Genomic DNA, 287,597 nt, shown 5'->3' with positions numbered 1-287,597 from the left:
CGTACGCATGATGCATTGCTCGAGCTAATGCATTACCTATTATGCGGGGGTGGGTGAAGGAGGAGGAAGAGGGATGACTTTCCATGACAAAGTGCCGCTGCTACTGTTGCATTTTTATTTTCTTGTTGCCGAAAGTTTTCGTTTTTCCTCCGCTCAAATTTGTCTCTCGCCCGTCGGGCTTGCACAATCTTCATCCGTTATATTATGTCTTGTTAATGGACGATCCAAGGGGGGAGAAAAGAGAAACTTTGGGCGTGAGATGATATTTAGCATTTGATTTAAATTGAGTGGAAATTTTAATTGTTGAAGAGAGAAACAAACAACTACTTTCATCACAGAGACATGCTTGAGCCCAGTTTTCTTTTGTTTTAAAACGATTTTTTCTCATTTCTGTTTACTCTTTGGTAAAGATTACCAATATTAGAACAGTAAAAAACTAATTTATCGAAGAATCAGCTCTTCGAAGTGTACGTTAAGGATCAACCAGAAGAGCAATCAAATGTTCATCACCATTTGATGACGATCCGTTCGAATTCCATACTTGTAGTTACCACAGAAATAAAATTAAAAAGACACCGAAAAACAATAATCATACGCCATTATACGGACAAGTAAATTGTTATCTGCGTAGTTTTCACGCTATTAAAGAGAAAATAAGTTTTAATGTGGTTAAATTACAAATTTCAATGTACAAAATCCACAGAGACACTCCGTAAGAACGGCTTCTGAAGTAAATTAAAACTATTTACACCAAAGCTCAAGTACAGCACGAAATCTATAATTTTAAAAAAGAAAAATTTCTGCTTCCTTCCAATACGCAACTTTTTTCGTTCTGAAACGTATTTTGTTAGACACAAGTTCATCCCTTGATAATTTTTATCATCTTTTGCATCGAATCAAAGAAACCTTAAACGCTGCATACATAATCTATAGAACATGAGCTTTGGTTAAAGCCCCATGCGGCATCCGTTGGTGGAGTCGAGAAAAAAAGAGTCACGGAAGTTGTAATCCGACGACGCGAAATCGAAGGCACGAAACGAGAGTTTGTACGAACGCACTCGCGCGGCTAATGCCCAAAGTAAAAGGTATACGTGCCCACAATAACGCGATAGGCGTTTCTCTCGACTCTCAAATGAGAAGCGCACACATTATAAATACATACGTATACACACGTGTACGGGTAGTTTTAGCCACACCAGAGCTCGGGAATAAAGGACTTCCTCCTCGAGTATATGCATATACCTGCCTGTCTATCTGGCCGGTGTGAAAGTGCCTTTTCATTTGAGGCTGTTTGACTCGGTTATTCGCGTCCAACTAGATTCTCAAGCTGAAAAGTGTGGGTGACACGGCGAAGAGGAAGAGAGTTGAGTTTCACTCTTGTCGAGTCCCTCTCGTTTTGAGCCAGTCCGTGCCCTTCCTGCATCATACACACGTGGGCGATGCAGCCTTCACAACAACGACGGAGTCACGAGTTCACAAAAAATATGGATATAATAATTCTGAGAAAAGATCGGGGTTTCCAAACAGACAGCCCCCAATCAAGAGTAGAGCGAGCTCACCGAGGCCGTGCATACACGTGGACACGGACACCCAATCTGTACTCCGATCTCGCTCACGAAACTTTGGTCCTCTTTCCCGCGACACTAGAAAAAAAAAATCGGTCATTTTCACCTCTCTTCCCGATCGATTGCTCTTTCCGTCTCCTTTTCTGATCAACTGTCCCGGCTCGACCGGATGGAGGCCGTTTTTCCCCGATGACCCGATTGCGATTCCGGCCCTGCACCGAAGAACGGACGCATCGATCGGATGCTAACACGCGAGCCCGCCAAAGTAGACGACGCGACGCCTGTGACCCTTCCTCCCCCCCCCCTTCTTCTACTCCATCGAAGTAGGTCCTTCCGTGCACGTCGAGGTGCCCGGGTGAGCCTCTGTCTTGCTCGTAGCCACCCCCGTGCGCATAAATGCCGATGACCCATATCTGCCCGTCGACCGGTTGGCCCCGACAATATTGCACACCGTGAGTGATTGAAGGATCGTGAGGTGCCGGTGTCGGCGCTCATGCGCTACACCGTGTGGCTCGAAGTTATACATACTGGCGTCACCTCCGAGGTAATGGAACGCGAGGTCTGTAGAATCGTGTAACAAGTTAACTACGATGCTTTTTTTTTTTTTTTTTACTTCCCTCTACATTGGAAATTAAAATTATTTCCAGCAGAGGAGAAAAGCTCGCGGGAACTTTTGATATTTGTGCGTGGAGCAAAGTTGCGACGGGGCGTAAATGGGTTATCCGATGGAGAAATTCGAGGGTCGCTCTCATCCACGACCTTTAGGAAGTTCCAGCGACTAGTTCCTCCCCATCACGTATCCAATTTTCTGAGGATCAGGGACGGGTGTTCACGCGATCTGCTATTTGGAAATCTGTTGGAATGGGATGCGTCAGCCCTCGGGCAGCTCCTCCTCAGCTTCTACTATCCTGCTGGTGCTGCTGATGCTTGTATTTCTCCATGGTCATGTAAAATTGAAATATTTATGTGACACCACCTCTGTCGTGTATACGAGAAGGGGCTTGAATTTTGCGTTTTCAATTTAATACGGAAAGCGGACGCTCGTCGTTCCAATACATATCTCGCGTGATTGAAAAATATTTACATGGGAGTCTTTTCCTTTTTATTTATTTTTTTTCTTTTAATCAGTGTAAAGCTAATTCGTACATCATAGTGTCCTGATTTTTTCACTTCCATTGGTAAGAATTAACAATTGCAAATTGAGCGTTCAAGAGAGCCCATACATTGCCACACGAACGTACCAAAGCGCGTACATGCACATGCGATAAAACGCCCGCGCATGAAAATCCGACACATCTCCCGTCTAGCGCGTCTCCTCCCCCCCTTCCACTGCTCCTCGCTCGTTCATTCATCCTCGCGCGCATTCGCATTCCCGCGACCTCGAATGCCTTCGCCACTGCTGCAACTAAACCTCACCCCCACCGCCCTCACTCTCACGTCGGGAGGGAAAAAAAGGCTCTCGCGCCAACACATCCGAGTGATTCTGCCACGCTGTCGTGGGAGAGCCAACTTTAATGAGAGCGCGCCTATCGTTTTGCAGGTACTTCTGTCTGTCTGTCTACATCGAGTTCTGAGCTATACGTGTATACGCTATGAAGACGGAGAGCACTTGTTTCCACGTCAAATTAGTCATCGATCGACGAACCAAGTATTATTGTTGCTCATTCTTCGAGCACATACAAAACCTTGAAATAAGTCGCAATTTTTGAAAAATCTCCGCCACCACTGTGGCTTCTTTGGGCCTCAACGTTGGGTAATCACTCAACCACGGCTCTCGGGTAATAATTTTTTTTCTTTTTTTTTTTTTTTCCAAAATTTCTCAGCTCAAAGTATACAAGTAATAAACGAGAGTTGACAGTAATTGTACAATCCAACGAGCCCACATTGAAATTCGCGTGTACACCCACCTGAAAATTAATATTTACGTTTCCATTTTTGTGCACCTCCACGCATGGGTATATGGTATTTACCTAACCAGAGTCGCGCGCGCATCGCTCAATATTTGACTGCCGCTATTCACGTTGAATGACGAGTAAATATGTGCACATACACGCGATGATGTTTGAACGTAACTCCAAAGTCGGGACCGGATAAATTAGCAATATCCGTCCGTAAACGAGTGAAAATAAGTTGATCACCAGAGCCCACAGAAAAAAAAAAAAACAAGCTGACTGTGGACCGATAAACACACAAAGGGAGCGAGAAAAAAGAAATATAAATATCAGGGGGAGGAGGTAAGTATCTGTATCACCGACTTTGTCAGCAATACCCTCTGTGTACATTATAGTTTAGTGTATATCGTACGTGGAGCCGATCTCTCTCATCTTCCTCCTCCTACGATGCACCTTTGGTTGGCGGCTTCATTTATTGTACCGCTGAGCGCTGGCAGTGCGACCCTGAAGCCTTTCTCCCCCCCTCTCCTCTACTCGAGAGTAGGTATCGGCTCTCTTTGTTTCTCGCATTGCGAGATTGGCTGAATTTCGAGTACTTTTCCGTATAGACTCGGTGGGCTGTATATACTTACCTGCTTGCTAGGTGTCGAGGAGCTGCTTGTCGTGCAGGGCAACTTGCAAGGACCACTCGGAGTCTACCCGAATTTTAAACGCCCGCGAATAAGCATATACGTATGCGTGCTCAGGTCGAGAGGGGGAGTAGATGAACGAAGTGTGGAAGGAAATTTTAAGTCGGGATTATGTTTATCCCTCTCCGATGTGATGCTCGAGCAAACGTTATTCGGATTTCCTTCGAAATACCCGAACGTGCAGTTCGACTCGTGACGAGAAATTTGGGTTTTCTCGAATTTTTGTACACGCGTCTCGTGCAGTAGAAACAGCCAGATGTGGTAAGACGCTGTATTTTTTTTCTTTTTGTCACCTGGAAAGAATCCGATCGCATCCGACAAACGCGTCTTTAGCAGCTCGCTGATATGTGCTTGTTTAACAACAACAACAACAAGAACGCGCAGCGCTATTTTGTCGGTAAGACAGTAGCAGCAAGTGGAACGTGTGTGTGTACAGAGTAGTGGGGGGGAGAGAGAGACTCGCAGACAAAGGAAACCCCCCGAATAAATAGCAAAAGGAGCCGGTGGAGGACGAAGAGAAAAAATGTACAGCAGAGAAAGAAGAGTGGGAGGGTAAGGGAAGGGAAGGGGCGGGATGGGGGGGGAGGAAACAAAGAGAGATTAGCTGGCGATGAAAGGAACAAAGCCATTATACGGCACATACTTTCGCCTTGGATTAGGATTTACAAACCTATACGTGTGTATATATATATACATACACACACGAGTATCACGGCACGTAATGGTATATAACACGTGTGGATGTACAGTGGTGGTGGTGGTGGTGGTCGAGGCGATTGTCTCTCCTCTCGTATCGTTTTTGTGCGCGTCGGTGCTGTACCCCGGGGCCTTTTTCCCTTATGGGTCAGTCGGTACACTCCCTATCGGCCAATTAGCAGAAATGAGATCAGAAGCACAGATTAACGAGCCAGCTCTCTTCTTCTTCTACACCAGAACGTCTTCTTGCTCCTTTGCTTCGTTTTCTTGTGACGTCGTCGCCATCCTCCTCGCTTTTCACCGCTCGAGCCCCAGCATATACGGCCCTGCACTCTTGCTTTTGCTCCTTCCTCTCCTTCCCCCCCCCCTTCCTTGGGTGCAAAAGAGAAAAAAATATCGGTGCAAGTGCGGGCTGGACGTTAAAGGATGTAACTCTGGACACGTACCTACTATACGGAGCCTCGGCCGAAGACGACGAGTACTTGGAGTGACTGGAGAGGCAAGATCTTTGAAATCGATGAAAACAAATGGCTTTCGGCGTGCCAAAGAAAGTTTTGCCTTATTTCATCGGCTGCCCATCGAGTCGCGAGAGGTTATTTATACTTTTTTTCTCAGTAAAAATATACCAATCGTAAACGATTCCGATCATCAAATTTGTTTTCCATTTTATTTGGCACAATACTTGTAGCACTATTCATATTCCACTCGAAAAATTCTTTTAACTATACTGTAGATGGTACCGATAACGTTGTTTTCAGTCGTAATGTACATACTACCCACCGAGAGATAAATTCTGGCATTGGCCTCGTGATTTTCTCATCGATAGCACTCAATCCATAACTCATTATGCAACTCTCTGAATTTTTCTACTCTGCTCTGTCCGTTAGTATCTCGTTTCGAAATTTATTTAGGCAAGCACGCGTAACGAGAATCAAAACCTTTTTTTAACCCTCGACTGGTATCTGATAACTCACTTAAAAAACGGAGTCACCAAAATATAAGTAACTTTTCGGTCTGCGCATAATTTTTTTGGAGAATAAAGTTTGAAGGAAGTTACTGCAGGATTTCGGATCCAATCGTAATATCGCAGCAGTTTCAAGACGTCATTCGCATTAAAAAGCAATCGGTTCGATCAGACCCCGGGTATAGGATGGTTGTGGCACGCGATTGTGTGTATTTACACACACGTGGGATAAATAATAGCAAGGGAGAAGGCAAGAAAATGGTACGCGCACTACTTCTGTTACATGCGTACATATACAGACCGCCAACTGCAGGGTAAAAGAACAAAATCAGATTAAGAATGCCGAAGTGAGGGATGGAGGGAGGCGGCGGCAAAAAGGAATAGCGAGATAGATGAGACTCGTTGAGTGCACGTCCAGTATGTACAAGCTACCGAACGAGAAGGGGTTTCCATGGGTAGTCCGGGAAAGGCTGCAAGTAAAAATTTGCCAGTGATTAAGACGAATCGTTGGAATTGTTTCGCCGATGGGGAGTAATTTCAAAGGACTCCCGTACATACAAGGAGGACTACACGATGTTGTACACCTGATACAAATTTACGCGAGTCTACCTTTTAATTTGATGATTTTTATCATTTTTTTTTTAATTCTCTTTCAGCGACAATCACATCGCGATATACTGGAAACGTTTGTTACGCAAAGAGTCACTCGTCATCATCGTACTTACACGTGTACACCTGAGAATTACTGCCCGTCACGTCCGCTGGGAAATCCAAAGATCCACGACAATACTCGAGAACGACGTCTCACTCGTTACGACTTGCAATTAACGAATGAATACCTTCGTTTTTTAACCAGCCTCATCATTGCGTAATATTTGCCTTCTTCGTCGCAACACCTTGGATTAAATAACTATCTGTCATCGGCTTACGGTTATAAATCGACAAATCCGTCCACGCTGTACGTATGGGTAATCAAACATCCATCAACGGGAGTTTAGCTAAACTTGACGCAAAGTAACTCTATAATTGAAACGATTACAGAAGGGGAAGATAACTCGGTAGACGAGCGTAATCTCGTTGTATAAGTAAGGAGTTTATGGTTTCCCAGTCTATATCGAGAAACCATCAAACTTCAAATGTTTTCCATCAATAATGTTCCACCCGATGTATAGGGAGTCGCGGGAAATAAATATAAAAAATAACGTTGTGCACACACGTGTACCATTACGAGAGGTGCAGAGAAACAGTGTAACCGAGTGCCAATGAAGAAAGAAAAAGAAGGGAAAGCATAATTTTCTCGGAGCGCGCACTGATTGCCCGGCCTGTGCGCAGCGATCGCGCGAGATATACTAAATAAACTTTTAGCAAAACTAATTGAGATACGCTGGAGCTGCCTCGACGTACGTGTTTCTTTGTTTTTACGTGCGATCTCTTGCACGCGGAGGAGGGTGCGTTATAAATCTATAAAACCACACGATAATCGAACGCCACCTCGTTTATGTACGTACATGTTTTATTTCTGTTTGCTTTAAAAGAAGGGGGGGGGGAGGGTTGCGAAAAGGTACTTAGAACCGTTAATGGACTTTAATACAACGTTAATGGTGTTTTACGACGCTGCTCCGTCTGTGGAGGGGCAGGATGTATTTTTTTGCTCCCCTTTATTTTTCTTTTACCCGCCATCGTGGGGTTTCGCTACTCGTGTATCAACTCATATTTCTACCCCCCATGTACGTACCGTGCACGTTGCTCCGCGTCCCTCGGCTACCACTACACTTTTACGCAGAGTGTATTTACCACTTGTAAATTCATTAGAGACGCTCTGGCTGGATTATCTTTCGCCAATCACGGACGAAATTCGAAACTCACCGAGTCAAGCTCCGTGTATTCGTATGTTTACGTGGACGTACATAGGAAGTATTCCACAGAAAATCTTCGACTCTGTGACAGTGAACTGCATTTCAAGTACGTTAAACAAACTAAATTTTTAATATTTCCCTTAAAATGTGTTGCATAATTTATTGAAATCGGAGGATTTGGATGTTATCGCTCATCCGCGATTGATTTCTATTGCATTTTTCAAAGTAGAAGTACTACACCTAAAAGTCGGACAAGAAGACGAAGAGCAAATTACGAGAAGAGGCCAACAGTGGTAAATAAGTAAATTTATCCAGGCAAATTTCTCTTCCCCCGGTACAACCAGTTTGGTCGTCTCAGCGTCGGTGACAACTGTAGCGAATTCTCGATCCGCACCTCAACTCCGGGGCAGCACAACAGAGAGCGAGAGCGTCTGGAACGCGTGGGTGCGGAGACACACACTGTGGAGACCCGCCGTCGTAGAGCAGTGTTGCCTCGACTCTGAATACTTGTACATTGAATACTCACGGCAGGTAAAACGTGTGCATACGCTCGAAAAGCCGGCAAGACAGCCGTTTTTCTCTCCCTTTCGCTTCGTGCCACGCGCAGGAGTACACGCCGTACGTATACACACGTAAGCGTCGTCTGGCAGGTCCGTGGCCCACATTGTGTGTGCCACCCGCGACTTGTCAGCTCTCGGCCGCTCTCCCGTACAAAACCGAGGGACGGCCAGCGTGTGAGGCTCAGACGAGACATAATGAACCTTTTGACTCTCGAGAGTTGCGAGTGTATGATTGTACACGCCATAATGTATATATACACAGTTTCTTCCTCGGGCTCTCCTCCAAGGATGTCTATTGTTTGGGATTAATGGCCAAAATGATCTCGCTGTTGTTGCTGCTGCCCCTGCTTTGTAAAGAAGTATGTGTTTCAGCTTCTTTGGTGGGCCTTTCGAAAAAAAAGAAATTGTTATTGTACTATGAGGTCGACTACGGTGTACGTGTATACGCAGTTGTTGTTTTTGCGTCTGTACGCTACGGTCCGTTTCTCGCCTACCTTTTTTTTGCCGATCTAGTACCGTTTCGCGTTGGTCTCTGTCTTTATAATCATTTCGCGCCAAATCATCTCCGAACGAGCATACCTAACAAGCTTTCCATACAATGGGGAGACCGAAAAAATGTCCCAAGTTAGGTGAGAACCTTTTTTTTCTTTCATTTTCCATCATCTCGACAAATAGCACATGTCTTTTTACACGCACGACCCACCTTGGAAACAAACACGAGATCCGCTCGATGAAACCATACCGTGCCTGTGTCGTAATTAAGAAAAATTATTGCAAGGAAAAAAAAAGTGTAACCCCATGAACTTTGCGGTGTATGTTCCGCTCTTTGTATAGCATTCGTACGGGTAGAACGTGTTGTAAAACGCACATTGGTAATAAGCAAAAAGCACTTGTGCTTTTGGGGGGTAAAGGAGATTCCCGAATAGCGTGGGGTTGATGCAAACGGTGCTCGTAAGACGAGTACTTTTGGGAGATCACGAGACACGTTAGCTTCAATTAGTCGTGGAGTGACGCGACTCGTGAGAAACAGGGCAAGGGGTAAGAAGCTCGTAAAAAGTATAACGTCATGTACGCGTGCACCGGACAACGAAGAGTCGAGATATGTGTATAGGTGTACGGAGAGACGGGGCGAAAGTAGCAGACGTAAGACGAGAATGAGCGAAGGGGGAAGTGGACGCTATTAATTGCCTTCCGCCCGGCGTGACCGAAAATTAAAACCCGGACGGGGCGTCTTGGGTTTCGCGGGGCCCATCTCTCCCTTGTATTCGCAGCTCTGGTTGTTGGTTTGCCTGCAGCTGCACCACGAGTTGTTCTCGGCTGGGCGTGTGCGCGAATCGAACGTATCCAGGTCACGAAATTACAGCTAATTCGGGAAGCGAACGAGGAAAAGTATATACGCTAGATCAGACCTGAGGAGGAAAGGAGGGACGGATTTAGAAATGGCAAGGAAATAAGACGCGCGCGTTACGAGTTGAAGCGAAAATCAGTGTCCCGAGACGTCAACGAGAACTCGTTACATGCTATACGTATGAGTAATCATGCGCGTACAAGACATAACAATGACTATATTGCATGGCCCGAGGTGTTTTGTGATTTTTGTCAATTTAAAAAAAAAAAAAAGGTACCTAATCCATCTCCTCCGGCATAACAATTGTAAACAGTGGGCTTTAAAGGGGGCCTGTGTGTATACCCACATGCACACGTGGCAGTTGTACTATACAGTAGGCTGAGTAAATCATTGGAAACAGCTTCCGACAGCTCCGGGCCAACAATTACGAAATTGAAAACGGCCCCCCTCTGACGCGCGTACAAACGAGAGAAAAGCCTCGACGCTTGGGCTCCGAAGCGCGCGGCGACCACCTAAAATAAAAGCCAAAGCTCGCCGGCAAAAGACAAATGAGTCCCACAAGTACACGCACAACATACGTATATACAAAGTCGAGCTTGGAAAGTGATGGGCGCCCCTACAACCGTGAGCACTTGCGTATATATGTATATGTACGCTCTTCATCTCTCGCGGTTGATTCGCGCTTTTGCGTACACGCATGGGAGTATATGCGCGCGCGGTGCAACAGTTGATTTTGACCGATGCTGCTGTATATATACGTGCGGCATGCCAGGCGCATTCCGATTTCAGCGCTTGCCTAGCGACGAAGATTTATACGCCGCGGGGCGACGCTCCGTAGCTTATTTTCTGCTCGCCGCGAGACTCTCTGCGGTCTCTTCTATACTACAGCTCGAGCGTGCGTGGCAAATGCAAATGTTATTTCTTTTTTTTTTTTTTTTTTTTTTTTTCGCGGAATCATCATCCGAGAGGTCTAATCTACGTGGAGTGCGCCGCATATGTATACGCGGGATTCGTTGATTGTTTTTACAGCAGCGGCCGCGGCTCATGTGAATTCGCGAGTTGCGCTGGGTTATTTTTACTTACGCGCGGGAGAGCTCGATAGTGACACCGGAGCGCGTACCTCTCTTTTGTTCGTTTGACTCACCTGAAACAGAAAGAAAAAAAAAAGTTGCTTAATTTTTTTTTATTTTTTATTTTCAGGGGGAGTTAGTATAAACATGATTGACACTTTTTACACCGCAATTATATTTAGAGATCAAAATGTTGCACCCAATCACCTATTTACGATCGCGATCTTAGCCATCGCCGCACTCGGAAAATCTACCACTACCGGCAATTTATCGCAACCGTACAACACCGCGTCAAAACAAACCTCGGCTTTTATTAACACCTCGAATCTAGATTACGGTTTGAAAAACACGGAAAAAAATCGTCCTTGAACTTTCACTCCTCTCCTCGCACCACCTTATTACATACATCCACCCGTGCCAATTTAAACACACACATATATATGTATTATTATCCTGGATGTTGTACCGGTACGTAGACCGGACGAGCTTCCTGCATCTCGTTGATGTATCAGCCGCGTTGTAACAGCTCTCGCTCACCCGAGTAATCTCAGCCCGGCGAACAAGAAAATCCCCTCCCCCGTTTCATTTCTCCGATCTCTCCGCGGCCTCGTGTTAATGCATTGTCATCGCGGGCTTATTATCGCAGTTGTCGTCGTGCCGGAGGGAACGCGAGGGGGTTATTCGCGCGTTTTATCATCATTGAACGCCACCTCGCCTCCTCTCTCCGATGGCACATATATAGGTACACGCGGTCTTTGTTCCCTCGGTTGCGCATACATATATAACGTCGCAAATTCAACGCGCACCAGCGCACGGGCGAGTTACAGGAGAGCCTCACGTGTTGCATGTATGTACCAACGTCGCGGCTGCTACCGTTGTTGGCTTGGCCTCACGTATTCTGGGTCACAGGAAAGTGTCGGATTACCAATGTAAATGCGCCTAATGTCGAATTTAACCGGCTGCAAAAGGCCGCCGCCGCAACGCAAGGATTATTCCCCCCGTACGGTTTGCGCATAGCTCGAGCTGCGGGGGAGAGTGACAAGCGCATAATTGCACGTTAAAAGGATACACCTCGTCCGTGTATACATCGTGCGCGGACTCTATCGCGGGTATGCGTTTATCCGATGATAATTTTCATGGATGAGAACGAGGTTGTGGCAATGTTTTCACGTGGTGGTGGCTCGCGATGATCAAAGTCGGGGGCTGATTTTCAAAGCAGATTTCAAAGGATAATATATTGCTGAATTCAATTGTTCTCGGTACAATGGATTTACGGGGTTTTGCCGGGCCTGTGTGCATCGTGCACCTTAATGTTGCGTTTTTCCATTTCTACCTCTGCCCTATGAAATATTATATTTTGTGCTTTTCCGACTGCATCGTGCAAAAACGTGTTCACCGAAAGTAAGACAGTAGCAAAAGTACGTGTTATATACATGTATACATTACGTAAGGGTCGGACGAGATCTTGTGCTCGTGGATTGTTGTTACCATAAATAATTTTTTGATAATTCTCAACTCTTGTTCCCTCATTTTACCTTACTCAGTTCATTTCATTCTACTCGTTGGCCGTTTTTCCAACGAATTATCAATTACTTCGAGTCACCTCAAAACATTTTTATCTCACTTGGTCACCCACGAGATACAAGGTATAGTAGGTCATACATCGCCACGTTACCGTTAGATGACTCAACACTGATGTAGTCTTCACGAAGACTCGCACAAAATAGGTACAAGGCCATAATATTTGTTAAAAAAAACAGCGTAAAAACGATACCTATTCAGAAATCAATGGTTTGTAGAAAAAGTTTGGTTTTCCATCCCATGCGTGTATACATAATGCACGAGTCAGCTTGACCGAGCGACCTTCGCGCCCCGGGAGAACAAACAATGCTCGATGAAGCAAAAAGCGGTGAACAAAGGGAACACCACAGTAGCAACAACAGACGCGGTGGCACTTGAGAGAAAAGTGGCGAAATAAATTAATTTTCACGCGTGTACAAGTGTCAATGGTATATTTTCATATGGCGACGCGAGCACGTATATGTACGTGAAAAGGAATACATCGCAAAAAATGAGGGAATCCAGGTCATGAGGATTGAAAAAGCTTTTACAACGCTGTTTTATCATTCGAGGAGGTTTGCGGTTTGAAAAGCATGATAAAATTAACCACGTTGGTGGTGACGGCATCATCGATGTTTGCGCAATGACAATAGCCGCCGAAAATAGATGGCCCCAAGTCCAGATGAGAAAGTGAAAGATTCAAAAACAGAAGTTGAATCGGATGAGGAAAGTTTTTACAACTCCACATATGCAAATCGGGAATGTATATATACGTATGCATATTTATCACCGAACAAAACAATATTCAGCTGCTGAATAAACACCGTTTTATCGAAAGTCGATATTGCTCTTCTAATTTACTCTACATCGATGTATAAATTAATATTGATTTCGCACGCGTAACAAGAATTACCATATCGCACACTTTGAAATCCTCGTTCGCTCATTCACTCACTCGAACTATTTCGTTCCCACCGTATCTGAGATCCTCATAATTGGAAAAAAAAAAAAAAAAAAAAAAAAAAAAAAAAAAAAAATGGAAAATGAAAGCAGTGACCCGAGGGAATGTAAATACACTTTCCACTCTTTATTTATTGTTTCTCATGAGTTTCAAATTAGCGGCGTACCCATACGTACACAGGGTAAACATCAAACCACCCACAGTGGAACCAGAAGTCAGACGATCGCCGTATTAACAACGCGCTTACGTAACCCCTCGATTTAACAAACGATAGCCGCTGACATTGTTGAAACGCTTCCCGGACTGCACGCAAGGGGAAGCGATACGAGAGCTAAAATAATAATTGATTTCCAAATTGCTCCCTCCGACCCGGGGGCTATCCTTTTATTTCCTCGTACATTAAACGCCGATGCGAAGCCCTTTCCACCCGTAATGCCCGAGCATTTATTTCAATGCTTTTCTTTCCCAGCCCAAGCACAGGCCAACAGCGTATGTGTGTGTATATGTATATATACACACCTTACAAACGCATCCGACGAGAAAGTAAGAATTTCCCCGCGCTCGGGATACTTGTAACAATAATAAGTTGGGGCAGAAAGAGAAACGAGACCATTCGGCGCATGCATGTCGTCGAGTAAAAAGAGTCGCGCACGGGGACGTCACGTTTTTCTCGTCCACCGTGGCTGAACACGTCAACGGCGCTGTGCTTTTGTTTCACGATTATAAACTCGCCCGTATGATGCCTTTATATACATTATATATCCTCTCGATATCGCGCGCATACGTGCATAGCTATGTGTAACTCGTGCAAACGGGAGAAACATCGCCGGTGCCAAACGCCGCGGGGTATGTCGAGCGTTTTCACTTTTATGGGGCTTATATATATGCGCGATTGCTTCGGCTTCCGTGTGTACTGGATCGGCATTATTTTTTCAACCTTCGCCGAAGGGAGGTTTGATTTGAAAAAAAAAGTCTTTTCGGGGAAAATCACATTTGACAAAGATGTGGCTGGCGTTTTTCTTTGACAGGGGACATTTTTGTTGGTCGTCACCAACAACTTGTACAACGGAGTTTGAGTCTTTTCGTAAAATTTATTGACAGATAAAGTGCATTCTTGGTATAAACGCAAAGAAAGGGGTACCTGGTGGTACTTAAAAAAATGCGTCATGCATTATCTCGTTCCTCAACAAGTATGGGTATTGCCGTTACATCGGGCCGACAATCTGAACCGGTAAAAAATCGACGGCTGTTGGAATCACCTAAACTTTGTCACCCAAACGTAAATTTTTCTACGGAGAAATGTTTAAGCAATCGAGGGGTACAATAGACATTGCTCACCCAATTAGTTTTGTTTACTCGTTTGAAAAAATCAACAATCATCTATTGGTCACTCGCATGACCACGTGTAAAGTCGCTCAAACGATTATCTCACTGATGTTTCGTCAAACGAGTCGTCAAACACAAGTTGACGTCAATAGCAACATGATTAAAACAATAACTATTTGAAAATTGATTACAATTATAATTTAAACAGAATCTCCGTTGCTTGACAAGAGCATCGAGAAAAATAAGAATCCCATGGCATCTGATACTCTTTTACCATGTTCTTCCCTTTTCGCTCTCGTGTATGAGAGCATTGAAATGATCAATCTACTCCTCAGGGAGAAGGGACGCTTCCTTTTTGCACTACATAGATTTTACATTAAAAAATCTTTGCATTAATCTCACAAAGAGCAGTTTGCTCGTGCCCGTAAAAGCGCTAAATCATCTCTGGCCTTGAACGACGTCGAGGTATGTGGGATCGGCCGATAAATATAAGAACTCGGGAGGAGTTTCGATTGGAGCAAAAAATCGCGACTCGCATGAGAATTGGCTACGCGCATGATTATTTTAAGGCTCGATCGCCCCCGTCCGAATGCATAATGCAGATTTGACGACAGGAATGCACGGCAGTTTTTATTTTTACAAATTTTGTCGTATACCATGTATGGCACATACTTAATGGCGTTGCTTGTAACCTGGACGAAAAAAAAAACTTGAACGTACACCTTTGACTCTACTCTATAGCGATGAAATCACGTCGTTCGTTCTCTCTTGGCCTCCACATATTATATATGTATTTAAGTCTCCATACGTATCATGTAGGCAACGCGATTTTCGCGCTTTCTCAGTCTGGGCAGTTCTTTCCGCAATACTCGTGCGATTTCTGAAAATCTCGAGTGGGACGCCACCACCTGATTTGCTTAATTTCGCTCAAGAGTAAATAACTCACTGTACCACGCACGGATATTGTTTCGGATGGCCACTTCTCTAACCATATAGCGTTACCTTTTTTATCTTTTTTTTTCGAGCTATCTCTTGTCTCTTGTGGAAGTGGTGGATCGCGACCGGAGACATTTTCCCGTTTGCGCACACAAGGCACGCATCGCGCACTGGCTACTTGACGTTTTTTTATTCTATAAATTTATATGGGCGCAATGAATCTTATTCCTCGGTGAGCACATACATTTTCGTTCCACAATGCGGCCGAGAGGCATTTTACATGATGAAAATGTACAATACACCCACCGTATGTATACGCAATTACTTAATGCTCTTTGCATCAGTTTAATGGATCACCGAAGAGAGAAAGAGGATATATCGCTGATTTCGTATGGATAGAACGATGATGATGTTGCTGCAACAACCCTCGAGTTTCAAAGGCGAAATTGCCTTTTGGACCAATTCAAAAAGCCCCTCTGCCCTCATACCCTTACTATTCGATTTTGCAATTCGATCACAGGTCAAAGGCCAAACTGAACAAACTCTCGGTACAACCAATGAACTTTCTGTAAATACATCCATATGGGAACAGCCACGCGATTTCTATGGCCTTAGACGCGGACATTCATCGCAACGACGACGGAACGCAACCGAGGCACGTGTGGGTATCGTCGCAGTGGTACACAGGATAAGCCTCGGAAAAATTTGAAATTCGCGACAATTACCCCCGCGTTTAGCTCAGCTCCGTAGCGGGTACACGGCTGCTGCTCCTCCGGATCATGAATATTAAAGGCACACCTACCGAAAACACCGAGGTGGTGGTACGACGCCTTCACCGCGTGTCCCTCGCCGACCCAATTGTGTACCCTGCAGAGCTCGTTTCCTCTATCCGGTGCACGTAGACCGATATCCTATGCCGAGCTAGGACGCGCTGAAATTTTAATTTCACCATTTTTGGATGTTGCGGTGCAAGAGCTCGCAAACATTGCTCCGCGATAGTTACGACATGGCGAAAAATGCAACATATATGGTACCGCTGACATACACCACTTTTCGGAAAACTCGTGCGACACTGCAAGTGGTATATGTACGATGTAGCTTTCACTCAAGTACAGGCAGGCTATAAATAAACATTTCGGTCGGCGATGTCCATTATTTATATACGATATGAGAATGTAGGCGTGTCGCGTTCCCTTTTTTTTTTCCCTTCCTCCGTGCATACAGTCTCGTGACAACTTTGTATTCGAGACACATAATAAAAGGTCATTAACATGAGCCTTTATCTCCTCCGTTGGAGAGAAAAAAAAGGTGTAGAAAGGAGAGAAAAGAAACACGAAGGAGAAGAAGAAGAAGAAGGACTAGCTTGATGAAGAATCTCACATGACAGAGGGGACCAAAAAGGCCTTTTTCTTCTCCTTCTTTTTGTTCTCCCCGTTCTTTCCTTTTTTCACGGCAACCAAGTGCAGGTGTATCCATATACGCGCGCCGCACCCGACTCCTCCCCGGCATCTCAGGGCCATTTTTTTTTTTTTTCACCCAACCACCAGCAGCTTCTCTTTGTTGACCGACTCCTCGTTGGCGTTTTTTCCCTCCCCCTCCCCTTGGGCGCACGTGCAAGAGGAGAAAGATACCCGTTCCGCGGTTTTTCTCCACGCGTCCGCCGGGTTTTCTTTCTTTTCGTCTCTTCTTTTCTCTTTCATCAATACGGGCCCGGGGCTCTTTTACGGACAGGAAGCGGCATTGTGCGCTTTAATAATTTATGAGTGGCCCGAGGTAAGGTCGCCCCGAGGACGTCCTTAGAACCCGTTACCTGAAAGGTGATCTCCTCTTTTTTTTTTCTCCTCCTTCTTCTTTTGACTTCCTCCCCTCGTACGAGGCGGTATAGAGTACAGCGAAAGGATGATGCACCTGCAAGTGCGTGGGTATTTTTTTCCTCAGCCACTCTTGTGCGATCGATTACACCCGATAGCCCGATCGTGACGAGAACTGTGCGTGCGTGAGTTTCGTTTGTACGAAGGTGTTGGGAGAAATTTGCGTGGTGATGGATTCTTCCAAGGGTTTGGGTTTTTTTTAGTCCTTTATGGACGCTCGCGACAACAATCCTCAATGTGTATGGTTTTAATAAAGTTTGGTTTCCCGCTTTGGTAAGAGCATCAGTCGTGCACGTATGTAGTTGAAAAAAAAAGAGATACTCTGAGAGTGACTAGAAAAAAAAATATATTTCAGAGCATAAATCAGTAGACATCCACGACGAGGTATTAAAAAGAAAAAAGGTTTTTACGCTGTAGTGGTAAATCATAAAAACTTTATTACACGTGGAGAGAGAGACATGTACTCTCTGATTATATGTACCGTGTCAAAACCCATAAATAATCGCTGTGTTTTACATCATAACACGTCGAGATGCGTTTGAACGACCTAATGGTAATTTTTTAATTAAACAAATTTATTGATCTCGTCACTTTTTTTTTTTTATTTTCCATTTCTACATCACACCTTCAAGAAGCGTATTTTGACGCTTTTTTCCTTTTTAAGATTTATACGTACACCCTTTTTTTTCTTCTCAATTGAAAAAGTTGTTCAACCGAGAGAAGAAAATTAAATTTAAATTTGGAGCTGGAATGCAATTACAATCTCATTAAAACTCGCGAGTTAATTAAAAAGGTAAATTAAGGCGTGGTGCCAATTGAAACTTGAGAAATAATGGTTGTGTTAATTTAATAAGTTGATGGATTGGACAATGAGTTTCTAGCGAGTCTTCACTGACTAAGATGAAAATATGAAAATGAAAAAAAGGGGGGGGGGGAATTCAAAAACAGCAGCACAACTTCAGAGTGATCCTTAACAGAAAAGGGCCAAGGATTTTTCCTCGCGCGCACCTATCGATTCGGAGAGAAAATCACGTGCGCAAATATACGGTACCCGCACGTGTGTAACGTGTCGGTGTGTATGTGCGCTTGGAGCTGGTACAACAGAATAGCGACGACTGTTAGGGGACCGTGACTTTCGAGGTGACGCGGTCTCCGCTGCAGCTCGTGAATGAAACCAGACACTTTCGAGGAGAACAGCTCGAGGGAGAGAGACACGGTCGCTGGCTTTGGTATATCTGTGGGCACACACGTAAGGAAGGTAGAAATGGCCACTTCGACACGACGGAATGCAACAAAGAGAAGTCATGTGCGCACACAATATTACCCACACGTACGGATCCTGTGTGTAGGTACACGCGAGAGGAGGAGAGCCTATATACGTGTATAAATCTTTCGTACTCTCACTTTCGAAACTGTGGTGAGCGCTACTGGCCATTGCTTCGTGTGTGTGTAGGTATACGGGATTGCGAGCCCGAGAGTAACATCTGGACTATTAAATGGAGCAAAGCATAGTAGAACAAGACGGTGAAGTGCCGAACGGCAGAGAAAGAATAGGGATGACTTTGCTCGGCTGAATATGTACATATCATATATAGGGATTGAGGTACCTATACAAAGTCTCGCTAGTAGAACACGTGCTTGGCCAGTCAGACTTGACGCCGTAGACATGATTATATCATCGACGGCTCAAGGAAAAAATAAACGCTTTTTCAAGAATATTGTCGTTTTTCTTAAACTTCTCCCCCACAAATTTTTATTGCGCTACGTTATCGAGGAAAAATTAATAGGTGAACTTTTCTGTTTCAAGTATGAGATGATTAATTATCACTCCCAAATCCTTTCAGAATTGGCGTGTATTGTTTGAAAAAAAACCAAAAACAAAGGGTGAAAAAAACGTTTAGTCTAATTTAGTCTACACGATCAAGCATCTATATTTCCTTGTCCACTCACTTGTTCTTCATTATCCATCTAATTTAGAAAGAATCACAATTAGAATGTATTTAATAATTTGAAAGACAGAAAGATATTAAATCCTTACATACACTGTGATTTACCGGCGCTTACAGAACTCTTTTAAAAAAACAGAGAGAAATGGATAATACTTTTTTCTTTCACTCAAGGAATCAAGGAAAAAAATTGTTTTCGGAAGTAGGCTACGCAACGTATTGCTTTAGTTAAGACTTTAGGTACAACCGTTGCAACTCTCAACTCGCGGTCCCCCTTTTACAGTATAGAAGACATAAATTTTGGTTATTAAAGAATGGCCTTAGAGCTTTTTTTGTCCCATACTTTGTAAAGTTAAAATATTTTCACAAATGTATGCACGTATTCAGAGTGTTCAAGGAATGACCTCAAATTCGTCTTTTCAACTTCGTGCCTATATATATATATATATGTGTATATACCTGCAGGTATTGCAGCACGCCACATGCATGAGACATACATGGCGTGGAACCGTGTAACGATTTAATTTATAGCATCAGCGAAATGAATTCGCCCGGATATCTATCTATACGTGTATGTATATGTATACACATACATATACCTGCGCTTGAGTATTTTCTTTCTTTATGCCACCATGCACAACTATATAGTATACATTGGGGGGGAGAGTGAGCTGTTAACCCCCACGGCTCCCAGCGTTGCCGGCACTTGGCTCTTATACCACCATATACTTAGGTATACCGAAAGAGTAACAAGCTCGTGATGTGTATGTAATACATGTATATGTGTAATACATATTATGCATACGACGGCGAAGATGACGCAAGTGAGAATCAAGCCACTTGCGTTTTACACAAATTTCAACCCCTTTGGAGGATAATAAGTATATAATATGCAACATGTTCTACTCCGATCGCGTGATGCATCATCTTGGTGACGTTTTTTTTCCTTCTCCTCTTTCAAGATGGGAAGACCGAGTGTTAGGGATAACCGATTTTTCACAGCGTTTCTGGTGATGGTTCACAGTGCTGGTATCAGTATATATGTACGTTTACGGGAGAAGCCGATTAGTGCCATTTTGTGTATTCGCGCAAGGAACGGTACACTTCCAGAGCGCACACTGCCACTGATTAATCCATGATAGTATAGTTACATACACATGTTTCATGAGTCATTACAATGTACTTCTATAACTGTACTGTGTCCAAATATACGACTTGGATTGTTCACCTACAGCTCCTTCATCGCCGCAGTGCGCCGCAACAACCATATAACTACATACATATACTTGCACATAAATTATCAGCAAGCCCATACTCTCTCTCTCTCTCTCTCTCTCTCTTTCTGAGGTCCATTCACATGGATGTATATGTATATAGGATAGAAATATGTAGGATAACAAAGTGGTGTTTCTGTATAGAGTGCCATTATTTTATGACACGTCCCGGGTGTAAAAAAAATACGAGTGCATCCAATACTGTCTGGATGTTAATTTTAAAAAACGTCAGAGTAAAAAGTTGAGGTACCACGTCGTCCAATTGAAAAAAATTCTTCTGTACTTATCCCTTGTATAGTCATATTTCCAATGGATTGAATCAATACTGTCCTACGAATAAGTATTGGCTAAATGGAAACTGCTGTTACAAGTTTAGCTTGATGGGGTTGTTACCACGTTAATGGCTCTAATGATTATTGAAATGCGGATAAATAATTTTAAGGGATGTGCAAGAAAATATTATACCACGTCTAAAGAAAAGCCGATCGCTGTGGCTGAAAGGAAGAAAAAAGTTGTAACTTTTTTTTTTTTTACAACGCTTGGCGCACTCTATACAAGTATACTTTAAATGCAATTTGCTTGACAATTAAACGAGTCTGTAAACTATTGAAAACTCGACTATATCTCTTTCTCCTCTGGAAAATCCAAAGTCCTCAGCACCAGATGGACTCCATAGTCTGTCATCTACTTTTCCCGCTGCACAACAATAACACATCCCTAAACTTCTCCCTGCTTGTCCATGAATACATCAGCTTCCGCTTCCGGCTGTAGAGCACCAACTTGCGCTGTATTTATGCATACGTGTACACTCCTTTCTTTTCGCTACTGCAGTTGTAGCCTCTTATACCGCAGCAGCACCAGTTGAGCTCAACATGTATTTATACCTGAGTACAGAGAAAAGCGTACAATACAATATGTGCAAGCGCGACCAGGAAAATTGAGTCGAGAGTAAAAAGAATAGCTATATATACACGTCCACATAGTGATCTCGTTCTCGCGGCTCTTCTCCCTCTATGTGTGTCCATGACAGCAGTAAGTAGGTATACGCGTGCCACACGCGCGCGCGAGATCTCGCGTTCGAGTTTCACGTTGCACCAGCTAAGTACAGCAGCTGTATATACTTCGCCAAGCGCGTAGGCGGCTCGAGGCGGATGTTTCGCCCTTCTTTCCGTTCTCCTTTTATTTTCTCTCTCTCTCTCTCTCGCGCCTACCGGTTGCCGATGCCACCATCGTGCCGGGTTATCCTTGCCTCCTCTTCTCGGATTGTTCTCGTTTTTTTTTTTTTTTTTTTTTTTTTTTCACTCGCGGATACTTGTTTTCGTGCGTATGCTTCTCTTTTACTTGCAAAGGAGCCAGTAGGAGCGAGAGATTTGCATCGATCGACCGGAGCACTGAGAAATACCTGGGTACTGTGTATATGACTTGGGTTATCGTACAGAGGTGTGATGGTTTTTTTTTGCATATCGATAATTAATGTTAAAAAAATGAGGTTGATTTAAATTCAACCATTGTTTAGAAAAATAGCTCTGAATTGCTTCGTTTTTCGCTCAACAAACTGACCCTCGGTTCTCGTTACAATGAACAATCGAGGAATGAAAAACAGTCTGGTATTGTAGGTGCAGCTCAAAATAATTTTTTTTTTTTTTTCACGCACATACACGTACAGAAGATAGTTTACGTAAATGCTGTCAAAATAATAGAAACATTTAAATTTAATTTACAAAAATGTCTGTTCGTTCAACGTTCATTTGTACGAGTATCGGTTTACGCTCTTGGGAAAAAAAGAGGTTTTAAAGCCGCAGTTAAACTTAAATTTATGGCAACGACAACGGCATTTACAACTAAAACGTTTCGAAAACTGATCTCGCAAGTACCTACCCACACGTTATATTGAAAAAATGTGTTAAAGTTGCTGAGCAAAACCCAGACAGGTGAATTTCTCAATTTTTCGCGAACGGTCAGTATTAAATGCAGCGAGTTACTACCGGTGCTAGTATTTTTTTTTTTTTTTCTCAACAAACACCACAGAACGAAAAAAAAAGGAAACCCAACGCGAAAAATTGTAGAGGAAAAAGCTGACACTCACGCTTGTGCTCATTCCCAATTTTTTTTTCTCCCCATGTCTCAAGAGGTAGCTGCAAGGCGCGAGAGAAAAATTTTTCTCCCCGAAAGCTCTCGAAATAACGCAGAGCAGAGCCCGAGCAGCAGCGGCGATTTACCCGAAAATACGGCGAAAACGAGAGCGCTCGCTTCGCTCCGGAATTAGAATCAGCTGTTTCCGCGTAAATAACCGGCGAAGAAAATCCACGGGTATACAGCCGAGAGTGAAATCTCGTGCGGTATAGTATACTCCAGTCTATAATCGATGCCGGGTAGTACGTTGCGTTGTATACCTCACGAGGAGAGAGTCGTCTTTGCGTTTCATGGGTGCCGTATTACAAAACAGCAGTTAGATAACGCCGGGGGGGGGGGCAAATTGGAGCATCGCGAATCGCGAGGTGGATGAGACACCGCTGCCTGTTATTATTGCGCGGCTCCCTCTCCACGGGGCTATTTATTAACTGTGACTGTTCCCTTTGTTTTCTTCGCTCGATATGTATATATTATATACATATTTATATATATACCTTCTGGTGCGCTGTAAAACGCACCCCCCACCCCTCAAAGATGCAGCTCTTTTGTTTATCGTATGTAAATGGTAAGGAAACGGTAAAAAGCGGAAAGGTATACTTGTACCGACTTGAAACTCATTTATTGGTAACTAAGTACTCAGTTTAAGGTATAGCAATGGAATATTACAGCAGCCAGCCGTCGAGGTGAAGGAACTGAAACTATGAGGGGGGCAGGGGTGACATCGACGTTGACGCAAATTAATCCTAACGCGCACCCGCGACGTTGGCTTGAAAATACCCCCATACGGGCTTCTTTTTTCTTTTTCTTTTTTTTTCTTTTAATTCCCCGATGCACGCGCGAGCCCGCAAATTTCAAAACAGCGTTTCGCGTTGCACAAGACGCATTTATCATTGATATACGTCGGGCCCTGCTGCTCGTGTGTGTGTGTGTGTGTGTGTGAGCTTATAACAGATGGCCTCTCTCTGCTGCACATTCGTTTAATATGCTCCGGATGTATAGGCAGCTCGATACAATCGCTCTTGGATTGACTTTTGTGACACCTGACCTTTTTTTTGTCCCCGTGTGTTTAGCAGCGTTCGTGCGCAAAGGACTTTTTTTCCCGTCTCGTTTTATCCCTCTCCTTCTCTCCGTACCGATCGATCGGTGTGATGGAAATATTGTGATTGAGTGAAAGTAGAGGCACGCGTCGCTCGTAACTTACAGAGTGGCTAGAAAGGTGGGGAAACAAAAAAAAATCGACGGTCACCCATTGGTATACATGTACCTACGTGAAAGAGCAAGGGACGCGTGAGTCGATATTAAAACGTTAATTCGAAACGATCGTATACCTACGTGCGTTATTTTCCGCAAGATTACGCACCTATACACCGACATCCTGCCCGAGCGTTGTAAACGCTTGTATTTTTGTAAACAAACAAAATCAACAGGTGTCAAATTGAAATAAAACAGCCAATAGTACTGGCATGTTTCCAACGACGCGGTTTCGAAACAGTAGCGAAAACAATTGTTATTGAATATATAAATTTGTTGTAAAAATCCTTTTTTAAATTAAATTCACTGGTAGGTTAGCGCTACAATCAGAATTTGAATTTGAATCACCAATGTATCGATTTCACAAGTCAATAATCGTGGGCACGACTCATCACTTCCTCGAAGCTGAAGTTATCATGCGTACGCATACCATATACTCCGTTTATATATACGTGGTATAGATGAGATAATGTTATATGTGTGTACGAACGAGCGTGAAATTTATGTCTTTCTCTGGATCCTTCGTTGTACATCGTTATTCGGTGGCACTCGGGGTGGCTGCACCGTTCGGTCCATTGCCGGCCGATAAGCCTATGCCGGCAGGTACGACCAAAATTTTCAAAGTCGCTAAGCGCTATCAGACTGATCGTAAATCGAGAGGATGCCGAGGCCATTGGCCTTCGTATGTGTGGTGTCGCATTGCCTGTTTGTCACCCGGAGAAATTTTGAAAATGCCGTCCGGTCTGCGTAATCTTTACAATTAACCGGTTGGAGGTGCAAAAACTTTAGCTTGCCTCGGCGAGTAACTTTTTCGTAGCTGTTTACTGCAGGTGTGAGTTTGATTTATTTTTCCGTCGATTTTCAAGCAGGAATTTTTTTTTTTTTTTATTATTATTAAAAAAAAAAGACGATTGCCATAATTTGTTTTTCTCGATTTGCACGAACGTTTAAATTAACGCGAGGACCGCATGCGCTGATGTTTGCATGTATAAAAGTTTTTTATTTGAAATAGCTACGGTTCTGGCCAATATTGTTCGTGAACGGTAATTTTTTTTCTTTTTTCGCGTCTCGTAAATTTCTAGTATCACTCGTGGAGCCTTGAACCATTAGGAATTAGAAAGTTAATTGGCCGCCGTGCCACTGCGTTGTTGTAGAGATCGATAAAATTAAATCTCGATCGAGCTAATGAAAAACCTCAACGATTTACCATACATTGTTTAACTGAATGATGCATTTTATTTAACAAATAATAAAAAATTGCAGTGTATTTTATAAAGCAAACTAGTGTTTTTTCAATTTGTCCCGATTGTAGGAAAAATAGTCGTTCATAGACTGAATGCACTGGTTAACATTTTTTTCCAGGCTGTAAGAAAACGCCATTTTTGTCCACCAACAAGCTTTTTTATTATAACCTTTTTTTTTTTTATATCCTAAAGTACCAGAAACCCATTGGAGCTCGTGAAAAAAAAAAAAAAAAAAAAATCATCGCGAATTTTGATATCTTTAACATAGTCATCACGATTCCGTTTCCTACTATCCACACTTATATACTCATGCACGAGAAAGCCAGTCATCAACCTCGTGCAAGAATTTAGCCTTGTAAACTTGATCTACACCGCGCAATTTTCCAACGCCAAAACCCAAGCCAACCTCAAACGCGCCAGTGAGAGGGAAAAAAAAGCGGATATATTACCACGCGTTATCGAGCACACACGTAACGAGCATCGTCATCCCGTGGGTATTACGCGAGTATGTTATATTTGCACAAAATAATCGACGCCTCATTTAAAAACCACCCACACCCACACGCACATGGCCATCGAAATCACATCGCGGGCGCGATAACCACACACACACACACGGCTTGGGTATACGCATGTGGCGTCGTCGTAAAGCAATCCTCGTATCTGGGTTAAGACCGAGTTTGCTCTCGGGCTTTATTTTTGAGAGAGCCCGCTTAGCCAGGGTCTGCGGCCGTAAAAATATGTGTAACAAAGAAACGAGTTATACCGTTCCCCCCTTTCCTCTACTGCATTCGCTGGGGGGTAATGTACTCCTCTCTCGAATAAGGTCGGAGGATGCCGAGAAACGCGCTTCGAGCATTTATCCACGATACACTTATCCACCACCCCCACCTTCCGTTGATACAATATATATATTTGCAAGTGCACACACGCACTTATGTGTATAGAATCACGTGGACGTTGGTTGGAGGAAAAAAAACAACAACCGCTGAATTATAGGGTATCACTGGGTACCGCGTCCGTGTACATATATACACATGCGTCAGAGAATGAAGAAATCTGGGTAAATACGCGGCGAGTGTGTGTATACTGGCTCGCGAGGACCGTGTGCGTTAGGGTTTTTCGTTGGGGCCTCATCGACGAAATCGCGTTGCTCTTTGGGTATTCCCGGCGTTTTCTCTCTCCCCAAGCTCGTTACCTCGGGTCCTTGGCTTGGAAAAAAAAGTCCCGCCGAACAATGACTTCCGCGATGTTTCGCATTTTTACGCTTGGCTCGGAAAAATCGCTACCTGCACGTTTTTTTTTTTTTTTTTTCTTTTCGTCCGCTATGACAACGCCGTCGACGCGTGTACGTATTTCAGGTATTTTTTCTGGTTATTTATCCTTTGAGGGAAAAAAAAAAAATAAAGCAACAATGTATTGTTTTACGAAGAAACGTGCGGTTAGTTACTTTTGCGCGCAAACGAAATCGTTTGGGAAATTAACGAGATTTTTCGGGCCTACAATTTATACATTTGGTACGTATACAGTTGCGTGGAGTACGGAAGAAAAAAAATATATTGGACCAAAAAAACTAAAATTACGATCAACTTCATTGTATAATAACCACTCAACAGCAGTTACAAACTCTACTACTTCTACCACCACCAACATTCTACAATCCGTTGAAATTGCAAAAGCAACTGCATCGAGCTCATTAGTAATTGTATATACATAGGGGGGTATAATTATAATTCCACACTCCGCACGAGGTAATGAAAAAAATTCTCGTTCCTTTAATGGTTCGTTTTTTGTTTTTTTTTTTTTTCCTCCTCGCGAAATCACGTCCAGCTTACGCGATAAATGCCTATTAATGTACGTCTATTGCGAGAGAAACGAAATTCTTTGATGATTGCAACGAAAAGGCACCGCGTTATCCACGATAATCACGTTTCCCCCAATTTGTTGCATCCGCGGATATAGGTATCGCACGAGCCTCTATACACAACTTGGAGCGAAAGACAGCGAACGCGTATAGTTGGCCTTTTTCTCCTATGCGTGTATATATATATATGAGTATGTGTGCATGTGTGTATGAATGCATAAAACAAAAGTGAGTCCCGAGAAGAGTTGACGCGATCGCAACAGTTCCCTCTGATTTCTTCCCCCTTGACAAGTATACGACGACGTGTGTCCCTTTCCTTCCTGCCTCCTTTTTCACGTCTAGCTTCGCGGTCTTCCACACAGAACGGCTCCCTTGTAATACACTTTGTGCCCATATGTATATGTATATATATATATGTATATGTGTATATGTATATATGTATATGCACGTACGACTGCCGCGAGAGTCGTGACTGTACTCGGCTGCATGAACCCTAAGGAAAAGGAAACGCTGATGCAATCGAGGCCCCTTCCTCTCTTGCTGCCGAGGAAAATAATTTCATTAGTCTCTGTCTCGTCCCTCTTTCTCTTTCTCCCGAGTTGAGAGTGCCTCTGTATATATATATACGTATACCCATAGCTTCCATCCTCTCGCGAGAAAGGAGAGGAGAGCTACGAGGAACGTGCTTTTGCATGCTCCACTGTTTTTTTTTTTTTTTTTTTTTTTTCGCTATGTGTATTATTGTTATTATATGTATGTATATACACCCCATTGTCTTTGTCGCGTCTACCGATGTACGTACCTTCCCTTGGCGCGTATTTGAGCTATTGCTCTTGTCCTACGAATATACGAGAAAATAAAAAAAATAAAAAAGAGAGAGCTTTTCGGTGAGGGTAGAGAGCTGCATCCACCTTGAAATTCAAAATTAAATTACCGGCGTACCTGTGTATGGGTTGTACCAACTTGAAATTGAAGCAGCTGCACTTTGGACGAGGATGTAGGTATATACGAAGCGATGCGCAAAAAACAGAGAGTCTCGGAGAGGACAGGAGCGCGCCCGATTTAATAAGTACTTTGGACCGCTATGGCAAATCGAGGCCCCTGCGCGCAAGGAACTTCCCGAGAAACGAGAGTGCGTTGCGAGGGCTGAAATTCTCGAGGAGACCTTTTTTTGTCCACCTCTCCCCCCCCCCCTCCAAAAAAGATACATCGGAAAGTGTGTATAAAAGTCGCAAGTATATAATATCAGTGGCAGCAACAGCAGCGCAGAAAAACAATAAACGAGGTGTCAAAAAACGAGTGGAAGGGAGGCTGGGTGGTAACCTGATTGTGTCTCTGTATACTATGCACGTGTGAGCTGTGAGCGCTTTGGGAGAAAGGGATCGAAATCGTAACCGTATGTGAGCATCGAACGGTAAAAAGAGAAGAGAGGAGCAGGAGGGAGACCCAAAACGCTGCAGCTGACGTCTCTAAACATCCGGGAAGACGCCGCGGAGTTAATAATAACACGTAAGTATACCTCGAGAGTGAAGTATTGGCTCGAGCTGGGTAAAAGTGAACTTTGGCGTTTGGGATTCACTTAAAAGAAGGGAGGAGCTGTAAAGTCCCTTTTGAGGAGACAATGTATACGTTGTGGGACCAGCCGACCTTCGAACTCTTTGGATCGCGGACAGAGTGAATTCTGATCCCTAGGAGTAGGATATCGGGTTGACATTTGGTAAAAAACGACTCGAAACAAAGGCATTCCTTCGACGTGTGTAATTAAGGCCTGATTCAATGCTACCATGTTACCAGGAGGTATTATCTGTGATTTCGCATGATTGATAACTGATGTATATTTTATATTCCTGTCAATTATAGCGAAAACTCGTGTGTGGTGGATCGAGTGGCCTGGAATCAACAAGGTTTCAATAATTAACCAGATTCCAATGGAATTTTCATGAAAACAATGCCAGTGATTGTATGGGAAAAAAATCACATTAAAAAAAAAAAATAAATAGCAGCCAAGAGTCCAAGTACAGCGACAACACCACAGCAGCAACAACACAATACTCGTGTGTTGAATAAAAAAACATTATGTGATTCTATGCATGTATACATTTATTATTGCCATACACAATTTAACGTACGATCCAATTATTCGCCCATCTCATTTGCGGTAGTGATAGAAAAAAAAAAGAAAGAAAAAAAACAAATAATAGAAAGAAAACTCGGTCGGAAAATCCAGCATCAGCCTACATTTCTTACAATGAAAAACGTGATTATATTTTTACAACTCTGGAAAATCCGTACCCATTTACTTTTGTAAAAACACACCCACGCGCCCGATACAAACCACGATTATCCCCCGCGATAACTTATACGTGCGCTCTAATGACGCTGTACGTACTCACTCGCCTATACACAAGTGTAACGCGATTAATTGGCTAGACCGTATTTTTTTTCCCCCTATACTTGAAATGGGGAAACGCGCCAAGGAAGGAAACAAGAACCCACTGCACTTGTGTATGTGTGTTTGTGATAAACTAAACGTCGACGTGATAATTATCAATAACAATCGCACGCACCCACCCACACAACGGTGTCAGTTGGCGAGGTAAAGGGGTTAAACTGATACGTGTGTACGTACAACGTGTGGACCCCCTCTTTATTCCCTCTGATATGCACAAGAGAGGCGATTGCTCGTTAATCAAGCGCGTTTGCTCGCTCGCGGGAACCGACCAACGGCATTTTGCAGTTTATTCTCGCACTCCCGCGTACATACTGCACGTATACGTATGTAACTCGAATGAGGCAAAGGAGGACGCGAACGGGCGTCCAATCCTGGTGTTGGAGAGTTGGAGATGATCCACACGCGCGCGCACATTGTGTATTGTCCCTCTCCCGCTCGAGTCTCACTGTATATATTTATACGTTTTATATGTATACATGCTTATTGGCCTGAAATGAGGAAAGAAGCAGAGAGCGCGTGAACTTTCTCATTGGTGACTCTTTGCTCCGCTATGGCCCCCACGCAGAGGGACAAACGATAATCAGATCGATGCTTGGGACCCAAAATCTTCCACAACTGATTTTTCTCCAAGCTTTTTTTTTTCTCCTCCCCTCGTCCTAAGATGCACCAAATTCCGTGTTTGAAGGTGCTTGGGAGGTGAGGGATGAGCGACTGCTGTAAGTTCACAGGCTGGTGCAACGATTCGTATGTGTATTTACCGAGTCGAGTGCTTTGATGGATAAATCGTACGTTGGGTTGTAGATTTTTTTTTTTTTTTTTCGGGAGGATTAATAAAAAAATTGTTTTCGAGATGTTGGCACGCGTGGTTCGAAAATAAACAGACTGTAGGAAGCAGATTACCCGTGATGTCTGTGATTCCAATAATTAAAATGGGTTTTAAGTTTAAAATTTTTAACATTTACTACGGCAGTCAGGAGCAAAAGATTTTGAAACTGATTATTCTGTCAACACCAATGTACTTTCAACTTCGAGACTCTATTTGGGTTGTAAGTCGCAATATTAACAATAATCGATAAAATTAATGCATGTGCGAACTGGGATATCGTCGTTTCGTATAAATCTCGTAAAAGTCCCGGAATCTCTGTTGGTGCTGTATGATTGGAGAAGGAAGTAAAAAAAAAAAAAAAATAATAATAATGTTATGATTATTAAAAGGAAAAAAATCGGTACCCATGTACATGAGCTTGTAATGAGTCGCAAAGGCCCGAGCGTACACGTAAAATACGAGTATACAGGGATATATTCGGGAGAGATAGCCGAGGCAGCTGAAATAAAAAATAAATCACCAATCTCCCTCTCTCGATCTCTGACCACAGTAGCTGCATAAATATAAGTATGTGGATGCTTTTCGAAAGGAGCAATTAAAAAAAAGCAGCGCATCAGCGACAAGACACTCGCAAAACCTCGAAACCCACATATTATATGTATATAATAAATTAAGCCTCTTTCCGATGTTCCACCTGATATACAAAGTGTGTATACACTGCAAGCATGTACGCTCAGTATATATATATATATATATGTAATATGTGGGGTGTACACGATCTCGCTGTGGGGCAGTTCCAGTAGCCGCTATACTCATGTACGGCCGTCCAAGGAGCTCGGCGAAAACTATACGCCCGATTATATCCGCGCTGTCGACTCGGCTGCTCTTTCTCTTTCTTTTGGGGTATTGGGTGTATAACGCGCGGGCAGAAGGAGCATCGAGAGCGAAACCAGTAGCCATCCTCCACTGCATGTACCTGTATATATACAGAAGGTGGGTATAAAGAGGCGCAGCACAGTAGCCGGCTGGGCCTTCGAGGACACGGACAAAGGAGGGCGGGGAGGGGGACCCGGAGCCCATATATGCACGATGTATACGTAAGTGTGGGTGTGAGTGTATATGTATGTGGGGTGTATACCCAGAGTACCGGTCGTGCGTGGTACAACTTTTTCTTTTTCCGTCCTGATCCTTGGCTCCGTTTGCTGCTGATGCTGATGTTGTTTGCGAGCAAAGGACAAGAAGAAAAAGAAAAAGAAAGAAAAAAAAAATTTTAAAAAAAGAGGAGCAGCGAGTCCGGCTCCGTTTGTGTGTCACCTGTATAAACACGAGGAGGATGATGCCAACGACGGCGAGGATCCAGAGCTGCGACTCTCTTTCCTGTTCTGTATGTATATACTATGATACAATATACTTTGTCTTCCTCTGGAGGTAATTTAACGCGACTTGTTGACCTTGTATCGTAACGTTACATTTTCTATAATAGATCGATAAACCATCGAATTATACTTCGAGCGGAACAGAGCTACAAAAGTATATGCATCTAGAGGGGGGGTGGGGGTGGAGGGAATATTACGAGAGAGAGAACAATTAAAATTTTCCGTAAAGAAGAAGAAAAGAAGAAAAAAAAAAAACTAAGCAAGTACCGCTTGGCTCGTTGCGGGGGAAAATAGCGTAAAAATCAATGACACAGCGTTAGAATGCAAGGCACGCTTTGCGCTTGCCCATATAGTATATTGTATACCTCCTCTCTTACTCCCACATATATTGCAACAACAAAAACAAAGGAGTAAAGGTAGGGGAAGGGGGGAGGGGTAGGTCTGATGCTATGTTAAATTTTTTTGCCAAAAAAGAGGAAGAAGGAGATTTAGCAACAACAAGCGCGAAAAATCCACCTAATGAACCGAGTCCTCGTATATACAGGTATAGGACCCCGCAAGAACCCAGGTCCTGTGTGTGCTCTCGGGGACGACGACGAACACAAGGGGGGCTGTATATACATACCCATACCGCGTAAAAAAAAAAAAAAAAAAAAAAAAAAAAAAAAACACACTGACCATAGTGTGTCCACTCGCTAGACTCAAAGATGGGCTGCAGGAGGAAGGGATGGGGGGAGAAAAAGCCGCTGTTTTTCCACAGAAGAGATCCTGCCGTGCGCAACTAGTGATATAGCACACAAAATATACGTACACGTGTATGTATAGGAAAGAATATAGAGATTGGGTTATTTGCGGGCGTGCGAGAGGATACTGCCATTACACACACGATCAACAAACAACGGCAACGAGAGAGAGAGGGCTATTCAGTTGGAGTGTATTATATGCACCGGAGGAGGAGGAGGCAAAAGGGCGGCAAGGAGGTGTTGCGCGCGACTGTGCCATCCTTTTCGTCTCTTTGCATCCGGGAAGAAGGAGGAGGAGGAGGAGAAAAGCATCGGCGAGAGGTGCAGCGGAGCCGGGATGAGCGTGTGCACGGCGATATCTTCGTATACGTGGATATGTATATATATTATACACTCTGTATATACACTATTGGTACACGTTAATGCAAAGGTGTGTGGGAGGGAAGAAGGAAAGAAAGAAAGGAGGGCCCAGGGTCAGCTTGGCTCGCTGATATACACAGGCTCTGCGGCTTAGGTCGCGAGAGGAGAGAAAGAGCCAATAGAGACTCTTAAATGCATGTGTATGTATATATATATATATACACGTGGACCCTTTCTCTCTCTCTCTCTCTTTCCCTCTTTCGTGGCTCACTCGCTTCGCGCGCGCTTTACTTACTTGTCTGCGGCACTTATCTAAACTCGCGCGCGGCTCACCGAGAGGAGAGCCATATACATTTATATATATATATATATATTATATAGGGAGAGAGAGAGAGTGAGCCCTGCAGGCTCGCGATAATAAGCGCCGATAGCGATGCTACAGCGTTCCTTTTTTTTTTTCTCTCGCGAGAGAGAAAGAGAGTACACTCGCGATGCAAGCGGAAGGGGGAAAAATCCTCGAGCAGCTGTCGATCGATATGAGCCCTGACCGTTTTTCCGGGCGTATACACCTAATGGAGCGCATAAATATATGTGGTGCAGCCCAAAGGGTACACTTTACAACGATATATATCTATATACAGGGTGACTTTTGTGTTGCCCCTTATTGTCCGTATGTACGTATGTATGTGGGTGACGCGAAGCTCTCGATAACTATGTCGGTGAGAGTGTGTGCGTGCAAAATAATGTACGAATAAGTATATAAATGTGTATACGAGTATTTGTGGGTGTGTGTATATACATGCACCGTACACAACTTTGAAGGATTTTATGCTAACGACGTGAATTAGCATACGTTAACTGGCTATACGTGCCAATGCGTGTGTGTGTGTGTGTAAGTCGGTTGTTGCCCGATCGACGCTCCGCAACGGGTTCTGGGCTAATTTTTTTCGTCTCGGCCGCTCGACTGTGCTATATACAGTACGCGATGCGGGTGAATTTCTGCCGTCGTGCGGTGCTTTTTGCGACACACGCGCCTCTTACACGCCGATGTGTGCCATATATATACATACAAGTTATACCAACAGCCCATATATATAAATATATATATATGTGATACGTATACGGATACCGGGCGATTAGGTGCATTGTTTCGGTGCAGCTCCGGCTCTTGTGGGAAAATGTATTGTGCCCGGCGGTGTGTGACAGAGAGCCCCGATCGGCCGATTTTTTTTTTTTTTTTTTGCTTTCGAATGATTTTCGCGAATAACGTTTTTTTCATGATTATTTGCTGTTGCAATATCACACACGAGTGGGATCCGTGCAATGTTTATGATGCGATATTTTACATTGCCATGTGAATTTTCTCACACGAGGAGGGGGTGGGGTGAAAAAAAATATTAAAGGTACTCCCATGTATGGATAGGCCGTACGACTCGTCGGACATATTTCACCGATGGGAAATAAAAATAAAAATATATAGAAAAGAAGAGAATAAAGGAGGAGGTACGGGTTGGGGCGTGTCCGTGTATTTATAACGTGAGCTCGCAAACTTTTAGAAGCATTGAAAATCAAGTGGAGCCCATTCACGTGGGTATATAATACGCACGGGGAAAAACAAAGAAAAGCAGGAGAAGGAAAGAAGGATGGGAGGTGGAGGAGGAGGAAATGTGGAAGAAGGGGCGAAAAAACTTGATTATAGCGTCGCGATCCTTTATCTATACATGATGTATAAGAGAGAGAAAGGAGACGAGTGGAGACGCTCTCGCGTGTGTCTGGTATACATATATGTATATATATGTAAGTATGTACACCCTAGGCAGTGCGAGGCGCCTCCTTTACAATTTACCTGCGCCAAGAGTACATTCTTCAAGTCGCGTAACATCATATAACACACATACGTACACGCGTGCTCGAAGGAGGTAAGTAAGTAAGTAGTGGAAGTCGTCGGGGAAGGCAAAAAGAGGCACAGAACTGCACGCAGACTCGCCCTGCCTGTCCATATGAATGCCTCAGACCTTGGATTTATGTATACGTGCACCTGATAATAAAAGACCGTCTGGGGGAGGATTTATATTTTTTATCGACCAAGCACAAGACGTTTCATTCAAAACTTTTTTTTTTTTTTATTTATTTTTTTTTTTTTAAATCTTCTAAGATCACACAGACCTACAATACATCAGGAGCAGTTGCCTGCGTAGGGCTGCGAATAAGGACTGACATTTTTTTCCATCCGATAGGTACATCATCAGATTAGTTGTACATTTATAAAAAAATTATACAAATCGATTTTTTAAAATAAAAATTTACCAACTATAATCCCGAGTAATCGATGAGTTGATAAATTTCAATAACAATTTATGTCAGAACTCAAATAGTTTGGTATAAAATTCCCCGGTATTTTTAATACTATAGAAGTAACGTTGAGGAATTTATTGACAAACTGACGTCAAATTATGTATCAAGCAGAGCGCGAGTGTTCTGCATTTTCTTTGAGCTCTTGTTGGACAAATAAAGTATGAAATTTTCCAAGTAAAATCCCAATAGACGAAGCCCTATAAGGACCTTATATACATCAAACGCTGCAATCTGCATGACCTACAATTACATCATTCGTGTCGAAGAGTTAAAGTAGACATGGCGTCATGTCGACTGTTTTAACCAGGCACCTGTGCATAAAAAAATCACGGGAAACCCTCTTGGTTCCATAAGGGCAGCAGAACAGAGTACAAAGATCCCAGCCACGGCAGGACAACATGTTTTACAAAGACGTTATCCCACCGGGCTCATATAAAGCCACGGGCGTCTCAGCGCTGATGACGTCGAGGAGAGGAGGCATGTGCACTGAAAGGAGCACGTGCGGGCCCGCGAAGCACCGAGTAACAACGATAATGATAATCGGTTGGAATGATGATAAAAAAAAAAAGAAAAAGAGAGTTGACTTACCCTGTGTGGCGCTCCCAAGAGCCGATGAACCGCGGCGAGCTGGTTGATGAGAGGCAAGGTCGCGTTGAAGGTGTGCAGGGGGGGCCTAGGCGGTTCCGGATACGAGCTCGCGTAAGCAAACGGGTCGACGTCGTTCAGGTACTGAACCCTGCACGTGAGTGACATGTTGGTCCGCTCTTGGCCGCTCCCGATGCACGTGGCCGCACAACGAGCAACAACAGGCCGGAGGGACGACCGAACGTCCTTGCTCAGGGCCGCCGTCGTCGTTGCCGTCGTCGTTGTTGTAACTCTCTTCGGCCAGGATTATTTTCGCGCTCAACCGCGGCCGAGACGTCGCCGATCGATCGGCATCGAGGCCCCGGTGCTGCTCCCCCGTCCCGGCCTCATGCCGCACGCGGCCTCCACTCCAGCTGCACCAGCAGCATCGGCTTATCTCTCCCCCCTAACCCCCCCTCGCCGAGAGGAGGATGGGGCGAGGAAGGACGCGACACACGTGTGTACGTGTACGTACGTAAGTACGCTCGCGCCCGAACCGGTTCGCGGCTCCCCCGCCTCTTCCCTCCTTTGGTTTGTGCGAGGCTCTCTCCCTCTTCTCCTGGAGCTTTTTATTTTTCCGTTCGCCCAAAGGGACGCCGGCCGACTTCTTTCTCTCTTCTTGCTCCAGCTATATTATACGGGGGACTCTTGCTGCCAATGTTGTTGGCGAGGCCGCGCGAGTCACTTTTTTTTTGTCCCCTTTTTTCCGCTTTTTTTTCTTCTTCTTCTTCACCGTCGCGCCACGAGGAGCCAGAAGAAGACCTAGAATAAAGGGAAGGCCCAGAGAGTGTGTTTTAGAGCGCGAGCTTGTTTACGCGTTGCATATATAATAAGTATATATTGTACGAGACTCGAGTCGGTTCTGTGGCTCTGCACGAGTGTCTATGTACTCACAAGTATAACTATACATAATATATATTATGTACGCGGTGGTGTGTCTTAAAACGGGAAAAAATATATTATGTGTACACCGAAGGTTCTCACAACGAGTGATTAAAGAGTCGTTATTACGTACGGTACAGTCATCGGGACGGTGGCATCATTTGTTGTTTTTTTTTGACCGAGTTTGGTTTCTACCTCGGTCTTATCTTGAGTTTTGAGTAGCGTAACGTGTTATTATTTTTCTGGGTGACTTCATCGAGTCGTCAAGTATGCGTTGCTGGTTATTATTATCTTTACCGTGACATCCTTAAATAATTTTGGGAATGCCGTTTTCAATCGGAGGTTGCTCGGATGATAAAGGTGGGTCTGTAAAAAATCAGCCTTTCGACCGCATTTCGCACCTGAGCATTTAAAACACAAAGAATAATGTGTACCGGTTTGGGATGAAGAAAAGGAAAAAATTGTTTTGACGCACAAAAAATTTAACCTCGAAGCTTTTAGGACGTCAATGAATTTAAATGTATTTTCAATTTGTTTTCCAAGATTAGCATAGAAACTCCTCACCAACAGTATGATTTTCGTAACAACACGGAGCGACGACACATACATAAAGATAATATGAAAAACAAACATTGGAATACATAAATATTTTATATAATGCTCTGTTGCAATACATATATGCATGGAATTTCACTTTTTGAAAACTGATGACTCTTCAACTAATGACTTGTTACGCAGAAAATTATTGACAGATTGTAACACACTTTTCTTTAGTCTGTTATACTATTTCCTCTAATTCATGCATATACATATACTGATGTTATGATATAAACTGTGCCTCGAAGACGCTACGATACTTAAATTGTCACATTTTTTATTTTTTTTATTTTTTCTTCTTCAAGTCCAGTAGTAATGTATTTTGGGCGTGTATACCTGCACATTGATTTTTAATTTTTTATAAATATCTATTACAATCTGGCCGACTCCTTCGCCCGAATTTAATGTCAGAAGGACTACTGTCGCGTGTGTACACGTAGGTATACTTTATTGCCTGCTATCGGTTTTTTAATTAACTCGAGACGTTTCGTATTTCCGTTGGCACTTTTTTTTGTAGTTGAATTTCGCAACAAAAAAAAAAAAAAAGTGGGCAGGAAAGCGTGTGTTCGCCGAGGATGCGTGTAACAATATTTCAGAGCGGGTTTTTCGCTGAATTATTTAGTAACTAATCGATGCAAATGAAACCGAATGAAACATACTTGTCGACGTCGACGGCCGGTGCAACTAGAGGCTGTACTGTTAGCTTACATCGAAACTCACGGGAAGCCGAGAGCCAATTAATTACCCCAGAACTAGTTCCGATAAATAATCAACGGTCTGCAAATGTGTAATATAATGTATTAAATTCGCCGAGAAAATAAAAAAAAAGGTGCGCACGACTTTTATCAACAACTTCATTGAAGTATCCCTCGTTACCGTTTCCTCGTCAGTCCCTTTTTGAAGAGGAAACACATTAAAGGAAACGTTATCGACGACTGCCCGAACTGTACATCTCCCGACGGCTCCTACTCCCTCATTACTCCGTATACGCATACACGTAACCGCACACTCCGGAATTATCATCGAGAGGCACCGGCCAAAACCGTCGAATACACATCCTTAACCGGTCTCTTCCCCGAGTCCCTTTTTTTTTTTTTTTTTTTTTTTTTCCTCGTGTACCCCGTTCTCCTTTTACACCGTCCTTCTCCTCCGTTTTTTTTTTTTATTTCCTCGTCTTTTCGACCAAACGCGTCCTCCTCGCGAGAGCCAGCGGCAAACGAAGCTCTTCCCACCAGCAACGGTAGATTTTATCGGGATCGCTACTCCCTTGCTCCGGGCGCATTTATTTCCTCTCTTTTGGCCATTAACTCCCCCCACGGAGAGCCAACGCTCGGCGTAATCGGCCCTCGTACACGTACATATACATACTTACTTCAGGGAAATATTCGCCGAGCCCCGAAAAATAAATTGGATCTACTTTCGTTTGGATGCACCGGCGAATTCATCAGTAGGAGAGAGCCAGCTTTGAATTTCAACGAGAGTCGCGTTACGAATTTTCTCTCTTTATAGGTACGTATATGCATCGGATGATATTTTCACACGCGGTATAATGCGTCGATAAAACACGAGTAGGCTGCACACCCAGTGCAATATAAACAACACGTTACTCGGGCAATTAAGGGGGAGAGGGGAGCGAGAGAGATATAGATAAATCGGAGGGAGGGGAGGGGGTGACGGTTCTCACTCAATTCGCGGGGCGTAAAATTTATTTTCCAAAAGAGTGTACGCGGGAGCTATAAAATCCAACGCTAAACGCTCGTGCCAAGGCGCGCAAATTAATTACCCTCCTCGAAAGCTGTTGCCCACGGGTGTAAGGAAAATGAGAGACCCGCTACGTGGGAGAGTTGCTTGTGACCACTATACAACCTGGACAGCTGGAAACGCATAGTAAATATCGGTCGGGTGAAAACTCGTTTAATTGAGAAATGTGCTCGTGAGAGGTTTGCCATTGTTTTGGTCGATTTGAATTTTGTTTTTTTCGTTCATTTCTTCTCGTCTTTCCTTCGTTTGAGTTTCATCGGTATTACGGGTGGACCGATGTTACCTACACACCTATACCCTCTTGAAACGAGCCGGTAAAAAGAGCTACTACCCTCTATTCGTTTGTTCGTAGGTATTACTGCTCGATAACGTCATCATACTGAACACCAAAATTTTTGTGTTTGCTAATCGTTTGCTAATCACGGCTGATGGTCACTCGAAAGTCCCGCAGTACCCGTAGCGATAATTCGCCGCAATTTATCGAGTAATAAGTCTAATGTAAGGAAAGAAGGAGAAGAGGATCAGCGGATCACGTAACGCCGCTAGACCGGAGGATATGGATGCAAAAGAACGAGAATGCTGCGGGTAGTATAGAGTGCACCGAGTCGCAAGAGAGAGAGGGGACGGTGTGTGGTGTTGGATAAGGAGACGTATTGCGGAGGGCCCGTTTTCCGTGCTGCTGGTGCTTATACGGGGGAGCCTCATAATTGACGTATCAATGGTGAAAGGTCTCCCTCCCTCCCTGTCATTAGGGATGATGCAGGAACGCGAGTTCGTGCTCACCTCGAGGATACGGTTCTCGTTAACACTGGGATTCTATATGCATCCCTCAAAAAAGTCGAAAACACCGCTTTGACCGTTTTTCGTCTCCCGTACGTGCAGAGTAGAATATCGTTGTGACGTTTTCGAGGTGCTTTCGTGATCATCATTCGTTTTAGATTTAATTTCTTCAGGGCTTTTTCTTTAACATCACCACACAAATGGTAAATCGTGCCATTTTTTTGGCCCCCGTGAAAAAATCAACACCATCCGATATCGCTCAAATTCCTACTCACTCTTTTCAAGAGACAAATCAAGAAGAAGAAGAAGAAGAAGAAGAAGAAGAAGAGCACATTCCTGTATACTCTTCTCGTTCCTCGCCCATACGCGAGCGCGTTACGAAATAAGCAATGCCCGTGGCATCGCCTCCCTGCGGCACTCCATTACGATTCCGGTCGAAAGTAAAAGCTATACGGAGCATATAGGCGCGGGCAGTCGAGTAGGTATATGTCACATACATTATTAGACACAAAAAGAAAAAGTTCCCGCACGGCAACGCATATGGGTGTATCCATGTGGTCCGTTAGTACATAGGTGTATACATTGTGCTGCCCATCCCTTTAGCACACAATCATCAGGATGCACTGGGTGTGTGTCGGCGCGTATAATGAGGTTGTCTTTCCCATGCCTCGTTCCTTTCGAGATGCTTTTTGGTACCCTCTTGGCTAAAAACACGATGTTACGAAACCAAAGAGGCTTCCCAAGGGGTTTTCCGTGTCTGCGAGTGATTTGGAAAAATTGCCGTCCGAGCAGCGATACGAATTCAGTGTACGGTACATTAATTTCTATAACAACAATACGCGAGTGGATGAGCTGCGGACAGGAACACGATGTACTTGAGTACTCTTACTTTCTCGCTCACCGAGAAGCACCTCTGTACCAAATGGGCGCGGATAGCTGCAGGATTTTACGACCGCGTGTGTGCCGTACTTTGACAGCTGGACAGTGCGCGCGCGTAAAAGGATCTCTTTTTTTTCTCTCAGCGCAATAGCATCGGCGATTACTCGTGAGTCGTTGGTTCAGTCCTAAAACGCTTAAAAATTAGACGAGGAGAAAAATTCCGTGTGATTATCGAGGGCCACCCTCCCTTGGCCTATATATACCTCTGCAGTGAGAGGGAGGTCCTTTTGCCTGCACGCCAGCACGTAATGTATAAGCATATATACATGCAGGTACACTACAATGCACCATCCGCACTGTTTCTCCTTTTCGCGGCTATCTATACATATATATTATGCATATATATGTATATATACACGGTCACAGCAAAGTAGTATACAATATATGTGGTACGTATACAGAGCGAGCTGTGCACGAATGTTCGAAATAGTTCCTGCCTCAATTTACTAGCTAAAACCATAATCGCCCGGCCTCCCGCTGTACGTGCGCCAGCACCCACGTCTATTTTGTGTATATGTATATGTACATATGTATGTGTATATATTATAAACACGGCTGTAAGGAGGAACGCCTCTTGCATGACACTCGGTGGGCTGCATGCAGGACAAGGGGAGGGAGGGAGGGAGAGGGAGAAAAAGGACGGCACGGCCAAGGAATTCCTGACGAGGGAACACCAACAACAACAATACCGGTTACCTCTCCCCCTCCCCCCTCTCGCTCTGTAATACCCATATACACGCCACACTCGCTCACTTTCCATTTTTGTCGTCCCTTTGGCTCTCTATCTCTTTCGCGTGTTCTTGGGCCCTTTCCGCTGTATCTCCGGCCCCCTTTGCCCCCACGACTCTGGAACGGAACGAAATTGAATTATACCGTCTCCCCCGTCATTTTTTATTATTATTATTATTCAAGCGCGTAAAAAAAATGCCTCGCCCATTCATTCACACCCGGTGGAGCGATTTAATTTATGGTGCGTGTCGAAATATTTGTTTTCGATTCAAACGATGCCAAACACAAAAAAACACAAAGTGCAACAATGAGAGACAATGATACCTTCTCGGCTCGTAAATTGAATGAAAAAATGAAAAAGAAAAAAAAAAAAAAAAATTCCCAAGTAGAGAAACACAGTCGTCTGACAGAACAGTCTTATCTCGCACGCGTCGATTTCGGGGATAATTTATTGTCACATCCGGCCACTATTTTTCTGTCTCTGTTTGTATTCGTCTTCTCCGAACAAACTAAGGAAAAAAAAAAAAAAAAAAAAAAAAAAAAACTACGGCACGCTAATAAGAATGTTCGGGCTAATTAAGCGAAACGCGTCGTCATGGACACCCGGAGGTGCTATTTGTTGGCGTCACAACGTTTGATGATGCCTACGTGTGTATGGACAGTGCCAAGTTTCGAAATCCCCCGGAATTCGTGCGGCATCAACGGATTCTGAATGGGGTGGAAAATAATAAATTAAAAAAAAAAAAAAAAAAAAAAAAACAGTAACAAGTAACTGTAAGACGTGAGAAAAAAAAAGTACAAACCTCTTCTCCCCTCCCCCCATAGTCATCCTCTCGGCAAACTCGACGAGGTGTGCATTCAACGTAAAAAGCGAAGGAGGGACGCGCAACACCGTAGGGTACACACGGTTTCTCGTATATATATATACATATATGCAGCTGGGCACACCTGTCGCCTGTTCCAGCGGCCGAGCACACGTGGGATACAAAGGGGAAGAGAGCCAGCGAGAACCCCCGAGATTATACATTTTCTAACCCACGCGCCGCCACTCGAATGTGCATACGTCATATGGGCAGTGCGTCCGCGCGAATATCAACGCTCCTCGCGCGGCGGCTCGGATTTCTCACGGACTCGACGAGAGAAAGACGCGCGTCGCACCAGACAGCAGGTGGTTCTTTGTCTTTTTTTTTTCTTTCTCCCTTACACCTATGTATTTTCCGGGGAGCACCAGCGAGAGATGGGGTTCCACGGGGGAGGTCGTGATTTGACGTCCACGTGCGATATGGGTGCACTTTCAGGTGAGGCGGCCTTGACCTCCAGACTCGTTGTTTCCATTTATTCGTCCGAGGGGGAAATAAATTTTCACCGCCGCTCTTGACTTGGCATCGAGATAGGATCTCACGTGTGTACGTAGGGTAGGGGGCACAACGAAAAATCGTATTAGTTTATCCGAGTGATTGATAATCGTCACGATAAATCTTTGCGCTGTTCTCTTAATTATTTCACACGTGCGTTGGATTTTTTTCCTCCAATGTGACAGATTTATGCGCGCCCGAGGGGCTTATTATGCCGTAAATCTTTCTCCTCGCGGGGCGATAATGGCTTTTGCCGGGGTATCGCGGCTAGATCTCCCAACGTTGGATTGTCCCTCTCGAGAGTGACAAACTTTATGCACCGCCGCGTACGATCCGATCGAACCGACGGAGGGATGTTCGATCGGTTTGGTTTTGGAATCTGTTGTAAAAAGATGTCGGAGCATTTGGAAAATCGATTTTTACACGATCGCGTGCTCTTGCCGATGAACTTGAAAAACACCCCTAGGGGCTTACCGTTAATGCTGGACTGACACGAAAACGCAGCCAGGAAAATCGATCGCGTTCTAGAGCTATTTATAAATAAGCTCTTTGCGTATGTATACGCGTGTCGATGTACATGTTGTACCGTGGGAGGTTTTCGGTATTTCTTTTTTCTTGTTTTCGTACAACAAATCGTTCGCTGTGTAATAATAAAATCGTACATTTCGACTGGACTATTAAAGTTTTGTTTGTAGATGTGCAAAAATACCTCTACTGTAGAAATAACATCACCTTGATTTTCACGCTCACGAGATAAATAAAAAAGGTGTTCACAAAACGCATCGCGGCAAAGAAAAAGAGCTCCACAAGGATGTACCGCATAGAGTCGATTTTTCACTCCCAGCACAAAAGGTCCAACAAAGTAGGTACGTACCGTTAGAAGGCACCATGTTATTGGGTGTGAAAAATAGTCGAGCTGCATCATTACTGAAAAAAAAAAAAAAAAAAAAAAAAAAAAACTCACTAGACGGGCATCGGGAAGAGGGTCACACCGCGCTGACCCACATTCAAATTGATACAACCCATCATTCTGTTTTCCCCCTATACGACGCCCACTTCTCTGTCTAATCGAAGCGGCTGCACAGCTATTCTTCAAAAGCCGGACCGTAGCACCTCTGTCATTATACAACAATGACGCTATCCGCACCTAACCTTCTCACGGTGTGTAAACAAACCAACCCGAACTATCCAGCTGAGCTAACCATAATATGTGTCAAGCGTATATCCATACATACAATATTATCAGTGTCATCGACGCTTCTTATCAAATTCATGGTATTATTTGGTTTATTGGAAAATCACGGGTTTGCTATGAGATTTGTTGTGGCTCAAGGGGCCCTGAAGAACATTACAAAACGAGAGTTTTTCAATACAAAACGTCATATTATGGTAATTGGAAAATTACTTTATTTGCTTTTCTCCAAGGTGTATGATGGGCGTGAAATTTGTCGGGACAACTTTGTCGTCGAGGCACAGAGAGTGTCGTAAGTTATAAAAAAAAAAAAAAAAAAAAGTTATACGCATGCACGAGCACAGAACCGACATATAAACACGGGGTGCCAGGGGGTTCGTAGGCATGCGCTGTCGCATACCACCCCCCTCAGCAGTCGCACTGTGTACCTATACACGACACAGGGTAGCATGTATAGGTAGCAGTCAACAGCTGATGGCTAAATGTATATACGGCAAAATTTACCCTTGTGTGCTGGTGGTGCAGGATCCACGCGCACGCCCGGAGTCTGCGCCTCTGGTCGAGCGCCGGACTCCTTCTCTGCTCGTCCTGGTTTAGTCCTTCCGGTGGTGCCGGTCAGGCAAGACAAACACACTCACCAGGCAAGCGAAGGATACGCGCACCACTGGCCTTCGCTTTATGTGTTTTTTTTTTGTTTTCTTCTCCCGATATACAGGGACACTGCACTCCGGCTCAAAACCTCATGTGCACTGTACGAGTGTTAAAAAAATCCGGGTGTACCTACAACTGTTGCCCTGATGCATATACCTTTGTACGATGGTCAGCTGGATCAGGACAACCGGCCGAACGTGAGTAAGTGTAAACGCGACGACAAACGCTAAGGGTTGTTTTGTTACGGGGGGGTTGGGAAGGGGAGAAAAAGGAGTAAAAATATCGTGATGGTGTAGAATGATAAACGAGGGTTGAGAAAATACAATAAACAAAACACGGTCTCGCGGAAGAGGCCAACGACGCGCGGCTCTATTCTGGCGAGTGGTCGCCGCGACACTGAATATATCGGCGAGAGCGCGCGCCGCGGACACCTGTCGGTCGCCCGAGACTCTCTTTCTCCCCCTTGCCGGGGCTCTCTCCTTCTTATCCCCTTTCTATCCTCCTTCGCTTCGCGCGCCGGTTTTCTCTCCCCCTCCCGCCCCCGCGCTCTTTGTGTATAAGTATACCTGCGTACATATACCGTCAGGGCTCTTGAGCGCCAACTCGCGGCTACGGCGAGCCTTTCTCCGAGCTGTGTCTTTTGTTACGAGCCGCGGGTCTTTTGGCACTTGGTTAATTTTTACTTTTATTTTATTTTATTTTTTTTTTTTTTCATCCTTTTCGGAGCTAGCGCTTGGTTGTGCGTGCTCTGATTCTCGATCGTTTATTTGCTCTTTATTGCCGAGATCTACGACGCTGTTTGTATCTGTTTTCAATCGTATTTTCATGAAGACGCAATTTTTAAACCACCAGATGTGATTTTTTTTTGTTTTCAGTTAAATTAAATTCAATGTAAATAAGTTGACTCGGATACTTTTTTTGTTTCCGATCGATGTACAAAAATAGATGGTAAAATTGTTTTGCCGATTACTAATATACAATTGTTCTCGATCGTTGCGAAATCCTCTAAAAACGAATAAATTTTAGCGATGAATGAGTCATTAAGGAAACATCTTTTTGCTCCTAAAATACGTTACTATTTTTTACTCGAAATTTAGAGTCCACATTATTTTTTTATCAGAGCGTCCACCATCGGACAATCAATTATGTTTGAAAAATCCGTCAAAAACAAAATAGAAATAGCTATATCGGTAGTGTATAGATATAGGGGCTCGCAAACAAAATATCATTTGGATTGTATTCAAAATACGCGGATGCCCTTCTAAAAATACGCTTTTTACAAACGTAATAAAATTTGACGTATCTCAAAGCACACAAACGATTTACGAAACTTCTATTTGCGTCCCGTTCCCCCGGGTTTGATCCCCGAGGGGGCGTCCAAATCTCAATAACAATCCCTCCAGAATCAAAGTATCGCTGCTGCGGACAAAAGCAGTTCCAACTTGGAAATAAAAAATAAAAAAAACGGCGCTCGCTCGCGCCGAGAGTTGACATAATTCACCGGAGAAAGAAACACACGTACACACACATCTAATGCCGGCCAATGTTCTTCCCCCAACGGCAGCGCGTTAGTTTGATATTTTTCCGGAGCGAGTTTGTCTCGCGTTTCGCGTGCGCGGGCGCCTCGGCGCTTTGCCAAGGAGTGAATAGAAAAAGTGTCGGTGGAGGTGGAGTTGAACTTATTTCACACACGAGCCTGGAGCTTTCTTCCTCCACGGGCTATATTTGCGGATGGACGTGTGAACGGCGCACTGTGTGCGAGCTCGAGGTTGCATATCGTGTGCACACATAGGTAAAAAGTGCTGTTTCTGCGCGAAACGATTTTGCTGGCGGACGAGCGGAAAGATGTGTGTCGGAGGTGGCGTCGTACATGTGTTTTGATGATGCATTGTCTAATTTTGTTATCGAGACCCACAACGTGCGAGTACGGTAGAAATTTATGACATTTTTTCTTTTCCGAATAAATGGCCAAAAGCGTCTAAGAATTGCAGTTACTTTACGCACGCTAATGAGTGCCAAAAACAACTTTGGAAGTAACACTTTGAAAAGTGGGTATATATATATTATCTTTGCACTCAATGAACGCGTTTATTTGCAAAAGAAAAATAGTTGAAAACTCCCATACGTCAATAAATGAATTCAAGATCGGAATAACCGTTTTTTACCCAAAACTCCGTACTACTTGTGTCGTAAAGTGTCGTCGTTGAGAAAAATATCCAAGAGAATCGGAGACAAATTACTCTAAGTATCAACCAAATTGGAGAAAAAAAATCTTTAAAAAGTGACACGTACACGTACAAACCTTTCTTAATATGACAGTGGTAAGAAAGCAAGGTACACTCGATAAAGAAATCCGCGAAAAATCGCACAGCTTATGGCGAACGTATCGAATCAACACTTGGTGATGGGAAAAACAAATAATGTAAGCTAGCCCGTGACTGTAAACTCGATCCGAGAACGTCCAACTGCACACTGCAAGGGTGCGACGAGGCTCTTCCATCGTCTACCTCGGCCTACCCCAACTTTTTCGAAAAAAAAAAAAAAAAAAAAAAAAAAGAGACTCGTAGAGATGCGTCAAGTATGTACAGGAGGGCGCGTGCTTTTGTACACCCGAGAACGAGAAGCAGAGAGTCTAGGGAGCGCAGACGACAATGGCCAAGGTGCGTTGACACGGGAAAAATTGTCGAGTGCGCTTATACACGTACGTGTACTTTGCGACGCGAGCTCGGACGTGACTTTGAGTAAAATTTTACATTTTTTTAAAAAAAAGCTTTTATTCTACTCCCTCGACACTTTATTCCTCATACCTCTGCGTATGGGTACAATTTTCTGACATTTGCACGGCTAAAAGAGATCAAAGAACTCGTTCCAAAAGTACTTGTTGCCAAAGTTAACGCTCCCGGACATGCCGTAGTCCTCGGGTCCACGAATGTGCATGTACTCGATCTCCGGGTTGGACGTGTTAACCGGCCTCCATTCCACCCCGAGTTTCGGTACCCTGAAACAGGAAAAACGCACCCCTGAGCCACCCCTTTGGAATAAAACACCCCGATTCCTCGTTCGTACGCAGGAGGACAAACCCATCTTTGGCCACAGTCTCCCACACGTCCAGCAGCAGATCGATCATGGCCAGTTCCTCCTTGGTTTTGTTACCGGGCTGCGAGTTGCTGACTACCATCAGCACGTCGTCGCAGTGACAGACACCTGAGGCAGAAGAGAGAAATGTAGTCGATAGAAGCGCTTCCCCGGATGGGCATGTATATATAGGTGTACCGTAGTTGTTCTTCGTGTGGCTGAGGTGTTCGCTGCGGCTCGAGGAGCCCCGATACGAGTAGTAGTAAAAGTACACGGGACTCGTCGACTCCTCGGCCTGGACGCGCAGGCTCTTCTCAATGCCGATCGAGTACTGCTCGTCCGTCAGCAACCGAATCAATTGGCGCGTGCTATTATTGTCGATATCCCCGTCGCCAAAGTACTTCCGCCTCGCGGCTAACGCGACCCTCTCGTGCACCTCCTCGGGCAGGGTGTAGTTGTACTCCAGCAGGTGGGGCGCTATCTCCGTCCAGTTGTCGTTCAGCTGTTTCAGCAGATTGTCGTGCGGGGCGTAGGCTGAAAGGATAAAGTCAAGGGAGAGTTTCACGGGGTCTTGGTGATTGGCTCCTTTAAGGAAGGAAGATAAACCTGATCCCGGGTCGCAGCCCTCCTCGCTGACGATGCTAAAGACAATCGGCACGTCGTACAGCTCGCCCGCTTCAGCCACGTCCTCGGGCGACTTGTCGATAAAGGGACGAGGGCCGGACGTTTCCACCACCGGGGCGAATGGGGCCTCGGGCATGTACTGCCAGTACTAGATAACAGCCGAAGCGGTTCGCGTGAGCAAAATGTTCGAGGGCGTGGGTGTACGTGCATCAAAGGCATTACTTGGAAATGTTTGGTGGCAGCGGCCAAATCTTGGGCCGGTACTTTCTTCAGGCAGTCCACCATGGGGCGCGAGTCGTGGGTGGGGCAGTTGAAAATGGCACCGAGCTTGCGGGCCTTCTCGGCAGCGTGGGTGGTGAAGCCCCAGGGGTTGAAGACGGCCCCGCTGATGGCGACACCGCTGTGGAAGAGACCCCGGCTTCGGGGCGACAGGTAGTGGTACTGGACGCTGGAGCCGCCCGCGCTAAAGCCCATGAGGGTGATTTTCCGGGGGTCGCCGCCAAAGTGGCCGATGTTATCCGCGGTCCACTGCAGGGCCAGGCTTTGGTCCTTCAGGCCGAGGTTTCCCGGTAGGACTTCATCCTCCGTGCTCAGGAAGCCTTTTTCGAGGGCACGTGCAAAGAGGCCATCTTATGGTTTTTTCTTTTTTTTCGTACAAAAGTACACACGATACCATAATATATGGGCACAAAAACTTGCGCTCCATCATTTTTATCGCGTCATAATGTCGTACGTGTATTGTTATCGTTGTTTCCCTTTTCATTTGTGGTAATTTCCATTCGATTCAAGTAAGTGTATACCTTGCACTCCGAGCCGATAGTTTATGGAGACGAAAACGACGTCCCTGTCCATCATGTAGATGTTGTTTTCGGCAAAGGACGATCCACTGCCGTATTGAAACGAGCCCCCGTGAATGAAAAACACGACGGGCATTCCTCGCGGTCTGTATCTAGCGACGACCGGCACGTTGATGTTCAAGTACAAACAATCGTCTTCCCCGTTGACACGGCCCTCCGTGACTGTCTGTCCGTTTTCATCGGCTGGCACGTCGACGTATTGGGCGCAGGGTGATTTGGCTTTCCTCGCGTCCAATTGGCCCCACGGGGTGGAAAACGGCACCGCCTCCTGAGATTTTTTGGCCCACGTGTACATGTTTTACTGGTATGCACGCGGTACGTTTATCGATTAATGTAAAAGTACCTCGAAACGTGACTGGTTCACCGGTGGCTCGGCGTAGGGAATTCCCTCGTAGACCTCGTACCTTCGGCCCTTGTACGAGATCTTGTAGTAGCCAACGACGGAACCTAACGGCGTTACGACAATTGGCGCTTCCTCGTATGCACAAACTAGCGCAATAAAGAGCAACAACACCAACGCTCGAGTCACCATGTCTTGGACCACATATGGAGCATTTAATGATTTTCGTAAGGAAGGTTCGTTAAAAAAAAAAAAAAAACATTTTTTTTTTCATTTCATTTCATTAGATGATGGCAAATAATTGTAATTAGTGCGCTACTTACTTGAATTTGGTGCGAAGCCGCTGTACGTAATCACCGGTTCGACGTTACTTTAGATCAGAGGTGCGAGCCGCACTGAAACTCCCACGAAGTCAAAAGCGGCAGTGTGCACTTTTGCTCACCTTATTACATTGACTTATATAATGGCGCGTTATTATTGCCATCACATGCGAAAGAACGATAATAATTATAAGGAAACAAAAAAAAAACAAAAAAAAAAAAAAAAACGAACGATCGTTGTAAAGTAAAAAAAAAAAAAATGTAGCCCATCTCAACTGCCGACACTTGGAAGAAAAGGAAAAAAAAAAAAAAAAAAAACTATCGAGATAAATGATGGGCTTTCGATCGATTGTTCGCTCGAGCTTTGTTTAACTTTGAAATATATGTGCACAGGCACGCGCGTACAGGTGACCTCGCACGTGTTTTTCCAAATTCGATAGTACTTGAAACGCTACTTTTTTTTTATCTCTAATGCCATACGCATTGGATAAATTTTTATCGTGCACCAGCCGAGGAATTACAATATTTACCTTGCACATAATGTACTTAGTGAAGACACAAAAACTCGATGCACGTAACCAGTTGAGAAAAAAATAAGCTCAACAAAGAGCCAACGAAAAAGAAGAACATAACATAATAGATACAGTGCATAGAGATACCCAGCAGTAAAAAAAAAAAAAAAAAAAAAATTGACAAGCGTCGTCGTCGTCAGCGGCGGCTGCGGTAATTGTGCGGTGAAAAAATAATCAACTGCCGCGTCACGTATACACCCAACACGAGCGAGGCACTTTGCTCCTCGAGCTCGTCCAAACGAAGGTGCACGTCACCGCACGCCCTCCCGCAGACAAAGGGCCCAACGCACACCCTCCAGCAGGCGAATAACACCCAAGTGGCCTCGCCACGTGACCAAGTGCGTTCGACGCGAGCACCGCACACGTGTGCTAGTATGTCGCGGTTGTTATTTTTGTTTCTCTCTTGCCTCGTAATAGACAAGACGGTCTCGAGAGATTTTTGTACGGTTTTGCTCAGCCCGAGCTTTTTATTGGCAGTTGCATAATCGGGTGGGTGTAATCAGGTAATAAATACTGCCGGTGCCGTTATCTCCTTGGACGTTGTAACGAGGAAGATGTTACGTGCACGAGTTAAGCTTTCGATTGTAAATATGTTTTATTATAAAAGTACACATTTGAAGCCCAAACAGAGATAAAGTCACGTTGGCGAACGGCGTAAGCTCCGAAGAGTAAAACGACTAATCGGGCACCAACAGCTCTCGGGACGACGTCCAGAGGGGGCAGGTTTCTTTTGGTTTTGTACCAACTGCAGTATAGCAACGAAAAAGCAAAAACGAAACGCGGAGATCATGTACGTGCAACACAAAAGCTGATGCTGCAGATGCTCTCTGTTAACACGCTAAACGCGCTTTGGAGAGGGAGAGAGAGGGAGGAGGGTAAAATGCTAGACAGTGCACACAACGAAGGAGCACACGTCTGGGTCTACCCGCACTGAAAAGGGCGTTATCTCACGGGCGTATCGCCCTCGCGAAATCGGAAACAAAGGCTGATGGGCTTGTGCACCTCACGCACTCCCTCTCTCTCTCTCTCTTTGGTCATGGTAAGTAAGGCACGAACTGTCTGCCAAAGACATTTTTTTGCTATAACAGAGGGTAGGGCGACTGTTGGTGCAGTGTATCGTCTACCTACCCGTCCACACAACGTAACTTTAGATTTCAAACTAGAAAATTTCCGAAAACTTTTAGTCCTCGTAAAAATCACAGTTTTTCTCACCCCTGATTGGTCCTTGCACTAGACTACGCAGGTATTACACATCATTTCTATCGCTCGTAGCCCTCATCTTGCATTACTTTAATGACAATAAATATACTTGAAAACTCGTAAGTATATGTGTGGTATTCCGTCATGATGCGCGTTTCTCTGCCGATAAAAAACTCGAAAGTGCCATTATTTGCCCCCTTCGCTTGTAATGTATAACAACTCGTACGTACCAGTTGCTTCTCTACTTCCATGAAAAAGGCCAAAAAAAAAAAAAAAAAAACTCCCCGGTAAATCACAAAAACCCCATACATCACGGGAATGACACACGGCATCGGTATCGGGGGAAGAAAAGTATCCCTCATCGGAGACAGCTGGTTATTGGCTCCTCAAACGCACGGATTGGCTCTTTTAATTGGCGAAACAGCCTGAAAACACAATGTTTTACTCGCACGCGCGGGGCCCGATAAATCAGAACCTGGCCGGATTGCGAATTACCACAGCGTCGAGCTATATGGGATACGCACTCACAGCAGCAGAGCCCCTGCGAGAGTCATAAATACGTCGCTGCGAGTAATGAGCTACGAGCGCGTGTCGTCGTCCTATCTGTATATATATATAATGCACCAGTTGGGGGTATGCCGCGGATGCGGCTGTGAAATAGACTTGTATGGATGTACAAGTGTGCACATATGGGAAATACTTTCTTTTGGTGACATGCGATGTTTAAACATTTGCTTGGCTACATTTTACAGCTCCGCGGGTGAGTATTGGGTGAAAAGCAAGTCGGTAACTTTTGTGGGATTTTTTTCCTGCGCAGGTAAATATTATGTCTCTCGGTTGACTACCAATAACGTGCCAAACGCCTCAACACTTTATGTGTGCAAATTTTCAAATTCACCCTATCGGTATGCAACTTTGCTGTAGGGTGCTACTTAAAATTTAATCATAAAACGTTGAAACAAGAACTTAAAATGACGCCAGCATGTGTTTTTTACAAAAAATTTTCTTCTCCTTCAAATAAAGTATATGAGGAAGCCAGGGACGAGCGAGGAGCAGTAAAAGTGGGGTGGTTGGGCGCGCGTCCATAAAACCCGTGAATCCTCTTCAAACGGCAACAAGCCTTATCGTATATACATGCTCATGCATAGTCAGCGATCGCAGTGTACAGCCGTCATATAGTTGTATTATATATACGAGACAGTACTATATATAATACTTTAAAGCGTCAATCGCTCACATCCTTCCGCTGATGCTTCCTCGCTAGTTTATATTATTTTTATTCATACGCTCGCGTATCTGATGCTTTTGTATTACAACTGCAGTAGTGGATACGTAAGTATATGATACATCCACGCGCGAGGATATTGTAAATTGTACGCGGTATAGGTATCCACACACACACACACACACATGGAGTAAAAATACAACAAGTGTAAGAGCTTGTCGAGGAAGCAAAGGCTCTCTTACCGGAATGTAGCCGTCGGGTTGTGGCCAGTCGGCGTCCCTGTAACAAAAAAAAAATAAAGGGTTTAGGTATGGCATCGATAGCAGGAGGAATATGCGAGACTGGAGAGCTTGATTTTATTTTAAAAGTACACGGGACTTGGTCCAAAAATGGTCCTTAAATGCAGGCCATCGTGTATGACGTATGAGTTACTGTGCTTATCTTGAACTTGTTTGTCCGTTTATCCCAGTTAGTTGATTTTCATCGAATTAAACTTTGATTTCATTTTATTTTTTGGTTCACAAAGTCAGTCGCTCTTTTGAAACGAAACAAACGATTCCCCGATAATGCTGCTACCTCGAAATTTCTTACAGAAAATCTCGCGATCGAGGAAAGGAACATTGAAGGCAGCTGATAACTGCAGCTGTCACTGGATGAGTATTCTAGCACAAGAAAAAAAAAATATATGCCATTCTTGAATAACGCATAAACTCACTTCAATTTTAGAGTCTCTATAGTTCGACAAGGAGCTGACATAACTTTACAACATTCTTTTACTCGCCATGACCGAGGCACGAACACCCGAGGTGTCGTTAGATCGTGACTCTGCCACTAGACCCATTCTTACTGACATATTTTAAACTCTACCGATGAATACAACGAAATTTCTCATCTTACTTTAATTTACAAAGTTTTACAATGTACATATAAAATAAAGTGCTAACTGGGTTTGAAAAAAAAAAAAAAAAAGGAGCAGAGTAAAATTTACAGAGTCCGTGTGTCGTATTTTGCGATCATGGGAAAGGTATAGGTACTAGCCTGTGTCTTCGCTTGATGACCGGCGTCTGGGGCGTGCTGTCGTGAATAATCACTTGCGTTGCGTCTATCTCCTCGCACACCTCCTCGTCCTTTTTCACCCTGTCCGGCACATCTGCAACAAAAAGTCACGTGAGCTAGCCTCGGCGTTGTCCAGATTATAATGTGCCGCTCTCGACGCAAAGGGAAATCGGTAATCGGTTTGGGCTTGTTTTAGTTCTCCATCGTCAAGCCTCGCGTTTTCAATCACAAAATCGAGAGCAGCGCAAAGGGGTCAGTTAGGCTCTACAGCCAAGCGTTTCAATTTTAATTTGACGCGCCTCTTCGAAGGGGGAAAACCGAAACAACGGAGAAGAGGCTCGATACTTTCATCGACTCCCCGAGTGCATCGGCCTTGGACCGAGAGAGAGAGAGAGAGCTGTGATTTAAAAATCGGGCGAGCCTCTTCAACGGGCCTCTCAAGCTGACAGGTATGTACGCATCGACTCAATAGAATCATTACCACGGAATAATAATACCTGTATATACGTATATAATGGTGAAGGGCGCGCTTCGCGAGTACACACGCGTACATACGAGACGCGATTATTGTCCCCCCGCTGACGTCAGTGGGTTCCAACTCGTCCGGCTGATGTGCATTATACACCCGAGCGAGTCACTTTCCTTTCGGGAAGTAAGTAGCGCGCGCCTCTCTTCCACCGTGTACCACATAAAGATCAATCGGAGGTCGTGTCCGGGGGGGTACCCTATAAGAGAAATTTGACTGTATCGATACCTCGCTGCTGTCTCTTGGTGCTACCGGCGCTCGACGTGTCGGTGGTACGGCTGAGATCGTCCTCGTCGCCCAACAGATCGTCGATGTTCGTGTGGGCGCCGATGAACAGCGGCAGGTTGGCCGGCCTCTTGCGCGGTGCCGATCTCCTCGGCGGCGTCTGACGCGGCGACGGCACCGCCTCGCTCGACACGTTGTCGTACGGTGAGCTACGGTCCGGCGGCTCTGGAGGACTCTCGATCTGAAACCGAGGATTCTGTACTGCTCTTTTGTGTAGAAATTCATACACGGCAATGGATAATAGCTAGACGAGCGAGCGTCGACGGCCTCCACGTGGAAGCAAAAGAGTGGCGTGTCCCACTTTGTACCGATACCGAGACAAAATGTGGATATTGTACACTCCCAGTGGAGCCGTCGGCGTTTTTAAGCAAAGCGAGGGGGAAAGCACCTGGAAGAGCCGTACCCCTTCGGGACTGGCGCGGTGGCCGAGCGGCTGGTCCTCAACGGGGAACCTAGCGAGGAGGTCGGTGGTAGGTAGTCCGATCTCGAGGCGCTCGAACGACTCGGACGAGTCGGAGGTGCTGGCCGGCTCGGGAGGTAGTAGCCGCACGCCATCGGGAGCCGAGGAGGCGTCGTCCATCATCCACCAGGGCTCCTCGCCGGACTCGATGTGCCGGATCCGCTTGCCGATCGGCACCTCGCCGGCGGGCTCCTCCCGAGCGGACGAGGAGACGGGGATGACTTCCACGCCCTCGGGCACGTTGTCCGGGTCGTCGGTCATCCACCAGGCCCGCTCGCCCGACTGCTGGTGCCTCAGCCGGTTGGCGCGCTCGGCTCTTTGGCTCTTGGAGGAGCACCGCGACGAGCCCTTGTGGCCGCTGCTGTTGTTTGGGCAGCCGATCGACGGCTCGTCCTCGGGAATGTTGTTGTTATCGTCGTTGTCGTCCAGCCACCAGGCGCGCTCCCCCGACTCCTGTCGCCAGACTTTGAACTTGAAATTCCCTGTAAGTTAATTTTTTACCTCTTTATTGTGTTTTTTTTTTTTTTTTTTTTCTTTTCTCTCACCGTGTTCGTTTATTTAAGTACACCAACGTATTTGCACCGGTGATTGAAAAACAGTATTACTTTGGCCCGTTTGCCAGACACGGAATACCAGCTGAATCGTTGCATTATTGTTTTCAGCGCCGATGGACGCGGCCGCTCAACGGGTTACCGCTCTTATTGAGTACACTGTAATTATTTTTGGGGCTCCGCGCGTATTAAAACAAACATAACAGGGCGAGAGAGAGAGAGAGAGCGTGTCACGATGACGACGTGCTCCACCTCTTCCCCATAACGACCGCGTGATGTGACTCACGGGCGATTGTGTATCACCGTGTGCGTGCATGTGTGTCCTAGCGCATTTGCCAAAAAGTGGGCTAACGCGAGCTTGATTACTCGCGCGTATTTTCATTGACTATTTATCCCGAGTTCTCAGAGCCGATGAGGCTCGTGGAAACTGGAACTATAGTAGGACCCCTCCATTGCGAGGCTACAGTACTTTGATCGTTGATTTACACTCCGCGCGTTTTGCGCTTTTACCAAAGTAAATTGGTGTACACGCAAGGACAAAAAAAGCGCGCCTACATGACAAAATCTGGAATTTGGTGGTAAAACCGGAAGTCAAGAACGAAATAATCGTTATAATCGAAAAAAATTGATGCCCCGCGCATCGGTCGTCTTGGCGGGCTGCCAAAAGTTTTCAACACGTGTCCCATCGGGTGCACGATCCGACAGCAGCATCGTAAACACCGAATACTTTCACAAAAAAATGACATCCTCGAACGGTCATTGTGTTCTTACCATCGTCGGGGAGGGTCGTGCTGACGGTCGTGTCCTGGCTGACGTCGTCGTTGGTATGTTTGTCAACGCCCTCGGGCACGTTGTCCGAGTTCGGATCCAGCCACCACGGCTTCTCCTCGGACGACTGGTACCTCGCGCTCCGCTTCCTCTCGGCACTGCCCGGACCCCTGGAGTCGTTGTTCCTGCCCGAGTCGGAGTGCTCCTCGCTGCCCACGTCCGCCCAGCCACCGTTTCCGATCTCCGGGCCGCTCTCCTGGCTCTTGAACAGACCGGCCACGGGGCCCAAGGCCCTCGCGAGGAACGACTTGGTCTCCTCTTGGCTGCCACCGCTACTCTTGTTTCCCGACGCGCGCGGACTCGGGGGTGGCTTTGGCGGCCTACTGTCCGCCGACAACTCGTCCGCCGAGGACGCCAGGACGCTCGTCCTCGACGAACACCTGCTCACCTGAGCCCGGCTTCTCGCCCTCTTCACTCCTGGTTTGGACTCTCCGATCTCCTCCCCCTCCTCTTCGCTGTTGTCGTTGGACGACTCGGAAGAGCTGCACTCGGACGTAGAGACAGGCGACCTGGTCAGTTTGTTCTTGCCCGGCGAGGGGGACTGCGAGCAGGTGCTTCTCCTCCGCACGTCGATCCCCGAACTCTTCTGGTCGCCCTTGGACGATTTGTTGGACGGTGAGGACGAGGGCGTTCGGGGGGTAGACTTGGTCGGGGAGGGCGACGATCTGTTGGACGACCGGATCGACGCCTCGGACTGGGAGTCCTGCGAGCTCGCCGACACGCTCCTCTGGCACTTTTTGTGCTGCTTGCGCTCGGCCACCTGGGACCTCGAGGGATCCCCGTTTTCCATGTTCAGGGCGGACTTGCGGAAGTCCTTGTTGACGTACTTGCCCGAGCTGTTGTTGGCCGTGGCCGCTGTCACCGCGTTCTTCCCGACCATCTCGGGGATCTTGGGCACCGGGGGCTTGCGGGCGTCCGACGGCGCGGCTTGGCGCGAGCCCACTGACGCTGGTCCAGCCGGGATGAGGCTGGCGCCGCACTTGCCACCCGAAATCGACGACGGCAGGCCACTGCTCGTGCCGCAGCTGCTAACGTTGCTACTGCTGCTGGTGGTGGTGGTGGTACCGGCCGATTTTATTTTGGTCACCGGCGCCGCGCCACCACTGCCGCTGTTGTTGGCCAAAGACGACGATGATGACGACGACGACGCAAGCTTGCCACCAGCCGATCTGAGAGAGCCACCAGTTGGCACGCCGACGGCGGACTTGAGGGATCCACTCCTCGACACGCTGCCGGGTTTGCTGCTCGCGGAAGCGCAGCTGCCACTAGTGTCCGAGGCTCGACTCAAGGACTCCCTCCGGTCTTGGCCCTCGGGGACCCTCGGTGACCTCTCGCGGCTCGACGACGACCTGCCCTCACTTTGGCTGGCCACCTTGGGCGACGGGGCACGGCTGGCACTGGCTCTCGATGGGCCCGAGCTCGAGCTGCTCCGGCTGCGCTGCTGCTGGTCCCCGTGTTGCTCGTGGGTCGACGAGGGAGTCGACCTCGAGGAGCTGCTGTCCTTGGACGAGTAGCCGTAGCCACGGTTCCCGAGACTGGCACGCGGCGGGGAGGCGGCGTAGGGGCCGCTCGAGGGACTGCCCGTAAATTTTTCCAGGTACGACGAGACCCAGGGCACTCTGCTGTTGGCGCCGCTGTACCTCGAGTACCTCGACTCCCGGCAGGTCGACGAGTCATCCGAACGCTCGGTCTGCTGTTCCTGCTCCTGGACGATCTTCTTGCTGTACTCGGACCTGCGCACCTCCCGCCTCACGGGCTTTGGTATGGGCTCGAGTCTCCGGGTCCTCGTGAAGGCGGTCAGCGCGGGCGGTGGGGTCGGCGACGTGCCCCGCGTCACCACACATATCACCATCACGTCATCATCCTCGTTGCCGTTGTGTTGTCCATTGCTGTTATTATCATCCTTTTTCCCCTCGCTCGGGCTCTCATCTCGCTGCTGCTGGGCTTTGCTGGGAATGTCGTCATGGGGGGGAGGAGCCGGAGAGGCGGGCGCCTTGTTGACGGGGCTGTGAAAATTTTCCGGTCCTGCATAGCCGATGCTGGTGGTCAGCCGCTCGGGGTTGCTTCGCACGGGCAGGGAGTAGCGCGCGCTTGTCGACGAGCCAGTGTACCTCGGTAGGGTCGCCGAAGAGCCAGACGAGATGGACTCGACCGCACCTGAAACGAATGAAACGAATTTCGGTTGGGGTCATGTGCGAGGTTCAACGATTGTTTCTTTAAAATGAGGGTCGTGGCTCACTTGGGGAATTGGCGCTTCTGCCGAAAGTGGGAGTGCGGCTGTAGGTGACTCGGTAGGCCCCGGTCTTTGTGCCGCAGGGCTCGACGCTGGCGGCTCGCAGGCCTCGGTAGGCGAGGGGCTCCTTGCCGTACTCCGAGTACGAGTTGGAGCTGCCCAGGTAGGACGAGGTACTGGCTCGGCTGGAGCACCGACTCGTTGGCCGCGAGTCGCCGGTCGACACCTTGTTGCCACTGGTACTGATTGGGGTCGACCTTTCTTTTTCCGTGCCTCTGTTTGCTGAAACGTGAGTTTGGGACTTGTTCGTTCAATTGTCCAGTGGACCGATTTCAAATGATTCACATCATGAAAAAATAAAATAATGACAATAGTGTAACAGCACTTTGATCTCGTACCGTAAGAAACACCAATACTTCGTTCCTTGGTCGGTGTCGTCTTCATGGAAACTGATCCGATGCCGGTGTAATTATTCCTGTAAGTGCCGAAGCTGCCTCCCGTGGGCGTACTCCTTCCAAAAGCGTTGCCGCCACCGGCGATGCCCGATCTCGTTCTGTAAGACCCAGCATCGCTCTGCAACGAGAAACCTCGAATTATCCTTCATAATCTCAATGTCACGTGATTACATATACATATGATACCTCGCGTATTTCTATGGTGAGAATAATTTCTTTGGGTTGGACAAATGATAACGGAGTGGCGTTAATTAGCGCCAACGAGCGGTTTAACGATCATCATAAAAAGTGTTTATCGAGCTCTTTCGAAACTCGTTGCAGCTATTGAGGGAGAGTGGGTACGAATCTTCCCTGGGTTTTATAACGAGCCTTGGAGTAGCATAGCGCATCATAGACAGTGTGGTGTACACCCATGGAAGTAGGTCACAGGGAGTTTGTGATCTTCACCCAGAGCCTCCTCTTGCGAGCTAATTTTCAAAATATCTTCCTCTACCACTGCTCGCTCATGCATATACATTTATGTGTACTACATATCTGCTGTTATAGACTCCTCAGCGAATAGAGGAAATTCCAAAAAAAAAAAAAAAAAAAATTGACCTGCTTTTGTTCTTTGCTAAATAAGAGGTCCAAGGGATGAGAGTTTGGAGGATGGATTCGATAACATCCGCTCGGAGTTGCGACGGATCTTGCAAGATCCAGGCATCTCCGATTTCATTGGCCAAGGAGCACGTGGATACAGTCGACTCGTTGCGTAATTCCTGTGAAACGGAGAGGGATACGCCCTGCCTCCGACGAAGACGCTGTGGCTGATCGTGATTCTCCGTGGAAAAATATATGTTGCCTACCTACATCCAGCGACACGCGAATTTACACATGTAGAGAAAGCAGATGGTTGGTATTGTACGCGTGCGATAACATCGGCCTAATCTGCGGATACTCGTGCTGCATTCGTACACGCGGTATGGAAATAGAGCGAAAGAGCCACAGGTTTCTTCGACGGGTCCGTTTCTTCACTGCCCGTCCCTACAGTACTTCCTGACCTGTTGCCGGCAATTACGTATTACATTTATACACTAGTTTTCTCAATTTAATAAAGCGGAGATCGGCTTGATGGTTTTACCGATTTTTCCGTTTCATGTCCAGACTAATGAGCTCCGATGGACGAACAAATGAGCCTTCGTGGCCCGTGTTTTACACAGTATACGATGAACGCGGCCCATACGAAAAATCCTTTGACACTCGGACGCGCGAAATCGGCGACGCGGAGCAAAACGAGACTTGACGAAAATAAATCCCGAGAGGCCCGCAATTACATTAGTTTCACGGAGACAACGAAGTTGCGTCCTATAGTCGGTGCGTATATTATATTTGGTGCAACATGAAACTCGAGCCAGCACAACAACAGAAAGAACTACGCTCCGCGGGAAATAATAATTTGTTCGATTAACGTATGAAGTTTGGCAAGTTGCCCTCCAACTGAAAATAAACGAATATCGCACAGTTGTGCCGACAGCCGCAGCGCAAAGGCAGTCGAGAGTAATAACCTTTTTGCTCTACGATTGTTTGTACATGTGCACGTCTGTAAAAAGAAGTTGCAGACTCCCCAACTTTGCTGCCTTTGTGGATTCTTTCCCACTAAACCTATTAAGCTTGGCTGAGACGGCGGGAGAAAAAATACTTTTGTTTTTTTGCATCACCAGCTGTAAATAATGAATTGTTTTAATGGAGACAAACGGATAATTCGCGAATTACTGGCAAAACGCAGCGGGTGCGTTGATCAATGCACATATATAATACAGGTGAATCACCAAACTTTAAATTATTTGCCAATATAGGTGTAGAAACCAATGATTCGACTGCCAATTGTCCTATTCAAAAGCAACGAAACGATCAACCTTTAAATTTATAGCAAATTGTGATGATTGAGTGCAACCGGGAAAGCATCCAACCACGCGTTCGGTATAAACTTGAATTAATAATACGATCGAAATAAATAATCCAGTGCATGTGATAATACACACTTGTGCGTTCACTTCATTTAACTTCAAGGTAATAAGCCACTGTAGTTGTGGATAACAAAAATAAATCACCTTAAAAACATATGATGCCAGTTTAATCACCCGGTTATTATCACGTTGTACCTCAGGACCAGCAGGTGCATTGCACATATATATATACTGTAGAGCGACTTTCTCTCTCTCTCCAACTCTCGGGGGGTGCTCGTTTGCGCTTATTCACGAGTTATCGTGGTAAACCTTTACACCAGCTGGGGCATCTGTAACGTATGCGGTGGATGACTTATATGTATATTGTCTATACGTTTTCGACCCAGCATGTATTTGTGTCCTTGGCTACAACACTTTAGCCCCGATCTGACGGGTCTAGGGTGTACACTTTCAACCCGATTCGAGAAAAAAAGCCAACCTCGGGCGTTACGTTTCAATTCAGCCGTAAAGGGGTCCGTTGTTTAAAATCATCATTGCCGAGGAAACGAGATGGTGCTCTTCGAGTGAAAGCGAGCCGGTTATCCTTCCCTTCCGTTGTACCCTCGAGGGGAGACGTAGTTATGCTAATGCGTGCCCCCGTAAAAGTGCGAGCCGATAATGGAATAAAGTCTATCGAGAGAGACTCATCCCCCTGAGCTTGAGAGTGGTTTTTCGCTCGATTTGTCCGGATTTTTCATTGGTTGGATTGGGGGGAAAAAAACCCATATGAAATTCACTCTTGGGGCGCAGGGATCCACAATACATCACACTTCCCTTACGAGGTACACATTTTCGCTGAATTGAAATCGACGTTCAATATCTCGCGTATCGGGAACAAGAGCGGGGAGGTGTAAGTATCACAAATCAGAGAGGCAGAGTGAGAAGTTTTTTTCCTCCTCCGCTTTTGGACCGAGGCTCGGCTTCGGATGGAATTGATACGAATGGTCCGAGTAGCGATTCGGCATTTATCAATCCCATGGGCACGTACTACCGCTTGTCCGTGCTTCGTCGGTGATGGAAAAAAAAAAAAATCATCAGACGTGTTATTCTCGATTGTTTTTACACCCCTTCGAGTGGTTACACGCGGTGATATCGCATCCTTTTCATAGTACGTGCGCCCATCCTATCTTTAAAACAACTGCAAGTACGAAATATTCGAGGGTAAAGCCATACTTGGGTACATTGCCCGCAGGTTTATGACAAATCCACCCGATACTGCTCTATCGTCCATAAAACTGGCTGTATACAGTAGATGAGGATAAGCACGTGGAGGACTTTTCTTGCTGCGAGCGGAGGGAAGGACGTGGTGTACTTATATGCGGAGTTGCGCGTCACGGCAAAAGATACGGCAACTTTCTCGAACAGGGTCAGGAGGCAGACGGGCGCTGGTGTCTTATACATTGGGATGCTCGGGATGGCGTTACGACAAAATTCTATTGTTCTCACTTCGGTAAAACGAGATGTTTTTTTTTTTCATATCTCTTTAGCACTATACATCTCATCGGCAGAAGAGGAGGGAAGGTGTCTCGTTGTCTCGAGACTTGAATATTTAATTCACCTCACGCAGCGGCCCTTTCAACTGCAACGACAATGGTAACAAAAAGCAATCGCAAGCGATCGCCTCGATGGGCCCCCTTCCTCGCTTCTATTTATAATTCCTCGACCAACCGCCAGATAAGCTGTCCCGAGCATTACAGGGGGCCATTTTCATCTCCAGTCCAAGTGGCGCCTGCGTCCAGTGCCAAAGATGATGATTATTAGCGCGAAGCGCATCACCAGACGCGGCTGATTGAAGAGCAGCTCGATTTATTATTGTAATTTACGAAGCGAGTCTAACGGCGCGCGTAATATCACGCTGACGTTGTGCGTTCGTACATATATGCCTACTTGTCGAGCGGACAGTCGCTCGTATTGTATTCGAGCTTTTGATTTGTGTATACACGTGAAATTCGACTCCGTCGTGAAAGAGTGCGAGGGTGCGCGGGAGATCGAGGCTGTGGCGGGAAATTGATGTTTGCCTTCGGGAGCTTTCCGAGAACAAGCACGGCGTTATTAATTTTCGTTGAGCCAGTAGATCGGGTCCGGTGTGGTAAGGCGGTGTCTATGCGCGTGTTTATTTGTACATTTGTATTTTTGTAATATTCAAATATATACACTAAGAGAAAAATATCATAAAAATTACTGTGCTGGAATGGTAATTTGGTGTCACTCCGCCGTCTAGGGACTTTTTACTTCGGGGCCAATCTAATTTTTACCAATATTCCGGACAGTAATTTCTCTTGGACAAACAGTAAAAACTGTACTTACAACAAAAGTCACTGTCCTAAACACTAAAAATGATTGTTCTCATAGCAAAAAGTCTCTATAAATGGTCAAACAGTACCAGATTGCCATTCTAGCACAGTAATTTTTACCATATTTTTCTCTCAGTGCAGCGTTGTAAAAGCATTCAGGTTACCTTGGAAACAGATGTTCTTCGGGAGCGATGAATGTTTTTAAGAGGATATAACGAAAACCTATGGACCATACAATACATCGACTTCGTCCGTGCACAATGGCCAGAAATACGGAGATTTGCGCGTATAACTTGATGGTTCTTGGCACACCTCCGCAACAATACATATATGTACATGCGTCATACCCCAGCCGAGCGAGCAACTCCCGGCGACCGAGTCTGTTTAGTCTGTCCTGCTTCAGCACCACCTGTTCAATTAATTTTTGATTTATCGCGGTGATCTTTCAACGGACCGTTTGATAATTTTCACTTTCTCATAAGGTATACGTATACGCGCGTTGGTGAGAAATACACGTGGCCGAGAAATAAATCACTCGCTACTCCGTGTATTCGCGCACTCGAGGCAAAATACTTTTGTCACTTACAAATTCACCTCTAATAACATGATAAGAGCACGTGCAGCAACGTAGCTTGGTCTGACCATTTACATGGCTCCATTTAAGCTAAGCAACACTTAGCACCTTGAGCTTTTCCTACACAAGAGCGCAAGGCGATGAAAATCAGATGAAACGTCCTTCGTTATACGCGTGCGTGTGTGTAAGGTACAGAAAAAAGCTCCACGTGCGGATGATCATTTTCACCGATACGCTGACAATACGTCAGTGGTGTAATGTACCTCGCGTGAGCCATGTTACCGGGACCTGTAGGAGGAAAGCAGCGGTGTAATTGGCTCTTGGCCAGAACGACGAAAGGCAAAGTAACTCCGTGGCCGAGGCGATACCCGTTTCGCTGCGTTAGCTAATGAGCCCAAGTAACTTGCGAGAGCATAACTGGCATAAACACGTAGACAACGAGAATAAAAATATATGTGGGTACGACTCGTAAAATTTCTTTTTTTTTTTTTTTTTTTTTTTTTTGCTGTTGTTTTTTTGAACAAAAGGTGTGATCTTGAGGCAGGTTTTTCTTTCAAAGGTTTCAAGGTTAAGCTGTGCGTTTTTTCACGCCCCAGCTCTTCTTCCCGGCAACCCTTCCCCGTGCATGGGTGACATAAATTCGCTTTATGGTCGGGCTGTATTTTCGTGCCCGTGGGTGGTACCTCCTCCCTGGAGATCGAAATAGCCGAAGAGAAGAGAAAACAATTGAGATCACCACGTGTGCGAGTGTCAAGAGGCTACGGGGTGCCATTTACTCGGTGGATCGCCCCGACAATTGTGGGCCAATTTAGCGGGCCATGAGTTTTACAAAAAATGGCACTCAAATGGTCTGAATGAAGTATTTACGTGTTCGTTCTCAAATCATCGTTTTGCTGGAATTGGTACGTATGTGAAGAAAATCGTTTACATCTGCTGATAAAATCTCGTTGTACATATATGTGTATACCCAATCCGCCTGTCAAAATAATCGTAGGCCTGAAAAAGTGGGGAAAAAAGCCTTAACCGTGGCGCGTCACAAAATACCAAATTCCCTGTAAATGGCGCCCTAAATATCCAGTCTGGTACACACTCGTTATCCCAACCTCGTCGACTTTTTGCCCACGCGGTCTATTATTCTCGTAGCCGGGGCCAATAGGGGGTATTTCTTCCCACCGGCAGCCACCTCCGATATACGAGACTCGTGAAATATTCAAAAGCCCATCAAATCCGCGTCCCCGGCAGTTTTTCCATCCACCCCCACCCCGCGGCATTGCTGCTCTATTATCCTTTTCTTCCACGCACCGCTAATAAATACTCGGATGCTCCGATTGAGCCGGAACAGAGCCACGATACACACCCGCTCACGAAAATCTTCTCACGCGCGTCGTTTTCGTGCATGCATCTTCAATTAACTCGCGCTGGGTGCACAACTCGTTCGCGAGAGCAAATGTAGCGTTGCATTGCGTCAATTAATATGAAATATGGGTAAGCAGGAGCTTTTTTTAATTTTCGCCGGTTTGTTTATTTTTGCCAGTCGGATTAGTTTACCGTGGCTGTACGGGGGGGGGAGTAGCAGCCACGCGTGTAAACAAAATTGGAAGAGTAAAGGGGAAAAAAGCAAGAGAGAGAGCGTTGTGTTTTCCGCTCGGCAAATCGTTAATTCTGCGATGCTTTGGGAGAGAGGAAAGGAAAAAAAAAAGGTAGTTGCTCGAGCAAACAAACGGCCCGTATGGAGGCGGGAGAGGGCCTCGGGGTGAAAACCCATGTTGCCCGTGCGTCGGGAACCCGATACCGCGGCACTCTATGGGCCGCTCTCTGTTGCCGTGGTGTGTACGGCGTGTTGTAGTTCTACCGCCTCGTGGATTTTGCACAATGGCAGGGGAAAAAAAGCTCTCGGGCCGAAGTTATGTTCTCGCGGGGGAACGGCGCCCTAAGTGGATTTCGATGGGGGTGGGGGGGACTCGCTGCCCCATCTGGAAAGGTTTGCGGGAAAATCCATTTTTTTTATCGCTCGTGTCGGGCTGTAGGCAAAAAACTTTGGTCTATATTATCCAGCTCCGTTCTGCTGGAAAGCAAGAGAGAACGGATCGGTGGATGGGAAACGAGACGGAGAGGAGCACATTGTGAAAAAAGATGGGGACGGTGTCAGGGCTAATTTTGATGTACAAGCCAGCCTCTCTTTTCCCGTCGATTCGTTGCTCTTTCTCTCCACCTCGTGCATACATACGTACGAATAAATAGCCCAAGCGCTGACGTGACGGATTCTTTCTCTCCCGTGTGCGAGCTGTTGATTTTTGTCGCTCGGTTTGTATATATGCGTGGTGACTCGTACTTTTGTGGATTTTTACTCCCAACCCTGGGATCACCGTACTTGTCAATATTTTGCTCCTCACTTTATGTAGTTTTTTTGAGGCACGTGAATTTTCCACGAGCCTCTCAACTCATAGGATGTATCTACTGTTGCGTCGCCTTACCATACTCGGCTTGTTCTACTTTTTTTTTTCTTTTTTTTTTTTTCTTAGTTATTACTCAACTCGTCTTTGAATTGTAAAATGGTAAAATAATTAACAGTCTGGATGAAGAAAAAATCACGCAATTGTCCGTAAACACGTTGTCAGCTGCAGTGCGATTAACCAAGATGATATATTTCAGACCAGCCCAGGGCAGGGCTCGCTGATCTAAAATTTTTCTCTCCCTGACGTCCGATTCGTAAATATGAGTATGACCAGACGTCTTAAATACTCTCTTTAAGAAAAGCCCACTATATGATCGGAAGACTCCGAGTATGCACGGCACAATCGTGTATACAATTATTATACGAAAGGCTCGAAACTAAACTGTTGGCTTGAGGATATTTCAATGGAAGCCAATCAATGAGCCGAGAAGATTGAAACGAACATCTCGTACGCAGAGGACAGCGAGATTATCATCGATCAGCGTCACGATCGCATCAAAGTCCACTGACACGCGCCACGAGCAGCCTCAACGCGTGGGTGTGCACGTATAATATATACCTGCTGTGCGAGGGGGACCGAGAAAAAGGTGACTCTCCGAATTACCGCTGTTTTGTAAACAAAGCGCGCGCGGCCGGTCACGTGCGTCTGTATGAAGAAAAAGCACACACACACACACTCGCGCGTCCCCTTTCACCCGCGAATAATGCGATGACAATGCTAAAGATCGAGGATTACGTAATAACGCCCGCCGATGGAAGCCTCATCGTTACTTACTCCGCGCACAGCTGATATTGTTACTGCAGGCATCGATGAAAGACATAATATAAGGGGGGGGGGGGGTGCGTGTCTTTTACGTATGTAGTTGCGTACAGGAGAGACAAAAGCCATGAGCTTTTCGGTGAAAAGCCGAGCGATTCGGGTTGGGCTGTGGGGTTCCACGCCTCTCTTTGCTTTCCTCCGCTTGCCTCCCCCCCCTTCTCCGCCGACTATACCTACGTCTGGGCTATTGGCAGAAAATAGATACCGGAGCGATTCGCCCAAACGGCCAGGAGAGCTTGCGGCTCGCCTCTCGTTGATCTAAAATCATACGGACTCTCTCCAGAGAAATTTTTTCCTTTTCTTCCTTCATATGGAACGTAAGTACATTACAATCAGCTCTACGTTTCTTTTGTTACCGTCGTGATGAAGTATATCGGTAAGATGAAAATGCACGAAATATTCATCACCCGTACGTGAAGTTGGCTTAATTTAACGAGAGCCTTTCAAGAGTATTCCGATCGAAACAATGTGTGCAGTCTGTACAATAGAATATCCTGCAAGTAGCAACAGGGGTAACGGCACACGGTGAAGGGCTAAACGCGCGCACTTCATTCGGAGTGTGCTGGACGCAATAAGTTAAAAAAAAAAAAAAACAACAACTTACGTAATTCCTGAAGGACGACATGACTCGAGCCTCGAGTTCTTATCCCAGCACCCCGACCGGAGACTCTGCAGCACTTCACCGCAAAAAAGAATTTTTGTTTTCACGTCACGCGAACGAACCAACAACATAGAAACTAATGAACGATAACAGCATAAGCAGTCACTGCGATAATAGAAACAGCAGCAACAACAACAGCATCAACAAGAAAACTTGGAAAAACAATCGTCGAGGATGACGAAAAAAGAAAGGTCCTCCTTTCTGTCCCCACGTGTGTGTGTATCGCGGGCCACGCGTGTCGGGTCCAAGAAAGAGAGGCGCGAGAGAAAAGTCACACACACACATGTACCGGAGGAACCAGCGCGGCCGACGCGATATCCTCTCTCTCGCGCTCCCGGCGGCACACACGCAGCAGAGGGTACCGCTCGCGGCTCGAGATACGTCGACGCCGAGGGACCCGGCGACCCGACCGGCCGAACGCCGTTTCCAATCTTTCTTTCTCCCTCGCTCCGCCGCACCGGCCGTTCATTCGCGCTGTAGGCCCTATTTTAAGAATAGCCTTAATCTTCCCTCCCTCCTCCTTCATCGCTCCCTTTAAAACATGCTCGCTCGGCCCGAGCCTACATGCGTGTATATAGCCACGGATGCTTGGGCTGGGACGTATCTCTCTCTGAATGCTGCTATGGCGAGCCAGTCATTGGGTGCTAGGGGAGGCGCGGAACGGCCACTCTGTTGGAATAAAAAGCTCGTCTGTCGATGTGTGCGTGCGTGACAAGGGATACGTATGGGTGTATAGGATGATGATGCTCGCAAGAAATTGATTTCTACGAAATCGATGACTCGGTTGGTGTTTTTTTTTTTTTTTTTTTTTTTTGTTTTTTTTGTTTTCGTCTTTGGAGAGGCTCAAGCGAGCATTGAACCGAGCCGTGGTGTTTGTTTTCTTTTTTCGCTTTTTCTTCTCCTTCGCGCGCTCCCGTTCGCCCTAGCTTTTCGCGGGGATATTTAGAGCTGGTGGAGGGGACGAGGGAAAAAACAGAAGTTGCGGAAGACGCCGTGCGGGGTTACAAAATCGTTGTGCTAGCGTGTAGGGAATTTGGCCGAAGAATTTCAAGGGGAGTTTCCCGAAAGGTTGACAGGACTGGGCCGAAATTGATTGATCTTCCGAGTCTCTGGTTTTTTCGGGGCTACAGGTTCGCAAGGGTTTTTTTACGATTCATCTGAATTGCTTTAGGAGTGTGTGTTGCACAATGTATCCAAGTGTACATAAATCGTATGTATTTCAATGATTTTAAAGCTCTTTTGTTGGGCTACGGAAGAATAATCTATTTGAAAACGAATATTCCCAAAAAATTAAAGGAACAACCAAGAGACGAGAAGTTGTCAGGGAACTTCTCTTTCGTTTTTTTTTCCTCCCCAAAAAACTTTATGAGTAGCAAGATTGTTCTATTAATTCGATGAAACTTGTAAATCTCATTGGCTCGATACGACCCTCAGTTGCTACTGACGACGCACGTGAAGCAAAGTCAGATGGACGAAAAAAAAAGGGTTCACGCGAGTTTCGGAAACGCAACGGGGACAAACTTCCGTTTGCGGTCGCGTAGCCGAACCAGAATGGCCCCAGCGACGAGCTGCGGTTTCTTTGTGCACGCCACCGTCGTCAACCCTTTCGATTTGACCTCTCAACTTACGCGTACAGTCGCAAATGAAATTCGAGGATCCCAACTTTTTTTTACCAACTTTTTCGTCCCTTTGGTATCTGAAATTGGACGGTGAAAGAAACAAGCAGTGGTATCGAGTTTCATAATAAACTGTTGCGATTACAATTGAACACCCAGTAAATTTTTAGTCGTCATTGGTTTGAGCATTTATTTAAATTTTGTTAATTAAATTGTATTCCAATTCAACAATGTACTTAATTGTCATTTAAAAGGGATCCAACTACATTCCTACTTTAAACTAAAAAAAAAAGTTATTAAATGTACACTTACGTATTTCAAATGCCAAAGTTTTAATGAAAATGTTGTAAAAATAAAAAACTCCAGACGTTCTTGCATTGCATGAATGAAAAAAAAAAAAAAAAAAGAAATAAAATAAAAAATTACTCAAGTAAAAAATACAGATTCATCTTTGACCAGTGAGCATCTACTTTACTTTTTCTAATCGCATCTGATTGTTATTTTGCAACATTTAGATTAAACGTGCCTGGATCCCGAGATAGAAAACGTTCAAGTGCTGCCAGCACTGAGCGCTCCTCGCAACTCGTCTCCCATCGATCCTACGCTCGCACCATCGGCCAGTACGCCCACGAGTCGAGCCTCCCGGATAACCCCAGCAGCCGCGACCCACCTTCGCAAGCTCTTCGCCAGATGTCGCTCGCGACAGCAAATTCCGCAAGCCAACAAAAATAACGCGAGTATTTCGTAACGATCTAATAATATCGTTAACCAACATACCCGCTTATAAATAGGAGCGGTACGCCCGTTCGGCCCAACTCGCGCAATATCATCTCTCCCCGCGTATGAATCACCGGGCGTTGCGCGACGACGACCCTTTGGACCAAAGGTACCCCAATGTAGGACCCCATACGTTGCCGATGACGGGACCGAGACGCTGCTTCCAAAAACCTCGAGAAAATTTCGCTTTGACCAGAAATAAGACACCCGCAACTCGCCCAGCTGTATCCATCCCCACGAGCCAGCAATAAAAGTATCAGCGCCGAATTCCGTGTACCCTGTACCTCCCACCCTTATACGAGAGCTCAGATTCCTCGCCTCGAGTGATTATTGTACCCTCGGCGAAATCTCTCTCTGTATTGTCTGGGAGCGATTCTCTCCCCGAATTCCTTCCGCCTTTTGTTTGTTTGGCCATACGCGCGTCGATGGTAAGCGGATCGAAGAGAATAAAATCCTGTACATCCGCGGTCCGGCGAAAAACGCGAAAACCTGCATTTTGTACGTGTATAGGGTTGCGCGCAAAGGCCGCCACCGCCGCGTGCCCCTAAAAATAACGCAGCCAAGCGAGCGGAAATATTTTCTCCGGCGAGCGAAAAGGCCCGGCGTGGAAATAGAACCGGTTGCTCATCTTGTTTCTTCTGGGCGTCCTTTGACGCAAAAAAACTCTCTGCCGATCGGCAACACCGGGGTGGAGTTCTCTGGAGAAAAAAAAAAAAAAAAAAAAAAAAGTAGAGAGACAGCGAGGTGCATTGCGATGGGTGATACGGTGCAAAAGGTGTACGAGGCGAGGGGGAAAAGGAGCTCTGATATAATGACCATATATTAAAATACACGGGCGACTCGGCTTAATAATCGGCCGAGGAACGCGGGCGCGGCTGCCAAGATCGCGAGAAAATAACTCGCCTCTGTGGCTTTCGCTCGAGCTTTCGGTGCTTGTTTGCTCCACGCGCGCATATCTCGCGGATAAGTGTGTGATGCTCTCTCGTGGGTATATACATTTGCACGTAATATGCGCCCGTGGAGTGCCGGAAAAGTCTCTCGTGCGATCGCGCGTTTCGTTTGTTAAAATAAACGTTTCCCGTGGAATTCGCGTCTTGGTCTTTTTTTACGCACCGAGACGAGAATAGAGCCCCGTTTTTCACGTATACGGCATCAATATATGCATATGCTTTTGACTAGTCGACTTTTCCCAGGAAAAAGGCAAAATAAATAGCCATCATCGAAAAGATCGGTCGTTCGCGAGAACTTCCAAGGTTGATGGTTACCTACTACGAGCAATTTGCAAAAACTCTTGATGTAATACGTTCAAATTTTAGAATGTATTTTTAATACAAGATTTATCAACAAACGATCAGTTTTACGCTTTCTCCGGAGCTCTGGACCATAAATTTCTTTCGAAATTCGTACCGCCTAAGATTAGAACACGCCAACTACATCCCGATATTTGTCGCTGTTGACGGTCTCGTATATCACGAGATGATACTGTTATACGCACCATCGAATGGAAACTAATTGCTCACTCCAATCTCATTGCGAGCCTCGTGAAAAAATAACGAGAAACCGTGAATTGAAAATGTATCAGTGGGTGAGAAGCACTGGGCAACGTTGAGAATTTTTTTTTTACTTGGAATTCCCTGGGTCGAAAAAGCTCTCGATATTTTCAGTTTCACCACGCATAAGAAACCTCACAAACGTACACTCTCTCGTGTGAGTGCCTTCTAAAATTGTTTTTCTGAAAAAATAATTTCATCCCTCCGTTTGGCCTGCGAAAAATGTACTGAAAACCAAAAGTTTGTCGCACAAATATCCTGGAGGTGCATGTACACGATTTCTCGGGTTCCAAATTGAAATTTTCCCTCAGCTCGGAAAAGCCTCAAAATAACGTTTTTTCGTGAATTCCAAATAATTGCCCAACAGGGTATAACGTGGCATGCACTACTTTTAAAATGACGAAACTTGGACCGTGACTCATGCTCTTGATCAAAAAATAATACCCCCGAAACCACTGACAAAAGAATGAGTGGAGAACAAAAAAAATCGGGCATTGTTTTGACTTTGTTTGGATCTACACCGCGTGCGAAGGGGGTGTTGGCGCAAAAATACACCCGATCGAAATACAGTACCCCCCCCCCCCAAAGCTGCAAAAACCATGAAACCCAACGACCGCGTCCCGGCGCTCCGGTTTCTCGCCTTTTCATCTCGCACCAAACCGCTCCACGGAACAAGTCACATTATGCTCCTCCGCGCGACATTAATTCTATTTCCAAACCCTTGGGCGCGCTATATTCGCGATTAATCGGCCCGTACCACCTAAAACTTCGCGCGCAATTACAACATCTTTATTTCGGGGTCCACGTGAGCGCACTCGCGACGTTAATTTTCACGCGAAATGAAGAAATTCGCCATCGCTCGAGTTCGAGGGTGGTGCAAAAAAGCTCCCCATGATTTCTGACACGGGTGCTCCGGAGAAGCCGCGCGTGCCAAGTTTACTCACCTCGGCGCTAATCGCGACCGTAATTGCGCTTGACCCCCCCCCTCTTACAGCCAAATGAAGTAAAACAAGGTGGGTATGCAATTAATACTGCCCTCGCGAGCGAGTCGGTAGAGGGTAAACAACGAGATTACCTACAAGCTGAAGTGTTCATGCGTATGCGGTAAATCTCTCCCTTTCGCGCGTGAGGTGCGAAACATGGAGAGAAGTTTCGTCGCAGCGGCGAATAAATGTACGCGGAGGCTCGCGAATGGGGTGTCAAATAACGATTTCTGGTATCGATCGATCGGCAGAGCACGTGTTTATAAACACACGCGCTCGGGCCGAAATTCAAGATTCGTATACGTGTAGGCGAGCGCCCACACGCACGAGAGAGATCCAGCCGAGCGGTAGAGGGGGTGTGTGTGGGGGGGGGTTGGTGGAGCGTATATTTAGAAAATTGGGCCAGCGTGCCTGCCTGCCTGCCCACCGAGGTAGAGATGAATTTTCGCTCCGCACACACGCGCGAGCGTATAAACCACGTACGGCGAGTTCTTACTGTTATCGAGGAGCGCCTCGACTGCCGAGCAATTTCGTACGAAGATATGAGCTCCACTCGATTGGACCATCGCGCGAAGCACTTCAACTTTGTAATTTTTTTTAATGGGTCTCGAATCGCTTCGCGTCTGGCCGTACTCGTCTGTTTCTACTTGGTCTCAAACAATACGGCAATGCAAGTGGGACTCTTGTGCCTTTCTTTTTTTTTCTTTCTCTCTCTCTCTCTCTCTCTATATATGAACCTGAAAAACAACGGGAGTACAAACGGAAGGAGGTATTCACGCGTAACTGGCAGAGGGAAGATGAGAGAGAGAGAGAGAGAGAGAAAGTGGCGCGGAATCAAGTCAGGTGCAGGGTAAGCGCGACGCGGGCACAGCGATAAATCAGCAAATAGGCGGGGGCAAGCGAGCGCGGAGGCAAAAAAGAACAAATTTCCGTAATGAATGGAAGGGATGAATGAAGTATGTGCACGCGCTCCTCCCCAGCCAGGTTTCGAAAATTGTGCCGCGGGACGCGATGAAATATTCCGAGAATCGGCTTCTTTTGGGGCGAATTCTCGTTTACACTTTGATTACTCATACATACAGGTACATGACAATTGATAATAACAGCTCCTACTTTTTACCGCCAAACCTGATGTTGTAATAGGTACAGTCCAAAGAAAAAAAAAAAAAAAAAAAAAAAAGTTGGAAAAAACGAAGGAGCAATTTTCTTAGCAGCGGCAGCTACGTCCACAGCGCACGCAGCCGCGGGACAAGAGTAGGAGGAAAAGGAAGAGGAGGAGAAGAAGGACCGATCCGGAGAGCAGGAGAGTCGAGGAGTCGTGCGCGTACCGAGCTGGCCTTTCTCTTTCCCTCTCGTGGGAGCGAATCTCAAATTACCCGTGCGCCTCTCTCTTGGGGATTTTCTTCTTGTTCTTGGTGCTCGAGCACCGCGTCTCTCGCTCGCGCTAGCCATCGGCGACCTTTTATAGGCGGCCTGAGGCAGTGGAGGGAGGTCAAAGAGGGGCAAGCCGAAACCAATGCCTCGGAAAACAATCCAACGGATTCTGGTATTTTAATGTACCCTTTCGACCTTCCTTCTAGTTCGGGCTTTGTTTTTTCATCTGATTTCGGTAGGTATCGCGAGAGATATGACGTCTTTGGCGTTTCCTCAATTCTGAATCTGAAATACCCTTCGATAGTTGTACATACCATAGCTTCGTTACTTATTTTTTTATTTTATTTTTTTTCCATACGTTTTAGCGTTTAAGGATAGTTTTTTTTCTTATAGATTATTTTAGACAGTTATAAGAAAGTACTTATCTCATGTATTTTTTTATCATGTCATTTATTCCCGATTAAAAGCGTCACAATTAGTCACAATAGCTTCAACTACAGGAGTCATACCTGCACCTGAGCAAAAAGTGTCATCTCAATTCAAGATTCATCCACTGAAAATAGTAGCGTCAGTCATGAACTTTGTCAGTGGCCAGTTGAGTCATCGACTTGAGGCACTCGTCGACTGTCCAACGGTACCAAATCTGTTTACCAAAAATATTGGCAGAAGCTCGCAACGCCAGGTGACTGTACCGAGAAAACTGCTTGCACATATTTGTCGGCTCTGTCACCTCTCCCTGAAAATTTACCATCCGACATCAACTCTATTGGCCGCTCTCATTTATATATTATTTATTCATGATTCACGGGCTAAACGTAATCATTAAAAAAGACCCTACGTAACATTAAAACATTCATCTCGGGTGAGGATTTCCGAAAACAGTATATAGGTACAACAGTAGGAGCTTGAGGTGACGGTAGCTATTAAAACGCCATTTGAACGTCCAAGTGACACCCACTGGATGCATGGCCCATTGACCACAGAGTAATGGCCCCGGCGATTGAGAGGCAAGTACCCAACGAAGGCAGTAACTATCGCCTCACTCGAAAACTCATCGTCGTCGTCGTCGGTGTATCAATAAACACACACCCCCGCCCATCGGAGTCTCAATGACGCGCGCGTCAGACGCTCTCTGGCCCGCCATCGCTTTGGAGCGGCACTTATCCCGCTGTACAGCCGGTGTAGGCAGTAATTTTAGGCACCCCGTCCCAGAGATAACTCGCTGATCGGGCGTTGAAGCAAGAAACAGAATCCGCCCACGTATAGAGCACGAGATCGAGAACCAAAAAAAAAAAAAAAAACACCAGAAAACGAAAAAAAAAAAGAGCAAGAAAACGCTCGCCCTTGCGACGACCACCGTAGCAAAGTGGGGATCCTCGGCACGGGGATCTAGGGCGCATGCGTCCTGAGATCGGCAAGCCCGAGGGGGCCATGGAGGAGAGAGCGGCCGGCGTCCATCCCCACGCTCGAGCCAATGAAGTACAAGCCGAGGTAAGCATTGCACTTGGGACGAGGCGTGCGCGCACGGAGAAAAAGAGAGAGCGGCAGATAGCAGCGGCGTAAGGGCAAGAGAGCGCCGAGCGCATTAGCCTCCCCCGCGCGAGCACTCCGAGCCGGACGGACGAGCCGAGAGTCAGTCAGTCGGTCGGTCGGTGTCTGTGCAAGCTTGCGAGGCTTGTTGTTCTCTCTCTCTCTCTCTTTCTCTTTTTCACACATTTCTGTCTCTTCTTCGGAATTTTTCGAGGAGCAGCATATCGGCGGTAGTAGCAGCCGTAGCAGCAGTCGAGGCCGGTTCGACGATCAACGACGACAGACGACAAAGGCGCGCCTGTGAGACAGACGTGAACGCGCGTTATTTAATTACGACGGGGATCATCCGCGGGAAGGGACGAATCTCCGAATACCGAGGACCATAAGAGCATCGGGGGAGAGAGAAATAACAAGCTTGGAAAAGCTCCTTTGCTCGCTTCCGAGCGAAAAGTTGGGGCTGAACATAAGGATACGGGCGACCCTTTTGTTCACGTTACATAATTCGATACGTAGAATTTTTGTTTTTTTTTTTGTTTTTTTTTTTCGTTTCGGGACGATTTGACAAAGTTTAGTATACAATAGACAAGGTGGCAGAATGTCGTCGTCTGCGGTAGCCAAAGCATCGAAGTACACGTACCGCTCGTCTGGCGGTGGACAGGCCGACGTCAGCATCGAGTACAGCGCCGACCTGAGCGCTCTCACCAGACTCGAGGTAAGTTACCCTAATGACAAAAAACACTACCGAATCTCCGGGGCCATGCATTGCACACGCGATACAAATCCATCTCATCTCAGCTTTAACGTTGGATTCGGGAAAATTAATCTTTGAAATGAAAAAAAAAATAATAATAATAATAAAATCGGTATCTCGATGATTGGTAAAATCAAGCATTACTTCAAAACGATCACCATCGCGATAAAAGCCAACACACACGACACATCGAAACACCCAACATCAGAAGTAGATGCTTCCCAAAAGTGCGGCTGCAAAATGTGCCGAAACAAAACGGGGACAGCCAAGGAGCTCTTCACGGATGACGTAATAAAAGTGTGTTGTTTTTATCTTCTTGAAACGAAGTACTGTGCGCGATCACGATCCTGTAGAGGGACAAGAGGACCCGAGTGAGCGATCGGATATCAGTGTACCGTCGGGGAACAGGTACATTCGGCGATTCATCGTATACAATGACAGCAGTGGAAAAACGAAAGAAAAAAAAGAAAGAAAAAAAAAAAGAGGAACTATCGTGTGCATCGTCTGCAGCAACGAAGGCGAAAAGTTCAGTGACCATAGATGAGTCTAGTGCCAGAGATTGGCGCGCTCGCTCGTATAACACACGCGTGTTGTTATACACCTTGAGGCTCGTGTACCGGGCCAAAGTGCGGCTCCAACGGACGAAAATAGTCGGATCTGTGTGCCTACGCATACGCACGATTAGCTCTCGGCTTTCGGCCACTGCCTTCAAGGTAGGCGCCTGTTTCGACATCCCCCACCGAGAGCCCAAGCGTATGTTTTTTTTTTTCGTGGCCCACCACCAGTGCTGTTTTTAAAAATACAGCGACGCCGGTGTAGCCAAAACAACGCAGCAGTGATCCACACGCGAATACACCCGATCTTTGGTGAAATGACGTTGTTAATAACGACAATCGGTTGGGTAGGGGGGAAGGGGAGAAACGCGCGTGCGAGCATCAATCATCGCAGGCAAGGAAAGCAAAGTGAATTCCTGCGCTCGGTCGGGTCAGTTGCTCACGAAGGCGAGGCGCAGTGGAGGAGAAAAGCGCACCGAGCGACGTGCCAGAGTCAAAAAAGGGGGGGTGGGAGGGAAAGGAACACGGCCTGGGGGATATTTCTGTACCCCGGCGATTACGTAAACCCGTAGGAGTATCCGGCGACGCGGGCTCTCGCGACCTCGCGAAAGATTACGGATCTCTCTGGTTTTTCTGTCTCTGCATGGCTCGAGATCGAGAAATGACACCAAAACCAACAAAAAATCGCATGCATGGGGATTTGTTTTTCTTTGATTTCAGGACAAAATCCGCCTCCTGCAGGATGACCTCGAGTCCGAGAGGGAGCTGCGTCAGAGGGTAAGTGCTCGAGCTCTTCCTCGAAAGTTTCGTTTGCTTGGGGTACATGAGGCAAGGTTTTGCGACTTGCGGGGATATACGTGTTAAAATACAAGCGCTTCCCCGAACATATCTTGAGACTGCTCGGGTCAGAAGTATACGATCAAAGAGCTTTTCGAGAAATTCCAGAACGAGTCAAAATAAGTGCCAAGTCACACAGCTCATTTACGCCTGCGTTGCGAATGCGTAAGAATACGAATAAATCGCGAGATTTCTTTTACTTTGGGCAATAATTGATGAAAAAAAATTTTATTTTCCTTTCCGATCCAATGTGAGCGAACGAATGGCTAGCTGCTGCTCCAAATAACTGTTGTTCGGGAATCCAAGCCCGTCCAGATCTGTGGAAACAGTTCTGATGTAAATACGTTTATAAAAAGAAAATCGGGTCTCGCCGTCGTGACCTACAAAATACAAGCCGACCAATAACCGCATAGTACACCCGAGAATCGGGAACGAAAACAAGTTGAAACGTATAGTGACTCGCGCGTGCCTTGGAAAAAAAAAAAAAAAACGAAAAAAACGAAAAAAAGAAACGTACGGGAATCCGAAAAAGCTCGCTCCAGAGGCGCGCGAGATTATTTTCGGCGTTTCCTCGACGGGCGCTTTTGTCGAAATCTACCGAGCGGCGCTGTCAGATTGTCTCTCTCGCTCGGGCTACGGGCGACGAACATGGCGACCGGGTTGTAGAGCCTCTCGGCGCGCGTGTGTCCAGCTTTTTCTCTCTCTCTCTCCTGGCTATTTTGAGAACAAGAGCGAGAGAAATTACCACCACCACCGTTTCTGCGAGGCTGCTTTCGCGTTACTTCGATCCGCCGATTTGCGTTTCTCGCGCCGCCACTGTTGATTCTGGTGCTTGCGAGAACTTTGATGGGGGGAAGGCGCGAAAAAAATCGTGACGAAATCACTTTTTCTGGACAGGGTTCAGAGGAAATGCCGTTTCGGTGGGTTCCTCGTGGCTCCTCTGAAACTGAATTAAAATAAGGTTTTCCTGATTCGCAGTAAATATTTTTTACCCACCCAAAAATTGGGTTACCGCAGAGCTCTGAAAGTAGAATAATGGTAAAAAAATATTTAAATCTCAATATGGAAACATGAAAAGTTCACTAAAAATCAGCAAATCACATTGGCTATACTGATATTGTAATGGAAATTGGAAGTATGCATTATCTATGACAAAATAATTAAAAAATATTTCAATTATGTTGGACTGCTCGTAGATAAAGTTGCAGGATAGTGGGTCTACAGCCCAATAAAACGTATGATCGAGTCCTTGTATGTCTACAGCGCCACTTAGTATTCAATACGAGATTTAAAAACCAAAACTGAGCAAAAAATGGTCTGGTGTCAGTAGGAGCCTAATTTTCTTATTCTTAAAAAAAGTACTGAAAAATGTCACGGAAACTGCAAAATTTTTGGCTTGTCGGTCGCATTCTCTTCACGAGGGCCTTTGAAACGCATGATCTCTGAAGTTGTTGCGGAAAATAATTTTGCAGCTGGCCCGTAGCCTTCTTCCGCCTCGAATAGTCTTAACAGGGTCTTGCTTGAAATAAACTTGTTTTCCCGAACCCTCGCGGACTAGACGAAAACCTGACTTTGAAAAGGCGTTTCTGATAATTTTATTATTTACTCACGTCACCATTGGCGATAAAGAGAATAACTTACTGCCAGAATTATGTTTGCCTTCAAACTAAAAATACCGATATACTTTTCGTTTCAATTAAAAATTGTCATTGGCATTTTTTCGTGCTTAGAAAAAATTTTTCACAAAAATAGCATCCAATACATGTATAGATTTATTTGTAAAAAGTGGGATGGTCTATTTTCGTGGCGCACTCGTTATTTATAACCTATTGAATTGTCAAAAAATTAGTTTAGAAAAGATAAAGTTGTGACTTTTATTTTCGTCCGTAATTTAAAACAGTTCAACAATAAACAATCGCATTCTTCAAATCTTATTATAGTTTATAGAAAATTGATATTTTACGTAAAAATCAACTGGTCCGATCTCCAAAACCTTAGGCTCAGCTCTTAATTATTACTTCGTTTTTAAATATACACATATACCACCGGAGTCTAACAAACTCGTGTTAAACGCCGTCAGCGAAGCAATTTATTACTTAGTTTACTCGACAGCTGAGACTCCGTGCCAGAGAGAGAAAGAGTGAAGTTATGCAATTCTTGAAATAATCATGCCTTGAAAATACACCAAATACTCGGCATACCTTCGTTAATATAATGTAACATTTTATCCAAACAAAATTTACCATACATCAGGACCTACCATTTTTTAAACTAATCACTGAAACCACTCGAGCTTGCGAATTTTTTTACTACACTCTCGGTCGAAACAATCTAAGCTCAACCATCCGATTAATTTTACCCATGACAAAATGTTTACCGCTACAGTTCCCAAATAGCTTTGTGAATCATCGTCAGTTTTTCAAAGAAACCATTTCTCTGTATATGCAAGATCTCGGCTCGCTTCGTTGCTCGCCAAATGTCTCGTCGCTACATTGATTTGCAGCCAGCGATTATGCACATATCAAAGCTAATACCCGTGCCCTCCGGCAATCAGCATCCAATACTCAAAGGGTCAGTTCGCGGGGGGTCTCTCGCATCCGATTGTGCGGCGGATCTTTACCTCGCTCGAGGAAACAGAGGCCACTGCGGATGCGGCTCGTTTGTAATGTGAATAAAGCGCTGGATTTAGAAGCGCCCGGAATTAGATCGCGCGGACTCTGACGTCACGTGGACTATCGTCGTGTAGCCTGGGAGGGTATAATCAATCCGTGGTGTCTCTTTTCCTCGAGTGCGCGTTGAAATAACGACCACCTGTGTTGACAGGAAATTTGCAGCCCGTCGGCAGTTGGGAGGTGATGCGCGCTTCGATGACCGCCATTTCGCATACATTCTTTCCTATACTTGGTACAACTGGAGCGGGACAAAACAACGGCCGAGCGTAGTGTCGGTTTCTTTTTCTTTCGGTCAACGTTGCGTATTTTCTGGTTTTAAGTAGTAAAGGTCGGGTTAGGTCAGACATGGGTTCGATGTAGTCGTGCGAGAGATTTCCGACAGTTACGTCATTAAAACTGTCGTTGGGAGTGAAAGGGTGCGTAAAACCTTGCTTCAAAAGCTGAAAATAAAGCACATATATGTTGATGATGAATCATAAACTATACGGTGTTACGTTGCAGATTGAACGCGAGCGCGCCGACCTGAGCGTGCAAGTCATCCAGCTATCCGAGCGCCTCGAGGAGGCCGAGGGTGGCGCCGAATCTCAGGTACCTATGAATTTGTTTTTGTAAAACTCGTATAGATGGATTTTTTTTTTTTTTTTAATAATAATAACGTTCAACAATACACTCACGATGCAATCCCCGATTTCAGTTCGAGATCAACAAGAAGAGGGACACAGAACTACTGAAGCTGAGAAAGCTCCTCGAAGATGTGCACCTGGAGAGCGAAGAAACTGCCCATCTTCTGCGCAAGAAGCACCAGGAGGTCGTCGTCGACTTCCAGGATCAGATCGATGTGCTCTCGAAGGCACGCGCTAGGTTAGTAGTACTCGAGCTAGGGATTTTTACCCATCTATGGCTCTTAAGATATTGCCAAGCTACACGGATTCAAGTCATAAAAAATCTTTGACAGCTCAATTATATTATATTATCTTTTAAAAAATGTACAATGGCTCTGTTTGTACAAGTCCTTTCGCTGGGACGTAAGGTCCACGTGATGGGGGATTTCGATAAAATCCAGTGCACTTGGATCCAATGGCGTATTTGTCGACGCGACGCGTGGGTGGTAGGTAACGGGTAAAGTACACTTGCGAAATTTGATGTTATGTCACCTGAACACTGGCCGGAATCCAACTCTCGTGCACCTGAGAAATTACCACGCTGTTGCACGACATGTGGTTACCTCAACACGCGTTAAACAGTATCGAAGTTCCTATTAAAATAACTTACCCATTGCATCAAGAGACAGACGGGAAACAGGCATCGCTATTTCCCAAAACTTAAAATGGATTAGGTGACTCTTACTTTTTTTTTCGTTAAACGTAGCCATTTGTAAACGGCAGCGTATCATTGTTTGTCATTGTTCTCGGCTACTCTTCTTTTTCAAAAAGTTTTCCGATGGCGTGGCTCACTGAAAACTTTGATCTCGCGGAGCCAACGGATCACGAAAAAAAAGAGGCTGGTATTTAAATTAAGAAACTTGAAAATAACTGACAACACAAACCGACAAAGTAGAGCAACTAGCGTACATTGGATAATCAGGGCTCTCGGCCACTTCCGCGATTTCCCTCTAATCAGACTCGAGGATCCGCACACGGAAAGAGCCCCTCGTTAATTGGGAACCAATTAGGCGACGCCACGTTCTCGAATTTGAATTTAAATCGCGCGAAAAGTCGAGATTTCAACGCGCAAATACGACGACGATGACTGCAAGGAGGGGGGGGGTAGGGGAGTGGGAAAAAGAGCTCGCGTGCTATTTTCGGACGACGGCACGACCGTTTCACCCACATTCGCGCGCTGAGCTTATGACAAAAACTCGACAACTGCTATAATCGCTGTAACGTAATATTACGGAAAAAAAAAAATAAAATAAAACTCCTCGACTTATCCGAGCCAAGGGACCATGGTGCATTGAGTATTCGCAACTCAGAATATCACTCGATGGAAAATCTCGGTCGTAAAAAATATAGAGGGATCGCTCGAGTCTCAGCTACCGTGGATTTATGCACACCACAAGAGACGGGGGCTACTTTCTTTCGTGTCATATTTTCAACTTCATCGAGTTAGATCAACATCCGAGCATCGATAGGCACTGCGAAAAATCTGAATTTTTTCACGCCCAACCGTGTAGCAGTAAGCAAACGCGAAGCGAGAGGAGAACTTCCTCGGGCCTCTACGAGCTAACGACTATTTTTAACGCGGCAGCGGCTTCGTTTCGCTCTCGCTCTCTCGCTTCCTCTCGCGCTCCCATATTAGTACACGCTTCGTGGGCCACGAGCTCTCCCCACTACCCTCACCGTATCCTCGGAATCGGAGACACATTACACCCTCGGCAGAGTTGGCAAATATATACATATACATGTTTGCACTGCGTGGGTGCCGTAGCTTATTTTGTTGTGTTAATTCTTTCTCACATTTCCGAATCTCGGGGCTTGGGAAAAATGACTCGGATCGATCACATTATCTTTTTTCCATTTTTGGGCGCACAAAACGGAGAGGGAAGCTGTAAAATGACGGTGTTTAAGGGTTATTTTGTGATCTTCTTTCTAAACGTAAAAATTGTTGGTCTAAAAATTTATTTGCCAAAAAAATCGAATCCATCTTGTTTTGGATCCAAAGGCAATAATGTTAATAAAAATATCATTTCTGCGTATTGCGTATATTTGGAGTAAAATTCACATTGCTTTAGTACAACAAAACAAGCACAAATAATATGGAAAAAAAAAACCATGAATTTGCAGAGCCGACAAGGAAAAATCGAAATTCCAGCAGGAAGTGTACGAGCTCCTCGCGCAGCTGGACAATGTCACGAAAGAAAAGATGATGTCGATCAAGACCGTGGAGAAACTGGAGGTGCACGTGTCGGAGCTGAACGTCAAAATCGAGGAAATCAACCGCACCATCGTCGACATAACCAGCCACAAGACTCGCCTGTCCCAGGAGAACATCGAGCTCACCAAAGAAGTTCAAGACTTGAAGGTGACATTTTATTGAACAAAATAGCCCCCACATCAGAGACGTGACGTAGCCCATCCGATGGTATTTTAGGTGAACATCGAGAACATCACTTACCTGAGATCACAAATCGCCAGCCAACTCGAGGATGCCCGTCGCCGACTGGAGGACGAGGAGCGCCGCCGATCCCTCGTCGAGGCCTCCCTCCACCAGGTACGTAATTCACAATTGACCTTTCGAATGGTCATAGGCTAATGTTTTAACTTTCACGCAAACAAATAAACAACGATCTCACAGGTCGAAACGGAGCTCGAGTCCGTCCGCGTGCAATTGGAAGAAGAGTCAGAGGCTCGTCTGGAACTGGAACGCCAATTGGTCAAGGCCAACGGCGAAGTCAACATTTGGAGGTCCAAGTACGAGACCGAGGCCAACGCTCGCGCCGAAGAGGTGAGAACTACGACACAAATGAAAAAAAAAAACAAAAAAAAATCCCCACCAATGATGCACCCTGACTTGTAGGTCGAGGAGCTGCGCAGGAAGTACTCGGCGCGCATTCAAGAGCAAGAGGAGCAGATCGAAACTCTGCTCGTGAAGATCAACAACCTCGAGAAGCAAAAGTCGCGCCTGCAGTCCGAAGTCGAGGTCCTCATCATTGACTTGGAGAAGGTGATAACTCCTCTATCCTTGCACTCGAGCCATGATTCAATGACGCTCACTCGCTGGATTTGTTTTTTTTTTTTTTTGTCGCACAGGCCAATGGAACCGCTCGGGAGCTGCAGAAGCGCGTCGAGCACCTCGAGAAGACCAACATCGACCTCAAGTCCCGGCTCGAGGAGACCATCAACCTGTTCGAGGCCAGCCAACGCGACTTGCGCAACAAGCAGCAGGAGCTCCAACGCACCGTCGCCGAGCTGGACAAGACTCGCGAGCAGAAAGACCAACTGGCCCGCGAGAACAAGAAGCTGGGCGGTGGGTGTTTTTTTGATTTTTTTATTTTACTTATCTTTCTTTTCTCAACTGATACAACAATAATCACAAAAAAAAAAAAAATTTGTTTCCCACAGACGATCTTAGCGATGCTAAGAACCAGCTGGCTGACATGAACCGCAGGCTCCACGAGCTCGAGCTGGAACTCCGTCGCCTGGAGAACGAGCGCGAAGAACTAGCTGCCGCCTACAAGGAAGCCGAGGCTGTAGGTTTCAAATCACTAGTACATCTTTGAGTATCGTTCGTGCATAAAGGACTCAATTTGTATTTTTTTTTTTTTTTTTTTTCACGTTAATGTACAGGGACGCAAGATCGAGGAGCAGCGTGCGCAGCGCCTGTCCGCCGAGCTGAGCCAACTGCGTCACGAGACCGAGCGCCGTATCGCGGAGAAGGACGAGGAGATCGAGGCCATCCGGTGAGTACCTTAGCATCGACAAAAACTATCGTGTTTTTTATATGATTGTGGTTCCCTTTTCCTTGTCCCCTTGACGTCCCGTTGCTCTCTTCGGTTTTCTCACGATGTTCTCCGGTTGCGCGGCACAAGTGCAAGTCGATACATCCGATGTATCAATGAAAATATTGCCGCAACATGTATATTCGACGGCAGCTGCGGGGCTTGTTTCGAAAACGAGATATTTATAGCGCATGCGGCGATTGATTATTGTCATCGCTTGTATAGTGTGGAGGAGGATGTTGCGATTCAACAGTCGATGGATCGATATCATTGCGAAAACGAACTTCCTCCCACACGTGGCTGCTTGATTTTCGATTAACTTGACGCACTTTTTGTGCATTTTTTCACTTACTGGTATGGCATTGATAGGTAGCCAGCGGGTCATCAAGAAACAGATGGGCTCACAACCCTTTGCCTTTTAATACATCTATTTGACTCAAGATTGTATCGGCTGACACGTAGTTCAGCCGTCAGTGGAACCTAATTCCATGGGCTCTATCACGGCTTCCGATATTTCGCAAAAGTCTGTATTTTTTTCGATAGTTAAAATAAAATTATAGTTGAGTGCATGCGCAGTCTAAGAATTATCGAAAAAAATACTGACTTTTGCGAGCTAGATATCGAAAGCCGTGATAGAGCCCCAATGTCTCAGGAAAAAGTTTGGTTCGAGACGGGGGAGCGTTCCGTATGAAGAAGCAGAGCAAATGTCAGCTGAAAGGATGAACTTACCCATAAACGAGATGATGAACTTCTGCTTTCAGTAGACTGTAATTTTTTGCACTTTCTTTCACCGAATATTGATTGTACTTTTTGAAGTAATGAAAAAATGTGACAATTGAAAGTACAAGCGACTCTGTGAGCCAGAGTCCACTCGACCGAGAGCGGAAAACGTCAGAGAGCCTCACCCTTGTCCCAATTACAAGAGAGAGAGAGAGAGGAACCAAACACCCCAGGCATTGAACCAAGCGCGAGCGATCAAACACTCATCGGAATTATTAATAGTTGGCGCTCAATCGCACGTGCGTCAGTGGATCGTTAAGGGGAAAGAGAGAGAGAGATGGAGGCCCTATTAATAATCCCAAGAGTCAATATCTGCGCGCGCAATTGCGATCCGTCAATTACATGTCGCAAGCGAGCAAAAAAAATCTACAAATGACGGCCCGTCCGTCTCTGTATCGACAGACCCGCATCGACGACGCGACCCTTCGATCTCACTTCTCGTCGAGTTTGGTCCGCGAATGGACTTTAGCACCACCGTCAGATCTCGACGATTTTTCTACGGGAAATCGACGACGAAGAAAAAGTCCGCTACTCGCCCTTCGGTTGATGGTTGAGAGGAAAGATCAGGGAAGAGAATTTAGCAAAAAAAAAAGGGAACGAAAGGTGATTTGTGTGTATTTATCTGTATTTCAACGACTCGAGAATCGGCAAGGGGTATACCGAGCGAGAGTGAAACCGTACATTCCAAGGGGAAAAAATGTCCGACGTGCCTTTGGCGCAGATGCCGGTGGCGCCGACCAAATGGCGTCACCTGCCAACGACGATTTACGAAAAAAACTACGGCTTCGGGATAAACTATTACCAGCCGATGATCGACTACCTCGACAGAAAGGAGAGCGCCGAGGCTTCCAAGAGCACGGCCCTCAAGGCCCCGCTACCCTTTACGGAGTCACGCGCCTCTTGGGAGCACAACTACATCGTGCCCTACAGCAGAGACGAGCTCGCACGGCACACTATAGCCACCGAAATGAAGGCCAAGGAGCACTTGGAGAACTTTAAGGTAGACTATAGACTATCCGACGTACCCGTGAAAGCTCAAGGCCGATTTAATTCATGTACGAACGTAATTGCACATATATGTGCGTGACTCACTCTCGTTGAATTTCATTCATCGGTGGGGACATGCCAAAAAAAACATGCGATTGTACACCGTTGCAAGTGGATACTCGATTGATGACTCTTTATTTCCATATTGTTTAGTAAAGGTCATTTTTAATTGCAAACGAGATCTAAATTTCGCGATTAACTGCTCTAATTGACACGGTGGTAATGGACCGTACGGTGGGATTGAATCAATTTTCGAATCAACGGTCCTCCGTTAGCTCAACCAGCCGCGCGTCTTTGCTCTTTTGATATGCCCTACGGTCCATAAATTTTGTTTCATTACACGAGAGTATCTTTTTGGTGCGTAGGGGTGTAAGTATGTATATATATATATACGTGTGATACCAATCGCGCCTGACTATTAATAACACCGAGGTGCACTCTCGCGCTTTGTTTTCTTATTATCGAGGGGACGGATGGGCATTGGCGCTCGCGTGTACGGGCACCGACTTGGCGTCTGCCGACCTTTGAGCGCGAGCCGCTCTTCTAAATCGGTACCGCGGAAGAGGGAGAGAGCCGCAGAAGCTCGCCGCGGACGAGCGAGGCAGGACTCCTCGTTCGACCGAGGAGAGACCAGGTGCTCCGTTTGTGCCCCTCGAGTTTTGTGCCATTACGTTGTAAGTTGTTCCGTGGTGAGGTAGTTCATTCGAATTTACACGCAATCACCGGATAAGTATCAAAAGCGAGAAACCAACCACTTTGACTTTTTACACGCGTTTATTTACTTTTTTTTTTCTGGTCGGTGCCAATGTATCGATTTCTCACTCCATAGTCAAAATTTTGTTTGGTTTTTTTTCCCCTTTGCACGCAACACATCCACAGACAAAGTAACAAACCGGTGTACCATTACGTAACGATCGGCACGGAGAAAGTCGCGCTTGATGAACGAAATTCCGTTGCCGCCCGAATTAAACGCGACACCCAAACCGCGGTGAAACATCGGGAAAAGCGGCGCGTCTCGGATTTCTGGCGCGAGGAAATTTTCGCATCTGCCAAGACGTGATTGAGAGCGCGCGAGGCCCGGGCGGCAGCAATCGAGCCGAGAAAAAGGAAAAAGGCCTGCAGGGAGCATATACATACCTGTGTATATGCCAAGTGGTTTTTTGAGTCCGGCTTTCGTCGGCCTGTCCGTCTTTTTTAATCTCCGGCGCGAGTGCCTGTATGTTTAGCTGCACAGGCAGTTTGGAAGAGCCGTATAGGCGTGGCACCCATGGCTGAAAAGGGAATTTTTTAAGTAGTATAAGCGCGTAAATAGTCGGACGTACGCGTAAAAATCAGTTTTTTTGCCGGTTTGGTGATTCAATAAATCGTAACAGTACTTTGTCACTCCTCGATCACGCATTGTCACTCTCACGCACTGATCTCATACATGAAAAAAACAAAAAAACAAAAACAAAAGAAAAAAGAAACCAAGTCATCCCAAAACTCAGCGTCGAGTCCATCTTAATTGACATCTAAGCGCCGACAATCGATCCGCTTCTCATCCCCGAAATAAACGCTCAGGCAGCCCAGCGCTCGGACTTCAGTCGGCAAAAGTGCGTACAAGCGGCCCGAGTCTCGAAGGAGGTGTACTCGAGCAAGTTCGAGGCGGAGGCAACGAGGTTGCTGTACAGGCGAGCCGCGAGCGAGCCCGACTCCGAGTTCGCGGCGGAGGAGATGGCAGGGTTGCGCAGCCAAGCCCTCCGGGAGCTCCAGTCGTGCAGCGACGAGGTGGCCAGCGGCACCACCACCACCGAGTCGTACCACCAGCACGGCCGGCAACTGCGGGGCAAGTCGGCCAAAGCCATCGAGTTCCAGCTCAAGGCCAACGCGCTGATGAACTTGTCGAGGAGCGAGGAGCTTGCCGACATAAGGAAGTACCAGCGCGAGGTCGTCCACGTGCACCACGACGAGGCCGAGCACCAGAGGCTCATGGAGGAGCGCTTCAGGAATCTCACCGACCTCGAGAAGCTCACCACGCCCCTGGCCAGCCTCAGCAAGGAGATGAAGAGCTTCGAGCAGAGGAACAGTAGCTATTTACTCGACAAGAGGTTGGTTAGGAGCCGCCGAAATTCATGTTGGTTTTTACGACCCGATGCGTTTAAATAATTTCGTGAAGCCGTATAGGACTGCCATTGCAGCTCGGTGCGTGGAGTTTTTATGATTTTTAAACACTGTTCTTCCGTGAGGGAAACGCAAGTGCTTTTCTTGTGCCCCACCATGTCTCCTCGAACCCGTACCTTATACCACTTGTTTCGTTTTTATTTCCATATCCAAGTTGAAAAAAAAAAAAAAAAAAAAGTGTTTCATCTATAACCCGTGCATACCGATTGCAGCAAGCAGACCAGCATCGAAATCGAGCAGCTGAACGCCCGCGTCGTCGAGGCCGAGATCAAGCTCAAGACGGAAGTGCAGCGCGTCAAGAAGAAGCTGCAGATCCAGATCACGGAGCTCGAGCTGTCGCTCGACGTCGCCAACAAGACCAACATCGACCTCCAGAAGACCATCAAGAAGCAATCGCTCACCTTGACCGTAAGTGACGGAGCATTGTGAAAAAAAGGAAAAAAGAATTTCGTTTTTTTTTTTTTTTCAACTCCTTTGCCACAAAACGAGTGTAAACATCGAAATCCGGCACAATTTGGCCGGGCACTTTGGCCAACCAAACGTGTACGGGGTTGAATTATGACTCGCGCGATTAATCTCTAATAACACGCGTGCCGTTTGTGTTCTCAGGAGTTGCAAGCCCACTACGATGAGGTTCAGCGCCAGCTGCAGGTAACGCTCGATCAGTTGGGCATCAGCCAGCGCCGCCTGCAATCCTTGACTTCCGAGCTCGAGGAGGTCCGCGGCAACTACGAATCCGTGAGTACTATACAACTCATAAATCACCGCCATGCACCCGATAAATTAATAGAGCGAAAGTAGCACTCGCGAGCCTTTTTTCTTTGACCACCGAAAGTGGGTTGGATGTAATTTACGGGAAATATATATATATATATATATAAATATATGTGTATAAATTGGTGCACACGTGTACAGGCCCTTCGTGCCAAGAGGACGGTCGAGCAGGCGTACGAGGAGGCGACGAGCCGCATAAACGAGCTGACGACCATAAACGTGAACATCGCGTCCTCGAAGGCGAAGCTCGAGCAGGAGCTGTCGACCCTCGCCGGTGACTACGAGGAGGTGACGAAGGAGCTGCGCGTGAGCGACGAGCGCTACCAACGCGTCCAGAACGAGCTCAAGCACACTGTCGAGATTCTGCACGAGGAGCAGGAGCGCATCGTGAAAATCGAGGCGATCAAGAAGAGCCTCGAGATCGAAGTCAAGAACATCTCGGTGCGCCTCGAGGAGGTCGAGGCCAACGCGATCGTCGGTGGAAAGCGCATCATCAGCAAACTCGAGGCCAGGGTAGGTTCAATTACCAACTATTTTTATTCATCTCGATTGAATGGTGAGAAGAAAGAAAGAAAAAAAAAAAAAAAAAAAAAAAAAAAAAAAAAAAAAAGAGAGAGGGAGAAGGATATGTATATGTATGTGTGTGTATATCGATCGGTCATGTTTTTCCTTCCCTGGGCTTAGATCCGCGATCTCGAGTTGGAGCTGGACGAGGAGAAGCGCCGACACGCCGAGACGGTGAAGATCCTGCGCAAGAAGGAGCGCAACATCAAGGAGGTGATGATCCAGGTCGAGGAGGACTCGAAGAACATAGCCCTGCTGCAGGAGTCGCTCGACAAGGCCAGCCAAAAGGTCAACATTTACAAGCGCCAGCTGACGGAGCAGGAGGGCATGTCCCAGCAGAGCGTGACGAGGGTGCGTCGCTTCCAGCGCGAGCTCGAGGCGGCCGAGGATCGGGCCGACACCGCCGAGTCCAACCTCACCCTCATACGCGCCAAGCACCGCAGCTTCGTCACCACGTCGTCCGTCCCCGGCTCCCAGGTCTACCTCGTCCAGGAGTCGAGGCAGGAGCTGTAGGGCTCCCCCGACCCCGAGCCATCCCCCTCTCCCAAAAAAAAAAAAAAATCCCTCAGCGCATCTCGCCCGTACCGCAGCATTACAAACGACAAGAGTACGTTCGACCACCCGATTTACGTTTTACTCGTAGATGCCGAATCATACGCTCTTTCAAGTATCGGTTTTCCAATTTGTCATCAGGCAAAACTTTTTTCGGGCGAGGAAGAGTGAGCAGAAACGACGGCGGAGCAAGCGAGAAGTACCACATTGCCTCGAGCAGCCCTTGCGTAAGGACGCATCCATCGAGCGCCTAAAAACACGGACGAGCTCATCTGTATTTTCAATTGATTATGTTATTACGATGATGATGATGATTTTTAAAAGCCGGACATTTTATGAATAAAATTTTCAATGAAAAATGATGAAAGTAGAAAACCAAAAACCGAGTCCACACCACACCGCAACAGGTTGCACCGAGGCCATTTCACAACGATGATCGATATTAACTAATCCAAAGTACACACATATTTATAAAATAACCATGCCATAACGTCAAGTTTCTCTCATCTCGGCTTTTTTCCTCTCTCTCGCTCGCACATATCTCAACACCATTATTTGTTATCACGTGTACGCACATACATATTTATATACATACACGCAAATCAACATGTATATGTTATTTATATCGAAACATTATTTCACACCCCACGAAATTTTCGTGCCTTCATCCATCGCTCACTTTCGGATCCCGAAAAAAAAAATAAATATTGCATCCTCGCCTTGTTTCTTCCTCTTTCGGGATGGCTCGTGATGCAAAGTTCATCGTTAATAATAATGTGCATTTTTGCATGCACACACATCTCCACGTGTCTCTCACGCTCTTTCTATTTTTCTATCTCTCCGTCTCTGTCTTTCTCTGTACTCTTTCGTTTTTATTTTCTATGGTTCGTACTAAAGTGTATACGCGTTTCCATGAGCCCGAAGCAAAGGAGTAAGAAACAAAGGCAACCTGAGAAGAGAGCGAATTTGAAACGAGACGCGCTTTTCGACGGAATAAATGATACTTGTATCGATTAATAATAAAAAATAAATAAATAAAAAAATTAAAAAAAAACATACATTTATATAAGAGAGAAACGAAAGAGAAAACACAAAGCTCGAAGCTTGGTGTGGTCTGCATTAAATGAATATACCTCTATCATTCAGATTATATTATTATTATTATGATTATTATTTTATTCTTATTATTATGATTACTATAATTATAATTATTGTCATTGTTCTCTTTTTTGATTCATTACTTTTAAGAAGTAAATCAACAACGATGAAGAAAGTAAAAGAAAAAAAAGAAAAAAAAAAGAAAAAAAAAAACACTTGTATTTAAATAATTATAAAGATGAATATGAAAAAGAAAATGGAAAAATCCAAAATATTCTATTATTTATAGATAGGTAATATTATTTTACCCAATCACTTGCAAACTTGCTGTACGAGATACACAATAACCCGTGTAACGATTACAATTTAATAAATAAACTGAAACGCGTACGTACGAGAACCCTTCACTGCCTCGTCATTACATCCCGATGTACTCATTTCATCAGATAACTTTTACGATTTTCTCTTGCGCAGTCATCACTTATAAGATCTTCTTTCCATTGTTGTTGTTTATATTATTACTATTACTTATTACTACTATTACTACTACTACTACTACTACTACTACTACTACTACTACTACTACTACTACTACTACTACTACTACTACTACTGCTGCTACTACTTCTACTACTACTGCTACTACTACTACTACTACTGCTACTACTACTTCTACTACTATTACTACTACTACTATCTTGAGCTTGCGACGGTATCACCTGTATACGAAAACGCCACTGTGGAGATATTTTTGTAAAAAAAATTTTTGAGAAAAATAAAAAAATTAGGATACTAAAAAATTAAGAAAAATTGATGCTTCAACACGTATTTACTTGTTTTTCATTTCTTTCTAAACTGTTGAATTTTTTAAAAATAAAATTTCGATACTCAACTAAATATTTACTGATACAAAAGTGTGGAACGTGGTTTCAATAAATAATCACTCGTTTATATTTTTAATAAAGTTGTTTTTTATTCGAGCTTATAATATATCGCAAACCACTATGGCGATTATTAGTCGGGTTGATATAATATGAGTCACTCAAGAGATTTGAAAATTTTCGAGCAAGTTAAGATTTATCAAAAAATTATTTTATTTTCAACTAATAGTACGTAAAAAATCATTTCGTCATTGATTACCAACCAAGATCAAATTTTACAATATGTGGTAGGTCAAAAATATCCAAATCTCGTCGATGTTTAAATTGCGTCAATTTACAAGTATAAGATGTGATAACTTTGTTTATATTCATATAAATCTATCATAACATCGTTTAAGGCTTATCCTTAATATACTTTGTACGATGTGTTACGTGCTACAAAAAATTTTCATTCTTCCAAAGACAGGTTTGTATTACTTACAAGTGCGAAGAACATAATTTAAAAAAAAGGCCAAATTTACAGTATAAAGTAGCATTACTCTTTACATCAGGTATACATTAATAAAACCTCACCAATTCACCTATTAACTTTTTTTAAAGGGCACAAAATCAATACTCTCTCTTTGTCTCGTGCATTGAACATTCACACCTTTATTTACACGAATGGAAGCTACAATCGGTCAACGTTACATTTCTTTATAAAAACTTGCGACAACTTGGTTGAAATCACGACAATTCATACCGATAATTGTATACTGTTTCACTTTTATATAAAATACATTGTACATGAGGTTTATGAGCATCATGATTAGAACAAGACGTCTTCGTTATCTCTTTTATTGTACAACTTAATTTCCAAAAGGTATCGGAGCTTTTTTTTATGTATACAGATCAACAATCTTATGCCTAGCATTAAAAAACGATAGATTAAAAAAATAAAGTTTCAAGATAAAATATAAATAATCGGAAGAAAAGTTATTGAAAAATCATTTTTTAACTAAAGTATGGATGATCGAGTTCATTAAAACAGTTTAAAAATCAAATATTGGGTTTAAGCAGTAACAACACGAAAAGTGGGGGGAGGGGAGAAACAAAAGACTTGGTGATCACTGGTTTACAATAAATCTTAAATCTAAGGCTGTATTAGTTACAATTAAAATTTAGCATTTGTATAACTTATTTATAACATACGTTGTCTACATGATTCATATGTATAATATTTACAATCGCTTGTGTAAGACGATCGCAGGTTGATTATGATTTCGAGTTGAAAAAAACGATTTTACGTTAAAATTCATCATTCGAGACAGGGTTGGAATAAATAAAAATCGAAATATCCTGCGAAACTATCTTCGTTAAAGCTCTTAAAATTACGCAACGTTTTTATACGTGTATTTACTTTGTACAAGTCGGGTTCGTTAAAAAAGAAAAAATAAGCGCAGCAAAGCGAAAGAGGTAGCGTTTTTAATTTTAATTCACTGGCAGTTTATCAATCATTCGATACAATGTCCACTATGTTTTTCCGATCAATTTTTCGGGCCCAGCTGGATTTTCACGTATTCACGTTTTGCAAACGAATCGCGTTAAAATCAGGAGATCGGAGGAGATATGTGGGATAAATTTCCGTTCATCGTCGAGTGGTCTCCTGTTATAGTTAACTTTCGAGTGGGTTATTGGCACAGAGTTGTACTAGCAGAATGTGGAGGGATTCGCGCGAGCCGAGGCACGAATTTCGGAAAGTCTTGAGTATAATGTAGGTATGGAAACTATTGCTTGCGTGGACTCCTTGAACTGACAAAGGGAAACATCGCGGATCTGTTTTTTTTTTTTTTTTTTTTTTTTTGTACAGGTATATTCTTAAATGTAATGTCAACTTTACTGCGGTATGATGGATTATTTTACGTATAAAAATTAACCTACGTATTTTGTACAGGAATGTATGAAATCTAAAGAACAAAAGTCTCAATAGCCGTCTTTGCATTGTTCAATTTTTTCTTCCAAAAATGTAATTCATTTATAAAATTTGTATATGTTTCGAGTTTTTAAAAGTCTTAGAAATACAAAGAAAAATAAGAATATTGCATTGCTTCGATGTTTTGTAAAGATACTTTGAAAAGTACTGTCTCAACGTTTGTTCGCATCAAAACTAATTACGATCGATAAATTTACGTACCTCAACGTATACGTACAAGTGTTGCACACGTGTGTCAGTCTTCGTGTTGAGTTGTATGATCCGCGAGAAGTAGTAGGCAAAACACAGCTGGACCCGGAGGTAGAGTTTTTTTTTTTTCTTTCATATCCAGAGCTACAGTTTTATGTTTAAACGGAAGAATTGGTTTACAAAATGATACAAAAATACATCATTTATGCGGGAAAGTCCTGTACACACACGTTTTATCATTTTTCTCGTTTTCTTTTCGTCTTTACTATTTAACTTTAGTACTATAATTCCACAGCATTTTACATTGACAGTATAGATAATTATTTTTCTAAACTTTCCTCGTCACTTAGCACCTGTCAATAATATCAGCCTTTCTACACTCCTGACGTATGAAAATCACCTTACAAGATCCAAAGGAGAGCTTTTAACGTGGTTTTAGAAAAAAAAAGTCCTCACAAAGATTTTACATATCTGATATCTATTGCATAGCAAAGCCTACCTCCTCAGCTGAATTGTATAATTCATATAAATTTACAGTAAAACGTAGCTCGACAAGCGTGAGGTCATGACATCACCGCAACACAACTCAAACTAGGACTGTTACCGATGTCGGATCATCGTGTGCATTTTACTTAGTCAGACTCAATATTTCCTTGTTTTGTCGGTTAAAAACGTTCGTATAAAAAAGTCAACAAGTAAAATTCGTTCTTTTAGTGCTGCTCCTAAAACAGGAAGTCGCGAGATACCGTAACAAACTACCGGCATCGTTTTGACATCGGTAAGAACACTGAAAATCGATGCTTTAACCATTTTCACGTAGAGTATTACACAAGTTTCACGAAAAAGAAGAAAAAAAAAGAAGGTTTTTTACACAACGCAAAATATTTACAATGAAGAATCTGTTTCCTCGATCACAGTGCCAAGAGAATCGGGTACAACGACATTCCCTGACAGTTAAAAAAAAAAAAAGAAAATCTCGAAACGAAGATTCACAGTAGGGTCGGTCCGTTTGTCGAATTTTCCTCCTCCCAATCGGTCAATTACACCAAAGAGGAACGTCATTGCTTGGGTTTTACTTAACGTGTACTCAGTCTTCGGTGCGTGTATTATGTAGACACTCGAGCCCTTCGCGCGGCCAAATTCAACGGGAGAAAGAGACGCGCGTACTTTTCACTTCATGTCCTCGATGGCGTTGTAATTGGCCAGAGACTTTTTGATCCTCAGGGCCGTCAATCGGGCCGCCGCGTTGTGGTACCAGCACTCCTTCATGACTTTGGACATAACGTGCAGAGCCTGCGAGGCAAAGTAAAAAAAGGGAAAAAATTAATGAATAAAATAGAAAATCTGGAGTCAAGATTGTCCACGTGTACTCACGTCGATGGACATCCACCTGTTGGGGATGGAGGGCCTCTGCCTGTCGGTACAGACGACCTTGCGCATCTCCTCGATCGTCGGGTCGGAGGGCACGACGTCGTAAAACGGCAACTGGTAATCGTCGTGGATGCCACCGACGTTGCACCGCCTAGCTATTTCCCAGAAGATCAGCCCAAGGGCGTAGACGTCCGCCCGCTTGAACGAGTCAAAGTGGTTCTGGTTGATGGTCTCCTCGAGCACCTGGTTGGGAACAAAATTGTCACACGAAAGGTCCACAAAATGTTATTGCCACAACACCTCGTACCTCCGGTGCCATGTATCGCTTGGTGCCAACCCGGTTGTTGATCGATATGTCGACCTTGTCGTTGATGACGTCATGGCGCACGGCCAGCCCGAGGTCACCGATGGCGCAGGTGCCGTTTGTCTTGACGAGGATGTTCTTGGACTTGAGGTCCCGGTGGGCGATGGCCGGCTTCCCCTGCGTGCCCACTATCTCCATATGCAGGTGGGCCAGACCCGTCGCGATGGACAGAGCCATGCGGATCATGCCGTTCGTATCTACGGTCGAGCGGTTCAGGTAATCGAAGAGCGAGCCCTTCTCGTGGTAGTCCGTTATCAGCCAGAGCTGCGTCCACGTGCCATTGTCTGCCCATGCGAAAGATAAATATATCTCATAGGGTTCGAGTTTTTCACCGTCTATTTTCGGGCTGCTTCTACTTGTTTGCTCGCGAAACAACGTCAGACGAAACTAATGCCATCGTCAGTTGGTTTTTTTTTTTACTTTACTTTATTTTCTCAGTACCTGTTGGGTAAAAAATGAATAAGCATCGGCAAACCTTTGTTATCCGCCGCGATGAAGCCGAGTATGTTGTCGTGGCGCAGCATGACCGTCTGGTAGATCTCGGCCTCCCGGAACCAGGAGCGCTCCTCCCGCGAGCTGAATATCTTGACGGCGACGTTCTCGCCTCGCCAGCGGCCCCGCCACACCTCGCCGAACCGGCCCTTGCCGATCGTCTCGACCAACTGGATTTGCCGCGCTATGCTCCGTTGCACCAGGAGCGGTAGACCGACTCCAGTTGGGAGGACAAAAGTTGTTTAATTAGTACGCTTGGGCGATGATTGTTAGCTCGCGGGTGTGATCATACGAGGTTAGTAGTTAGTTTCAACCTCTCCCCGGGGCACAACATAAATGATTTAACCAGTTGGCGCTTTTTTGCCTCACGAAGCTCGCACTTTTATCTTTTCAAAAGCAATTGTACGTAGCAATTAAGGTACAAACAGCACTGGACTATTTCCGTATCCCACTTGGTTTCGACACCAGATGAGTACATTTATGGACTAGTCATTGAAATCTCAAGACAAAAAAAAAAGTGCAGCTCAATCGCGTACGAGATATCGATTTTTCCTGTGTGTTTTTATGCGGCTTGGCTCGAATATCATCAGCGCCAGGAAAACGATCGGCACGCAACCGAGCAGGGAGAAGAAGAAGAAAAAAAAAAAAAAAAGAAAAAGGCACTGCGTTATATTCCTCACCTGATCCACTGCCGCTGGTCGTGAGCTCGAGCATGTCCTTGATCGTGACGCCGTCGAGGATCGGGCGATCCGGGGCTTCGAGTGAGTCGTCGGGAAAGTGACGTCCCGCTGGCCTCCTCCTCGAAGCCCGCACGTTGTAGACTATCATCACGACGATGCAGACCACACAGACCGGCATGGCTATCGTCAGGGCCATGCGCCAAGTTTCCCACGTCGCGCCGTGACCACCTGCAGCTACGACCTCATGATGATTTCATTTGTTCAACGATAAGGACACGACCAATGTTAGTATGGACGGACAATTGGACGCGGAAGAGTTTATATAGCTGATGGGCGCTCTGACGATCGACTGCAGATTATACGTAAACTGCGGCGGCTCAACTTGTCTCTCTTGACGCGAAGCTCTCGCCAGAGGGTTCCAGGGACTCGGGCTGGAAACAGTGGTGAAGCAAAAAGGAGAGCCCAGGAGAAGAGCTCCGCGTAGTTGGATTTCATGGACAGAGAGACTCTTACTTACCAGTGAGCATCGCCCAGCCGCGCTGTAATCAGCACTCGATCGTCAAACGGACCGCGCGAGGGATGGAAAAGCAGTGGTGGAGGTAAAATCGGGTGTATGTAGAATGTACGGTCGTGCAAATAAAAAAAATCGATTAAGCCAAGCAAGAGAAGGGAAAGGGACACCAGTAGCCATCTGATGCATGTATGATGTTATAATATGTTGGTGTAAGTGGAGCAATAGGCGCGTGTATACAGCAGAGAGAAAACAGGCTGCAGGCGAAGCAGGTGCAATCCAAAAACCATAGGACATAGAGCAACGAGCAGCAGATCTTTTATTTCCCACACGTATACGCATAACACACACACACAGATGAAGATGTAGGTCTCGGAAAGTCCTCCATAGCTTTAGGCAGGAGTACCCGTGCATTCGAGGGATTAGCGAGTGTATACATTACACTGTAGCTAATCCTCGCCAATTTGTGTTTTATCGGTGATGGGTTGCAGCTTCCGGCTTAGAGGAAGCGAAGTAAGTATATTTCTCGTTCCTTGCGTGAGGCATCTTAGCTTTCTTTATTTTTTGTTTGAACTCGTTAAGTAATCTTTTTTTTTCTTTTTTTTTCTATCAATCGGTATGACACACAAAATGTGGCAATAAAAATTAAAAAAAAAAAAAAAAACATCTTTCAACTTCCTTGGTGGGTCTTACCTTTGTAATGTGTACAGACAGAGGTATCATTGTAGGATGTAAAGCCCAAAAGCAAATTCAACCAAAGTCCATTGACACGAAAACATAATACATCTGTTAATCGGTTATTTTTAGCGTTAAAAAACAACACACAGAAACGTAAAAACACACACGCGTTGTCTTTATCGATTAAAAAGTAACATAAACAACACACAACCAGCGCACCAGTCTCAATTTCCGTAACGTGGCGTCGGTCAATGCGTATGTACATTTATTTTAAATCTTTATACAACACCACGGATTATCATAAATGTGTCGATAATAATAACTCCAATCGAGATGATACATCGTACCTACATGCGAACCAGTGGTCATGAATAGCACGTGTATGCCCAACCCTATATACATATATGTGAAAAATACACACGTACAACCAAAAAAAAAAAAAGGGGGTAACAATCGAATTAGTGTCACTGCGGTTACCAAGAGCGTATTATCCAGATGATGAAACCATAGATGAAAAAAAAAACAAGGGGTACACGTGCATTCACGGCAAAATGAGTCGTAGCAAAAGTTACAGGTATATATTTATGTACAGCACCCCGAGAGTATATACCGAACAAAAGCAGTGCCTTGCAGTTGCGGTTTTGCGATTATACCGGCCAACCGATCTGAGCGCACGACTACCTGTGCTCCCGAGCTTTACGCCACTGGGAGGAGAAACCTCACGAGTGCTCTACGCGATAAAGACGACAAGCCTGTATTCTTTTTTTCCCTTCTTCCAACCCGCGTTACAATATTAGTTGATTTGACGTGTTATGCGCTGGTGGATCCTCATCGCGGTTTGCATCTTTTTTTTTTTTCATGCAAGACTGTTTCAAGGATGGTTAGACCCTGGACCCGCATTTTTCGAAATACAGACCTTCCGAAAGTATTTCATCGAGCAAGAACTTTCGATCCAGCGGTAGATGTTGGTACGAGCAGCTATTGACTGTGTGAATATATAAAAACACAAGCGATTTCCCAAGGTTATTTTTCCGTGGGAGAAACTCCAAGTGTACGTTGACTATCTTTTTCTACGTCTCTCGGTTCTACCCTCCCGACTATACCCCTTTTGGGAGACGAACGAAAGGACGAGCGTATTGATCGTCGCAGGCAGCACAGGATCTCCAAGCGCAATCAATCATTTGTCTTTTTTTTTTTTCTTTTTTTTTTTTTTTTTCGTTACCCCCAAAGTAAAACAAACAAAAAAAGAGGGATGAAACAAAGCGCTGGCGTGCGTATACTTATCTCCCAGTCGGGCACATAGCTCACCTGACGTGTCGGAGAGAACAACACACGCGTACGTGAGCTGTGCACTCTGCGATCGCTCATCTTTTTTTCTTTCAGCCATCGTCACCGTGTGTGTTTTTATCGATTTACGCTTATAATTGACCACGCGCACACGCACACGAGATTATCCACGTGTTCTCAGCTTCAAGATTGTATTAACTGCAGTTGCGTCGTTAGATTTTTTGTTTTACGTGCCACTGTCGAAATTTTTATAAGCACGCTAAAGTTCGTCGTAAGACCAAAGTGCTCTCATTGTTTCTACTCCGCAGACGTTTGGTAAAGCTCATTTATTCAAATGTTACGCGCTTAGATTTCCGTTGGTTGACAGGTCCAACCAGTTACTGAGACGTTTTTCAAAGTTTTGGCGAAAAGACGCAAGCTTTATCGAGCTTGCAGCTCCTCTCCTCCTGTGAAAAACCTCCACAACTCCTGGTCAAAATATTATAATTCAAAGAAAAAACGTACATCAGATAAACGAGAACAAAGAAGAAGAAGATAAGCTGACGATACGCGCCGAGATGAGTGACCGGTTTCAGGGGCGCCTTGACCCGAGCGGCGCCACGGCACTCGTTTTCTCGAACGCGACTTTACCTCGACTGTAACTCTTGCGTTGTCACTGTAACTCGCGATAAGATAACGAGGCGCAGTTGGTCCTACTTTGCTTGCGCGTGCACTACACTCCGAGCAGTTATGTGAAATTTCCGAGACAACGTAGCCATACTCTATACGTAGCTTTGTCTCTCTTGACGTTGTTTTTGTTTTGGAGCTTATACGTTGACGCGTCTCAAGTATTACGTTCCACGTCGACGCGAAAGTTTGAGTGGATAGCAAAATGAAGAAGCGCTCAACTGTTTTCGATTGCTCATAAATAAAAACCGAGGCACGAAGCTCTCGGATTTGGATCTGCTCGAGCGGCTTGGCCTTGAACTTGATCACTTTGCAAATGGTAACACGCGACGATCGCAGAGACGCGCGTGGATGGAGCGTAGAATATTTGAATGTGAAAAAAGCTTGTCACGTGATTCGGAAAGTTGGAGTAGCCACGTGCCGAAAGAGTAGGGGGTCAGCGTGTGTAGATCATCGAACGTCGGACGAGATAAAAGTACAGGAGCGATGGTTTCCTCGTTCGTTGATGAGCGGCAATTAGCTGACGCAGCTTTTTTCGTGCGACTTTTTTTGTTGAGCTCTGACGCTCGATAACTCATTAACTTTTCGCACTTTCGGTACAAAAAAAAAAAAAATCACAAAGTTGTTGTTATCGGTGCTTACTTTTTTCCGTCCAACGCGTTTGTTTGCGCGGTAATTTTTTTTTTTTTTTTTTTTTTTTCAGAACACTCGTGTTTGCTTCGATGGAGAAGTAATCGCTAAAAGCGCTGTATCACGAGCAGCTGGGATCGTTAAGGAAAAAAAGCCCCCACCGCACACCGAATCTACTAATGCGAATATTTTCATCCCTGTCACACGTATAGGCCAACGCCTTGAAAAATGAAAGTGTGCAAGTGAGCTTTTGACCGTTATATTTTCATCCCCAACTGATGAGCTCGACGAGAGAAATATTTTTAAGTATGATTATACGTTAAGTAACCAGCTAATACGAACTAATAGGCGATTAAACGCGTGTCGATGCACGTGAGTCGAAAAAGCACGACTATGTATGTAGATGTACTTTTAACACGTAAATAATCACGGGAAAAGGTGTCACCCTCACCGAAACCCATGTTCAAACTTTTTTTCTCATATACGACACGGTATTACGAGTAAAATGAGCTCTATCTGGAAGGTGTGCCCCAAATCAATTGTTTTTATTAACATGGAGGTCAAAAACGGAATATTTTTGGTGGATTCTCTCATATTAACTATTATCCTAGTGACACATACAGCATCAATGTATCCTATTTTGCATTTCGGTATACTATCCGTGAGTACACCAGCTCGTTCCTTTCGATGCTATACCAAACACATAACATCAACCCAACTCTTGCTCGATGAAATCTTGGATGTACATATGATACCTGATACACCCATGTACCAATAACCCAAAGATGCAGGCACTCCTCTCTCATGCTTGGAGAGCGTAAGATCTTTCCCTTTGTGCGCAGTTCTCTTTCACGTCATCGGCGTTCTCCCTTTTTTTTAATTTTTTTCTTTTTCATGCCCCATCCCTCGTCGCGAGCGACAGTACGAACAAAAAAATCCCAAGGAGGACAAAAGAGGGCACAATGTGTATACGACTACGCAGGGAAATGGCATCACGTGGTGTGACGAGAGAGCTCCCAGGACCATGCAGCTCCTCGCGAATATCTGGCCCACCGTTATTTTCCGCGTCCTCATTGACATGCCGCTGAACAGTCGTTTTTTGGTGGTTTCTTGTTGAAGTACATGTATTGATGAAACGTTGGAGAAAAAAACAAAAAAGTATGCGCATGAATGATTGTATCGACCTTTGTGGCATCGGCAGCAGCTAAAACCACGCCGACATGTCGCATCGGAATAACCATAAGTAGCATCCCCAAAACACAAAATGCAACGAAAACAGATGAGGCACAACAAAAAAAAAACACGTGGGTATCACATTATTATGCACGATGGGGCCCAAAACCGCGAGAGGCCGATACCCGCCTGGATGATTGATGACACATCCCCCAAGTATATAGCGATGTAAATATATGACAGTGAACCAAAAGTGACAAAGTGAGAGAGATATAACGAGTTGATCCCCAGCGCGTGTTATACCTCCTTGGAGGCGTTCCGTCGAGGGTGTTATAAGTACAGGCGGCACGGTCATCCTGATATCGCGATTGCAGTAATCCGCGTTGTCGCAGCATGACACGACGAAACGATTGCCCGTCAGCCCGTGTAGGACGTCGCTGTCGCTGCTTCTGCACCAGACCGAGTACTTTGGGTCCGGGAAGAAGTTCCTCTTGTTGTAACACCTGAGAAACACCACAGTTTTCACCCCTTGAAACCTTTTTTCTTTCTTTTTTTTCTTTTACTATTAATTTGCCTGGCTATCTATTTTCTATCTACTACGCCCACGTGGGAGGGAAGATACATTTTTTGAGTGAATGGTGATTTTTTTTTGGTACATCGAAGCTTACGTTTATACAGCAAGGGAGTAAAGATTGTTCATTGGGTATTTAGAAAATTCAAAGTACCATCCTTGAAGACTCGGACGCCCATACTGTTTCAATGAGTTTGAAGTATAATTTTTTTGCTAAATGTGTAATGCATTATTCGTGCTAAAAACATTTTGTTTGGTTACTATGGTATATTTACAACACAGAGCTTCACAATAATTTTTCCAGGTCAAAGAATGCCATTACAATTTGAAAGAAAAGAAAACAATCAAGAAGAAAAAAGAGAATCAAAGTATTAAAATATTTTATCTTGGATACATTGTTGAGTAACCAATTGTTCTAGCAAAAATAATCCGGAATAAAAAAAAAAATTTTTTTTCAAAGTATTTAAAAAAAAAGATAAAATAATTTTGCCCAAGTCTGCAACGTTGAAATTTTCCACTCTTAAAATTACACATGATTATTTGTTCGGCAAAATGATAACATCGTGATAAAATGAGATATTTACACTTTTCAAAGCCATTAATTAGTACTACCTGAATTTCAATTAGACTACAATTATATATACAATCTTGAATACCACACTGTTATATTATTAGTGTTATTGAGATCAGGAGATCCACGAGTCCAGAAAGAAATTAGTCGTTACTTTGTACAGTATTACCATTGTGATTACCAAGTCTCTGATAGAGGCGAAGAACGTTCTGCTGAAAATAAGTCGGCAAAACCAAAGTTATTAGTTCGGAGAAGTTACTGTACTCCAACCACTCTGCTCGAGTGGCGGGACACATGCTTATATGCAGTAGGTATCGTCCACTTTTTTTTTTTTTTTTTTTCATTAAAAAAAATTCTTTTTTTATTTTTTTATTTTTTGTTCCAAGGAAAAAAAAGATGAACGATTTCATCGACAAAAGCAGAGCCGAGCCCTCCGCATCAACGATAGCAGGTTAAAAAAACAAAAATAATAATAACTCGACTATTGCGATATACTTTTCAGATATTGACTCATACACTCACACAGACGCGTGCACAAACAAGAGCTCACGTGCCCGTGTATTATGCTACGCGGCTAAGATATTACTTTTGGCACGTGTACACACGAGAGCGGAGAAAAAGCTAATAGAGGCTCTGCTCCCTCTGAACTTAACATTTTTACTACCCCCCACCCCCACGCGGGCCTTTACTACTCTTGGGCGAGTAGTGTTGTACTTTTTTTACGTGCCGCAGTATACATACACCATACACAGCATGGGCGCAACCAAAGATCAGCAGTTTCTGCGCTACAGGACTCTGAGTGGAAATTTTTTTTGCTTCCTCGCAAAAAAAAAAAAAAGAAGAAGCTTATCTCGAATTAATACTTGTGTTGCTTCGAAAAACTACATCGTGTATACGTAAGTAAAATACGACGACGAGTCATTAAAAGCGCAGTGTATAAACAAGCACCCGTAAATATATATATATTATGTACTCTTGGGAGCAAAGAAGGAAGGAACGAGGGAGGGGGATCAAACGACTCCCGGTAGATTCGCAAACGAGTTTTGCGCAGCGAGCGCTTACGTACGAGGATGAATCAATTTTTTATTTTCTTTTTTCGTGCATTTTTAATGATCCGTCGACTCTTGGAAACTACCTGCAGGCAGCTTTTTGGTGCGGCCGAGCCAAGGAAACGAGAGAAACGCACCCACACCAACACGTATATATATTTATCAGCTCAGTTTGAAAAAACACGAAGAGATAGAACGTATACACAGACAGACGAATAATCGTGGACTCTCTTGTGACTATGTACATTGGATTACAGATATAATAATACGTATATAAATACAAGTAGGCACGGGAGATGCAAATCTATAGGCACCATGAAGATAGAGAGCCAAATAGGTGACAAAAGGCGAGAAATCATACATTATATACATACATTTATTTATTCACATGAGGAAGTGACCTACTGCTGCAACGCGCGCGGATATCGTATATGTAGCGCGCTTGCTGCAATCGGTGGTTTCCATTGTGCTGCCACTTTCAATCATTCGTACTTATACTTATGTTACAGTTTGTACACCACATCGTGTCAATCGTACACGCAGTAAGGATAATATACACATTTTTACCGAATAAGAGAGGAAAAATGAAAGGTGCAAGTGGTTTGTTGAACATGTCGTCTAGAAAGCAAGCTGATCTTTGAGTTTACGGGAGAAAGTGGTAAAACTCTTTCAAAGGGATGGTTGAAATACCACCTCACTTGCATTCTCACATCCATATGGTAATGCATGTACCAGCATCTCCGGGGGCTCTCGTAATCAATTTGACACCTCATCACTGGGGCGAGTCGATCGAAAGTACGATCATCGGAGAGTCATCAAGAACGAAATCTCCATCGATCGTCCGGTCAATCGACACCCATCAGCCGAATTATTTACAACCACGAGTGCGCGTCCCTCCAACGAGCACCTCGACGTTTACGACTGCGTTTTACGACCGCCGCGCAAAACAATGCCGCAAAGGTTTTCCTTGTATAGGCGAGTGAGCGTGTGTTACCGAGAGTAGCTCGTTAGGCAAACTCGCCCGTTTATCTAATTATTGTGAGAAAAACCCGCGGCTGTTAGAGATAATCGGTATATTGCAATTGACGGGTGTATGTCCAGGTACATCATGTAAATATAAATAACAAACGACTGAGTAGGCGTATATATAATAAGCAAGGCGTGCGTTTTGTTTGAAACAAGAGGGGATGGAGGAAGAGAGCTAGGAATGTTTTTGGCGCGGTACACGTATGCAGTGTACCCCTCGTGGGCTACACTCAATGGAAAATGTTACGAAAGCTCGGCCCCTTTTTTTTCTCGGCTAGCGCGTTCGTTCGACAATGGGACGTTTTGGTCGCTGATATCTTGTAATTTTATAAACTGTATGCTTATATAAGTTTTCGGTGCGTTTGAAATTGATTACGAGGCTCCGTGGGTGTATAGTTTGTTTATATATTACAGTGGGGGAGGGGAGCTTATATTTTTCTCAATTGCAACCAACATCTGGGATTTTTTTTATTTTTTGCATTTTCAACGGGAGAGAGTGAGCATGCGAAGAAGAAAATAACACGTTACGTAACTTGTGTATGTACATGTCAGTTTTTTTTTTTTTTTTTTTTGTGCACCTGAGAAAAAAAAATATGCGAAGAGGACACTTGAATACAAGAGGGAAACGGAGGATTGTATCGCGTTACTGCGGGTAAAGGTAAAAAAAGTGCGGTGCGAGGTCTTGGCTCGGTAGAAACGATACAAGTATACGTAAAGGTAGAAAAAAAGAGAGAGAGAAACGGTAATGGTAGTGGACAGGAAAGTTGACTTACTTCTTGCATCACCATATATGTATACAAGAGACAAAACATATGTACTATATAAAAAAGGATGGCAAACGGAGACACACCGATTAATATGTACATGTGTCATTATATTTTGCAGACGAGTTGATGCGAAAGTTCTACTCACTACGTTGGCAACAGGAGAAGATATAAATAAATGAGAAGAAGTTGTTTGGTTAGAAAAAAAAAAAAAAAAAAAAATACAACATTAGATAAGGATGTAATGTATATATTACAGAGTTATAGAAAAAAAAGGGGTCGTGGATGGGGGGATGAAAGAGTCAATATCCAGGAAGAATCTACTGGTCAGACTGTACCTTCTTTGTTGCGCGGGTGAAGCTGCGGTTTCAGGCCGCGATTGCAATAATCCTCTTTGCAGCACTCGATGACGAAGGTCGTGTTTATCGAGTCGCTCGTCATGCAGAAGATCATCGGCTCGGGCTTTTTTCCCACGCACCTACGTGAGAGCCGGCAACCGGGGTTTTTTCAAATACAAATAGAGCAAACAGACCAAAACAAAAACAAAAGCAGCACAATATTTCTGATCAGAACACATGTCACTTTCTTTACCTCTTGTTTTCGATTTTTCTCTTTTTTTTTTTTTTTTCCTTAGATCTACGTCTGTTGTTGCCATTGTGGGCCTGTCTTACTTTTTTTTAGTCGAAAAGCCCTTACGGATCGATTGTTGAAATTGCGGTGTGCACCGTAAATTATTCCAAAGCTCGTTTTTTTTTTTTTTTTTTTTTTTTTTTTTTTTTTTTTTTTTTTTTTTTTTTTTTTTTTTTTTTTTTTTTTTTTTTTTTTTTTTTTTTTTTTTTTTTTTTTTTTTTTTTTTTTTTTTTTTTTTTTTTTTTTTTTTTTTTTTAATGTCCATAAGAGCTTTTCATGCAAAACAGGGTTGTTAATTTAAAATGTCAAACGTTTGCAATATTACATGTATGTATGTTTGTACCTGATAGCTATAGTGATACAGGACTATGTACGTAATGTTATTTGAACTCAAAAACAAAGTAAACTCAAAACAAAAAAAAAAAAGGAAAACAAACGAAAACGTAAAAATCATGTAGTGAACGCCGTGCAACGCAACAAATGATTAATTCGACACACGCAAAATTAAAAATCCGCAACAGTGTAGTCATGTCCTATTCGTGGGATTCTAGACATCGATCGAGAAAGTATGAAGCGAATTGAAAAAAAAAAAAAAAAAATAGGTATACGATAATATTATTTCATCCATATTCGGGCGACTGAAAAAAGCTGCTGCCACCCGAAAAATATCTTGAATTTATAATTATGAACGGCTCATCTGTAATTCGTACGTGGCTAATCACGAGCAATAAAATTTCCACGAAACACAACGATGTTGCATGATTTATCAAAAAAAATGTATGATTCCCACCAAACTCATGATAAAATTTATAAATTTCAATGCGATAGTTTGTCCATTAGGCTACACCGATTTTTCACCTTCATCCCTGTCTCGATGGACCAAAATTCCAAGAAAAAAAGGAAGGACTTGAGCGAAATACGCAAACCTCTATATTTTCCGGATGCGAAATAAAAAAGAAGATGCACCAAAGGCTGTCCACCTTTAGAGCTCGCGTATAATTGTCCAAGGAGATTCGCACCAGAAATCACGTGACTGTTCATATTCCCCATATTGACTGCGCAACTACGCCATGCCAATAAAAATCCTTTCGCGCACGCGTGTAACGTTAGAGCTCGACACTTTTTTTTTTTTTTTTTTTTTTTTTTCACTCTCAGCTGCCACGGCTTTTCTTCCGTGAAAGGACGTAAGCGATGAGTCACCCGTCTCTCGCGAACGCGTGAAATTAAATTTCGAAAACATTGAAAAAATGCGTATTCAAAGATACATCAACTACCGCGGAGCAACAATGTACCTCTTTGTGTGCACAGTAATCGTATGGAAGAAAGGGGGGGGGAAGAAGGAAGAGGAGGATCATTGAAAATGTAAAGATATGCGTTCCTAGGCGTGCGCTTGTTGCTCCTCCTCCACTTCCTTCCCGCCCCCCTCCGACCCTCGAAATGTATTTATAGCCGGCACGGCAGGCGGAATCTAATACTCTGTTACGATAGAGCCATATACTCTTGTGTACATGGTATCGACGCAGCAAAGAAGATTCGGTGAATTATCTGCTGCCCAAAGTCGCGATCGGAATCACGTGAATTGGTTGAATGTTGGGTAAATTACTTCCTGATGGATACTCGAGCGCGTGCAAGGGTATTAATTTTAACTGTGCACGTGAGCGAAAGGATCGTCGGTGCGTACTTATACGTGTTGGCGTGTCGTCCGATTAACGAGGCGCGATAAAACAATGGAGCGCGAGCTTTTGCGCGCCCGAGTGCGCGTGTAAGCTAGTGTATGGGTGGGAGGGTTTTGCCACGGTCGAAAGCAGATAATGAGAAAGAGAGGTTGCGCGCGTAGAATGACACAGAGAACACGCGCTGCTCGGCGCAATGAACCGAGACCCACGGGCTGATCAAGTTCATTCGCCCTTGGCTCTTTCCCTCCCTTTTTTCTTCTCCTTTTCCTACATTTTTCACTGTAGCCCGTGGTTATGCTGTATTCGCTCGAGTGAAGGAGGTCCGCAGTAAGGACCGTCGACGCGCAAAATGATGGCTCTTTTTTTTTTGCGTCTAGTATGATTTCGAGCGTTTCTTTTGTTAGAATCTTATACGCATTGATTGCGTTCATTTAAGATTGTGATTAACCGTGTGTACCCGTCTAAAGCAGAGTTAGAAAAAAAAAAGTTTAATTAAGAATTATTGCATGAAATTCAGAACAGTGTACTTTCTGGTACACAACACGACAGTGCAGCAGATTGGGTTATTCAACAGAACAAAAAATGTAAACTCTTTCCCTCTGGGCCCAACTACTGCCGCTATGGCTATATTAAACGTATTACGTAACACGAGAGTTTGTTGTTGTTAGATATAAGTATGAACGCTCAAAAGAAGAAGAAAAAAAAAATCTGTCGATTAATCAACAAGGAAACAAAATCCAAACACGTTTGTGAGCCAACAGCAGGGTTATCAAAACGAACAGAAAAAAAAAAAAAGAAAAAAAAGAATTAGACACACATCGGGAAATGTTTTTTTTTTGCGTTTTTTTTTTTATTTTTGCACATCGTGTGTTCACCTGGCTGAGGCTCGGGCTGTTTCAGTAAAGCTAACGCTGGACGCAAGCCTCTGTTGCAGTGATCGCTATCGTGGCAGCACGTGTAATTGATTCGGCTTTTTGGTCTTCGTTTGGCGTAACACTGGTGCGGCTCCTCCGGGGGTAGCCAATTTTCCCGATCGAGGCACCTTTAGTTTTTTTTTTTGTTTTTTTTTTGTTTTTTTTTTTCAATCACACAGTACATGTATCGTTAGATTATTAAAATTGTATGCCGTTCTCTTTAACGACTTTTGAAATGACGACCGAAGGAAGCGGTCAATCTTTGTGATGATGATTTCTTCCGCCCCTGCGTCCAAATGGCACTTTGTGACAAAAGAGAGAGAGAGGCTGCATAATATCCGTATATGCATAACGTTACATAATTTATAAAACTCTTGCAACACCTATGGTTCAGGATACGGATGGGTGACAAAATCAACGGAATTTTTTTCCATAGTCGAATGAGTCATGCAATCAGCGAGCAGCTCGAGCGTCAAAAGAGGCCATTATCTAAAAGCTTTTCGTTCTGAGAACTGCCGCGGGACAAACAAGCCGAGTATGAAATTTTATCCTCCGTTTAATTAGGACACGAAGCGATTGATTAAACATGCACTTACGAGAAATATTTCGTTCATTTAAAACAAACACTCTCCCGTATAATAAAATCTACCGTCCGGAGCATTATACGTATTTGACCTCGTACGCGTGCCCATGCGTTCGTAAACCGCGCATACAAAGCCAATTGCACGTGGTAATAGAAAAAAGATCCGCAGTGTTCCGCACATTACGCCGTCGCTAGCGACATCTCCCCCCCCAACGGCTTTGTCACGCTGTATGGCTTTCTCTATCCACCTCATCTCCGAGGACGAGCTTTTGTGTCGTCGTGGCTGTAACAGCCTCATACCAGCGCGCGCGTGCCAATTGTCGCCAATTAATATGGAATTTTTCCTACTTGCAGCTACAATCTGACGACGACGGTGGGGCTCTTTGTTGGCGATATAACGCGCGATACGATTACTTTTTGTGCAAAACATTGCGCGAGACTTTTAACATTCTACACTCGTCATCAACTACACAGCTGTGTATCGGGTGAGGGAGTGATTTCAATGATAACCTTGTAATTGCAGATAGGACGGACGAAATGTTGTAACAGCCCATTTCGAAAGATTGCCATGTCATTGTGCGAAGGTCAACGATCAAAACATATGGCAAAGCTTCCGAAGTTGTCGAAAAAAGCTTTATAGAGCAAACAAACGTATCAACTATTGAAATCTTAGATATTAGAGCGGAGCCAAAAACAAGGCAGATCAATCAAATGTATCTTTGGACTCGCAACTCGTACAATACCCTTATCTGGACGATTGTATTATTTCGGCAAAATTGAACAAACAAAAAACCTGCCCAAGCATTGACACACGAGAGTGCCAGAGATAACTCAACTCCCAGCGAAACCGTACACACACTCTTATCCATCAGCACCGATTCCGAGACGGAGAATGAAAAAAAACATACAAGCACATCTCGCAAACAAACGGTAGCTCGCTACATTGCCGTAAAAGCCGTGGAAAGAAGAGAAATTAACAAAGGGCAGTACACGAGACATTTGTTATACTCGCGATCGGCAGGGGCGATCGTAAAAACGGTGCGAGAGCGAGACGCGTTTCGAGAAGAGGTCCCATTCACGTGAGTCCACTCTTTTCTTTTCCTCCACCATTTTTCGAGATTGGACTTTTTTTTTTTTTTTTTCATCTTTACTCGCGTTAACGAGAAAGTTCTCCGCACCACTTTTCCCCTCACAGGAATCGCGTCGCTCGTAATCTCGTAACGCCACACACCAGCATGTATATTTCCGTGCTGTACATGCACTAGCCAATTTATTACAAGTACAGAGCAAGTGTTTCTCGGTAGATGAGAGATACGCCGAGAGTAAATCGGAGAATTAGACGCTAGTCTTATCTAAATGACGCAACAGAGCGGACGTCACGAGCCGTGGATATTGTTTGCGCCCCAAGTATCGCGGCGCGTTGTCGTCACGTTGACGCGAGGAGCAATAAACAATTTCTCGCGGTAGAATAAAGGCCGGGGCGGGAGGGAGCTCAATGGAGCTAATTCACGACCGCGCGCGAAAGAGCAGTGGGTAAGTACTATACGTGTGTGCGCGCGCAACGAAATCGAGAGGGAGATAATGGGGAGCTCTGGAAGATATTAATTCGTGCTCCAAAACAACAAGCAAGTCGTCGAACCCAAACAGGCGTGGACGACTATTATTGGATCGTGTTTTTGCAATGCTCCGGCGCTTGTGAGTGCGAATCGGCTTTGTTATCGCGCAGCGATACGGGTCTGTTGTGCGTGAAAATAAACAGCTGGACGAGCTTCGTTGATGAGAGAAAAATACAAGTTTTGCTCATGAAATTCGTCACTCGAATAACGAGTGTGGAATCGATCGGGGTAGCAAACACGCATCAACTAAATTCGCGAGCAGTGTCATCGTCGCTCAGCGTACATACACATTACATGTATACAAACAAGGCTCGTCGTATCGAGCGACGGAAACTGTACTAAAAATACCGACAGCCCCTTATATTTCGCATCATATATTTCATCGATCAATTTTCGCCTTGGTGATGTTGCTCGAAAGTATCAGACAGCGTTTTCCATCGCACGTAAGGGTTTGATCCAACCCCCTCTAATACATTTATCTACAGTTGTTAATAAAACACGAATCATCGTTACGGAATCGAAAGGCACGTACGAATACGTGATTAAAAAAAAGTATTAGCTGTTCGTGGGTATCAAATGTCTTTTCTTAGCGACTGAAATATCATCGCGTGTAAGTATAAAGGAAAGATAAAAAATGGAAAAATCTCGGGAAAAAACAAAATCTTGCCAGGGGGGAAAAATCACCAGCAACGAGTAGAATACCATCGGCCTCGAGGAAAAGCCGTGTACCTTTTCGCGCGTGGATAGGCGTGCCCGTGCTGTACGCAGTACTTAAGTAATATACGCAAGCTCGCACGCGCCGGGTCGTTTCCATCGCTACGGGGTGGTCGCTAAATAACACGTGGGGTGTATAGGTACGAAAGAGCTCTTCCACGCTGCCTCCCTCTCTTTTTTTTTTTTTTTTCTCATTTCTTGCCTTTGTACATACATATATACTTGTGCCCTTCGCGGGGCGGAAGAAATCGATCGTTCACGAAATTTTCGTACCAACTCGGTGTACGCGTACATGTTTATGCGTACAGGGGTGTCGAGGCCACCCCACAAGTTTGTTTGCCAGTGTCGGTATCGTTACCCTACTTTTATTTATTTTTTTTTTTCCTCTTCGTTTTATGTTTTTAGGCCGAATGTAAAGAATCTCGTGCTTCTTTTTCTTTCGATAACGAGGATTATCGTTGACCGAACTATTTATCTTTCATTTTATTCCGATTGGGAATTTTTCCTACTATTTCGTACGTCGGAATGAAAAAGGGATTGTAGAAATATGAATTTTTTTTTTCCAGTGTCACGATTAACTTAATTTTACGTGTGACCACGCGAATAAAACAAAATAAATAAACAAAATTTTGTATGAACAAAAACTTTAAGTAAAAAAACATATGTGTTTGATCCAGAGACGTACTGTACGTACAACAACAATTATCGATTACCGAAGTTAATATGGCTATGTACACGTATACTGTAGCATCAAAGAAATATACCTGTATGCGTAAGTAATGACATCCTTGTCCAAACTCGTGCTGGCAAAACAGTAGCCATCTGTTTCGCAAGTGTTGTTGGTTTCCGAGCAAATGTCGCAGTGACACTTCAACCCTGGAAATAGACAAACATCATCAATTACTTATATAATTGTTTTTTTACAATACTACTTGAATATGTAAATTGTCAACAAATATTTTCACAAAACAAACAAAAACAATTTTTGGTCATGAAATATGCAATGTTTGTTTAGCCATGACAAAAAAAAAAAAACATTTGAATTGCAAATCATTGAATGGGTCAAAGCAAGCCAGCGCTGCACAAAATCGCTTATTGTTTTTGCAATCAAGGTTTAAGTACTCGCCCACTACAATTTTAATTTTAATGTTAACTTCAAGTTTTCATTTTTTATATTCTGTAAAGAGAGAGTAAACAAAACAATTTGAAAAAAACACAGCACAGATGGACTAAGAATATCCCCAATGAAGCAAAGTATATCCTGCAAAGACAGAAAAAAAAAAAAAAAACTAGATCTCATAGTTTCACGTAAATCGGAGCAAACAGAAGGAAGCGTCGTCGCAGATCGTCGAGACGACGAGACACGCGAGCCTCCCCTCCCCCGACCCGAGACGCTTTCCGCTCGAAATGTGTATTCTATTAATAATCAGCCAAGGGAAAGGAGGCTGCCTGGGACCCCGAGAAATGCCAAGAGAGCTTGCCAAGACGCGAGACAACACCGGGGTGACTTGCCTCCTCTATTAGGTATGTATCTACCTGATGTACCTATACGTATATATTTATAACTAAACAATTTTTTTCTTTTTGTATACGCGAACAGTGACAACTTCGACATGTAGACAGTGAACCAAACAGCACTTCTTGAAAATTATGTATTTTTCCTCTCTCGCAATTTATTCGTGCCCGTGTGTCGATACTATACACGGGAGGAACGATAAATACACCTTTCGTATTCTCATGACCACACGCGTGCACTATTCAAGCAGTCGTAAAATCAGCATGGAGGTATACGATGTGGGGATGAGCTCGAATTTCGCATAGGACGGATTTGCATGTACACACGCGCGCGCGTCCCAACTCGGAAGCGTTTCTCTTCGTGTCCTCTGACGCGGGGACGATCCTAAGGCCCGATAGCCTCCCTCCCGGCCTCTTGTTCGTGCGCACCGTTGCCTCTTGCATCGATAATCGAGTGCGCCTTGGCGCTAAAAGTATATACCTTCCGAGCCTTATACGTGGAATACGGAATTTCTCCCGGTGCATGGCGTGGAAAGCGAAACGGGAACTTGTTGTGCGAGCCTCGATCGTGATTTTCGATTATCCCTGCATCTTGTAGTACTCTCTATTTTCCCTGTTTTGCTATTTTTGCCTATAGGCGATGAAAACGAGGTGGTGGAGGATAAACGTGGCGAGGGGGACGTTGTTTTTGCAGCTGTCTGTGAACATTTTTACGTGCAAGAGGAACCCGATGGAAGGGGCGTGAGCGAAAATATTCGAGGGAACTGTGACAGAGAGAGAGAGAGCACCTCTTTCTCCTTCACCTTGGAAATAAAGCGTGTAGGTCGCGGCGATTCAACAAAATTACTATTCCGGAGCACCGGACGACAGAGAACTTGACAAAAAAAAAAACGCTCCTAAGTTGGAGGCTTAAAAAACCTTATTGCGCGAACGCCCACGCGAGGGTGCATTGTACAGAGTCCCGTACTCACTTTGCCGCTCCCCTAAAAAGAGATCTCGAAACAACACCTCCCCTTCTGCGTTCCGTCCTCTCTGGGTTCCACTTGGCGCGCGCGGGGGGCGTGCACGCCTAGCGCGAAACTACATAATAGAGCGAAAAAATCGCTCCCTTCTAGTCACGTTCCCGGGAACTATGCTCCCTACGCTCGTAATATCTGCTTGCGAGAGTTGAAGGAAAAAAAAAAGAATAGAGAGGGGCACATGTGTGTGAGTCGCTCGTACAGGGCTGCTTGCCCGTCGAGAATGGGAAGAGGGTCCTTCTCTCTCTCTCTCTCCTTCCTGCTTCTTCGCCTTCTTTATTCTTCTTCTTTTTTTTTTTTTCCGGATGCTCTCCGCGAAGCTTTTATGCGGTGAGAAAAATGCACGCGTTGCTGATTACCGTGCAACCGCAGAGCACCATGTGTGTATATTGCGCACTGATGAAATCTCTCTTCGGCTTGCGGCCTTTTTTCCTTTTAACTATACAAACATAATGACCCCCCCCCACCCTTTGTTGCTTTTTTTTCTTCTTCCTTCATTTAATCGATTCTCGGGTATTTTGCGATTTTTAGTTTGAAAATTAAAATTTTACGAACAGTTGCTCAGTGATTCAGATGACAGACGTTTGTTTCGTATTCGTGAAAAAACATAATACTCACAAGTGCACTTGTCGATGGAAACTCGATCCGAAACAAATGTAGATGCACATACGTATTTATTGATAAAATTAAACAAAGAAAAGTCTTTGTTTTCTCTCTCTCTTACTAAAAATAATACCTCCGATTCCCGCGATACAGTTGAGAGAAAAAAAAAAAAGAAAAAGAGCAACGAATCCGCGCAATAAATTTCAATAACAACGTTTAGTTTCACTTGGAACTCTCGCGGCTGTATAATGTCCTTAATGACTTCGTCCGTACTTATGTGCACACCACACGAATTGTGGTAGGTATATTCCAGGGAGGAAGAAAATTAATCAATTGCCACGAGAGAGAGAGAGAGAGAGAGAGGTCGCTCGCGCGCAACGCAGCATATCAACGACGGCATGCAGCAGCAGCCCAAGTCGTAAAAATAAATAATAAAAAGAGGAGGAGGGAAAGACGAGTGGAGGAATCCACGAGAGGGTAATGGAAGAAGAGAAAAAAAAAAAAAAAAAAAAACAGATATACAGAAGAAGATGGAATACACACACAGGAACGTGCGAGGAGATAAAAGCCACCCATGGGCTGGACCGAGTGTCTATACAGACATCGGGAAAGAGAGAGTGCAGTGTGCACGCGGACACTTTGTTAACGTGAAAGACAATCCACTGGCGTGGCTGCATGCGTATATGTATATGTATATGTATGCTGTCGTTGTCGCTGTTACTCACTGCACTCATCGGTGTAAAAGTCATGCATACGCGCGTATATATACATTCACGTAAGCGTGTACATGTGTGTGCTGAGAGAGGAAAAAAAAAAAAGAAAAGAAGGTGCACTGCAAGTATTGTGTGACAGCCTCCTCCTCCTCGACTCCGCGAAGCTCCTCTCCCAAGTGTATGTATGTATATGCATCTACGTATATACATATGTACAGACGGTGAGTTGTACGTGCATCCTGCTCTATGTGGTTTTTGTTCGCCAATAGACGAGCAAACTTGCAACGACTGTAATCTATATATATATATGTATATGCACATATACGCACAAGGTACACCTATACTTGATACCTATGGCTGTGGGAATAATATAGATGGTAGTGCGAGGCGCGGAGTAGGTATAACTACTTGTGGAGTCTAGACTCAAGATTTCCTGCGGTTGTTGCATTATTTGTCGTCAGGATAACTTTGACTCGCTCGTTCATTACAGATGTACCACCTATTCTCGAGCGAAAAGCCAACATTCATCGGTAAAAGGACATGGGTATAACTTGAAATAGGTCACGTTGAACTATAACTGTTTTTTACACATACGTACATCATCTATCGATGTTAAGTTTGAGTAACTATATTCTTTCTTCTAACCCCTCATCTTTCCTCTGCTCCGCGATTACTTCTCGGATATCATAAATTGGAAATGCGTGTACATCGAGACTTTATAGACCAACAAACGCGTATAGATCGACAGAGTGGAAGGAACGAGTTAGAATTTCGTCGAGAAATGCCTCGTTTCCTCCTCAATCCTCAAAATTAATGACTGTATCTTCTCCGGCGAGGTCTCACGCGGAACACAAGACAGCCGTCGTCTCGCAGCCCCGCGGCGACCTTAGTCTATCTTTCTTTCATCCCTATACAGTCATGCCACAGCATCGAGAATAAAAGAGGGGAGGGGGGGAATAGGTATACCGACAGGATCGCAGGTGTTGTTGCCGGGGACGACTCGGCTCGTCACGTATATTTATATCCCCTGTGGTCGTCAATTACGCCTCCTCCCGATGGCCGCGAGTCCGCGGAATTTTCTCATTCTCCCCCCGTGCGACTGAGAAATTCTTGGCACTTCCTCTCCCTCTCTCGAGGTATGAAGGATTCTCTCGCTGCTATACGATGATGGGAGATCGGTACCGACTTGGGAAACAATACAGGAACACGCGAAAAAAGGGGGATGTTATATGAATACAAAAACAACAACGAACGAGGTGAGTATTTGCCGCGAAGGATCGACAACGATGACAGAGACACGCCATACACGCATATCATCACGTGTACGCACTGGTTATTGCTTGGTTACTTGTACTTGCTCGAGGAAACGAGTTTAATTCGAGTCATTAGCGCACGCCTACGTGGGCAGGCGTCTCCGACCCCATGTACACAACCTTCATCGGATCTCCTTCTCTCATCGCGTGTACGTATACGTGCATTCGTGATCATATAATGAGCACCCGTGTGTGTGTATAATATGTATACAAAGTTGCGGGGGAGACCCAGAGGTCGCCCTCGCCATATCGTATACAAAAATATACGTATGTTTGTACACGGAAGAGAAAAAAAAAACACCCACGGCTTTTGGTGAATGGTTCGTTGAAACATTCGCTGGTGTACACCCATATTTAGTGAGTTCGTGTAATGCTGATAAGTACTTTTTTTAAAAATATATATCAGAGAGACAAAGTAAAACTTTGCATCGCTCCACGCGTGACCCGTGCACCTATAAATATATGCTTAAACGCGTGTGCTCGCCAGGACTATGTATGGGCTCCTCGATGATTTCAACTGCTCGACCATCGATCCATCATGTAAAATATACGTGTGCCATTGACCCATGAGCTTTTAATCGCCACGGCACATCTTACCGGTAATAAGGGACGATATGCTACGGACCACATCACGTATATACACGAAAGCAAAGGAGGAAGGAGCGCGGATACGGCAAAAATTTCCACCGCGTCTTCACCCCCTCCTTTTCCACCACCCACATCCATCCTTCCCAGGGATCCTTTGTCCCCCCTTTCTCTCTCCTCCATCGGCTTCCTTTTAATCCTCGGCTCGTGTATACTTATATACACCTGTAGCCTCTGCGCAGGGGAGCCATGCATTCTCAAGCGGGAGCTAGGCGCCTGCACAAGAAAGCGGGGGAGGAAGAGCCTCCGCTGTCCGATCGCTCGGATGATGAGGGTCTTCCGTTCCCGGAGCTCCCCCGCCCCTACCACCGCCATCCTCGTGTATTTTTGTACCTGACCCCCTAACCGAATAATAATATAATCGCGTGGGCCGCGGCGGTGCGCGGACTTTGTAAGAATTTCATTCAAAGGGCAAAGCCACGAAACTCGTCCTGCTCTACTCCTGACCGGTTGGGTGGGTATACATTTTTGTGTGTCTGTGTGGGTTACGCGTAGAAACGCATGGGCTTTTAGACTCGGATGGTGTATAGTTAGAGAGAGGACCGTGCGAATTCCAAACTAGTTTTTCGGCGAAGCGATTTCTCGCGAGGCTTGTCTCTCCTTTGCCGTGGTGCCGACGCATATCGCGATCGGATTGGCCTCTATATAAAGGACCAAAGTTGGACGAAAGCGCCGATCTCTGCAATGTATGTATAATATATGCAGGACTCGGAGCGGGAAATTCGTTTGATTGAGTCTTCAAGTCCTTACTTTGTGCAGAGAGCAGAGGCTCTTTTTACGCCTCTTCCGTGGGCTCCAATGCTAACCAATTGGATTTTTAGGGTGATGCGTGTATTTTTTTTTCCCCCTTTACTTCTGCGTGGCGTAGATGTACATTATTATCATTGAGAAAGAATTTTTAAATGCTTGGATGTGGGTACAGCTGTTGTTGTTTGTTTGAATGAAATTTTTTTTTTTTTTTTTTATATATATGTTTATCAATACAACTATTTGGCCACTGAGAATTCATTTCTACAACATTCTACGAAAACAATGAACGAGAAAATCTGCTTTGTGTTGATCAAAAAACAAAATGTGTACAGTTGCAGACAAGCCGTGGAATAAAAAGAAATCAGCGTACGCATTGTACACACAGGCCACGTCTTCAAAAATCACGTGGCCCAGGACATCTCGTCTTTTAGGACAACAAAAAAAAACACGTCCACATACGATACATCCCGTGATCTTTTTTACTCCTTTTTTTCCTACATGGTTGACGCACGTACACACACGTACGCCTCTCACCTTGACAGAGCCCACAAACACGGCGATTGTTTGAGAAGCTCACGGATGGCGCGTAATGTTGCGTAAATTGAAGCAGCACGATAAATTATCACTCGCAAGCTAGCGAGCAGTACACCAATGTCTCGTACATTTGGAACGAGCATAAATAATAATAACTGTGTGCACCTATAATACGCGCATCGGGAGGAATAGAGGGGTATTCGTGTCATAATTAAAAGCACCGCTCGTATCGCGTGTCTTGATGACGTACTCGCGTATAATTATATTATGCATACCCGCCGATGGATCGAAGCATACTCGAGGCTTCTACGTGTGTGCTCGCAGGTATGTATGTACACATATGTATTTATCAAAAAAACCGATGAAAAAATGATGACTATCGAAATCGAGTTGCGAGAACAAGACTCTGTATCTCTCTCTCTCTTTGTATCAATAAAGTATGCGTACGTGAGTATCTTGTGGATACACGTCAGATTCGCTGCGCTTATATTTTTGCCAGCCGAGCGGGTGAGGTAGGGGGGGCCATTTGAAAGTGTAATACCGACCGATAAACTTATACGGCGCTCGAGCACAGCGGGCTTTGATGTTTTCAGCTATACGCAAGACCCAAAGTGCTAATTTAACGCTTCGCGTTAGTGTTTTTTTTTTTTTTTTGTTTTTGCAAATTTAAGAGGAATAAAAATAAAATGACTGTCGTCACTGTTGTTTTTCGGTTTCTTGCTTTCAAGTATTTATATTTTTCGTGACAGCTGATGCTACGATTTTTTTGCTTTCCGTCTTTAAGGCCATTGTCAAGTGAACCTTGGTCTCTCAGGCACGGCAGATGATTGAATATCAAACTCCGAATGATGAAACAACAATTGTCGTTCAATACATAAATAGAAACTACTTTCGTATGTCGATCTCATCAAAGCTGGAAACCATACCGATTGATTTTCCACAATCTGGGCAAAAAAATCACAGTCAAACGTACATGTAACTCTCATTTATTCGTGAGGTTTGACTCTCATCCACCAGATACGCATATTATCAAATAAAAAAAGCTTATCCCTCGCGGTGCTCGTTACTCCGAGATAAAAACCCCTTCGAGGAGAGAGATACGCATCATCATCTGGGGGTATTGTACACATACGTATGCAAACGTTTTAAAAACGAGGCGACACCGCGCATCAGCTCCCGCTTATCTGTATTCACTGCGTTGTGTGCTCGAGCGAAGACATTTTTGTACATCTTTTGTCAAATGTTAAAATTTAGTTTTCCTATTCAACCATTACTAAGCATGAGAGAGAAAAAAAACTATTTGATAGTTTCCGTTAGTTTTTTTTTTTCAACGTATCGAGAGCACATTACAATACATTTCGAGCACCGACTAAAAAAAAGCCTCCGCAATTTTTATCGGCCACGTGTACATATTATCGTACTCACACCACACGTGTGTTATCTCGATTATCACTCGATTTGCGGGCGAACCAAAACAGCTCGAATCTTTTTTTTCCTCTTCGATGGACGAAAAAAAAAAAAAAAATTATAAGAATCCATACATCTACACCTACGTGGAGCACAATCGACTGTGCAATTTCGTTAAAATATATACTTTTCTCAAAGAAAAAAAAAAAAAAGTAAGGAAAAAGTAACAGTGACGAGCAAAAAAAAAAGCACACAAGCGATCCCCCGCGTATAAACAACTGATAAAATAGCAATGCAAACACTCGCACGCGATGCTCAGTGTTGGCCTCGCATTACCAGTTCGACAGTGCTGGGCGTCCACACTAACGAAAGCGAAGGAGGCTCGTACTGCAGTATCATCTCTCGCTGAGATAAGGATTTCGGCATTCGTGTATAGAGGGTACGAAAACCCTCGCGCGACGTTGCAGGTGGCGGCGGGGAGGGGAAGGAGCCATTAATAAACAATCCGATCTCCCGCAAAGTCGAGCGTGCCCCGTGTGTACATATACTATATCACCCGAGAGCCGAGACACGCAGTACGGTTTGCGCGTACGCACACATTCATCATGCGTTTTTGATAAGGATTGGCCGAGCATAATATATAGAGATCTCGCGCGCCGAGGCTTTTCTCTGCGAAACTTGCGTGCCCATTTATTGTAACGGAGCGAGTCTTTTTTTTCCCCACTGCGCTCGGACCTGTACTGGCAGCGCTCCGAGTTTTCGCTCGATCGACACACACCCGCTTCCCTTTTACGTTTCATTTGTTATTACAACGTTAGCACTGCCTATCGATGCTTTCAAAAGTATCTTGTATACCGCGCTTTACGTATGCGTACACGCAGAGCGGCGAGCGCATCGAATTACACGCGCAGCTAATCGCGCTAATGATAAGGGTCCGTTCCACCGTGAAGCTCCGACGGTAGAGAGGAGAACGCGGTGTGTACAAGGGGTACATATATTATGATGTACGCACACGCTCGTGTATGTCTTGTACACGTAGGGGCTGGTGGTGTGGCTTGCAACGTTACAGGCTGAGTATAAAGGCGTTCCAGCATACCGTGTACAGGTGGTGGATGTAAGGGCTGTAAATTCCGTGCTTACACGAGCCCCGAGCTTTTCAAAGGCTGCACGTGTACTTGTGTATAGGTACAGAGGCTTCGGTGCAGCACCAATAGTCGTTTTTCTTAGTACTTTTTTACACTCGAGGCGTGAAGCTCATTTACTTGCCCGTTGGGCTTCAACACCTCGAATTGTGTATACAAGCGGAGCGTGGAAATTCGAGCGACAAGTGGTATCGTGCGTTCCACGAGGTTGGTGCGATTTTTTTACGGGTAATTTTTCGATCTTTCGACTCCTCGAGGGTAATTGACGCGTTTTCTCCCTTAAAGCGTATACATATATATCTGCCGAGTCGTGCTTTGCCAAACAGCACAGAGGCTTCGGTTCCCGCCTTCCTAATGCGATTTCCGTCCAATCTCGATCTCCCTCCTTTCGTTCTCCGACTCACGACCGGCGCCGTTTCTCCCTTTATTTTTTTGCCCCTCTCCGCAGGAGCCCCGTGTGTTTTGCTGTGGTGTATATAGCTACGCCGTGGAGCCCATCGTCGGTTCCATCTTGAGAAAGAGAGAAAAAATGGCGATTCGTGGCCACGGAAGTAGGTACGCGTATGTATATATATATACACGTAAACGACTGAGTTATGTGCATTTGAGCTCTAGCTGCCCCCTCCTCGCGTGAGGTCATTTTCTCACGACGAGCACCAGCTGTACCATTTCCACGAGTGGAGCTTTAATTTCCTTTCTTTCTTTCTTTTCCTACGAATCGGGAGAGACTTAACGAAGCCACCTTCTCCGAGAGCAAGATCGGGGATCCGAGATTGTGCCTTTAACACATCTACGTGCGATGCGATCTCGGTGAGTCGAGAAAAAATGCGACCGACAGTTCCGAGACCAAAGATATGGCCAAGGGGGCAGATGCAAATGCAGCAGTACGAGGAGATACCGATTATTTCAGAAATCGTTTGACGGCGCATTTCGTAAAAACCATTGCGAATGAGATTCAAGTGGTTAATCCACAATCTCGTTCATTCTTGATTGGGTGGTAAAAAAAAAAAAAAAAAAACTCCCTAGTACATCCACCCGAAACTAACTCTTTCTTTCCAAGAACCGGCGCTGTCTTTCACGGCCGAGTGGCGATAGCGATGGCGCGCTGAAAACAGTGTCGTCAACCCCGCTTAACTCAAAGATAAGCCATAGTGCCTTTGTCCATAAATTACACGTATATGTATGTACTTTTTTTTCTCAATCATTCGAGACACTCCAAACTTTGTCGGCTATTACGTAACCAAAGTAACCGAGAACAGCCGAAGCACTCCTCCTCGTATACGTTCAGATGGCTCGAAAGGGGGAAAAAGAAGAAGAAAAAAAATTAGCTTCGGAAGGATCACGTGGGTATTATTATTTCGCAAGAGTCCTGAAATTCCCTCGCAGTGGCGGGAACTTGAAAATCAACATTCGGCCTGCGGAGGCAAGGAGCCGATTTCCTGCGAATCGGTGTACTTACCCACGATTTAGCGGATGGATACCCGAAGCGAAGAGGGCGAGAAGGAGAGGGAAAAACGCGAGGCCGCAGCGGGAGGGAAAGAGAGAGGGCTCGGGCCGGATGTAATGCCTTAATTAAATATTCTCACGCGAAACGTACCGCACACGTGGTGCCTAAGCTGTACGTTACTGGTTACCATTGCTATATGCCATGGTGCGCTGGGGATGGGACGAGGAAAAAGTAATATAGAGAACGTTTAGTTTCCTGCTTTTGCGAGTCCGAGTGGGCGAATTCTTTTTTAAGTGCAAATAATATATGATTGTGTAACGATTGAAGGTGATCTGTTGCTGTCGCTTATTACGTTAAATTTTTTTTTTTCATTTTAAAAGATTTCTTTCACATCTGATTGATTTAATTGCCCTAAATGTATGTCAGGTGGACTCGGGCAATCTTATAAATTATAGTTGAAAACAGATCGATGAAAGGTAGAAAAATTCAGTGATTGGCTACTATTGATATAAATGAAATTGAAGCTTCGAGTTTTATCATTTTGAAGCCCCAGCTTTCTTTTGCATCCGTTTTTTTTTTTAAGACAATCGGTAAGAACCCCTTTACGGCACTATATTTAATCTAATCTCGAGCAATGAATAAATCGTTGAAAAATCGTTGACCCAATAAATGAAATCCTTACGCTATTTTACAGAGCACCTAAACAACGCACAATGTACTCCGTAATTTTACCGATACCCACACATTCGTAGACATACAACTTACAACCGATCGAGTATTCCTCCGTATCTTTTTTTTTTTTTTTTTTTTTTGTTTGGCTCCGACGATAAACTCTCGAGGAGAGGAGTCAAGCTACGGAGTTTTTTGTTGTGATTCGTCTGCGTCATCGATCAGAATTTTCCATGCAACGGCGTATACGAACTGCCCCGTTCGGTGATGATGAATGAACACGAGTGCACTCCTATACTACATCTGTTGATCGGTCGAGCATTTTCTTGTCTAGTCTTCAGCAAAAGGTGGGATTTTCAATTGCACTGAAAATCCGATCGGATGTAATTGGTATGGATTTGTTTCACCTCGACCGACAAGCTTTGTTTCATGAAAACGTGCTCAAAAGCTTCGAAACAAAAAAAACTCAACGAAGCAACTCGAAATCCTCGTGGACACATGTACCAAAAGTAGAAAAAAAAAAAAAAAAAGAAGCTCATCGATCGCTCTACGCGAAGAAAGTGCCCCTCAGCGGGGAACTCACGCACACTCAGCTCTGGGCTATGCCGATCATCAATAGCCGAGATTAATCCGTGGGAAGGGAGGAAAAAGGAGAGGGCGGAGGGACGAAAGGAATCGCTGTATCCTCCGAGGAGCGATATATATGTATACAGACGGAGATGAAGCGAAGGCGAAAATGTCACGAGTAGGAGAGACGGGGCACCGTTAGGCTGCGGGCAAAACGCCATTTTCCCGTTCGATCGCCGCTGTGGTTCGGCACGCGGATGTTATACGTATATATATATACATCGACGCTCATCAATGAAAATAGACGCCGGCGCCACTATGTGTGTGTGTGTGTGTGTGTATGTACACGCGAAGAGAGAAATATGGGCGAGGGGGTGGCATGCAGCGAGAAACGGGAAACGAAGGAGGAGGAAATAAAAAAGAGAGTTGCACGCGTTTACCGCTACGGCTAGTAGAGCGAGGGATTACAACGGTGCCCTCCGTGCGCTTTGTTTCACCATCACCGGGGGAATTTCCAACGGCATCCCTCGAGTTTGTTGGTTTTGAAAAAAAAAAAAAAAAAAAAAAAAAAAACGAGCTCCCAGCCCTTTTTTTTGCAATTGGTACGGTGAAAAGGCACTTTTTTTTTCCTCCGCGAGGAGGGGTGCTGGCTTCGCTTTGGCGTGGCAACAAGAAGCAGAGCGCTCGGGAGGATTGTTATGCAAATACATGTATACATACCTACAACAACAAGAGGAATACCACGGCGCCGTTTATCAGTGCCTCTCTTTGGAGCCGGAATGTATATGTATGTATAAATAGTCGCGATCTTGCCTCATCATCGTGGCGAATTGCATGGCATCGAGCGCACAACGAGAAGAGGGATGAGAGCGTACGGAAAAGCGTCAACTTTTCTTTTTTTTTTTCATTTCTCCCGCGATATCGATCCCCCCTCTGCACCGTCCTAGTCTCGCGCCCTTTTCTTCTCTGCGACGGAGCTTGCACAGACTGTCGCGCTAAAATTTTCACGAGGCTTCTCTCGTTCGCTCCAGACGCTGCTACTCTATAGAGATTCGAGTGCATGCTCTAGTCGGACTCGTGTTGGAGACAAGTATACCTCATATGTATGTATACGCGGGGCTTGCGAGAGCTTGCGTTCTTTACTCCTGACGTGTGAATGAACGGTTTTTTTTTTTTTTTTTTTACAACACCTCGGGCTCGGCTCGCCTCAAGCTTAACGAGATTGAGTTTCATTGACGAGTGGAGAGGGTCAGTGACTGCGTTTTTCATCGTAGTCGTGTGTATTTATTTTGTATTTTTTTTTTCTTCCTTGTTATACAGGTGTATAGGTTTTTTCCAGATAACAGTGAGTTACTGTTTGGCCAATTTTTGGAGTTTAGTAATAAAACTGATACTGAGTCACATATCATTTGACTCACACGATTCTCGTAACTACATTTTCAATATCCAACTGTGAATAACAGATTATATCCATCCGCGTGAAGAATCGTTGTTTCGGAAGATTCCAAACAAAAAGAAAAGATAATCGATCAAAGTTGCGTTAATTATCCCATAATTGGAAGGAAAAAACGAGTGCACGTATATTTTATAACAAAACAATCGGTTAGCTACGAAAACGTCACTTCCTCCACACGTTATTCCAAATAGCATCCGGAGGACGTTATCGGCAAGTACAAAAAAAATAGATCACCCTCGTGAGCTCGTTTTGTTCATCTCGTGGCCTGTTTATTTACCGCTTACACAATCGCGTTATTCAACCTCGCTCCAGCTCGATGCTATCAACGGCCGTGGGTTACGCGCACCGTATCCATGTACACGTTCAATTTGTAAAATAACCAAGTTTGAAAATAAACAGCGCCGGTACCGGACAAAAACCTCGACGAGTATACGTAAGGAATTTTCGGAGCATCAGCAGGAAGAGCAACGACGCCCGTGCGGCTATCGATTCACCGACACCCCAATCAAAACAAAAGAAGCCCCTCGAGCCTCGGAAATACCGTACGACGTACCCTCGTGCCGTTCGAAAGGACCTTGCAACTGGATTCCTCCCTCAAACTCGTGCATCGCAGCTACTATGTACAAACTATACTGGCAAAGACAATATTTGGCCAAATATAACTAGTACTCACCCTGTACGAGCGTCGCCGAGGCAAAGAGTAAACAGAGGAGCGCCAGGCAGCCGTAGCCGCCGAGCATCACCCCAAAGCCCTTCCTCATCTTCCTTCCGGCTTTCCTGCCCCACGCAACTTGTTATTCCTTTTTTCCTTCCCCCCCTATACCCTTCAACACTGACAACAACAATAGCCCACTGATGGCAAAGCCATGCCCGACGACAACGACTTCATAATCGTCGCTACAACCAGGCCCCGCAAAAAAGCTCGGGGCTCGAAAAGTTCAAACCGTACACGCACTCCTCGGCAGGACGAAGAAGCGATGATAGCACGTGTGTGCCGCGGCAGGAGCTCCGAAAACACACCCGAGACTCCCGCACGCCTCCTATATATATATGTATACGTATGCGCGACACTAACTCGGCCAAAGCCACACACGGTCGAGGGCACAATGGAGTGTGTTACACACACCGCGGAGGTCAGCCGAGGAGCCGAAGGGCCGGGCCAGCCACACCGTGGCCTCGGCTGCGGATCACCGGGAGCACAAGATTACCCGTACTTTGGCAGCGGTGGCGCGCGGCCATTTTTCGAGGCCTCCCCGCGTTCGCCGTTTCTTTCCTCCTTTACTTTTCTACCGTCCGTGCCCGCATAGCGCCTCGTTGGTGTATGGGCCCTCCAACACCAAGGCAGCCGCGCTCACACCTATATACTCGCTCTCTCTTCCTTCCTTCCTTCTCTTTTATACTTGTGGGCCTTAAACCATACACACTCGTATTTCTATGTTGCGCCTCGACAGCTGTACACGACCCATCAGCTCGAAATTATAAGCATTTGGCACCGATGAGCTTTTTTCCCATCGATCGCCGAGCTTTCGCTGTTGTACACCTGTACGCCGGGGGGGAGCGTTAACAGCAGGAAGTCACTCCTCGCGCACAGTTACACCAGCACTCTTGTATGTAACGACTGGCCACTGCTGTCACTGCCTTGGAACAGTGATATCCGTGCAAGTTCAGCAGGGGGAGCTTTCGCGCGACAAAGGGTCGTCCCTTTATACTTTTGGTCTTGGGAAGGATTTTTTTTTTGACTTCCCTCGGGAGAGCTGGTGCGAACCGGTGGTTTAGGTAAGGTATGGATGGGGCTGTGCTCGAGGTGCCGTGGTCCGTACCGATAGACTCGGAACTGGGTACTGAGCCACGACACGCCACACTGTGCTCTCTCTCTCTCTCTCTCTCTGCATCAGCTTTTGCGGTTTCGCGATACTCGACGGGGCGCTGCTGGTTGCACGCGAAAGATCACCGGGGCAAAGAGACCTCGGATATAGTATATCTAGGGCTCGTTTGAATTGTCCGTGCCTCTTTAGCCCGCGCTTGCGTGGCTTTGCGGAGCGCGAAATTCGAGTGGAGGATCAGGTGGTACAAATCTTTACTTTTGGGGATACGAAAAAAGAAAGCTTTTTCAATGTAGTACAGTTATTTTTATGCATAATCGTGATAACAATAATAATAATAATATCTGTTCCTTCTTACAAAAAATACAAATATAGTTTTATTGCTATGTCCTTACATGTATTACGAAATCTATCTGTTTTACAGTAGTACGTTCGCTCGATCCTTTCGTAGACGAAAATTAATTATACGTCATTTTTACTTAAATTTACGTAAATGTATCATAACATGTGTTTATGCGCTATGGATGTAAAAATTACAAAAGTGTTCGTACAATTACGTATGCAATGCTAGTAACGATAAATATATATATGTGTGTGTGTTATTACAATGTAATGCGGGGATATTGGGGACTTCACAAAGTATTATTGTGTCAGTTTTTCGACTTAGTTAACTAGCACCGTTTTTTCATGCACGCCTCAGACACTGGGTGCGTGCATTTTTTTCTCATTATTATTTTTTTTTTTTTTACTTATTTTATTTTAATTTGTTCCTTATTACTATTATATCCGTTATACAATTTGTGGCGTTATTACATTAGCACTTAATAATATTTATCATGTAAGTATACAAGTAAGCGTTACACGCTGTCGTGTGTATTCTATAAAAAAAATTATGATTATTTAAAAAAAATGAATTTCCATTGGCATGATGGCATATTATATAGTTGTATATTTGCATATTAGTTACATCAAAGCTTGCGTGTCATTTTCGTTAACAACTATATAATATTACCGTCGTTTGAGTGCAACGCAAGAAAAATGATAATCGGAGTCATAAAAAAAAGTACTACAAAAGAACTAACATCGATAAAAACTCAACGACACTAGTCGTTTTTTAAAAAATATGTATAAAATATTTTACGTACGCTTAGTGAGAGAAAAAATATCGATAAATTATTCGTACAAGATATGTCCCTACGATAATTTTCGTAAAAAGTACGTATGATAATCTAAACGATGGCAGTTACGTACCATAAAAAACGCGCTGAATGTACAGTTATTACATGTATATTTATTTTTTCGAACAACAATCTCTTGTAGTTAACAATACTATAATTTCAATAAATTTTTTTTTTCTTATCTTTCTCATTTTTTTTTTTTTTTTTTTACATCTGCGTCTGACTCCCCCAAGCCCGCGATACCGCAGTTCTCGTCAATCTCTTACCGATCGTTTGCACGATGAAACCGATTTTCATCAACTTGTCGTGATCGAGGATTTTCCTGCCGTCGAATATGTACGCAGGTTTCATCATTTCCGCATAGATCCTTCTGTAATCCAACTCCTGGAAAAAAAAAAAAAAAACACAAAATCGGTTGTATTTTTCTGTTCTCAAGTCTTACGTGAGAAATTTTCCCTTCTACGCCACTCACCCCGAACTCGTCCCACTCGGTACAGAGGACGATCGCATGAGTGTTTTTTGTGGCGCTGTACGCGTCCTTGTAAATACTGACTCTGCTAACGACGTATTCTGGATCCGACGTCACTCGCGGATGAGTCAGGTCCAAGAAAATCTGGGCGTCCTCCACCTGAAACCCAACAACGGTTTTACCACTTGCGGTACATATCGACATTTCAATCACAATCGATCTCAAAGCACCGATAACATTATTGATACAGAAAACGATACCATCGACCGATTACGAAATCGATAGGCATCGCTCGGTATCAAACGCGTGTGCACGCACCTTTGGATCGTAAATGTGTAACTTGGCTCCCTCGTCCAACAGGGCCTTGGCCACATCGATGGCTGGCGACTCGCGCGTGTCTCCCGTGTTCTTCTTAAAGGCAAAGCCGAGCATCGAGATTTTCTTGTCCGAGACGGTGTTGAAGAGGGACTCGATCACCTGCGCAACGACACATTACCGTAAACTTACCGATCAACAAAAAAAAACAGTTTTTTTTTTTACAACAGCCCCTACCTTGTTCGTAAACCTGGTCTTTTGGTACTCGTTCATGTCAATGACGGTCTGCCAGTAAAGAGCGACCTGCTTCAAGTTGAGGCACTCGGCGATGTAAACGAGATTGAGTATGTCCTTCTGGAAGCAAGAGCCCCCGAAGCCGATGGACGCCTCCAAGAATTTCGGGCCGATGCGCGTGTCTCCGCCTATGGCTCGGGCGACCTCGGAAATATCGGCCCCCGTCGACTCGCAGATCGCCGACAGCGCGTTTATGCTCGATATCCTCTGGGCCAGGAAAGCGTTGGCTGCCTGTGGGATCGAAAAAAAAAAAAAAAAGTCACCGTTGCTTCCACAATGTGCATATACATGTACACCACATCATTCGAGCATCGAGATATTAATTACCAGTTTTGAGAGCTCCGAGCTCCAAGTGTTGGTCGTGAGTATGTTCCTCCTGGGTATCCAGTTCTCGTACACCTGGCTGAGCTTCTCTATCGCAGCTTGACCCTCGGGTGTCTCCTCACCGCCGATCAGGACCCGGTCGGCGTTGATCAGGTCTTTGATGGCCGTACCCTCGGCCAGGAACTCCGGATTCGATAGGATCTAAAAACAACTCTGAACAACTGAGAGGAAGAAAGATACGAGACCTCGTCGTTTAGCTGCTCCAAAGGGTAAGACGAGCGCAAAAAGGCTACAAGGAATCCGGTCCCACCAGCTCGGTACACGTTACACGCGCTTTTGGAATATTTTTCCTCTTACCGATCGGTAGAGAACATTTAAATCGTTAAGGATTATTCCAAGATTAGAGCAACTCGGGATACCGATGTTGGTGTCAATTGTACAGATTTACGTGATAATTAAAGAGTACCGAGTTATTCGTGCATTTAAGGTGTTTTTTCCTTATACTAAAATTAAGAAACACCAAAAGTGAAAAATGTCAAAGAGCCCGAGTAGTAAGTAACGTACACCTCGTACCTTATTGTATCACGTAAAAAAGGTCCCAGTTGTCCTCGCATACGCACCTGATAGGAGACACCAGGTTTGTGGTTGGCCCTCAGTATTTTCATGATACTCTCCGCCGCGCGCACCGGTACGGTACTCTTCTCGACGACAATCTTGTCACCAGCGGCTATCTCGGCTATCATCCGCGCCGCGCTCTCGACGTGCTTCAAATCGGCAGCCCGGCCCTTGCCGTTGCCGAAGGTCTTTGTCGGCGTATTCACCGAAATGAAGATCAGCTCCGCCTCCTCGATCGCCTACGATCAATACATTTGGTACCATATACATATATGTATATATATATACGGTCGATATCGGCGATTTTTTTAACAGTACTTTGCGACGAATCACGGATGATTCCCGTTTAAATAAGTATCGGTTATCGGTATGCAATCGTGCATCCGGACACACACCTGCGCGATGTCGGTGGAGAAGAAGAGATTCCTGCCGCGGCAGCGTTGGACGACGTCGTCGAGGCCGGGCTCGTAGATGGGCAGCTTCGTTGAGTTCCATTGGGATATGCGCTCGCTGCACTTGTCGACCACTGTCACCCGGATGTGGGGGCACTTGAGGGCTATCACGCTGCAGGTCGGCCCGCCTACGTAGCCGGCCCCGATGCAACAGATCTTCGTTATCGGCATCTCTTGGCCGTGTGGTTACGAGCCGCGTTTCCGGGAGTGACTCGCGTTGCCGACGACCGGAGAACCTCCCTCGACTTACGCTGCTCTCTGAATTGCGCCGCTGCTGTGCTCCTGCAACGAGGTAGATAAGGGGAGGGGGGGCATATGTTACGTCAAATATGCACGATTACATTGTTCACTCACTGCTCCGACACCGCTTTCGGATAAAGAAATGTAATGCCTTACGGCGTACGTTGCAGATAGTGCTTTTTACTTATCTGTATGGCATAGAAATTCTTGCTCTCGAGGCACGTGCGCGAGCTTACTTTCATGTCGTTTCAATCCATTTTTTTTTATATTTATAATGCTCGTATTTTTTTGAACAAAAATAAAAAGATTCATCATTTTCACCGTAACTTTTCAAATACCAGATTCATCACGTACCTAATTGCTCTCGACTCATCCAACGGTATAATGAACGGATTTCGATAGTTTTGTATGACATTACTATTATTTGTGTTTTTTGGGACTAATCTCTCCTTGATTGCAAATCATACTCATATGTTGCGTTTTGCGGTACATATATACATACATGTTTTAATGATAAACTAAATTTCGAACTCGTTTAAAGCACAGAATATTAATCCTAAGGTTGAAGGTAAGGGTGTCCGATCGTTCTCCACCTAATCTCCGGATTATCGAGCGCAAGCTTAGTAAAGTAAACTACAAAATTGCGTCTCTAATGTACTCAACACATGGTGTTTGACGCAACCGAGAAAGCGTCGACGCGTGCGCTTTTGTTATTCAAATCACGAATAAATTGATATTTACAAAAAAAAAAGGGGGGGAAGAGACCAGGTGTTGGTTTTTTTTTTTTTTTTATCTCGATTACGACGCGATCAGCCAGGCCTGAACGATTTACCTTTGCGCACAGCGCACGCACGAATGTCACGCATAAGGCAATCTGTCCCAATATTTGGATACCGCGAACGAAGGGTGAAATTGATAAATTCGGGCGTTCGAGTTGAAAGATATCGTCTCGAGCCGTGCGAGTCGGCGAGTGATGAAACGCATTGTCGAGTCCCCCTGATGCGCGCCTCTGACCAAAATAGTTCGCGATTGCCCGTTCCAAGATCAAGCGCACCTCATTGATGTGCCCTAACGTTGACTGCGACGATTCGGGCCTTTTTTTCTTATCTTGGACGACCTCATACTTCTAGACTCCGTATGGACGCGTTTGTTGGATTTACTTTTTTTTTTTTTCATCGGGTCATTGGCGAGATGTAAGATTTTAATTATGTTTTGTACGTTTACTGGTCCGTATATGAGTCTTTCGAGTATATCTGTGATTCATTAACACCCCACTTTTCACTGATACCCTCGGTACAGTTGATTACTACTTTTATCGTTGAACAATACAAGTGTGTGAGTGTGAAATTGCATCTGCTTGCAAGGAAAGTTTTTTTTTTTTTTTTTTTTCCTTAGAAAATTATAAGATTATTTTGTTTTCATTTTTTCAATGTTTATTGCTTTGTCCAAGTATAGAGTAAACAACGTTGGGAGGGAAGCGTTTCAGTTAAATGAAAACGGGGCAACAAGATTAAATGTTGAGGTTTAAAAATATTTTGATCCGCCCGATGAAATTAGTTTCGCCAATTAAACGACACAGTTCAACGCTCCAGTTAAACCTGCAAATGTGTTGGTCGAATGTTAAACACGAAACAGTTTTAATAAAAGCGATTCGCCGCTGCCTTTTTTTTTTTTCTTTTTTTTTTTGCATGAATAAATCATTACTTGTTTCGCGCTCAACGGAGATCGCTCGTATAGCTTAGGAGTTAAAATAACGCGAGTGAGATTTGGCTCAAGGCTGGTACCTGGTATACAATTGACTTCGTATTGTCTTTGTTGTAGGTTTAAATAATTCAACTTTGCCTCCTGAAATAGAAGATACTCCGCAGCTTAAGTAAATAATTTACTCGACATATCCACATTTCCACAACAAAATATATTTAACAGGCCTTAAGCATTGGAAAAAAAAAATCATTCCTCTGATTCAAAAAAAAAAAAAAACGTTTTCAATCAATGTTGCCTGGCATTCCATTCATATCTGTAATTTGATTGGATCATAAAAGTATTTTATTGTTTGTAAGTTTTACGATTTTGCTCTTACGTAAAGTAAATGTTGTTGTTGTTGTAGTTGCGTATTCTCCGAAATCGTTACGAAAATTTGCTCGAGTAATTTTCAAGGCACGCGGTAATTCACGAAAAGTCGCGTTGTTATTTACAGCCAGACAGAACGAGAACGGGGGAAAGTTTCTTTGTGGTTTTCAAAACGGCGATACGCGTAATTTTTATCTCGGCGTTGCGAGAAATGATTACTCCGGCATCCGGAATTATTTTCGTCTTTTTTCGTGTGAAATACTGAAAAATGATATAACTTGACGCTGGGACGTTCTCATGCAACTCGTACATCCAGACCGGAAGTCCCATGTAAATTGATAACCGTAGGTACAGAAATCCAAACTCGACGAGCATTGATGAGCCACACGAGTTGATGTCACAAGTTCTTCCGAGATAAATTCATCCAAAAAGATCCGTCGAAAGAGAAAAAAAAAAAAAAACTACATTAGTTTGGGTGAATAAAAAAAAAAAAAAAAAAAAAAAAAAAGTTATATCGGAAAATAGTGTGCATCGGAGAAAGCGAACCTCACGCACACCGCGTAAACCAAAGCTCGACGCACATCATCTATTTTTAGTGCATTTCCGAGTCCAAGGTATACAACAACCTATACAATGATTTTCATGGCACATCGAGAAAAAAATCGTTGCAAGTAAAATTTCATACCAGACCAATGAGCACCAGAACGATCGCGATCAGATGACACACCGGTGCTATTAAATCATCGTTATCGAGAGATAAAAAGAAAAGAAAATTCACAGTTGTAAAAATCTGAAAAAGCAAACATAGAGTTATCATCGCGTACAAGTAAAATGCACACCGGCTTATTTACTGTTTAGTTACGGTGGCAATCGGCAGCACTACGTAAGACCAAGCACAGCTACTTTCCGTACCCGTGAAAATCGGTTTCTCACCGACCAGAGATCTATAGACACGATAAACAAAGCGTACACGCATTACGTGTACATAATCACGCGTAACGGTGAACCCGCTCCTCGGCGCTCACCTCGAAAAATCCCGAGCACTGAACCCAACATGGAAAACACAAAATCGGATGCGAAATCGGCGCTTCATTCGCGGAGCGAAGGAAAAAAAATAAAAGAGCTCGGTGCATCGACCTCGGGAAACAAACACCCCGACGATTTTTCACGGCCCGCGACAGGATCAACAAGCAGGAAAATAAAAAAACTGCGGGACAAGCGAGTTACGCGAGAGTGCGCTCATCATATATACATTATGAGCGAGAGGAAGCGCACATCCGTAGTACCTATACGTGTGTGTATATGTATATTCTTCCGAGGGTATGGAGCACGCACGGCACTGGAATTCGCGACGCCACCGATGGATTTGTGTAGGTACATGCACTTATACCACCCCAACAGCCGCGTATATATTCTGCGTGGAGCAATCGATACGCCCCATGGACGCGCGCACGACCGTCGCTAATAAATAAATAAAAATGAAAAAAAAAAAAAATGTATAAAAAAAAAGGACCTAGGTGGTGTTAAAATTATGCTATCACAACATGGGCACCCGATAACACTGTCTCACCTGGCTGTCAGCTCGGCGGGATATTTTGCTGGTGGAGGCACGACGGTGCAGGCCCGTAGCTGATGCTGCTCGGCTGGCGTGCATGAAACAACGACCTATTGTGCGTTGGCGAGGGTGCGTCGGAGGTTCGAACTGTTGGAAATGCCAAGGGACCCGCACGGGATCGTGTCTCTGCTCTCCTTGGCAAGGACGAGAGAAGAGTGTGTACGGTATAGGCGCGGAGTGTGGATGGTTTCGTTGGACAAGCACAGCAAAGAGCGAAGAGTACATGTATAGGTACAAAGTAGCCAAGCGAGTACAGTACGAGGGGACGAGCGCGTACCGACTGTCGGAGGGTATGTGTAGCGCGGAGCCGGAGCTTTACCCAGAGCCGGTGACCGGAGCTCGTGACCGACGCGCTGACGCCACGGATGGGGGGAGGGACGGCGAATCCAAAGCGACTTTCGGCGCTAAAGTTCGAATCGGTTGGCCGTCATCATCAGCGAAAAGTCTGGCGCGATTATTCGGTTGATCGATCGGAAATGTGTCACTATACCGATGTAGCTCGATCCGTTTTTGTATTTTCACGTTGAAATCTATTTTGTTGCCGCACTTTCGTACTTTTATCCTTGCATACCCTCTCGAGCGGCTATACCGATTTTTCTTCTTTTCCATCTCTGTTCAGTAGATACACTCGATCTCGATCGATCGGTATTTCAGACAAGGATATTCCTATTCTGGTAATCGCCAGAGAAATCGTCCCTCCATATAAATAAAGGCCACTGCATCGAGCATTGCCCTCATGGGAATTTGAAAGATCCCGAGACGTTTCGCCCGTCACGTGCGTTATGAGTTGCTCACACTAAACTCACGGAGAAAGGACATTTTTATGGTTCACGCGTAAAGCACCGCTACCAGTGAAAATACATCGACTTGATGAGTCACACGATACTTTACCTCAAAAGTTGCTCCTCCGCGACTAGAGTCGTAACAGTCGTAAGAATAAAACGTATAAGTGCATATTGTCCAGTAGACCTTATGTTGAATTCGATAAAACTTTTTTTTTTTTTTTTTTTTTTTCATCACTCGTGTACCTACTGGATTTCAAATTAATCGGTAGTAAAAAAAAAAACAACCGATAATTATCATCCAATATCCGAGATAGCGTTAAAAACGCTTTACATGCAAGAGGAATATCGTGGATATAAATCGGAGCAAATTGCTCATATATTGGAGCGCTGCGCAATGAGGAAATTACGACCGTTACGAGTCATTGTCACAGTAGGTATGTACGCACAGATTCAGCTCTGATTGCCCAGAATATACTTACATCCCTGCTGTGTGTTTTAACTTATTGTGCATCGATGATTTTTTTTTCTCTCTCTATGTACAAGTACCTATATGATGTATACATCACGATGCACGAGACGATAAGAAAGGGCGTACGAAAAAAGGGAAGGAACCAAGAAACCGCAAAAACGCGAAACCGATGAAATTACGGGTGAAAAAGGCGAACTGGACATTATCCAAGACGCGAAACTCGTTTTGATTGCCGATGCGTCCGAAAATAGCATGCACCAATAAACCAGACTCGCGCCTTTGTCCCCCTTCTCTGCGAAGCTCGCAATATATATACCGATATGGCGGCTTCCCTCTACGTATGTATACGTATGCATGTATATATATGCTGTCGATCTCTCTTAATTCTTTTTTGCAGTCAGTATAACATATATATATATACGCGAATACCTATACATAGGCGTAAAATAGTATAATGATGCACCTGTCGCTCGCCGATGCCCGACTGGGCTATTAAAGATTCCCCTCGTCGTCTCGATGACTTACACAGCTCGTGTGTCGAGCAATTATAGGGCCTCGATATGGACTCTGCTGGCGTGCCGAGACTGTTTTGCAATTTCTCGAGTATATATAGGTAGCGGTCCGCGAGGCTTTTTGCGTCTATAGCGGTTCGTGTCGTTACCGACAAATCTTAATCGAGTTGCTCGGATAATGATTTTTTTTTCTTTTTTTGTCCCGAAGGTTCATATCTTCTTAATTTTATAATCGGTACATCAGTGAAAAGTTAAATAGTAGATCTATGACTGCTCCAATCGGTCTTTGACAGCTCCAATTGTTGTTTTGTCCGTAAGTATATTTCAAGATTCATGTACTTAACGACGTCAGGTAGATGATTGAGAATAATATAAAGGTGTTTACATTTAGGCGCCATCGACACAGCCTGAAGAGGTTCGCCATCAGACCGTCAGAGGGGGTGTCGTCTTCGTCGTTGTCGTCTGCTGCGGGGTCGGAGCAGCCGACAGAGTCTAACCTCTTTATTTACCTTTTCCCCGAAAGTTTACAAACACGAGTTGTTGTACGTTTCGTCACATTATATGAGTGGGCGTGAAAAAAAAAGCACATACAAGTAGTTTGAGCAAAAAACAATGTTCCTCGCGTAAAATTTTTCCGTCCGGTGTGACACAATGGAAGCTGAAAAATCAACCGTCACTGCCAGCCAAAAGGTAACCAAAGAGGAGGAATATGACTCCGAGTACTCGAAGTCGGACGCAAAGTTGCAGCAGGAGGCGCACGAGGATTCGGAGAAGAGTGACAGGGAGGCCGAGGGTGCGAAAAAGGGGGCCAAGAGGAAAAAGCGGTCCAAAAGGGCCAACAAAAGCACGCGGGAGGGCTCACAGAAGTGCGAGTCGGAAACCGATTGTGAGAAGACTGTTGTTGGTGCCGAGGCCGGCGACATGCAAAAAGAACCGGTTGCCAAGACGAGGAGCAACGGAGAAGTGCCTGAATCTCTGCTGAACAATGTACTGAAGCCCAGCGTTCCCCTTCCCTCTACCATGCCTACTGTCAAAGGCTACGATTTCAACAACGGGATCAACTACTCGGAGCTGTTCAGGAGTTACAAGCACTCTGGCTTTCAGGCTACTAATTTCGGCCTGGCTGTCGAGGAAATACTCAGGATGCTGGTAGCTCGGAGGATACCGCTGGAGGAGGAGCAGGAGGACACTTTTGAGGAGGACGAGTTTATCAGAAGGAGACACGGTTGTACGATATTCCTTGGTTACACCTCTAACATGGCCTCCTGTGGTGTTAGGGATACCATTAGGTATCTGGCAGAGCACAGAATGGCAAGTGTTGGATCGATGTGGGAAACAACTTTGGCAGTGTTATGAATGATTGTTTCAATGATTGTTTCAGGTTGATTGTATTGTGGCGTCTGCTGGAGGAATCGAGGAAGATTTCATCAAGTGCTTGGCTCCTACGTACTTGGGTGATTTTCATTTGGACGGAAAAACTTTGAGGGACAAGGGAATCAATAGGATCGGCAATTTGTTGGTGCCAAATGATAACTACTGTTTGTTTGAAGATTGGGTCATGCCAATTTTGGACAAAATGTTGGAAGAACAGAAAAAGGTAAGACTTGATGAGAGTAAAAATACGCCTGTAAATGCACGCTTACCTGAAAATTTTATTATCAGGGTACTCTGTGGACTCCATCAAAAGTTATTGCAAGGCTAGGGGAGGAAATAAACAACAGAGAGTCCATCTATTACTGGGCAGCTAAAAATAAAATTCCGGTTTTCAGTCCTGCATTGACTGATGGAAGTTTGGGTGATATGATGTACTTTCATTCGTTTAGAAATCCTGGACTTGTGGTCGATATTGTTTCGGACCTAAGGAGACTAAATACGATAGCCATGAAAGCCATCAGAAGTGGAGTAATTATAATTGGCGGTGGAATTGTTAAGCATCACATATGTAATGCAAATTTAATGGTATGTGTAACCAAAATGTCACTTCGTGAGTTGTGTTATTTTGTGAAATTTTTAATAAACAAAACTTAATTTCAGAGAAATGGTGCTGATTTCGGAGTATTTTTAAACACAGCGCAAGAATTTGACGGCAGCGATAGCGGGGCGCGGCCAGATGAGGCTGTGTCATGGGGGAAAATAAGAAAGGATTCAAAAGCCGTTAAGGTAATATTTAATACATTGATCCATCTAACGCAACTAATTTTAAATTAACACTAAGTCGAAATTTTTCGCTTCCAGGTCTATGCTGAGGCATCTCTAGTCTTCCCTCTGTTGGTGGCAGAAACTTTTGTACGTCATTTTGTATCATACAAAATGCGAGTTGTTTCTACTGTTTAAGTATAATGAATTTAAATAGAAATTCATAGTCACTTTTTTCTAGTCAAATTTTTATGAAAACTTTTTAAATTAATATTCAACTCACTATTTCATCGTTAATACCAAATTAATACTAATTTTTAAGGAGTTCGTTTGAGTTTCGGAATATTTTATCGTACAGTAAATCCAGTTTTCAAAAAATGCGCACAATAATGATACACTTAGTACACATACAGTATAGATCGTATTGCAAATTCATGCATATCTGAAATACTTCTCAGATGAGTTGTTACGATATATTAGCGTGTTAAAACATGCAAAACATTTTTATAAGTCTTCCTAAAACGTTTATACAATTGTCTTGCTGTATATAAATATTTATATACAAAATTATTTAATAGTATATTCTGTTGGTCTTTGATCGTTGAGTTTCAAATGCTTGTGTGAGTCATATTTTAGAAAACGAATCTAAATTCAGCAAAATAACTACAATAAACATTTTATAACGCATCACCATTGAGTTTCTTTATTACTAGTGTCAACAATTTCAATGCAATTTTTCTAATTCCTATTTGTATAAAAAAATTACATACGAAATATACGAAAAATTAATTTGATTTTATGTCTCAGGTGACTTGGAAGCAACAAAACGATTCGAACAAAAATAGTGATTCGGAGGGCGAGAAAAACGCGAAAAAGCAGAAGGTTCAAGAACATCTCATCTAATACCGAAGAATCAATAAATATTAATTAATTTTGATAACGTTAGAATGTTTCACTTAAAAAGTTCCTTAACCACTAACACCCCAATACTTGTATTTTAGGTGTAAGTACAAAAGTTTCCACACAGAAGCTTAATCGAAAAGTAAAACCACCCATAAAGTCACTAATCAATAGTGAGAAAAAAATTATTAATCGGAGTGAGGGCCAAGTGTATTGAAAATTACGTGCGTAAACAAGTGTCCCAACGTAATTCGAGTGAATTTCATTCGACTGAGATTCAATCGGATGAATAACTTTATCTTTACAGTCAATTGTCATCGTGCAAGTCGTAAGTTGTAATCCTGGAAATGTTTTTTATAAGCGCCAACTGCAGCTGTTTCAACTTTTTTAACTTCACGAGATCTCGCATGAATATGTCCTGAAAAATGAAGGCCGTAAGTTACAAAAAAAAAAAAAAAGTAGTCAAGCTCTTCAACGTCAAGCAAAATGCACCAAACTGCATCTAAAAAAAGAAAGAAAAAAAAAAACGAAAAAATATAAAACAACGATCGATCGGCTCGCACTGCAATCTGCACGCGCACTACAGCGCCGACAGTCGAAATAACAGACTGTGACGTACTTATTCTGAAACAGAGCCATGGCAGCAAGTTTTGAGCCACAACCTTTTTTTTTTGCAATGGTAATGCACCTTCGACTTCTGAAATTTCAAACACAAAAACAATATTTTTTTTCTTTTTTCACTAAAAAAAAAAAAAAAATTGCAAAATTTTAGGTGTCAAAGATGGGCCCAGGTACTCGTGTTATCCAGCCCTGCTTTTGTGCTTTTTCCTCCACATTTCCACGAACCCCCGGGCCGGCTCGAAACTGCGTCGCGCCAAGCTCCGTCAGCCTTGAACGTGTCCACGTACCCATCAGGAAGGACATGCGCGGGGGTGGCTCGCCGCACACCCACCAACCCCCTCCCCTGTTCCACCACAGGTATATAATATATACACACGCGTTACACAATGGACAAGCCGCAAGCTCCCTCGGCGGCTGCGCGCCTTCCAGCAACTTTCGCACCCATACACACATGACCCCACAACCCCCCGCCCCCCCGAGTCCAGTCGTCTCCGGTGAGCCCGCGTTCGCGGTCGGCTCCGCGCTGCAGCTCATCGCCAAAGTACAGCCGACCCCCACCGAGTACATATTATTATATATTTACACACGAGACGCGCCAGAGCCAACTTGCGATTAGTATTTGAAAAGGGGGGACGTGTAGCAAGGGTTGAGCGCAGCGGGTGCGAGGATTTTCCCGATCCGCGACGCCGTTGTTTCCTCCCGTGCTCGTGTGCGCGTGTGTTGATATTGTTGCGCAGCTCCTACGCGTACAAGTACCACCTGCTCGTTCGGGTATACACCTGATATCTGCAAATATATATATATATATATAATACATAGAGTATCAGTGACATATGGACACGTTGTTTAGTACCTGATACACATACAGGGATATCCGGGTTCGAGGTGCAGTTCGGCATGAGAGATGATGGAGGTGGAGGAAACCAACACCACGGCCTCGACGGCGAGCTCCTCGCCCGCTCCCTCCAGCCCAGCCGCCGACTCGACCTTCATCAGGTATATACCCTCTCGCGGGCACCTCGGTGTTTGTGTATTACACCCCTCCCTCCTTCTCCACGTTAAAACCAACTGCATTCGACATTACACACGCTCATATCCCGTCAAAAGGGGGTGGAGAGGAGTCGAGCACTTAACCCTTTTTTCGAATCAGCTGTTTTAACTAACGACGCTGCGCGTGTGTGAGCAGTGGGGTGCCTTTTTTTTCTTCGCACTCCCGATGAGCAGAGCTTTCGGATGTTAGGTGGCACCGAGCTTTTTTTTTTTTTTTTCTTTCCTTCTGCAGTGGGGCGGTGTATATAAAGTGCCACGACAACCGTGACGATTGAAACGTTCGTTGTGTCCAAACGAAAGTAAAGTTATGATATGTTTTTCCTTCTTTGATTACTCAAATGACGTGCTCCGTACAGCGACTCGATTGTGCGTGACAACGCTGACTCGTGGAAAAAGTATGATGTATATAAATAGGTATATACACATACATAATATGGATCATTGTAACGTGTAATGTAACGTTTTACGCGTGTCTCTCGATATTGCGTGACGTTTGATGGGCTTTTAACTGTATGAATAAACGAGGTGTATTATGTATATATAATTTACCGTTAATGATTCATACCTATATATACGTACACGTGCGCCTTTTGTCGTATATATACATAAACACTCGAGGTCTGCTGTTTCCGTATAAATATGCTATCGGGTGGGTGTTGAGGGGGGAAAAGATAATGCAAAACGAAGCTGCCGTGTTTTCACTCGTACGTTTTCTTTCCGGATCGTATCAAGGAGCGAGTAGCTCGAAAGTTTGACGCTGCAAAAACAACAACAACAACAACGGGGTACACCGTTCGTGCAGCCCCGGGAGGATGAAATGAAAAAAAGGGGCAGCTTACGCCCCACGGCCCAAAGGAAAGCTCATCCCTGAACTGTGGAGGAAAACAAAGTAAAACGAAAAGCCGATACTCCTGTCAAGTGGGGCGGAAAAGCTCGGCGCAAGACCTTAAAAATACAAAAAGAGGAAGAAGTGGGCGCGCAGACGAAGTAAGGACAGGGGGATGGGACACAAAGAAAAAGAAAAAAAAAGAATAGCGTAGCGCTCGGACGGTCTCGGGCTTTAAATAATTTAAATGCCGAGTGTAAGGGCGTCGCGCGCCGCCTGGGAGCTTTTCTCGAGGAAAGCTCGTTCCTCATTCAGGCGTCGATTAAAAATGCAAGGGCCCCCCTCCCTCCCGTCTTCCTCTCGAGCCGAAGAGACGGATGTATACAGGTGGAACTTCTGATTTCTCTGGAGGGGGACAAAAAAGTAACGCCTAGCTGGTGATGCCTCGAAACGTATAACATTGTGTTTTGTATGATTTCCGACTCACCCACTGTAATCTTTTTTTTTTTTTTTCATCACTGACTTGATTTGTGTCGATTGCTGGTTAATTTATTATTCGACGGCCCTTAAACTACACGCATATTTTTGTACACCGTAACTCAAACAATTTTTAATTCCTCCACGAAATAGGGAACTTTAAGATATCCCTTTTCTTTCAAAGATTTCGAGACAACACCCTAAAGGAAAAAAAATTAGTTTCAGCATGACAATCCTTCATAAATTAGTGAGCAGCGGGGCTTTGAGATGCAAGACAGATGCGGTTTACGCGTCATATTCCCTCCTCCTCTCGTCGATGTCTCCACGGAACGTCTTCCACATCGGGGGATATTATAAGCCGGTGATACAGCGCACACACATCCCCCAAAAAAAAAAATATATATACATATGTATTTGTATACATCTCCCGGGAGTTGGGTGCACATTATCTACTCGTTCACGGTAAATGAGGGCAGAGCTGTACAGAGCGCGCACCCTCTTATCGGATATCTTATGTGTGTCGCTTCCCGCGCGTCGTGCCCCGTTGCATCATGTGTATACATAAGACGAAGGGCGGAGGGCAAAAGACAGTGATTTACTAGACTATATAGGTGCTGCAGCCTCGATGGAACGTTAACTCTCTCTCCCTCGTGGCCCTCTCTTTTACGCTGGAAAATGCTTTTCGATAAGATACAGAGAGAGAAGGGCTTCCCCGATCGCTGCACAAGGTTATAAGTATACGGTATACTTGCTCGAGAGTTTTTTCACTTTATCGCTTCGCGGTGCTGCTCCTCCCGTCACTTTTTCCCTTCTTTTCTTTTTTTATCCTGATAATCTTTTTTCATATGTTACAACGTGTATACACTTGCTGTCGCGTCGTTTTTTCGCACTGACGAATATACATCAAAGATAAAAAAAAAAAAAAATGTGCTCTGTATATAGTTTTCCCAACTCGCGATTCACACATAATAAGAAAAAATTGTTTCAACTCGCACAGTATCCGGACAAAAGAGGAGTTTTTTGAATTTACATTCGGCTCTTTGGTATGTCGATTTCCCCCCTCTCCCCATCCTGACTAGGTAACGAAGTTTTATTTAGCCGAACGGGTGCAGAATCGTAAAACATGCGCGTAAAACCCTTGTACACACGAGTTTTTTTATATTAACCGTGTCCCCTCGGACGGTCGTTGCACTGAAAACTCAACCATACACCCGCTGCACGGACCGCACAAGCGTATTTTATCGATCGCTCGTTTACATATTAAACGATGAAAATACGTGTATTTCCCACCCTCTCGTTCTTCTTCGCGCGTCAATAATTGCTTACTCCCGCGATGCACTCGAAACTGGTGTTCCACTTTTGTTTCATCATAATTACGTGCATCCCTTCCCTAATGAAGGTTTGTACCAATTTACACTTCCAATTTTACTGCAGTACATGCGTACTTGCACATGAAATTCGCCTGTGTCATTTTGTGCGGGTATTCGCACACGACAAACTATAGTACGTTTTGCTACCTTGGACTAATGTACAAAAGTAATGTGATTGTTAATTACAAGGAAAATATCTCAAACACCAATGATGTGTACGCGACTCGGATTTTGAATGGACCGCGTTAATAACGAAGGACGTTTTTAGTTGCGAGTCGTTTGATACGCGAGAGCTTTTTCACTACATAATAGCCAATTCCAATGGGCTATTACCTAATCAAATACGACTACTTTTCAAATGAACACAATACTTACACGTAGGCGTATTTGCGCGTTAAAGAGTATATATGTCGTTAAAATTTAACGCGGGTCCTTTGTCCCGAACCGGCCTTAGCGCGAGCCAGCGCCCGAACCCGCACGAATCGGAGACAGAAGTGGGTCAACCCCCTATTGCCTCGCATCCGCAAGCGGAGCTCCGCGGGAACGCGCGCTCGGAAATCCCTTTGCGTGTAATTTACTTTGCGAAAAAGAAGAAGAAAAAAAATTGAATTTGTATGCGCGAGCCAAAGGGCCACTCGACGAAGCGGACAAACGTTTTTTCCTTTCCTCCTCGGTGCAGCTTTTTAATTAAGGAATCTAGCTAATCGCGCACTGTGTACACGTATATCATGTAATTGCCGGACGCCCCTGTTGTTGCGCTATATACTGCTTTCTCTCGCTGCAGGTCTTTGTATGACCCGGTGTGGTCGCCCGGAGTGTGCGTATTATTTCGTTCTCGTTTTTTCCGGCTCGAGCTTCTTTATTTTCGGTTCTACGTGTACACGCAAACGCTGAGAAATAGGCAACCTCCGAGGGGTTTTTGCAAGCGCGCACAGCGTTTTTTTTTCCCCCGTGTTTCTGTAAAGAAGGAGGAAAAACAACTTTATGAAGCAAAACGTCAACGAGACGGAAATGTTGCGATATCTCGTAGTTTCGAGAGCGTTTTTGCGACGCACCTGCAACCACATCAAAACATTGACGACGTTATTAAAACGTGGAATTTCACGACGACGTTAGCATACCTAATCTGTGATTCAATCCTCGGAGTGCAATTTGCGTTCGTTCATAAAAAAAAAAAGAAAAAAAAACAAAGTAACGAGTCTTGTTCATGGGTTTAAAATGTATTTCGCGTTGAATGGTACACCCAAAGTCAAGTGTATACAACATCTCAAACACACCCACACTCCAAAAACCACGATAAGAGTTAACGAATTCTTTTGACTTCGCAGCGTGAAGAGGGAGCCGAGCACCGAGGACCCGAGCAGTCCCCTGGAGGCCGCCAGTCCCGGCTCGATTTTGCGCAACAACGGTGAGTGAGACAATGCCTCCATATGGCGTTTATTTAAGTTATTTAAGCACCGTCTATCTGCTGCGGGAGCGAGAGTTTCTCCCCCGCGTGTACTGCCCAATGCGTTTTGCGCCTCTGACGTTGAATATTACAACGAGGCCAACGTATACACGAAAATCATTACAAAAGTTACATGTATACCTCCTGCGTCATTGCGCTTGATGATTATACGTATCCGTGGGCCAATAACCAATAGTGCGACGTAGTTGGATACGCCAAAGGATCAAGTGTGTAACACTTACCGATCAAACGGTGCGAGGGAGACAAAGTGTCATTTCACCCTCACGGCTCGATCGACGCGAGAACCAACTCGATTGGAATAACACCCTCTCCGCGTAGGGGAGGAGATGATGCGAGAAGTGGGGGGATAGTGAATTTGATCTTCCATGGCTCGGTGTACAAATTAAAATCCCATTCGCCCTACGAAAACCTCGGCAGTGTCATTCTCTACTGTTTTTACAAAGTCGAGGGCACGGCTGCCTAACGGAATGGGTGTACATCGAGCCGTAGTGGAAGAAAAACAGGGTGATAATCCTAGGGGGTGATGAAAGTAGCTGCGTTAAAAGATAAAATGGGGAGGAAGGGAGGAACAGCATCCGCTTAACGAGTTTCAGTGGCATGATGATGATGCAGGTTCGCTGTTATACTCGCGGGGCAGGACGGATCGATCCGAAAGCGGCGTACCGCCCTAAAGTGGGTATTTTTGCTGTTTTTTTTTTTTTTTTGTTCAAAATCAAATAGGTTCCAAATGGAAGTAGCCAGGCCGATAATTCTTTTTGGAGCTTGTAGGTGAGTGTATACTAGCGATGTATACGTCATGGCATCATATTGAAAGCTTCAAAAGCTCCACGGCATGTATTTTGCTCGTTCGCAACTGGTTTTTCTTTATATTTGAAAAAAAATCGCATGTAATCGAATTTTGGAGATTAGAAAATTACTTGACACTCTTTTAAATAGTTCTCCCATATTCCACGGTTGCTCGCCTACAAGCTCCAAAAAGAATTATCGGCCTGGCTACTTCCATTCCGGAGATACTTGATATTGAGCAAAAAAAAAAAAAAGCAAAAATGCCCACTGTGCACCCCAGTATGTATTTTCCAGCTCCTCCTTGGTTTTTCTCGCTGGTGACTCAACTCGAAAAATCTTTGCGGACCGAAAGCCGTGGTCGTGCCAACCGGAAGTTATATATATCTCTCTCTTCCATACCTCGGTAACTTTATTCTTTTTTCCCTCCAATTCGCACATCGGCACGGCTCAACTTCTCCTTTGTTATATACTGTGTACTTGACTTTCATTTGGCTGCTTCTTTCTTTCCCTGTGTGTGTGTGTTTGAGGAAAGGTGGGCTTATCTGCCTCTATTTCCTCGGAGGAAAGTGTCGTAGCGGGGATCACTTCGAACTTGAGAAAAGTTTTTTCCCTCGCCCCCCTTGTCACGGGACCGGCCCACTTTCTCTTCACTCAGCTCTTGAGGACTTTTCAGGAGTCGAGTATCATATTATCATTGAAGAGGGCCTGCATTGATACATATAAACACATAAAAATATATAAAAAGTTTTATACCAAGGGGGAGGTAATCTTTGCCAACTTTTCGAAAGAAAATTCTTCCACTTCGTATTTCGAAGTTATAAGCTGTGAGGTGATTTGATTTAGGAACGGTTTCGCTTGCGCGTATTATACGTATATATTTGTCTCAATTCTCGATATCCCAACCGCGTTATCGACAACTTTTTTGTGAGGTTACGCGCATTATCTTCAAACGCGCTTGCGTAACTTGCATGGTGACGGAAAATTAATGGTCCGAGTGAGGGACAACTGTATACTTATATATATATATAAAAAAATTCTCGGTCAAACGCTTGGATTTGAGGTCCATTATCGGGGAAACAGAGATATTATTAGCTGGTTCTCTCCCCCCATCGACTTCTTCTTGGTAACTCCCTCCCTACCCTAAGCGATAAAAAGCACCATACATATTTACTTTCTATTCGGCGGAATCGCTTCTAAATCACGTGTGGCTGGAAAGAAAAAAAAAAAAAAAAAAAAAAAAAGACCAGCAAAGACTCGTATCCACACATGGTATATACGTATATAGGCTCGTGCGCGCACTCAATACGTATCTATGTACACACCAGTGCTGGAGGGAGAATCTCGGCGGACGTCTCGGATGAAAAAACGGCTCGTAATATATGCGATACAATCGTTTCCGTCTCCGTAATCAAATTCACAATCTCGAGAAAAGCGAGCGAATAAAAATCAGCCTTTAAAGCCTCCTTTTCCTCCTCGTCTCTCCTCTAGAAAAGCCACGATACGGATAAGCTATTTATTTCGACTGCATGCCTAGAGATTCGCCCATGCATGTGTGCATGTGCACGAGAGAGAGAGAGAGAGAGTGTACACACACACACATGGAGACACATTGGCGCTCGCTTTCGAAACTGTAAAACGGCACCCCGACGAGCAGTTTTTACTGCTGCTTTCGCGCTAATGTATACAGGTATATGGGCACAAACATTTGTGTGTACACGTACAAGTGCAGCATCCGCAAGCCGAAGCTCCATACGATGCTCTCTCTCTCTCTCTCTCTCGTATCGAGCAAATTGATTAAAAATCTCCCGCGTCGTAAATTTGCTCGTTTACTCGGAATACGCTCGGGAGACGCATCAGGAGGGGAGAAGGATTTTAATCACTCCTCATCCCGCGGGGGGATTCGTTCATTTTTTTCCCTTACGTTTGGACTTTTTTTTTTTCCTTCATTGCGTAGCGATAGAGTTGAAACTAGTTTCCTGCAGAAGAAGAAGACGCTGTGTACACGATTTATCTCCGTCTCGCCGGGGTGATTAGGGAAAGAGACGACCTGTAGGACGACAAGTACCGAAATATTGATATTTCCAGGCAAGTCGATGACGGTCGACAAAAGTGCATGATTTTTACCACGCACGCAACAATTAATCCATAGCAACCCTTGAATTCGGTACAAAAGAGAGACGATCCCTCGGAAACGTGAAAAAGGGGCATCAAAGTCACATCGTATATGGCTGTTTTACGTGCGCGACACAAGCGCGCTCGAGTATTTAGAAGCCACCCAATGAGGAAGAGGAGGTTGGGGAATCGTGAGAGATCGGTATCGCGGCCTTTATAGTATATTAGGCCCGCTGCTTTCTACACACACACAAATCGTAAGTTGCATACGTGTGCAAGTGACGCTCGTATAAAAGACCGCGCGCCGGCATGTCGTGAAATTCAATATCGTAGAGTGTACGTATGTATATACATGTGCACGTACGTGCAATATGAAGCTGGCGAGAGGAGCTGAGCCTCTAATGAGACGGAAGGGAGTCCCGTGCCGAGTTAGAGCTGCATGGTATATACATATATTATATAGGTACACCAAAGTCAGTCCAAGTTGGGGCCCATATGTAGGTATAATACATAAACGTGTACTACCCATATAGCCCCGAGGAGTTAACGAGGGGAGAAAGTTACGTTTTGTGTCCCGTAACCGTATATGTCCCGCGCGACGCGCAACCATACGTATCCCGATAGACTATCCTCGTTGTATACGGTTGTTGTTGTTGTTGCTGTGTACTCTCTTTCTCTCTGGGCTCGACAACTTTGCAGCACACTATACTAGTACCTTCTTCTGTACCAACTGGATCCAACAACGACGGGATATTTCTTCGTTTGCTTTTCTCAAATTCTTGGGCTGCAGTTAGTTTGCAATTCGTCCCGGAGTTTATGCAAATTGCACCGGCAGCTTCAATTTGCATTAATTTTAATTTGCCGCTCCACCCACCCTGTAACAACTTTCAAGATTTTTACTATAGCGACTTGAAGCTGCAAGCTCCTAAACACGCCACTTCTTTTCGTGTTGGAAAGGCCTGTATATGGTAACGATGACATTATACCTATACATCTAGTGATCTGATGATCAAATGAAACTCTGAGTGACTGAAAGAAAGAAGAAACTCGATTCTATTGGAATGATTACATATTTTCCCTGTTTTGATGTAAAAAAATGAATTTTATTAGTTATACTTAAATCATTTTCTTTTCGCTGCTTCGGGTATATCGTAGTGACTTAACCGAGTAACTCGGAATGTAATTACTCCGAAAATCAACATCAGGTCATTGAAGTATAAACTTAAATTGACATTAACCATATACATTTCATTTCAAAAGCGTCCATAATTTTTTTTTTTTTTTTTTTTCACCCCTGAATATTTGTATATCCTTGTAAAAGATGTAATTATTGTAAATACAAGCTTGAAAAGTGGATAAAAACAGGAATCAAGACCATACTAATACTATGCCGGATGAGATCCATGCACTGCAATGTTGTAACCGAATGGGATGCGAAATGCACGGGTCGTGATCGAAATACGTCAAATATCTTCCACAAACGAGTTCAAAGCACAGAAAATATATATACCGATCCCCAAAATCGCATCTCATGACTCCGAGCTCGTGCAGGTATAACCGCGTCCAGTGCAGAGGAGAACCCTCGCGAGAAGCGATCGAGCAACAAAAAAAAGTGAACAACGCCGGGCTCTCGCGGTCATTCGTATGGGTCCTTCGCCATCGCGTATCCCCGGCCCCCGGGGCTGGTTTTGGCCAGTACCCACACATACCGAACGAAAAGATAGCGATGCTCTCTCTCTCTTTCTTGCACACGTGTGTGTACAAGAGCGCAATGGAAGACAAGAGGGGGAGTGGGATCGTCTGATCCTCCTTTCCCCCCAGTATAAATGAAGAAAACGAAGGGAGCGAGAAAAAAAAGAGAGAAATCGCGGGCCACACGCGTAGCCTTCCGCTTCGTGGTTTTTCACGCACCGCGACTTCGTCCTGTAGCCACTGCGTCCTGTGTGTGTGTATATACATATAATATATTTGTACACCGTATAGTGTATTGGTAAAGTTACCCACGAGTGTGTGTGTGTGTGTGTGTGTGTGAGTTCGCTATACAAGTATACATGTGCAATGTGTGCATGTATGTACAATACGCACAGCGAGCTTGTATAAAAAGTGACGCTGGGAGGAGGAGGAGGAGTTGTGTTGCGTAATTGGATAGGCATGTAGAGGAGCTTGCTTCGCCGCTACATTCTCGATCCTCGTTGCTTTTTTTTTTTTTTTTTTTTTTTTTTTTTGCCAAATTGATAGGGAGCCCCGTTACATGGCTTGTTTTTCCTCTTGTTATTGTTATTTTTATTACTATTACCATTGTTATCATCATTATCGGGTATGTTTTCCTCCTCTTCATCCTCTTCGTGGTTGTTTGGACAAATTTTTATGTGGTTACTCGTTAAAAATAAGAAATAATATACGAGTTCGTTAATTAATTCGTTGCGAAACAAATTACAGAGATTTAACATTGTTCGAAAAACCGCTAAATTATGACTCGCGTCCCCATCAGTTGAGAGCAAAATCTTGGGTATTCGATGATAAATATAAAATATAGGGGTTGGGGGGCTGTTGTTCCCCTCTTTTGTACTCGCGATCCCCAAAACTTGCCACCGGCACGACATTTTTCCGCTGCTGTAGGACCCTGTAGTATATATTATATACCTTTACTCCGCGCAAGGATCAGACGAAGAGCAAGCCCATACATGCACCGCTCTTTCAGCCCTTATTTCGCGAATGACGCCACTCTCCTTGCTATCCTTTTTTTTTTTTTTTTCTTCCGTTCGACTCGCGTGCATTCACGTATGTACACACGTATGTACCCCTGGGCGGCAAAGACCGTGAGGATAAGACGAAGGAGGAGGGGAAGAAAGATGAAGATGGGGAAAAAAAAAGAGGAGAGAGAGAGAGAGAGATCGCGCGTGCAACCGGTTTCCCGAGGTTCATTACTCCGCGGGCCTGCTTGCCTATACCTCCTCCTCCTCCTCTTCCAGCACCGGGTGCATCTCCTTTCTCGATTCTCTCTTTCCTTTTCTTACTTATACTTGTATCCCCGTGTACGCGTGCACGAACTGTACGTACGCGCCGGCGGGGAGGCTTCTTCATCCCCTTCCTCGCCATACCCGTACATATACGTATATATATATATATATATATATGCATGCTGGTTTCTCTCTCTCTCGTTCGCGTACCAAAACAGCTTTTCCGCGAGTAGGATTACTTTTTCTTTTCTTCAGACGAGTGCTGGAAAATGGTGGAAAAGGTGGATATTCCATGGAACGCCCAGGGCTCGTGTTTCACGGACGCCGGGAAAAGCTATTACTGAAAGTAGGTACGGGTTACATTTATAGTAAATGTTCCATTTAGAAAATTCATCGGAGGGCGCGTGTGCGCGAGCAGAGATAGCTTTTTTGAGTTTAATTAAAAATCTTTATTGATTCGTTCGACTGGAATAGTGAAAATATCAAGCCAGTATAAATATATATATATATAAGGGAATAGCGCGTATGTCTACATATGCTTTGCAAAGTATAGGTAATGGAGGAAAAAATATTCGAGCTTGTGGTGCTCTTTTTAATATGGAACGCGAATGTATATAATATACAGACGTACGGGTATATATGTGTATACATGCGCGTTTTGTCCTTTGATTTTTCCAAAGACCTGCACCATTGCGTATGTACGTATTATAAATAGGTACGAAAAGGATCGTATGTGCACGTGTAACTTTTGATACGAATCGTGCATAATTTATAGTAATAATAAAAAAATAATAAAAGGAAAAAATAATATTCTCCGAGGAACTCTCGTGGTTTTTGTACGGTTCGCGGGTAGAGATAGTAATGCGAGATAGCACGCAACCCCAACAATGTGTAAATCATTGCATGGCAAGATAAAAAAAAAGCCGTTTTGACGTTCAGGTGGTAATAGTTGTTTTGAATTTTCCGTTTCAATCGCTACGAGCTTGCGTTTCACGGGATGTTGCCCATTTGTTGATTACTTACAAAGAATTTGGATGGGAAATGTTGTCATTCGTATACTCTTTACTTTTAGAATTTGAAAAACTATCTACATTTATTAGACAATGTTTACTCATTCAGCAGTAAAAATTACATGATGAGAATATTGTTAATTTTTTTGAGATTACTTTTTTTTTCTTGCCATCAACATCTGATTTAAGAATGTTCTCTTTTGATTATAATATACTCAAGTGTAACTTGTCACTGCTTTACTGTTAATTCCCGATCAATAGTCGTAACAATAATATATTAGCACCATTGCAAGTATGTGTTAAGTCATCGACAGAAAAAAGTACCGTTTCAGAACTACAGAGTCATATACTTACACTTGATCTGACGAATTAAGTGCATGTTTTTCCAACTTGATTAATAAATAATCAACAGGTTGTGTGATGATTGCCGTATGGAGCTTATATTTGTAGTATGTAAGCAGTTGTGCTGTACCAAAAAAAAAAAATTGGTAGCACTTAAGTAATGAAATTTTACATCAGCGTGAGGTGTACATTATCGTTCAATAGTTAATTGTATACCGATCAATCGTTCCTTTAAAAAAAAAAGAAAATATCTCTCTCGTTATCGATTAGACATATAACTGGCCGATTTAGATGTAGTCATAGCAGTTTGCAACTCTCGAAAAGAAATTCAATGTTTTGAGAGTCTATAATTAAAGCTCCAACAATCTAAGATCGTTACTTCTATTTCAAACCAGGCAACATTTTTCAAAGAAAAAAAAAATCACTCATAATAAACTGCACGTAACGCTACGTACACGTATGTACGTACATGTGTACACGCGTATAAATTTATGGTAAGCCATTAATTCGAGTTTCTAAAGTTATACACCTTATATAAGTAGTTCAATTACTGTAATCACTTTGATTTCAATCAAACGATATTACGTCGGGCTGCGGGAAATATTATTAATGACCAGTGACACACGGGATACAAATACCCTGTTGACACGCCAGTATTGCATTTGTGTCTTGAATTCAGCAAATTGAAAAATACTGGTACGACACAGGGGGTGGCCCAACAGTAATGTACCTACCGTTGTTTTTTTTTTACTATAATTTTGAAAAACGAAAACGATGTGAAAATTAGTTTTTGCCCTGTACGTTAGGGAGGAAAAACCAAAGGGTTTCCTGAATAGGGGAGGGCACCAAACAAATCCCACCCACGCTTACGTGATCTAAGCAAAGCAGGTATTGTCGTTTCCGAGAAAAGTCTCGACAATCGCGAAAAAAAAGACCGACTCATGCGAATGAAAGAAAGAAAGAGAGACTCATACATGTATGCGCCGTGAGGGGGTAACACATCGCATCGCGTTGAGCTCTTGCAGCTCGCGTGCATAAATATGTAGTATGTATACATAAAAAGAGTATATACAGATGAGGAGGCAAAGAAGAAGAAGACGAAGAAGAGAAGGAGAAAGAAGAAAAAGAGGAGAATGGAGCAACGAGCAGTGGTGGTGGTAATAGTAGTAACAGCCGTGGCGGCTTCGGGCCTCCTCGGCACTTCTCGGTCAATGAACCTCGATCTCTGGCAGGCGCAGCGTCGTTGCACGGTAAACCCAGTTGGTCCACTATATATACCCTCCCCGCCTCCCGATATACCTCCCTCCCACTTTTTCTTCTTCGTCTTTGCCATGTGCTTTGGTACATATAATGCACAAGTACACGTACAACGCGTGTGCTCTCTCTTTCTCCTTCAATACTCTTTGCCGAGCTGCTTCTCTTCCCTCCCACCATATTTTGACGATCTTTCTCTATCTCTCTCTGGAAAGGGACCCCACGGTGACTCTTTGCTCTCTCGCTCTTGTCCGACGTAACTTTCTTACCTATACAGAACATGACGTGTACATGCATAAGCATGTAAGCGTTACAATATACCTATTTATTCGAGACAACCTACTCCTCCTCCCTGTCTTTTTACCCCCTTCTCTTTCCTCTTATAATTTTTGCCTACGACCGCTAGTTATACCCCCACCAGTTTACCTACCCCGTTCTCTAACTCTTCTCTCCTTCCCATTTTTCTCTTTTCACCTTAAGCTTACTCTACATTACTCTACAACCATCAAAGATTTTCAGCTGTACTCGATTTACACGTATACGTACAAAGCTTAGATGCAGCCTCCCCATTTTTCCTCTCCCCCCTTCCATGATACATTTGATTGATTTGAACCGATGATTTGCCGATGAAAACCGTACGTATATCGTTGAACAAAGTCGCAGAGGGGGTTGTGCGTGCAATCAAAGTGTGATGTACCCTTCTACGTGGATTGCAGACGCGTCTTAAGCCCCGCCGTCCAGCACACGTTCATGTACAGTACTCTCCCTCTTACTTGTTAAACGTTAGAGAGCCCCCCCCCTCCGACCCATCGCCCTCCCCCCCTTACCGACTCTATCGCCCCTTCTTCCTCTCCAACTTTCGTCTCTTTCTCTCCCCCTTTGGCGATAGCCCTTCCCTCTCGCTCTCTCCCTCGCGAACTGACCAGCCGGCGATTTTCCCCTTTCTCCCCGTCTGCCCCTGTATATCCTTCGGGAGGAAAAGAGAAAGAGCCGCGCGTAGGTATATATATATCTTTCTCTTTCCCTGCGAAGCAAAACTTTATACCCACCTTTGGGAGCGAGAGCGAGAGAGAGAGCGAAATTTGCAGCGGCGTATAGTCCCCCTTCCTTTGCCCCTTTCGCTGGTTCACCGGAGTATACACAACCGAGAGAGCGAGTTGCAATGCCGTAACACGGCGAGCGCGCCGGCTCTTTACTTACCTCACAGGTAAGGCCGCGCGCGCTACTCGCGTACAACAACGCTCGCCGTAACGACCGGTTGAGCCTCCTCTGCGATCGGCACAAGCTCGCCTGTTTTTTTTTTTTTTTCCCCTTTTTTTCAACACACGTACTCTGCTTATCATCTATAGATCGATGAGATGAGGGAAAAAAAAAAAATTCACAACGATCGGTAAGAAAACGAGGCACGTGAACTATTCCGGTGGAGAAAAATCGGCGACGAAAACCATACTCGTTCCTAAATTTGAGTGTACCGGGTGCGATGATGGATAACCCGTGGATACAGCAGTGACCGGCACGGAAGAGGAAGAAAAAATATATACCGATTTTTTCGGTGCACGCAGGCGACAAAGCAAGTGCGCGAGTGACCGGTCCTCACCCTCCGATTTTCACTCGGAGCGCGATCGCGTGAACCGATTTCCACGTGCTTGAACCTCGTACAAAGTTCATATACTTCGAATGACACAAGAAAAAAAAAAAATACAGTGTTATCGAGAGTGTTGCGTTTGTTTTTTACCCCATGTATCGATTAAGGAGCAATTGACAGGCCCACCTGTATAGAAAATATACATTCATACAGGAGCTTGACGATCTTCCCTCGTCGTGCACGTGTGTCTTTCTTTCTCTCTCGTTGCTGCAGTGGCTGCTGATGGTTACGTGTTCGTAGTGTTATGTGCGTAATAAACCGCGTATACACGCATATGTGCGCCAACAACGGAGAGGAGAGCCCTAACCGTGGATGGATGGAGGAACGGCGGAGGGCCCGAGCTCCGCAGGTAATTACCCCAGGGACTCGCTGTGCCCGTGTGTATGTGCGTGCGCGTGCATGGTTTTTTTTTTTTTTTTTTTGTTTGTTATAATGTAAATACAACTAATCGCCGGCAGTAGAATTTTTTTCTTCAATTTTTCCACCGTACCCGTAGCTACGCGTGCGAAGAGTGAAAATACGTGACTACCCACACACAGTGCATCACGGGTTCCAAGTTTTATCGCTGCTATACACTGTCGAGTGGAAATAATGGCTCTCGGGAAACGGCTGTTGCTCTCCTTTGTTTTGTTGTCTTCACTGGCAATGGGTGCGAGTGCACGTTGTGTGTTTTTAGCGCAACGGAGGGGAAACGGAGCGGCTAAAGTGCGCTCAGGTGATCTCTCTCTCTCTCGCTTTTTGCTGCTGCTGTTTTTTTTTTCTTTTTTTTCGCTACTTCCCCCCCTCGTGATTGTTGTGATGAATGTATCGAAACGGCAGTGTTTTGTCACGGGGAATAAATCGTTGGTCGACTTTACCTGTAAATCTGTAAAAATTGATAAGTATTCCCTTCTTGGAACGAATATGTGGAGGAATCGTGGAAGATTCGTGTAAGACGATACAAAACAGGAAAATTACGGGCTACAGGAGTATAATGTACACACTGCCGATCTCCCGATGTATGTACTGTGGTTTCGCGTTTTTCACGCACCGACGCACGCGCGCGCGCGTATATGTGGCGCACGCGGTAACCAAAGGATTCGCCCAACAATAACGAAGGAAAAGAAAAAAATTATTCACCGCTTCCGAGAGACGCGTCGGAGCGTATTTGTATATCTCGCTCGCGCGATCGGCCGATCGGAAGCAGTCAAATTTTCGATAAGGACGCGGAGGTTAACGCTCGCTCCAGGGGCATTGGACTGTTTTTTATGCACGAGAGAGAACGAGCTTGGGTTTTTTTCTCCCCTCTCTTTTTTTTTTTATACTTCCACAAATGTCACGCCCGTGACGATTGGGCCGATTGTTCGTGATTACTTCTTGGTTTTACTGTATTACATCAGCGAGAAGGGGACGTGGTAAAAAAATCGCCGGAATGGAATGTTGTTACTGGGGACTATCATCACGTGGATCGAAGGGACAATGCAACTTTTACTCGAATTAACAGTTAAATTTCCAATCCTCACTGATACTCGCGTTGACACCATGTATTTTATTTTCTTTTCCTTACGAGCACTAAATTTTACAGGTTTGTTTTTGAAAATTCAACGCACTACCCAACAGTACGGAAGAGAAATGAGAAAAAAAAAAAAAAAAACACATAAATATGACAGCATCGAATCGGGAATTCCCGAGAATGCCAGAAAACCGGATTGATCCCCGATCAGAAATGCCCGAAACACGTGAGACCCGGAGTACTTTTCGCTTCCAACTGTATAATATACGACACGCCCGGATCGGTTTCACTACACGCATAACATGCATGTGTAATTACGAATGCTTGCGCAACCGTATACATCGCCGATACAAATACATAATCGCGACTCGGAGAGAGCACCCGATGTTGTATCGATCCTCGTTGCGCAATTCTATCGTTTTCCCCCAATCCCACGGAAGCACCGTACGCCATTCCGTCTCTCGACTCACGCGAGATACGTGTATACCTATAAATAAATAAATATAAATTTACACTCAAAGACTCGTTCCTGTTACTTCAGAAGCTTCAGAGCTGAAGCTCGCGAGCTAACAAACACACAAAAAATGTCCCCATACAAGCGGAGCGCGCGACAGTACCGTCAAACACGTCGCGACTCGTTAGTTACGCGCACGCAAGAAAAAAAAAAAAAAAAAAAAAAAAAAAAGAGCTCTTTGGCTTTCTTCGCCAGCGCGCCGGCAGTTGTATCACGTTTGTTTTGCATTATGCTGATCCACCCTGATTTTCAATGCCATGAGAAACGGCTCGCGTACCTATATACGTTATATATTAGCGCCGACAATGCCGGTAATCCAATTAAGCGCCTCGTAGAGAGAAAACAGAAGGGAAACCTCCTTTACCTCGTGTGTGAGTGTATGTATATTTATACAAATGACGAAAATGACGCAAAGACGTAAGCGCGTAATACGAGGGGAACGAGCGAGCACGTGAAGTGAGCATCAGCGAGAGAGAATTATTTAACACGGAGCATATGATGTGTGTAAAAGAAAAAGCCAGCCAGTATACGAGAATAAGGTGGAGGGAAGCGCCGTGGTCGGGAGAACGAGTAAGAACGAGGGAGAAGGAAAAGAGCCTCACTCTGCTTTGCTTGTCCATACAGATTTGTATGTATATATATATACGTATAGGAACGAGGGAAGGAAGTCAACGTCCGAAGATTACGGCAATGACATTCACTTTTTCTCGCGCGCGCGTCTTGCCTTCTCCTCCTCCTCCTCTTCTGCTTCTTCTTCTTCTTCTTCTTCTCGTCTTGCCGGCTTCTTTTTCTTCCTTGACCATACATATAGTGTATGTCTTGGCCATGGGCTTGTGGGCATACGTATCGCGTTTGGCCGTTGGATCGGTGATATTTACTTTTTTTTATCCGCAGCGGGCTCCTTGCGGGGAAAGTTATGCGGGAGACGAGAGCGGCTTGTCCGCGTCTGAAATTACGCTTTTTCGGGAGAGAGAGAGCTGAGCCAACAGCAGCAGCGTGTAGATACGTATGGTCATGCGAATTTTTCTGCCTCCTCTTCCATTTGAAGTGAATTTTTTTTTGTTTCGTCCTGGTTGTAGTACAGTGCAATGCATTTTTAAAAGGGTGCCCAGGTACTTTCGAAACGATCGGGATTCAAGAGTCTGCCATAACTTGGGTGTGTTTGACAGCTGAGTGTTTATTTTGTTTTTCCATTTGTTTTCACTCATGTCATTCATGATTACATTGCGCACATTTTTGTTTGACCATTCGTTGTTTCGAAAACTCCCAGCCTAGACTAAGACGATCGGGTCACCAAAAACACGTCTACTTTTATTTTTCAATACTTTTCAATACATTGTAATTTTTTTTTAATTCAACAAACAGTTTGTACGTGTAATGCTTTAAAATTGGTATGATGCTTCGAGAATTCATTTGTTGATCAGTTTTAATTTGTGTCCTTTCTAACTATATTTTATCAAAAAATTTTCTGATGATGATTTTGATACGTAATAGCAAAGGACGAATTATTGAATACAAATAAATTTTACATTGAGAGAAATGAAAAATGAAAATCACCGTCATGATACATGATAATCCGATCTGAGATGATGTGAAAATTTCTCATTTCTCTTGGTATAGAGTAACCAATCAAATGACAACGCAATCAGAGTCAATTAAAATCATTCGTGTTTTGCCTTAAAATTTATTTACAAAACCCTCAGCACCTAAACCGATCGTCGATAAACTTCTCAAAGCATCGTGAACACGACCACCACAAGCATTTCGATCCAAAAACTACACTCGCAGCGCCCAACCAGAGCACATCACGTCCTTATCTCCTCCGCCGAGCTCGTTAAAAAACTCCCCCCTCCCCCAACACATCACATAATTATATGTTTCCCCGTTTTCACATCTCGTTTTTTGTTTTATCGCCATCTCATTTTTTCTTTTTCGTTTTTGTTATCTCGTTTCAGCGATGGACTCGCCGATAGAGCGCCAGCGGCAAGAAGCTAGGACCATCGGTGCCGAGAGCCGCCACGGCGACGTCACTAGGAAAAAAAGTCGGGCCCCGCAACTCGTCGGAGCTCCATCCGCGTAGATCGCTCTCTGTCGAGCACCAGCGTTACCCCAACCATCGCTCGGAAGCACCCTCTCGAGCTAAAGTTTTCTTCTCTTTTTTTTTTTTTTTTTTTTTTTTTTTTTTTTTTTTTCCTCTCTCTCGTCGCATAAAACAAAAAGTGCATGTCCCCCCGTGCAGTGACACAGTGCTGCGACGCTCCTGTTTGGCGAGGGTTGGAAAAACCGACTTACTCGTAAATAGTTTTTTTTTTTTTTAATTTTTTTTTTCCTCCGGGTGAAAAAAAGCTCGCGCGACAGCAGTACGAAAAAAAAGTGGAAAGGCTCGGCACTCCCGGAGGGGACAGCCAGCGCGAATGTATTGCCTGGACAATGGACGTGTTCAAGATCGACCAGTCGTTAACGGCGGGCCTGGGTAGCGCCCCGGCCCCCGACACCCTCACCCCGGAGGTGTCCTTCGACGCCGGCAGCGAGTTCAACTTGAGCTTCTTCGACGGCCCCGAGGAGAACAGCGCCCAGGGCTTCAGCGATCCGGGCTCGGTTGGCAGTGCCAGTACCTCCCCGCCTCCGGGCACTCTACCGGTCAATCCGGCCGGCAACGCGAGCCTGCCTATCGTCCAAGTGCCCCCTGGCATCGTTGTCAAACAAGGTTGGTTTTTTTTTTTTTTTTTTTTTTTTTCCTTTCATTCATACATCCACTTTTCATTTTGGGAGGAAGCGCGTGTACATTCTTTGTTTTTCCACATGCGTGTCTTACCCAGAGCGAAATTTGCCAGAACAATTTCCAGTCGCGTTCGCTCTAATGAAATTCCTGATCCTTTGCGCTCGAGTTTTACAGCCAACGAGTTTCACGTGCACACCTTTGCGCCTCCTTGGCACCGAAGTGGTGGGAATTCGAGGAATCCCAAGCCCTACTGTATATCCTCCCGAAGCTCACCTTATACACGCAAATAGCGTGCCTGGATGTTTTGTAACTAAAATTAAAAACGACAAAATGCCGGGGTTGATTATCCAAAAGGCAGAAAATCGATGTATACGTTCAACCCCTTTAGATTTGCGATTGGACCATATACGCGCATAATTCATTTTATCTCGTCCAAGTAATCGCCGTGGATAATATCGCGCGTGCAGTGTTTTACGATGTGGAGAGAGAGAGAGAGAGAGCTTCGCTGGTAATGGCAAGCAAATTAAATGATTAAACGCTCGCGCGTATCAGAGAGCTCTCGATGAAGCTCCTTCCGCATATTTTCACATAATCAAATGTTACCCAATGCCTTTAGGTGTACGGCGAATACACGCGAGTATATGTTATAAAGGCAATTCCTCGTCCACCTAACGATTTGTAATAAAGTGTAAAAAAAAAAAAATAAAATCCGATTCATCGTGCGACCTGTTTCTGGGCTTTTGGAAATATATGCGTAACCACCTGAAAAAGGTCGATAAATTTTCATTTCTGTCATTATAGTTACGCGTCGAGGGAACGTGAGTGTGTAGTCAACATTTACGATTTTGACTGCTGAATCGCATGACTCGAAGGAAATGTCGAGTTGTTGGGGAACACAAGAACACAAAATATACTTTACGACTGTAATATTAGCGCTCAAATGAGCAGCAGCAGCAGCAGCAGCTTATGTATACTGCAGCTTTCATACATACATCACATAATACAAAACATAAAGGTGGAAGTGAAAAAAAAAAAAAAAAATGCCTCGTCCATTTGACACGTAATCGTAGAAAGTCCTAATCGGCGCCCATACACCGATTGTGTTCCCCATGTCGTCCCATTACAAAGCCAACAGCTCACGATTGGGGTGTGCATGTTTTTACGTAAGAACGAAACTCTCACTTTCGCGTACATGCCTTATAGTTACACGTATCATAATGTTCAACGCGCATATAATGTGCAAGCGAATAAATTAGAGATAATTGAGGATAGGACCTTCCGATGTTGTCGCGTGGCTGTAGTACGTATATACTCACACCTTCCGCATGGCTATAATAATTATGTAGGTACAAAGGGGATAGCGCACTGACGAATCGTCAATCATATCTTGCAAGTGCGGCCTTTGGGGCAAGGTTATTCGTTGGTGCGTTTGATTAATCTGCTGCTACGATAGGCTTAGTTTTTCATTTCTCCATTACTTATACTTTCTTCTTCCTGCTTTCGTTTTTCCTACGCTCAATTTCGTCTTCGCTGTTCCACTCTTGGTTTGCACAAAAGGGATCTCGATTGTACATTATTATTTGGGAGCGTACCTACATTTTGTCGAGGACCATTCATTTAACAGGCCTCAAAGAGGGTAGCCACCAAAGCTTGGAAAACGAAAAATTCAAGAGAGTCACCGTACAACCGACCAAAGAATCGCGCTGGCAGAGAGCCAGAGGGCAGAACTTTAAATTGCTGGAGAAGGACTGCGGTAAATCGTAACTATCGGATGAATGGCACGTTGATAATGAAATTTTCCACGTCTGGGAGAAAATTTTTCTAAAGCCGAAAGACTCACATTGAAGTTGGCCAACAAAGCTTGGACAATATTCAACCATAAAGTTTTTGACGATTTAAAAAAAATGGGGATACTCAAATTTTACAAGTAAATCAAAATGATGGTCGACATTAAGCCTACCCTCCAGTATCGATTGGTAAATCATTTGTACCCAGTGCAATCATTCCACTGCCAATAAAGAATGTGACACCAAAGTAATTTTCCTATGCAACATTGAACTCCCTCCCGGATGTCTGATAAAATCATTAGCCCTTCCTTTGTTTCGCGCACCAAAACCATTAAAGACTGCAATTTTCGAAAAAAAAGGTTATAACTCGACACCTCGCGAGCAATTAGTCTTGATTTGAGTATACTCGTTAGGCGCCCGAGTCCAAATCAGGTATCGCAGCGCGGGCGAGCGAGCAAACAAACAAATGCATTTCGCAACGCAATCCTTTCCTCGTTAAACCAATCTTGGGCGAACGATCGTTTGGTGATTGCAAAAAAAAAAAAATAAAAAAAATAAAACACTCACCTCGCGCACACAGTACATACATCACAGAACTTTCATCTGTCACAAAACTCTGTACATACTATACCATACACCACACACGTACCCACCCACCATACACGTAGAGTTTCGCGGCGAACAACGATACGGCTCGTGTATATACCAACTTCTCCCTCGTTGGGAAAAATTATCCCATCACGCACGGAGGCGCGGCCGCGCGCACTAATAAATTTTGGATCCGCGCGCACAAGTATGATACTCATGATTTGTTGGAGCGCGAACGCAAATTGGCGAATCATTACCACGTAGATGGGAGGGGGTTATTGCGCTACCGAGTTGTACACGCGTTACGGAGTACATATATATGTATATCCAAGACGGACGCGGGGAGAGGGGCCCGTAATTAGCGTACACTGCCGTATCAAATATGATCCATTGCTCAATCGCTCTGTCCTATAATAACACAATGCGGTTCCACACTCTGTAGCTGGTATACACATATATATATGCGCAACGTTTGCATACCGCGAGTATACATACAGTGCCTTTTCGGCGCTCGCGCGCAAATTTATGCATTGGGTGTGCGGGTATATAATTTGTGTGCTATATACGTGTTACGAGGTACTACATTTAGTTGTACTTTTGCTGTTGTTGTTGCGGAGGTGCATGTGCTTGCGCGCGGCTAATTACGGGATGATTAATCATAATCAAGCGTTTATTTGATAAACGCGGCAGGGAATTTTAATTTGATTTACAATGGCGCCGTATAATTAAGCAGGGCGCGTTTTATCCACCACACCGTTGTGCGCAAGTAGAGCTTTCGTCCTCTTTCCTCCGTTTGTGGGTATATACGTGTGCAAAAGTAACGCATACCACGCGCTGTTGATGAATTTTGTACTTTGTTTGTTTATCTGTACGCCTTTATGACTCGTCTGCCCCCCCCCCCCCCATCAGATGTTATCAATCAAACCAGCCTTGAAAATGTAAATTGTTTATTGTGGGTACACCGTATACGTTTTTATGTACATATACTCCGTGTATGCGGGCTTATTTGCAGAAAAGTTGTCCATTGTATCCACCGTCGTAGACTTAAAGTTAGATTAATAACGTATATATTTTTTCATCGTTAATCACGCAGCGTGTGTATAAATATGACTCGCAAGCTGCAGCGTCTCCTCGACCGATCCTCCAACTTTCTCTCATTGTGCATACACATGTAGACGCGCAATAGTACAGGCGATATAATGCTTTCTTCGCGGCGATGCTGTTTGCTTTTACTTGTCTGTCGTGTACATCGTTCGTGGCAGCCGTACAGGAAAAAAGCTCGTAAAAAGCTGACCCTGTAGAGATACACTGTAGTGTATATTTATGTTTCGAGGGAGTAATGAAGTACTTAATCAAATCAGCGGCCGATTGAAATCACCATTATGTCTTCGAGAAAAACAGAATCGTCGAGCTTGAGAAATCAGTAAGCTTATCGGTATGGTGTACCTACTTACTTATTTTTACGATATCCGTCATGTCCAAAAATAAGTTTACGAGATGGTGCATTCGTATACATCCACGGGATGGATAAGACGCGTTTTATGAGGAATTAGATAAGTAGGTACACCCCCAACCTTCCTCTATGACTACAGCAGCAGAAAACACAATGGCAAGCCAGCTGAACGATGTGTATTTATGACGAGTGAGCGTCCTCGTCTTATCCATAATTCCCTCCTCTCGGGCTCGACATTCTTTCCATTCCTCTCCATCGCACCGCGCGTTCGTACCTGCGCCTTTCCTCCCGGTTTTTTTCCTCACCCCTACCCTTCACCCTCGAGTTTATCATTCGTCATTCCACCCTTCCAGACTCTCCTTTTTCCTCATTTATCCACCCTCTCTCCGCGTTCATTTCTCGCCGGCATGTGTGTCTTTGCGCTTTCTTTGACCTCCCGAAGAGACTCGATGCCCCCGACACCGGTCGCCGTACATGACTTTCTTCCCATCCTGCAGGTACACGCGATGGTACGTGTATAGGTGCTCGGATCGTCATCCACGAGTAATTACTTCGGATTAGAGCTCTAAAAAGTTGGGTATGCGTGTTTTTCTTTGCAACGCACAATTATAAACTTACCGAGGCATTTTCGAGATTTCGACGAAGACGCGCGGACCGGAGTGTTGGCATACTTCGAGGGGGAGGAGCAAAAAAAACAAAAAAACAAAAATTGTTTGATCGCCGTTTGATTTTTGCGATCCGAGTATGCCTGTATTCGTGTAAATAATTGGATGTATTACCGCTATCGTATATACACGAGTGCTGGCATGCCTCTTACGCGGCAGATAAGTTGGATTCCTCCCGTGCGTGATATCGTGGAAACGAGTCGAGCTTGAACGTTGAAATAAAATCAACCGATAACAATGAAGGGGCAGCGATACCTCAAATGCTCTCGAGTGCACGTGCTAGCATTTTTCCATTATTTAATTTCAGAAAAAAAAAAAAAAACTCGTGATCCATCATGATTCGCAATCTGGGAAGTGCGTTTTCGTTATGGCAGTCGGATGGTGTATATCTCCTAAAGAATAAAAGAAAAAGGCACATGTCCCACCAAGTACATAGATACACAGTACACAGATATACAAACTGTGAGGATGTACCTTCGACGGGGTTCTACATATGTCACGTTGCTATAGAAAAATTAAATTGATAATAATAACGTTGGTTCAACGTAACTATTATACGTAGCATAACCGTATCGTTGCAGGGTTTATCGCAGCGAGCTACGAACGAGTTACAAAATTATTCGACTGGTTTGAAAGTTATGTATCCTTTTTTTCATGAAACCTTTAGCTTAGTACGGATCCGCATTTCCTTTAATTCGCACAAAAGTAGCGAGTAATTAAATGCGAGCGATCAATGAAAACCCGGACGGGTAGAGAAAAAAAAAAAAAAAAAAAAAAAAAAAAAAAAATCACTTGTACAGCGTACGCACGGCTTTTATTCGCATGGGCCCCGCCATTTCGATCTCATCTCCATGGCGAAACGAAGGGAAAACTAAGAAGCAGCTACATAGGGAGGAAGGGCGCGGAGCATCACCTGTGTATTATTAAACCGCGCCGTAATCGCGGCGAATTATAACGACCGAGCGTCCTCCCATTCTCTCTATCTCCGCGTATACAGCCGTGGCTCGCACGCGCGTACAAATGTATTGTGTACGTGTACTTATATATAGATAAGCGGGCATCCGCAAAGCTCCCTTGGCTATTCCTGCGGCAGCATTGTCCGCGCGCGGGACGCCGCGGAGGGTTAACGATCTTTCTCGCTATCGCCTCGTGCAGCCGGCCAGAGTAGGTGAGGCTATTTTCCACGACGACCATCTTCCCTCCCCAACTCCCCTTTCGCCGAGTTGGAAATGCAATTCCGGGGAAGGGAGGGGGGCATCTGCCTCTGCCGTTTAATTTATATCCCCCCGTTCGGGGAATACGGACTTTTTTTTTTTTTTTTTTTTTTTTCTTTCATTTCGCGCGATACTAACTAGAGAAATAAGTGAAATTATACATATACCATACATCGTTCACTTGATCCATGGAGCCTTGAATTGGCCCATCCTCCTCCTCCACCGTTTATATCGCTAATATTATTTGTACGTGTAAAATTGTAAAAAGTGTCTCATCTGACTTTCAATAGTTGAATATATTAAGTGTACTTGGTGTTTGGTTATTCACTTGTCCTCTGTAGTACCTTGCAGTTGATATAACATTTATATGTTAAAAGTACGCTTTTTTTCTTAAAAGGTTCACGAGTCACTCGATGGTGACACTTAAATCGAGATTGGATGAGATGGGTGTGCTTCGTATGAAAATAAAACAAAGATCATTCATTGACACTGCGATATATCAGAGCACACAATCCAAGTTGCTTAAACACGGAGGTCACGTGAGAAATCACCGCGATGGTTCAAGTTGAATCATGACATCAAATACGAATGGTGTGGCGGTGCAAAAAGTACAAGTGCTAATTAAACGAAGTATAGGTGTAGGTATAGGTACACCGTAAGCATTAGCGTTGTGGGTATCATACGGCGGCAATTAAACGCGCTCGTCTCGAGGCCTCGATTATTTTCTCCCCGTATACCTTCGCAGCGACGCCGCACAAATTCCCGGACGTCCGAGCGAAGCGACACTAATTACAAGACCAGCGTTACCATCGACACTCCTGCATTAATCATATACGCGCCTTTCCGGAGATATACAGAGGTATACAGGTATAGGTAGGAAAGACATCTTCCAACAGCTATACGTACGGCTGGACTTTTGTCGTTAACTCAATTTCCCAAGGAATGCTCCGAGTAAGCGTACATTGTACGCAAGCAGAGACCGCTCTCTCTCTCTCTTATTTTCCAATGTCAATAACATTTTTAATGGACATGCGTCGTGTTCATTTGGAGACAGATTTATTGTATAGCCTTGATTTCGAGTCTCCACCTCTAACGTCACTGTATTGACGTACTTTTAGGGGGGAAAAAACAAAAACTACCCCTTTGGAAGAAAAAAAGTTTCTTGTGTCACCGGTAATCGAGTAACTGGATTTACATGATTATTAACGTTCCACTCAATTATTTGCGCGTAAAAAAAAAAGGGATGACAATCCCAAATACAAGTCTATGAGAACAAAGATACCACCCGAGTAAATTACCATTATCGGATATTTATATTTGTCCGCGCAAGGTGTATTACGCCACAGGTTACTGTTAAATAAAGAAAAAAAAAAAAAAAAAGGATGTATTCGTTTAAAAGGGAATGTCCAATTTTGTAAGCAGATACAGGAGAGGATACCGGTCGGACAGCATTTCTCACCGGCTGGATGGGTTATTATTTCTCGTGTGGTGTAGGCACACGCACACGACACGGGCAAAGCCCTCAAGGTTAAGCTCGTCACGCAACGTATATACGTTTGAGATACACGACCAACAACGCACGTATACGGCCGAGCCATTTGTAGAATCGATAAGCTTTACAAAACCGCGTTTTGCAACAAATATACGAGACCGCATGGATATTCATTCATCCGAACGATACATCCCTCGACCTGTACTTGGATGGTCTCAAAGGATTGCGAAAAAATCGAAAACCAAAGTCTTGAACAAAGTTACGTCATATTGTCACGGCGCGAGCGTCCTCCTTGGACAGTGGCATCGACGCTATAAAGTCCGACAACGCAACGGCCGCCGTGGTTCACTGCCACGGTCACGCTACGTGCTCCGCCTATCGACTAGGTGTACCATATATATATATATTTGTGCGAGGGTCTCCTCCTTCTCTTTCTTCTTCCTCGACGAAAGTAAACTAAGATATCCCGCCAACGCGTAACACGCCCGCAAAGAGGGATGGGCCGTTGCGTAACCGAGTTTAAACGCATGTAGCTGGCGCGTACGCGACGAGCTTGCCAGATAGGCGTACAACTCGGCTATTTTCAGACCAACTGTTTTATATACATATACACATATTATATTGAGGCGCGGGTGGAAACGAAGGACGCGCAGATAGATGCCAAGCTGTGGGGGTGATGGTGGTTGTTTTTTTTATTTATTTTTTTCTATTCCACTTCACTGTAGCGCATTGTCATAGGTGTCATTGAATCCAGGGTAAGATTTAATATATAGTCGCATGGGTGTGTATATAGGCATATACGTTGGTGTGCTCGCGAGCGGTTTACCGATTTTTCTTAGGTACAAGTGCACCACCAAACCGATCGGTGGTGAGAATGAAGATACATGCATAGCGTCGACTCGGGGATATCTCTAAGTGGATATCCGTGTCGATGGGATATTTTTTTTATATGATAATTTTCACACCGTGGCAACGTGGCTTCTCGCTGTACTGCCAAGTATACACTCCTGTTGGCTGAACCCTTACGCCTATGCATACCTGCGTGCACAGTGTCTCTATAGAATGCACGGACCGGACTTGGGTTTGACGAGACATTCCGATGAATATGGACGAGGCTTTTTTCCCTATGACTACTTCTTTTCTTGGTAGGTATATTGGTGCTTGTGATGGTTAACGTATAGTCAAGTCTACTTACGCATCCAACGTAGACTCGCGCACGTCGAGTATACCATAGGAAATATTTTTTGCGTCAATCATAAATACGCATTTTCCCGTGCACCGCTAGTAATTCTGTATAGCGACAAGAGATTACGAGAGACAGATAAAAAAAAAATCAGCAACTGCGTAGGAGCAGTGGCGCTGGTGGATGCAGTGTACAGAGGGAGAAAAGCAAACAACGCGCTTCTTGAGCTTCTTGCTCTCAGACTGACACGCACCTGACGAAGGTGCATTAGTATATAATGAATAATACACTTGTACACGCAGCTATATAGGGCTACCTACCTACACATAAAAGAAACGAGCTTCCGTGTGGAGGCAGCTCGTTATTATTATAGACGACACAAAAGAGGTAGCGACTCCGCGAGTGGGTATGTATACTTGAATTAAAACACTGAGGTGAGGAAACGCGCCACCGTACCTGATGTGTATACCGAACAATTTTTTTTTTTTTTTTTGCAAATACGCACTCCACATTACACATGCACGCGTTCTAGGATCCTTGGCGTGTACATAACGGCAGCCGAAACGATTGGATTTTTATCTCTTCCATCTCGCTCTCTATGGCTCGCGTCGTCGTGTGTTGAGAGAGCCTAGGCTCTTTTTTGTTCCCCTCCTTTGTACTTGATGGCGCCTCGTCGTCGCTGTGCACGTATATGTTTTTTGTACAAACATATCCACACGTAGGTTACAAACGCAAATGACCAAGCTTTCCGTTCGGCTAAAGTAAACTAAATGCGATTCGAGAATACATTTGAATTATAAATAAATTATTGATTCGCCCATATATACGAGATGGTGACCCCTCTCGTCTATAGCGCTTAGTGCTTTTTTTTTTCTCCCTTAGCTATATACGCTTAGATAATAAGTACGCTCTCCCTGTGTCTGATTGTGTATTAATATTTGTGCTGATATTCCAAAATGGATCGACCCGTGGATAATTTGAACGTGAGATAGGGGGGATCGTTTATAAATATCATCGTCACGCTTGAGATAGTAATAATTAATGCCCGGTGTGATCGTGCAGGCCAATGCGCACCCAATGTGTGGAAGCCGGGCTATACGACAAATTTCACGCAAAAATAAATTCTACTCCGCGATGCTGCACAAAAAAGTCTCAAGTGTTGTCGAAACTTTTTTGGTCTTTAAGGGTTAACTTTTTTTTTTTTTTTAGACTTTCGTAGGCATCTAAAAACTGTTTGACGAATTTACGGTCTGTGCGAGTAGACTTTGGAAGTCCTTTTCGATAAATACTATCACGAGATGCGCTCTTGGAGTCGTTTTTTTCAATCGTATACATCTTTCGATCGTAACAAGTTTTTTTTTTTTTTTTTTTTATTTCTCAGCACGTGTGCTACTCGTTTTTATGCCGCCCAGACGCAGGGCTTCAAAACATCACGATCGTCCAGACTGTAGCGACGAGTAGTGGATATCTATATATATATTTTCATGAACGAGTCTCGGGTGTGTATCCACGTGATTCATCCAGGTACATTGCACCCGGTAGGTATACGTGTCCACGGCACGGCTCCCCGCATGTATTATATCCTCGTATGGAAAAAAAAAAAAAAAAAAAAAAACACAAGGCATACAGCACGAGCAACGATACCTGGAAGATCTCGCTCTTGCGGTCTTTCCCGATTTTCCGAACAGGAAGTGATTAATGATTAAAAAGTTGTGCACTTGTGGAGGCCCCCCCGATCTAAATTTATCGCCTCGATTTTCCACGTCTATAATTATAACGTTTGTCCTTTTTTCTCTCTCTCTCTTTCGTACGGCATAATACATATATATATATATATATATATATATATATATATATATATATACACGAGTGGACGAGCACGTTACGTAACGCAGGCGCGCGCATTTCTAAGGCTACACTGCTTTTATTTTGCATTGGCCACGATGCAAATAAATGCCTCTCTTGTCTCTTCCTATCTCTCTCTCTCTCTTTTTCTTCCTCTATCTGTTCTTTCGTTTTGTTGCATTATGGACACGGACGCTTCTCGGAACTCGTTCACGGGCGTTCACTCGCATTGAAAATAATAAAGGCTCTGGATTTTTGCGATCATTGATATGTACGCAGAGCAGAGCTGCGCTCTTTACCTCTAATTATTATTATTTTTCTTTCTTTCAACTTTCATTCGCATCCAACCAAGTCGAATCGGATAAGCTCGTTGTTAATTAATTTTCTTTCTTTTCCATAGCTAAGATTCATCGGAGTGCACGCACACACCCAAGTACTTATGTGCATTATGTGTTACTCGGTTTAAACGAGGCTAGCCTTTTTTATTTTTTTTTTTTATTTTCATTCATTACTCCGTAATAGCTGGTTGAGGAACTCTCTGGCGTGTGTGTGCGCCAACAATTATCACGTGCGAGCTCTCCTCCTCTTTTCTTTTTTTTTTTGCACGTGGTTGCGTTTGTTTGCGCTCGGGTGGTAAAAATCAAGGAAATCAAAGAAGAGAGCTGCCCACGGATGACAATGCATAACTGTTGTACCCCCTACCCCCGTCAATACACGTGCCGCACAAAAGCTCACTCGGTGTCTCTTCATCACGAGACTATACGGTCGTTGAGTGAATTATTGAGAATAATTGTCTATGCATCACAAGCTTAACTATTGCTTTCCCCGATATTTTTCCGGCTCTCTCTCTCTCTCTCTTTTTTTTCCCTCTTTTTGTACATCTACCGAGTCGACGCAGGCACTTTGCACACGCGCGGTACAATACATTATGCAGATCTTCCTTCGATCCCCCGAGTACTTATATACAGTATGAGCTTCCGTCACTGGTGATATTGAATTTCCCTCGACCGCAGCTGTCTCTCGCAGATACGGCCCGTCCATTCGGGGTAAACAATATAACTTTTTTCCCTTTTCCGCAACCCCGGCCAATATTCCCTCGCCTCCCCCTAACTCCCGAACAGGCGATCCGGAAAATATCTTCCTCTCTCGCTTCCATCGTGGCTTATTAAACTTTGACGGTGGACGCGGTGATGTTTCGAGCCTCGAGTCCTGGTGCAAAGTGTTTTTTTTTTTTTTTTTTTTTTTTTCCCTTCCAGCTGACGGAAAGTCCTTGCAGGGCAAAAAAAAGAAGAGAAATATTATTCTCCTCTCCAAACCAGAGTAATAATCCTCTTTAGCGCTCCCGAGGAGGGAGAAGAAGAAGAATAATCGAGCGGAGAAGATGATGGCTCCCTTTTAATTTCCCCGCCCGCTCTCGGGTCCCTGCAGCGTTTGTCACTTTCTTCTTATCCTTTTTTTTCCTCCCCCCGTCATCTCTCTCTCTCTCTCTCTCTCTCTCTCACTCTGTACCCCCTCGCTCCCTGCATCTTTTCCTCTTTTTTTCGCACCTTCGTCGTCTCGCTCGCACCTCAAGAGCAATGAACTCACGGCATCAGCTATTACGGAGAAAAAGAGGTATACAGGCACTTATACATATACCCAGCCGTATCATCAGCTCCGCACGAGACCAACCATATACGTACAGATGCGCGCACACGCGTACTTACGTCCATACACATTACAACGGAGAACAATGCACGTTGTGTGCGCGTACACATAGGCATGTTATACGTATATTACATGTGTGTACACATAATATGCCGGTTGTGTCGATGTACTTTGTGGTATTGTCTAGTCAGTGGTGGTGGTGGATATGGTCTCTTTGTGTGGAGGTTTTTTTTCTTTTTCCAGCTAACGCCAAACGTAGGTCCATATATATATACATATGTAACCGGCGTTGCATAAGAAATTAGATGCCTGTATGAGTGTGCCTATACAGAGGAAACTGGCACCACATAGTTAGTTACCTACAAGTCTTGTATATCTCGGCGAGGAATCGCGTGTAACGTTTCGGGACCTTATACCACTTGGATGCATAATATGCTCTTTGTATACATCCCCGCGTTACTTGTATATAAACTCATTCCTTTTTCCCTTCCATCTTTTGTTTTTTACATATATATATATATATATTATATGCGCCCGCGCGCGTGTGTGTACATACGTGTGTATAATATGATGGGCGAGCGAATCGACTTTTGCCATTACGTATAATATATTACGTATACGCCGTTGTACGTGCGCTCGTTCGACGTTTATCATAATTTATCTGCAGTTGCGGGGAGAGCCCTACATATTATATGTGAACATCGTAATGAAGGAGCCCTCGAGAGAAGAGATTTAGCGTTTATTTTATGTTTGCGGGAAAAACCGCGATCGGAAGGATTTATGTGTATTAGGTGTATCCGTATATGCTTTTGATAGGACGGACTTTGCGAGACTTGGCCTACATACACAAGACAATGCGCCACGGATAATTTTACAATATATACGTATACCCGCGAGCGCGATGCTACTTGTATGTACATGGTATATATCTCGTTAAAACGCAAGCACGTCTTTCGACGTATCAAAAATCTTGAGATAAGTATAATGCCAGCTGGGTTTGACTTTGAAACTCGCCCTCCGCTCTTGTATTCAAATTTCCTGTGCACCATTATGTCTTATCTATAGGATCGATGTAGAGGGTGGAAGCTATTTTGGGTGTTTTCCGGTTTGTATTTCTACCGAGGCTATATGCACCGATGATACGCTTTTTTTTTAACAACTGCTTGGAAACTTGTTTTTTAATCCATTATGATGGATTCGTAGATACACTTTTCTGCGACATAAATTAAATGGAATTGCCGTACCATATATACCTGTGTATACTTGCCACATACAAAAGCACCACCAGATATGTAAGCGCTGTGAGTTGTCGGACAACTTATGGGCCACTGTCGCATTTATTTTAATACCTGGGGAAACGCACGGGGAAAAATATATTTCATTCGAGGGAGTTCAACAATTTAAGCCACACAATTTACTTTTGACACTTGGCCAAACGAAGTAATCCTCACGCTTGGTGGAAACTCATGAATGTAGTAATGGTTCCAACAAGAAAAAAAAAATCACACCGGCTCGTGATGGTGCATCCGCCATCGTAATGAAAAAAACAAGTAAGAGACGAGCACTATCGATAAAATATGCCAGCCAACTAGCGCTCGCTCGGGCTCTCGTCATATAATCGCGCTTGCGATTCCTCTCCACGCACACGTGTTCCGCGCTTTTCGCAATAAACCCTCTCGCACCACCTACGCCTGCACATTATTTTGCACGCATCCGAGAAGTTGGCGCGTGTACACGCGAGGATGAGAGACGTCTCGGATCGCGTGAGAGCACCGAGCGCGCGGATTACTCGTGTCTCTGGCGTGTCAACGACTTGTATTCCTTTTTCACGCGCCGCACGTCTCGCGGGTGTCAACCTCACGGCCTCCAGTTTGCACTCGTGGTTTCTCGAAATATATAAGGTCGCTGATGTATCCGTGATGTAGCCCGTGAACGTAGGAAGGATACCACGTCATTGAGAACTTGACATTTGATTGTGACCATCTGACGGTTAGTTGACATTTTTTTGGGACTATGCAACGACACACCCGAAAAATAATAAGTAGGTACCATACCTACATACTTATCCTTCGACATACCTAGCTCTTTCCAGCTCTCTCTCCAAACAATCAACAAACGGAGGGGGAAAGGTCCCGTTTGGCGCAAAGTATACACGTATATACAGGAGAAAAGCGCTCCGCGAGTCCTTTTGTCCATATAGCTAGCCTATTTATTCAAATCTTCTCAATTAATCGCGCGTTCTGCCGTTCAACGAGCCGCGCGCGCGCCTTAAAAGCGATACCTACTCTTCTATCCTGCATAAATCTCTCCCCCCCCTTGCTCCTCTTTCTCGTATTCCGATACCGCTGCTGGGCCGCTGGCTTGATTAATTAAAGAAATTTTCCTTTGTTTCGGAGGCCCCGTACATCCTTCTCGCTTCGTGGCTCCTGGCTTTCGTCGATAATACTCGCGAATACTCCCCACGGATGCGGAAACTATGGGACTGGGATGATTCGACGGAAAGTACACGTATAGGCAATTGGAGAAAGAGGCGTGCTCTATTGGTCCAACAGGATTCGCCCGAGGCTGAATATTAGAAACTTTTTTCTTTCCTTTTTTTTTTTTTGTACAAAAGTTTGCTGCTTCTCCCATCAGAGTAGACGGTGTTTCTGTGTCCGATTGATTATTCCTTTCCACGTCAAAATTTCCAATAAAGCAACAATCAGAAGTACAAAATTGGTACATATCATCCAGTCTCATGTCCTGTAGATGGACTTTGTCGACTATACGAGTAATTTCGACTCCATCGGTGATCATATTAAAACTTGTTACCAACGATTTTCGTGACAATAATGTTACTTTGATTCCAACCTAGGATACAAGTTAATTAAAAATAAAAGATTCAATAAATTTATTGGGATGATGTGCCGAGAAAAAAGATCTCTTTGTCTTCTTCTACGTGCAGTACCTCGTAATTTTTCCGAGATGAACTTCAACGTGTTTTCTATTTTAAATAACTCCATGTATGAAAACCCGCTCTCAGTCGAGATGTAACTCCAACAGCACATAGGAAATAAAAAAAAAAAAAAAAAAAAAAAAAAAAAAAGAAAAGTCGACTCGCTGCAGTTTCGTTATTTTGTGTCGTTGGAAAAGGTAAGACCGAAAGCTTCGTATATCTGCTTTGAATATCTAAAAACCCGCGTTCAGCTCGACTGTATCCTTTCATGCGCCTGTACCCGAGTAAGTATAAAACACAAAATCTTCCCTAGCCGTCAATTCTGCTGTGTATATACCTTCTTCTGTACTCCCAATGCCCGTACACGAGTGACGGGGCAACCGCAAGGTAAAATACCACAAACGCCGAGTGGGTATATTTTCACATACTCATCACGCGGTCGCTCCGTACACCTCCTCCTCCTCCTATTGGTATATACTTACAGCTGCCGAGTTAACGAAAACATTACGACTCTACCTACCGCCCTGCAACAACCGCTTATAATTGTTCGTTTAAGCGCTCGCGACTCGTTCCCACCATCGCGAGCCAGCCTATACCTACTGCGCGCTCATTCGCCCCTGCCGCGCGAGATGGAATTCCTTGGTATCATATACACAAGCGCGCTCGTATCGTACGCACATACAGTGCAGCTCTAAGGAGGGGGAGGAGGAAATTTATTGCACTTAGCAGGGATTACCTTGAGTAATTGTTGATCTTATCCTCACTCCTGTAAGCTTAATGATATTTCGGCTGATTTGGAAGTATTAATCGAGCCCATCTAATGAGTTTCTTTTCGTCTACCCTCCCCTTTTGAAAGGGGCAGGTATCTGCAACATAAATGCCAGAGGGGTTGTTGGTCGATCCGCACCGCGAGGGTAATTTAATTACGGCCCGATGATTTTTCAATGTGTTTTTCCGGATACGCTCGTACGGGTTATTTATAAAATATTTTTTTGACCATGCCACAATATTATGTGCTCTAACGAGCGTGTTATTTATGTTTTCAAGGTAAGCATCCTATGCTCGAGGGAAAATAACTCGGTGCTTATGTGTACGTGAGTACTTTTATTAATTTGTGAATTTGTAACGCACGAACATTAAAATTATCTATTATTCAGCGTTAAATACAATCTGCAATCTACATGTGCACCATCCTCGGGTTTGATGCAGTAAAATCATAAACGTACGCTTTTCTCATTGGAAATTTTTGCACAAATTCAAACGAGTTTGTGCGCATACCGAGAAACTTGAGCGCATTAATAACGATCAAGTCGTACATTAGATGAGAGCGAAGGGGTAACGAGCTGAATTGGCCCAACTTTTTTCCGAAAGTGAGACTTCTCCCTCCTCCTCCCAATCGTACACTCGGGTAACCTACTTTTAGTTTTCCGCAGAAATGGGGAAAAAAACCTTGGACAGAATTCACTTTCGCGTCTTCGTTCAGCTCGCTGCACGACTCAAGTTTACCCCCCCCCCCTCCCCCACACACACTGATTTTTCCGGCATCAGAGGGAGAAATTAAAAATCGATGGAATCAATTTCATCGATTTCCCCGCGACACCCAATGTTTACACTAGTTTGAAATTCCATTTCGTTTCCACGCTAAAATTTCAATAGTCCCTCCCCCATCCCCCTTGGCTGTTGGTCTTTCCCTCGGAGAGCCTTCCAATAACATTTCCAATCATTCAGATTTTTCAGTTGGACGAGTCCTCATAAATTACCTGATATTCGCAAAAAAGCTGAACTCAGCGCGTCCCAGCCATTCCCACGCATACGACCCTCGGTAGTGGAGAAGGAGAGGGAGGATATAGCGCGAAAAAAAGGTCCCCAGAAAGCAATAAGAGAGCACCGCGTTTTTTTTTCTTTTTTTTTCCTCCACGCTCGAACCCAATTGCACATCAGGCTGGTTTTATGCTTCAGGACCACGTGTCTGCTCCAGCGCACGCTAATAATATTCACTTCCTGCGCGCACGAGCCCCCAACGTCTTAAATCACCTCGCGCTTTTCCGCGTTATATATATATGTATATATATATATATACCTCTCGGCTCGTTCTTCCCTCCTTCCATTCGTCCGTGCGTTTTTTCCTCGCTCGCGCGGGAAAGCGAAACAGCAGTTTCCGCGAGTATATACACACACACACACACACACACCGCAGAAGAAAGAGAGGCCAATCACCTCGACGTGCCTCATCCCGATGCTCCCTCCCCCCTTCTTCCTTTTATTGCCTTTCTTTTCTCGCGGCTCTCCTCATCTTCCGGTCCTACCCTGCACCGGTGCTGTCTGCACGCAACTCGACTGTTTCTACTATCGTTCATAGCCACAACGTATATACTTGTTTACCATTACCATTTTATTGTTACTATACCATCACCGGATTCTCTCGTTTACGCTTCGCAGGGCTCACGTATAGTCGTCGACGCTTTGGCGAGCGTATTGTTGCCGAAGGACTTTTTCATCCAAGGGGGAAATTTTCGTTTTCTAATTGTTGGTCCGCGCCATTGTTCTCCATACGGCCATTTCAATTACATACGATTCCGTGAAAAGCTATTCATTAGAGCGTTTTGCCCATTCACGCGAATATCAATAGGGGGTGTATATGTTATACGTATATGTATATATGGAACACGGTTGGTAAAATTACCTAACCAGTTGCGCGTGTATTTTCTGATTTACAACAAAATTTCACTCGGGGTATAAATAATTGCCTCATCGGCTGCGTCCTGTGCTCCAAGCGCGTATAGTTCGGAGTGAAGGGCCCTGGGGATAATTACGTGGTGCACAATAGAAAGTTATTTATCCCTAAAGAGGGAGGATAATGATGAAACGTTAGTACTTTTCGTACCAAGTTTCGAGCAACACTGCAAAGTTATCTCGTTAACGAAAATCTCCGGCAGCTACATCGTACATACATAAATCACCGCCCAAGAAGGGATATGGTCTTTGGAAAAGCAGTGAAAGCTTTTGGTTTTACAATTTTATGTTAATTTTCATTCGTGTCGGGAAACATAAAAAATCATTCAATCATCCCAACAATATACCTATACGTTTCAAGAGCTGTATCCGTGCACGTGCGATAGGAAATCTCGTTCCACGGACGGTGTATCGAGTTATCTCCTGCACGCATGCGTGCGAATGGCGTAACAAAATAAAAGCTCCGAGCGTCCGTGGATTGCGTAATACCGACTCTGCAAATTTCATTCGGTGGAGACAAAACAGAGCCGGGCCACCTTTGGCGAAACGCGTGACTTTGCCCGATACTCATCGATGCGCTAATAAATTCGACACCGACGACGAAGTAATACTTATTAGCGCGTCTGTCGATAGCTGCAACTGTTGCTGGTGTATACACTACTTGCACCGGTCGAACCTTTTGGCGAATGTGTATTTCAAAAAAAGCGTTTTTACGCGTACACTTGCTCTTTTCCGGAAAAATCAAGGCACCAGCTGATCATTCACGGATATAAAAATTAAATATCCAATTTCAGTTCATCATACTATTTGCCACTTTGTAGTTTCGGTACGAAGAGCTATGTATGTATACCTAATTGGTGAAAACCCCGCCAACAGTCACTAAAATCATAACTGTTGTTGGATTCATAAGGCAAATAAGTGTGTAGCTGCACAGACGCAAATCACCACTACAAGCCGTATGAAGCATCTGACGAATGGAATAAATTGCCAAACGAACCGCAAAAGAAGAAAAAAAAAAAAAGAGAGAGAAACAAGTCGAAAGAATGTCGTCGAGCAAAGAGACTCGGGGCGCTCACGCGATATTCTCTTTCTCTGGCTTCGCGTATACAATGTACAATATACGCTCAGTATATAGAGGTGTACAAGAAAGGAGCTCCCCTCCCCGTCGCAGTGGCGTCCTCGGACCTTGACCATGAAAACGCACGAGGTGGTGGGTATTGCATAACACTACGTAACGCGTACACAGCCTCAACTCTGAAGCTTCCGTTATGCGGTGTATGTACACACACACAACGCTAAAGTGGAATCTATACCAATATTACGATCGAGGCGGAAGGTGTACACGCGTGATAATCCACGGACATTTAGCCTTCGCCGTCACTTGTCTTCTCTCACGGAGAGAAAGAGTAACGCGATGTTGAATGTTTTTTTTTTCCTGCAAACGCTATTAATCAAACAAACGTTTCACATCGAAGAGCTTAGAGGCCCATCCTCTGTTTGTCGAGTTTTTACGAGCTTTCGAATACCTTGATCCACGAGGGAGGAGATGTCCCGACTCGAATCGAAATTCAGTCCAACCTGATGCAGAATAAATTTCTACGCTCATTGGTTATACCTTGGCATGCGTCGGCGTTACTCCTACCCGAGCGTATCTCTGGTGTACCATGCATATGTACGGCCGAGAATGTCTATTTGTACATATTTTTCGCAATACTCGTATATGGGTATAATGTACAATTGACACGCTTGCAACCAGGACCAAAACGCGTTGTAGAAGCGGCAACGGTAGCGCATGATAATCCCTTCTGACTCGAGCATAAATTTTCGTACTCGCGTGGAGCACGAAAATTTTCATCGCTTATTCATACCACCCGGTTGAAACACACAAGGCGTGAGAGAGAGAGAGAGTATATTTATCGTAGGCTCGAAAAACACACCAAACAGCTCACCTTACTTACGAGCCAACACATACACACACACACACAGAGCCACACCTGCTAAACGCCACTTTACACACATGATACAGCCTAATAGTAGATACAGCCCGCGTATGGACAGACGGTAGTCGTACAGTCGAAAACATTCCCAGCTTCACTCGAGTTCCCTCGTATAAAGTGTTATAATGGTAATACCCCCGGCCCCTGCATTACGCCAATAAATAATACAACAGCTCTACACTGTGCTACATCCCCACGCGAGCACCATACAACACTGGCAGCAACAATTTTCGCCTATACTCTTTTCTTCGCGCGCACAAAGAAATCTCGTACACCTCTTTCGCAGCCGCACCATGTATATATATACATATACCTCCTAGTCCTGCATACAATACGTTCAGTGTACAAGGGTAGGGAGGGGGGAGGGGGGCGCTCTGCAGTTGGCTAAATCGTGGGTGCGTGTTGGTACAGAGCGCCCAATACATAGCGGCTATCGGCTCGATCGATTCTGTCCGGCTATACAGCGGGTGAGCATGTCGCCGCGCGGTCCTATCTCGATCCTATCTCCGTCGTGCCTCCCGACTACCACCTACACACACTCCTGTATAACAACCCCGTGTACGTTGAGCTCGCGTGTGTACGCACATACAGCGTGAGACTTGGGTGTGTTTCTCTGCATACATACACACATTCGGCACTGGTACAATAGCAAGACCCGTGTATATATGTATTGACAGCTATTTTTTATTTTTTCCAGTTTTTTTGGTTTGTTTCGAGCTCCGCTGTACACGAATGGGTTTGTGTGTGTGTGCGCTCCAAAAATACCCATCGACTACATGCTGCCTTTTATTCAAACGAAGGCTGGAGTGCAGTATAATATGTCGTCCAGTTGATTTTATTCGACTGGTATATACGGCCACGAATGAGCATATCCCCATTTGGCTCGATGAAATAATTCATGCGCTACACATAATGTTTCCCGTAGCTAAGCTCTCTCTCTCTCTCTCTCTCTCTCTATGCTAATTGACGCTCGCGTATGGTGGTGGTAGGATGGAACGAAGGGAGGTGATTGTGTGTCTCGCACGGAGACACACTCGAATTATTTGTCTGCACGTATACATGTACGAGCACTGTAATATATATGGCACAAAACAAGTACAAATATATATATATATACGTACCTCATCTTGTATTCTAATTGAATTCGATCAAACGCATAATGTACGTGGAAGGAAAGTATAGCCACTTTGACTCCGTCAATGTATTTTCCATTAGGGCGAGTGTATAATATTTCGTGGTGCAGTAATCGCGTTATCATCCCATTAAAAGTACCTTATATACATATTTATACAAACAAAGAACATAAATAATAATAATACACGATCGACAATACTCATACTGCACATAAAGTGTAAAATCTGCGGAATTATATCCAAAAACGACTGCGTGGGTGTGCAGCAGCTCTCGATCGGGCTGCACTGTATGCACTATAAACGGAGCAATGGAAAATACAGACGAGAGACGTAAAAGGTGTGTTCACGTAATATATATATGTTGACACGTGCGTGTGTTCAATGTTCAGTGTAAGCTTTGGCAAGCGAGCGTTGCGCCGTGCACAAGAGAGTGAAATACACGTGCATGTATGGGTGCACACACGTAGCGCGATGCGAGGCCACGACCTTGCCTTTAAACAACCTCCTCGCCAACAGCTGTTCAGCCGCGGCGGCCACCCCACCCCCCCCCTTCTACTTTTCGCGTTTGCCACCTTCTGTATATACATATATATGTATAGACACTCTGCGTGCACTCACATGTATACACACGTAATGTCTACTTACACACGTACAGACGGTGGCTCTACTTACAAGCGCGACCGCAGCTTGAATTGCATTCACGTACACGAGTGTGTATGTGTGTGTTTGTGTAGGGACGCATTTATTCATGTGGTACTCGTTGCGTGTGTCGCACCTAGCAGGTACACCTATGTAGGTACGTTGTACACCTGCTGGGCGGTGGATTCGAAGCTTCACAAATAATATGTGGGTATATTATATGAGGGGCAAGAAAGTTTTCTACCTTCGTCATGTCCGGGTTCCCTTATTGTGCTCGATTGATGCGATTTCGGGGAGTTTGGACTTTGTCCCCCCCCCCCTTTTCCCCCAAAGGAAAGACAGTAGTTATACCCTTTGTTGTATCTATAATACACGGAAACGAGCGAGCATCGATCAAGGGGTGGAACGGAAAAGTTATCTCTTTCCTCTTACGGACGGTCGAATCGCGTCATGAGGAGGCAAGAAATCACGGTGGAGGAAAACAAAAAAAAACAAAAAAAAAAAACAACAACCAAACCGTGAAGGATTGTAAGGACCGAGAGAGACTCCGTATCGGGTATGGTACGCGGAAGTCTGTTGGCGAGAGCCTCGACGTCGATGGATGATGTGTACACACACACGTACACATTATTACTTATAGCGCGCAATGCACACAGTCCACCCAAGTGTACGGGTATCTCGTTGACAGGTGTTGTCGTTTTTGTGTTTGTTTCCCGTGTGGTACCTATACCCGCTCCAGCTTCGGTTCCCCTTTAACTCCATCGATATGGGCCCTTACGTAAAAGATGATCTACAAGCCGCGGTTGAAAAGTCCCCGTTGTGCAACTCCGAGCGCACTCTTCCGATCGGACTCTATGATTTGTAATCTCTATGGTACCTGTGCATCACTTGCTGCTCCTTATATGTCCCATGCATAAGCCAGACGCAGGTGTGATACACCTCTCGAGGATTTTTTTTTCTCTCTCTCTTAGGCCAGAAGTGAGTCTCTGTCGCCAGTCGTAGGGAGTGACACACCCTAGGAAAAATTTCTGCTTGGTTTTTCCTGGCACTCGACTTTCCGATTAAGGATATTAAATGTGCGGCTTCTCCATAGGTATAAGCATAAATGGTCACGCCGGAGAGGGTCCTCGAACGGACGACGGGGAGGGGAGATATTCGAAAAAGGTCATCGATCGTAAGAGTAAATTTGTAGAGGGAAAGGGAGTGAGAGAAAATGGCTTTCGCCCCTTGAGCGAAGCGAGTCGGGAAGGAAGAGAAAGTCGAGAATAATATTAGTTCGCTGCAGGGAGACGCGGAAGGTGGAAAGCTGACACGTATAGCGCAGGGAAAGAGGATCGGAATCGATTTACCGTAGAATTTCAAACGAATGCCGAAACGCGTCTCCTGTTTATTTACGTATGTACCCCTTTATCCTTTAGAAACAGCACCTTGAGTGATGACTTTTTGGTTGTGTTTTTATGCATGATATATCTCAGGTGAGAGCGTATAACACCAATTTCCACTTGTTGCAATGGCCCAGTTATCATTAATTTATTTATAATACTAGTATGGATGAAAACGAGGAAAAAAAGAATCACGTGGAACGAAATTTCACTCGAGTCCATGGAATAAGTAAGTGAAACACCCCAATATTGCACCACATGTGTGTCTGCAAAACAATTTTGGAGGCTCGAAAGAAAAGGGGGCGAAGGAGGAAGAAAAGCTTTGGAGACGTACACAGAAAAAAAAAAAAAAAAAAAAAAAAAAAAAATCGGGTCGAGGCAAGAAAACGAGATAATAAGCGTGATAAAAGGCCGTGTAAATAACAACGGGGCGAGAAAGGGTCGAGAGCGAAGGGTCGGCGGAGATGCTCTTCACAAGAAGGGCAGGGGAGAGGCTCTTGGGGGAGGTTATTTTCACCCCGACCCTGAGTGGGGTGCAGAGCCACGGAGACGACGGGCAATGATGACACTCTTTGGAGTTGTTGGCGGGGTGTGTGTGCACATACATACATACATATAAATACTTACATATACAAGGGCACACGAGAAGTACAAGAAGAAGAAGCAGCTCGGGTTCTGTGTGTACCTTCCTCCTTATAGCTTTGACGCGACCGTAAAGGTGTGGCTGCTGCACATAACATACGTACCCACTGTATTTATAAGCCAGCATACATGTACACCCGGCTTTTCTCCCTTGGAATTAAATTAAGGATTTTTTTATTTTTTAGTAAAACTTATACACCGTACCAAAGATTTCCATTAAGGTTTCAACGCACGCACAATTTCAATACAGGAGAAAAATAATGCCACGGAAGCTCCGACTAAAAATGTTATGATCTATAAGTGCGCAGGTAATGCCAGCGATTACATTTCTCTACCCGTAAAAGCATTACCATGTGACTCGGTACGTGTACGCGCCTTATACAGGAAAATATAAAAGCGACGACGAGCCGATATAATTTATGGGAGCGTATACATGCACACGCGCAAGCTAGCTTACCTGTAAAATTTACAGATATCTCCGAATATATATAGGTATGCAGCTATCAAAAGGATATATATATACACGCCTCTCGCGCATTAGCGCGTATGGACGCGCGGATATGTGTATGTATGAACGGACAACCTCCCGTGTTCCTCCTTCGCGTGTGCAAGTGCATGCATATTTGATACAACAACGCCAAAGAGAGAGACAGCCGTCGCACTGCACCACATGGAGAGAAACGCTCGAGTGTATAGGATAGGCGGTGCTATAGGCTCTCTCTTGCAATCATTATCAGCAGGAAGTTATTCGGTAACGTTTTATCTTTCCCCCTCTCTCTCTGTCTCTTTCGCGCGGCTTGAGCGATGACGTCGAGCCACCGGAGGAGTTAAGCAGGGCCTGTATCTCTCGGCGAGGCTCTGTAGTACACGTTGAAGGAAATGCCGTACGTGTGTAACGAGCAGAGAGAGAGAGAGAGAGACAGAAGGCAAAAAAAAAAAAAACAAGAGTCGGAGGATGGGAACAGCCGCTCGGACGGGTTGTGGCTTCGAGGGTTCAAAAAAAAGGGGATATATATACGCGTGCTTTTTCTTCGCCGATGTGCGCGCAATATTATATTGTGTAACCCCGCGAGGCTCTCCGATGTACCTCCGGAGTATGTGATTTTTCTCTCCCTTCTTTGGTGCATTGGATGAACTTCGATCTATTGCGCGTGTGCATCGGAAACTGCCGAGGTTGTTTTTCAACGGGAATGAATGTGGTTGATTTTGGAAAAACAACTCGTCGATGAGCCAATCAATCATACTCTTCTTCTTCTTCTTCTTCTTTTGTTACCCATCACTAACGCGTAACTATAGCACCAGAGAATAATGAATCCCCGTCGTCCCGATATCGATTCCGTCCTTCAGAGCGTGCATAATAAGAAACTCTATGTACGACTGCCCGACTCTTTGTAATTACGTGATAAAATTCAAGCTCCTTCGTTTTCCCGCGATCAAAGAACTTTCGTACTTTCATTCCAATGAAAACCAGCTTCAATTCCAGGGAGGAGTCGAAGAAGAGGCGCTTTCGCGCGAACTAGGTCGGAGCGACGATTGTTTTTTTCAAAGTTCGTACGCGAAAGTTCAGCTCGGCAAAGCACCCCTTGAATTACACCCCTTCGAGCGCGCCTTTGAACGCCGGTCTAATGGCTTCCTCCCGATCGGCTACGAGGCGATAAGAAATTCCCAGTCGATCGCGCAAAATGTTCACACGCTTCTATTGGGTATATACTCGTGGGTATCGGTACGTACGGAAGACGGAAAAAAAAAAAATACAGCGTGAAACATTATAACCCGAGAGGAGCATGCAGCAGCTCAAGTTACACAATAATCATTGCAATTTGCCAAATATTAAAATAACACGTTTACCGTTAAAATTACGACGTTGCAGCCATTCGCGTAATCATGTATTTTTCACCTGCTCGTTTCATTCCGGGATCAACACGTTCGCGCGCGAGTACCTACATCAATGTATGCGTGTGTAACGTTATGTATCTTAACGCCATTTCCCGGTAAACGGCATGTAACCAGCGTGTTTTAACCATCGCCCCGTCTCAATCGGTCGTTTGTGCTAAAACACTCGATATAATAACCCATAAAAGCCCGCGGCTGTATATTACTGCTTTTTTTTTTTTTTTTTTTTTTCTTTCCAACGACATCAGGTATACCTATGGATTGCGTAAAACTTGACATCTCAATGTTCAAGAGCTGAAAATTACCGGCTATTGGCCGAGATTTTTCAAAGATTGCCGCACACATTACCCGCACAGTTTGCCGATTCGATTTACCAGAGAGTCATTACACACACGAGCCGATATTATGCTGCCCGAGGTATAAGGTAAAGATTATGAATATTCATTTACCAAACTTTAATCAAACGAATCCACGAATAATCTCCCCCTCCCTCACCCCCGTAACGGTATACATATAACACGTACAAACTCGGAAAGTCTTTCTCGATCCCAAAGAGCAAAGCGATACATCCTCCTCGCGGAGGCGTGAAACTTTTACACCCTCCCGAGCGGGTGTACAGGCTCGAAGCGAAAATTACAATCCGCTCATAAATATGGATATTGGCCCGCAAAGACGGTACTTACGTAGCGTAGGCGCTCTCTCGCGGGTACGTCAACCCCGCGCGCCGTTCAAGTGCAAATGAAGCACACGAGGGCAGGGGGAGGGAGGAAGAAAAAGAAAAAGGACACGGACGAGTATACGTGCAGGGTATTATATACACATGCGCTTGGGAGAAACACGAATCGCGCATAATCGTAAATCGATCCCTATTCCCTTTTCCATCTTCGACGAAACCCGTCGACGTGCACGTACACCCGTATAATATACGGCGCTTATAATGTGTATCGCGCGTGCAAGAGCTCGTATCGCGTTGTAATAAGTACGTACTTCTCTAATGCGCGGAAAAGCGCAACAGAGTGAAAGTATAATAAGATATACATAAACGCACGCCTCTCCCTTTCCCCGTTCGTGTACATGTGCATGTATATATACACGGGAGATCTAGCTGCTGTACGTAAGAGCATACTGACAAATTGCGAGGGTTACCCAACCGATCGAAGGAATAAAAAAGCTCCCTCGGTCCTGTCTACGACGTCCTACATGTAATATACCTATACGTAATGCATAATAGGCTTACGCAGGCGCAAAAAAAAAAAAAAAATTACGCGTCGCTACGTGGTAGTTATGCCGTATTACGTATTGTATGTCCGTATGTTGCCAGGCTTTCTTTTTGTACGACGCGGTCCGACGAGCACACGCGCGAGAAATGACGTACTTGTATTACCTCGATCGCCAGAGTTTCTGGTTATGCTGATTGGACAGCGCTCTTTTTGGCCGATCTGAGGTTTATAGCGAGTCTATCGTCGAGTCCCGGCTTTGGGGCAACGATTTCTGCGGCTAAAAAGTACACTGTCGCGTGGTTGGCGTAACTCGTTATGAGCCCACATTTATAATTATAAATTGTCTCCTGTCTCGCAAATTAAAGAATATCGTTTTAGCGAGTGGGCAAAAACCTATACCTACCATCCCGAAGATACATCGCGGCTGTTGTTGGACGTGCAGTAACTCCTCGCATCCACAGCCGGCAAGCAACCGTGTTATGGACGTGACTTTCCTAGAAAGACCGAAGAACAAAGTGCACGTGTATAATGTATCCCCATCGGTGCGGCTCATTAGGCGCACTTGGGACGGAGTACAGAGGAGCCGAAAAAAGCGCGATCGGAGCCGGGTGGGTGCTCTCGTGCGCGGTGCATTTATTTATGTACCTAAACACCCACTCGATAGGCTCTGCAGAGGGAGAGCGGCCCCCTGGGCCCGCTTTGTGTTTCGAGGAAGAGAGGGAGGGAGGGAGGAAAAAAAAAAGCCCGAATCACGCCGCGAGCGCTGTGTTCTTCTGCACGTCGGCTGTTACGCGTTGCGCAACTATCGGGTGTCGTGATGTGTATGTACGTACACGGGTAGTCTCGCGCCTTTTTTGAAAAAAAAAAAAAGAAAAAAATGTTTTTCCTCTATCGGAGCCTCCGTGTATGTAATTGCGCGAGAGGCGTAGTCATCGCTGTCGTTTGGATGGAATGTTTTTGGCTTTGCCGAATATATTCGCGAGGGGTTATTTGCATCGGTAATTGGATGCGAGTGCTTTTGACGATTTTTCTTTTTTTTCATTCGAACCTCGCGAGTTATTTATCGATGCCGTTGCGCAATAGAAAACTTGGGGCCTGAGAGTGCTATTGCTTGTACGTATCCTAATCGAGTGAAAATTAGCCCTGTGTGACGTTAAAGCGCACCTGCCCCGGAATGACACTTTGGTTTATTTATTAAAATTTCCTCCTCTCTCTCTCTTTGCGAAAGCCTACGATTTTCTTATCGTCTCGAGTATCACCAGAGTGAGTATTCGTATAATTCACCCGAAGAATCGAATCCCAAGGGGGGAGAGAGGCGTGAATTCCATCGCTCTCTCGCGCAGTGCGAAAATTTCATTCCTCAAAGGTAAAAACTGATATCTGAGAAATTCCAGTGGTGGCAGAGGGGCCGTATTTTTTATTTGGCTCCCAAGGGGAGGAGGGGAAACCAAGCCGCGTGAGAGCGAGTTTTAATCCGAAAAGTGCAGCCAAAGGGAATAAAGAGGAGGAAAGAAGCACATGGCTGTGTGTAACAACGATACGGCTTGTAATTTCGTGCACGTGCGATTCTTTTTCTTTTTTTTTTTTTTTTTGTTGCTCCCACAATTGGTGTTTCGTACGAGCTACCGGTTGTACACGAGTAACTCACCCCTTTTTGGTGTCATAAGTTTATCTGCTCGGATCATAACTCGCTTTGGGCGGATGCACAAGTCGTGACCAAAAATACAACTTGATATAGTCGGAGTACATGAGGTAGATATATGGGCTGCGCCAAGAGTTTTGTTTTTGTTGTATTGTTTATCTAGGGGAGGGTGATGTATTTGCGTGCGGTCGGGGTGCCCACACGTGGTCGACATTCTTCGGTGATTAATTTGTCGAGGGAAGATTTATATTCACCCGTGCAGGGGGTGGTGCGTGCGACGGAAAATTGGATTGTTATCGGAGGTGAGTGATAGATTGCCGCCAGATGGATTACTTTGAATGTCCAGTTATTCATCACGTTCGGGTGCCCATACCGTTGAGTACAGTAAAATAGAATATTAACAGTACCTTTTTTTATTTATTTTTTTTTTATTCGTAATACTGTGCACGAAACAACCTCGGACCGATCGCTGTTTTAAGCTCTTACAAGTATACCTTTTTATACGGTACAATTGACACACGTGGTTTACAGATCGAGATTCGGTAAAAGTTCAGCCGGTTGCCCCATAATGTATAATAACAACAACAAAATCGACCTGTCCCACGTTGAAAAAAAAAACCCTCCCCTCAGCTGTCACGGATGCCCGAGAGCACGAGAGATTTTAATTAAATTTAATTATACTTTTTATCCCGAAAACAATGGCCCGGCGTTTCGGTTGTACAGGCACATTGCGCAAGCTGGATTTTTAAACGAGACGTCTCGTGCATCCCTTAGGGCTTATCGCGCTCGCTTTGAGAAACATACTAATTATAGAAAGCGTGTTGTTCGCGGTCGCTCTGTACCCCGAAATTACCCCCTCCCCCTCCCTGTGTACATATCGCGTGCCGATCAAATTCCACGAAAATTCATAATGGAAACTCATTTGGCGGATCACGTGAGCCGCAACCCCGATGGATTTTTCAACCAAGAGAGAGAGAGAGAGAGAGAAAGAAAAAGTATCTCCGAATCTCAAAAGAGCGACGATCGGTAAATTCCCACGTGAAAAATCGTGCGCCGGTTCTCTCCCTCCCTTGAAAATACACGTGACCCGCATCACCCATGTACACCGACACGTGGGTATACAATACATGTATTCTCCGTGGGTTAAGAAAAAGAAGAGTCCTTCTAATAAACGAACTTTTTCCCTCAGTGGCGGTCGGTCGGGCCCACCAAAGTATCAGCTCTCACGTAAAATCTCACTCCGCGCTTTATTTTTATCCCCTCTTGACTCGTCGGCATCAGCTATATGGTACAACATCGTCTGGTCGTTGTCGCGAAGACTCGTCGCACACCACGTGCATGTAGTATATATATACACATTGGTCGCAGCAGCGAGCAGAGCAAATCGAGAAGGAAAGAAAGAAGAAGGAGATCGGGCGACTTGGGCCTTAATAAGGTTACGTAAAAGCAGCACCAAAGGCAGGCTTTACCGTACAACACACCACAACCATGTATACATATATATAATACAGGAGAACCTACTCCTCCGGGCTGCAAAGTCGTGCGCGCATGTTTAAAATCCTGCTCTCTTTCTCCCGTGTGTGTGTGTGTGGAGCCTACTGTTGCCCCTTACACACATAACACAACATCCGTCCGCGCTAGCCATAAGCGGTGTTGCGCGAACGCGGAAGAGCTGCTGGGCAGCCCCCCCCCTCCCCTCCCTGCTCGTATATAGACGTCTCTTTTCGCTTGTCGCCGACTTGGGTATACCTACGTACCCTTGTACAGCTCTTCCATACACGACGTAACGCGCCAGTGCTCGTACGTGCACCTCCATACAGGTATATATACATACATCATCTTGGGTTTGAGCGCGTACACAGCGCTCACAAGTACACGAGTGTGTAGGTATACGTATACTCTCCTCGGGAGATACGTGCCCTCGCTGTCGTTGACGGGAAAAAGAGAGCAAACGGAAAATGTACATGTATGTATGTATGCATCGAGGTAGAAAAGAGGACGGATGGGCCTGGGAAAGCGGAGCGTCGCCGAGGAGAGAGAGAGAGATGCGGACGGGGAGATTTTGGTCTTATCGAATCTCTTTTTCGTTCTTCCCGACTCTGTCCACACAGACGTGTGTCCTCCGACTCGAGAGGGATTTTCAACTCAATTTAATTGCGATTGCCCTCCTCCACCACCGTGGAAGGATTACACCCTTGAATAAATATTATATACCATAGACGCGTGCCGCGTTTTGCGCTGCTGTGTTATACGGGCACGGTAGATTTTACATGAACAATGGCTGCCCCCTTCGAGTGTACAAAAGCAGACGAAGCACAAAGGAAGAGGGCGTGAAACGCTCGGTGTTGGAAAAAAAAGGAAGGAGCAAAAAACAAGCGTCCAGTTGGTCGGAAAAAATTCAATCGCTCGTGGTCGTTTGGCGAACGCCACTGTAATCGCTGCTCCGTCTCCTTCGCGTACATACGTATATGTGTATATACCTATACATAGAGCCGATGAAATCTGTACGCCGCGATGTCGCTTAGAAAGACGGACGATCCTCGGTTCGTCCTCTTTTTCTCTCCTCTCCTTTTTATTGTACGCCGCTGTATAGGCCACGCGGCTGTCTTGGCGAATAATTGACGTCGGCGACGCTCAGTGGCCATCGGCTCTGCCTGTGCTTCTCTTTGTCTTTTCCTCCCTCGAGATTTTTCGCTCTTATTTCGACATTTCCAATGGAAAAATTCCCAACCACTTTTGCTCGAAGCAAAACTTTGCTCTGTAATTCAACAATAATAGCGACGTTGTTTCGCAGCTGTGTGTACGTTTAACGTGTCAATACGGGGTTGAGCTATACGGCTGCGAGTGGATTTTAAAACTTTTGCCGAGGAAAGGGAAAGTTCGAGTTTATTTATTGTGTAGGTACAAAGGTAGATAGGTATATATTATATAGGCGAAAGTAAAAGAGACGCGTGTAGTATAGCCATGGAGCGAAAGGAATGGTCCCTGGAGCTAAGCGCGCAATTAGCATTTCACTCGGGAGTACGAGGCCGTAGACAAGGAAAGTCACAATGGAGCACGAAAGAAAGGCAGCTTCGGGGGTGCACCTGCGTGGAATGAGCTCGCGGGTTTCAGAAGTTTGCCGGGTGTATACGAATTACCTGCGTTGGACGTGCTTTCTCATCCCCTAAGGGGGTAGCGAGTTGCGCGGGGTGTGTATAGCTTTCGACGACGAGCTTGCGTGAAATGCGTCCGTCTCGCTACCTGACGTTGCTTCAGGGTGTACGTGCACTCGTCGTGCCGTACCTTCCCTCGTCACTGTTGTATTGTCAGGGAACAAACGAGTCACTCTGATTTTAGAGGAAAACTTTGTTCGCGCGAGCTGTATCATCCGTATTATTATAAGTTTCGAAAATGTTCCATCAAAGTTCTTCACCATCGATTTAATCCTAATATCAATTTAAGATTTTAATTTAGCTCATACTTAGACTTTCGCTATGATCATCACTGCGATTAAATTGATTGAAAGTTTCCAACAAATTGTTTAACAGCATGTTATGTTTTATTATTGATGAATCAAAAAAAACAATCTGTATATTTTAAGCTCTGAATAGTTGGATTATGTTTTTGGCTGCATACCATCGCCTTAGTTAAAGGTTTTTGTGAGAGCAACCTCGCGTAAAACAGCTGGTACACACGAGTTTTACACTGATACACACACAGTATATTTGGAGCTCTCACTAAATTAATATTTAACAAGAATCTCCCGAAACCAAATGCAAACTTCTATTTTTGAGGAAGCAAAAGAAGCCAACCTCAGTGCCTTACCAATTCCAGCTGTGACTACTGATTGTCTAAAAATAGTTAGTACGTACATGAGTTCCACACTGATACACACATTGTATTTCGAACTCTCGCTAAATTAATATTCAGGAAGGATCTCTCGAAACCAAAGGCAAAATTCTTTGTGCAAAAGCAAGAAGAGTAAAACGCAGTGCCTTACCAATTCCAGCTGTGACTACTGATTTTCTAAAAACAGTCAGTACGTACATGAGTTCTACACTGATACACATACAGTATATTTCGAGCTCTTACTAAGTTAATATTTAGCAAGAATCTCCCGTAACCAAAGGCAAACTTCTCTGTGAGGAAGCAAAAGGAGCCAAGCTCAGTGTCTTACCAATTCCGACTGTGACTACTGATTTTCTAAAAAATTAATAACCCCCGTTGCGTTAGCATTTTTCCACTCGATTCAATTGGAATTTCCGATACGTGTACCCATGGGCGCGATGCACCTACCCACATTGCTCATCAACTTTGATAAAAATATTATTCAATCAGCCCGCAGATAAAAGTCAAGCATGAAAAGGGCCATTCATCCTTAATGAAAGCCATAGCTCTTCTTTGGCATGGGTATACACACACGCGCGCACCCATATACAGCACGTGTAACGCGTTCCTTCGCAGCTCCTCAGTCATCCTCTCTCGTTCCTTTTTCCCCTGCTCTCTCTCTCCTCGTCTTCGTTTTCTCCCTCGTGCCTATTTATCGATTTCCCGACGACTCTTCTCGAGAGAGAGCCAGCCCTTGCAGCCGCCGTAATTCCTCTTCCTTCTTCATTAGGGGAGAGCGAGCCACTTCCTCATTCCTCTCTCTCTCTCTCGATTTTCTCACTAGCTATCTATACATCGACGCAGTTAGCTCTCCCGCGTGCACTTATATACTTGGCGCAGCTGCGACTTTAATTAGCTGGCGCGTGCGTGCGCGAGAGAGCCACCACCCCATCGAGCTCTCGACTAATTGCGGGCGTTTACTTTATCACTTTCCTCCGTTGTTTCCGCGTCTCTCCCTCTCTCTCTCTCTGTTACATGCACTGTACAGCTCTGCTCCGACGCACACATACGGATCACGAATCTACTCTTCGCACCCGATCGCGAGATATTTCGCAACGCGCTATACGTTCCAGCGTCGCTCAGCGGGTATTAACTTGTAAAAGCTGTCGTTTACACGACGTCGATGCAACGCGTGTTTCCCCTACCTTACTTTAATCTTACCCCGATCAAATTCGGAATGAGCCATCGCTCGCGCACCGCGCCGGTGCAACACGGCTTGTAAATTAAACGCTCCCCGGTGTTACTTCTAATTGGAAAAGTATGCTCGCGTCGAAATTAGTTACTCGAGATCTCGGAAATCTCCGACTCGGGATTTCAAATTGGCATCCCAAAAACTAGTGAAATGCATGTATATATCTACCGTGTAAACTACTGGCGCTGCTGCAACCAAAAGAGAGGGACGAGGAAAAAAATGCTTCTCGAATTTCCATTTTGCGAAAAATTACGGGTCTTCTTCGTTACATGTGTATTTGCCGACGCGTTGCTCCAAAGTTTGATCCTCTCTCCAATGTATACACGCGAGGGAATCCCGCGCACGCAACAGCTCGTGCTCCTTGTTATTTGAACCCAAGCAGCTATTTCGGGGAGCAATAAAATCCATTTGATCGTGTAACACGCCGCCCTTTTTTCCCCTACTCTCACATTTTCGTGCTGTGTTTCTTCTCTTGGGCTACTGGGTTTTTAGGTTTTTATTTCTTCAGCTACCGCGAAAAATTCGAACATCGTCGATTTCATCCCGATTCTTTGATAAAACTGGTGCATCGGCCGAAACCTCCGACTCCGAAAGAGAACGAAGCTGCGCGCCGAAAACCCATGTTGCGGATGGTAGGTAAATATACACAAAATTCGCATGTCGTTTGGAACGCAAAAAGGGCAGGGCAACCAATCTGCTCTAACCTAGTGATGCAGCCGTCGTACCAGAATAAACTTGTTCCGCATTGCATTATTAGATGGTTATTTCGGGACTGCAACTCCCGGCCCCCATCTTCGTCTTCCCTGTAGGTACTCTCGCGCAGTTTCATTCCTACGAGTATATCCTTTTTTTTTTCGTTCATGCGAGGAAGGGTATTTTAAAACCCCTGCCACCGGCTCGTACATCTTTAGATCTCTTTGGACCTTTTACTACATTCGGTCGGTACAGCTAAATATTTTTTTTTACTTCTCGTCATAACAGAGACAAAACTCTGCTCTCATAACGTAAAGCAGTAAAATTACGATTCACACCCCCAACAGAGCTCCAATATGCCTATAGCAAAAATGTCAAGTGACTGTGGCACAACAATCAAACCTTTTTTGTATTAGTAAACACGTGACATCTCCAATTATCCCGATCGTAAATAGATACGTGCAGTTTTCGCGTCTGGAGAAAAATAAATAGTGAGCGCTGCCGTGAACACCAGTCGTTAATATCTCGCGCGATGGCAGAGGGGGGGGGAGCGATTACAAAAATTATACGCTATACTCGCAACCTCCTTCTCTCCCATACCGATTTTCCACGTGTATACGGATGAAAATCGAGTCCGACAGCCCCGATTGCGATACGGCCGATAATCAGAATCCGCGTCACCCGAGACTCGCTGTCATTGCGAAAGGGGGCATTTTCGCGTGTACGGGGGCGCTACGGAGTAACCTCGGCCTATTGCACCAATAGCAGCAGCAACGACGAGGAGGATGTAAAAGGTGACACGAGCAGCCTGCACGATCCTCCAACCATCCGTAACACGTACACAGGAGGGGGGGGCAGGGGTGACGATCCCCTTAGCTGGCAAAGTTTTAAACAACGTTAGAACCCGGCCGTCGTTGTCGCGGTGTCGTATTTCGCACGACCGACAGCCGCGAAATGCCAATGTCTCATCTCAAGCCGTGTGATTTTTCACTTGGTGTCAGAGATATCGAGTTACTCCGGGGGGCACGCGCGAAACGGATAAAATTGCCAAAGGATAGACATCGATTGCGGGACGGCCAAATTCGCCCCGCACATATACGTACCATACGCAGCTTAGTGCTTGCAGCCTACGTTTTCTCTCGATCTGTGCACCCACGACGATAGAAATTAATATTATAGGTATACCGCCCTCCCACGTACACGTCGCGGTAACTCCTACCTCGTCCGCTGTATCTTCCTCATGATACGCTCGCTGCACCTGATTCCCTTCTCTTTGTTCCCTCGTGCCATCTCGGCGGAATTGGATCCCGATATCCCTTCTGCGTACATGTATACATGTACACAAGCTCACTGCAATTTCTCCGCCCGTAACAATGAAACCAGACTCCGTACGCGTGCCCCGTCCATTGTGATTATCGCATGCGTGCTCTCCTCCCCCTCTGGGATGCTTTTCCCGTGCTCGCGTTGCATAGATTTTCGCTGTGGCCGAAAGACAGCAAAAGCCCCTGGCTGCTACCATGCCCCATGGTCTGCATTGTCGTGAAGATTTTTTTCTTTCTTCGGAACAATTGCATAGTACATGCAAGCGATTTCGTTCAAAGGCGGGCTTTTCCAGAACCCTCCCGTGCCCATTCTGTTGTTCCATTGTAGTGGTTTTCATTGCAATTTGTACAGATGCAGGGACACGCCCGAATTGACAAAATTTCCCAACTTGTACGTACATCGACCTCTATGGCTGTTATAGAGAAAAAGCACATTAAAAATATTTGGTGAGATACAACTTGTTCCCGAGTCCATCATTATATAGCAGATCGCGAATACAAGCCCTTCGATGACCCTTTTTTTCCCCTTACCCTTGTACACGCATCGTCTAAAAATAAGCTCTACAACTTATTTTTGTCGTCAAGTAATATATATTCGCACGCATACCTCGGAAAATTTCTTTTTTCTTTGTAACGAGCCTGCGCGCACCTGCCCCGAGTGCTCTACCATTTATCACGTCTCGCGTGGATTTTACACGCCAATGTGTAGGTACATTGGATCGTGGGGCGAGTGGGTATTGCGAGTGAACCATATAATATAGTAGAGAGAAGGAGAGTCGAGTCCTCGGGGCCACTACATACAACACATCGCATCTGTGCATAGCGCTCGCGAGGTATGTACATACCATAAGCGCAGGGCCTAAGTGTGCTTTACGTGCTTTGGAGTCTAAGCTTCGCAGCTTCGAGCTTTGAATCGCCCCATTTGCCCTGTATTAATGTTCGAGGGGAAAAGCGCATTTTCGAGCGCGCCAGAGGTGTCATTACGGCCATATTGCAGCTTCAAAGCTTGTTACAGTTTTTTTCTTTTTCTTTTTCTTTTTTTTTTTTTCCTCTTCAAAGCAGTGCACAGGCTTGCCGTGGGAGATGCCGTGGGAATGGCACACCGAGAGCCACCCGCTCGAACGTACATGTAGGCGCATTTCGCTGGCTTTTTGCGCATTATTCGACGTTATATCTGATTCGTTTGTGCAACCAACCTTTTTTCCTCCCCTTGGGCGAACGTCAGAAGGAGACAGGGATAAACCGAGTGATTCATTATTCTTTTGAACTTGCGGATAACTGCATTATATCTACCTACCTACGCATTTCGTGAATGTACACAAGTGCATGGAAGACAAACGAAAAATATACAAGTCTATGTTGCTGTGCCCCATTGAATCCGATGCACTCGACGAGGCTCGTACGAGCTCTGCAATAAAATATATGTAGGTAACGCGCTCGCGTGTTATACGTACGGAGTGTAGAAAAAGAAAAAAAAAAAAAAAAAACCACATAAAATAATACCGTACAACCAAATTCCCTCTATCCTATATGCTTGGCGTTTTGCTTTTCGAAAAGTGTATAGCCTCATTGTTCCACTATTTTGCGAAATTACATACGTATGCGAGAGTACACGCGCGAGCGCTATACGGATAATCTTTTATTGCCCACCGCTCGCTTATTCCGCTCGACTCCAGCGATCCGTCTTTTGTTCTCTTTGTCGCGGATTTTCGACCCGGTCTTTCACTTTTTTTTTTCACCACTGCGCTGAGACACACTTCCACGTGGTTGGATAGCTGGTACAGGTTGGACGAACGCACCGAGTGTACTCTATGTGGGGGGAAAGCTCTTGACGCAAGGGAGAGAAAGAACCACGCACACACATCACCTCGACAATGGAGGGTGTACGTGCGTGTCTCTATTGTACACGTGTAGGGGCCACGATATGAGACTCTGATCGAGCAATAAGTCGTCGAACAGGTGTGATATAAATCATGGCTCTCTCGGCGCTGGAGGGGCTATTCTCGCCACGAAGTTGAAACTCAGGAATGCATGTTGAGGTACAGGAAGGTGAGGCTTAATTTTTCTAAAGTTACGAAGAGACACGAAATTGGCAGTACCAGTTTTTAGGGGGTATATAGCCATGAAAATTAATTTGAAATAATACCAAAACGAAACAAAGACTACACGAGCCCGTCGCGTATAGTCGTGACTACGATCCAAACTCATCAATCAGAGTGGCTTATTATGGTTGCTTACACGAGTCTTTTGTTCGGCTTGTACTATTTCTCTGTGACACCTAACAAAAATAATCAAAGTCTTACTTCATTAAATTTATCGCAGGTAGGTATCATATGTGAATGTACGTACTTTCGTGTGTTACAATCAATTAAAAACATGTTTAAACTATCAAGCACACGAGCGATCCTGCGACGAAAACACTAACAATTCAGAGTCCTCCAGGATAAGGATTTTTATCTTGCATCGTCCCATAAAAATATAACGTATTTTTTCCTTTTGTCGATTTGACCCTGTACTCAGTGCCCATTACAATCAGTTCTCTTGATTAATTTTAACAAGAAATTAATTTTTCCTAACGCACCACTACCTCACGTACCTTTCCAAATTTTCCCGTATCATCGATACATTGAGAGATCCCTTCTCCGGTCAAGGCGCATTTACCTCTCAAGGAGCACCAACGGGGGGAAGGGGCCAATATAAAAGCTCTCGGAGGCCTAATCGCGGCCCGCAATCAATTAAACAAGCACTCGAGCGCAGCGGCCGCGTGATCTTCGTCGTGACTGAAATCACTTAGGTACAAACAAAAGAGCGACCGAAAGGAGGGCGAGCGAACAAAAAAAAAAAAACAAAAAAAAAACAAAAAAATCCTCGAGACATTCGCGAATCGATGAACTACAGCGGGGCCCGACTGTTTCGTGACGGGGCGCCATCGCTCATCGAGCCGACAGGAAAAGAGAAAAATAGCGTTGTACGAAGAGTAGGGGTTTGCTCGTCGACACCTGGATGGGGTTCGGGTATACGTGTGTACGAGTACTTGCGGGCGTGTATACACGCGAATCGCGTGCCGAGAAGGAACGGGGAGTCTGGCGCTTGGTCGGCTGCGTTTCGATTTACGGCACTGGCTACGCCTTTGGCGAGGATATCACACCGGAGAAGAAAGCGGAAAAGATTGGGGTAATAAATATCTCGGAGGTCGGGAATGAGGGGGAGAAAGGAAAAAAGGCGATTGGGGGGGGGGGGAATTTTCATGTCCCGAAAAAAAATGACCTGAAAATATATATCGAGATACATATGCGTGAAATCGGTAAATCAATACCGATTTTTAATCGTTTGGAAATACGTACCATTGTTTTATCTTTCTACCGAGTATACTGAGTAAAACAGACTGACAATAAGCAAAAGAGAGCGATGATTGTATCGATAACATGTATATTTATACTCGTACGAGCTACGTGATGTTTCATGCGAATTGTTCATTTTTCTGTTTCAGGTAAGACATCATGTGGTCCATTCGATACCCACATCTCATTCGGACTATACCCCAAAAGCACCGAGTAGTAAGTTTGCACGTGAAAAAAAAATATGAATTTTTTCGTTTCCAAAGTGAATTCCCACAAACAAACACCACATTGGTATAAAACTGTTATCGCAGCACACGAGAAAAACGACAAAAACAATAACAAACGAAAACCCCGAAATCTGCACGCGAGACTCTTTGTCGTATATCTGAGTACATGAAATAATTAATCGAAAAACAACAACAACAGCGGGTTGTAGGGCCCCGTTAATTACCACTTTATCATCTAGCCGATACATCAATCGCAATCCGATCGATCGGCCGTTGCACAATTAATCTTTGCTTGGATATTCCGCTAATTAAGCGAAACGAGGAAAGGCGAGTCGCATTATTTTCAGCCAATTAATCCCCCTCCCGCCCTCGTCGGCTCTTTGAAGACAAAAGAATCCAACAAAGAAAGAAAAGAAACAAACCCTCCGAGGAGAATATGACGACGCGCTCCGAAAGGGTATATACCGGGAAAGCCTAAACAAAGAGACGATCGACGAGCGATCACGAGTCTCCGAAAGAAAGGAAGAATCGAGTGAAACGTGTACAGTGCATATGTGTATATATACGTGTACAGTTGGTCGTGATCTCTGCTGGGCTTACGTAAGACTATCGTATATATATATGTGTATACCCTACCACTGGAGACCCGCTTGGTGATATCCAATGAGTTAATTACGCGACCGAGAAAAGAAAGAAAGAGAGAGATCGGCTGCACTCGTGACGGAAGCTGTTTATGGAGACGGAGCAAACTCGCGTAGGTATATATAGTGTGTCATGTGTAACATATGTGCGTACAAGCACAGCGACGGTAAAGTACCTTACTTGTTTCAAATCGATTAATGACGCGCGCAGGGGCTCACGTGTGTAAACGCGCTTTTATCATAATAAGTCACGCTCGTGAGCTCGAGATATCATCATCTCGTGGCCATCGGATAGGCCGCGATGCCGTTTGCCTCCCTCCGGCTTGTATATGACTCTCTGTCGCGGTGACGCAAGTCAGCAGCTTTGCCGTATCTGTACAGGACGTATGGGTACATAATGGGGCTCGCATACCCGTGCGTGTTTGTGCGCTTTCGAAACGTCACGGGGAGGCGAAAAGTTTACTTTGATTTTTTCAACTCTTTGGATTTTATCTATTGGATTTTTGAAATCAACGTCTTGCTCGAGCTTCGTGGGTTGTATTGAAAAGTCGCAGGTGTCCGTCCGTGGTGGTCGGATAATTGAAGGGATGCTCCAAATTGTGCGGCCAACGTAACAAATTGTGTGAATTCCTTTAACCACCTCCGACAGAATAATAGTGGAAAAAAAACACTCACGCGACGTGCTCACCTATACATACGTATGTGTATTTTTATACATCCAGTGGTACAGCACGTGGCAGTGTGACTAGTGTAAGTGGTAGCCGCAGTAGTGGCCGCTCACATAATACCTATACGACTCGTTGCATAATCCCCGATCGCCATAACCACTGCAGCTATACCGCGCCATTATTAATTACAAAGCGTAATATCTTATCACGTACCCATACGCTCCAAACTCCCGATATGGTCTCTATGTGCGTGTATTATCGGCCCGCATTTTTTTGCCATTTCCATTAGGCGCAATTTTCCCTTTCTCCCGTCCCTGGTCTGTATTCGGCTGGCTTTGTGTGCTCCATTAAATCTAACTTATTAAATTGCAAATTGATACTGCCGAAATGATTTACCGAGTGGAAAATTGTGTACCCTGTAAAAAAAAAAAAAAAAAAAAAAAAAACTCACAACAGGGAAAAACTCAAATTTTCTTCTCGTTTGGGGAGGCCGGGAGAAATTAAATCGTAACGTAAGTGTAACAGCGCCGTTGGCAATTACCTCGGTCGGTAATTTTAATTGCATCACGGGACGTTTTTCTCTTCGCACCTCCGTCGACGTCTCCTCGCGAGCGTATACCAGAGGAGAAAACTCGTTTCCGAACGGAATGCGATTACGAAGAAAGTACACGAGTATTTACCGGCAGTGCATCGTCAGAAAATACCATACACGGCACGTAGCCCAGTGTAATGGAGGAAAACAACGAGACGCTGAATTTCGTACGTCGCGTGAAGAATACTTTTTTTTTTCCTACACCTCGCGTGCACGAAAGTGAGGGAGTTTTTTTTTGTTTGTTTCTCCAAAAGTATGGGGGCAACGTTTTTTTCATCAGTATCCTATTTTTCTCGCAAGTCGAAAATGCTGTAGGGATCGTAATCTACTTTCTTCTTCTCGATGTTTTGGTTACAACAAACAAATGTCAAAACACGTCTCGGATGTTACGAAACTCTGATTTTTCAGCCTTTCATGAAAGATTGTTCAACTATTATTCATATAATTTTTCCCCCAAAAACTTTTTTTCCCACCGCCATTAAAGATGAGGCTTTTGTAAAAGTCATTTCGTGCAACTTATAATATACGAAGGAAATTTTTACCATACGTTAAATGGCCTAAGCAATGAGTAACGAGTTGAAAGGTCCTCGGTTATAACTCAAAGAGCCGAGAAGATGAGCGTTTATGCGAAGATAAAAAAAAATACAAGATTAATTTAGCAATTCATTCCGTGTAAAACATCAAAATCCCTATTCTAAATGATGAACATTAAGAAAATCGTGTGCACCTCCCTTCACGCCTCCGTAGGCGCACATACGGCCACGTAATAGAGATTTCCATTCACACACTGTGCACGCTTGTATGCATGTATTATTATGTCACGTGCACGCTCTCCTTTCCTGTACCTCTTTGAGCCTTATAAAATTACGTAATCCCCCGTGAGCACGTAATATAGGGACTTCATCAAAAAGAGAGCCACGCACACGGTGCTTAATATTCGAATTCGCCACGTGCACCCAACGAGTATAAAACTTTGCTAGTCCGGAAAGTAACGATTTGGTATTTCTCGACGAAACCAGCCATTGTTGCGGCCATAACGGCACGACTACATCATAATGGAATGCCCGGGATGGTACGATCGGCACGTTAAGAGCGGTCACAGTGACATGCAATGCATGTTTGTCCGGAAAATCAATTATATCTTGGATCACAGCGATTCCCCTTGTTCGCTTAACATCGGAACACCAAAAGCCAAAGAAGCCCAAATACTCAAATGCAGAACATCCGGCAAATGCACGTTTCGAGTGAAAATAACGCATTGTGACGGCCAACGTTACCGGTCCAAAGGAAAAGGACTCGTAGCTCTCTCCACTGCAGCTGTTATGAGTACACAATACGGAGCCCATACAGGGTGAGACCCACAGCACGATTCATGGAGTATATGAGCAAAATCCCTTTTCAGGTGCCACGTGATTAAGTTCCCGGATATGATCAGTATTTTTTGGTTCCAAAAAAAAATGTGATCCTTTAGGAAGTACCCCTCTAAGTAAGGATTTATGATTATACTGTGGATGACAAAAATCGCGAAGACGAAGAAACATCAACGTATTTTAATCTTACTTATTCGCTCTAGGTTTTTTTCTTCTCATGTTGGAAATATCTTGGGATAATAGAATGTCGTGGAATCAAAAAGTCGACGTAAAACATTTCATTTAAGTTTTTATTAAAATTTTGAGCGCAAAGTTCTCGACACAGAATTTCTTCTCTGGAAAGCTTTTTCCATGAAATTGTTCAAAGTTATCAGCGCATTCGCTAAAGTAGCCAAAAAGTAAGTTGTTGAGTAAGAAAAATCTAGGGATGGAAAGTTATTTTCCATTAAAGTTATTTTCCTTTGAATTTACTTAAAAAATTGCCGATTAAAACCGATCAAATCACAAAAAGTTTGATTGTTCGCCTTGTAACCTTTCACTTTTGGCTCTATGAATCTTATTTGAAAGCTCATTTAACATTACGTTGATTAGTACGATCAGCCTTTGTTAAAAAAAAAAAAAAAAAAAAAAAAAAAAAAAAGGCTTACTGAGAAATTTACTTTTGAAAAAAACAAAATTTCGTTTGGAAAAGATATGAAAATGCTAATTTGTAAGTACGTACTGTAGACTCGTAGGAGGCCATCGAGAGTGTGGGTGGTATGTGGGCACACATTATACAAAATGAGATCCGAGCCATGGACGATCTACACGATTTAGCGCACGAGTTTGTTTCTCCGTATACGTACCACATGTATATATGTATATAATATGTACCAAAGACATGTAGGTACAGGCGAGGCCGTCGCACTCGTACACGTAAGAAAAAGAGTCGCTTCTGAGAAGCGGTACGTAAGTACACGTACAGATAATAAATTTTTCGAGGAGAGGCTTTTTGCCAAAGAATAATGACCGTGGGTACGACACGTGCACTCACCATGCATGGGGAAGGGGGGGGGGTGGATAACCGCGAGATTGAAACCGCTGCATATATATAGGCTACACAGGTATAGTTTAATTTTTCGTTCGCCTTTTCAGTTTGAGTTATTTCTAATGTCCCTCCTCGCCCTGAGGACCGTTTGACTCTCTGTGCAACGGATGAAATGCGGGTGGTGCCTTGTACAATGGCAAAAGTAAATTCATACGTGAGACGCCTATACGCTATATATACGCGCGACGCCGTAAGAACCAACTGGTCACGCTGTCCCGAAACTCGTTTCAATCGGACCAGCTATTAAAATGTGTGAATTTAACTTGCCACAAACGCTTGCTCGATCGAGCGCGGCACTGAGGGATCGCTTAGCACGCCAGCAGTGAGTCTTCATTTGTCAGGCACGAGCGTTGACGCGCACTGCTACGTGTATGTATGTATTTATACACATATATGGTGCAAAGGGGGAGGCTGACTTTTATACGAGCAGGCACTCGAGTGTAAGTAGTTGCGAGGCATAAATCCGTCGTGCAGCTCGTCGAGGAGCATCGGCTCGGGACGTTCGGCGTTTCTTTCTCTCCACGGGCTGAAAAACGGGAATCAGATTGCTGCACTTCACCCCTACTGCTCTCGATACGAATCTTGTTTGCTCAATTAACGCGCGCACTGTGCCCCGGATTCGGACCATTATTCATGGGGGGCAAATTGTGGGCTCGATTTCTCCGTCCACGCTGCACGCTAGGAAATTTATTTTTCAACGCTATACGTAATTTGGCAAAGTTGATGTGGTCCATCGAATTGGGGAAAAATAGTTATTTACGTAACAAGTGCGGAAAAGACGATTTCCCGCACGAGTAGTGATTGACTCACACGAGTGCCGGAGTTGACGGGAACGAGTACCAGTTGAGCACACGAGTGCGTAGCACGAGTGTGATCGCAAGGTACGAGTTACCGTCACCGGCCACGAGTGCGAGTCTATCACACGAGTGCGGGAAATCGTCCCGCACGAGTTGCGTACAAGTTTTTTCGCAATGTGTGAGGAAAATAGGTACAAAATAGATTTGAATTTTGATTTCCAGTGTGTAGCAAAATTTTTTCCGGTGTGTGGCAAAACCTTTTCCACACACATTTTCCGCACACTGTGCGGCAAAAACCTTTGCCACACACTTTTTCCACACACTGTGCGACAAAAACCTTTGCCACACACCTTTTCCGCACAGTGTGCGGAAAAACCTTTGCCGCACACCTTTGTCGCACACAATGTGGGAAAATCGATTTTCCACACTAATACCAGTGCGGAAAACACCCATTTTCCGCACACTATTGCGAAAAAAAATTTTTAATCTAAATATGCGAAATTAATTACTCGTGTTTTCGTTATCAATGGTAACGTTAATTCAGTCCTTTTGATATTATGTGTATCAGAGCACGCAAAGTTTGAAAAGGATACAAGTATCCTGGATAAGTATGCCTGACCACCGGACGATACAGTAGATAGTCCTAGTAGAAAAAAGAGTTTAAAAAAATTAGCAAGAATTTTCTTCTGTCTACGAAAACATAGACCTTATGTAGGGCGCGTGAGCTTGCGCAAGCTCTCGAAGCCTCGGAAAACCCAAGCGAGGCCAAAATTCGTGTAAGAACGAAGGCTTTAATACGCTAATGGTTACTCCCTCGTCATGTTCCGCAGTGGGAGAGGAGGTGGGACGAAAATATTTACGATGCCACCATCGTTACGCTACACCTTTCATTTTGTTTTGTTTCGTTTGCCCCACACGTATACCTGTATGTACATATACATCACGTGATACGAGGAAAAAAAAAAAAATATTTATGTATCGAAAGATGCATGGTACACATGGATGAAAGAAAAGATCCCTCGGCACCGTAACTCATTGTGAAGTTACGACAGATTTATTATGATTTGTGTATTATTTATTGCGCAACCCCGATAAACGATCTACCTCGAAACTTTGTACAACAACGCGAAAGCGAGGGAACCGCCGGTGCACACAATATAATATATACACACCCCGTACCACGTGCGCGCTTGTACTAATGCTCGCAAACGGCAATGATTCTGCGCGCGTTGCGGCTTAAAAATAATTCACATCGAATAATGCAGGTATACGAGTATATGTACAAAATCAAAATAATTACGTCACGGTGTACAACCTGTCGCCGTTGTCTTTAGCTGCGCGCGCCCGTCGATCCACTTTTTCCGCGTGCACACACGACACGGCACACACAGCCCGGCTCTCAAAGCGTCCCCTCGGAAAAGTTCGTGCATGCATCGAGCGCGCTGACATATATATATATTATATAAAACGCAAAACAATGCCCCCATCTAAATCAAAAGCTCGATCCCCTCCGGCGGAGCCAATATGCTGAATCACGCCACGTACACGAGAAGAAAGGCCAACCAAAGCAGGGCTGAAGGAAAAAAGTCGTCCCGCTGCATGCATGCACGTATATATCCCTACGGGCGAGACAATGGCAGCTCTGCTCGCGCCACGACAAAAGGGCAATCGCCTATATGTATATACACGTATGAAGAAATCGTATACACTCATACCTCGGCGAAACGTTATTGGCTCGAATTAATATTATACTTTGGTGCAGGCGTATGTATGTACAATCACTTAATTTTACGAGCCCGTCGCGCGCCACGAAAAACATTTGGAAATTCATCGGTCGCAATTTGTCCGTCTAAATCGAGCCTTCACCCTCACAGGAGCACATGTACGATGTACATGATATTATATGCATATATATACGTATATAAATATAGGAAAAAGCGTGCGCTCGCTCTCGCGCGAGGAGCCTTTTAGAAAGCTGCCGCGGATAATTCCGAAGCGTGGAGCCTCTAAAAGCCCATCCGAGGGTATATCCTTTTCTCTCCTCCCCACCTCCCTCCCCCGGTCCGTATTATAAGGTACCTACATGCATGTCTCGGGAGAAGAATTCGATCTAGCGATACCGTCTCTCTCTCTCTCTGCACAGTCATTCGACACGGGGTACACGTATACATATATATACCCTATATTATGTACCCAGCCAGCCTTTCCCCCTTCACCCGGCGAAATTTTAAATTCAGCCTCCGAGCGCTGCGCTTCTTTTATGATTAAAATTAATGTGTCTGTTAAGTGCAGCGCGATCGAGCGCCGGGTAATATAATGGACGCTGTTTACACTGCGGCGAAAAGACCGCTTTTAACCTCGTGCACGTTGTATGTATGTACCACCCCCTCGTGCATTTAATATATATATAAATAGAGGTAATGGCGCGTGTATTAAATTTTTCCTCCTTTTTTTTTTTTTACAATCAATTTAGCCGTGTACCGTTATAATTTTTCGATTGATTTTGGGGTGGAAAAAAAAAAGGGGTATTGTTTCGCACGGATAACCAGCTTTCTTTTCTACGTGAAAATTACGTATACGTAATCGTTTCTAAATGAGCTCCCTCGCGTTGGCCACAACATCATCATTACGTGCAATTTTATAACCGCAAACGAAGCTCGTAAAGGTAGCGCTAAGCTCGGGCGAGTTCAATTAATTGCGCGAAAAAATTTTTCCTCCTCCGTCGTTTGAACGCTTCATTGTCTCGAGCAGAGGGAGGTTGGTTTGCACGTTTTCAAAAGCAATTTATTTACCCAAGATCTCCGGCGTATAGGTGTATAAACAAAATCGGGGAAAAGAGCCTTAAAACCTCGGAGTTAATTGCGCAGAGATGGCTGGCAGGAACGATTCTCTAATTGCCGAAAAAAAAAAAAGTACATGTAACCGATCCATTGGGCTATGGACTTTCACATCCCCCTCGAAGAGCTTTTATGTAGGTTTTACAGTTACGGAGCGGCAAAGTGTGGAAGAGAGCTCCGGTGTCGTAATGGCGAACGAGACAACAACAATGGGAGCCAGAGAAAAGAGCATCGGTTCGACTCGATATATTCCCCCCGCGCTGGTAGTGTATAGGTCTCGCAAAACTGTCTCTAATTCAAATGTGATTTTATCGCCGCGCGGGCCGAGAGAGAGACGAGCGCGCGAGCCCGTATTGTTCTCCTCTCGGGGTTACGGATTTTCTTTCTCGGGGCCGTTTTTTACGTCGGGTCGGCTGGAATGATTAGGCGGATTTTTCGAGCTGGAGAAAAGACGAGGGTGCAGACGCTCGCTCGAAACTATGTTGCCGAACAATGAGAGAGTCGGATGGTTTAATTTTTTTTTTCTTTTTTTCCATATCATTTGGAAGCGGCGCTCCGGTCATGATTACTTGAAATGCATGTGATGCTTGCACGTGCACGCGGATTAAATGCGAGAGATAGCGCCGCTCAACAATAGCCGAATCGAGTTCTCCTGGGAGGGTTGTGTAATTAGAAGCTGAGGAGTTGTGTATTTATATTTTCGGGAAAGCCGAGCGTCGATACACAACCGTGTAATTGACAGCTGGTGCACGAATCGAATTTTATTTTTAGAAAAGTTCTTGCCATTGTGTCGTTGTTGTTATTGTTATATTTCGTTACGTCAAGCGGAAAGCAAGTGTGTGTGTGAGTGTGTTTGTGTGAAAATAACAAAGATCATAGCGATCGCATTGACTCGAGCTGATGTGGATATTCATGCCACAGTAGAATGAGGCTGTTTGGACAGACAAAAGGTATACTGCGTTGCACTTACGGTCGTCGACTCTAACGCCCATTTTTATGGGATCTTGAAGCCATTAGGCGTCCGAGTTATTGTCCGTCTTGAACTTTTTATGAAGAAATTTACTTCCTAATGTCCCCTCAAAAAAAATGACACCTCACCATTTTTTTTACTGAAACTCGTACAAAATCGCTTGATCGAGGCTATTTTTTTAAATGACTCTAGCGCACGGGCGCTATACACATACAGAAGAGTGGGTGCAAACTCAACTTGCATTACGTGTGTTCCTTACATAGGATACCGATTAGTGTTAGCCGAGACCTTCAATTTCTGCTACTAGTAGGCTACGGAACGTTTTTTTTCCGTAATCATATTATATCCAAATAGCCATCATTTGAGTGCATCCGATACTTAACGCGCAAACGTCAAAATCGTCACTTTAACAAAAAAAAAAACCCCGTGTCTGATCTATCGTTCATACACTACGCGAGCTCACCGATCCTAACAGTTGGATAATTTTTAACGTTCCTAAAAAAAAAAGGTGTAACCATGCAAAAAAAAAAAAAAAAAAGCATCCGCGTCACAACAGCACGGGAGCTGGTTCGATGTAATATGCCTGCCCAGGCAAGAAAACAAAGAAACAAAGTCGACGGCTTTCGCGAGTGCACGTGCAAAAATAAAAGCGATCCGCGTGGTATTAACCGATCGCTCGGACATTACACGCGCGCAGGTGAAAGCTCTCCCCGTGGGTGAGATAAGCCTATGTACGTATACTTTTCTCGCGAGAGGTACACACGGAATATCCAAGTCGTGTGTGTACTTTACGCACTCGATATACAAAGATACGCGTATATAATATACACCCAAGGGACGACGCCTCCGACGAAATTAGAAAGCATCGTTTGGCTGGTGTACTCGCCGCACCAAATGCTGCTTTATCGTCGCACATTATCGCGCAAATGGCATTGCGTGTGTGCCGATGGTGCCATTCGGAGACGGGCGCTTCTATTATGCCAATTGCGTCCCCCTCCACACTGCAGCTTCCAGCTGAAAGCACACTTGTACGCTATATACATAAGTATACCCACATGTACATCATCTTACATACAGACCGGGAAGGCAATTTGTGCGCGTGCACCGGTTAGGCGTGTACCTGCAGGTGTGTATATTATACACTATTCTTTATTACGTGACTTTGGCGGCCCTCGGCTTTTATTATCTGCTCGCTCGAGCGCAGAAATGAATGGCTCGCTCGGTTATTACTGCTGGTCCATTCAATCGCTGGGAGAAGAAACTTGGCAAGATGAAAAAAACGTTGGCTTTGAACGTACAACAACAAAAAATGCCCTCTTTCCTCGAGCTGGTGTATATAAACCTCATTTGGCGCAGTGATAATAAACAATCTCTTCCCTTCCATCCCGATGGCAAATATCAAACCGCACCGGTAGTCCCGGAAACTTTATCTAAATAACACGATCAGCACGCAGTATATGGGGCCCTCCTCCTTATTTCTTTATTTCACGGTGTAAGTATACTTGCAACAATCAAAAACGCGGTTGGTGCTCCCATTGAGATTATCCGAGTGTAAATAGTCCGGGAAAACAATCGCTCCGGATAGTAGGACGCGATACTTACCCAAAGTACCTACACGGTGGAATACGAGCTAAAAGAAAAAAAAAAAGAAAAAGTCCGATCAACCGCGAGAAGGAGATTCTCCGCGTTACTTTCACTACGCGCCCCCTCATACGTGCACAAACGTATATATACACTCGAGCAGCATCCTGCTCGTCTCGGAGCTTATCTAAGCCAAGGAAAGCATCGTTCCCATTTTCGTCGGGACGAACGACTTAAATCCATTAGCGCCGTGCTCATCCTCCCCCCTCCCGCCGCAGCGAGATGGCTCGGGCCCGATAGGCTTGCAAAAATTCATATCCCATAAAAGCAGCGCGCACCCGCGCGGAAAAAAAAGCACAGAGCGAGCGTATACCTTCCCCCCACCCCCCACCCCCTCCTCCTTTCTCTGTACCATGCTGCTATCACGCTGCGTCGAGGGCAATAAAACTTGATGCACAATATGAGATCGACTCGCGCGATTTCGAATCGCGCGACAGACCAGCAGAGTATATTATTATACATATAGCTTTTCGCTCACATACACCTATCCTTTTCACGAATGTTTATGCCGCGTGTGGTTGGAAAGCGCTCCACATTTGGCTGGATTATCTTGTCTAAATCGGGAGCCATGTCCTTTTCCCGGAAACGGGACGTTCTGGTGAGGTGTTCAACGAGCGATTCTTGAAGACCATTGACAATCAATAAAGATATTTTTCAATCGGTATGTTACATGTTAGTCTAGATGGGAGAAAGCATATATATATATATGAATATACCTATACTTACCTCCGTGGTAGGGGGCATCTTCGCGAAGGGGAGCGCAACCTAAAATCCTAGATCCGGGGGAGCCGGAAAATTCCAAAATCGTAAATTCCTCGGCAGAGGGACACGGACGACACGTGAAAGCGCCCGTGAAATTCATGCACGCACATATCAACCAGGCCAACAGCCGATCCGAGCGCGTGCGGCAATGCAAATGTGTGTATAACCTATGTTGGAAAGAGAGAAATGATTCCTCCATACGTGTACCAAAGTGGCTTCTAACTAACAACGCGCGCGATTAAATTGCCCCCCTCCAAAGCTGTGCACGTGTAGCCGATCTGTACGAGTGTTTCGCTCGCGGACGAAGGAGAGGAAAAGGAAAAAAAAAATTAAAAAAGTTCCTGCAACGGCGGAGAGCATCGGGACGATTAATCGCGGTATCTCGTCCTGAGCTTTCGGGCATACACGTGTACGCTTTGCCGTTTGCTCGGTAAAAATGACCGAGTGAAAACGCAGCGCGAAATCGAGGTGTGATAAAAAAATGATGCCCGGAGAAAGTCCGACACGGCACGTATAACCTACGGAACAGGTAGATTGGTACTTTTGCGCGTCGCATCGCGCATGGGAATAGAAATTTTCGTCTATTAATTGTGGTGCGCGATGGTTATTGCTGTCTCTCGTTTATATATATATATATTTTTTTTTATGACTCGCTTTTTTTTTTTTTTAATCTCCTTTCCAGTGTACATATGTATAGCTATGCGGGCCGAGTGCTTTTCCGGAGAGCGCAAAATTTTCTCCGATACCAATCAAAATTTTATCTCTCGAGGCTCTGTTGTGTGTATAAGCGTGTGTAGCTTTCAATTTATAGAAATCGAAGGGTACACGGGAAGAGATGGCCCTCGAGATACAAGATGTAAGCCCGGGTAAGTTATCGCTGGCGCACAGCTAGATAAGAAATTGGATCTGTATAGGGAGTGGGAGGGGTAAGGAAGAGTCTGCACGGCTGCCGTGCACGCGGAAGAGGAGACGGTGATCCGGAGAATCCCATATAGGTAAAAATATCGAATTGTGTGTGTATGTGTGTATACATGCATCCAGGCTCTCCAGCGTGAGGTATCGCTATTGTGCGCAATGATGGATTATGCCGAGGAAAACTCGTGTACTTTTTTCTTTTTTCATTCCATACAGCTCTAAAATACCTCTCCCGGTCGACTGTTCCGCATAACAAGTGCGTGCATTGTGCGCTACCTTTAAAAGTGGATCTGTGATCGCGAGGTGGATTCAATTGACTATACCAATGGATCGGCCCTCTCTCATGAGATTCTGCGGCAAACAAGTGCATTAACGTTGTGTTTTATTTTTTCCACCACCATCATTTCGATTGAGCTGTGCGACCTATAAAGTTCTCATTCATCCAACACTGCTGTCTCGTACAGCAAGTGCTTTCAATCCATCGGAACAATTGTTGGCTGGAACTTTGCCTTTGGTAAAGTAAAAAAAATAATAAGAAATGTACTGTTATTTAATAATTTTATCGGGGATCATGATGATACTGAGAATTAATGTTTATTTTAATTTGGATGAGTGGAGGATACAATTAGGACTTCAAAGCTCAAAGTATTTCATTCCCTTGGTTTCGCCATCGTTTGGTCGAATTAAAATAATTCGTGGGAAACTTAGAAAAAATAGAAAATATTGAAATGAGATAGAGGACAAACTGAGTTTCGTCAACAGTTACAATTCAGTGTAGAAATTTGTGGGTAGAAAACAACATCATCACCCCTCGGTGGAGTCTTATATTGATGCCACAAGCGATGCAATCACCAAGTAACGACGCATCACGAGAACTCGTAAGCATATTTTTTTTAGTTCAATTCAAATGTCGTCTGTAATTCATCAAGGGATGGAATATCATTTATTAAACTCCAACGCGACATACGAGCTTGAAAAAATATGTACAACCTGATAAGCACACGTTTAAAAATCGCCCAATCCAAAAAAAGAACCAGGTCAATCACTGCTGAGAGACAAAAGAAAAAAAAGAAAAAAAATAAACGTTGCAAATGTACGATTACCACAGTATACACCCGCGGCGTTTTTATCGAGAGTAGCTCCAACATGACAGATCTGACGAGAGAAATAATTTGTTACGTCCATCCAGCGTTTTCCATATCTCTGTTCCGCTGGCGAGACGATAGACCAGACCAAATGCACCAATAACACACGCGCTTCGAATTCCCACGGCACGGAAAAGCGCTCGTCCCCCCCCCCCGCCTCCCGATATATCGGGGAAAAACCGTTCGTCCACGCGTACGTAAGTATACTCGCATATACGTACGCTCCCCGACAGCTGATTTGCGTATCTCTCCAACAACCACCCCGTGTACACCCACATACATACCGATCCCAAGTCTTATGATACTCTTGTTGCCGATCGCCGCTTACTCAGTTACACGAGCTCTCCTGTTGTGTTTATTCGCGAGGAAGCGCGCGACAAGGGATGCATATTATACATTGCGATTCGCAATTTTCCCGAGCATTCACCTTCGAATTCCCGTTAGCCCAAGGCACGGCGCGGCTCTCCGCTGTCGTATACCGCGAGCTTGTGCACGACCACGTATTACATATACCACACACGTATATGTGTATACGTGTATGGTTGATTCGTTCGCACCTACATCAGGTACGTGTCGGCTTGTCAATTTATGCGGGGTCCGCGTCACTTTTACCGAACGTCAAGCTCGTCTCTGCCAAGGTGTTTTGTAAGTACCGGCGATTGAATGGAAAAAGGTATCACACCCTTGCTTTTGCGAAAACAAAAAATAATATCATAAAAAAATCATGTATACATCAGAGCTGCCTTTTCCACAAGTATATTGTATTGTATAGGTGTGGGAGTTGGGCTAATTTTACCGCGACAAAGTATGGGCACTTTGGGTACAGTGTAAATATACACATGTACACCAACAACCATCAATTCAGAGGGAGGAATTTTACCAACTGAATGAGAGTCTTTGTAAATTACCTCGAAATATGATACCGGGCAAGCCCACCTGTATATAGTTATTATTTTCTCTCTCTCTCGATATATGTCATATACACCATACGTATACACCTAATCTCCCTCGTGCTGCAAGACGCACTCCTTCTTTGCCGTATGTACCTATTCAGACGCGGTAGTTGGTTGTGTATATATACATCATATCGATATCTATACCTCCCACAGCAGCCCATGTATATCGTATCATACAGCCTCGGGCAAAACTTTCCTCGGTTTGCCGGACGCGGAAGTTAATTAATGCCCGTATATCCACAGCGATACCCTATGCCCATGTCCATTCTCCTATAGGTGTATACACCTATATGTATATACACGCGACGCAACGCGTACAGCTCGTTATACGCTTAGGCATAAGGTATGTCTGAAGTAAGGTAAGCGCGCATGTGTACACGCTGCTCGTTATGCATCCCTATATATTACGTACGTATACGCCATCAGTGAAGTAGTTCGCGTATGTACGAAAAAAAAAAAAAAACGTCGCATCGCATCGCTCCGAGGATACTATACAAGAAGCTGTTATTATTACATTTCAGCTGTGAAATGCATACGCGAGTGTGTTTTTCGCGCTCGATCGGCACGTCTGGGCGCGAAAGTTGTATTGGATATACATGTGTATATGTATACCGCGCGTCGTTATTGCGCCGATGAGTTATGTCAATTTTATCTGGGATAGATGCAAGGAGAAATTGCCAGAAGATTCTGCGCTCTCTTCTCTCTTTCTCGATGAGGAGGAGGAGGAGGAGGAGGAGGAGTGCCGGAGATTGGACGATGCCTCGAGATTTGTCTATTGGAAAGTTACACTGGGAATTTATTATCTTCCTCGTTATACGCGCGTATTTCTTGCGTGTGTGTGTGTGTGTGTGTGTGTGTGTGTGAAAGAAAGAGGATGCAAGAGCTTAATTACTATATCACGCGTGCACACACACATATGTATACACGTCTTGTCGGTTGATGGTTTTTTAGAAAATGATAAGGTTGGCGGGGAAAATTTACCACGTAGCAAACCTAATTTCGAACGCGTCACGTCGAGTCGAAAATTTGGTATTTTTAAGTTTATTCGGTAGATTTTGTGTTTGAAAGCAAGATTATTTACGATGACAATTCACACAGTACTTTGACAAAAAATACTGCACGTCGTTTCAGAATCTTCTTCATTAGATACGCGCTTACTGAACTTTTTCATCATCATGTTCATGAGCTCTACGTGCTTATAATATAACTAAATACCGCTTCCTTGGGTAACACTTGTTCGTCCACTTTTTTTTATCGACAATCCAAAAAAAATTTCACACCGATCAACATCCAAAGTTTTTCAACAAATGTTTATGCATGGATACGTACATGCTCAATTGTCTGCAATTAAATCGTGCTTGTGACATTGGTTTGGTGCATACTTTTATTTTTCATCGAATGGTGTTACATAGTGTAGATACGTTTACTACATGTATATGTACGGTGTACCTATGCAACAAAAGCTAGGTAAGAATCGCTTCGATGCTTATTTGGGAAACAATTCGGCTTGTAAATTTTTCACTAAAGTTAGGGAGGAAAATGGGAAGGTATAACATCTTTGTTTTTAAAAATAAAGAATAATCAGTGCTTACAGCGTGTTGATAAATTGTCAGGGTAAAACTATTCGTTGGCTGCTCTTAGAACCGTACTTATCCTGCCTCGGGGCGTTTTTTGTAATCTTTGGAAGTTTGTTCCGTCCTCGATAGGAAAAACTGTGTTCATCACATGAACGCTGTCCAAGAGCCCCAAACACAGCCCCGGCGGTGATGGCGTTGTTCCTGGGACGAAAACCATACCATTAATACCACCTTTTGCTCATGATAGACGTAAAAATACTTGTCTAACGAACAATGCCATTTTCACGGGGCAAATCATATTTGACTTTCCAGCCTGAAAGTAGAGATGACAACGTTGTAGTTTCGATAAAAATAGGAAAAACAAGGAAAAAAAAACATCTATGGTGAGTTCACGAAAGAACATTTACTTGGAAAATCGCACGACAAAGATACATACTCCATGAATCCTACGCGTGTGCCAACGGCATCGAAAAATTGCGCAAATTGTACCCAAGAAAGTATAAGCATAAATCAGAGGAGGATTCATTGAGCTTTTGTTTGCCCAAACAGCAGACCAAAAGTGAAAACGTATAAAGTTTTTGAAACGGCAATAGAAGAATCTTCCGAATAAATTTGAGAGCCCTCCCCCAGCCTCCCTTGAATTACCAATTTCTCAGCGCGATATTCTAAAACAAGAGTTGAAATGAACTCGATCGTGAGGCTCCGCGACGGTGGCGGCGGCTCACACAAATGGATGCAAATTTCCAACCCTCTCTACAACTCCGCTGGAAAATTCTTACTTTCCGTCTTCGCCACCTTTCATCCCCGGAGGCACGAATATATACACCTACCCCGTTTAATTTACAACGTATTCGTTCAAATCTTGTAACATAGGGTGAGAGAGAAAAATCCCGTGTAAAGATTGGATGGTCGGCATCCATTGAATTTCGTAATCTCATTTGTTTCAGGGTTCTTTGTTTCCCCGATACGCGCAACCTTTTTGTGCACCACAAATCGTACATGCATCTCATAGCAACGAATACCCAATTAAAGAGTGTCCGTACTGTAGTAATAACTCGTGCAACAATAATTCACGCGCGAAAATTCTTGTCATCCACTCAGAAACAGAACAACTCGTCCTTTTGTAAATTATTTCGTTCACCGTACACACAAAGCTTACGAGTATCCGTCCTCTGACCCAATCACGCGAGCATTGAACGCACTAACTCGCGTCACTTTGTAAGCTCGTCGTCACCTCACCCGAGTCTAGTTCATTTTCTTCATACTTTGTTACCTTTGTCCTACTCTTTCTCATCCTATATGGTTCTTTTATCCTTTCGTCCTTCCACCGGTATAAGATGTACTCTCGTGATGTGCAGCAAAGGGAGGCAAGAGAGGATCCTCTGGGACGAGTTCCCCGCGATATCATCCTTGGGAATACAGCAGATCGAATTTCCGAAGAGACCGAACGCATGGTGTACGCATACGCGCTGTTTACATGTCAATCTTGAAATGGAGGGTGATGAAGGAAGCATTACTGCGATGCATTTTTAACTATGGGAGAAAAAACACGAGCTGTACGTAGTGAACTTTTTTTTTAAGGTGTATTCGTGTATAAAAGTGAGAAGTGAACGTATGCATACACGCTTTTTTACACGCTTTCCGCGATATCGAGATGGTGTATATACGGGATCATGGAAATATTACGTTTTCACGAGACAATGCAGAACAGAAGCATTACTCGAAGTCACGAAAGCTCGAGCATCAGGGAAGTACTGAAGTAAACATGTGAAATCAACGAAAAATCACGTTTAGATTATAATCGAACAAGGACGCGGAAGGTCACGCGTGCGCTCCAAACGTTCGAGTGCAATTCGTGTGTGAAGGTATATATATTTTATGCTCTCCAATTTTACAACATCAACTTTGCTTTCCTAACTATTTAACTACTCAAATTTTTTTTTCTTCTTCTTTTTTCCCTAAAACATTTGACTTGGATTTACGAAATGTTTTTTGTTCCGAACGTTCAAGTAACAGTAACACATTGGTAGTTGTCATTGAGATGTTGAATACAATACACGCAGCTACAAAATTGTCGCTGCGGCAGAACTATCGAACTGACCTGCAGTCGAAGCAAGTTTATAAATATATTCATGACGAAATTCGTAATTAAAGCACAATCAATTTTGCATCTCGCGCATGTGCGACGAGTGGGAGAGTTCAAAACTGATGATAAAGAGCTCGATATCTACACCCCAACGCTCACGTGTGGATATACAACGTAGATGGACAGGCGATAAGTTAAAAAAAAAAAAAAAATTCAATTTTGCTATATTCCAGAAACGTCCATCGCCGGCCCTCATTCTTTTTTATTATCCGTCCTGCACAAAGACTTAATTAAAATTCTCACTCTGTCCCCGAGCCGAGGCGCATTTTTCTATCTCTTCCTCCTCCCTGGTTTTCCCTACCGTCGCACAACACTCGAGCGACTTATATGACTCCTTCTTCGTCATTACTCCGATGCTCATCCACTCACTCCTTTTCTCCCAACTTTTATCTTCCCAGTCTCTTCGCTGCTGTATATAAAGGGTGCAGCCCTCGTCGTCGTGCTTTCTTCCTTTCTCTGTCGGGCGGAGTCGACGCCTAAGTCTATTTTTTTTTTTTTTTTTTTTTTATCTTCTACCTTGATGACGTGTGCTGAAAGCTGAGTGAGTATACGTTCCCGATGGTGCAAGTCGACGTTGCTATTCGCTCCGCGAATCAAGTTAGAAGGAAGAAGAGAAAGTATGGCAGAGCCCGTGATAGGAAAAGGACGCGGTATAAAGGTACGCCACTATAGGTGAATGTTGAATCTTGTTTTCATCGAATGTCTTGGAAAATGGGAGTTGCGAGGGAAAACAATTTGCCGAACAGGTTGATCTTACGATGATGCTTTTGTCAGCTTTGAGGTGGCTCGTATTTAAATCAAAGAAATAAAATGAAATTTCGGGGGGTTGTTCGTTACGAGTTGATAGACTTACCGTTGAGTGTTGTTTGAGGTGAGGTTTGCGTGAATAATCTCGGGAAATTTTATACCGGGAGTGTATAGTACCATGTCCCTTTTTTGATGTGCAAGTCTCACAGGCATCAAAAACTGAACCGACTTTACATGAAGAGATAAAAAAAAGAATAAATTGTTTAACGATCAAATCAGACATTTGGAGGTTGCGGTGTCCAGAAATATACGTGGATATAATATGATGCGAGCTTTTAAATATCTTATATTACTAGAGTGGGTGTAAGAGGAAAATTACAAATTTTTTGCTTTTGTTTTCCCTCTTTGTCGTATAGCTTTTTTTTGTACAATCCGGTACTCGTTAGAAATTTTTCAATTTTCTTGTTATACGGTCGAGATCCGAGATAAGCATCGGTTTATATCCATTATATCCAGAAAAGCATTGTGACGTGAATTTCGTGTCATCAATTTTATAAAACGCAAGACTTTTCAGACAAAATTTCTTTCAATCGGGGTGTACGTAAAACTCAAAGAGCATGTAACCATACATACATTAGATACGGAGCAGATATGTATATATATACGCTCTCGACACCCCAAGCTAGTAAATACAAATTTTTTTTTTGCCCCACCTATTGCGCAACGTCCTCGCGAGTGCTCGTTTGATAAAACATGCAAGCCTTGTTGCGCGGCGCCGTAAATTCTCAGCCAAAAACGTGCATCGAGTAATTTTAGGGAAAAATGAAAGAAAAAAGCAAAACGAATCAACGAAGCTGGAAAAAGCCTTCGCCCCGAGGTGGTTCCAATTCGCTGCAACAAATCACGCCTTCGAACTCGTTACCACAACTCATGCAATGCACGCTTCTCGGAAAACAAATGCATTATACGCGCTGGTTAATAGCTGTTACATGACGTTGCTCTCGCTCGGTGTGGTGCACGGATAGCTATGTATGTGTATCTCTTGATGGAAAAAAAAGAAAAAAAAAAATCCAAAATAAAATAACCGAGAGAGTCTCCGGGTTTATCACAATAACTGATCGAAAGAGTTATTCTGTCACCGGCTCCCTTTTGCGAGGAAGCAGAGGCCACTGATGGGCAACGCGGATGGAGGGAGGCAATGAGCTCCCGCGTGACTCGATTCCACGGACGAGAGTATGAGCACAGCGGTGCGTGTATTTCTGTAAACGGGGGCGGGGGGAGGGAGGGGCGAATAGGAAGAAAAGGAGCGGCCGGCCGGGGACAAAAGGGAGAAAAAGACGGGAGGGAAGAACGAGGAAGCGAATGTTAATTACCCGCTCTCGCGTCTAGTCACAGCAGCAGTCGGGCATCGCTGATGTGTTATATACGCATGCACCGAATCGAGAATAGCCTCGTGAAATTCACCGGCGCTTCTTCTCGACAACCGTGCTCTTACGCGAGAGCCGTGCATTTATTAGTACACCTTGTACGTTTGCTCGATTTTTACACTCGCTACCTTTCTTGTGTTAAAAGTTTCGCACATCACCCGTATGAATGCAGGAAGAGACTTTGCTTGAAGACCAATGAAACTGCTTGCCAAGTTTTTTTGTTTGTTTTTTTTTTTTCAGCCCTACGTTGGCCTCGCCATGCTTTGTACTAACAAATTGTTTTTTGTTTTGTTGCAGGTAAGGGTTTCACAATTGCAGTAGGAACCAAATGTAACAGCACTTACGATTTCAACAATTAGTAAGTCTAATCAATATCACACGAAACATTGTAAAACGAAAGATTCGAGTCGTGTAAGGATATAATGGCCAAGACACATTGTGCACGGGTCTCCTTCTTGGAAAATAGGTCGCGCCAGCTCGTTCCTCGTACCCTCTTCTCCTTCGGCCCAAAGAAAGAAGAAAAAGAAGCCAGTAAGTCCTGGGGGCGCGAAAGCTGATTTGTGAGATGCATCCCTCGGAGAATATTTCCCGCAGGACTGCACGCGCACTACACATTTTATTGTACGTGTGCACGCTCTCCTACACGCTTGTATACATCATTGCGAGCTTCACGGCTTCGCTTCCGCGTTTTCCCGGTGCGTTGTTGCACAACACACCTGTTTCGATCTACGTTTGCCATGTACATGTGTATATAGGTATACACGTGTACGCTTCGATGCTTGCATATACTCACCCCCCACCCACCCCTTCTCCTTGGATCGTGTGTGGGAAGGGCTTTTTTGCTCTCTCCTCTTTCGTCGCTCTTTTTTCGATCGTCCGCTGCTGCTGCTGAAAATAAAAGCTTAGCGCTCAGCCCGTCTCCTCTCGCCTCTCACTTTCCAATCGCCGATTTTTGCCCCGGCGAACCGAACTAGCTCTTTCTCCTTCGATAAAACGAGGGTAATAAACACGCCTCTCTGTTTCTTTCTTTCCATTTTTTTTTCGTTTTTCGTTTTTCCTTTATTTTTTACGGCAAAATAATGGATCGTACATTGTTGCGCGATCCCATACAGCCAATTCTTCGGTTTCCATCTCAAAAGCTGCGTGTTCGATGATACGACGCTCTTGTCGGGAAATTACTGTCTGTGTTAAATCCAATTCCATCCGTGGACGGGTGTTTCCCTTCTTTTTCCTGCGATGATCGACTCGTTCGTTGAGCTGTAAGAAAAATGATGAATCGAGAGCACCAATCGTCAAGTTCATCGATCTTTATACATAATATAGGGTAGACTCTTCAGCTCAGCGTAACTATGTACTTACGATCCTCTTGTATATAATGTACCAGCCGAGTAAACTGCTCTTGGCCTCCCCCACTTCCGATCCACGAATGCACTCTTTCTCTTTTCCCTCGTGGCGATTTATGTGCCTCTCTCTCCACCGCAGCCGTGATTATTGTTGATGCCGCCCGAGCCAAAGGTGCAAACGATCTCGTTAAATCCATAACTTCACTGCGTAATTGTACTCGAGTGCAGAGGGTGTGTGATATGCATGAAACCTCGTCCGCGCACTTTTTCATCCGTTCCCCGATTTCTTCGTGCCACCCGACTCTTTTGCACCCACACGATTACATCGAGGTACCTGTACGTTACGTAATATTATTATTATTGTTTTTTCTACAGTTTCAATAAAACGCATCGTTCGAGGGATAAAGCGCCGTATATGTCGTCGCAACGGTTCATACCTACCGGTCGGGCAAGGGGGTAACTGTAAACGGGTTTTCGAGAAAATTACGTGCATCACCTTCTAAATTGCGAGCGACAGCCAACCGAGTTTCCGCGGTGTTTGAAAATATTCTTCTCCCATACCCGCCGCAATCACGGATAATGCTTTGGCAATGTAAACTAGTTTCAGCATCGATATAAAAGCGCGTCTCTCACTCGCGGTACAATCGACCGGTTTGGATGAAAGGAGCTGTAGGGTGCGATACGTGTATGAGTATAATTAACTGCTCATAAGGAGAGGCGAGAGCTCGTTGAAATGGTAATTGACGAGCGTTCATGATTTATTGGGCATAAAAGAGGAGTACTTTTCCTTCGAGGGACGGACAATGTGACGGACGGAAGCCGGTTTCCGTGTGTTCGCATAATCGGCACAAGATCAGATTTACCAATGACAACTGTTCCCTTCGTGGTAAGAGCTCGGTCGTGTTTACTTCCATCAGCCGAGAAAGAACGAGAAATCCTTTAAACATTGCACCATACAGATGCATGCGTGCGCTGGTAGCCGATGCGGAGAGTCGGTGATTTACGACGAGAGAATACACCTCCTTTTAGAAGCAGCTTGTCGCTAAAGTACAAGCGAGTACGAAGTTGCTCCCAAGTCGCCGATGATACTGTCGGTTTTGCGATGCGCGCGTTTGTGGGAAAAGTCATCTCGGCTGATCTCGGATCGTTTGAACAACTTCGAAAGACTGTTTTTACATAGAGTATAACACTGTAGGCTCGCTAAAAGAAAATTTTGTAGCCAGTTGAGCTTTCATAGTTTTGTTTATGAAAAATTTAATTCGAACTTTATTTCTTCGATATTGAATAATCCATAACAAGAGTAGCAAGGACTTAATTCGACCAAACAATGGTACTTAAAATTTTCCGTCCAAATGAGTAGGATGGTACATTGAGAGAAAAATACCGTTCGATCATCTAGAAACTTGTTACTATTTATATTTTTTTTTTTTTTTGATGTTCAGAACAGTAACTTTTGTGATAAGGACAGTGATTTTCACTGTTTGTACAAGATAAATGACTGTCCTAGTTAGGTTGGGCAAAGGAAGAAGTTCCTAGATGGCAAAATGACATCAGATTACCACTCTAGCGATTATTTTAATTTTTTTTTTCTCAGTGTAGGGAGACGGATTATTTGTATCAATTTTTATCGGCTAGTACACGTATCATACAAATTTTGGGTCATTCTTGTACCCAATCACGAAAACTTGTGAAGGTCTTCTAAAAACAAACCGATTTAAATTATAAGCCGCGAGATAAGCGAATACGATTGTTTTAAATACTCAAGCTGAGGATAGCTTGTTTTTAACTTTGCGCATTTACCGCGCAAGCTGTATACCCGCCGTTCGCTTTCTCTCGTCCAAAGCTCGCTCGCTCTCCACGTATAGACTTTTCCCCTCGAGGATTTGTAGGTAATTTGCTTGCTGAAAGAAATAGAAAAATCTCGGCGTAGGCAGACACGGAAATCGCTTTAAAATTCACCACGACAATCCCGATTTCTACGCTCTCGACGATACAACATTTTTGCCCGGTACCCTGTTCTCACACACGAATCTCCAGCTCCATAAATAAGCCGATTGTCACGCGTATACACTATGTGGCTGGTATGTTTTTTTTTTTTTTTTTTTCATAATTTTTCCTTCAAAATCACACGTACACTCGCACACCGCGGGGCATACATATATATACATAATAACTCGTGAAACCCAAACACAAAATAATAAATAAAGATCAGAGCGCGCTTTCGCCGTCGCGCGCTCTGCATATCCCGTAGTATGTGTGTGCATGCAGTGCCGAGTTTCGCCACGCAGTTCATAAATCATTGAAAATTTTTGGCAGCCGTACAAACACACACGCGCGCGCTTGCGCTCCAAAACAATGCCCCATCAGCGAGAGATGAGAACCGTGTAAGCAACAATATGTGCATCCATAACGCGCACATATACGTATACGCAATATCGAAACTTTTCCATTTCGTACGTATATATATATATATATATATATATATATATATATATATATATATATATATATATATATATATATATATGTATACATCCAGACTACACGCGCATCGGGCATTGTCTCCCGTGCCAAGGCGCTCTTTTATATGTACATCTCGCTTCGTAGAAACAATAATCGCGTCGGACGCGCTCTCGCGGAGATGAGAATCCCCCGTACACATCCATCCATCCTCTGGAAAGAGAAAAATCAGACGTGCACATGCACACGTCAGGCCGGAGTACGGGGTCGAACCGGCCCATTTAGCTTTCGCAACTCCGGCTAATGCTTTCGCGGCACAAAGGACCACCCGTTGGAGATATAGCAAACCTCTCTCTCTCTCTCTCGCGTGGGACCGCTCGAAGAGATATTCCCAACGATCGTATATCTATATATCTCTCTCTCCTCCCGCTCGTTGCATAATTCACGGCACTGCGCGAAGGAGGTCCCCTTACGCTCTCCGCGTGTCGCCCTCCTATGTACCTATCGCGTATATACGGGGGGAAGGGGGGCATTATATAGCGCCCGTGAGCGTAGAAAGTGCAGCCGCGAGAAAGCGAGAGCACGCGAACGCGCCCATAAATATCGCTCGCGTCTTACGCCCCCTCTTGCCTGTTGTCCTGCCTCCTTCTCCGGCTCCTCCCAAGTCCTGGTCTCTATTGCACTTGCAAGCATTGAACGCGTGTGCGCGCTCTTCCGGGCGAAAGGGGACGACGCTTCGGGGGCAAGGGCGTTTGTTTCACGTTTTTGCTAGCTGTACGGGTTAAACATTTCCGGGATGGAAAATACAAAAAAAAAAGGAGAAAAAAATACTCGCAGAGTGCTAATTTTCGTTTATCGAGTTTTTGGAGGATCGCACGTTGACTTGTACTACTGAAAAAAAAAAAACAATGTAAAAGAAAATTCCATACCGGTACATGCGTAAGCATTTGTCTGCACCCGCAAAAGATTCCATGAGGTCTCTTGTATGTAAAAAAAAAAAAATAGATGCTCGTATACTTTTTGACAATCGAGCCCTCCGCCCTCGCCGATTGGTATCGTAATTCGCGATCTCGGCTATATGTATATGGTACAGCCGAACACAATCAAGCAGTCGATCGGTCGGTACAGCCAGTTGGCGTCCGATGAAAAATGTATGCGGGCGTTCATTACGTAAATGTGACTAGACGCGCGTAATAATAGCCAGTGGCAGAGGGAAAAGAGGGAGAGTGGCATTGGACTGCATTTTGAATGTTGATGTATAGGCTCGGCTACCGCACACGTACTGCATAATATTCTATACCTGCTATATTGATTCGGCCTAATGGCCCTTTGTGTACCGCAAGACCACGCGTGCGTCTACCCACTCTCTGCTCAGGGAAATTGAGGTTTCATTGCTCGTATTTACAATAGATGCGCACAAGCGTCTTTTGTTCTTACACGAAAACGAAAGTGGCGTGCACTTGTATGTACGAGTATTATAGACAGATTAGGATGCAGATGAAAACGCAATAGAGACGCTCGACTTGAGCATATGTCGGGGCAGATTAATAGCTCTCTGTGTATACACGAAGGGTAAGGCTCGCTCTGTCCCGATTTTTCCTCCCATAAATAACCAGGTGCGCTCCAACTGACTGATCATTTCTCCGGCTGCAGACACGCGAATCGCCTTTTCGTTGCGTCAGCCTGCTAGTGCTCACCTTTAACGAATAATCGCGCGCACCTACAATTGTCTCTCTCTCTCTCTTTCTCTTCCTCCGAACGAACGATCGCACGCGTCTGACGAGGTGTTTGGCTGTATTGTCCACCCGTTGCAGATGAAATCGACTCGACGCGATTGGAAACCCCTAACGTTGACAAAAGGGACGCATCCCTACCTGCTCGCACGCTCCTTTAGCCTGAAAGTCGAGCTGCAGAGAGTGAAAAAGAAAAGTGGCTTCGTTGGTAGTGTCCCCTTTGTAACAAGGTAGGCTCTGTCTCTGCGTAAATTCTCCTCGGTCGAGTCGACGAGCATTTGTATTCCATTCCAACCTCGTGTACATAGCTATGCGTGATTGTCGAGGTGCAGCGTGCCTCGGTATGCGCCTCTCTGCCCTCCTCTTCCTTCCCCCTTGGACACTGAAGATCCTCTTCGTCATGCCTTCTTCTTGTTGCGTGTATATTGACCTCGTGTTTCGAGCCGCGGGGATCGGCTACTTTTCGAATCGGCCGAGAATTTTGGAACGATTTAGTAGTTTGGTTAAATGGCTGTAGCGTTACAAATATACCCGTCGTCAGAATGTGTCGCGAGCAGTTTTATTCCACGAAACATTATCCATCACTACAGTGCTGGGTCGCACAGGCAAACGAGTTTGCGTCCGAGGTAATGATACAATCTAGGTTTTACAGCTCGAAATATATAGTTGACGTGGTTCGCGTGTTGGACGGGGGTTTGTTAATAAATTGTAGCTATTTCGTTCATGGGGAAAAAAAAACGAACGCACTGAGATTTTTTTTTATTGCTTCGAAATTGAAAAACTTTATGCTCGTCGTACTTTTTGTCGAGTTTTTTTTGTGCGACTCGTAAATTTTAATGAAGTCATAAAAACGAAGAGAAGCCAACCACAGCCGGGACAAGGTTTGCGTTGAATTTCTTTTTTTTTTTTTTTTTTCTTTTTTTTTTTCAATAAAAATATGCTGACAAGTCGTACGTTTCGTACTATGCGTTTGATATCGGTTAGGCATAATTATACGTGACCACGCCGTGCTAGAAAATAACGAGTGGTAACGAGTTTATCAATTGATTGGCTGATGCATAGGTAATTAAATAATCACCGGCTGTGATTTATCCGTGTGGTTCGAAAGAGCATATAAGCAGTTACATAAGCACGTTGACTTGGGAGACGAAAAACATTTGTACCTCAGTACGGACGCAAGGGTGTCTCTCGAAAAATCTTAATTTAAATCTCCTTTCTCTCTGTTCACACACTGTCATGCAGAAGCAGCGCATAGACAGGTCGAGTTTCCCGTCGCTTTAGATCCGAGTTTTTATGCTCACCCCGTTGTAATACCTTTTTGTATTACCGCACACGCGTGTTTACGTCACGATATTCTGGGTCTCAGAATCATGGAGTTGGCTGTCAAATCTAAATGGGTGAAAATGTCTGCGTGACATAGAAACGGGGAGGGGGGGGGTAGTTTTTCCTTCTCACCAAATCCACCTCTTCGGGCAAAATATGATGTGTGTACAAGTAAAGTTCGTAGATGACGGATGGATTTTATTCATCAAGTTTCCTCTCCAACCAATTCCAAAAGCCATTTCTTGACAGCGTTATCACATCAAAGTGACTCCTGGATCAAAGAGAGCTTGCGGCAAGCCATCAAAAAGGACTCCCTGGAAGGACGAGCCCTGCAAACGCCATGGGTTCCATGTGGGGTGGAAAAGGAAGGAAAGAACTAGACGCCAGGCGGCAAGATAGAGGAAAACAACGAGGAGGAATAAAATTGCAGCAGCGAGGATAGCGACAGCAGACAGAGGGAACGACTGTATACTGTATGCATTTTAATGGCGGAGACGTATAGGTGTGTGCCCCGCAGCGCGGAAAGTGCCGTGGTGTAGCCGTGGCTGCAGAGAGCCGCGTTAGGCGTTACTCGGAAGTGGCTGCAATTTATTTCGAGAAAGCGAAAATAAACAGGTACGGACGTATCTGAAAAGTAAAAAATAAAAAGGTGAACTAGGCGTATGTGTCTTTACTTTGTCGATGCTACACCCCCAAAGCTGTTGCGTCTCGCAACTCGTCCGTTATAAATTAGGCGCGGAATACGATGAGCTATCCGAAAGATGCTGATGACGCGCGCGAAAGCTCTCGCGAGGCTATGTGCACAAGAGAAGATGACTCAGACGACGCTTCGCTTCGCGGCAAAACCCCGTGCATACGTACACTGAGAGCATAATTTCTGGCAGTAGCAGCTGCCACTACGTGTGCGCAAACGACAAGACAAGAGAGACAGAGAGAGAGAAGTGCGAGCTCACCATCACGTAAAATTACGCGCCCCCGCGCATCTTCTCTCCCGTTGTCTCCTGCAGTTGATGCTGCAGCGGCAGTAGCTTTATTGCAGGAGGCCGTTTATTACCCGTGGCGCGGGCGGGTAATGGGCCGTTATTACGCGCGCGAGGGTGGGGACCCGCTTTTCCCACGGCGGTGACGACGGAGCCAAAAGGCGCGTCAACGCTGATGGTAGGATGGAGGGATTTTCGAGCCAAATGATGGGTTATTAGTGGGTAGCGACCGTTGACGTGCTACTAGGGTTTTTTTTTTTTTTTTTTTTTTTTTTTTGTGAAAGACGAAAAAAGGGCTACTTTGGAGGTTTTAGTGTCAAAAGCCGATGTCTCTGACATTATTTTTTTGTTAAGTTTGGAAAATAGGGCGGGCCTTTGGAATGAAATGTTAAGAGTACGCAGCTTCAATATTTCGACTCTTGAGTTGTCCAGATGGTCAAATAGCAAAAAATGAATTGCAAATATTGTAGAAATCAAAAGAGACTTATGTAATCGCACGAAAAAAGTGTATCTCTGATGATCACGTTTTTTTTTTTTTAAATCGAAAGTGTAAAAAATAACGGCATTGAGCTCGAGGGAGTTTTTATTGGTGATAAAAAAATCAAATCCACCCGAAAAGCTGGTGACCGCAACGTTGCGGGGAAAAAATCAAATTTCGCCCTCATGCGAGATCTGCGAGAGATTCGACCGGGGTGCGCATATACCGGGCCTGCGAAACGAAAAGCAATTTTCACGGTTAGCTGCTACGCGCTAATAGCCGATGCAGAGGGTGGCTAGGAAAATTTTACTATCCTCGGGAATAACCGTTAAAAGCTTTTTTCGGGAATGACGCTCGACGATCACCACTGAAATCATTCCATAGGCCACGTTAAGGGAGCTATCTCCTTTTTTTTTCTTTTTTTTTATTTCAAAGCGCCGCCTCGCTCGATTTTCTCGTATAGCTGTGATTGGATTCTGTCCTGCTTTTTTTAAGGCGATTATTTCCAAAGCCTTGTATTGCTTTTGCTCGTGAAACTTTGCTTTAAAAAAAAAAAAAAAAAGCCAATTTGCACTTGCATTAAAATTGAAAAAAGATACTGCAACATTAAAAAAGTCGAAAAGTAAAAATAGTAAAATTCATCTGTGATGAACGTTTTGAAAAGAAACATTCGTCATCCTGCGAACTCCAAGCTGATAAAGCTCTTGATTACTCGGCAACGGGAAAACGAGGAAGAAAAAGCTCTTTTTTACTCCATCCTCGCTATTCTTTCGTTGTCAAAAAACAACCGTCTTGTATGCCTTCACCCGCACGTAATCTGCAATTAGCGCTTCAATGCTTGTACAAGAATCGGAGAAATGGAGCCCGAAAATTATTACTGCTCGACTGATTCGTACAGTGCCTGCGCCCGCTTTTATGCAGCGATACGTGCATCCCTGAACGTGTGTGTATACACAAACAGGATTATTGAACCGAAATTAGGGTGTTCATTTTTTTTTTCCCCCCATTTTCCGATAACCAAGCGATGATTGGAATATGCGCTTTTGTGATATTTACTCTTGGCTGCGGTTATACGGGCTGTTCTGGAGCTGCATTTTGCGGTGCTTTTGATACGTAGGATCGAAAGCCGTTGGCACATGTGAGCTTTCAAGTATGAGAATAAAAATAACTTTAGTCCTGTATGATTGTTTCAGCGTAGTATTTTTCGCTCACTCTTTTGTTGAAATAAATTAAGCAGCTCTTGTGTACTCAAGATTCAAGTGTTTGTTGTACCTTTTTACAAAATGCCAGTCACTTGATTATAAAGGAATTTGAAATTTTGTGATTTTTAGTACCTACACTATTAATTTCGAGTATCATAAAACAAAAAACTCAAGTTGACGTCAACTCAGATTCTAAACGCGTGAGTTTGTTGAGTTCTGTAATGCCTACGTTTTTGATCCCCAACACCTTAAATGGAATCAAAAAATGTAAAAGCATGAAAAAAAGTTTTTTTTAACGCTCAAAAGAAGCTTAACAATTCATTTTGAAACACTCGGATAAGCAATAAAGCCAGGAAGCACAAAATGCACCAAAAAAAACTCCGTCTGACCAAACGTTGGTCTACACTACTTGTTCGTTCTACTTGCACGATGTGCGTCGGTTTTTTTTTTTTTTTTTTTTATCAGCGTAAAAAACTCACGTTTCCAAGCCCCAATGACCCACCCATTTCCACATCTGCCTTCTGATCACACGTGCCAGTAGAAATGTTCCAGTTAATAACGTAAAAGCCCACACCGCGCCAAATTTTCCACTTGCCCGTGCCCTTGGCGTGCAAACAAAGCACCCTCCCCTGCAAAAACTCAAATTCAACAATGGATCCTCAAACCTACTAATCAGCCACGGAAACGGGCCGGCGAGCTCGACGTCCCTCTCTACCTCCCACGGACAGGACGCACCGGCGTGCGTCATTTAATTACAGGATCGCCCATTCAAAGGCAGATCATCGGCGGCTCGAGCACATCGCTTCAATTTATAGATGTACCGGTCAGGCGTATTCAGGGTGGTGTCTGTATCGGCAGTCCTGGCCTCGTCCATTCGGTAGCCAGAAGGAGGGGGATGCAAAAGGACAGGCGGTGAGAGCGCCCTATGTAATTGATTGAACAGTCGAGGATGTGCAGTCGGAGCTCTCCATTGCTTACAGCCTGTCCATCCTTTGCGTCGCAGCCTCCTTTTCCGCAACCTCCCCGATGGCCCTGCTGAGTTGTCGATGAGCCCATTGTACTGTTGGTCCGAACTGAGCGGACAATCGTAATACGTGTGGTTTGATTAGTCTGATAGTTATCGATCGTCAAAATTAATGGGCATTTTTTTGGGAACGAAGAGACGCGACAGCATAAATCAGCCAACGAAAAGGTCATAATCAAATCTAGTGGATATGCAGCGCAAAGAGAGATGGCGTATTCTCTACGCTGCCGTAGATCTCGTTCACCTACGATACTTCATGGAATGTTCGAGTTGCAATTGAAGTAAGGCCATTTTTTGCGGATTGCGATGGTCGTAAAATTTGCGATAGTTTTCGTGTCCAATACCATAGTATCAGATGTTCACTCGATCGCGAGCACTCGGCGGTGTTTTTACCGAAGGACAACAAGTATCATATCCCGTCTCGCGGCTCTCCCTTACGTGTATCCGCTTGTTATTTCTCTCCAACGGAGCCGCTGCAAAAACAAGCCAACTACGCCAACACGCGTATATGTATACACAGCCTTTCCTCGTTGACTGCACAATGAAAGCAGCAGCAGTAAGGTAGCTGTCCAGCTGTATTTATACAAGGCAAATCCGTGCGTGTAACTACGCGTTACCCCGTTACGACTGTGCCCTTATCCGTGTACAGCTGCACCGTATGAAAGCACAGGTATTTGCTCGCAATACATATACTTGTGCAACGCATATATATATGTACATGACTTGTGTCAACAATACAATACGAGAGCCCGTACGTATATGGGTACTTACGTGCCCATCTACCAACTTTTTGCCTAATTCGCTTGTTTGCTGATGCCATGCCCTCTGTTTGGTCGTTTTGTCTCGAAAATAGTTCATGTAGCTATACATTTTATCCCGTTGAAAGATGATCTCCCCACATGTAACGTATAAATCTTGGAGGTTTTTAAACACATCAATGTCTGTATTCCATTCGATTCCGTCGGCATCCATCAATATGCCACCAGCGGGATGCGAAACCAAAAAAGGGCACGAGGGGGCGTGTGGTTACAGTCGTGGTGAAAATAAAAAATAAAAATACCGTCGGTCGCGGAGAGTATATGAACACACAAAACTCACATGGCGATGCGGGCGCGGGACGAAAACTCGGACATCGAATATGCATTAAAAGCGAGCCGCGCGTACGGGCACATACATCCTGCTCGTCGCGAGTTTACACTTTGACTACGAGCGCCCGAGGGATTTCGGACTCGTTCAATTAAATTTCCCTTCTTCTCCGCACGAAGGTCTCCGACAAACTTTTTTTTTTTTTTTTTTTTTTTTTCATTCGATGAAAAATAGCGTGAAACGATCTCAACGCAAATAAGTATAGATAGAGATGCAGTCTGTGTTATTATATATGCGGGCACTCTCTGCTAAGTCAAATCGTGCGCGCAATATTCACCGCGCTCGAGAGTACCAATACACACATCTCGATCCGTGGCTTAATTTACATGCATCCCTCGTTTTTTAGCGTCTCCGTGTCAAGCCATAATGTACAATCAATCCATGACCACCGTGGGTCGGCTCGTTATATGTGCTTTTTCAATTAAACACTCCGTAACATTTTTCTTTTTCCTCCAGCGAATGATTCTTCCTTCCGTGCGCCCCGGCGTATTGAATTTTCATCGCGGGCGAATAGTTGTTCCCGTGTTTGCCGTCGACCCTCGTCTCCGGGCTTGGCTCGAAAAAGTTATAAAAGCTTTTTCCCCGCCACGGTTATAGTCAGTCCCATCAGTCGAGCGTTGAACGACCTTTTGTTTTCTGCCGCATGACTTTGTTTGCTCGTTTGATCCGCCTTTCTCCCTCTATTTTTCCTCTCCCCGTTTAGTTTTGTTCCCCTAGGCGTGTATGTGCGCACAAGTATCTCGCGGGTGAATTTATCCGTCGATGATGCGAGCACGGAAAATACGAAATGTGTTGTCAGCCGAGAGAAAAAGCTCGGGTTTTACGAAAAGTGTGCGCCCTCACGGAGAAACGAGAAAACGAAGGGAGCCCTCGAAAATTTAATCAGGGTTTTCGTTTTTTTTTTTTTTTTTCTTTCTCCGATGATTCGCGTTTGCGCCAACTGCGCCCAGTGCTCATTAAAAAAAAACAAGAAAGTGGAACGATTACCACCTCGAACGCAAAATTGAGCTCTCTGTTCATTGCATGTGCATTTTCGTTTCCTGCGCTTGTACTCAAAACAACATTGTACCCCGAGCTGCGGGTGCTCAGGCAACACACAATAAAAGCTCACGGTAATAACGAGTTCCCGATCGGGGCTGCGGGAGTTTCGAGCTTATAAACGCACACGCGGAAGAGCAACGGAGCGTCGCTCGGATGGTCCTGTGCTTGCAAGCTCGCGCATGCGTCCGAAAGCTCAGAGTCGGGAGGGGGGGGGGCGAAACAAGGAAAAGCGAGCGTTCCCGAACGTGCTTCGCTTTTCCTACCATTATGACCTACTTTGGCCGCAAGCTCACCTCTGTATCCAAGTGTAAAGGGGCAAGGGGACAGGTGTGTATGTCAGTGTGTCGTATATACATACGCTTGTGTACAGTAAAGGTGCATCGGGCGAGGGCATTACTTTATGAGTCCCTCGTCGCCAAGACTACACCCACTCCGCTAGAATTTTCTTACCGTATTCTCTCTTTATCTCCCAAATGCGAGCTCACTCGTCTCGTTGCTCGCACATTGTACGCAAGCTCGAGGACTAATGTTCTTTACCTCCTTTCGGCCGCGTATACTCTTTCAAGAGCTGCTGCTGCTGTCAGAACGGCGGACGAGGAATTTTAACGAAGAGGCCTCCAGGTGCCAGGTGCACGCTGCGAGGATTCACCCCGGGCGGAAGTAGGTCACGCTGAAATTCGAGGCGGCGCTTGATATCTTTTTTCTCATTTTTATTTTATTTATTTTTTTTTTTTTTTATCATCATTATTTCGTACACTGTGGCTGGTACATTAGAGTGGAAGGTGTCGCACTCCTCTTTTGAGCTTGCGTTGGCACCCTATACGAAAGCTTTAACGAGAAAACCTAGCTGAGAATTTTTTTTTGCCGCCTAGGGTGTGTAGTAAACGACGATCCCGCTTCGGTGGACATCATCTCTTTTGTCCCCGATTCATCCACTAAGCTTGTCCATGAGTTTTAATGATGCCCTTCCGCGAAGTTGTTTTGGTGAGAGAGATTACGGATTCCACGTTTAAATCACGACATTTGGCATTCAAAGTTTTAGCGAGATACTCAGTGGCATTGCATTTGTAGGCCTTCATTTGTAATTTTTTTTTTCTCCTACTAGAGGCTACGTTGGTAATAATATCGACCCGCAAATTAATTAATTTTTCACAGGATTGATTTGTCCGCTTGGAAAAAAATTAATGAGGCTGAGTTATTTCAGTTGCTGTGCAAATAAAAGTTTATAACCTCGAGTTTTCCTCAAGTTCTTCCAAGCTCCGTTATTTACGTATAATTTTTCGTGCGCACGAAACCCGAGAGAAAGCGTATTCATTTACTTGAAAGTATTAAATTAGTGCTATCCATGTCTTGAAAAAAAAAAAAAAGAAAAAAAAAAATTCTTTGACAAGCTAAATTAAAATAACGACCTTTGCACAGCTCGTTCGAGCGTCAAAAAGAGCGGATCGCAATTGAATGATTGCGAAAACAATTGACGGATCGAGGAGAGCGTCTGTGAGGATTTTTTAGGAAAAGGGAAAAAAAGCCGTGCGAGGTCGGATATTTTAAAAACTGGACAGACTCCGAAGTACACGAAAGCTCAAAAAGAGGCGGCGGGAACAGTTGCAGGACAAGTGGTGCTGTAATTAGGGCCAAGGACGCTGCAAAATCGATTGGCGCGTGCATCGTGCGTGAAATTTTTGCTCGAATTTTCGTTTATCGCGCATAGGATGGGTCGTTTCCACAAAGTTTTGCACCTTTAAAATATCCTTGTTCTCAACATTGCATTCGACAAACTTGTCTCTCCGCTAATCGCAGTGGGCGCGATAAACAACGCTTGAAACGTTCGTACGCATACATAAAAAAGTGTCTCCACTCGTGTGTACGGGAGAATTCTCTTTGTGTTTGGATTTTTCCTCTAGAGAAAATGCATTATTCGCAAGCTCCGTCGTGCTTCCCGCGTGTTATCTTTGCGGACAAAAAGCACGAGGAGGGCAGGGGGGGGGAAGTCGCCGATATCAACGATTTGAATTTCATGAAAATATCGTCTCGCAAAAACTCGCGTGCCGCGGATGTAAATTTTACAGCCCCCCGTGGCTCATTTACAAGTCACAACAGCGTCTCGGTGCGTGAATGCAGTATTCTCTGTTCTGAATAATTTTAAATCCAATGGGATAAGATGCCCGGGGTGCGATACAAACACCCTCGTCCTTTGCACTCGGGCTCTCCTTTTACTTTCGTTGCACGCCCGAATGAAATATTTATGTACACTAAACAAAACCCATCGGCACGCCGATTTCATTAGTTGCAAAATGGTGATCTAACGGCAGCAAAATTCAACAAATTAATCATCTTCTTGGGCCACGGCAACAAAAAAAGGAAAAAATAAACGTGAGCGGTACATGGCTACATATTTTCAATTAATCAAAGCGACCACGGTCAATCTAATGGAGCCGTGCCAGGCATGCACAGCCATTTTTTTTTTTCTTTTTGCCAAGGGAATGGACTCGCGAAGGTGGAAAAAAACCCGCGACGACAGGATCTCCCCCTTCCCCCGTTCCCCTGCGCTTCTCTAAAAGGGTATTTCCTCACGGAATCCACCGAGCGATAACGGACACGGCTTCTGGAGCTCCTTTTTACGGCAGTCGGCGCGCGTTACTTTTTTCCTCTTCCTCGCGCGTCTACCCACCATACCTACCATCCTAGACCCTCGCTCGTTCTCGGAATACCACCGCGGAGCGACGGAGCTGACACGCGTGCGATTCGCGCGAACCAATGTTCCTGATTGTATAGTGCTCACGCACGGAACACCGTACAAGTCATACATCGAACGAATATTCATTATCGCGCCTGAAAATAGAGCGAAAAGGTATATCACACGGAGCCCAAGTGAATAATCAATATCGTTGGGAGCGAGCGATTGACAATACACCCGCATATGTATATTTATATATATAATGTACGACATGCTTGGCAATATCTGTATACATACTTGTATACGTGTGTACCCAATTGCACGGGCGCTCGTCAGTTTGCAACAGAGTCTCGGCTCGTGAACCTTAGCATCGTCGTCGTGACCGTCCTCGGGGCTCCGCGCAGCAATAATAATTAGCTCGTGCTCGGGGAGTTCAAAAAAAAAAAAAAAAAAAAAAAAAAAAAAAAAAAAACCTACTGCCAGAGGTAGAAAAGAGCGCGAGAGAAGACAGCCCCGGGGGCGTTGTGTGTAGCTGTCGTGTATATACACGTAATACTCGTACAAAGGGAGGGGGAGTACGCGCGCCGATGTAACGGCTGTTGCGGGTGATACCGTTATGCGCGGCAGTGACAAAAAATATTATATTATACTTACGCCAGGAATCACAGTCTGATGTTTCATATTTCATACAATTTGATCGTTGTGGCGGGCATTGGGTTTATTTTCTTCATTAGGTACATACGTGTAAAAATAGTCTTTTCACGATTATGAATCTAAATGAAGGATAGAGCATTCAAAACAATGACTTAAACATCCAATGAATATTAATTATTTTTGTAGCCCAATCGATCGAAGCGTTTTAAGTTTTCATGAGAGTTACGTCGGAAATAACCTGAGGGGTGAAAAGTCATTACTACGCGCTTTCTTTGTCCTACTTAAGCCCCCTTTTCCCCCATCCACCCTTTCGAATGCACGGTTAAAGTAATCAACTTTATTAATTTTTTTTTTCTCTCCTTGCTTTCTCGTTCCGTCGGAATTCCTTTGTTTCGACGATAACGATAGCCATCTGCACTCGAAAAAATTCACCATCACATGACGCAGCAATTGTTACTTTCCACACTCCAAACGTGTTACAATTTCACGACAGGAAAGAAAAAAAAAGCTTTTGAACAGCAACGAAAAAATTAAATAAAAAGGGCTCGGGTGTGAGCTCTCAAACCAATGTAAGAAAGAAAAGAAAAATATAGTGAATCAAGACCTTTGCAAATTGTCGTATGTATGTATGAAAGAACAGCCGTGCGTAAAGAAGACACTCAACTCGAAACTTCCGTTTTCCCACTAATTGGCAAAGCCCATTGATACCCCGTCCCCTCGGTGCAATAATAATCCATCCAACTACCCATACGAATATCTGCAAACGAGACGAGACATCATGCACCGCGTGCACACGGGGCAATAACGGTAAACGCATCCAACGGCAAGGCCAGTAGCCGAGCAATTAGCGCGCTCTTCCTCCCGATTTCCCTCTTCTGTGTGCACAGACGTCTTTTTCAGCTCTCCCGTCTCTCCCAGGACCCTTTTTTTCCCCCCCTCGAACGCAATACGTGTATTATAACACACGTCCTCTCTCCTCCTCTTGGGTGCACCGCGCGGCCCGCCGTAACGGTATAAACGCTCGACAGCGCCGTTAGACGATACTCATACGTATACGTGTGTACATATATACATGTACGTCTCTCTCTTGCTCAGCTGTTTGTTTCTTGTGTACCTACCTTCCATGTATATGTACAGCAGCAGCTGTTTCGCGAATCGATGCGGCCGCCAACCGCATTACACGTATACGTGCGTGTACTTACGCGCGTTTCGCTTTTCCGGCTCTCCCGCAAAAACGTGTTATTCCCGGTGACGGTTATTCTTATTTTTTCCCGCTCCATCCGTCTCCTCTATATGTACAACCGTGTGTTGTTCATTGTCGTCCCGAGACTATACACGTATATCTTTTTGTTCATTCGCTCGGGGTATAGACTCGCGGAGGCGCGTGATAAGGCTCCCGAGGGAGGGGGGCTAACGAGTGGTAGGCACGAAGCACCTATACGGTGGCTGGTTTAATTGGTTCGGTCGTATATACTTGTAGGCACTGCAGCTTGAGAGATCGCCGTCTGGCTGATTAGAGGCACGGAATCGTTGCGCCGTGGTGTTGGTTACCAGTGCCTATTGACGCGCTCCCTCGTTTTTCCCGTTCCTCGGGAAACTTTAACGTGCGAGCACGCGTGCACTTCCACGTATATATATTTACATGTATACACAAATGAGTGATTAAACCCCGGGGGAAGCCCAAGTGGAAAGGGCAATCGATAAAAAAGACCCTTGGTCCCCGTTTGGTGGTGCAAATGAGAGCCAACTACAGCCCCTCCGAGCGAGCGCTTACCGTGACTGAAACATTTATCAAAACGGCAGATCCGCGCTCGGGTGCCATCAATTATTCAGGCCTATCGATGAGGGGGGGGTTGGGGAAGAGAGAAAGGAAAGCGGGGCATTGTATTGATTTCTGCGTGAGCAATGACGCGTCCGGCAACTTTGAGCTCTGTTTTACACAGCTGGAGATGATTTGGCGAATGGCCCCGGTCCCTCAAAATCTATTTATTTAATTGTGCATTCACAACTATCACTGATGGGTACAATCGAACCGATGGAAGGCCATGTTTTTCATGCGAAGAAAGACGCGTTTTGGTAGTTGTGAGTGGCCAAGTCCTTGAAAAGTAAGTAAAATTGTTTGTTAAACACGGTCGGACGTGGATATTTGAAGCAAAAAAGTGTCCTTTTCCTTAGCCTCCGAGAGTGCCTATGTATATACAGGAAAATGTGGAAAAGTGGGTCAAAGTTTGCCAAACGTTATCGACAGTTTAAATAGGAAGTGCACGTCTTGGTGTCCATGCTGCAACCAGCAAGATGCTCTCGGCTAAGTATTTGGTGGCCCGCTCTTCTTTTCCCTGGTAAACAAAGATACGTCGCTTTATTTCTCAACATTCGCTCGTCTTTTTCTTTTCGCATCTTCCATGACATCAGACTCTTCTCTGATTCGGACGGATTGATTTTAGCCGTCTTATATTTAATATATGGTCATCATTAGGATTAGCATCTTCAATTGTCCAGCATAATATTGATTTTCATCGTATTAACAGATTCCAATGAAAGGTTTAAGTGGAGCGTACCTACTCGGAAAAATGAACATTAAGTTTATCATCAACAAATGACGATGAAAAAAAAAGAGAATGTTTTTATAAAAAGACAAAATATATTTTAAATAATGATGCGTCTGATAGAAGAGAAGCTGTACGCGATGCCCGGGAATAAAACAAGGATCTGCAAGAACGACATGCTAAAAGTTACTTCGCTATCATCGCTATAGATGGTAACAATAGGCACAACTTATAAAATGGTAGATCCAGGAAAACCAGGAATTCTCAGGGATTTTTTTTCTTCGTGGAAACTGGGAATTGTGGAACCGGGGGAAAACTCTGGGAATTAACTTGGAAATCCTGGAAAAATAAGACTCAAAGTCAAACATACAAGACATGCTTTTGTAGATTTTATAATATGCTCTGTGCATTCGGCTAAATAAATTAGTTTGATTAGTTTTGATTATTTAATATCAAATTTTCATTTTGAGATAAACAATATTCATGTATGATATTTTATATCATGTGAATTCGAAAAAAATTCAGGTATTTTAAATTGCCAGATTTGAGGAAACTCTCAATACTATTTACATTTTTGTAGTGAAATTATTTATTTGAGTAGTGTCACAGTTAATATTACTATTTCTTAGTTGTTTACTTGTAACTTGCAAAAATAGTGGATTCTCACTACGAAATAGTCAATATTTACTGTTTCTACTAATTAATGATTCGCTAATTTTATTAGTTGGCTAACTAATTGGTTAGTAGCACCGGAAATAGTATTTACAGGCTATGCAATTCTCTCTGATTGAGATCTCTATAATCATACCACTGTTGTTTACCAATTGTAATACCAAATTATAATTTCCGAGCTTGGATGAATACCATTCTTTTTTCACTATGTCGCTCGTGAAAATTTCGTTGTATGTGTAAATAATTAAATTTTTCACGACTTATTTTAAATTTAGGGGGATGTGCAACGGAGTAAAACTTCTGTGAAATCCTGGTACTTTGTCATCTGTAGTGTAGGTGTATGCAAATGCCCTGATTGCATTTACAACGTTTTTAATTATTCTTATTTCAGAGGATTTTCAAATAATATAGGAAAAAAATTTCAGTACTTAATCTTGAACAAAATTTCATCTCTAAGCTACGTTATTGGTAATAAATAAAAATACAGCTAAAATATTACCTTGTAATACAGATGAAGTGAACTTTTACTTAGAGCAGGAGGACTTTTTTGAAAGAAGTTTTACGTGTTTACGAAATTATTTAAAGTACGTACAATATTCACACCTTCGAGTACAGAAACTGCAAGGACACATGCGTGATGTAAATCCATCCCTCCTCATCAACCATCAGGGAAAAATATTCTCTATACGTCTCCGTAACATAAAATCTCTGTGGATGTACTGTAAAACATGTCTCTTCTCTTTTCGTTGCAGAACAACACTACGCTGCCGCAGACTCGAATAGCTCAACCCCCGCCAAGAGTTTCGTGCCGTGCAAGGTCTGCGGCGATAAGGCGAGTGGCTATCACTACGGAGTCACCAGCTGCGAGGGTTGTAAAGTAAGTCAACATCGAATTTGATTTTTTATTACAATTTTTTTTTTTTTTTTTTTTTTTTTTACGAAAAATCCTTCAGCTAGTTTAACTTTCTTTAGGTGGCTTAGTAAAGTTTTTTTGTTTTTACTCGCGATACTCGTATCGCATAATGGACATTTCACAGGTGTAACTACTCGAAAAAGTATGTAAGAACAAATTATTCAGCCAATAATATTTTTGTTAGATACTTTCGTGAATTTTTTTATGGCACGGTGAAATAGTATATTACGTACCTAGGCCAGAAAGTGGGGCTATTACTGACCGCGCTATATTATCGGCCGAGCCGAAGGCGAGGCCGGTAATGCGCGGTCAGATGTAGCCCCACTTTTTGGCCGTGGTACGTATACTTTTTTTCCTTACACCTCCGCCGAAAGTTCGTCACCACGGTTTTAGTTTTGATAAAAATGATGGTTTAAAGATCCAGTCAAAGATTTAGTGCATTATGCATTATTGTTGATCGATCGGTCGTTCGAACAATACCACTTAAATGCACGTAGATGAGTGTACATGTGTATAGGTATATCTATATATATATACGCTCGCCGAGACTGTAGTATATTATATAGAATCAGATTGGGCCGAGGATTTGTGCAGGTTGGTCGTGCTGGCAAAACGAGAGGAAGAGAAATCCGTTTAAATTCGAATCATGGATCCTATAAAGATCATTTTAAAAATCCTAATGTTTATATCCGTAAGTGCAAAATAAATCAGGTTATTATCAATAACTATTATAATTGTGATAAGCATAATTCGATTAAATAAAAGATTTCATAGTTTATTTTTGTAATATGACATGTATATACTACATTTATATACTAAATAAATCATTAAAGTGAAAGTAACTCATCAAAAAACATTAATTTGGTAGTTTTAATTTTGTGTTGTGTACTCTGTTCATATGAAATTAAAAAATTTATATATACATGTAAATTGTGCAAAAAAAAAAAAACATATGTATATATATCCAATAATTTATGTAAATAAATATCCAATGATTTTCTGTGTTGTATAAACTATAAAGGTTATAACTCCGTTAGCCGTATATATATATATGTAGTGTATAACTACTGCAGTACTGCTGCTTCTTGGTGCTGAATATATAACTATATATATCTGCGCACTTCGTTCTGCGCACATATGGCAGGACTGATATGAGGCTTTTTCTAGCTCAAAATCGGGTCAGATGGAACGAACTTTCGGCGGAGGTGTAAGGAAAATACATAAAACGGTCTACTGATTTGTCAATTTTTGAACAAAAAAAAGTACTGTGACAACGTAAAATGTGCAATTAATTTTTCAAAATGAGAAGGATACGACATGACAAAGTCTCGCACAGCTTGTCAATGAAAATCGCTCATTAACGCACACCGCGAGTGCGATCCTTCAAACCAGCGCTAACTGATCATCGGCAAAGAAACTTCAACGCAAAAGCATTTTGTAATTGATTCCCGTGACTACAATACACGCCTTGAAGAAGAAGAAGAAGAAGAAGAAGAAGAAGGGAAGCAAAAAAAAAAAAAAGATTCCCCCATACATCAACGAGTGGGGGATTAGAAAATCATTCAAACCCAAGCACAGAGTGGCACGCTATACCTTCCTCCGTGTAAGATCTGCACGACGGGGAGCAGCAGCGGCAGATATATCCCCTGCACACACTCGTATACGCTGCACGCAAATAAGATTCCTCCTCCTTCTCTGCCGCCCATCGCTCGATGCCTCCTCGCCCGATCCTTCCCTCCTCCATCTACCAATCTTTCTCTCTCTCGTTCTCTTCGCTCGCCGCTATCTGTATTTGTGTACGTGTGCACGCGCGAGATTAGAAAAGGAGAGAGCACTGGATGGTAACGAGCGCAGACAGCGTCGATCGATCAGTCTTCGAGAGCAAAGGGATTCCTCTTCTCCTTCAACTTACGTGGGATCACTGCACCAGCAGCGGGTAGAGAGCACGTTCAAGGGGCACGTTCGATTACCAAGTAATTTATAGCCATAAAACGGCGAGCCAACGCGGCTCGCGATAAGCGGAAGATCGGGAGGTGGACTCCTCCATCAATCGACTGCTGCTCGTTAATCGAGAAATTGTTAGAACGCGCGTGCCTGTATCGTATATATATACATCGTATATATTTTATCAACCTGCAGCGAGCACGGACTCGAGACGCGTACAAAATGTTTTTTGTGGGTTGTACGAAGTAAAAATGAAAAAAATGTTTCCCATAGTATCCATCTCGGACGAAACGCAGAGGTACAGCGCACACGATCGATGTAACAGCGCGACCGTATGGTTCGTGCTCAAAGAGCGCAGCAAAAGAAACAATTGCGGTGGGGGGGGGGGAGGGAGGGAGGCCGTGGCGTTGCGTGCACGGGCGAGATGAAAAGCCTCGGCTGCTAACGCGTCGGCGGCTCGATCGAAAGACGCGGAAGCCCTCGGGGGGCCCGCGTGTATTTATTTGCCCAAGAGGACTAACGGTGAATTGGAGCTCTCGCGTGCAAGCTTTGCCTCTTGATATACTTGCGCACACGCGTATACCCGCTTATACACTTGACGGTGTTCATTGCGGCGTTGCGAGACCCGCGTGATACCCACTTACGACGTTTAATTGCTCGTGCCTGGAAATGCCGAGGATTTTTTAATTGGAGCCCCCATCCGCGATGTAAATGGATTTTTGATAGTACAAGAAACGAGTACGGGCTTTTTTTTTCGTCGCGTCTGACCACACGCGGACTTTACCACTTGTTAGCCAATAGTATACCTGCTTGTCTCGGCTCGTCTCGTCGCTTTGAGTTTGCCGAGGAAGACTTTTTTTTCTATTTTTCGACTCCGTATCGATCGAAAATAACCCACCGCGCGTTTAAATTTAGCCAATGGAGAAAAGCGCGGTCACCCTCCACCAAAACAAGCTGCGTCGTGCTTGCGGGAGGGTGTGAGAGAGCACATTAGCGCCGCATATATGAGCTTTGGTGAGCTCTCCCTCTCTCTCTCTCTCTCTCTCTCGAGTTCATAGACAGAGACGTTGCGGCGCGTCTCTTTTTTTGTCCCCTCCTTATGTGCCGCTATGCCTCTTCCCTCAAACGGAATAAAAATAAGGGAGGGGAGCGATAAGGGTGTACAAAAAAAAATTGCTCTCAATTAGATGCTATACCGGGGCGTATATGTACGAGCTGCAAGAGACTGCGAATCGACAGGTAGAGGGTCGATAATCACGAGTCAGCCCTCTTTTATTTTGCTTCGACATGGGTGTATCTCGAGCGCGTTGGGGTGTTCTGCCGTGCAGTGATGAGCGATTTCATGTACGTGTCTCGGGTATAGTGGGTAAGCGCGTGGATAATGATCGCCAATGGCCGAGACCCGTCCGTACCTATAACTGCACATATATGCACCGTCCTTTCGTTCGTTACGTCGACGTGATCACGATGTGCCGTTCAGATACGATTATGACGTAAATGGAGTCGTTTTTTTTTCTCCCTCCCCGTTTTCTCAATGCTATCTTGGTGTCCCTTCGCCGATGGCGATGAGCCAGATTTACGACTCTGCAGCAGGGCGAGTGTTTAATACTGCACTCTTTCTTTTTTTTTTTTTGAACGAAGCGCGAGTGAGAGCGTGTTTAAAATCGATCGGCGTTTTTTTTTTTTTTTTTTTTTTTTTCCTTTCTTTTTGTAGCAAAGCTACTGCATTTTTTTCAAGTACCGGCTTGACACGGAAAACGCTTCAGCGCGTTTTCGACAAACGTTCCGGCTCGAGTGCAAAAACTCCGGGTGGAAAAATTAAACGGGGAGCCTCGTATTGGCGAATTTTCCCACCCCGGCCCAAGTGCTCTGTTTCCCCTCTCGAATCGGATAAATTGCCGAGGCGAGTTATCGATCGGCTAGTAAAGCCACTCGAGTCGTCGTGCCCTAATTTCCCGACTCCCCAAAGTTGCCCAACGCTCGGCTGCCTTTGGGGATCCATTTGTGGACTCTCGCGCAAAGGGTTGTACACCGAGGGAGCAAAAACACCGCGACGTCGAGTGTTTGCCGAGCCTTGAATGTCGACGCGGGTTACCCGAAAATGAAAATGAAAACGGGGGTCAGGGGGAAAACTTGGCGAGCTGTGGGTGTTGAAAAATCGCAGAGTAAAGAAAGAGTTTCGCGGAAATCCGAAAGTAGCAGAGAAAAAAGCCAGCTAAGCGAGACGACGTGGGAGCAGAGAGAAACAAAAGTATTTCCCGGTCGTCCGTGGAAAAGAAGACGTACGGGACGCGGCAGTACTCCCGGATGGGGGTCAACTGGAAGCGGCAACTTTTGCGGAACCAGGGACTTGACGGACGAGCAAAGTTGGCGCGGTTCCTTATTTTTCCTTTTTTTTTTTTTTTCTTCCACGTGCACACGTGAGCGGGATTAAAAAGTAGAGCGCGCGAGTTTCGATCCTCCCTCCAAAGCCTTACCCGACGATTGCACGTTTTTTTTCTCAATTAGCGCCGAGTCTCCGGAGGAGTTGGATACAGCCGAGCGAACGAATCGCGTATCAGCGACTCTAATCCGGTCTTGACCCGGGGAATTTTTCCAACTCACCGCGGCTTATTGCACTCGGCGCGGGGTATATTGGGCCGCTGTTGTTGCACTTTTACCGCTGTGCGAACGGAAACGGGAAATGTTTTGAGATTGAAGGGGTGGATGTCCGTATTGTTTTTTTGCAAAGCAACGCATGCAGATATTTTCCAAAGGTCATTGGGACAACTCGTGTCGCCCCAATGGGCCATTGGTCGACCGGACTCTAAAAACAAGGGTGGAAAAAAAAATACGTGCGCGAACCGTACGGTATACATGATAAATTGAATCACAAGGTGGCGAGCCCTTGGAAAACTGCCGCGCAAGATACACAAGGTTTTAATGAAACCACAAGCCACTGCCAGGGAGGAAAATATCTCTTTTTCTCTCGTCTACCTCTTCTCCTTCTATTTCTCTGTGAAAACTTAATGAGCACTTAAAAAAATTTACATGTTATTTCTCGCGAAAGAGCTTGCTCTCTACGCCCCCGCGTAATGTGAATTTTTTTTTTTTTTTTTCTGTGCTACTATGCTCTTTTCAGCTGGAAAATACCACCGATGTGCTCTTCAGTTTTTCGAAGAGTGAAATTACTTTGACGGGTAAAATAATTTTAATTTCACTCTCCATCAAACACGCCCGCATCGAGCTCAAAGAGCGTCCTCCAAGTTCTCTTTTTTGAGAGTAAAAGTATATCAAAAAAAAGAAAAACATTTTTTTCTTAACAAAAAAAAAAACAAGAAAAAAAAAAAAACAGTTTTTCCTAGATAAACACCCAACAGCAGATGATGAAAAACCCTCCCTTCGATTACCTCTCGTTCCGCATTCGCGTTTATATTTATCTACCTTGAAGTACTTCCCTCGCCTCGCAAGCTCCTCGAGCTTATCTCAGAAGCAACGAGGAAGCGAGCTCGACGTAATTAATTTTCAGGAGAACGCCCGTGTGTACAATATGCAGCAGCTGCAGGGAGGAAGGTTCCCTCGGTACACACGCGGGAAGAGAGAGAGAGAATCGCTTCCGCCTCGTCGTCGTCGTCGTCGTAGTAGTTCCATTTCCGGGGGTGATTACCACCACTCGCAACGAGCGTTTTCGACAAGAGCACGTACGGGCGAATCGACCCTCCCTTTCCCTTTAATAAACCAGCGTGTGTATAGGTATACACCTGTAATTGTCCCTTCTCTCTTCCAGATCCTTCTATATATTTTTGTGCTCGCGATGCGCAAGCATACAATACGGAAGCGCTGCGAGCAAATTAATAAAAGTCCTTCATCTTTTTTCTCCTCGCAGTACCTGCTATCTCAATTTTTTCAACGCCACGGGCAGTCTTTTTTCGCTCGTTTCTTCACAAAGTGCACTTAATAAAACATTAATTAACCGCCCCTGATGTACAAGTCCTTCTCCTTTGTGCTCCATTTTACGCGCAAAGGGCATCCTTTTTTATTCGAACCAAGTCGGTATGTACAGATCGACAGGATACCTTTTGGGCATGATTTTTCAATTGCGAGTCCTAGTACTTTCGCGATGACCAAATTTTTCTCAAACTTCTCTCGCTCGCGTACTCGGAGTGTACCGGTGCAAACTTCTCGAGAGCGCTCCTTTCGAAAAACTACACTCACGCATTTTCCATTTGGCTAATTGTGTTTGAAAACCTTAAATGCAATATGGGCGCTTTCGTTGCAAAAACTTTAATTTGCTTTTTTTTCTCTCTTGTTTCCACTCGTTGCTCCGCACTGTAAAGGACATTTGTAAACCAGAGTACCAAAATAAAAGGATATTACGTTCATGTAAGTAGTGGAGCGCACCCCGATTCAATGAGGAAACTATACGTAAGTAGATCGATGCCGAGTACGGTCGGACAGTCTTTACTCATTTATTTGTACCTACTTACGCACACGCTTGGCCATCATTTTGTCCCACTCGGTACGGTGACAAAACACTATTCGCTTAAGTAACGCACCGTGGCCGCAGATGCCCAAAAGAGCAGGGCGCTCGTTTCTTGTCGTCGTGCATAATGTATCATACCTCGGGCACATCGGTCTTATCCCCAACGCCATCGGCACGTGCGGCGTAGGCACGTCGGCGTTTGGGATTTAGTGATCACCGCCGAGGGAGGAAAAAAAAAATGGGCGGGGTAACTGAATGCGAAATCGAGCGAGCGGTACGCTCTATATATAAATTTAAAGAACGGCTGGAGGCGGGGGGGAGAGATAAACTATTTCTCGGGCTCGGAGCGTGACCCAGTTGCGCTCACAGGCTCCGGAGGGGGGTATGAAATTGAATAATGCAGCACCCTTCGGGCCCTTTCCTCCTTTCTTTGAGCTCGTCCGACGACAAAGACGCCACGTTACCTCGTTAACCCATTCAAAGGAGTTTCGATGTTTTGTTCTACATTTACAAATATTTTAATGCCATCTATAGATGGTAAAAAAAAAAAAAAAAAAATTAAAGGAAAATAATAGCGACATTAATATTGCAAACACAAGGGGAGACTCCGTTCATTTATTTTTTTTTCTACTCGTCTTCTGTTCGGCCGCCAGCGTCACGTTTCCGCGATATCGGAGGGGAGTCGGGAATTCACTGCGGAGGATTTTCCAAGAGGGAATTTTCGGCGAAACGACTTACCCTCCCCGAGCTTTTATGCACGAACCTTTCGCGAATTTTTTCGATTGCGTGCGCACGAGCTATTCGAGCTCCTCTCTGCACCGTGGATACTCCGTTATGTGATTTTTTTTTTTTTTTCCCACGCGCTTGGAATATGAATCGCACGCCAGTTTCGTACGTTAAATTTTCCATAGCTTCGCCGTATGCATACAACACGCCGAAGTTGGCTGGTACTTCAGTCGTAAGTGAATTTAAAATAAAAGCTTTCGAATGGGGATCGAGTGAATGGCTCGAATGTGCATATCCATTGTAGGTATGTAATACGTGTGCGCGTGCTCGGGGAAATACGTTTTTACGAGTCTTATCTTTGAAAATAATGTTTGGTGGCTTAGTACCGCGGCACATGTTGGGCAGATGAAAAATTCATTTCCGTTCGAAGAAAAGATAAATCGATCCAATCGGTAGGTATGCAGAGACCGATTCCGTTCGGTTATCGATTTTCACACGCGTAAATTTCGTAAAATAACTCATATCCATGTACAATTTACTTGAGCTCTCCCCGATGGACGGTTTTAAGGCGTATGGATGTATTTTGTTTACCCACGAATTTGATTATGATTTAATCGTAATATCGTACAAATGGCACCCGTTGTTTTAATTCACACGACGAAACCCTTTGAAGATTATTGAAAAATAGTGCAACTCAACAAATCTATCAGCCGAAAGCTAGATCCCATAATTTTTTAAATAATACATTGACGTAAAAGTCTTGAGTTACTTCGTAATAACGACCATTTAAATGTTTTTATTTAACTTGGTAATTTTAAGAACAAGTAAAATTTAAGTGAAAAAAAAAAAAAAAAAAAAAAAAGCTAAAAATTTGATCGAAAACTCAATTGCAATATTATACTTTTTGTTGTAAGTATACATGCAGAAGAGAAGACGACTATGTGCTGAAGACTAAAAGTACGATCGGTCGTTCGTTCTGTTGCAGGGCTTTTTCAGGCGGAGCATACAAAAGCAAATCGAGTACAGGTGCTTGAGAGACGGCAAGTGCATGGTGATAAGATTGAACCGGAACCGCTGCCAGTACTGCAGATTCAAGAAGTGCCTGGCCGTCGGCATGTCCAGAGATTGTACGTATACACCCTAGACATGCACTCGCTGCATTCATCATCATCATCATCACTGGCGGAAAATTAATTTCACACCTCCGACGATCCCCATCCCCTTCAAGTTCTTTTTTTTTCTTTTTTTTTTTTCTACTTTGCGAGTTCAAAGCAGAGCCGGCTAGGTACCACCACCGTTACATTCCCCACTGAGACTCGTTCACTTCAAACTTCAAAAGCTCGCCACTTGAGCCACGTCACGCCAGGTATTTTCCTCTAGCATCAAAAGTCCGTCAAAATTACAAAATTGCTCGCGTGGATGAGACGAGTTGTCTTTTTACCCGACACTCGTGCTCCATCGGAAAAGGCCGTAGGCAACGCACGAGTTCCACTTAATTTACCCCCATCATCGTTGTTACAACAACCATTCAACTTTGAGCTTTGCCCCGTACCTTGAAGTATATATACTTTTACTCCTCGTACAGCTCGATGCTTCGAAGTTGCGCGCGTAATTAAACATGTCAAAAGAGTACATACACGTGTGCTTCCATACACCTCGGGGAGGAAATCTCTCGCTGTATTATTCAGCTTTGTCTTTCGAAGCTGTTTTCTTTCTCTTTCGCGCAGCCCTTGGATGGGATTTTTGCGATTTGCGGTCGACAATAAAGTTTTCGGGTCAGGAAGAAATTAATTATCCAGAAAGGAGTATTATTCCATACGAGCACTTTTGCTTCCTCGCCAATCGAGCGCATCGGAGAGCTTCTCTCGCTTTTGTTTTCTTTTCCTGCACAGTTTGCGCAAAAAAAAAAACAACCACCGATACAGCTGCCAGCTCTCGATTCCCCGGGGAAAAGCACAAGGCCGGATTATCTCCTTTTTTTCTTTATTTCCCTCCGAGCTTTTGCGCCAACGCGAGATTTCCCGAGCTCCGAGGCCCTACAGTTTCCCTTCCTTGCTCGCCGTCTTTTTTACTATAATAAAGGAACAAGAGTCTCTCGTTGTTTGCCCTTCCCTCCCCGAGCTCTAATTTGGCGAATCATTAACTTGCTCGTCTCCCGCTCTCCCTTCCAAAGCTGGGGTTGCGTCGGGCCTGCGCTACTTCGTTTCTCTCATCACAGCGAAGTGTATATTTATATTATGTGCGATTTTGCAAAAGGGCCAACGAGGTGTGTGAATTTTTCAGCGGTTCGATACGGCCGAGTGCCAAAGCGCTCCCGCGAACGGGGCCCTGACGACGCGACGCCCACGACCACGACGAGCGGCGGCCCGCCCACGCCGACCGGCACCACCAACGGCGTCGTGCCCCAGCTCGCCGTCGCCAACACCAACGGCAGCAGCAACAACAATAACAACAACAACAACAACAACAACGCCAATACCCCGAACAACAACAATAACAACAGTACCAACAACAACAACAACAACAATGTGAGCAACAACAACAACAACAGCATAAACGGCAACGGGAGTGGGTGCATAAACAGCCCGCAGAGCCAAAACAGCTGCCCGATGATGCAGGGGAGTCGGGTGGGGCAGGCTGCGACGGTGGTCGAGGCGGACCAGTCGGACGCTGACGTCAAACAGCTCGCCGTGTACGACGTGATACTCCAGGTGTCGCAGGCTCATCACGCCCACTGCGGCTTCACCGAGGAATCGACGCGGGGCATCGTGCGCAAACCCATGATCATACCGGTCGGTCATTTATTTGTTTATTTTTTTTTTTTTTTTGATTGCGTGAAAGTTAAAAAAAGGGGGAGGGGGAAAAAAAAACAAATAAAATTGTATATAAAATGAAAAAAAAAACAGCCCGCGAGTCCCGAGGACCCGGAAGCAGCCTCCTCGACCGCGGAGACGACCGAGGCGCACAAGATCTGGCTGTGGCAGCAGTTCGCCGCCCGGGTGACGCCCTCCGTCCAGAGGGTCGTCGAGTTCGCGAAGCGCGTACCCGGCTTCTGCGAACTGTCCCAGGACGACCAGCTCATACTCATCAAGGTCGGCTTCTTCGAGGTCTGGCTCAGCCACATCTCCAAGATGACCTCCGACGCGTCCATGACCTTCGAGGACGGCACCTACATAACCAGGCAGCAGCTCGACCTCATGTACGACGTAAGTATATAATATACTGCATACATTGTGTGATGCATATTACGTGATGATTACATGGGCTCTTGTGTATATATGTGTTTATTATATCCGTGTGCGACAGCCGGATTTCGTGTCGTCGATGCTGCAGTTCACGTCGGCGTTGAACAGCCATCAGTTGACGGACGCAGAGTTGGGGCTGTTCTCGGGGGCGGTGCTGCTGAACGAGCGCCCGGGCCTGAACGACGTCAAGGCGATCCAGAGGCTGCAGGACCGGCTGCTCGAGGCACTGCGCGTTCAAGCTGTGGCGGCGGGTAACGGGGGCCCGTGCAACAACGACCCGATAAACGGCCTCGCCTTGAGGATACCCGAGCTGAAGAGCCTCGGGGCCAGGCACGCGGACCTGCTCGACTGGTTCCGCAAGAACTGGACCAAGTTGAAGCTACCCCCGCTTTTCGCCGAGATCTTCGACATTCCCAAGTGCGAGGAGGACCTGCAGTGAACGGAGGTGGGTTGTCGCTCCATCACAATCACGCGCTTCCAACAAATCTCACACTTTTTGTCTTTTGCGCAGGCAAAAGGCGCTCGGTCATTGCCAGGATCACGTTTTCCAGTGCGTTGATAATCAGTTGCGATTATCGCAAACACAGAGGAGCACCGACAGCCAAGGGATCCCTCTCGGCTTTTCTCATCGTCGTCCTCTTCCGGGACGGGCTCGAGGTGACAAGTGAGCCACGCCAGCAAAGGCTTGGAATCTCGAAGGGATGCGACACGCGCGCGCGTACTTGTGTATTGTGTACTACGTGTACTGCATTGAGACGCTGAAGAAAAGCAAGCGCGACAAAGACAACGCTATGACACGGAATTTTTTTTTTTTTTCCTTCTTTCCTTTTTTTTATAACGACGTATGGAAAATGGGTATTGCGAAATCGTCAAGGAAAATCTTGGGCGCAACTCGTGCGTGGCTCATACAAGTACTTTTTTGAGATGGATGTTAGTTTGTGGAACCTACGAGGTTGTGGTTGGTGTGTTTTGGGACTCCTTTCTTTGCGAAATTAAGGTACGCTAAGGTGTGCTGTCACAACAGCAGAAAAAAATTGCACGGAATTGCAGCTTGGATCGATGCGTTTTTCTATTTGTCAAGTGAGACATACACACACGTACACCCACTAAATTTCATTCGCGCGTTTTTCTCGCGTGTTAAACAATCAATCACGTTATACACACCACACACACACACACACACTTCGGGAGAGAAACGATGCAGCGTCCGGTACAACATATATATGTATGTACATGCACAAAAAAAAAAAAACGCGCGTCCTGTTGTGCACTGTACGCGCTCCGTCTAATCTTGTTAACGCGTACGTGGGTACGCATAATACATATATAGATATAAATAGGATAAATAGATTTTATTGTGAATGTGCATGATTATGAGTAAAAAAAAAAATATTAAATTAAATTAAATATACAAAACAACTAAGAGGTCGTACTACGAGCATTTAAAAGTATAAAGAAGAAAAGAAAATTTTAAATAATAATATATTCATGATGCAAAACGTGACGCGCCGCGACTTTTTGGAGGAATTGACGAGAGAAAGAAAAAAAAATAAAAAAAAAAGATGGACAAAGTAAACGAGCCTGGCATCTCTTCCCCCTTTCACTTTAATAATATTATACATATAGGTGCATGCGCTGTGCGAGTCTCAATCTATGCGATTCTATTTTTATTACTCGACTTGTAGATTACATACATATACACATCAAATGAATATATGATTAAAAAAAAAAATTATATATATATATAGCGAGATAGAAAGAAAAAAGCCCGCATATAGGAAATTTATTATATATATTACAGCAGCAAGAGCAGCAGCAGTAATGTCTTTTTGATCACGTCGTCAAACCTTTTAGAATTACTATATTCATAATCAACTCTAGTATGGTAGACAAAACAATAAATTGATATAATATTCAGAAAGGTGAATCATGAAAGTCAAATGCATATCGAAGTCGCGAGAGTTTTATTGAGAATAAACGCCTACTAAATGTATTTATTAATTATTGCTGAGTACTTAAGCTCTAACTAGGGAATTGTAATTGTCATTCGTTCCGATTCGATCGATTAATCGAACGTACTTAAATTTACATATGAATACACATAAATACAGAATAGTTCATGCGAAATTTATATAAATATATATATATATACATATATATAGATGTATACATAGCAAAAAAGAAAGGAAAACGGAGCTCTAAGCGCGATGAAAAGAAAAAGTCGTTATTGAAATTGAAATTTTTATCTTTGAAACTAACACGTGCAATATTTTAATTAATTAGATGAATGCTGTTGGTGATTTAGTTGACTGTTCAATTAGATAAAATAAATTTATACCCAGAGACGCTTTCGATATGTCATTCAACGTAAAATATTCTAGTTTATCTCGATGCTTTTATGGAAAAAAAAGCAATTGTTTACAACGCAGACAGTAATTATCTAGTTCTCGTGTCGACTAATTCATTACAGCTCACACACCCCGCAATAATTATACTACACGCCGAGCGCGTTTTCATGTTAATTTAATTGGAATTTTTCATTAAAAAAGATCTGAGGGTTGATATTTGTTTTTGCAAACAACTGTGATAGGATTCATTTTTACGTTATCAGCATGTGAGCTTTTAAAAATAATTTGTCACAAACTTGACGGATATATTTACTAGCGCAGAAATAAATATTTGACATAATAACATCATCGAATAAGACGTTATTCTGTGTCAAGAAAAAATTTTTTTTAATAAAAAAATTTTTATTTAATAATAATATTCTATTTTCATGTTATGAAATGTTGAAAAATAGTTTCGTTAAAATTGAACGTTTAATTATGCTGCGGAATTATTTTTGTTTGAAAATTTTATTCAATATAAATGTGAATCAGTATGATCTGTTTGAAAAATATTTATAGCACTGTATTGAATTATAGCTATTTAAGCTTACACTTTGCGGTTGAAAAAAATTTTTCAAGTTTAAGCGCTCACATCAAGTTGTGAATAAACATATCATACGGAACTTATATATCATTAATTAAAAAAATATCACAGTCTAATATATCATACATAAACATAGAAATATATATACATACATATAATATATAAATAATTTTAAAAAAATCTAACAACATGTGTATAATAAATGAAGCTCGGCTCTGTCGCGATCACAACGTGAATTTTGACGCAGAAATAATCTATTTGAAAAATCTATTTTTCATGAGACCTTTTTTTCATTTTATTTGATCAACCGCTATACTATCAGTAAAATATGAAGTGGTACAAATCCCAAAAAGCATAATTTTATAATCGTAATTACTAGAGAAATTAAGTTACTGATCGCCACAGATTCACGCGATATTTTATCAACAAAACAAATTTTTAATAAAAATATTTAAAAAAAGAAAGAAATGTAACTACTGAAAAGATTATGAGAATCAAGGGTGCAAACAGTAAATTTTTCTAAAGCTAACGGAATTATATGAATGAAAAAGATAACTTTGCAAGAAAAATTATTAAATGTATAATGTAATTAATAATATGTACACTGATTACACGATCGTGCAGTTTATTCGGAATTTTCTAGTCTCAAAAAATTTCTTCACCGACTCAACGCCAAAACATGAAAAAACGTGTCGGAGAATAATATATGTATATTCTGTCTTTTTTTTTTGTCGTGTTTGTCAATAAATTTTTTTTTCTCATTTCAATTGTATAGACTTTATAATGCACGCGTTGTTGGAGATAACGTAATCACAAAAAAACTCGAATAACGGCCAAATAAACTCGACTAAACTATACTGAAATGATCATAGTAACGATCTAAAAAATTAATTAGGACTATTGTAGCCATTAGTCTCCTTGGGTAAGTGTAAAGTGTGAAACAACCCCTTTAAATTTCTTGTTCAAAAAAGCTTCATAATCTTTAGCTACTTGCATTGAAACTTTTTTCAAATGCTCTAGTGAACGTTATTTTGTTAAAGATAAAAAATAGGAAAAATCGAAAAAAAAAAATTAAATAAAAAATTTTTTTGATTAAAAGAAAACGAGAAAAAAAAATTGTTAACCATTTGTAGTAACGATGATTGGATTAAATTTATCGCGTATGCGTTTCAAACGAATCGATGTAAAAATTGTACCATAAGAGTATACATTAATTTTTCTCACCTGCTTCGTATGACTCACAAGATTAGCCCTTAAAATTTTTTCACGGCACACTCCTCACTTGTATAATAGTGTATTTACAAATTGAATCGCGCGTTAAAAGTTTTCCAGTGCGTCTCAATCGCGTTATGGTGCTACATTTTCTATATTTATCGTTACTTAACTATTATCATGTGATCGTTGTGATAATATCGAGCTCGATCCTTTTTCTGATGATGGTATCACTTTTTGTCGCACGTGGAATTGACGTCGAAGCATTTGTGATCTGTAATTTATGTATGTGCATCATTGTTAAGTTTCTACGAAACAAAAATGTTTCTCGAGGATCACGATTCTTGTACATGTTTGTATTCAGCATAATTTTGTATTATCATACGGTTCCAGTGGAGGTAAGGTATAGTTTTGCATTTACTTTTGTTGTGATTAAGATTTTTAAGAATACATATCTTGAACTACTTGGCACAGTATATATACATTGATTGTTTCTCGTCAATCGGTTGATATCGGCTGAATTTCATGACATCGTCTGACTTGTTTTTTATTTGAATTTAACGTTATTTATCGGTTACGAGAATTTTTTAATTAACATTTCAGATTATTTTGTACAATCAGTACATATATTGTTGTTGGAATCAATGATTAGTGTAAAAATAAAAAAAATACGTACGATTCGAATAATGAAAATTAAAATTTTCAATACTTTATTTACTAGTTAAATTTTCAATTGGCGAAATTTCGATTAGCAGCTCGAAGAGCTTTTATTAGCGCATTGAGTTTAGAGAAAAACAAAAGTAGGGGAAATAAAGTTTATCTCATAGCACGCAGTACTCTTGCAAAAAGTCAACTGTATTTTGTCACATGAGAAATACATATTAATTTAAAAAGAAACTAAAATAAATGCAATAACTTATAACAATAGGGGGAAAGACAAAGGCCACCATTCGTTTGGTTACATGATACATGTATAAATTTTTAGACAAGTTTCATGAATGCCTTTGACTACTTATATCACTCTCTGGGAGTACAGAAATTTTTATTACATACATTTCCACTCGTAGCACGATATTGATACAAGCATGGGGAAATAAATCAACAATGAGGCAGGCTGCGACGTGAGTGTTATGCAGACGAAAATGAAATCAAGATTCCATTTATTACTTTATTTTAAATGAATATAAAAAAAAAACTAAAAAAAAAAAAAACAGCGACCCAAAAAGAGAGAGTTAGAGAGAAAGAGAGGATTGGCAAAAAGTTTCGTGCGGTTGTCATCACGGGAATCGTTTTTTTTTTTTTTTTTTTTTTTTTTATACATAAACAAGCTATGTAATCTTTCATAGATAATAATTGATTAAATATGTATATGTACGATAAAGATATATATACACATCAATAATCCTTAAAATAAATAAAAACGACTGCTCTACACTGCTAAAGTACAAATGTTTCGTTTGATTTTTTTTTTGTGTTTAACTGAGAAAGAAAACAGAGAGTAAGAACATAAACGAAAGAATGTAGCAGAAAAATCGAATGTGTGTTATAGATGTATCATAAAAGTTTATGGAAAGTGTTCAAGATTTTTATTTCGTAGGTATGGTTAACTTTTTAATCTAGTTTTAAATAACGTAGGAAGTGTATGTCACCTGACATTCACGTATCACATGCATTTTCCTTATTTGTATGTTTCGTTGTAAAATCAAATTTTTTTTTCTCAGTTTTTCTTTGTAAAATACATTACGTGATGGTTACTGAAATGGTTTTTTAACACATTTTGCAGATAATCAGAAAACATGTGTTTTACTTAGCCTCTAAAGATAAATGATCGTTTCTTCGCTATACAATAGCCATGATTCTTGTATTTTTTTATCCTAATCTTTATTTTATACAATCTATCATATTGTGCCTCGCTATAATTTTACCTACTTTTTTACACCATGTACAACACGTTAAGTTTTTGAAATCTAGCCTTTATACTTGTATTGTTCTTTTTTTTTTCTTTATTATGCAGCATAAGTAAAAATTACCTAAAGATTCACTAATTTCAGCTTCACTACCTACATCTGACTTATTGCCGTGTAAATTAGATTTTATCTTTGCTCACTGTTTTCATTTCTTAAGAGTAATTTTTTTTTAGTAGTTTTTTTCTGCAGATTTTCATAACTCACTCGACTTTTAAAACATTCATTTTCTTTTGTATACTCTTGAGACTATGCATTTTTATTTATTTTGGCACATAATAGTGAGATTTTAACATATCAAAATAGTAAACTGTAAGCATTAATAAATAATTTCTCTGTAATAAGAAGACGCTATATATTTTCTAATCTTTTCAAAACTTAATACTGTTTTTTCTATGCAAATCGATGGCAAAACCTTGAATGTAACGAAATCATGTAAAAATATATTCGGGCACTAGCAGCATAATAAGTATTACTTTCTAAAAACTAATTCTATTTCTATTTTTTTTAAATCTAGTAAGATATGAAAACAAGTTATAAATCACTTGAATTGACACATGTCCAAGAACTCTATCAATGGTGAAGATAAATACTGAAATATAAATATAAAATGAACACACGTTCGCGTCAACTGAAGTGTCGCTTCTGAGGTCTCTGCACAAAAGTGTCCTGCTAAAGTATTAGGTTACATTAATTATACTCTCATCGCCCGTGTATATAATAGACTCCACCTAAAAATAGAGGTCCATACGCTAAAAAGTAATACAGATTTGGGGTTACAGTTGTCCCGTCTATCCCAGACATAACGAATATGTAAATTATATGTATTTTATGTAATTTATGTAATTACTACAAATGCACGATACTATTACATAGATTTTTTCAAACTCGTTTTTTCGTCGACTAGTTTGAGCACAAACTGGTATAAGTATAACATGCATAAAAAAAAGAGCGACACAAAAGCGTCGAGATGTAAAGTAACTGTGAAAGAAATGGAGAAAGAGAACTAGCTATTGTAATAAATTTTATTATTCCTAATATAACGTAACGTCACGTATACACATTACAACACAAATAAACATTATTAGGAGATCGACAGAATACTCTTGAAATATTAATATTAGACATATTTTCACGTGCCCTCAATGTGCATACAAAGGCTGGCGGCTTGAAAAATATTTCATTGTACCGATTTGATAATAGCTTTCTTTTTTTTTCTTTTTTTTATAGCCCGCTTCATTTTTCTTATCTTATTTCATTAGTTAAGCTGTACAGAAGAAAAAAAAAAGAAAAAAAAGAAGTAAAGAAAGAAATTCGTGCCAATTATTATGCATAACACACTACTTGACTAGTGAAACGAAAAAGTAATAAATAATAATTTTAGGGGGAATCTGTAAGAGAGAGACAAAAGACCGAAGGCGATCAATGTAGCCAAAAAAGCAATTCGATTGTATTATTGTCTGTGTGTGTGTGTGTGCGCGCGCGAAAGTTAAGTATGTTCAAATTAATGTTTTCTTTAAAGAATAAAATTAAATGAATAAAATTACCGTCGACCCCACGGGGATGGATAAAGATTAGTTTCTATTAAGTCGAAGTTGCGTTAAAGTTTACGTGTACACTATAACAACAGAATTCTAATATATATATTTTTTAAGTGAACGTTTGCGAAATTTTTATGGCTTGTTGAAAAAAAAAAAAAAAATAAATAAATAAAAAAAAAAATGTAAATATGTATTTACAAATACGAATTCCGAAAGTCGAATTGTTTATTTTATTAAATTTTATTGTAAAACTTACAGGTTGCGTGTCGTAAATTTCCAGATTCCATATTTATACATTATAAATAAATCAACACAATAAAATCATTTCGCCATGGAAATTGAGAAATTACATGCTTCAAAACCGAGAACAGCGGCATATAAATAAGCAAGATAAATTTAAAAAAAAATGGTATTACACAATGTTCGCCTCAGTGAGGTTCTCGTGTAGCACGGCAATAAACTTGTGAAGCGCGCAGGATTCCTTCTGTGTTCCAATCTGTGTTTGATTATCGGGACCGCGTACTCTTAGCCAATGTTTTTTTTTTTTTTGTTTTTTTTTTCTCGATAAATAAGAAAATAAATATATAGAAAGGCTCTGAATTGAGATGTTTTCTTGAATTGCTGGAAAAAAATATTTCACGCTTCAGCTTGAGAAATGTAGAAAATGTGCTAAACAAGGAAATGAGTAAAACAAAACTTGTCCAATATGATTATTCACAAATGTCTGCCAATATAATTTCTTCGTAGTCCTGTGTTTCAAGATTTACTGCAAAACTTATACTTTTTCATTTTCAATTGGTTTATCATAACAAAACCTTAAGATTTGTAATTTCAAGCGACGATGATTTTTTATAAGCAACTCGAATCGTTTCACCGCATATTCTTGGGACACGAATATTGTTATCTTTACATGCTCTCGAAAAAATGTTCTATCTCTCTATACCATTGAAAATTAACATTTACTTTCGTATATCTGCCTGCTCTGCTTGTAATTTTTATTTTCGAGTATCTACGTACACAAACGAGAAGAATGACAATCATAAAAATTAGGGAAGTGGACATTACGCGTACATAATTAACGATTAAGAAGAACATATTTTCAAAACGCATGTAAACGGTTGAAAAAAAAAAAAAAAAAACTAAGAGATAAAAATAAAAATAGACAAGACTCTAAAAACAAAGGAGGACGCTATTACTCTGTCGTTTGTAGAACTCGTATGTAAAAAAATAACTACATAATAGAAGATGCAATCAACCTCTAACTTAACTTGTGTATGATAAAAAAAAGAAAAAAAAAAAAAAAAAAAAACCGCATTTTGCATGACGATGTCTCGCTGAAAGCAAAACTAGTGATTTTACGTGTAGTTAAGCGCTGTTAGTTAAGACAGGAACAAACTAAAAAAGGAAAGTTTGAGAGCTGATTTCAATGTTGAGAAAAGTAATCGAGTGTCAATAATACGAAGGGTGCGCCCGAATTCTCGTCGACCGGAAGATGAGTGGCAAGAGAGATTATTACGTAAGAAAAAACAAAAACAAAACTTTTACATAACTATACCTTATTTTTTCCTTTTCTATATAATATACGTAGACCTTGTAAGCGATAGTTAATTCGTGGTTTTACAACATTAAGAGCGATTAAATGTAATTACAGCATTATTTGTTGTTATTGATTTATATACGTCGATTTATATAGATATGTAAACTATGGGATGTATTATGATAACGATGATGACGAAGTCGACAACGACGGCGACGATGACTACGCGATAATAAATTATTACTTATAATAATTATCGCTTAGAGATTACGATGACGAGGATGATAATGAACGAATAACAACAACAACAAAAAAAAGAAATCCGTATTTTTTACCATTAAGTTTTAAACGCTATACTTTTTAAATAGTTATATAACATATATATATACGTATAAAGACATTGCATTTTGAATAATTCCCTTTTTGCACCACTTTACCCTCTTCATCGCTCCTCTCATGTACACCCTCATGTTTGTCCGACTCTACTTTCGTTTTCCTTCGACTGTCTCGAAGCTCATCCTTCCATTTCTCCTTTTCTCTCTCAACATCCCTCTATCGCTCCCTTGAACAGACTAATAGTGTATATCGTCCCTTACGAAAAATGGTGTACTTTTTCATATAAAAGGCATTGCCGAAAATAAATATGGGGTTGGAAGACTTTAAATCCAATGTGTTTTCTTTGTTTTTCTTTGCAGTCTCCATTTTTACCTTTATCCTTGACTACCTATATAAGTACGCAAGAGCTTACGATTCGAGCTGTGAGTAAGTAAGTCATTAGAGGATGACCAAAGTGAAAACAAGAAAAATATGGTTTTTGAACAATTTTTATTATAAAATATATTAGAACTTAATTAAGTACAAATTCTACATACGATGGATTATTCGTAACAATTTACCTGATATAGTATGGAAGTAGATCCACAACAATCGCACTCAACTTCTTAAAAACTATTTATACAATAACAGGGTGTTTGATGCGCCGTAACACGTTTATTCCGTAGAAAAACGGAAAAGAAAAACAAACTCAGAGAAAAACATTTTAATGAAACATTCTCCTCCTTTTTGTCTCTATTGTACAGGTCTTGAAATATTCACGCTCTTATGTTTTTTATGTACATCACAACCAAGAAAAGGTGATTTCAAGTCAAACGGGTGAATTCAAACATCTTAAAATACCTTAAAATGCAATTGTCGACTACTTGCTCGTCGACGCAACGATCTATTTTTAAAAATCAAAGTTCATTTGAAAAGTCTTGCAAATCTTCAAAGTACGTACATTCGTCAGAGTTTTATAAATGTTCATTCAGTACAGAAAATAATTCGCGCAGACTCCAAACTTTGGTCCTTTTTTGTCCAAAGTCAAAGTTGAAGGTCTGCACAAACCCTTTTTTAAGCTATTCCAATGAAAAGACGTACTCTTTCATTCGAAGCGAACGATCTTTCGTTGTCAACATTATCACCAAAGTGCTACCTCGGGAGCTGACACACAAGATACGTCACCCTGCAATTATCAGCCTTTGTTACTTTTTTGTAAGAATCTTTTGTTATTTTCATTTGATTGAAATGGCCCCCGAACATCAGTCTTACAGGTTTTTTAAAAATTTTTATTAATAAGTATAAATTGAACAATCGTCCTTGTTAATGATAAAAGTAATAATAATAGTATATAATGTACCTCGAGTCATTCAAAAATAACAATTATAAAGAATATACTCAAGGCCTCGCACCCACGGTCTTTAATTTACAGTCTCGCAAAACTAAAAAATATACAATAGATACGTACATTAAACTTGAAAAAAAAAAAAAATACTTTCATTATTCGTATCGGAGTTGCATTGGATTGCGTTCGCGTAGTGACGTTAAAGTATTGATCTCTCGCCAGTACGTCTGGAAATCGTGTAATTTATAAGGATGCTGTTTTATCTACATAGTTTACTACCTGTGGAAAGCACACGCGTATACTAATGTGAATTCGGAAAAAAGTGAAAGAAACATTTAAAAAATGAATAGGAACCAGCCTATGTGTATGTGTCAGTTGACAAAAGTGTCGTTTAGATTTTCAAAAATAACTTAGCAGCAGTATGGTGACAGCATACAATTACACGTAGAAAGAATAACGCAATGCTGAACCGTTTTTTTTTTTTCCTGTCAACTTGTACATTAAAAAACTATCAACCGTAAATTTAAACAATCTACTGCCTAAATATTTTCTTAGCAGCAGGGTACTGATTGAATCAACAATATTCAAAACGTCAGTGTAAATACATTTATCGATTTCGATGTTTAAACGCTCGGTTTTTCAAAAGCAAAAAGAAAAACGACAAACCCTCACTGATCCGTGAATAAAAAAAAAAAAAATGTTTTAAATGTACAATTCACATTTCACAATGATTACCGCTGACGAACAGCAAAATTATTTACAATTGCCAATTGTACCAAATACAATCGAACATCTCCGAGATATTTTTCAAAAAGAGATAATTACTTACGGAAAAAAAAAAAAAAAAAAAAAAAACAAGGACTCAATCAATTCTTACCGCGCAGCTTGCACTTGAGCAGAACAAATGTCCGTCACCTCGGCAAGCCGGCGCTTCTTCGCGTAGGCCGCCTTGACAAACCTGCTCGTTTCGGTGATGAGGTTGTCGAGCACCGCGGAAGTCAGCTCGTTCTTGATGGTCAGCCCATCGTAGTCGTAGGTGGTCCATTCCTTCTCCTCCTGCTGAGCCTCCTTGGCCAGCAGCTCGTCCACCCTGTCCCTACGTTTCCGGCTCCAACGCATGACCAAATTCTCACGCTGGGGTTTCGACTTGAAGCCGAGCAGCGTGGCCACCTCCTTCGACACGTACTCGTTGAGCTCCTCGAGTGACCTGGGCACCTTGAGGCTCGGCCCGCTTTTCACGGTGATCTGCATCCAGCTGGGCTTGGACTCCTCGTACTCGCTCTGGTACAGGTCGACGACGAGTTCCTTGCACAGGTCGAAGAGGAAGGTGTTGTAGATGCGCCGGTCCCTCTTGAGCGGCTCGTTGCTGTCGTTGGACCCTTGCTCGTCCTTGCTCAGCTCGCAGATCTCGCTCGGCGCCTCCAAGAGCGGCAGGTGCTCACCCGACTGCTTGGCTTCGTAGATAAACGCGGCGATCCTGTCGGTGATGACCGTGAGCTCCTCGGCGCTCGCTGGCACGACCGACGGCGGCGGCGAGGGCGAGTCGTTGAAGCTAGTGGACAGCCGTCCCGCGCCCGGAGGAGTGTAAGGAGGGGGCGGCTTGTTCGGGATCTCGCGGAAGTAGTACGACACCTCCTCGGCTTCCAGTTTTTTTATCTATATACGTGCAGGGATATGGATTTAAGGCTCGCTTTTTTTTAGTATATATAGATTTTCGATAACAAGTTTTTCCCATACCTCCAGCTCAATTTTCAGATTTTCTATCTGAAGGAGTTTGGCTTCGAGGGCCGCGTACTCTATTCCTGGTTGCTCCAGAGAAGCTAATCAGACAAAATGTTATTAGGCTTCTTGAAAATCATTTGACTTTTTTTTTAAAAGGGGATCGGGGGATCTAAATTTCAATAATTAAATTGCCACTAGTTGTACTTGATAGGAAGTTGTATGGTATAATTTTTATTTCGAGTGCCGCAACAAGTTTTACTTAAATATCTTGGTTTGAGGTATAAGTATATGACTAAGGGAAGGTTTTTCGATGCAAACAAAAATTTATACAAGATTGAAGCTGTGTCTTAACATTTCATACTGATTCATTATTGATTTGATAATGTTATAAATTATCTTTAATCTATTTTGTACTCAATGTTATAACTAACTAAATACATCGGTCTTAGAGAATACGAAAAAGGGAATGGTATTTACAAAATAAAAGCGTTTTCATGATGATACAACAATATCACTAAGACCGATGCGCCTTTCAAATGTATAGTTATTTTTTCAGTTACGGTATACTTACACACGAATAATATTTAAATGAACATTTCAAATGGTTGGAAGAATTAGGGGAAAACAAATTTTTATGTGATATATGTATGAACAAGCTTTTGAGGTGCAATTGTCATTATCATACATAAATTATAAAGTAGACATTATGTACATCAACGGTCAAGCATACATAATCATGCGACAATTTTACAAAGAAGACAAGTCAATGGATCGTGTCATTCCATATTTTTGTCGTATGTATATGAATTACCTTTATGAAAAATTATATCTCGACTTTGCTATTCTGTAAAATAAACAACATTTTTGCTATACCAGGCAAGGCTTTTTATCACAAGAGCACAGAGCCATTTACATAAAAAAAAAAAAAAAAAAAAAAAAAAAAAAAAAAAAAAAATCATAATGAAATTCGTCCGCTTGAGTGCTTCTTTTTCTGTTTTATATATATTTTTGGTCAAAAATATTTATCACATTAGTATGATACAATATGAGAAAACGCATTTAGCACGGGCAAACAATATCTCTCATGAAAAATAATGAAATGTATAACAACAAATATTGATTAATTATAGAATTCAACTTTTATGTGATTATTTAGAACAATTAATGTTCTAATGTTAAAAAAAAAAAAATTATGAATGTATAGAAATTTGATGAAAAGCGTTTGTGTGTGTCATAAAATGAAAAATATTAATTTACATTGAGAAATATTGTTAAAACCAGCATTTTACTACTTTCGAAGCTTTAAGTGCACTTGATGAATGAATAACGACTTTCATTACTGAAGTAGTTAAACATGAAACATAAAAATTTCGTCATTGATGCGTCATAAGATGGACAGCCACGAAAATGAAGGATGATAAGTCGAACGATAAGAATAAGTAGACAAAAGACAAATAGTTCAGATGCATTACCTTGCAGCTTGTGAATCATGGCCTTGATATCCTTTTCAGAGCTAACCCCCATCGGCCTCGTGTGGAATTCAGTCTTTGCTTCGTTCTCCGGTGACTGTACAAGCAGCGAATTTCCACTCAGAAGGTCGTCGTCCAGAACATCGACGTCCAATCGAGAATTATCGTTGGCACCTTTAGGTGAATCCATGTCAATTTCGGAGATGCCACTCGGTGTGTCCATGCCATCGCTCAAGCTTGACTCAGCAGCATTTTTAGGAACGTCCTTTGGCAGGTAAGTTTCCTCCCCATCACCAGGTATTTTGGGTCCTTTAGCTTCGTCTTCTGCAATTTCTTCCGGGGAGTTGACTTTGGGCCTAGACTTTCTTCTGACTTCGCTTGGAGACTTTTCTGGAGACGCGACAACTGTTTTTTCCGGTGAAACTTCTACACCGACGGTCTTAGAATCATCACTTTTATCATCATCCCCAACGCCAACGTCTTTATTCTGCTCTTTAAAACTGACCGTAGATTTGTTCGATAATTCATCAAGTATACGCAATACTTCGTCCGACTTCGACTTGATCACGTACTTTTCGGGTACCTTTGAGAACTTTTTCGGCTTTCGCCTAGCACGCTCTGACTTGTCGAGAATCTCCGAAACTTCTAGGCTCTCTTCCGAAATGTCTTCATACTCCGGATCTTTTATGACCTCGAACGTCCTGTTCAAGACGACTGTGACATGGTTTTTCGACGTTTCGGTAGAAACATTCTTCACTTCCGTTCCAGCTGATTTTTCTTCGTCGAACGATCGTTTTTCTATAGTATCATTTGTACTCTCAGCTACTTCCACCAAATTATCCAGCTGCTCACCATCCGAACTTCCTCGATCTTCTGTTTCTACTTCTTTGGCACTGGTTGTCATTTGAACTTCATTTTGCTCCAATGGAGAACTCAATTTAAGCTTTTCTTTACTCTTTTCCTCTTCATCGTCGACGAGCTGAATTTCAATACCAATTTCTATTTTTGGCAAATAGTCATCAACCGGCGATTGATCTTTTTCCAACCCTTCTGAATTACTAGCATCGTTTTTGCCTTCGATGTCTTCTTCTATGCTCTCGGATACGTCATCCGCGGACTTATTTATGATTGACATCTCATGCTCGATTGGACTTTCACCTTTTTCATCGGCTTTCTGCAAATTTTGACTTTCTAATTCTAAAATTGCTGGAGCTGGAAGCACTGCATTGGGATCTTCATTGATTTCTGTCTTTTCGATAATATCAAGAATATCATTGAATTCTTTCGAACGAATACCGATGTCTTCAGTCGTCTCGTCGAGCTTGAGCACAAAGGTATCCTGGAGGTTTGTTGACTCACCTCTGGGAATGAACAGAGCCGAGTCTTCCATATCGCTGAGCCCGTTTTGACACTCGCTTTTGTTCATTTTTGAAATCGTGCTTCGCTCTCGCTGCAAGTCGACAGCTTTCGAGTCTTTGTTCCCAAAATTTTGAATGTCAAAGGAATCAGATGATACCCAGTCATCCGACTCTGCCGTTTTATTTAATGAATCATCAGTCTCAAGATTAACCTCCTCAGCAGTGGACACTTTGTCTTGGTTGTCTTCGTCTTCAGATGCCGAGTGAGATCCATTGTCAATATTTTCCTTATCATCAGCTTTAGATGTGATATGGTTTATTGAAATTTCTTTGGCTGCTGATGGTTTGATTTCTTCCACACACACATCGGCATCATCTGTTTGAATGCAATCTGTGGTAACTACTTCGTTATCAGTCTTTGAAATTACTATCTCCATCGGAGACACTTTTTCAGTGGTAGAAATTCCAGTTTCAATACTTTTATCTTCCACAGCAGTGTGAATTTCATTTTCGGCAGTATTTTTATCGTCAATTTTCAATGCTACTATTTGTTCCGAAGAAACTACTCCTCTCGTTAGTTCTGATTCATCACTATTATTATCTTGAATATGATAACTAATGAACTTTTCAGAGTCCGAGCGATATGCATCATCTTTTTGAGCACTGATAAATTCGTCTGAAGATTTAGATGACATGTGCACTAAATGCCGAGATTCGTCAGGAGAAATGTTGTCCTGATCTTCTTTAATGGCAGTTACAATTATTTCTGATATAATAGTATCAGTTTGTGTATCGAATACTTTCTCATTTTCAATGGATGGAGAAGCCACGTGAGTAGAAATTTCTTCGGTTGTTGTGATTTTATTAGGTGTTTCTACCGTTTGAGCTCGAACATCGAGTTCCTCAATCGAAGTGACTAAATCATCCGTTTCTGGAACTACATCTGACAAAATTTTCTTAACCCTAGCATGCAAATCATCGTCAATAGTGTTCATTTTCAAGTTTGATTCGGATACTGGCAGTTCCTTGGAGACGTCCTTTGAGGTACTTTTATCCGTGTCTTTAGACAATCTGTGGCTTTGATCAATCGATTCCGATCTGTTGTCGTTCGTCTTTTTGCCAAAGCTCGACATCATTTCTGTCAAAGCTTTCAGATCACTTTCTAAATTGTGAATGTCATCATTTAACTCTTTGTTATGTAACTGAATGTGATCCAACTTTTTAGAAAATATCAACGAAGTGTCATCATAATCGGGCGACAATTCTTCTTCGATGTTAGAACCTTCCATCGGATATCTTTTGGAGACTGTACCCGCACTGTGCTCCAACACACCCGGAGGCGACACAGCTTCCGAAATTTTCGCAGTTTGCACGTGTCCGGACTGCGATCTGACCGAATAACTTTCGCTCGGAATCTCCTCGGAAATGTTGCTGCTCTGCGACGATGATCTCTTCATTTCGTGCACTTCCCGTTCCGTGATGACACTGTTTTGCGTCGCGATTTCTTCCGAGTTGGATTTCGTTTTGTACGATTGCACCGCACTCGCGTCCGACTTTTCCGACAGTTCATTTTCGAGCTCATCGTTGACAGTATACAAGCTAGCAACCGACGACGGCTCGCCCGGGCTCTTGCTCTTCGAAGAATCCCTATCAATGTCATTGGTCCTCGTCGAGTCGGCTTTCGGCCTGTCGTAGCTTCTTGCCGATATAACGTCGGAATCGGATTTTGAGCGCAGCAGGTCGCTGTTTTTGTAAATTTCCTGTATCTTCTTGATGGGAATTTCAGGCACCTTGAAATCAATAACCGATTTTGGATCACCCGCGAGCCTCTCTATCTCCTTCGAGGACACCTTCCTCGAGTCCAGCTTCTTGCGCATATCGCGAATCGTCCCGTCGTACTTCTGCAAAATTCGATAAAAAAAGTAATACCAATCCTGGGCGTATCTTACGAACTCGCTTGGCCCTAAAAATAACTCACCTTAATTTGATTCAATAAATTAGCCTCGACTGCCCTGAGCCTTTGCTTGACCTTTTTACGGGCCTCCTTCTTCAGCCGCGCCATCTCCAATCGGCGATCGGCCAACTCTTGCGTGAGCAGCTCGATTCGGCCCTCGACGTCGCTCGTGTCCGACGAAACCGTTGTGTCTGAAAGACAAACCGTTTCAACCGACGAATTTCGCCTTCGACAACCAACGTGGTATTGTTTACGCTCGGCGATTGTTATTGTTTTTGCGGGCGTGCGGTGCGCGAGAGGGACACGTGACCGGGAGCTTGAGGAAATTTAAATCGCCGAGTGCGCTGATTCAAACTTGATTATTGCTCTCAATAAATACACTTTGGAGCGACAATAATTAAAGAAAAAAAAAAAAAAAAAAAAAAAAAAAGAAGAAAAGAAACGAATACACGTGAACGTGGTATTGGAATTCCAAAGATTCCCCGAAAGCGATTAAGATACCGCATATCAAAAATACCAATAGCGTGATGTATGAAAATTAAAAATAAAAAGAAGAAAGAAAGAAAAAAAAAGAAAAAGGAATCGAGTTACACGTACTACAGCAACTTAATATACTTACGCAAAACAATGTGATTTCCCGGTAATTATTGTTGTTTACGAAATGAAATCGATGCAAAGCCAAGTCACGAAATTAACGGACGAAAAAACGCGAGTTTTAAAAACGAAAGCTCGGAGCAACGATGTGTCGACGATGTATGGAAATAAAACGAGTAGCGTAATAATGCGGGGAGGGGGGGGAAGGAGCCGGCAAAAAAAGAAAAATTGTCCACTACTCACCATTGTGGGACAGGGCTTTGGCGGTGGCACTGACAAGCTTGTAGGCGGCCTGCTCCATCCGTGCTACGCGATTTTCTTCCTCGCGCAGCCGCGCATGCCAGGCGATCCACTCCTCGACGCAGTTGCGCCTCGAGACGAGCGTGGCCTCGCGGGCCTTCAGGATTCTATAAATCAAAGCGCAAGCACCTCATCGTCAGATAAACTTCTTGTATACGTGTGCGCGCTTACGATACGTCGTCGAACGCGCCAGCTTTTCCTTCTAATGCCTCTCCGCCGCGGTTAGCCGATAAAGAGAGAGAAAGAGAGAGAGAGAGAGAGAGGTCTTCGCGGGGGAAAGCTCGCGCGAGACGGCTGCTGCAGTCGCGGCGATATTTCGTTTACGAATACACGTACGTAGATTGTGCGTACGTACGAGAGCCGAGAGCGGAACACGTCTATTTTTACGGGCTCGCGTTCGGTGTTGTGTACACGCGACGCGTTTATAATTAGATCGACTACTGCGTGTCCAGCCATCGCACGGTGGTTCGTCTGGGGGTACACCTTCTCTCTTCCATCTTCTCCACCTCTCGAGGCAGCATGCAAGCACCGTTTGCGCCCACTTTACTTTGATGACCTCCCGTAATGCAAGGGAGAAAGAGAGCGAGCTTGAGCTTGCGAGAACCGGATATCTCGGAAAAGCCCGGTGTTTCATTCCTCGACGGCTATTTCGATTCAATTTACAACTGTTGTTTACAATCGGATGTTAAAAGTAGCTCGGAAACATCGGCCGACTGAAATATTGTGGTAGCGCGGCGACGCGCACACTTAGATGTCGAAACGAAATTCCTTGATTCATGGGTAAGCTCTTTCTAAGGAAAAAAAAAAAAAAAAAAAAAAAAAAAAAAAAAAAAAAAAAAAAAATGTTTTGATGCGAAAGTCAACTTACTGCTCGAGTTTTTTCGAATTCTTCAAGCCCGTGGTATGGTGATGGTGATGGTCCTGCTGTGATCTGATGACAACCGATCTCGAGTAACTTCGGTCACTGTCGTTGGAACTCTGGTGGGATATCGTGAGACTGAGCTGAGACCTTGCCGACGTGTTGCCCAGCAAAACGTTCTCTTCCTCGTCCTTCTGCGACAGCGGACTCTCCGAGTTCTCAGCCACGGCGTTGTTCCGCTCGTCGTTGATGTCTTGCAATATCTGCCGATTTCGTTCTTTCACCAGAGTCGAATGCTTCAATAGAGCGTGCAGCGAGCTTTGACTCTCGTTAAAGTCAAGTTCTTCCAACATCGAGTTCTGATAATTGTCGTCTGATAACTGGTCGCTGTCGATTTTGGACCGTTTGTTGAGATGCTGGAAAATATCGTCGGTGCAGTTTGAATCTTCCGATTTTGAGACGGATTCGGACTGAGAAGACTTGGATTTCTGGTTCTTCAAGCCCTTGCGTTTTGCATTTTTATCCGACAGCGCATATTGATGCTGCTGTTGTTGCTGTAGTTTGCGTGCTGGTTCTTTCTCGATTTTACTCGAGGACGACGATATTCGTTGCATCTTTTTAAATGCCTCTATGGTTTCAGGAGCTTCCAAAACGGTTAGCGACTAAAAATTCCATAACATGGATTAAAGTTAAATTTTTTTTTTTTTCATTTACAAGTATAATGATGTTTGTCACATACCTCTGAGTCAATGTTGGGAAACTGTGACTTCAAAACTTGCGCGAATTCTTCAATGATGGCGTCAGATTCCGACTTGATGTGTTCCGAAATCGATTTATCGTCGTCATCTTGACTCACATTCACGTTGTGCCTCAACACAAGATCCAAGTCGTACTGCTTCATTTTATCCGCCTTAGGCATTTTTTCTTCAAACTTTCGTGCCTTCAAGTCATACTTGAGCTTTACTGCTGCAGCAATATCTTTTTGTTGTTTACCACTATCGGCTTTAAACGACTTTTTATCAATTGTATTTTCCGAACTATGTATCCCCTGAAAAAAAAAAACAATTTTGACAAAGAGAAACACACTAGTCATTAGTTGAAAATGTACTATTAAAGAAAAAAAAAAAAAAATTACCTGTCTCAGAACGGATTCCGCTTCTAATCTAGAGCACGCCTGGTCATTATTCTCGGGCGAGATATCAGATAAGTTCATTTTGAAATCGAACTGAGAACGATCAAGCTGTGACTTATCGGAATCGACTAGCGAACTTATCGACGAGTTACTACGAATATCGTATCCCTTCATGGGTCCTGAAAGCCGTCTCGGCGATTGACTATCAGCGCTTCGTTTTAATTTGTTAAGTATGGTTCTTGTCGACATTTCAGGATTAAACATATCACGTTGCTTTTGCAACAAAAGTTTTCTCTCTTGACTAGCTATTTTGTGAAGTTCTTTCAACCTACAAGTAAATAATACGATTTTAATTACATTACTTCACGAATATGATAAAACTCGATTTTTTTTAATTTAATTAACTTATAAATCATCGATAATTTAAAAAAAAAAAAAAAAACTTTCTTATCAATAATCGTGGCATTGAAATTCAAGTGGGTTTTTTAAATTCCGCAGCTATGCGTTGACAACAAGAAAAGACGATTGTAGCGCAGAAAGAATTCTATGTGAGTAGATAAGACGGAATGTTGTTGTACATCCGATTGCTTTGATAAGCAAGCAAGTGCGCAACACTATGGAATCATCCGCTACACTGTATCCCTCGTTACCTGTTCATTTCATCTTTCTCCTGCTGAAGCTTAAGCAACAGAGCCCGCTGCTTCTTCTTAACCGAGCTGATCCGACTGTCCTGGCCGGTGTCCCTAAGCGCGCGCTTTTGCTCCTCGAGTTTTATCAACTTTTTAGTTCGGTCGTTCAAGGTTTTTTCGCGTGATTTGAAAAGCATTTCGATCTTATCGTATCTCTGTCGCTCATCTTTTATCAACTGCGCCATCTACAGGTGGAAAAAAGTAGGTATCGGTTATCAACTTTCGAACAAATTTACTTATGATTATTATCATATGACCACCGTTACTATTACTTCATTTGGTATACGTGCATGCTATTTCATTTTTGTATTACGTAATTGTTGATTGCGAGACTAACTCTTTTTTTTTTAAACTTGCTCCAAATTCTAAAAATCGTATTTTATCTAGATTTAGATAGCATAAGTACTGTTTTAAGAGGCACATTTATCCAAGATGATTATTTGTTTGTTTTTTTATATGTTTTTTAGGTTTTAGCTTCAATTACATATTTTTAATGATTACATACAAATAAAATCAGAGAATTTCGATTGCAAAAATTATAAATCTCAAGTTGAGCAAAGAGTAAACAAAGCATACCTCAAGGTCTAAATATTTGTTGAAAGAACAAGTGACATCTCGAGTTGATATGCTGATTTCCGTGCCAGTTTCTGTCTTTATGGAGGAAGTCGTTTCGTACATGCTGATCTCGGATGTTGTTCTCATTCTGTTTGGCATGGAAATATTATCGATACGATCCACTGCACCATCGCATCTACTCTCATCCAAAGAAACGCCAAAAATGTCATTTTTATTCGTTACTACTCTGGAGCACACCAACGAATTATCGGTCTTGTGCTGATGAAACATTGTGTCCGTTTGCGTCGCGATATCGTTCGCCGTTTGCGTTTGCACCTCTGCTACTTTGACAGCTGGCTTTTGAATTATTTTTTTAGCATCACTGTTACTTTCCATGGAAGTAATTTCATTTTTTTTGGACTCGTTGTCTTTTTTATCATTTGACAAAGATGCTGTGAGCCTTTTTGAATCGTCACTGGATAATCTCGATCTGTCGGTATCTAACGTCTGCTGTAACGATCCGGTAAACGAATCTAGTAATGCCGACTGTCGTTGTGTTCCCTGAAATAAAAATTACGGTACGTTGATTTCATGGCATGAATTTTAAATTGCAAAAAATAGCATAAAAAGTAATTACCATAAGCGACTGTTCACTATCTTGACTGTTCTTTAACGAACTTTGTTTGGAATCTTTTTCATCGCTGTCATTTTCCCTTCCAATTGGAGCCTTTCTTCTTTTAGACGAACGAATCGTCAAATTCATATCTGGTGTAATCAAATCAGCAAACTCAGGCTGGTTTGAATAGCTCGTGTCTCTAAAAGATATTCTAAGGGGATCCAACAACTTTTCAGACAATGAACTATCTTGTGAAATTTTTGTTTCAATTATACTGTTATTGGAAATAAGATCGGACGCGGTCAGAACATCATCAGAGTATTGATGATTCTCATTGTTACGATTGCTACCTGAATGACTTCTTTCAACGACGTCTTTACTTTTTAGTGTCGACGATGAGGATGTTTCTGTAGCAAAGTTTTGACTTTTTGAAAGACTAGCTGTGGAAGTAAGGTCTTCGCTTATCTCGGAGGAGTGTTTGGAATCGGCTTTCATCAACTTTTGCTTGTCCAAAATTCTCTTGCTCTGGTCTCGCGTCAAAGTGTCTATGGTTTTTATTGGACTCGATTTGCTCTGATGCTTCAGCGGCCTTACCTCAGAATGTGACTTGTGTTTTTGCTCCTCCGACTGTTTCGATGTGTTTACCATCTGACTATCCTCTTTGTGCTTACGATCAGTGATTTCTGAAAGCATAGCCTTGTAACCTTCACGAATTAATATCTTATCGTGTAATCGTGTCCCTTTCTCCACAGGATACAATGACTCGCTGCTCGACGTACTAGTTCTGGATTCTAAAGTTTTGCTTTTGGACTTTGTTAATGGAATCTTGGTCAACTTATACCGCTTTTCATCATCTTTCCGGGACGTAGAAGTAATGAAACTTTTGGGTTTCGATTTGGGTTTGGAAAATGCATCACTGACTTTTGGACCGTGTGACAAAATGCGATCGTTTTTCAATTTCCTATTGACTATGGACTCGGCAATTTCTTTTCTAGATATGTGTCTCTGACTTTCCGGCCACTTCAATACATCCTGAGGATCGTCTTTTTTCACCCTTTTGGTTCTGTTTTCTTTTTCCCGCGAATTATCTCTGGAGACATCTTTTTTCTTGGATATTGTGAGGTCTGGTACTTGGAGAGGCTCGATTTTTTCGTAATTTAACAATGATGTGGAACTAGATGAAGAAAACTCGAGTTTTCTGGGTACTCTTTCGGTAACTTTTGACGACATCCCATCTCTTTGAGCAGCTTCAATTTTTTTCGACAGTTCTTCATTTGATAAAAGACTTTCTCTTGATGAGAAATCAGCCTTGGGTGAGATCTTCAGGTCTGGAACTTTCAGAGGCTTTATAAAGTTCATTGTACCCTCGGGTACCTCTCTACTTTCTTCTGAATCATAAGCTTTTTTGGTAGTAGAATGATTTCTGCCAAGTTCAAGCTTACGCTTGACAGCTGTTAAAAAAGTGAATGGACACGGTTTTATGGAATGATTAAGAGCTATGCTATCTGCAGTTTTCAAACCAGCTTGGTCAGACTTGTTAGTTAAAACTTCTACGCCGGCTGTCTCTACATTATTTTTTCTTCTTTGCTGCCAAGGTTGTCCACATTGATTAGCCTGAAAATAACAAGACCTACAATGTTATGGATTTCCAATTACCTGACTAACAAGGAAATTGCAATTTAAGGTCACACATCATTTAAAGCACTAAAAATTTTTAAGAAACGAAAAAATGAGAAAATTTTTAATGTATCAGAGGCGAGTATTTTTAAACAAATAGTTTATGTAGGTGTAATAACAATCTATTTAGCTTTCAAGGAGAAATGTTTTAGCGTACTTGGTTTAGTGGCATTGACATAAGGAAATAAATTTTGAAGCTATATCCTCTCTTTGATACAACTAGTATTCACACCTTCTCTGGACATAATCAAGTTTTTAAGAATACATACGGCAATCATACTGGATCTTCATGAAAGAGCAGGAGCAAATATACTTTAATTCTGCATACAGGTTTTCCACATCAACAATCTTGCAAGCAACACAAAAACACAAATCATTCGGGCTTTATACAAACAACTATACAACCGCACAGGGATTGTTTTCACTGTTCATTCTAAGATTAAAATAATGCTGTACTTGAAAAATAAAAAAATAAACCTGATCGCAGGCAATGTAAAAAATTTAATAAACCCAGTATACGTCGCAGCCGCGCTCTCTCTCCCTCGTATGTGCACGTACATACGTACATGCATGTTACACATGTAAAAACAAAGCCCACCCCCTGGTACGTACAGTCACAGGAGACATGTCGTGAAATTATTTCTGGAATGCAAGCTCACAACCTATCGCATAGCACAGCAACAGTATTTTTTTATGTATAAATCTGCGTTATAGATGTATACGCTTGGGTGCAGGTGAACGTATGGATGTTTACATATGCATTATAAAATCTATGAGTAGTCCGTTGAAATTAGCTTGCGATGTCGCTGATGTTTAACATAATTCCATAAAATACAAATTGTTTTTGATAAATTATGACTTTGGATGGACTATACTTGGCTTGAGCCAAGAAAAAATACAAAATAATGTTAATTGAAAGGCACTACAGTAGTATGTTAATTCCTAACGGTGGAGAAAAGAAATCTTATTTGAAGTACTTAAAAACTGACGCTCAGCAAAAAAGAGACTTTGGGAGAGAGAGGAAGCGCATAACCTGATCCTATACCTCTATACCATTATGATACCTATGGTATGCGTATATTTATCGTCGGTTCGGCTTACTCACCTTGAACTTCGTCATTCCTCCTCTTCCTCCTTCTCATCTGAGACACACCGGGGGAAGTGCAACCTCCTCCAGAGCAGAAACGTCCACGTCAATTACAGATGTATATAGGTACACAGAGTTGTCTTACCGGTCCTAGTAAACAGATGCGCTATACTTCAGGCTTGATATTGATATGGCTTGAGTTTGTCTCTGAGAGACTAACTGGACCAAAACAACAATCCTTCATCATCTGTAAGACAGAAAAATCACGGAAAGTGCACGGAGAAAGACTCTCCAAACTCGCTAAGTTTCCACTCGCTACTTGTAAATAAATCAAGTCACTTTTGAGCGCAAGATCAACCACGCCACAAACCGTCGTTTTTTTTCATAACTCTCTCTCAGGTAACTACATCAAAGCCGAGAAAAACGAACCCTCTGCTGTATGCTGGACGCTTGGAATAACATATATATATTTGAGGTCACGTGGTATAACTGCTGCAGAGTTGCGGGATCATATAATTCCTGAGTAGTCACTTTGTTGTTTAATTATTTTTGTATCTTGAGTGCAGTACAGTACGCATCTTTGATTAGATCTAACTTTAGAATAACTATTTGTATTCACTATAAATTTGTATCTGATTTAATGGAATTTTTAACTAAGATATCTCCATATGGTTATGAGATGTAAGTGACGTCCACAATACGTGCATCGGTATCGACACTGTCCAGACTCCAGCGTCACTGTCGGTCAGTTATTGACAACAGGAGTCACCGCCTTGTATATATATCTCTCATATTATCCTCCAAGCCTCCAACCATGAGCATAACCTCTTTATAAACAATTTCTGTGTGTTAAGTGGTAAGGTGTGTTATCAGTCAGTGAAAATTTAAGGGATAAGTCATTTGTCGAAAATTAATTAAACACAATGGCAGAGTCCATGAAACAAAAACTTGTTGAGATGTTGAAGGGTATCGAAAGGTAATTTATAGTTTAGAAAGACCATTTTAAACACAATCATTGAAGCACATGCATGTCAAAACTATTTTTAATTGTGAATACCAATTCATTCATGGGAATCTATTGTTTTAGGTACAACCCAGACAATCTTGAAACACTGGAACAGTACGTTAAAATACAAGTTTCTGAAAATGCTTATGATCTTGATGCCAACTTGGCCGTTTTGAAGCTGTACCAGCTGAACCCACATCACTTTGACAGAGACATCACTTGTATGATTCTTCTCAAGGCACTAACAAATCTGCCACACACGGATCTTATACTCTGCAAATGTTTGTTGAACAACAAAATTGTAAGTCCCAGACAAAATTCTACTTGCTTCAAAACATTTACATTGTATGTTTAAATAAAAATTAAACTTCTACAGATGCAGGATCCAGACATCACAAATATCTTGGACTTGGCAAATATGCTAGAAGAATGCCAGTTTCAAATGGCTTGGAGTCAAATTGGAAAAATGTATGACTTGTGCAGTAGAGTAGCAGGTTTTAATGATTCAATCAGAAAATTTATCTGCCATGTCGTTGGAATCACGTTCCAAACGATAAATAAGTATGTGTTGATCGAGCTGCTAGGGGGTAAATCCCATGTCAACGGTAAAATAAATTACTCACTTCTACATTATCCGTAGCATTTAGAATAAAAAGAATTATAGTAATATTTTTGTATTCCAGAGACCATACTCAAGGCATGGATAAAAAAGTATCAATGGAAAGAAGAAGCCGATAATGTTATTTTCATTGCCAACCAAGATGAAAACATCAAAACAAAGAACATTACAGAAAAAATTGAGTTTGATAATGTAGCTGGATTGATGGCTGCATGCTTGTAATTGAACATGTGTGAGGTATTAAAACACTAATTTTTTATTTGAATCATACAAATGTTTTATTCTTTCATCTTTGCTCCCCAGTACTTTTCTTTTAAAATCATATCAATTTTTACATATTTTGACTTCTGACAGCAAAAATAATCATAAATATCTAAAATAAAATAAATCAACTTTACATAAACTATTTTTAAAAATTAAGTATATTTCACATACATTATTGTTAAAATTATTACTTTGGTGTATACTAATTCACGAACCAATGTAGTTATAAAATATGTCAGTTGAGAACTTAAAATATGCACAAAATAAATATTTCTCCTTATAAAGAATCTCTCACATCTTATGTCAATTAAGATTATTAGCTTTTATCAGCAGTCTTTTCCTGAGAATTTATTCAACTCCAAATACCAAAAATGTGACTCCTAAAGATACTTATACCGTTATGATTTAAAGATGACATACGTAGTACCAATTAAAAAGAACCACGTCGGAGTATTTGAGTCCTCTAATGATTCTAGATACTTACATTACAAACTATTTTTTTCCCAAATAGTGGTACCTCGATTCGAGTTTGTAAAAAAAAATATTTTAATTTACATTGTTAATGCAAAAAACGATTGTTTCTGCAAAAGTCAAGTCAACTCTATTACCATTAAACATGAAATAAATACTGCAAAGTAAAAAAGTACCCTTGATACACTTATAAGCCTACGATTTCTTTTATTACTATAAAGCAATAATATATAATTAAAATTGCTTAAACTTCCTCCAAAGAACCTTAGGATTATGGTATAAAAATTTTATCTATAGATGGTTGCTCATCGTACTAGTGATTTTGTACATGTCTGATATATTTTCGTCTAACTATATACTGTGACGAAAGGTTCAATCAACTACTCGCTTTGGGTAATTAAATTCGTCTGGAAAATCGAGTACAAAAATAAAAACGTCTTAAAGTAGAAAAATAAATCGTTGATATTCTTCCTAAGAGAGATACACTCCCATGGACAAGAAAAAGGAAGATTTGGCTCAAACTTCGTGGTCCACGAGGAAATCACGTCTGTATGAATATCGCGGAGGATTGTGACAGGGTAAAAGCCAGAAAATCGGATGGCTCTTGCCGCATACTTGCGAGAGCAAAGCAAAAGTTTTTGTATTCCTGCGATGACTGCTGGATTGGAGACGCTCGATCGTGGTCTCGTCGTCGAGTATCGCCTGGAACTGATAGACTAAAATGGCGATAACAAACGTGCCAAACATGACCGACTCTAATCCTAGTATCACACAGTGTAAACTGAAAATTACCATTTTTTTATGTTAGTATACTGATTTGTCGTACGTTCGTATAAACTACACCCATATATATTGGAATTCAAGAGGTGCACTTACATGCGAGTTTGTTTGATGGCCATGTCGTTGCTGCACTGTGGACAATCATAAGCCCAAGCTGAAATGAGCAAAGCCACAGCATACATAGCCAACACACCTACGTAGACCAAAAATTGTATGAAGTACTTTTGATTCCTCTCCCCGACGCAGTTGTTGATCCTGCAACAGACCAAGTTGTTGAGCAGTGAACCAAACCAAAAAATAAAAAGAAAACCCATCAAGCGAGTGTACATCAACTTACCACGGACAGTGGTGATCCATCTTTTTAATGCACCTCTTGCAAATTCTGCAGTGGTGGGCCCTAGGTGGCCTATAAGTCTCGCACCTACGATTTTATCAAGAATAAATTGCCATTGTTGAAAGGACCAAAGAATCAAACTATAATTTAGTATCATTTGTTTGTCCTAGCTTCCCAGAGGAAAACAATAAAAGTGCAAAGTTGCTGAAGGTGTGAAAAACGAATTTGCAAAATATTTTAATTGTAAGACGCTTAATCCCGATGTAAACTACAAGCATCTAAAATTTTAAATTCTTAAGGGACAATACAATAGGCTCAGCTCATCAGGTGCACCAAAGAGTACATCCTGTTGCCGGAGTAAATAATAAAAAGGTTGCAGGACTTTTTTGTAGAAAATTATTGGTATTGTCGCAATCGTACCTGCTGCAGACAGTCCAGTCGTCTCTCTCGTCGCAGTCCTCGCTGCCCGAGCCCGTGTGAATGTCCGAGAAGTCCATCCTCGATTGTGGCAAGGGCACGACTCCTGGATCGGTGCACACGGCCTTCAAGTGCGACATCATCAGCAGCAAAACCACCGTGTTGAATGCGATCACGTGCAATGGACACCAAAGGCTGAAACGAAGCAAGGAGTTTTATCTTTATTTCATTAAAAAAAAAAAAAAAAAAAAAAAAAAAAAAAAACGCTAAAAATTATCAACGCTATTAAAATGAAAAAAAATGCAATAATTTTCAGTACAAGCAAAATACATCTGTCACATAGTATAGTTCAAAAGTGTAAGGTACGAATGGCTATATCAGCTCCGAAATTCAACGATTTGTCAACATTGGAGTATTAGATGAAAAATGTGACTGGCATTAATTCAAACACACAAATTATACCTCTCCTGCATGGTGTAAAGTACGATCCACTTGACGACGACATAGTCGGCGTAAAAGACGGCAAGATAAGTGACGATTATGCAGAGAATGCCACAGGGATCCCTTACGAACATTGCTCCTTGGCCTCGGCCACAATTCCTCCGTTACGCATATTATTGTGTTTCATTAATTAGGTATTTGTAGATGTATATGTCCAGATTGGCATTGACGTCCGCTGTTGCTGATATTACTTTGCCGTGCTGCATATCATACAGTTTATACACACATACGCACAAGTCTGTACTCCAAAACTACTGCGTGCTGATAACAATGTAACGTTCGCGAACTGCTCCGTCAGCTGATTGTATATTAATTAGTTCCTACCTATACAATGTATACCTGTATACACTCCAGCTCCTTTTGATACAAATGACGCTAGGTGAGCTATGACACGCACTTGTAAAATATCAATACACAAGTTATACAGCAGTGATAAAAGTACTTGTACTTACACGTAAAATACAAAAATACACAGGTGTGTGGAGAGCTTTTGTCCGATTCTCCCCACTATATACAAGTATATAAGTTGCACTTATTCCTTTTGCCGGACCGCGACCGACTTTCACGCAAAGTTTCACCTTATACTTATATATATATGTATATAGGTATCGGCTTTTGGAGTCTTTCACGGGCACCGCACACACGCGCACGTGTAAATACTTTTACTACTACTTGTACGTACATACATTTGGACGAGCGTGGGATCAAGGCAAATTGAATCATTTGTATTGGTAATCAAATGGGAGCCTTCATTTCTGTAGGAATCTGTACATTAGTCATCATGTGTACATTATATACATGAGTATGATCTACACGCAGAGTTCATATACGTATTTATAAGTGATTCCACTAAAAAAACTTTGCGAAATTAGAGAAGCTTTTTTTTTTTAATGGTGCGGGGAATGAAAGCTTTTTATCTTTTACGTGTTTTTCAGGAGTATGAGGGTGACAGTGTGATATTTTATTTTCAATCTACTCGAAAGTTCTGGACAATGAGATTTTTGTTTTACTGTCTGGCTTATTTCAGGGTCTCGGTAATATAATATATGTTCCCAAACGCATCAGTTTTTTAAGTAAAAAAAAAGTTAATTCAAAGATTTTTAAACTCCAACTTCAATTTTTGGGGAACCCCCGAATTAAACGTTTTTTCGCGGAATTTCTCATGTCGCGAGCTATACGGTCACGCCTCTCTGATCGCTGCCATGTTCCGTTTTTCACCAATAACGTGGACAAGCGGTGTTTCGTGGGGGAGAAAAACAACGTGATTGGACCAACGAACGAGTTGGAGATTTTTGCGCCGCGATTTAAAAACAAAATTTCGCCCCAACAGTATTTACTGGTGAACAGGCTTTTTTCGGGATTCCCCGATTCGTTGATGGCACGTTGCGTCTTAAAAAATCAGTAGAGATTCTTCGAGCTTCATCGGATTCCTTTTTAAATGTGCGCAAGTGCCCCAGTCGATCACCATGATCGTGAATTACCATTTTTTTGTTTACCCATACATTGAATGGCTTATGAAAACAATAAACAAAACTCGATAGCTATAATCGTAAGAACAAAATCAGTATTTTTGCGGATAAACGCATTATAAAACATCATTTGCTTCACCGCCTTCAATGAAATCAACAAATGGACCATCATCGATGGGTGAAAGATACCCAAAAAAGACCTCACGCTCTCTCGATTCACATGGGTATGGGGTATATGCAAATGCGCGTGTAAAAAAACCCACCAACGCCGACGAACGAGTTGATTTACATTTGTCCAGTCTCTTTTCGTCCTTATCGTTGCCCCCCCCCTACCATCTACTCCGCGTGCCACCTAATTTTATCTCTCATCCTTTTCATTTTATTTTTTTGTTTTTTTTTCTCGTCTCCACTGCGCATTTTTGCTCGACAGTCCGCCAGCGAGCCCCGCCATGGACACACGCCTTGCAGCACTGATCCTGGCTCTGCTGGGCCTTTTCGGGCCCAGCGAGTGCAAGTACCGGCAGAAGAGGATCGTCGGTGGCGTGACGGTTCCCACACCACCGGTGGACGACCCTCTGGTGTTTGTCAGGAAGGGCGACCTCGAGGCTCGCGTCTTCGGCACCCGCGACCCCAAAACCGGCTACTATTTGTTCCGCGGTATCAGGTACGCCGAGCCACCGGTCGGCAATCGACGCTTCCAGGTGAGCACACCTTGGGTCATTCTCATTTTTAGTACAAAAATATAATAGGTATTATACCTCCTCGATGCGATATGTTTGAAGACTCTTCATGTATATACACATATTTACGCATTAAAATGTATTATTGCTTTTGAATCCGGTCGGACTGGATTTTTGTTTTTGGCACCGTTCGCTTGGGACTTATGCAAATCACCGTGGGGCCTTGATTCTGGAGGACCAAAACGATGAAGTAACCGTCGACCATCAAACTCGTCGTGAGACTCAATAAATTTTACCGCTTGACTCACACGTAGATCGTTAATACCTATACTTGTTTTGTTTACTTGTTGTTTTCAAATGGTTACACATCAAGTAGGTATACGACCGCGTCCGTACATGGGTGAAGAATATACATGCAAAGAGACATTCACAAAAAAATTGCGTCACTTATTACGTTGTATTATATTCATGAGGCAAATTCAATTTTTCCGAAGGAAAAAAAAAAAAGGGAATATTTTACCGTGAAATACGTACAGCAACAGACACAAAGTTGACCAAAGAGTAACGCGATAAGCTCTCCATCTCGCTATCGTATTCTCTCGACGACATCCTGAATCAGAAATAGAACGACACGCGTGATTATACGCACCGGGATGTGTTTTTTTCACACCAAGACAGCTGACCTAAAAAACGTAAATATAACCGATAATAATGTCCACCCAATCAGCGTTCGGTGCCCCTGTACTTGGAAAACGAGGTGAACGCGACCGAGTGGGGCCCACCGTGTCCACAGCCAGGCGCCAACGGCGGAGTGATCGGTAGCGAGGACTGTCTCTTTCTGAACGTCTTCACGCCCGCGCTGCCCGACGCCACCGACGGCTACCCCGTGCTCGTGTGGATCCACGGCGGCAACTTTCGCCGCGGCGCGGCCACCCAGTACGAGATGCGCAACCTCGTCGAAAAAAAGACCATCGTCGTCTCCATCCAATACAGACTGGGATCGCTAGGTTCGGTACCCCCCAACGATATATAATATCATACAGCGCTCAAATGGCCACAATAACACTATCTGTCCCATGTACGTGTGTGTGCAGGATTCTTGAGCACCGGCACCAAGGACCTGTCGGGCAACAATGGCCTGTTCGACCAGATACTGGCCGTCGAGTGGGTCAGGGACTACATCGAGTTCTTCGGGGGCAACCCCAAGAGGATCACAGCCATGGGCCAGGGTAGCGGCGCCAGTTCGGCTTTCATGCTCGGCCTCTCGAAATTCGGAAACAGTACATACACATACTTGACTTAACTTACATCAACCTACATGCGCGATTCAATAATAAAACAAAGGGGGACTTTCCTCGCGTGTTCCCAAGCTTACTTTAGCGGCATCGTCGCCATGTCCGGCTCGCTCCTGTCGCACTTTGCGATCGACAGGGAACCGAGAAAATCGGCGGACGCCATGGCTACCGAGCACAAGTGTCCCGTGAACGACACCGTACGCATGGTGCGCTGCCTACGAGCCCTGCCCTTCGAGAAACTCGTCGACCAGGACACCAAGCAGGAGGGCTTCCTCAAAAAAGCCAAGAACTTTATTACCGATCTCTCGTCGCTCCTCAACCCCGGCCCCGTCGTCGAGGGAAAAAACGATTTCCGGTACGTATACACGTATATACATGTATAAGCTTTCGGTCCGTACGTGTATAATATGATTGTCCAGGTATCTGCCGAATTTTGTGACCGACGAGCCGGAGAACTCGCTGAGCTTGGACGATTTGCCGGAGGTGCCGCTGCTCACCGGTGTGATGAAGGACGAGACCGGTGGGGCGGTGTACGGCCCCTTCCGGGACGTGATAAGCAGGACCCTCGAGGCGCTGCCGGATTTCATAACGAAGGAGCTAGTCCCGAGTCTGCAGAAAATCGTGCCGACGATCGGCGGGGTGACGAGGCAGTTTGTCCCCGAGGCCTTCGGCAAGTACCTCGATCCGTTCGTCGGGGGCCCCGAGAGGGGCAACGGAGTCACCGACGGCATCCTCAAGGTCACGGAGGCCCTTAACGACGCGATATTTAACGTGCCGGCTTTCCTCACGGTCAAGAACTGGTCCAAGAAGACCAAGGCCTTCCTCTACAGCTTCGACCACCGCAGCACCAAGGGCTTCGGCAACGACTTTTTACAAGGGCTGCCGATCGTCGCCGATTCCTCCCAAACCGGTGAGCCCGAGGCGTTTATTTTCGAGGGAGAGAGAGAGAGAGAGAGAGAAATTTTTAACGTCAAACCACGTAGGTATGACGGGCCACGGGGACGACTTGGGCTACGTGTTCGAGCCGAACGGCATAGACGGCAAGGCCATGCCGGGGAAGAAGTTTGACGAGGAGGACGAGCGGGTCATGGATGTCTACACCGATATGATCGTCAACTTCGCCAGGAGCGGAGACGTCAAGGTCAGCGGGAAAAATCGGGACGGTGGTTCGCAGCTGTTCTCCCTGCCGGCTCTCACGGGATCGGACGACGATGGCTTCTTGAGCATTTCGTCGCAACCGAAAGTGGAAAACAAATTCAGGTAGGGCCTTTTTTTTTTTTTTTTGTTCCTCCTTGCCACGATCAGAGAGGACATTGAACAAAACGAGCTTTGTGCAGGTTCTGCGAAATGGGCCTGTGGACCGGTCTGGAGGAGAGATTCAAGTCGGCGGCGTGTAGCCTCTTCTTCGTGGACATCCCGAACCCGCTGCAGACGTTCCAAAAGTCCGTGTCGGCCGTATCCAACGGCATCCCGTCGTTCCCCAAGGTTGGCTCCGTTGCCGATTTCTTCAACCCAAACTCGTCCCTGGCCAGCGCTCCTCCGTTCCAGGTTCCCCTCGAGATTCCGAAATTGCCCACCGTCATCCCGCAGAGCAACACTGCAGGCCTGCCGCAAATAATTCCATTCTTCAATCGGCCGTCGTCCACCAGACCCACTCGGAGACCCACCACGCCGAGGAGGCCCCTCTTTTCGACGAGATCGCCCAGCTTACTGAGGAACCCCCTCTCGATCGGCTGAGGCTCTCGACCGCTTTCTTTTTCCCTTCAGTTTGTCATTTTCTCCATGTCTTCTTGTAAAACAATTTTTAAGTCAACCTGTAATTCCACAAGAGTTGTTGGATAGTATCCGCGAAGAAAACAATGTAAATGAAATAAAACACGTGTGAAAAAAAAAGATTGTAAATCCATTGCTGAAAGTACGCGTTCGTTTCAAATTGTTGCGTACATATATGTATAGGATACAGTGATAAAATCCTACATGTATCAGATTTATCGGCGATTTATCTCGGAATTCCATCCGAGCGCAAGGCACATATAGTACCTCGACAAAGCGCGAGATGGCGCCGCAGAGTAGTCCGGAGAGCGACGACGCGGGCTATTCAACCCCGATGGGCTTATCGCGCGAACTCGCGATTTTCCGATCCGCCTCTCGAACGCTCATCGCGATGCAAAAATGCGCGGGAGTGGGCGGCTTTTGTTATGCAAATCGATGCCAGCTCCCGTATCTTTTATCGTCGCCTTTTAAGGTACCCCCTCGTAGGCCGTTTCGGCTTGCGTAAAAACACTCGCGGGCCAATCGATCTAATCTCCCGGTGGTATACCTGTACGCACACCGCGCGCTCGACAAAATTTTTCCGACCCCACCGCGGAAAGATCGGGTTACTAATGCCCAGATATCGTCGTGCTTGTACATATATATACACGTACGGCCGATCGGAGGCCGCGCGCACGCGCTTTCATTAACATAATCACGAGAGAATGCGAGAAGCTTGTATACATGTATATATATGCGTGGAGTTTCATATGCGGAAAGCAAATTGCAATATTCCATTGTGCGATGTGTGTGTCGGTCGGAAACGAATAAACGCGCAATCTGTACCATACGTACATTAAACATAGACGAGGAAATCGAAGCACGAAATTTTTATCATCTGGATTTCCAAGGGATTTTCAGCACGCTGGCCCGAAATGTAACATCTATACAGGAGCTCTCGGCTCTCCCATGTATATACTTTTTTTTTTTTTTTATATTATAAGTGACCTCATAATAATATATAAGGTATTTACACTTCGATGTATCCTACTTATACGCGGACGTAGCCCAATTATCCCATTACCTCCGTAGGTATATACTCTATATTTATATACTTGTACTTGTCGCAAAATTCATGTGTAGCTTCCTTTCTACATGTACATCCGTTTGAATTTGCATTTATCGCGTCTCTTATTTTTTTCCCCGCATATCCTTTGTTCTCGCGTCAAGCGCTACTTGGAGCTACTTGTACCGTTTGATGCGTTCAAAAGTACGTGCTGGAGCATTTTTATTTGTATTGTACTCTTTATGATGTCATGTTATTTAAGTACATATTCACATTTCCGCTAAACGAGTGAGCCAAGTTTGGTGAAGCCTTTTTTTTTTTTTTTTTTTTTCAAGAACATTTCTTCAAAAAATCTGTAACTTGTATTATTGTTTGAGATATTTAGGGGGTATACATTGCCTCTTTACCTTGTAAAAAATGAAAAAAATTCAATCGTCGAAAAGATGCAATTACGGTTTCGAAAATTGAAAGCGCGTACTCTCTGAAAGTCATCAAGTGCGAAAAAAACGCAATGTCACCGCGACCCTAAGCCTATATATAGCAGAAAAAATAAAACAAAACAAAAACGAGCACCCGTAAAAAGTATCACCTTGTCGAGGCACTCCGTACAAGCAGTTATATACACAAGAAGACACTTCAGGAAAAAATAAATATCGCGACTGGAATATAAACGACGTTATTACCTGCAATTATAAGCTGTAACGTAATAGTTTTTTATTATTATTATTATTTTTTTTTCTTTATATATATATTAGCGCACGCACAAATATACATTCAAGTGTATTAAAATCG

At 43.8% G+C, this 287,597-nt stretch overlaps 11 protein-coding genes across 15 annotated transcripts; 5 read left to right on the top strand and 6 right to left on the bottom strand.

Moving 5' to 3' along the window:
• Positions 1 to 47,395: 47,395 nt before the first annotated feature.
• LOC106635729 (venom carboxylesterase-6-like) lies at positions 47,396 to 49,737 on the bottom strand. Its single transcript, XM_014347846.2, has 7 exons — positions 49,528 to 49,737; positions 49,128 to 49,452; positions 48,550 to 48,926; positions 48,310 to 48,475; positions 47,902 to 48,237; positions 47,709 to 47,832; positions 47,396 to 47,626 (listed from the first exon to the last, which is right to left on the bottom strand). The coding sequence occupies exons 1-7, from the start codon at positions 49,714 to 49,716 to the stop codon at positions 47,473 to 47,475; spliced, it is 1,671 nt and encodes a 556-aa protein (XP_014203332.2). The 5' UTR covers positions 49,717 to 49,737; the 3' UTR covers positions 47,396 to 47,472.
• Positions 49,738 to 53,854: 4,117 nt separating this feature from the next.
• Positions 53,855 to 67,988, bottom strand: LOC106647916 (uncharacterized). The gene is made up of 7 exons (XM_089589055.1): positions 67,968 to 67,988; positions 59,179 to 59,353; positions 58,787 to 59,062; positions 56,491 to 58,704; positions 55,112 to 55,650; positions 54,652 to 54,889; positions 53,855 to 53,991 (listed from the first exon to the last, which is right to left on the bottom strand). Exons 1-7 carry the CDS (start codon positions 67,986 to 67,988, stop codon positions 53,855 to 53,857), a joined length of 3,600 nt encoding a protein of 1,199 aa, XP_089445181.1.
• A 7,925-nt stretch (positions 67,989 to 75,913) lies between these two features.
• On the top strand, positions 75,914 to 92,037 carry LOC106646449 (paramyosin, long form). The gene is made up of 15 exons (XM_089591424.1): positions 75,914 to 76,566; positions 77,880 to 77,936; positions 81,170 to 81,256; positions 81,363 to 81,529; positions 83,452 to 83,689; positions 83,759 to 83,878; positions 83,963 to 84,112; positions 84,185 to 84,331; positions 84,418 to 84,634; positions 84,730 to 84,857; positions 84,955 to 85,067; positions 89,306 to 89,501; positions 89,703 to 89,831; positions 90,009 to 90,380; positions 90,552 to 92,037. The coding sequence occupies exons 1-15, from the start codon at positions 76,450 to 76,452 to the stop codon at positions 90,942 to 90,944; spliced, it is 2,631 nt and encodes an 876-aa protein (XP_089447550.1). The 5' UTR covers positions 75,914 to 76,449; the 3' UTR covers positions 90,945 to 92,037.
• Positions 92,038 to 93,028: 991 nt separating this feature from the next.
• Positions 93,029 to 128,792, bottom strand: babo (TGF-beta receptor type-1 babo). 3 transcript variants are annotated; one of them, XM_089591546.1, is made up of 8 exons: positions 127,543 to 128,792; positions 113,854 to 113,965; positions 107,295 to 107,434; positions 98,031 to 98,264; positions 97,334 to 97,567; positions 96,802 to 97,142; positions 96,498 to 96,737; positions 93,029 to 96,416 (listed from the first exon to the last, which is right to left on the bottom strand). In XM_089591546.1, exons 1-8 carry the CDS (start codon positions 127,628 to 127,630, stop codon positions 96,294 to 96,296), a joined length of 1,512 nt encoding a protein of 503 aa, XP_089447672.1. In that variant the 5' UTR covers positions 127,631 to 128,792; the 3' UTR covers positions 93,029 to 96,293. The 3 variants fall into 3 exon arrangements, with proteins under 3 accessions (XP_089447672.1, XP_023244879.2, XP_089447634.1); XM_023389111.2 differs by lacking the exon at positions 107,295 to 107,434 and adding an exon at positions 103,279 to 103,478; XM_089591508.1 differs by lacking the exon at positions 107,295 to 107,434 and adding an exon at positions 103,279 to 103,478 and having other exon boundaries at positions 98,031 to 98,258.
• A 252-nt stretch (positions 128,793 to 129,044) lies between these two features.
• On the bottom strand, positions 129,045 to 136,532 carry sgl (UDP-glucose 6-dehydrogenase sgl). The gene is made up of 8 exons (XM_089592711.1): positions 136,220 to 136,532; positions 132,283 to 132,621; positions 131,893 to 132,126; positions 131,276 to 131,473; positions 130,892 to 131,179; positions 130,658 to 130,816; positions 130,343 to 130,498; positions 129,045 to 130,254 (listed from the first exon to the last, which is right to left on the bottom strand). The coding sequence occupies exons 2-8, from the start codon at positions 132,508 to 132,510 to the stop codon at positions 130,078 to 130,080; spliced, it is 1,440 nt and encodes a 479-aa protein (XP_089448837.1). The 5' UTR covers positions 132,511 to 132,621; positions 136,220 to 136,532; the 3' UTR covers positions 129,045 to 130,077.
• A 1,924-nt stretch (positions 136,533 to 138,456) lies between these two features.
• Dhps (Deoxyhypusine synthase) lies at positions 138,457 to 141,071 on the top strand. Of its 2 annotated transcripts, XM_089598783.1 has the most exons (6): positions 138,457 to 139,341; positions 139,412 to 139,627; positions 139,693 to 139,989; positions 140,065 to 140,190; positions 140,266 to 140,316; positions 140,974 to 141,071. In XM_089598783.1, exons 1-6 carry the CDS (start codon positions 138,682 to 138,684, stop codon positions 141,067 to 141,069), a joined length of 1,446 nt encoding a protein of 481 aa, XP_089454909.1. In that variant the 5' UTR covers positions 138,457 to 138,681; the 3' UTR covers positions 141,070 to 141,071. The 2 variants fall into 2 exon arrangements, with proteins under 2 accessions (XP_089454909.1, XP_014220039.2); XM_014364553.2 differs by lacking the exon at positions 140,974 to 141,071 and having other exon boundaries at positions 140,266 to 140,824.
• A 20,352-nt stretch (positions 141,072 to 161,423) lies between these two features.
• On the top strand, positions 161,424 to 252,497 carry Eip78C (Ecdysone-induced protein 78C). The gene is made up of 7 exons (XM_089590755.1): positions 161,424 to 161,700; positions 240,757 to 240,881; positions 249,035 to 249,176; positions 250,333 to 250,841; positions 250,956 to 251,255; positions 251,356 to 251,739; positions 251,806 to 252,497. Exons 1-6 carry the CDS (start codon positions 161,424 to 161,426, stop codon positions 251,731 to 251,733), a joined length of 1,731 nt encoding a protein of 576 aa, XP_089446881.1. The 3' UTR covers positions 251,734 to 251,739; positions 251,806 to 252,497.
• Positions 252,498 to 263,001: 10,504 nt separating this feature from the next.
• Positions 263,002 to 276,548, bottom strand: LOC106635719 (uncharacterized). Its single transcript, XM_089591462.1, has 12 exons — positions 276,170 to 276,548; positions 273,409 to 275,001; positions 272,793 to 273,332; positions 272,178 to 272,401; positions 271,531 to 271,855; positions 271,135 to 271,443; positions 270,405 to 271,057; positions 269,480 to 269,643; positions 268,667 to 268,833; positions 265,334 to 268,589; positions 263,877 to 263,959; positions 263,002 to 263,795 (listed from the first exon to the last, which is right to left on the bottom strand). Exons 1-12 carry the CDS (start codon positions 276,182 to 276,184, stop codon positions 263,013 to 263,015), a joined length of 8,112 nt encoding a protein of 2,703 aa, XP_089447588.1. The 5' UTR covers positions 276,185 to 276,548; the 3' UTR covers positions 263,002 to 263,012.
• A 354-nt stretch (positions 276,549 to 276,902) lies between these two features.
• On the top strand, positions 276,903 to 278,190 carry eIF3k (eukaryotic translation initiation factor 3 subunit K). Of its 2 annotated transcripts, none has more exons than XM_023389137.2 (4): positions 276,903 to 277,127; positions 277,239 to 277,458; positions 277,534 to 277,755; positions 277,843 to 278,190. In XM_023389137.2, the coding sequence occupies exons 1-4, from the start codon at positions 277,075 to 277,077 to the stop codon at positions 277,996 to 277,998; spliced, it is 651 nt and encodes a 216-aa protein (XP_023244905.2). In that variant the 5' UTR covers positions 276,903 to 277,074; the 3' UTR covers positions 277,999 to 278,190. The 2 variants fall into 2 exon arrangements, with proteins under 2 accessions (XP_023244905.2, XP_014203301.2); XM_014347815.2 differs by having other exon boundaries at positions 276,906 to 277,127; positions 277,534 to 277,762; positions 277,841 to 278,185.
• A 765-nt stretch (positions 278,191 to 278,955) lies between these two features.
• On the bottom strand, positions 278,956 to 281,267 carry Dnz1 (DNZDHHC/NEW1 zinc finger protein 11). Its single transcript, XM_089590966.1, has 6 exons — positions 280,996 to 281,267; positions 280,505 to 280,927; positions 280,046 to 280,237; positions 279,629 to 279,712; positions 279,388 to 279,546; positions 278,956 to 279,292 (listed from the first exon to the last, which is right to left on the bottom strand). The coding sequence occupies exons 2-6, from the start codon at positions 280,615 to 280,617 to the stop codon at positions 279,028 to 279,030; spliced, it is 813 nt and encodes a 270-aa protein (XP_089447092.1). The 5' UTR covers positions 280,618 to 280,927; positions 280,996 to 281,267; the 3' UTR covers positions 278,956 to 279,027.
• A 1,194-nt stretch (positions 281,268 to 282,461) lies between these two features.
• Positions 282,462 to 285,724, top strand: LOC106647914 (liver carboxylesterase 1). Its single transcript, XM_014364481.2, has 7 exons — positions 282,462 to 282,713; positions 283,420 to 283,699; positions 283,787 to 283,972; positions 284,063 to 284,342; positions 284,407 to 284,897; positions 284,971 to 285,247; positions 285,325 to 285,724. The coding sequence occupies exons 1-7, from the start codon at positions 282,462 to 282,464 to the stop codon at positions 285,722 to 285,724; spliced, it is 2,166 nt and encodes a 721-aa protein (XP_014219967.2).
• The last annotated feature ends 1,873 nt before the right edge of the window (positions 285,725 to 287,597 follow it).

Source organism: Copidosoma floridanum, unplaced genomic scaffold (assembly GCF_036245765.1).
Source record: "Copidosoma floridanum isolate Cflo_tuat_1 unplaced genomic scaffold, Cflo_Japanese_pri ptg000001l, whole genome shotgun sequence".
NCBI classification, from domain to species: Eukaryota; Metazoa; Arthropoda; class Insecta; order Hymenoptera; family Encyrtidae; genus Copidosoma; species Copidosoma floridanum.
This window is presented reverse-complemented; position numbering and strand designations above follow the sequence as displayed.

Bases quoted from the DNA above. Each gene is read 5' to 3' on its own strand.
- LOC106635729 (XM_014347846.2), bottom strand. From the start codon at position 49,716: ATGGTGACTCGAGCGTTGGTGTTGTTGCTCTTTATTGCGCTAGTTTGT. The intron at 49,453-49,527 runs GTACTTTTACAT...AAAAAATCTCAG, and splicing joins TGAACCAGTCACGTTTCGAG to GAGGCGGTGCCGTTTTCCAC. The intron at 48,927-49,127 runs GTATACACTTAC...CCCTCGAAAAAG, and splicing joins CTATCGGCTCGGAGTGCAAG to GCTTCCTGAGCACGGAGGAT.
- LOC106647916 (XM_089589055.1), bottom strand. From the start codon at position 67,988: ATGTCGTCCTTCAGGAATTAC. The intron at 55,651-56,490 runs GTAAGAACACAA...ATTAACTTACAG, and splicing joins CACGACCCTCCCCGACGATG to GGAATTTCAAGTTCAAAGTC. The intron at 53,992-54,651 runs GTATCGATACAG...TTTTTGTTGCAG, and splicing joins CACCAAGAGACAGCAGCGAG to ATGTGCCGGACAGGGTGAAA.
- LOC106646449 (XM_089591424.1), top strand. From the start codon at position 76,450: ATGTCGTCGTCTGCGGTAGCCAAAGCATCGAAGTACACGTACCGCTCG. The intron at 83,690-83,758 runs GTGACATTTTAT...ATGGTATTTTAG, and splicing joins AAGAAGTTCAAGACTTGAAG to GTGAACATCGAGAACATCAC. The intron at 84,113-84,184 runs GTGAGAACTACG...CCTGACTTGTAG, and splicing joins CCAACGCTCGCGCCGAAGAG to GTCGAGGAGCTGCGCAGGAA.
- babo (XM_023389111.2), bottom strand. From the start codon at position 127,630: ATGAGGAAGGGCTTTGGGGTGATGCTCGGCGGCTACGGCTGCCTGGCG. The intron at 98,265-103,278 runs GTATAACACGCG...ATGAGGTCGTAG, and splicing joins GACGGAACGCCTCCAAGGAG to CTGCAGGTGGTCACGGCGCG. The intron at 96,417-96,497 runs GTGAGTACACGT...TTTGCCTCGCAG, and splicing joins ACAGGTGGATGTCCATCGAC to GCTCTGCACGTTATGTCCAA.
- sgl (XM_089592711.1), bottom strand. From the start codon at position 132,510: ATGCCGATAACGAAGATCTGTTGCATCGGGGCCGGCTACGTAGGCGGG. The intron at 132,127-132,282 runs GTGTGTGTCCGG...TATTGATCGTAG, and splicing joins TCTCCACCGACATCGCGCAG to GCGATCGAGGAGGCGGAGCT. The intron at 130,817-130,891 runs GTAGGGGCTGTT...GTCGTTGCGCAG, and splicing joins AGACCAGGTTTACGAACAAG to GTGATCGAGTCCCTCTTCAA.
- Dhps (XM_089598783.1), top strand. From the start codon at position 138,682: ATGGAAGCTGAAAAATCAACCGTCACTGCCAGCCAAAAGGTAACCAAA. The intron at 139,628-139,692 runs GTAAGACTTGAT...TTTTATTATCAG, and splicing joins TGTTGGAAGAACAGAAAAAG to GGTACTCTGTGGACTCCATC. The intron at 140,191-140,265 runs GTAATATTTAAT...TTTCGCTTCCAG, and splicing joins AGGATTCAAAAGCCGTTAAG to GTCTATGCTGAGGCATCTCT.
- Eip78C (XM_089590755.1), top strand. From the start codon at position 161,424: ATGGACGTGTTCAAGATCGACCAGTCGTTAACGGCGGGCCTGGGTAGC. The intron at 161,701-240,756 runs GTTGGTTTTTTT...TTTTCGTTGCAG, and splicing joins TGGCATCGTTGTCAAACAAG to AACAACACTACGCTGCCGCA. The intron at 249,177-250,332 runs GTACGTATACAC...TGAATTTTTCAG, and splicing joins CGTCGGCATGTCCAGAGATT to CGGTTCGATACGGCCGAGTG.
- LOC106635719 (XM_089591462.1), bottom strand. The intron at 269,644-270,404 runs GTAAGTTGACTT...TTTGATTTATAG, and splicing joins AATTCGAAAAAACTCGAGCA to AATCCTGAAGGCCCGCGAGG. The intron at 268,834-269,479 runs GTGAGTAGTGGA...TTTGTCTTTCAG, and splicing joins CAAAGCCCTGTCCCACAATG to ACACAACGGTTTCGTCGGAC.
- eIF3k (XM_014347815.2), top strand. From the start codon at position 277,075: ATGGCAGAGTCCATGAAACAAAAACTTGTTGAGATGTTGAAGGGTATC. The intron at 277,128-277,238 runs GTAATTTATAGT...CTATTGTTTTAG, and splicing joins ATGTTGAAGGGTATCGAAAG to GTACAACCCAGACAATCTTG. The intron at 277,459-277,533 runs GTAAGTCCCAGA...AAACTTCTACAG, and splicing joins GTTTGTTGAACAACAAAATT to ATGCAGGATCCAGACATCAC.
- Dnz1 (XM_089590966.1), bottom strand. From the start codon at position 280,617: ATGTTCGTAAGGGATCCCTGTGGCATTCTCTGCATAATCGTCACTTAT. The intron at 279,713-280,045 runs GTACGATTGCGA...ATAAAATCGTAG, and splicing joins GACTGGACTGTCTGCAGCAG to GTGCGAGACTTATAGGCCAC. The intron at 279,547-279,628 runs GTAAGTTGATGT...GGTCTGTTGCAG, and splicing joins ATGGATCACCACTGTCCGTG to GATCAACAACTGCGTCGGGG.
- LOC106647914 (XM_014364481.2), top strand. From the start codon at position 282,462: ATGGACACACGCCTTGCAGCACTGATCCTGGCTCTGCTGGGCCTTTTC. The intron at 282,714-283,419 runs GTGAGCACACCT...CCACCCAATCAG, and splicing joins TCGGCAATCGACGCTTCCAG to CGTTCGGTGCCCCTGTACTT. The intron at 284,898-284,970 runs GTGAGCCCGAGG...CAAACCACGTAG, and splicing joins CGCCGATTCCTCCCAAACCG to GTATGACGGGCCACGGGGAC.